The 288,358-nt window shown below is 38.9% G+C and overlaps 4 protein-coding genes across 4 annotated transcripts in view; 3 read left to right on the top strand and 1 right to left on the bottom strand.

Moving 5' to 3' along the window:
- The window catches only part of cd74a (CD74 molecule, major histocompatibility complex, class II invariant chain a), an 11,001-nt gene extending 10,470 nt beyond the window's left edge, over window positions 1-531 (bottom strand). The window contains exon 1 of the mRNA XM_077247345.1: window positions 209-531. The gene's annotated coding sequence lies outside the window, so the exon portion shown is untranslated. The remainder of the gene's footprint in view (window positions 1-208) is intronic.
- Window positions 532-9,503: 8,972 nt separating this feature from the next.
- ndst1a (N-deacetylase/N-sulfotransferase (heparan glucosaminyl) 1a) lies at window positions 9,504-37,072 on the top strand. The gene is made up of 16 exons (XM_077247344.1): window positions 9,504-9,949; window positions 23,099-23,925; window positions 26,139-26,267; window positions 27,745-28,089; window positions 28,457-28,544; window positions 28,821-28,975; window positions 29,074-29,259; window positions 30,335-30,463; window positions 31,373-31,555; window positions 31,942-32,038; window positions 33,783-33,906; window positions 33,989-34,163; window positions 34,524-34,694; window positions 34,779-34,888; window positions 35,042-35,144; window positions 35,846-37,072. Exons 2-16 carry the CDS (start codon window positions 23,407-23,409, stop codon window positions 35,963-35,965), a joined length of 2,634 nt encoding a protein of 877 aa, XP_077103459.1. The 5' UTR covers window positions 9,504-9,949; window positions 23,099-23,406; the 3' UTR covers window positions 35,966-37,072.
- Window positions 37,073-42,043: 4,971 nt separating this feature from the next.
- Window positions 42,044-59,899, top strand: bicc2 (bicaudal C homolog 2). Its single transcript, XM_077247342.1, has 19 exons — window positions 42,044-42,343; window positions 44,691-44,737; window positions 45,150-45,219; window positions 46,009-46,088; window positions 46,658-46,819; window positions 46,899-46,952; window positions 47,726-47,920; window positions 48,949-49,200; window positions 50,168-50,299; window positions 50,967-51,156; window positions 51,291-51,406; window positions 52,375-52,544; window positions 52,633-52,723; window positions 52,866-52,905; window positions 54,873-55,024; window positions 56,761-56,902; window positions 57,154-57,305; window positions 58,743-58,842; window positions 59,395-59,899. The coding sequence occupies exons 1-19, from the start codon at window positions 42,130-42,132 to the stop codon at window positions 59,520-59,522; spliced, it is 2,487 nt and encodes an 828-aa protein (XP_077103457.1). The 5' UTR covers window positions 42,044-42,129; the 3' UTR covers window positions 59,523-59,899.
- Window positions 59,900-63,147: 3,248 nt separating this feature from the next.
- On the top strand, window positions 63,148-278,005 carry spock1 (SPARC (osteonectin), cwcv and kazal like domains proteoglycan 1). The gene is made up of 11 exons (XM_077247341.1): window positions 63,148-63,333; window positions 63,722-63,871; window positions 194,839-194,884; window positions 224,386-224,500; window positions 232,693-232,825; window positions 238,440-238,554; window positions 268,862-268,978; window positions 269,875-270,096; window positions 270,226-270,288; window positions 270,400-270,537; window positions 272,324-278,005. Exons 2-11 carry the CDS (start codon window positions 63,722-63,724, stop codon window positions 272,506-272,508), a joined length of 1,284 nt encoding a protein of 427 aa, XP_077103456.1. The 5' UTR covers window positions 63,148-63,333; the 3' UTR covers window positions 272,509-278,005.
- Window positions 278,006-288,358: the final 10,353 nt, after the last annotated feature.

Below are 288,358 nucleotides of genomic sequence, written 5' to 3'. Positions count from 1 at the left end.
ACATGGAAAATACATTTACAAAATTAGTACATAATTTCAAATTCAGGTCCAAAATTTTTGTACGCGTTTGTCATAGACACACGAAATAGCATAACTAAGTGGCTACTAAAGCCAGCGCTGGCATTTGTTTACGTCCTTGATAAAAACTAAAGCATTATGTCTAAAATTATACATGCAAATACATTTTTAATTATTAAGTCTTACTTACAGGTTGTGGCCCAAGAACTGCTGCCTCTGGTTTTAAAGTTGGAACTGCTTCATGCTTTAGTAACAGTTTGTTGTTGAATCCGACATTGAATTGTGGAGATTCTGGAAGCTGTCTTCCGTAAAATGTGCAGCACAGAGAGCTAAATTACGATTGTAATTTTCTGGAACATAATCAAACATAAGTTGTAGCCATTGTTGAAGAACTACAGCGTCCGTAGGAAGCCGGAACAAGACCTGACAGCTGGGTGAAAATAACACACTTTCGACAGCATGGCTACAGCTCTCCACTATAACTCTTCCTCATAGACAAAGCAGCAGAAATATGGCCATGCCCACTTTTTTGCCTATTCCGGAGGGAGGGTTGATTATGGGTTAGTTACGTATAAAACCCGGGAGTATCTCGTTGTACTCCCATTCCAGTCGTTTTTGTAATATCAAACTTCCTGATTTTTAAAAGATGATATCTCTGATTACATTGAACTTTCAGCCCAGCAACTTTGCAGATACTGTTCTTGCACCAACAGCAACATTACTATTCAAAATGAAAAATGTGAAATCGCAATCAACCACCCCTTTAATTCGTTATGTCTATACATCTTAAAGATACAATATGTAAGATTTTTCGCCGCAAGGGGGCGCAGTTTACAAACAATAATAAAGGTGAATCTTGAGGGGGGGGAATCTTGTTCCATTATTCCAAATAAATAGATTATGATCCACAAATAAATGTAAAGAGATTCACAAAAATATATAAAATTCACAAATAAATAGATTAAGATCGACACTTAAGAGTTTCACATAAAAATATATAAAACTCACAAATAAATAAAATTAGCTTTGCGAATAAAAATCTATATTTACAAATGTGTTTTATGCCACAAACACAACTTGGCCTGGCATTTATTTGTGAACCATTTTTTGTCCATTTGTAAATCCCCTATGCATTTGTGGATTTTGAAACACTTCTAGCGTCGACGTGCAGAAAAATCCACAAATAAGTGGACTCCTCCCACCCTTTACCTAAGCCAATCAGATCACGGCCACATTGTGCTGACCAATCGTAGCACGTTCTCTCTACAACCAATCACGTTAGGCTTTACACTCGGGGCGAGAAATGGATCTGATTAATTTTGCAGATATTTGCACCCCTGAAAGAGCTGTAATGGGAGCTTCATTCAAATGAGCTGTTTGTGTGGTTTAAACACCCCGTTTCCAAAAGATTGTTGGAGCTTAAGGCTTCTTTATATTTATTATTCTTTATTATTAACTCAGGATTATACACAAATGATTATCACAGATCCCGAGCATCATAACCCCCTCTATACTGGAGTCAAAAGCAAAGCCGATTATCTTCCCTGCCGTAGAAGTTGCACTTCATGTAAAACTAACATGTTTACAATGTTAACACATTTTGCCCATGACGTCTGTTTTCTTACCTGAAGATATATGACGTATATTCTTCTTTATTGACTATGCTGGCTACATGAAAATTCATAATTCGAGATAGTGTCTACTGGACGCGGCGCAGGGCGATACGATGAATCACTGATAGTAAACGGATGCCCATTCTTATTCTGTAGCGGCTACTACACGCAACTACACGGAGGACACATCATTTGCACATTTGCTCCTTTGTTTGTCCAATGTAGAAAGCCTTGCACGGGGTAGACCATAGACATCATATAGATAGACGCCCTATCGACCGCTACTGCCTATTGGCGCGGACGAGCCGTGGGGCCGCCATCTTAAACCGGTCACCCGCTCCGCTCAGTGTAATCTGTTTGGCAGGTGCAATGAGCTGCCAGCGCATTTAATTAATCATATCTCACTGAATACCGAACAGATTTTCACGCGGGTTTTTTTGCTGCAAAGGTCATACACGTAGCTACGATACAGGACACATTGAATATTTTGTTCACAAAATTCAACTAATAGTACGGTAATGTTAAATGTTAAATCTTACTTGTGTAAAGTAATCCCCGAGTGATGGTCCGCCGATTTGAGCAGGAATATACTGCACAGTGCTCTGAAATCTACTGCTGCTATGCAACGCAAATAGGAGTATGACCTGCTTAATATGGCGGCCGCATTTCTTGCGCCACAGCGGCCAATAGGGCATCTAGTCTCTATATGATATCTATGGGGTAGACACGATGTAATACATTACAAAACGGACGATTTTGTCTTTTAAAGCACAGTCGTTGTGACAAATAGCTAGCTATAGGAAAAATATTATGTAGAATACAAAATAGCAGCCCAAATGACCATCATTGAAGATGTAACAGCGTTTTTGAGTGGATAATGCTGAAAAAAATACATATTTGCATTTATATTGGATGCTGTAAGTAACTTTTACAATACAATTATTAAGTCTGATTCATATGAAATACTATTTGTGTGATCAAGCGTTTTAACGTATAAATTCAAATCGCTTCTCTGCTGGGCATTTCATTTTTAAATGCATGTTATAGCCTATATTTAATCATTAGATCCACGGACCTGCTATTTAAAACTTGACTGAAGAAGTGGGGAAAGCTGTTGTGACAGTAATTTCCCCAATATTACACAAACTCGCCTATGTATCACGCGGTTGGATCCAGTTATTCATTAGTCAGCAACGTATTGATGCTTTTCTGTTTTATCATGAAAAACGTGATGCTTCCATAACGCATTGTTCCCATAAGGCCCTGTTTCTCTGGCATTTTCAAAGGCTCATAAAAATGTGTCTTGGCTTGATACACAGTCTCATGGTCTAACTCTAACGAAATCCAAATTTTAAACATTTTACTGAAGCAATACACCCCTTTCTACACTTCCTATTTGAGCCAATGCAGATGAACGAGCAAAGTTATTTCAGGGCAAGACCACCCCGAGTGTAAAGCCTACGTGATTGGTTGTAGAGAGAACGTGCTACGATTGGTCAGTTGAATGTGGCCGTTATCTGATTGGCTTGAGTAAACGGTGGGTGGAGTCTCTTATTTGTGGATTTATCTGCAAGTCGACGCTAGAAGTGTATGGGATCAAATTCCCGCCAAATGTATTGCGGCCACGGATCAAAATATAATAAGCGTGAATCAAAAAATAACAAGCATGAATAAAAAACTTTAAACACATTAAAAAATATTTTTCACAAAACTTTAACTTGTGTTCATGCTTTCTTTAAAATTGTTTTCCTTGGTTTTATTACTCTGTACTTTGCGCTCTCTTTCATTTTCTGCTCATAATTTATTTTTTTGTACGCTTGTGCTGTTTTTCTCTTCGCTCTTCTTTCCATGTTCTGCGCTTGCTCTTCCAAATGTTGCAGTTCGAGTTTCATGTAAATTAGGGCGGGCTTAAGCGTCACCATTGGTCCACTAGTTCTAGATTGACAGCTCCTCCTCTAGCCAATCAATCGAAGAGGGGAGTTGACGTCACTCCAATGCGACTCACGCTACTGATGCTCTCTCGTAAAGGGGAAGACAACAGTTTATTTTAAACTTTACAAGGACTTTTAAGCAGTAAAGCTATCTGAACTCTGGACATATACAAATAATTAAATTCCTCTTTTTTGAGGTAGCCTACATTTTAATGCGCACACTGGTAATTGGTGTTAAACAATACTTGGCTCATGATGTTAATATGCTAAGGCAGCTCTAAGACATCATGCAGTTTTGAAACACTACATTTCTTTGCAAAAATTAAGTCTGAAGAATTTAGGACTTTGACCTTTCAACGCTACACACAGCACCTATATATATAAATATATATATATTATTTAGTTCCATTACAGACAAGGCATACAGGTCAGAAAGTACAAGACAAATACAAAGGCATTTGTGGTACAGTTCAGAGTATGTAAAACAAAGAACAACAACAACTAAAATTTAAAATAAACCTGTAGCCTTTGTAAAAGGGAAAAAAACGCACAGCCTACCTGGTGATCCGTTACAGTTAAATACGCCATCCTGAAATATGTTCTTAATTGTTGTTGTTAAGCGATCATATAGCCTAGGTAGCCTGTTAAATTAATTCTAGACTAGATGTACCATTTGACAAAAGATTAATGAAAGTGATAGTGTACAGGAGATTACAGAAACCAGGTGGATTTGATATGAAGTGATTTATTATAGTTATTGTGTTCATTTACATAGCTACATAATTGCATATCACTTTAGGATTAATGTTTTAAATATAGCTTCAATTTTTAATACAGCAACATGACAATTATTGAAAAGATCAGGGATAGGTAACGTCGTTTCTGGATTGCCGCTGTCCTGCAGAGTTTAGCGTCAACTCCGATAAAAACCTAGCAGTGTTAATTATCCTAAAGATGATGATTAGCTGGTTCAGGTGTGTTTGATTAGGGTTGGAGGAGCTAAACTCTGCACCCAGGAGGACCAACATTGCCCTTCCATGTCATAGATTAAATATGAAAGTAAAACGGCCAGTAGGTGGTGGCAAGTTACTGTCTTTATGAGTGAGTGAGTGAGACATTCATTCAAACTTCTCGTTCAAATCAGGAATTCTTTAATGAAACACTGTTGTGTGGTTCGCAGGAGATCGACGCTCACAGTGCAAGGTTCGGCCAGGGCATTAAAGGTGAATATGATGGATCGTCAGACAGGCACAACTGTCAACTGACGACACAACAGATCGTCGTCGTTAGGGTGAAGAATTTAACGATAACGGATCGCCAGGTAGACGTAACAGGTCGAGTTGCAGGCACACATACAGTTTAACGGTGTCCTGCCACGGAAAGATTTTTGCCAGCTGAGCTGATGGCTATCTTCACCTGTAGCTACGAGAGAACATCAGTAGCGCGAGTCGCATTGGAGTGACGTCAACTCCCCTCTTCGTTTGATTGGCTAGAGGAGGAGCTGTCAATCTAGAACTAGTGGACCAATGGTGACGCTTAAGCCCGCCCTAATTTACATGAAACTCGAACTGCAACATTTGGAAGAGCAAGCGCAGAACATGGAAAGAAGAGCGAAGAGAAAAACAGCACAAGCGTACAAAAAAATAAATTATGAGCAGAAAATGAAAGAGAGCGCAAAGTACAGAGTAATAAAACCAAGAAAACATAATTTTAAAGAAAGCATGAACACAAGTTTAAGTTTTGTAAAAAATATTTTTTAATGTGTTTAAAGTTTTTTTTCATGCTTGTTATTTTTTGATTCACGCTTATTATATTTTGATCCGTGGCCGCAATACATTTGGCGGGAATTTGATCCCATAGAAGTGTTTCAAAATCCACAGATGCGTGAGGAGATTTACAAATGCACAGGAACCAATTCACAAATAAATGCCAGGCAGAGTTGTGTTTGTGGTATAAACAACATTTGTAAATAGGGATGCTCCGATTGATCGGACGCCGATCATGATCGGCCGATATTGGCTAAAATAAGATTGATCGGCGAACCCCAAAAGCGCCGATCAAAAAAGCCGATCACGTGACGTAAATTACTCGCGCGACTTTTTCCCACATGCATGCGTGGCGCACGGGCACACAACAGCAGAGTGGACCTTGGCAGTGGCAACATGAGTTCTCCTTCACCGGAACGAATAGGGAGTCTCCCAACGGATTGAAGCGCGCGTCCGAGTGAAGACCGTGCACCGCGCGAGCCAGAACAGAACGCGGTATCTGCGCCACAGATCGCTGCGGCAACGAGCACTTTGATCACTTGATAAAAAAAACAAACATTTCAGCGCTAGATCGCCTCTTATTTAACTAATGAACAAAATTAATGCTCTGAGTTAAAGCTCCAGTAGGTAGCTTTTGTAAACAAATATTTGTTAAAACTGTCATTATGTCCTGAAAGTAGAATATGAGACTGATAATCTGTGAAAAAAATCAAGCTCCTCTGGCTCCTCCCTGTGGTCCTACTGCCATTTGCAGAAATACACCGCTCCCGGTCAGAAACAACCAATCAGAGCCAGGAGGAATGTCTTAGCAGTGTCAATCACGCTCGTTCGTGACTTTCCTGTTCGAACTCGTTCATCCAAACGAAACAAATCTTTTTTCGAGTCATTTCGTTCGTTGAATGAAAAAAGATTTGTTCATTTGGATGAACGAGTTCGAACAGGATCACGAACGTGCATCACAGAACAGAGCAAGGCAAGCATTTGTGCTTATAAAACTTAAAGTTTTTTATTTATTTTTGAAATGACTCATCGTTTCGCTAGATAAGACCCTTATTCATCGTCTGGTATCCTTTAAAGCCCTTTGAAGCTGCGCTGAAACTGTCATTTGGTCCTTGAAACGTTTGTGTCCTATTGAAGTCCATTATATGGAGAAAAAGCCTGGAATGTTTTCATCAAAAACCTTCATTTCTTTTCGACTGAAGAAAGAAAGACATGGACATCTTGGATGACATGGGGGTGAGTAAATTATCAGCAAAAGTTTTTTTTTAAAGTGAACTAATCCTTTAACGTTATCTTAGTAGCTATTTATAACTTATAGAAAGAGTGCAACCTTATAAAGTTACATGTATTTCAAAATACATAATGATTTGAGGACCAAGTTTGTAGTCAAAGTATGGGCAGGCCATAGTCAATGTAAAGCATATTGTTGATGTTTATTAGTGAATGTTCCATAACTGTTTATAATCCGCCATCATCGGTGGTCCTGCTTACTAGCCTGCGCGTTCACGGCAGGCTCCGCTGTGGGGGAGGAGCTGTGGGTGAGGAGCTGTGGAGGAGGAGCTGTGGAGGGAGGAGCTGTGGGTGAGGAGCTGTGGGGGAGGAGCTGTGGGGGAGGAGCTGTGGAGGGAGGAGCTGTGGGGGAGGAGCTGTGGAGGGAGGAGCTGTGGGGGAGGAGCTGTGGGGGAGGAGCTGTGGAGGGAGGGCTGTAGCGCAGCAGAGAGCAAGGGGGTTGGACCTGTAGGTTGTGCTTCTTCAAATTTTCAGGCTAAGTCAACATTTTCTCAAAACTCCCTACTGCAGCTTTAACTGGAGATGTTTTTATTTATTTGTATTGGTACATTCGTGCCGCGAGATGTTTCAAAAGTGGTGGTGGTATTTAATTTTTTTTGATCTGACGTAGTTGGTTCCTCAACTACATCAGATTCAGATTATTTTATTTAATGCTATGTCAGCACTCAAAGCTATTTTCATGGCAAAAATTCAATTATAAAAATACAAATATCATATAAATACAATAAAACAAAACAAATATAAACAAGAAGTCATTTTATACAATATATATATATTTAAAAATCCAAAACCTTTTCAGGCATAATCTCATTAAATATGTCCTTTAATGAAGTAACTTCATAAAAGAGCATTCTGCTCAACTACATCAGACGTTCATATTAAAAACTGAAAAAATCTTGCCATAGTTTTGTCCTTTTATCAGTAGCCAGTTTTGGTGTAACAAGTTGTACACTTTGTTGCCAATTAGTAAATGTAGTGGGTGTATTAAGAGGCTACAATTTCCAAATATGCCTAAGTGTAACTTGATCCCCTCCCATTAGGCTGATCTGATGTGTGTTGGTCTGCCTGACCCCTCTTTGTTTGGAATAATTTAATGTTACTCTGCCTTGTTTGGGAAAGCTGGCCTACAGTAGTCTTAAGACATCACATTTTCTAAATACAATTAAAAAAACACATTTCTACAAATGGTGCAAACTCTGCTAGATTATAGATAAAAGATTCCCATTCCCCTGCCATTCTGTGATCGGCAGTGATCGGCAATCGGCAGATCATGATTTTGGTGATCGGTAATCGGTGATCGGCCCCAAAATGCTGATCGGAGCATCTCTATTTGTAAATATATTTTTTATTTGCAAATCTCATTCTATTTATTTGTGAGTTTTATAATTTTTTGTGAAAGTCTTAACATTTATTTATGGATCTTAATCTATTTATTTGTGAATTTGATATATTTTTGTGAATCTCTTTACATTTATTTGTGGAACATAATCTATTTATTTGGAATAATGGAACAATTCTGCCCCCATAGAGGAGGGGCCGCAAGTGAGTTTTTTTTACGACATTGTTGTAAAATATACGCCTCACAGCTGTAGGGGGAGCTCGCTGAGAAAACATGCGACAACAAAGGTGAAAATCAGCGAAGAAATAGCTAGAGTTGCAGAATGACCCTTTAACGAATCATGATTTTGTATTACCTGTACGTGGGATCACACTATTTTATGTCATTGTAATGAATTAAATGCAATGAATAGTAATGTAATGCTATATTATCCTCTTACAGCTATTTGTCAAATGATTTGGTCGGTTAATGCTGCGCAGTTTTACGTGTTTATGGTTACTGCCGTGTTGTTTTACGTGTTCAAAACAATCGTACTAAAAGTAAATTTGAACGAACCCACAGTATTGCAAGTAATGGCTAAATATTTTTTAACACACAACCTATTGTATTTAATTGCACTGCCATAATCTTGGTCACCACACGTGATAAAAAGCATTACCGAAGTACAAAGGAGCAATATAACTGTGAAATTTCATCAGCATAACGATCACTTGGCAGTCTTTGAGGTGAATCAACATATGCTTTATGATCTGTCATGTCATATATGTATCTCACATTGTTAATTATTATTGACACGTGTTACATGTAAAAAAAAAAATACATAGATTTGCTTACCTGTCTATTTATATACACGCGAGAGCAGAGTCTCTGTCAAGCCCAAGTTCGTTGTGAAGCTCTCTTCATCTCGAAAACGCCACGCCGATATTTATCCTTGTTTTATTTCTCTGGTTGTCATAAATTCTGTGTGTCGTCCCAAATCGACACTTACGTTTTTTTGGAGTGTCAATACTTGCCAAAGAGTAATCGTGATCCATGATGTACACAACAGCTATAACCACCACTTCCGCATTTGTCCACGGAAACGCAAATTGCGGAAACCGACGATAGCGCGGATATTGCGTCATTGACAGGCGACATTTTTTTCCGGGACGGGCAATTTAAAATTGGAATTTCTCTGAATCTTTGTGGACTTTTGGGATATTGTAAGTACACAACTGCAGGAAATATATCACACTGTGCAAGTGATTTTTGGACATTTTATTATTATTTATTTTACATATTGTAGCTTTAAGCTCTGGCAGACAGATTCAATTGGCTTTATGCACAGCTTCACTACTTCCTGAACTTCAGCCAGCCCTTTGTTTCCTGTCTGTCATTATTGGACAAACTGATTAATTCAGGTGTGCCTGGCCTCAGTAACAATAATCAGGCACACCTGGACTAATCAGTTTGTCCAATAATGACAGACAGGAAACAAAGGACTGGCTGAAGTTCAGGAAGTAGTGAAGCTGTGCATAAAGCCTATTGGGTAGTTTGGCACCAGATTGTATTATCGCTCTCTGGCCATTAGTCGTCGCTCTATAACCCATTAATACTGTGTGTGTGTGTGTGTGTGTGTGTGTGTGTGTGTGTGTGTGTGTGTGTGTGTGTGTGTGTGTGTGTGTGTGTGTGTGTGTGTGTGTGTGTGTGTTGTGTGTGTTGTGTGTGTTGTGTGTGTGTGTGTGTGTGTCGCCCTCTATTAGCGAATGCTTGTAAGGCGTCAGTTCAGCGCACATGTGTTTCACTCAGCTGGTTTCTCTCTGCGCTCGAGACGCGCTCCGGGCCGGAGGACAACCGGACTAACCGGAGTCACCGGACAGCCGCATTTACCGGAACACCTTGAGAACAGCGTCACAGAACGAGCGTTTCTCCGGGTGAGCGGCGAAGGAGTGACGCAGGACACGCGGTCGGACGCGTTCAGAAACGCTTCTTCTTCTGCTGTGTGTGAATCAGGTGAGAGAATATCTGCTGCATGTTCTGACACTAAACAACGGCCTTATATAACGACAATGTGTATTTGTCACTGTACTGTACCAGTGATGGGTTCACACCGCACCTGTTGTTAGTGCATCAATCAGTGTTCAGGATGTTTACAGTCATATTTAATATGTTGTTCTGTAGTTTGGTGATTTTTAGAGGATGTATGAAGTCAGTTCCCCTCAGATATTTGTGTAACCCAAACAATACTTTCTGCACCCTTTCTGTATGTGATGTATTTCAGCTGTGGTATGGTGTATGATGTTTTACTGTACCGTAGCTGTAGCCTACATCTTAAGCATGCATGTGTCTTCAAACAGTCCTGATTGAATAATTCATCACATGATGGGTACATTGCTTTATTGGGGTTAATTGAACTGTGTGTGAAATCTGATTTACAGTAGATTCATGGGACAATCGCATGACAGAAAAAATTAAATGGAAAAAACTGAAATTTGGGGAAATATAAAACTGATTTCATACACTTTATTATTCAAGATCTTGTATGGCTCATCAGTGTTATAAAGATCACTGATCGTACTGTGAAATCTCTTTAGTAATGCATGTTTTTTGATTTTTTTGTTTTTAATTATGAGTGTATCGAATCTACAGTCTGTAAACACTCAAAAATCAAACCCATGTGACACAGTTTCATGTAATCTGCAAGGCTTCTGGTAAAAAGTGCTTTGTCTACAGGTTTCTTTACACTTGCGAGGGCAGAGTCTTTGAAGAAAAGTAAAACATGGGAAAATGAATTTTGAGGATGTTTAGCTCCTCTCTGTTTGAAAGACTCTTGAATCATGTTCTTCATTTTAAAGGGTTAGTCCAACCAAAAATGAAAATTCTGTCATTATTTACTCACCCTCATGTCGTTCCAAACCCGTGAGACTTTTGTTCATCCTCGGAACACAAATGAAGATATTTTTGATGAAATCTGAGAGCTTTCAGTCCCTCCATTGACAGCAACGTCATTGAAACTTTCAAGGCCCAGAAAGGTAGTAAAAAAAAAAAACATAGTTAAAATAGTCCTTGTGACTACAGTAGTTCAAGTTAATGTTATGAAGCGATGAGAATACTTTTTCTGTGTGTGTGTGTGTGTGTGTGTGTGTGTGTGTGTGTGTTTGCATGTGACCCATGAACTCCATCCACTTCACAGCTGTTGTGTAGTGTAAAGTTTATTTTTAGCTGAACTGACGGCTGTTGTGTCTTTTCCTAATTTTTGGGGGGTCTTCAGAGCTGATGTTAGGGCTTATTGTGGATTTGTCTCTTTAGCGTAAGAAAGTCCTCATTGATTAGTTGATTGTGTTTCCAGTGGCATCAGAGTCAGAAAGATTCAGTCTGAATCAAATCAGATACTTTCCTAAAGGGCTGCATGATTAATTGAAATAAAACCGATATCGTGAAAATAAAATAAAAATAAGGATTTAATTTGACTATTATGATATTATTTTTCTTATATAAGCTATACATCTGACTGTCTGTACAAAGAGTCACATGATCAGTGACACAGAAATAGAGCACTGAAATTAATTTTTCACAACATTATTTTTATTTTAAATTATTCAAACACACGGTCTGTTTCCTTTTTATGATTTATGTATTTCACAATGAAATTTAATCATTTATTTGTTTAATAATTTATTCAATTCTTTTAGTAGTAATTTAGTATTTATCATAATTTATAATTTGTATTGCCATATTGAAAAAAAAAAGCACGGCAAACCTGGAATTTATTTTTAAATTCTATTTTAAATCACAATTTTTATCAGAAAAATTGCAATTAGATTTTTTCCCTAAATTGTGCAGCCTTAGTTTTTTGTATTAAAATGCACAAAACCCCATTTAAACTGACTGCAGTGTGCAAATTAGGCATCATTTTATATTTAATTACACAATTTTGGGGGGTTGGTAATTTAATGAATGACTTTGTGCATGTAATTCATCATTGTTTTGTCTCCTCTTTACGATAAAGTGGCCCATAAAACAACAATGTGTATGTTCAGAAAGTCATTCTGTAGGTCTGCTCTGTCGGGGATCTCATGTCTTTGAGATGGAGATTCAGTGAATCAGGATTATGATCGTCCTGCAGATCGTGAGCTTCTTTAACCCTTTAAATCACTGCTATAATGAGTTACCATCTGTGTTGAAACACAAACACTGGCATTTGTCAGGACACAACAAAGCGTTTATTTATTTTGTCCTGAGGAGAGGCAGGTTGGCAGCTGTCGTTTGGCAGAGAGTGATGGATTGTGAGTAATTTGACTCTGAAATCTTCATTGCTCAGTGGGGTCTCATTTTGGACGACGTCAACACCCAAACTGTTTGCCCTTAAGGTGAGCAGGAGGAACCCCTACACACACACACACACACACACACACATATATGTATATGCCTACACTGTTAAAAATTATTTGATCAATAAGTTATTACAACATATGTTTTTACATTGCTTTAACTCCTCAAAATAATTTAAGTAATGTTCAACTTTTTTTAAGTTATACAAGATTCAACTCATTTTTTTAATGTCGGTTTAATGTAATTTAAGTTTAAATGACTTAATCATTCAAGTTGATTGTACTTAAAAAATTTAAGGCAGGAACTTTTTTTTTAACAGTGTATTTACATAAAAGATGCCAGAAGCCTTCAAAAAGTCTGGTTGGCAATTAATTTAGCATCTTTCTGATTTAATAGAGTTATTTGTTCATGCAAATTGCATTATCAGCTAAACAATCTGAGTGTAAGGTTAATTTGAGCATTTTGAGCTCCGATGGAAGAACATCTGTACAGTCACATGATCAGTGACATACATTCACTTTAATTTGATTAGTCATATAGTAATATTGATAAATAAAACTAAGCTTATTTCCTGGTTTATACCAAAAAAAAATTAAATGTTCATTGATAAAATAATGTAAATATAATATATATTAGTGCATATATATATATATATATATATATATATATATATATATATATATATATTGTTTTACGGTTTGTGCTTTAACCTTACACCTTTAACCTTATTATTTATTATCCTCAGGTTAGGTAGAGCAAGTCAAATCTGACCTAATTCATAAGCGTTCAAATGGTACTTACAACTTATTCAGAAGACTTCTCTGTGGTTTAGTTCTTGCTTAAGGTTTATTAACAACAATACTGGTAGACAATTGCTTGCAATTAGTATAATAGTTATTTATTAATATTCCAAAAAATAAAAGTTAAACCAAAACTAATAGCAAAGTTACAATATAAAGCAAGGTATAAATCAAAGGTACAATCAGCTGGTTTTCTGGTGTCGGGAGATACCGCTAAATCAGTATCTGCTTGTTCAGTCTTCTCATCAGTCTTTTATACTCAAACAGTTCACTGCCGAAGTCAAACTCTCTTCTGTTGTCATCAACTGGAGAGCTGCCAAGTCTTCCATGACCCTTTTAAGGTGTTTCCGACGTAGACTGCCCTCTCTCTTCTTGGCTCTTTTTCTCTTGGTTCTCCGTTTCTTCGTCTGTAAAATATACCTTATCTACAGCATTACATTTTTCTTAAAAGCAATTCCTATCTAATACATACATGCTCTCTACTCTAAGTTACTTAATATAAACATCTACTACTTTTATAAGGTTAAGTATACATGCATAGTAATTGGTATTAGTTTTTGTATATAAGTTCCGATACATTTTCATGCAGCATCACTACTTGGGTTACATAAAAGTACTACTAAACAAAACAGACATTAATCAAGACAGAGTAATTGCAAATAATCATCTTCATTAACAATATATATATATATATTAGGCTGAAGGAGTGAGAAATGTGCATGTATGAATACTAAATATATATACAATAGATACACACAGTATGAGCTCATAGAGAGATTTCTTTCATTGTTTTGCGTCCTTTTAATTTAAATTTGAAGTTCTGTCTTCTGTGGATTTAGTTTTTAAATTGTAAAATGTCTTTGACATTTGATCATGTTTTTGCAGATTTTTGGCATGAAGTTAACACTTTACTATGTATGCAGTGTGTCATTCTGAACGTCTGCAGTGCAAAAAATTACGTTGTTCCTTAGTATTGTTGTCTTGTTTTCTCAGTTCAAATACCTAAACATTCTTAAATCAAGATGCATTTAATTTAGAAGCAAACTTGTTTTCTGAAAAATTAATCAAAATAAAGCAAGTATTTGCTTTAAGAAATATCTGCCAATGGGGTCAAAAAAATAAAGGGAAACTAGATTTTTTTTTTCTTACACCATTGACAGATATTTATTCTTGTTTCAGCATAACTCATTTCATTTTTATCAATTTTGAAGACTAAAAAACTGGTCGGTTGCGTGTAATGTGTCTGTGGAGCGGCACAGAACAGACATTAATCAATCTGTCGGGACTCGGGAGTGAAGGAGAGAATCATGGGAAATGTGTGTCTTCTGCAGAGCTCATTCATCATGCAGTGCCTTGTGGGATATGTGAGGTTATGTGTGTCGTACGTCTCACATCAGAGAGCAGGACGTTACACGCTCGCTTACACACGGATGGCTGATATCTCTCTTTCTCACTCCTTCTGCCTGACTGACACATTTGCCTCTGATATATTCCTGTCGGTGTCACTGTGAGTCTGTTTTGAGTCGATATTGATGTTGTTTTGAAAATGATTTTAAATAGCTTTGTTAAAGGCCTGTAAATACTGCACTAAATGGCTTGATAAGTCCAGTTCTCCTGTTCCTGTGTTGACATATTCCCTCTTTAGACATAAAGTTAGGAGAGGACATTTCAGAGACTTCCTTAAATGGACAATAGATTTTAGTTTGTCTTAAAAATAAGTTAAATTACAATATTAATATTTTTGGCTGTATTCATTTGTCCATTTTCAAATGTTAAACCATCAAGCCCCCAACAGTTCGTTTATAAGCACTTCTCATTACAAGTTTAGGAAGTTGCTCTTCCAAATGCTCATTAAAGCAGCCCAAACTTAGATGATTTCATATGCGGCTGCATATACTGTGATTCGATTAATAGTGCAGCCCTATCATTATTTTTGATCCATTTTTCTGGAAGATAAAGATTTGTATCCCTGTCATGAAGACCAACAGCAGTTGAAACAAACAACTTAAGTAAGAGACCCATTATTGACAATTTGTTGATAATACAGGGTTTCTTACCTAAAGGTTTTACTTGCCCCTTATGAATATTTACATATCATTACCGTCACTTAAAGTAATAATGGTACTGAAGTTGTGTTTAGTCAGCGACACTACAGCCTGGAGTAAGCAAAGAAATTTCAGACCCACAGGTCAGAGGTCACCACACTTGAACTTTAGTAGTCAGCAAAAGACAAAAATTGGTGTGAGGGCGGGGCAACCTGTCACTCACATGGGATTAACCAATAGCAAACCACAACCGAGCCCTGCATTACATTTTTTTTCTTGCCGTTTCACTCGGTTATACGTCACAATAGAGAAGAAAAGGCTACCGGCTTTAAATGTTTAAATGTTTCTGAAGGGAATATGAAGTGCACTTTTACTCAAGACTGTCTTGCTCTCAGAGGCGTCAGACGACACTGTAGTTTTCAGGATCATGTTACATCATCTGACCCGTTATGAGTTCTCGGCCAATCCAGATGCAGGCTTGGAATCATATTTAGGTGAGAGGTCACAGGGCACAAGAATCATCTACTGTCCGGCTCAAATCACCAGCCAGCGAGTGTGTGTCGATCTCATTACCCACGTGCCCTGTCATTTAAAGAGCAGTCAGGTCAGTCGTCTTGATGGACTCGTGTGTTCGACAGACCCCTGTTGACGTTCCTTAAATGTCAAAATGTAGTTCCTTTAGTTTTGAATTCGTTTTTATTGTAACATGTAGTTTTCATTTTAATAAATTAATAAATAAATTAATACAATTATTCAATCTGATTAAGAATTAGTAATTTTGTTGTTTTTGTCATCGTTATTAGTTTTTGTTTTTCAATGTGTCTATGTATTAACTATTTCAGTTTAGTTATTTTTTGGACATTAAATTAAACTATAAGATGAGAAAAGTTGTCTTGGCTGCCAGATGAAATAAAATGGGTTTATACTTTTTCACAATTTAATTTCAGTTAACGTTTCTTTAATTTCAAGTGACAAATGGATTTATGATTTAAGTTTTAGTTAACTATAATAACCCTGGTAATGAAGCTTTTATTTATACCATAGCTAACATCAGCGAGAATGAGAAATGAAAGATTTGCCTGAAAATGTATTTGCTCAGAAGTTTCTCTTTCATAACTCAGGAGGTGTTTCACTTATGTATTAAGTATCAACTTTGTCTCATATTCACTAAGACTAAAAGCTATAAATGGTTTGCTCTTGGATGCATTTAATGAGAAACGTTTAAGTTCATTGTGAGATCTCTTACTTTTGATTGCATAGAAACTCCTGAGAAGCAAGAGAAGTTTTCAATAATAACATATAAATATAAACATATAATATAAGTCTTACATGAAAAACTTGCATAAAAATGGGAAAAGTCCTTGGAAACTGAAATAAGTTTAAGTTGACATACTTAAATTATTAAAACAAACTGAAATAAAAAAAGAATGTAGAAATATATTTAAAAAAACATCCCAAACAAATAAAAATGAAAAAAAAAACAATAAAATTACAAAAACTTGCAATCAAATTAAAATGAAAACAAAAATATAAACAGAAGCTTAATTTAAAATTAATTCTATATATAAATACCAAAATAACACTTGCATTTAATATACATGAAAATAAATTGAGGTGTACATTATGTAAAAAAAAAATGTGTGTGTGTGTGTGTCTGTGTGTGTGAGCGAGCCGCGTTGCGTTTCTCTCGGCTTATAGAGCAAACACTCATTATCATGTAGTTGTTGCAAGCCTGAAACACATTGTTGTCGACTCAGCAGAGAAAAGCCTGATCTGACCGGTTGATCCTCTCTCTGGAATAATAGACTATATGTTTCACTATTTCTGATTGGCTTTATATCAAAATCAAGTGAGACATCATAGATGATCTTTGCTCCTTTTTGGTGAATTGCAAAGAAACCAATGGGGATTAATTTAACCCAACAACATTCAAGTTGTACCCAGTTTTTAACACAACAGGAGTTAAATAATGTATGATCAATACATTTCTTTCTCTTTCCAGCATGTTTATTTGACCAGCTTATATTTCCATTTGTTTTGTTGTGGTGCCACTTCTGTAAGTGTGTTTAGGAAAGATTTGCTCACATGGTTTGAAATTAAAGAGTCGTTCAGTTCTAGCTCATTTTCCATCTGAAGGATTTAGTTTTCAACTCTAAATTGTGCCAACAAAGCTGTTGTTCAGCACAAACGCAGAGCTCTTGGGCTCTTAATGACCTGGGCTAAAATCATGGGTGAACACGTGTAATAACGCGCAGCACTGGCGTCTGTCTCAGCGGGGCTCATTATCTCATATTAAGCTGAGGTCATTACTGCGCGTCTGTTTAATGGCTCTCATACAGCACTTCGTTAGGAGGTTTCACTTACTGAAAGTGTTTGACCACAGGCACAGACCTTTAAAAAGCGTTTGGCCGAGTTCTTCACTGGCTTTTTTATTGCATGCCGTTCAAAACTTTGGACTCTGTACATTTAAAAAGAAAAGTTTTTAAAAGAAGGCTCTTCTGCTCACCAGGTCTGCTTTTATTTGATTTTAAAAAATACAGTAATCTCTTGAAATATTAAAATTTAAAATGACTGATTTCTCTATATTTTAAAATGTTATTTATTCCTGTGATGCAAAGCTTCAGTCACATGATCCTTCAGAAATCATTCTAATATGCTGATTTGCAGCTCAAGAAACTTATTACTGTCTTTTTATTATCATCATTATTTAATTATATTTTGGGATTCTTTGATTTATAGAAATTTAAAAGAACAGCGTTAATTTAAAATCTTTACAGTCACTTTTGATCACTTAAATGCATCCTTGCTGAATAAAATTATTAATTCCTTTAAAAAATCGTACTCACTCCGAACATTTCAACGCCGGTATGTACTGTATGTAATATTTGCAAATATTATATGTAAATAATAATAGCTGAATTTAAGGAATTATCTAAAGGTAAATGCTCCATTAGCAGCATATGTGACATCGATTCCTACAGAAAATAATTCCCTACATTTATAAAAACTTACAAAAATTGCATTTATATGAGTGCGAGTGAAAGGTTTAAAATAATTTTTTTTGTTAAAAGACTCATATATAGATTCTAGTGATGCACTGAAATTAATTTAATCCCAAAAATCCTGAAGAAATTATTTCTGTTTAGATTACCTTTTCTTTCTCTTCTGAAAGCAAAACTAGCATTTTGAACTGAATATTTTGGTTGGCCTAAATTTACCTGCATCCCTAAGGAATTCTTTAGAGATGTTTGTTATTTGAGTTGTAAAGTTGTTCAATTAGTTCTTCTGAACTGGGTCGGCTGTTCTAGGTGGAAGAACTTGCTAGTGGATCTTTGCTCAATTAAAAAGAGTTTTGTGGATATTTATATTTTATTTTCCTCTGGTGTTCATTCGCATTTCAAATCAGTCAAGTCAAATTTAATTATAGCACTTTTTCAAAGCAGCTTAAAACTCATGGTGTTAATGTCTATTATATCTTTACTTCATGCCTTAAATAGTCACATTTTGCAGATTGATATGATAATAAGTTACATTTTGAGACGATACTAGCAATCAGCTAGATGAGATTTGCTGTATAGTAAATAGCAGTTTACATGAGCGTACTGTATGTATGTATATATGTGGATAAACTTATGTTGGGGGAGAGACTAATATACAGTTTGTGCATTAAAAAAAACATTGTGTCTATGGAAAGTCCTCTTAAAACATGGAAACCCACCGTGTCTGTGTGTTCATGTGTGTTTGTCACATGATTTATGGATTGATTTGTGCTTGATGTCCATCTGCTGTAGGATCAAACTCCATGTACAGACAGTTGTCTCGCCTCCTGGACTCATTCGTTTCCTTTCCTTATTCACTGAATAAAAACTGTTCAGGTCTCATATCATCGTCACTACAGTCAGTGGAAAATCTGACCAGCTGCGACCTCAAACACGACCACACTCACTCCTGAGATCCAGATCTCTATAGTATCTTTCATGAGAACTTACCTTTCTGCGCATGTTTGATGTTCTTCCAGTTTTTTGACGCTTTAACCGGGAAAAAACAGTCTTGCTGCTGATGAATGTATGGCATCAGTCATCTTGCAGATCGCTGAATCAAAACGGCTCAGATGCTTTACTGTACCGCTGTAAAACTCAAGTAGAGATAGATTTTAAAGATAAAATGTATCTATTCAAAATATACATTTGACCTTGGTTGGATTTAAAAGTGGCATTTTCTGAGGCACATGTGGTGTTTGCCAGCGCAGAACTAACTGGGATGTGGATCATTACCAGCAAGATGCTTCAAAGTGCTTGCTACATATGTTTATCATTTCACATGTCCCTAATTAGAAAAAAAATTGTCATAAACAACATAAAAGCACTCTTCAAGAACATATTTTATCTGTAAGAATCAAATTCTATCATCATGGCCAGCGCCGTCACACCTGCTCAGAGCAACTGAAGTGATTATTGACTGATCTCAGTAGTGATTGCGGCTGAAGTCTGGATTGCGATTGCTGCTAATGCAGGGCTGAACGAACCGGCTCGTCATTGTGTTCAGAGAAACCCACAAACCCCGGAGCTGCCAAACGTGATAAATGAGCAGGCGCTCTGCCCTTCAGGTCTCTCATTGGCTGTCTCCAGGGGAATCTGTGCTGTTTGTTCCTGTAGCATATCCAGTTAAAATAAACACGTGTGTGTTGGTGAAATATGGGTTTGTGTGTGTGTCGATGGGGTTGATTAAGCGTGTTGTTTGTGTGAGGTGTGTCGTACATGGCCTGAGGTGTTACTGTTAATTCTCTCATCATGGATGTGTCACTCATGATTGTGTTCCCGCTGATGATGTCTGATGACCTCGTCCTCTCGAGCCCGCTCTCTGGGGTTCGGCTTCATCATCAATCCCACTTCACACTTCATTATGGAAGTCTTTTATGTCAGGGATCCGTCGCAATCAAAAATGCTGTTTCCAGAATGAGGTCATGAGGTAGAATATGGGTTAGATAGTAATGTTCAGCAAAACAGGTTTATTAATTTCATATTTAATGGGAAGAGCGAGAAGAATTGAGATATTGCAGGGTAACAGGAATTGTTCAGGATCCAGTGTTGGAATCTGCTGAGGGAACTCTAGAACTAGAGTTCTGAAGAGATCTACAATTGCGAGTTTTTGAGTTCTCTTTTGCTGTTTTTTTTATTTTTTATCATGGCTGAAGTCATAGTTGACTTGGGCGCCCGAGGCTCGTCGACGCACGAGGGGAATGTAGGCTAGCCAACAGAAGGTCTACTGTGGCACACAATTTTAATGATGGTTATTGGAGGAATGTTTCACAAAAGTGCATCACACTGAAGCTAAATGATACTAAAATAATGGTAGGAGTCAAAGTTGACAACTTAAGCCACTTTGTGTCTCTAGAACTACTAAGTTCTGACTAATCTAAAACAGAGTTATGAACCAGCCCATGTAATTAAAGTAGAATTTTCATTCACAGTTCTAAAATTCTCATCATGAATTCTATAATTTATATTGTGAGTTCCAAAATTCTCGCCAGGAGTTCCAAATTAGATTTCTCATCTGCAGTTGTAGATTTCATCAGAATCCCGCAGTGAACTCTGGTTGAATCCAGGCCGATTGAGTCCGGCAAACCCAGCGAAGGTCTCCATTCTGTCACACCGTTTCCACAGCCTTCATGCAGCGTTTCCATGGAGACCTGGCGGTTGCTACGGAGCGTCGTTTGTTAGTGTCAGTGTGGGGCTGCGTGAGGATTCCTGGTGACCCAAGGGTTCGGCTGGCCCCTTCTCACAATGGGCTGACCCGTTCCAGAGTCCCAGCGCTGCTTTTGTTACCAGACTCGTATATCAAATGCATTCTCCTGCCAGCGGCTCCAACAATGCTTCTTAAACTCTCACACACTCACATCAAAGGCCCAGTGGGGCCGTTCTTTGAGTTTGACACATGCAAGTGCTGCAAAATGAGAACAAGCCCCACACAACTTCTGTGTTCTGTGTGTGTGTGCGCTTGTATCTTTCTTCTATCGGTCTGAATGAGAAAAATCATAATTTACATCAAAATATTTATTTTAAAATAAATGTCAGTGATTGGTTACGACGCTAAACCGAGATATTGAATTAATTGTAAAGTTCTAATGTGCATTTTATTATGCATGTTCACATGATTTATTTGGTAACACTTTACAATATGGTCCCATTAGTTAATGTTAGTGAATGCATTAGCTAATACTAATCATAAACAACTGTTCATGTCAGTTCAGGGCCATTAAATAATATTAACAGACACAACTTTTGATTTGAATAAAGACTGATTCAATTATGAAATTGCCATTAGTAAACATGAAAAATACTTCTAAAGCTTTTATTAATCTTTAGTAATGTAGTTAACTAATGTTAGCAAATGGAGCCTTATTGTAAATGTTAGTTTTTTGTTGGATTTTGCTGTTATTGTTTTGTTGATTACATTAAATTAAAAGCTTCAAACTCTGTAAGCACACTTACTTGTGTGCTAAATACACTGCAGTTTTTATCAAACAGAATTAATATAGACTTCTAGTCACATCAGACATGTGTGGCGAGTTGCAACACATCACAAATTAATTGCTCTTTTTATAGTCAACATAACTTGATGGGCTGGTACAGTTTATGTGATCCAATCTCCTCGGTTTAAGAAACACACCAATTTGTTTTATTCACCTAGACGTTCTTCAATCAAATGAATTTACTTAAATATCATATGAATTTATTACATTGGATATTTATTTGTTTTTACTATTAGAGCAGCTCACGTCCAGCTAATTCAAGCCATCTTCTGTTTCTGATCATAACACGTTCATCCATTGACATGCAGCTTTTGTACATCTTTATCATTTGTTTTCATCGACTGACTGCAGCTGAAACTTCTCTCTGAGTTTGTGGATGAATCTGATGGGTATTTTTAAACCCAGTGAGAATCAGGACACAATTTCACAGCCCCGTTGAAGCACGCCCTGTCAAAAGACAGTGTGAAATCTATGCAAATTCAGCCCAAATAGTTCCTGAAAGCGGGCGAGAACAAACCCATCAGTCCACAGCGACACACTGCCGTCCAGAACCGCTTCACTCCTGCTGTGTGTCTGAACTCACGGTCTCGAAATCTGACTGATATTCCTCCTCATGCCCTGAGCGGTGTCATCGCTACCAGAGGTGTGTATGTGTGTGTTTGAGTTACTGAGAGGAATACACACACACATATGATTTATCTTTCAATGAGGTAATCTTCCTCATCAAGTTGGACACACAAAAATCAGTTTTTCCCTTTTATTCAGGTATATAAATATACATATATGCGTGTGTGTGTCTGTATATATATATATATATATATACTAATTGTGTTTTGTCCCTGATACAATTATTATTAATTTAAAAAAAAGTTTAGTTATTATTATTTTAATGTTTTATTATTAATATTATTATTTAAATATTAATACAAATAAGACATTTAATTATTGTAATTATTTAGCTGTAAATTACAAAATTAGTATTTAAGAAAAATTAGAGTATTTTTATTTAATGGAATATTAAACAAAATAAGAAATAAATATAGTAATATTATTTTACTGTTAATATTATTTATTATTAATATAATATCATTATAATTAATGATATAAGTATTATTTAAAATTGAAACAAAAGTAATATTACTATTGTAATATTTCAGTGTAAAATAAAATGAGCATTCAATAATTAGATTTTACAGCACAGCTATGTGGAGCAGCGTTTACTGAGATAACACTGGATCATGAGCTGGTCACATGTACAATGAACTGCATGCATATAATATTTAAAGTGCATATAATAATTAAAATGCAGCCTTTGTGATCTGATAATCTCACTAAGTTGATTTCGGTTTTGTTTTAATTGTTTGGCCCTGAGTCTAGTTACATTTTACAAAATTAAGATTCTTTCTCTTATTTTTTTTTTTTCTTGACATTTTTGTTTCTTTTATGTGTGCAGGTGTCCATTGGGATACCATAGCAATGACTGTCGAGGAATCACAGCAGAGCCGGCCCCCGTCAGCTGTCCGTGACCAATCAAGAGTCTCAGAGTGAGCAAGAGGGCGGAGCCAGTCTGATGATGGACAGACAAAACATCCACTCAAGTTTAGAGCCCCGCCCCCTCTCTCCACCTCAGCAATGGTCACATAGAAGCACAGAGACATTGCTGTGTCATTTTCCTCTCGTTTTACGTCACCAAAAGAACGTAAACATGTAGATCGAACTTCATTTTTCCTCCTTTTAGCTGTTTGTTTGTTTATTTGTGTGATGCCCAGCGTGCTCCGCCTGCGCCGTCTCGTTCGCCAGGTGCCGCTACAGACCAGCTTCATCTTCCTCTTCTTCCTCTGCGTTCTCAGTGTGTTTCTCTCTTCCTACTTCCTGTACGCTGTCAAACGAGAGCTCGAACCGTCGGTCGGAGGAGGGCATGCAGCGGATGACCTCTACTTGACCTCTTCTCGACCACTCCCCTTTCTTGCTGGAGTGGGCGGGGAGTTGGCGTCTGATGGCTATCGGTCGGATCCGGTCGTGTTGGTGTTCGTGGAGAGTCCGTATTCGCAGCTCGGCCAGGAGATCGTGGCCATCTTGGAATCTGCGCGATTCCGGTACCGGACGGAAATTTCTCCTGGAAAAGGGGACATGCCCACGTTAACGGATGGACAGCGGGGCCACTTTGTGCTGATTGTGTATGAAAACATCCTGAAGTACGTGAACATGGACGCCTGGAATAGGGAATTACTGGACAGATACTGTATCGAGTTTGGAGTTGGAATTATCGGCTTCTTTAAGGTAAGCGACTCTATAGCAGTTTCACACACTCGCTCATCAGCGTTTCTATGGAATTCTAAAGCTGCCAAAATAATAAAATATGAATAAATGTAAAAAAAAGCAATAATAAGTATTTATACTTTTATTTACTTATTTATGTACAATAGTATTTTTTAACATTGATTTATTTTTTCATTTATATTTATGTATGTATTTATTATTTTGGCAGCTTTGGAATTCCATACATTTCAACCTCCTACTTGGAAAAGTGCATTGTTGTAAGCAGTGATTGAATTTAATGAATTTAACATGAATTTAAAATACATGGAGAAAGTGAATCAGTAGTTTTAAAGCTACAGGTGGCAGACAAGACAAATCTAAGTATATGATATAAGATGTAAGATACAGGCTATTGAAAATTTCAGTCGAAACAGCTATTTTTGGTTTCGGGCTGAAATATATATATATTTTTTAGGAGGGCTGAAACCAGTGACTAAAACAGATGTTCAATTAGCACTTCTCTAATGGCACGTTTTGACAGTGTTCAGAGTCTATTTCGAGCACACAACGTGGATAAACAGTTAAACATGTCAGCTGTGTGGACAGTAACTCTGGATTGACAATATTAATTTTTTGATTTGAATCGGTAATGATCTAAAATCTTATAGTCAGTTCTGTTTTCTGTTGATGCATGAACAAAACTTCACTAAACATCTGTAGCGTACCATCCAATAATTACAAAAAGCTTTGTGCTTTGTTACTTTTGATATAAAGCAAAGTCTCAACTTTAAAATCTGTGAAATTCAAACTATAAATGTCGTTTTGAGGCTCTTTAATACAGCGTGACAGATCACAGATCAAACACCCGTGAGCTGATCATCTCTTCTGGTTATAGCACCAAATAAACATGGGTGAACATCAGAGGAAATGTTGAAAGATACAACTCACTGAAATGAATCCTCTCTCATGTAATCAGTGTTTACACAGTGATCATACACTGTCACTTAATGTTACATTTACCTCAAGAAAGCTATTCAATTTTCATAAACTCATTAGTTAGCTCGATAAATAACTTTAGAGAAGAGCATTTGCTAAATATATTCACAGTATTACATATTCATTATATTTTTTGCTTAACCCTGTTAGTGATGTCATGATTATTTAATATATGTTTGAATCAAACTGTCATGAAAACAAGTTATTAGTTTATTGTCATTTTAAATGTTATGTGTATATATACACACATAAAAAGTGTTAAAGGGTTAGTTCACTCAAAAATGAAAATTATGTCATTAATGCCTCGCCCTCATGTCGTTCCAAGCCAGTATGACCTCCATTCATCTTCAGAACACAGTTTAAGATATTTTAGATTTAGTCCGAGAGTTTTCTGTCCCTCCATTGAAAATCTATGTACGGTATACTGTCCTCGTCCAGAAAGGAAATAAAGACATCATCAAAGTAGTCCATGTGACATCAGTGGGTTAGTTAGAATTTTTTGAAGCATCGAAAATACATTTTGTTCCAAAAATAACAAAAACTACGACTTTATTCAGCATTGTATTGTCTTCCGGTTCTGTTGGGGATCCGCGTTCACGAGTCCGCAGTGACGCTGCTGACGTAAGACGCTGCTGATGTGTATCTGGTATTCGGGTTCTAATAAATATGGCTGGGCAAAAAAATGCAAGTCTTCCCCTGTGTCGAAATCCTTAGACATGTTTGTGAAGATTGTTTTGTTTACAATGTGCGTCTCCCTCAGACTGTAAACGAAGCTCGGGCGCACCAAATAACACGTCAGCTCGTCTTACGTCAGCGGACTCATGAACACGGATTGACAACAGAACCGGAAGAGAATACAATGCTGAATAAAGTCGTCGTTTTTGTTATTTTTGGAACAAAATGTATTTTCGATGCTTCAAAAAATTCTAACTAACCCACTGATGTCACATGGACTACTTTGATGATGTCTTTATTGCCTTTCTGGACAAGGACAGTATACCGTACATAGATTTTCAATGGAGGGACAGAAAGCTCTCGGACTAAATCTAAAATATCTTAAACTGTGTTCTGAAGATGAACGGAGGTCTTACGGGCTTGGAACATCATGAGGGTGAGTCATTAATGACATAATTTTCATTTTTGGGTGAACTAACCCTTTAATGCTTGATTGTAATGTTCCAAAATCTGCTATCAGTAGCGTGAGATCATCTGATGTCACTTCCTGTCTGTCCCGTTAGGCCAATGAGAACAGTCTGTTGAGTGCGCAGCTGAAAGGATTTCCTCTGTTCCTGCACTCCAACCTGGGACTGAAGGACTGCACTGTGAACCCTAAATCACCTCTGCTTCATGTCACTCGAGCACAGCAGGTCAGAGAGGCTTCAGCTAGGGTTGTGCTGATAGACAATAGAATCGTGTATCGACGATAGTCAGAGATATCGCTGAGATGCCTTTGACTTTATCAATACGATAATTGACTCGTTTTACGATTGATGTATTCAATTATTATTATTATAAAGCTAGTATTGTTATTAAACCAACACTATGTCGTTTTTGCTCTCGGGGTCCCCCTACAGTTGGGAAACAGTATTGTCTTCTACTACGGTCGTAAAATCTGTCATGGTTACACCAGGGGATACACGTGCATTTGTTGACAAGCCGATACCGCCTTGAGTTCTCGCGAGTTCTCACGTCTTGGGCAGACTGACAGCGTTGCGTGTGAAATGTCTTCATTCCAGGTACATTGGCATATATTTCAGCATGTCATATGCTTGTCATTATTTTTTAACGCCAAAAGATCTCGTAGCTCACGTTTACAAGCTAGCGTCATTATAGTAGCCTATTGGCTACTGTTTTACATAATGGATATGCTAATTCAATTCAATCTTTGTGTGGTAGGTAATAGCCATATATCGTCAATATTATAATATCAAACTAACATAGATGAATCTGCAAATTTGAAACATCGATTTGCATTAAAGCCTGAGGCAAGACACTTTCACCAGGAAAATAAATAAACAATCTAAAACTATCAGCCTGCAGACATTAGGATAGTTATCCTGAAAGATTATTTTCTCCGTCTAATCATGTATTATTTACTTGCAAGAATGTAGCCCCTACCAAACTTGTACACGCCGTTTAGACATAGGCTTTCTTTTTATTTTTTTATTTTTTTTGTAATCGTAATACACTACTCAAACATTAGGCTGTACAAAGTATACATTTGTACCGTAACACCAGGCCAGCATCGGTCGGGCACCCCTCCTACTCCTCCTCCTCTAGCTCACGCCAGCGAGCGAACGCTGGACCAGTATTGATCCTCGTCCGGCCTTTTATTTTGTCACCCTCCCTTTTTTCTCTTTCTAGTCTCCTCCGACAAAACCTTTGCTGCCTTCTTTTTAGATGCTGCTTCGGCCATGACAACAACATACAGACGGCAAACAAACGCTAGTTGGGCTCTCATGTCAGAATTTGAGGAAGTGGGGGGTGGTGGGGGAAGTGAGGTATGCCGTAAATCAGTCGAATTTTGTAGTTCTTTTTGAGCTCGGGTTACTACCCGAACCCCGAAGTTACATAGTGCCAGTAAAAGCGATACATTGTCAGGCTATGGCAGACGTGCCATTCAACCTATTGTAAGTCGATGTACCATCTCAAGGGTCTTGGAAATATATTATGAAGGTTGAAAAGCTACATAGTGTTGCTTTAAATTAATATTAGGAACTACAATTAATTTGCCTTGCCTAAATTCATAACGACATACCACATACTGTAGCCTAACACTTGCGACAACACCGACACACGCTAATGAGGACTCCTCTTAGAAAATGTCTTCTCTGTGACTGTCAGGTGGTTCGCGGTCCTCTTCCCGGGGATGATTGGACCGTCTTCAAGTCCAATCACTCCACCTACGAGCCGGTTCTGCTGGCGAAAACCCGTTCTGCGGAGAGCGCTGGGCCCGGGGCTCTTCTGCACTCCTCTGTGGTGCAAGATCTCGGGCTTCACGACGGGATCCAGAGGGTTCTGTTCGGACACAACCTCTCCTTCTGGCTCCACAAGCTGGTGTTCGTGGACGCACTGTCCTTCCTCACTGCAAAGAGACTGTCCCTGTCCCTGGACCGCTTCATACTGGTGGACATCGATGATATATTTGTGGGCAAGGAAGGGACCAGGATGAAGGTGTCGGATGTGAAGGTGCGTTAAAGAGATTGACTCCAACATCTGCTATTGGTTAAGCTTTTAGCCACTATTATTAGAAGCAAGTGCGAAAAAAAGCATGGAAACTAAGGGAAGATTTGGGAAATCACAGGCCAAATTACAGCTGGAATCTAAAGCTAAACATTATACAGTGGCTTCTTTATTTAGATTTTTTTTCATGCAACACAAAAAAGATATCTTGAACAATCTTATGAAAATATGTCCGGATCATGTGTGTGTATGTGTGTGTGTTTACTCTGCTGGTGTTTAGGGACAAAATCATCTTCAGAAAAGGGATGTTAATGAATTATGTGTAGATTCATGAATATCATATATAGTGTGTGGTGTGTGTGTATCTTCTCAGGCGTTGGTTGAAACTCAGAATGAGCTGCGGAGGTCGATTCCAGACTTCACCTTTAACCTGGGCTTCTCAGGGAAGTTCTTCCATGCAGGTGTGTGAAAACTGCTCAAGATCAGCTTTGGAGAAGCATTAATGATATACATGATGCTGAAAGTTCAGCTCTGCATTACAGGGATAAATTACATTTTGCAATATATTACAATAGAATACAGTTGCATTTACTGTGTTATTACAAAATACTGTATTTTTGATCAAATAAATGCAGTCTTGGTGAGCGTAAGAGACTTCGTTTAAACGTTTTAAAAATCATAATTGCGTCTGTGTGTGTGCGTGCGTGCGTGCGTGCGTGTGTGTGTGTGTGTGTCAGGCACTGAAGAGGAGGATCTGGGTGATGATCTGCTGCTGTCATACGTTGATGAGTTCTGGTGGTTTCCTCACATGTGGAGTCACATACAGCCACACCGCTTCCATAACCAGAGTGTGTTAGCGGAGCAGATGATCCTGAACCGACGCTTCGCTGAGGTGACACACACACACACACACGGCAGTCTGGAGTGTTTTATTCCTCTGTCAGTTCTGACTGTCATTCTGTGTTTGTGGCGGTTGATTTTGTCCTGTAGAATCACTCTATCCCGACTCATCTGGGTTACGCAGTGGCTCCTCATCACTCCGGTGTGTATCCCGTCCACATCCAGCTGTACGAGGCCTGGAAGCGCGTATGGGACATCAGAGTGACTAGCACTGAGGAGTATCCACATCTCAAACCCGCTCGATTCAGACGCGGCTTCATTCACCGTGGCATCAGAGTAAGTGTGTGTGTTTGTGAGCTCTGCTCATTAATTTAAACCCTCATTATGTGTGTTCATATGTGTCAGCAAATTAACAGTTGAATTGATAAACTGACTCTGACAATTGCATACGACTGTCACATTTTTCCCTCAGTGACATTTAGATTTTCCCATTGTTAGAGTGTAAGAGTGACAGCTTTTACTCTACACTTACTCATCATGGCAGAATTAGCGAATAATGAATGATTTTATTCAACCACACAGAACAAATGACCAGAAAACATTAGGAGGAAAAAATATTATGGGTTTTCCAGTGCTTATCAACATAAATATTAATTTTGTAATTATAAAATAAACAAAATGTAATCAGTATTTTATCATTTTGAATAATTTATTAATTACAAAATAAATGAACGGAATATGTAACAATTATAAGCAATTTATAAAATATAACTTTTAAAATAAATATTTAATAATTTGAAACAATTATGAAATAATATTCAATTATTTGGAATTATTATAAAATGATTGGGTTTCCCAGTGCCGTTTTATAAAATCATGAAATCATTTTAATAGTTACTTCATATGTAATAATTATTTTATAATCATGAAATAATATAATATATAATACAATTATAAAATAACTGAATGCAATAATTATATAATAACTATAACATTTTAAAATAACATTTAAAATCATTATAAAATAAATCCTTACTGGTAAAAAAATATCTAAAAATATTTATAAAATAATGTTAAATAATGCAAAGACCAACTATTAACAATACGGCCCGTGAACCAAGCGTGAAAACAGTCGGACGATCCTCCGCTGACCACGTCTCAGTTGTGCTTCATCTCAGGAGCAGATTAATATTCTGCTCGCTCTCTTGCTTGGGTTCCATAATGAGTTTGAGCTCCTGAGATGTTATGAATATTACATTAGCTCAAGTCTATTTATTCCCTCAGTGAGACAGGCGCTGTACTGCAAAGAGCGTAAGAGTGTGTGAGCAAAATACACACACACACGCATAAAGTCAGGCAGTGTGTGAATCCAGAACTGATTGGGCGTCACATTTGTGTGTGTTTTCATCAGGTCCTGCCCAGGCAGACGTGTGGTCTGTTCACACACACCATCTTTCACAAGGATTATCCCGGCGGGCCACAGGAGCTGGAGCGACTCATTGACGGAGGAGAGCTGTTCCTCACCGTCCTGCTCAACCCCGTCAGTCTCTCTCCTTACACATCAACTCACTGTGTTCATGCGCTTATTGTCAGTAAGACTGGGATATATAGCCATAAAAATGTTAATCCTTTTCAGCATTTTGATGACACTCAGTAAACCTGTATTTGAAAAAGTATTTCACTTGAAAGGAATTAAAATGGTGTTTACACTTTTTGGTTCCCAATCACAAATGTTTAATACTCACCGTAAAATACACAACTAATGCTATGTCTTGCTCTTGCTTTGTCATATGCAAATGTATTTGCGCGTATGACGTCACAGATCCCGTGATGTCCAAGCGAGCTGTTTTTGGGGCTTGATTAAAGAAATGCTTTGTTTTAAATGTGGAGGATGTTTCAAGCTATTAAACTTATTGTACAAAGACCTCTTATATGTCAAAAGATTAAGGAAAATTTGATGTCATGGCTCCTTTAAAATCGAACATCTAGATTTTTTAATGTATGAAAATTAAAGGTGAAATTTATGTAAAATGAATGTATGAAAATTCACATTTATTTGAGTGACAAACAAATCGTTAAATCTGACTTTTGAATTGATTAATTGAAATGGGCAGTTTGAACAGATTCGGAGAAACAAATTCTTACACTGTTTTTATTACAGGAGTTTTATTGAGAGATGCTATTAAACCATCTCTGAGCACTTTCATAAGAGTCACGAGACAAGATCATGCAACTTATTTAACGTGGTACCAGTCAGCTAATTAAACATGCAATGTAATGAGGTCATGTGACCACAATGTAGCGCTCTACTGTTTGATCATCGCATGCTGTTTACATACTAATTTACAGTGATGCATGATGACAGACAGTATAGAATATATTTGGTGCAGAATATTCCAAGTGCAGCCTTAAAATAGGTTTGATTGGCTGAAGTGTCTTTCTTTCTCAGATTAGCATATTCATGACACACCTGTCAAACTACGGGAATGACCGTCTGGGCTTGTACACCTTCAAACGGCTGCTGAACTTCCTGCTCACATGGACTCATCTGAGACTACAGACGCTTCCTCCAACGCAGCTCGCAGAGAAATACTTCCACCTGTTCCCGTCTGACGCCGAGCCGCTCTGGCAGGTCTGTGTCAATGCAGATTAATCTATAAAGGAGCATTTCAGAGCTGAACAAAGCGCTGTAGGCTACGGGAACCAAATATAAATATATTCAATATTAAAGAAAAAAAATCTATGGTCAAATTAAAAGCTGATGCACAATGAAGTCATTGTATTTGCAGGATTACATCTGGAAAGTTGCAAACTGTATTTTTAAATGACCAGTGAAAATAGTCACAGTCTATCACGATGAAAGCATCCAAACTGCATTTGAAACATGTGATTCGAAACATGCTTCTCATTTGAATAAAGTCCCAACACTTTGCTCAGTTCTCCTGTCAGTCGATCAATCTAATCATAACTCTTTCTCTGTCTCATTGAAATCTCTCAGCTGTGTGATCTTGTGTTCAGGACCCCTGTGAGGATAAAAGACACAAGGACATTTGGTCAAAAGAGAAAACCTGTGACCGCTTCCCAAAGCTGCTGCTCATTGGCCCTCAGAAGACTGGTGAGGAGCAACAGCGCCGTCACATGGACACATTCAGACAGCAGGATCTTGATGATGAGAGAATGACCGCCAGATCCTTTGATACTTCAAAACTGTTTACACCAGGCTTGTGCACAATTCAGAATTGAATTGAGAATGACTCCTGAATTCCAATTCAATTCTTTAAATTTGAATTGAATTTGAATTGATGTCAAAAACAGGATCTACAATTACGATTCGAATTTGAATTAAAGGAAGCAGAATTGCAATTCAAAACAAATTCTAAGAAATTCATATAGATATTTTAAGTGAAGTGTTTAATAATGAAGCTTTACAGTATATGTCAGATATGATTGCATTACATATTCCATAAATAATATTAGTTTGAACTACTTGTACAGATTGCATTAAGAGGAAATATTTTCCCCCAGCAATGAATGTTAAAAGCTCTAGTCACAGAACAAATAATTAAGTTTGATCTATTGTAATTTTGTGGAACATGATAGAACATGACTCCATTTCCCAGAATTACTTTTGTAAATCTTTAGAAAAAAAAATTTGAGGTGGACATTTGTTTATATATATATATATATATATATATATATATATAGTGACGGGCGGAAGTACCACGCGACAAGGAAAGCTCAGATTAAGCACCCCGGAGGGTGTATTTATTAACCAGTGAAATAATGGCAGAGTGCAGGTTGAAGAGTGAAGAGCGGCTTTCTTGAGGTGAGGCGGTGTTCTCTATTAGAGGTTTCCTTGGAACGCTGATAACTGCACAGGACGCTCGTCACAATATATATATATATATATGTGTGTGTGTGTATATTTATATGTATATTAGAACAAAATGTATGCAGGGTTGAGGAGTGAGTTAACTGTAATGAAATATGTTATTGAATTACAAAATGAATGTAATTGTATTTAGTTGTATTACTGAGGTAAAATGTGTAATTTAATTAGTTACTAATTAAATTAAAAGGAATTTATTCATTGCCATGAATTTAATTCCACTCCCTGTCATTCCAATTCAAATTCAACTTCCTGTGGGGTGGAGTCATTTCAATTCAAATTCCAATTCATGAATTGAATGGAGGCCAATTCTGAAATTCAGAATTTTGCACAAGCCTGGTTAACACTACAGTGTAAATAAGGAATGAAATTTAAAATGGATATATATTGTTAGTGGTGGCTGGTGGGTTTTAAAAGAGAGGAGGCACATGAAATTGTATTGTTTTTTCTTAACTGCTTTAAAATGGCTTTATGGTCACTTTTAGACAGAGAATTTAAAGGAAATGACATGTACAGCAAGACAATATAAATATAATTTGACTCACCCTAGCTTATCACTTGAAGCAGAAATCCAATATTCTGTCTTTGTAAATGCCTGAATTAAGAGCATGTTCGGGCTTTAATGAAGCCGTTTGCTGTAGCCGACATCCAACTTCGGCTTGGGGTTTTACTTCACTTTTAATTTGGAGCTGCTGCTCGAACGGTACAGTAGCTTGGTAAATTTGTTGGCAAGCAAATATACAATATCTGTACTCTCCATAATTCAAGTGATAGTTCACCCAAAAATTAAAATGATGTCGTCATTCACTCATTTACCTGACCCCATTGACTTGCATAGAATGGGAAAAAAAATACTATGGAAGTCAATGGGGCTCATCAACTGTTTGGTTACAGACATTCTTCAAAATGTCTTCTTTAGTGTTCAACAAAAGAAAGAAATTCATGGTACATTTTCTCCTTTGCTTTTCAGGAGCAACAGCTCTCTATTTATTTCTGGGCATGCACCCTGATCTGACCAGTAATTACCCCAGTAAAGAGACGTTTGAGGAGATTCAGTTCTTCAGCGGACACAACTATCACAGAGGCATCGACTGGTGAGCGTCAGCAGAGCGACAAACGTCACACACGCTGTTCGAGTCTGTGTATTCATTCTGTTTTTCTCCATCTCTCCTGCAGGTATATGGAATATTTCCCCCTCCCGTCGAACAGCAGCTCTGATTATTATTTTGAAAAAGGTGCCAATTATTTTGATTCGGTTGTTGCCCCGTCCAGAGCCGCTGCGCTGCTGCCCAGAGCTAAAATCATCACGGTCCTCAGTGATCCTGCAGACCGAGCGTTCGCCTGGTACCAGGTACCTATACACCACTAATCTACTCATTTACCACACGTCTATTATGGGAACCAACCATTTAGCAGTGGTATTTGTAGTAAAATTCTACTAATCACAATTAAAATGGTACTTTATGAAAATTAAATGTTTTTTGCATGGTATCAGTATTTTTATATAACCACTTAAAATCATGATGCTATACTTATTGTACAGTGAAAATCATCGTATTTTATCAACATTTCTTTGACGAACGTGGTTTGTACTTTTGTTTATTTGTAGTATTTTGGCTATAAATTTTAAAATTACAATTTGAACATTCAGTGTAGACTAAATTCATTATTATTTAAAATGTAAAACAAAATATTTATTTTTTGTCTTCAGCATCAGAGAGCTCATGCTGACCCTGTGGCCCTGAAATACTCTTTCCATGATGTCATTACCGCATCCCACAATGCACCTGTGAAGCTGCAGATTCTGCAGAAGCGCTGCCTGGGTCCAGGGTGGTACGCCACACACCTCAAGCGCTGGCTCAAACACTACCAGCACAGCCAGGTCTGTGTGTGTATGAGGATACATGACTGTATCTTCTAATATAGTGCTTTTCTTTATCATATTTCATGCGTTACACCCTCACAGATCCTGGTTGTGGACGGCCAAGCGTTGAAGACAGATCCAGCATCAGTCATGGAGAAGATCCAGACGTTTCTGGGTTTGGAGAATCGAGTCGACTATCACAAAATACTGGCGTGAGTTTGAGCATGAACGTGACTGCCAAAATGTATATACATATATATATTTTAAAAAAAGCTACATAGTCATGATGGATGTTTTATAACCTTTCTACACTTCATATCTGTGTCCTGAGGATTTTCCCAGATTAACTAAATGATGTTTTTCAGGTTTGACCCAAAGAAAGGCTTCTGGTGCCAACTACTGGACGGAGGACAAACTAAGTGTTTAGGGAAGAGTAAAGGACAGAGATACATGGACATGGACACACAGGTACCACACACACACACACACACACACACACACACACACACACACCTGAACGCCAGCACAACATCTAGTCAAGTTAAGTCAAATTTAGTTGTTTAATGATTTTCACAATACACATAATTTCAAAGCAGCTTTACAGAAAGTCTATAAGGTCTTAGAGCTTTACCATAGAGCATGTTTTAGTGTTATGATGATATAAAACAATGATACGAGAGATCGTAGATCTAGCTATATTTTATTAATAGTGTTGTCTAACACATTTATCAGCGCCTCAGAAACTCAGGCTCATGTCTGGGTGTTCAAAGGTAATTGAGAGATTTTAATATTGGTCAGTATTGTTCTATTAAGAGATTTAAATGTTGGTCGGTTTTTTGTTTAAAGCAAGGTTAAGTGATTCTCAAAACGTATTAATGAAAATAAGATTGGATGTCACAGGTGAAAAGTCTGATGCTCAGGCACTAATTAATTATAATTTAATTAGAAGTCATTTAAGCAGAGATGTTGAGAAATATAGTGTATGGCTCTAATCATGGTAAAGATTTTGGTTGAAATTTACTTTTGTTGTGGAAAATCGTTTGGTCATATTGACTGCATCTACTGTCCAGCAAACTCGCTTATTAACTTTTTCCAGTCATTGTACTGAAATATTAAGTTTATTTTAAAAAGACGTGTAAATTCACATTGACTGCTTGTCTCTCTGTCAGTCTCAGCTGTTTCTGAGGAACTACTACAGAGACGATAATATCAAGCTCTCTAAACTGCTGTATAAAATGGGTCAGATTCTGCCCGGCTGGCTCCGAGAGGACCTTCTCAACATCAGGTAACAGTCTCTCGTGATGATGGAGATGCCGAATATCATCCGGACCGGACAACGTGTACAGGAGGAACAGTCCAGTTCTTACCCAGATGAGTTTCAGCCGTTTCATCATAGAAACGGTCACTGATTCTAGTATTTAAAGCCCAGTATTTATGAACTAACTCTGTTTTTGACACTGGATCAGACTGTACTGAACTAATATGAAGATCTGATTTCATGAAGATCGTCCCGCTGAGCAGAGACTGATGTTACAAACTTGTGAACATTTTCTACTCAACAAATTTGATACAGACTCAATACAGTTTTATAAAGAAATCAAAAATCATGACAATGAACTAATATAGACATATGCATTGTTTTTTACATTTGTATCTAGTTCTGTTTTTGAGGGTTTGTTTGGGATATTTTTGTTTTCTAACATGGACGTTAAAGGAATCTTTTCACTCCCCCTCATGTCTTTCCAACCAGAAGGACCTTCTTTCTTCTGTGATACTCTAAGAATGACAGAAAAGTACCTGACAGTAGTGTGTATGATTTGTGCACTGTATTCCAGGTCTTCAGAAGTCATGTGATGCTTTGAGTGACAAATAGACTGTTCATTCTATGAAATATCATCTTTTGTGAATGACTTTACTGTGAGTAAATCATTGTTTTTGGTGGACTATCCTTTTAAATTTGCAGCTCTCAAGCTAAATAGTACAGAACTCTTTAGTTTTTACATCAGCACGGACTGATTTCTAATGTAATACAGCTCTTATAGCATGAATTTACCATTTCTAGTGCCAGTTAAGTGTTTCTTGTATGAGAACAGCATGTTTTCATAATGTTATCTCCTTATTATGGTTGAAACAGAAATCTGGTGATTTTATTTGGGGGAATGTGTTATTAAAGCCATAGTTCATCCAAAAATTAAAATGAGTTATTGCATTATGATGAAATTAAAATGAATTGATTATTGTGAAGATGATGGAAAAAAAATCACAGAGCTGTCCTTTATTGGAAATCTGTTGTGATAGCATGGTAAAAATACAGGTGTGTTATCGGTTTCCAAAACATGATATTACCACAGTTTCTATGGATTATTGATCTGGAAATACAAATATATGTAAGTAGATTGAAGCGTCTTTCACTACATGATTCACAAATTCATTCTTTGTTTGTTGTCTGACTTGGTCAAACAGATGCAAATTACAATTGAGGAACATAAACTACACACTGCGTGTGTGTGTGTGTGTGTGTGTGTGTATGAGAGAGAGAGAGTGTGATTGTGTGTGAGAGAGAGATTGTGTGTGTGTGATCTTCAGATGGCATTGTTGCTATGGTTACACATTTCCTCATCTCCTAAATGTGTTTTAGTTTAATTACATTCAGATTGTGTTTTGGTTTAAAAAGCTCCACAGAGAGTTTTAGATTATTAATGTAAGTTTCTCTTATAAGTGTCATTTCCAATGAGCTGGGTTTCTTGAAACCTTCAGTTATGGCCAAGGACTTTATTTGTTGCTTTTTAAAACTAGAAAGCTTATTTATATTTCATGACACATTAGTAATAATGTATAACAATGCCGTAGTACATGTGATAAACCACATGGTGGCAGCAGAAGCTTTAGCTATCGTAAGTGTTTGAGGTTTGTGACCATCTGAAGAACTTGTAATGTGAAACTTTCTCATGTCTCAACATGATTCCCTGCTGGAAAACCCCGTTTGCAGCCATCTTAAATCCCGTTTACAAGTACAATAACTATAAAGTTTTGATAGTCATTCTAATTCTGAGAATAATAAGTCCATACCACAAGTATAATGATAGGAGGACCGATATCATTGGAACCACATTCAGAGCATTTTTTTTATTTTCATCTAATGATGATAAAAACATTGACAGCCAATCAGAATCCACCCAACACACAGAAGTGTCCCTGAAACGCGTGATTTTTTTTCCCAAACCACTTCAGCGGAAATCCCGCCCTGCAGCCGATTTCATTGGTTTAGGTTACAGTGACGGGTAGGTTTAGGGATCAGTGTTTGGTGTAGGCAATCAGTACAGTGATTGACATGACCAATGAAAACTTTAGAATCGGCTGCAGGGCGGGATTTCCGCTGAAGTGGTTTGGGAAAAAAAATCACGCCCCTGAAACGTGTAGCGTTATTCATTGTGGTGATGTAATTTCCTCTGAAACAGGAAGACAGGGCGGGACATATCGAACAGCTCCTCCCCTTTTAATAGATAGCCAATAACGTTTTGTTTATATCACAGCTCCACTTGAGCCTTTGAGCTCAGTAAAGCTGCATTTGACAGATAATGACAGTCATGAATGTGCCATTCATGTGACGGCTCAATGAGTAGTTGTGTGTTTGTCCCCGAGTTACAGGTGATTGCTGGAGGGCCTGGCTTTACACCTGAATGAAATCATGACACTTTGATGTTTCTTACTTTAGTTAAAGCTCCAGTAGGTAGCTTTTGTAAACAAATATTTGTTAAAACTGTCATTATGTCCTGAAAGTAGAATATGAGACAGATAATCTGTGAAAAAAATCAATCTCCTCTGGCTCCTCCCTGTGGTCCTATAGCCATTTGCATAAATACACCGCTCCCGGTCAGAAACAACCAATCAGAGCCAGGAGGAATGTCTTAGCAGTGTCAATCACGCTCGTGTACGCGCTGATCACCCCACTCTTGCACAGCGCGAGCGCGTACCGTCGTTCGTGACTCTCCTGTTCGAACTCGTTCATCCAAATGAACGAATCTTTTTTCGAGTCATTTCGTTCGTTGAATGAACGAAATGACTCGAAAAAAGATTCGTTCATTTGGATGAATGAGTTCGAACAGGATCACGAACGTGCATCACAGAACAGAGCAAGGCGAGCAATTGTGCTTATAAAACTTAAAGTTTTTTATTCATTTTTGAAATGACCGATCGTTTCGCTAAGACCCTTATTCATTGTCTGGTATCGTTTAAACTTAAAGCCCTTTGAAGCTGCGCTGAAACGGTCATTTGGTCCTTGTGTCCTATTGAAGTCCATGATATGGAGAAAAAGCCTGGAATGTTTTCATCAAAAACCTTAATTTCTTTTTCGACTGAAGAAAGAAAGACATGGACATCTTGGATGACATGGGGGTGAGTAAATTATCAGCAAAAGTTTTTTTTAAAAGTGAACTAATCCTTTAACGTTATCTTAGTATCTATTTATAACTTATAGAAAGAGTGCGACCTTATAAAGTTACATGTATTGCAAAATACATAATGATTTGAGGACCAAGCTTGTAGTCAAAGTATGGGCAGGCCATAGTCAATGTAAAGCATAGATGTTTCCTCCCTATTAGTGAATGTTCCATAACTGTTTATAATCCGCTGTCATCGGTGATCCTGCTTTTTAGCCTGCGCGTTCACGGCAGGCTCCGCTGTGGGGGAGGAGCTGTGGAGGGAGGGCTGTAGCGCAGCAGAGAGCAAGGGGGTTGGACCTGTAAGTTGTGCTTCTTCAAATTTTCAGGCTAAGTCAACATTTTCTCCCTTACTTTGTTGCGATCTAAGAATAGAATCGTAACACACCATATAAAAAATAGTAAATGTGTGAACAAGTTACCCATTTTAGGCCCAGCTTCAGTGTTCATTTATAATGTAGGGGGCGGAGCTTTAGATTCTAGAGGGCATTTGATTGGACAGAAAATCGGATGAGAAGCTGAAGTGCAGAGTGATGTCATCAAAATCATTGATCAATATTGGCAGAAGTGAGAGACTGTACGTTTTGAACGCCTATATCTTCTAAATACGAATTTATGCCAGCAAGGCTAATATATTCATACTAAAAGCCAAAAAACTTCCATTTTGATTTCATTGGGACTTTAAAGCACTCGAGTATTTAAAGTGGCAGATGACAAAACTCCAGTATTCACTTATAACACAACGTTATCATCAGTTGGTGTGGACGCTAATATAGTTAAAGTTATAGTTATCCTTCTTGGTGTTAATGGCCTTGTAGGGTCCATTTTCTTTTTGATTCTATTTACTTTATTATTAAGTCATCTTCCTGGTCTTATTGTGAATGATTCGGTCCATATATTTTAAAGTAAACGGTTGTAAACTTATAGATAATGTCCTGGCAGAAAATTACCAGAATTTTCCTGATTCCTCCTCTTACAGAGTAAATATTCACTGTTACCGTTTGTAGCCTCCTGAAAGTGTTTTTATTGAAGCTTTGTGTTAAATGCAAATCATTATTGTTCCATCATCCAGACTGAAATTCGACTAAATGTGTCAAAACGTGCATTACATTGCACACGAACATTAATCTAAAACTGGACAAGATTTGTCAAGACAAATATTGAATTTTGGCTTGACAGCCAACTGAAGTTTTTAAAAAGTTAAAGTTTGAAGGATATGTAGCAATGTGTGGTTTGAATTCTTGAGCAGAAGAGAGATTGAGTGGAACTGAGCAGAATATTGAAGGACAGACAGGAAAATAGATGTCAAGCAACTTTAGATGTTTTATTAGAAGTTTGTTGGACCGCAGGGGAATGCTTTTCTTCCTGGTCTCTCGTGGTCACTGTAAAAATTTCCACAAGTCAACTTAAAAACTTAACCCTGTAATGCGTACTGTCATATTTGATTCCTAATTTCTAATTTCTAGCCAGTCTCACCTGGTAAACCCCGAATCAAAACTGATCAATTTTGCACCCATGCAGTCGACTACTACCTGCCATGGTAGATTGTGTGCCTGATAGTTTTTACTAGTTTATAATATCAAGCACATAATTACACGCCAACTTATTTGGCAAGTAAAAGCGCTTTTAGCTTAATAGTGAAAATGTTCTCCTTTAGGTCGTGTTTCACGTCTCTTTTTGCTTTGAAATCTTTACTGATTTTTATAATAGAACAGATTTTATATTGTTAGTAATATTTCTAGATGAAAACTTACTGAAGCAACTTAGGTTTGCTTGATAATCCTAACATTATATTTTAGAAAATCATGTTAAAATGTGAGTATCAAATATTATCATCAGGTTTTTGAGGAAAGTCAATCATCATTGTATTGCATTGCATTATGTTTTAAAACTACAGAGCTTTGATCACAAAACTAACCATTTAAATATCTTAGGACATATTATTGGTAGATATAGAGTGATGACTGCATTTTATGTAAGTATTCAGTTATACTATTTTAAAGATCTTATTGAACAAAAGTTTTTTAAAAACAGAAAGTTTTTTCTGAGTATTATTTCATGTCTTTACAGGGTTAAGTTGCTCAGTTCGATTTCGTTTAACTTGTATAGTTTGAAATTAATCAAATTATTTCTAGATGAGATGAAGTGAAAAACACAGGTTGCCCTGATTCAGTGTTTTTTAGATCATGACTTTCATATTTTTTCTTCCTGCTTGTCTGTAAACAAATGTGTTGCCAGGTAACGGTGTTGTTAACGGAGGGTCGTGTCCGGTATTGTTCCCGAAACGCTTCCCCTCCCCCTGAAGCCGGAGTCTGAAACACTCTTCTCCAGCGGCTTTATAAAGGCCTCCGCTTACGGGAACCAATAAACACATTCCCACAGACCATCCTGAAGGAATGTGTACAGGATTCCTATCGGAATTTAGAAACAATCCAAGAAAGAAATTATGTAAGAATCAGAAAATATCCTGATGAAATGCTGATTGTATTTGACAGTAATCCTCAAAGTTGTATAAATCCTAAAAACATTGATCGGGTCTCAAATACTGATAAAGTGTGACTCTTCAGCTCAATCCAGTTCAGGGTTGGTAATGATGGCGATGGCTTTAATAATAGTGACTCATTTGAGTCTGTTTTTGTTTTACACTCTTAAAGCGATGCAATAGAAGAAGCACTTCTGGTTCCCCAAAGAACCTTTCAGTGAACAGTTCTGAAAATAATCATTTTTTCTTAATGTGAGGAACATTTTAATGATCCAAAGAACTATAAAAGTTCTTTTTTGGAACTATCAATAAACTTTTTATACTTTAAAGCGTATAGGAGGAACAGGAATGATACTTAAAAAGACTTCTGAGCAGTGAGATTGACTCATGTGCTTTGTTAGAGAGGTGTGATGTAGTATTGCTCTGTTCTGAGGTGTGTGTGTGTGTGTGTGTGTGTGTGGTGGGGGTTTCTCTGGGCCCCTCTTTTTCTTGTTTCCTTGGTCACCCTGATGGACACACACACACTTTTGCTATGGCGGGCTCAGAGAAGTGCAGCTCCGTGCTGGAGTCTCCTGAACCAGAGCCCTGCAACCGACCACAACTGGACCAGGACCAGAAGAAGGAGGAGGAGGATGAGGACGAGGAAGATGAAGGATCTGAACTTCAGAACCAGGAACCTTCGGATCCGGACTGTGTGGAGGAGAGATTCCGGATCGACCGGAAGAAGCTGGAGCTCATGCTGTACGGTGTGTGTTTGATCGATGACTCTATAATCTGTCATAGTTTTCTTTCCAGACGCTTCATTAATCCGTTCGATTTTTCTATGCAAACCCGTTTAGAAACCAGCCTGTTGTGATTTCCAGCTAAATGTGCTTGTGTGTGAGAGATGTGATTGTCAGAGGGCTTCAGATGGATGTGGTGTGTGTGTGTGTGTGTGCTGGCTCTGCTGTGATGAACAGGTTTAATGGTCTGTTATCATGAGCTGTCCAGGAGGATTCTGGAGTTGAGTCGAGTTAACAGCCTGCGATTCATCAACATGAATCCAGTCAACATTCAAACTCCTCAGAGAGCGAGAGCGAGTGACAGATCCAGCTTGTCAGAGGAGAAAGCAGGAATCTGGTGCCGATGCTCCTCCTAAAATCAGGGCTATTCCTCAGAGTTTCTCTTTTAGAGATAGTTCATTTTAAAATCACCTTAAGATATCAAATTCCTTATCAATTTTAAAATTATTAATACAAATGTTCTGGAGAGGCTTTGTAAAACTCACTGCTATGATACTAGGGTTTTGTAGGTGGTTGCCAGGGTGTTGCCAGGGTGTATTTGGCTGGCTAGCATTATATTTAACTAAAACCATATAAACACATTAAAACCATATAACTAAAACCATATAAACACATTCGCTATACTTGAAATAAAATAAATGTGAACTAAAATAAAATATTTAAAATCAAAATTTATTTCATTTCAGCTAGTTCCCAAGGCAGCATTTATTTTCGTTTAGTTTATTTAGTTTAACTTCATGTACTAAAAATAACTAAAACTGAAACCAAAAAGTTATAAAAACTGTACAGATATATTTAAAACAAACAAAACAACAACAAAATTACAAAAACTTTTAACTAAAATGAAAATGGAAAATTTTAAAATACAAAATGTTTATAAAAACCAGTATGTAAAATTATAATAAAATAATGCTGTGTTAACGCCATGTCACAATGACCATAATTACGAGATGACAACCTGTGATGTTCTATGTTTGTATGGTGTTTTATTTCAACAAGTTTTTTTTACAAGTCGGAATCTCGTGATTACGAGATTCCGTTGTGTTTTCTGGTCCAGCAGGTATAAATGGTGCATCTGATCACTTGCTTTAATCTCTTTTCTCTTTCCTCTGTGTGTGTGTGTGGTGTACAGCTGCTGAGTGTGTTTTCAGTTGTGTGTATTTGCTCCTTTCACAGGGAGGGGAATTACTTTTGCGTCAGCATCGCTTGCTCTTACATTACTTTGCTGTTTGACGCCGTTTCTCAGAAGCGACTTTGTGGTCTTTTTCTTTTTTTGTGTAAACACACACACACACACACACACACACACACACACACACACACACACACACACACACACACACACACACACACACACACACACACACACACACACACACACACACACACACACACACACACACACACTGGTTGTTCATTCATTCTTGGTTGCAGAGCTGTGTAACCCGTGGTGATGAGGAGCGGCAAATGAAAGGAGGGATGTTCTGCCTAACCCTGTAAATGTCACTCTGGGGCAAATGTGTTTAACTTTAGCACCCCTGCACACACACACACACACACACACACACACACACACACACACACACACACACACCACACACACACACACACACACAACACACACACACACACACACACACACACACACACACACACACACACACACACACACACACACACACACACACACACACACACACACACACACACACACACACACACACACACACACACACACACACACACACACACAGAGAGAGAGAGAGAGACTGTCTTTAGTCTTTTTAAATCTTAAGATGTTGTTTGAGTTGTGTAGTTTCTTTAGAGAACTCACCCAGACAATTTTAGCAATCCAAAAACACACACAGTATTTATTTATTTTTTATGTATTTATATATGATTTATTATGTATTTATTTATTATGTATTATTATTATGTATTATTGTTTTATGATGCATTTTTAATTTAATATTATTTAATATACTATTATTTATGAATTATTCATGATTTTAGTATTCATTATTTATTGGTAAACCATAAAGTGTAAAAATTGTAACTATCCAAAAACACACACAGTAACATTTATTTATGTATTTGTTTGTTTGTTTCACTAATATTTACATTATTGGTAAAGCATATAAAGTATTATATAGTCTACATATATCTAGAAATAGCCAATAAAGAAAATGTGTGAGCAGAGCATGCAAAATATGCAATATAAATGTAATATTTAAATTGTTCATTATTAAAATTTTTATGGTATATAATTTAAATATCTTTAATAAAATATGATATGTCACCTTGTCTTTAGCTCCTGCAGAATGTTCTGGATTGTCAGGCGAGGAGTTCTTCGAGAAGGTAAGAGTTCAGATAATACATCTAATATTAACTTTAATCAGCCTTTAATAAGTGCCTGATATGGATCTCATTTTCATATTTAAGCGTTTATGTGAAGAACCTCACTATAAATAAGGCTCTTTGGTGTGACTGTGAAGTACATCTAGAAATCCTGTCAAACCAGCTGTAAATGTGTTCAGATCCGCTGCTGTTTTGGTATGAAGATCACATGCTGGTGCAGTTTCCTGAGAGTACAAATCACTCAAGTGATTTAGTTCCAAACACACTGAACAGATTAAGTTGTTATGAAGGCAAAACGAGGAGCTTTGAGATGCTAATGAGCCATTGTCTCTGATGAATAGAGGATCTGAAGATGCAAATTGAATGTCTCTTGTACGCTGAGTTTCTCTTCCTTACACACTCATTGTTTCAGGTGATGAGAGAAACACACACACAGGTGAAATGGCCGTCCAAGCTGAAGATCGGTGCGAAATCAAAGAAAGGTGCGTGATGTCACACTTCTGTCATCCGTTACTGACCCTCATGTTAGTTCAAACCCGAAAAAGAGGCTTTTAGCTTAATGTCTGAGCTGCTCTTAAGACCAAAAAGTTCAAATGCACCATAAAAGTATAATAAAAGTGCACTCAAAGTTGTAAATGGAACAATGATTATTGTTTTACAAGAAAATACTTTTCAATTTCAGTTTTTCCACTTCAAAATGTCATGTTTAATTCAATGTGTGTCTTACCGTTTCTTGAATTATTTGTGAAATCGACTAGTTTCTGAGTGAAAGTTTCAATCCTCATTTTTGTATGTCTAGTATGTCATAAAACTAGTCAGTATGACTCATGCATTAAATGCCATTGTCAAGTGTTTGGTTACATGCAATTGCATTTGCCATCACTGACATCTGTCCTGCTGCAATGCATCTTCTTTATGTTTGATGTGAGATAGAGACATACGAGATTAGAAAGACATGAGGAGTGTTTCCATCCACATATTTTTATGCGCATTTTCAGATATTTTATAAAAACGCTGGCTGGAAACGCCAATTCGTGCAAAAATTCTAAAAATGCACATAAAAAACGCATGCGCTCAAATAAGGCTGATCATTTTTTTATAGTCTAATGATTTTTCTTTACTGCTGACAGAAATCAAAGACACTTTTTATGATCTAATCAAAACCCAATGCAACTCCATCCACATTTCCCCGACCGAATAGTTTAGCGCAGAAGCATGAAGAAGCATTGTTCTTGAAAATGCATTGTGATGATTTGTGTGTTTGTCTCCAGATCCTCATGTTAAAGTGGAGGGGAAAAGAGCAAACGTTCTGGAGGCCAAACGGATGATTCTGGAGCTTCTTGAGACTAAGGTGAGATTTGACCTTTCATTTCTCTTATAGAGATAGTTCACCCAAAAATGGAAATTACCCCATGATTTACTCACTCTCAAGCCATCCTAGGTGTATATGACATTCTTCCTTCAGACGAATACAATCAGAGTTGTATTAAAAAAGGTCCTGGCTCGTACAAGCTTTATAATGGCAGTGAATGGGCACTATTTTTTGAAGTCCATACAAGTGCATCATATCCATCATAAAAGTGTCCCAAACGGCTCCGATGGGTTAATAAAGGCCTTCTGAAGCGAAGCGTTAATGTAAAAATTATCCATATTTAAACTTTATTGAATAAAATATTTAGCTTCTGACAGAGCCTTTTGGGACACAGAGCCTACTCAATCCTATTATTTAGCTTGTACGAGCCAGGACATTTTTTAATATAACTCAGATTGTATTCGTCTGAAGGAAGAATGTCATATACACCTAGGATGGCTTGAGAGTGAGTAAATCATGGGCTGATTTTAATTTTTGGGTGAACTCTCCCTTTAAGGAGTGTGTTTATCTGTCCTGTGGAGATCTCACACCAACACACCTGTGCACAGGTGAATAAAGTCACGCTGAAGATGGACGTCACACACACGGAGCACTCTCATGTGATCGGGAAAGGGGGCGGAAACATTAAAAAGGTCATGGAGGACACTTCCTGTCACATTCACTTCCCCGATTCCAACCGGAACAACGGCACAGGAGAAAAGAGCAACCAGGTGCTCAGATATGAACCCACAGCATTTCTTCTCATCATTTTAGTGGCGTACTGTTTGAAACATACTTCCTTTTTCTCAGGTGTCCATCGCCGGGCCGGTTCAGGGGGTGGAGTCTGCTCGGAGACGGATCCGGGTCAGTGAGGCCTCATAAACATTCATTATATGTGACTTTATATTCAGGGTTCATATATTTATATTCAAATATGTGTTTTTATGTCTCATATTTCAGCCCATAATTTAAAAAAATTGCTTAAAGAAAAGTTACTTGCTTTTTAACACTTTTTTTATGATAATATAACCCATTTTTATATTTAATTAATATAATAATTACAATATAAACCATATAATGTAAATTAAAATATATTAAATTATAATCATTATATTGTTTAAAATGTTTAAAATTTTTGTTGGTTTTTATATACTTTTTTGTATTTTGTTTTCATTTAATTTTAGTAAAAGTTTACAAACTGTATTTGTTTTGTCATTTTTATTAGTTAAAAAAATGTAAAAATGTGTTAATTTTAATAATTTTCTAATTTTCATTTATTTATTTTAGTATTTAAACTTAAATTAACCGAAAATGAGACTAGCCGATTTTTATTTTATTTCAATTCATTATTTTATTTCAAGTAATTTTTAGTTAACAATAATAACCCTGATTATAATATTAATATATTAGTATAATTTATATATTACAAAATATAAACTAATTCAAATAAAATGTATCATTGTAGTTTTTGTTATTCTCCCTTTCAATTTTACACTGATTTAAAAATATTGTACTACAGCGGTGAAAATCTAGTGAGAATCACCATGAAGAATAATGGGAATTAATGAGGCTGTCATTCGTGATAAATGTGTGTGCATGTGAATCTGGTGTGATTTGCGTAAGTTTGTGACCTGCAGGATCTGCAGCCCCTGGTGCTGACCTTTGACCTCCCCGTGACCCTTGTGGGGGGTGTTGTGGCAGATACAGGGTCTCCGGTGATCCAGCACGTGGCTCAGGCGTTTGGAGTGAGCGTGAGCTTCAGGACGCAGCCCAAGCTTTACTGCAGCACCTGCAGCGTGAGAGGAGTGCAGGGAAACACGGCTGCCCTGAAGGTGATCGGATATCACATCAATAACACTACCCTGCATCCTCAAATATTCTGCTGATTCGCAAAAAGGCTTGATATTATTATATCAAAAATATAATATATTTTATATTATATAATAAAAATATAAAAGGTATTAGTTAAAAAAATACCAGTAAAAACTATCACTTTTTTTTTCAAATTATATATGTATACAGGTGAAACTCGAAAAATTAGAATATCGTGCAACAGTTCATGTATTTCAGTAATTCAAATTAAAAGGTGAAATTAATTAATTTAGTATATTTAACTATAAACATATGCATGATTATACTTTTCAGAGGGTCGACATTTCTGTATATAAAATCCTTTTTTTTATTGATTTCATGCAATATTCTAATTTTCTGAGATTTTGAATTTGGGGTTTTCATAAGCTGTAAGCCATAATCATCAAAATTATAACTTTTGCACGATATTCACATTTTTTCGAGTTTCACCTGTATGTATGGAGGCCCTAGAGGGACATGGTGAAAGAAAAAAATACAAAATGGGAGGAAAAATGATATGTCAACGTTCCTTCGCAAAACTTTTGGGTTCAACTGAGAAATTTTGTGTTTGTTCGTAAAGAACACAATATTAACTGTCCAACACCCACAGATGTAGCAGAAAACATCTGGTCGTGTTTGCATTTTCTTCCGTTTTTGGCCATACTAATTCTAAACTTAGGCATAAAATAATGTCATATATGTGGAAATCGGCTGAGAATTGAAATGATAGTAATAACCCGGCTCAGAGGAAGATAGGAATCATGTCTCTGTGGCAGTTTTACTGGTAATTAAAAGATAATGCATGAGTTCTTCACCTTACAAATGGATGCCGAAAACATAAATGCTACAAAATACACATCATATTTTGTGAGAAAGTGATGTTTTATAGATAAACAGGCACTATTTTTGTAACCAGCTCCCCGAAATTAGTAAGGAACAAGTATTTGATTTCATTCAGCAAATATGTTTCAGGGAAGTGTGATTTTTCCTTGACCTTTGACCTCTGCAGAAGGCGACCTGTGTCCTCATGGAGCTTCTGCTGGGCTCGGGTTTGACAGGAGTGATGGTGAGCACACAGCTGGACGTCACCTCACAGCAACACTTGTTCCTGTTGGGTCAAAACGGAGTGAACTTCCTCGCGGTGATGCATCAGACACACACACAGATCATCCTGCCCGACCTCAGCGCTCCGCAACACACACCCTCGCTCCTCATCCAGGGCACGGCTGACGGAGTGTGTCTCGCTCGACAGCAGCTGATGGTACAAACCTGTGTGTGTGCCCTTACAAAGAACTTACAAATAACTGCTTTATTAGTATACAGTGTACATAGATATCTACTTCAAGGACAGTTAAAGTTATTTTAAGTAGGCTATGAAAATGAATACCTAAATAGGGAATATAGTAGTATGCTTAAAGTGCAAAAATAATATAAATAGTAAACCATAGGTATGATGTGTGTGAGATGCAGTGTTACTTGTATTATTGTTTTATTCATATTTTAAAATAGTTTTTATTCGAGTACTTTCCAGTTTCATTTTTATTTTAATTAAAGGTCTAGGTTTTTTTTGTGCAGTTTTTGTCATTTGAATTAGTTTTTTAAAAATGTCTATATAGTTTACATTATTTCTTTATTTAAGTTTTAGTCAGTTTTAGTCATTTTAATGCTTAAATTTAAACTAAACAACCATTCGAAATGTTGCCTTCACTGAAATAAAATAAGTTTTGTATGTTTTACTTTATTTCAGTTAGTGTTGTTTTTGTTATTGATAAAAAAATCATGTTCATGTTTTTTTAAATTCATGTTTTTCATTTATTTAATTTTATTTAGGTAACTATAACTATATTTATTTAATTAACTATAATAACCCTGGAGAGATAAATATGACCAAAAAAACAAAAAAACAACAACCTTTGAAGGCGTTTTCATTTAGAAAAATGACAAATTATTTAGTCTTTTTTTTTTTTAATTCGATAAATGCATAATGTTCTCTTTCAGGGTTTGGGTCAGTCCAGTGTAGTTAACTAAACTTATAACTTTTAAAGTTGTTGTTCTAATGTCTAATGTGAAAATAGATGCGATTCTGACAGGATTAGCAGCATAATGGATTGTCAGCAAACACGGCATGCATGATATAATAAACAATAACATATTTATAAGCTTTCTAAGATGTGTTTGTCTCGTCTGGGCCGTCCTGCTGTTGTCTGACGGTGTCTGTTCTCACGCAGGACTGTCTGCCTGTCTGTCTGATGTTTGATTTGAAGGACGAGGGAGATTCTGACCCTCGGAAACTCGCTCAGATGATGCAGAACCTGGGAGTTTTTATCAGTGTCAAACCGAAGGTCAAGCAGACAGCCAAGGTTTTACAGCACCCACAACGCACCTGTCAAAAAAAGCTATGCATTCAAATATGAAATTCATATACTCATACTACAGACTAAAATTACAAGTACATACTTCAAGGTCTTGATACAGAAGGCATTTTTACGGGCTAAATTCATTATCTTAAATGTATCATAATTTTACTTTTAGGTTCAAAGAGGTCAAGGGTCAAGGAATAGTTCACCCCATAATCAAAAAAAAAAAATATATATATATATATATATATATATATATATAAAAACATGTTTTGCTCATAGGAAATTAAACTTATTTTAGGGCAGTTAGAGTTTTTGCAGTGTGACATTTATATAATAAAAATTATAATTTAATCATATAAAAATATCTAAAACTATATACAAATAATATAGCATTTTATTAATATTATATAATATTATTAAAAAACTAATATTAGACTTTATAAAAATATTAAGATGTTTTTTTTTTACAGATTTTGTTAAAATGTCAATACTGATTTATAAGTATTATGTTAACCTTTTGTTAACAACTAGCATTAAAAATTATTATAAAAAAATTCTCAGTGTTGAAACAACAGCTGACATTGTTTCAACCATATTTCGGCTGGTTTTCTTTCTTGTTTTTTTGCTCATTCATGCACGTATAACTGTTTGAAGTGTCTGTGTCCAGTCAGTGGTTGTGAAAGGTTTGGAGAGGAACATCATGAACCTCTATGAGGCCAGACGTCTGCTGCTCGGGCTGGACTCCAGTGAGGTCTCTGTAATGACCAAGACCCCTGCGGACCCTCTGGTGGCCAATGACGGAATCACATGCTACTGGCTCAAGATGTTAATGCAACAACTGTGCCTCACTGAGACAGGTGTGTGTGTGTGTGTGTGTATGTCAGTGGTTCATGAGTGCTTTCATCCTCTTTAATTTCACTGATGCTTGTTAGTTGTGCTGAATAAACTGTTTCTGTACCTGTCATTCTTCATGCGCTTGTGCTCTCTCCAGATGCTGTGATTGGCTCTCCCACTGGGAAGCCCCGCCCCACACCACCACCCGGATTGGCTGTTACCTCAGAGGATGGACGGATAGGACTCAAAGGAGTGGAGTCTAAATTAGAGAAGGTTTCAACGATCAGGATCCTGATTATGTTTAGAATGGACTTACTAGTGTACTACATGTACACATACTGCATATATATATATATATATATAATCACACCATCTATCTAAAACGTGTTAGTCATATTTCACCCCAAAATAAATATAAAAATGTATCTAATATATAAAATATAATATATTTTGCACATAGAAAATTAAGCCTATTTTAAGATATTGTTTTCATTATTAAACATTTATATATACATAAATATATAATATTTAATTTATTTTAAATATTTATTGTTAAAAAATAACATATAACATTTAAAAAATATCATTTGTGTATTTATACATCATGGATGTATTTGTTATGCTGCTTTTAATTTTTATGCTGATTTATATAAAATATATTGTACTACATTAATGAAAATCTAATGGGAATTCCTATTATGAATAACTATTACTACTATGAATAATTACAAAGAAAAAAATAAAACTCTAATTTCCAGGTGAATTATTATGATCATGAGAATTGAGGGGGGAAATGGGCTTAACAACTATAAAAAATAATGTCACAATACAAAAAAATTGGTCCCAAAATAGGTGTCATGATGAAGGTTATTTTCCATTTTTAACGCAGTTTTGTGTAAAAATGTCTTGACTTTTGGCAGGACGATCAAATAACAAGTTCATAATGTTACAAAAGATGGGTGTTATAAATCATGGATAATAACATTTCAAGTTCATTCGTCACTTTGGAAATGGACAGCTACGTTGAAAGCATTGCATTGTGGGATACATTATCCAGGTGTTATATGCATTGTAACGAATCATATTGATTGATCAACTGACTGCATGATTCACGCTACTTATACTTCTTCAATTCAAATGTGTGTTTATTAACATAATGTTAAAGTACATCAGATTTAATGACAGTAAACGTGTTTATGAGTAAACAAAACCAAAAGCTTGTATTAATGTCATTGTATCAGATTCCAGAGAATGACGATCCGCAGACACAAGCAGAGACGGAGACCTGCATCACGCCACATGCGGAGGTGACAGAGGTTAGAGAGGTCGTTGCCAAGACAACGGTCTCATCAAGGAGAGGCAGCCAATCAGAGGCCTCCAGGGAGCCAAACCAGCCGCTCACGTCTGAGAGGTAAAACCCCCCGTCCAGACTGGCAGAACATGTCCTGGATTACGGTCTGGAATATATCACTGAATAAAACTGTGTGTGTGTGTTTCAGGTCAGTGAGAGTGGAGGTGGATGGTGTTTATCTGAACAGAGACAGACGCTGTAGTCTGAGAATATTCCCCTCCGTCGACCCTCATAATAAGGTACATCACTTTCACATTTTTAAAACTGTACCTGTTAATCAAAAAGGAAGGTTTTGTCAGATTTAGCAATTATAGTTCACAACTAAAATCATTTTTCTTACCGGTTTATTAAAACAATCTTTGTTTACTGTTTGTTTAACAGGACCATGAATATGAGAGAAAAAAGCTTCTGGCAACTCAAGGTTTGTTTGTTTTTATTCAGGACTTGATGTTATATTATATTATATTATATTATATTATATTATATTATTAAAATTATTAGCTAGAGCCTTTCAGCAAGTCATAATAGAAAAAAAATTCTAATAGAAAATCAAGCCTATTTTAGGAATGTTAAATTATCATAACATAATGTTACAATACAAAAAAACTCTGCCTTGCCTTGCCTATATATTATAATTTAGTGCCAATAAGTTATTTCAAACGAATGTTGCTGATGAACATGATGCAAATGACTGTTGTTTCTGAGGTTTTTGTGATGAATATTTATGTTTTAATCAAGGATTTCAGATTCATGCACTCTCATATTTTTTTCTTACAGACAAAGTTTAGATCAACGTGTTCATTTTCTGTATCATTTACACGGTATCTCACATCAAAGTATAATCTTTGTGTGATCAAATGTGACGATTAAAAGCCAAATGATTTAAGTTGTGCCCAATTCGGATTGTTATTCTGGGCCGTGACCGGGTGGACTTGTGTCTGTGTGCGACGGGCCGCCGCAGGCTCCATCTATTTGGCATTCATCATGCTGTATAAACCTCAAAATGGATTAAAGAGCTTGAGTTTGCCAGAGAGGTGATATAGGGGAGCCATTTAAGCGTTACGCAGTGCCAGAGAGGGTGATAGAGGGGACCCATTTCAGAGTAACACGCTGCCAGATTTATAATGGACTGCAGCCACTCCACCCACAGAATATGCAGACAGATGAACACACACACACACACACACACACACACACACACACACACACACACACACACACACACACACACACACACACACACACACACAAGCTGACTTAAAATCATTCTGGCTGACTTGACATGAGGTGTGACGTGTTTGACTAAATTCATTAGTTCTGCACCTCTTTCATGAGCAATGTTAATTGACAGATGAGGAATATCTGTACTTCAATTCTCGTACAATTTACAAAATGAACAACTTTGAAGCAATTTCACTCCGAAATTGCTAGTGAATTTATGAACAATTGCATAGAAATGGCAAATAATGCATTGAAGTCACATACTCCAATAATCCTCGTTTTATTTACAACTTAGAAAAAACATTTTTTACAGTCTTGTAGTATTGGCAAAAATGTGATTTGCATTCATAAACATTTTATAGAAACATTTTATCCTAAAATCTTAAATTTTATGTATTTGGCAGATGATTTTATCCAAAGAAACTTACATTGCATTCAAGTTATATACTTTAAAGTTTAAAACGTTAATTTGATTTAGTGATTAAAAATTAAAATCCATGAACATTTTCTACCCACAGGAACATAAAACACACTAAAAAAAATAAACAAGTATTTATCCGTATTTCTGTCAGAAGTGAGTGGGTTTGATGTATAAAGTAAATTATGTAAAAAAAAGAAAACACATCTAAATTAAATGATTTGAGAAGCAAAGTCAGACAGAGACTATAAATGCTTGGTTAGTTACCTGATCTTAAATTAGAATATGGCACTCTTGCTTCAGGAAACGCCACACAAAACGTCAAAAGATTATCCTATTAATTTCAAGAGTGTGCATATGTTTTTTTAATCTTTAATCTCACACCCGGTGCATCTCAGAAACAGATACTGTTACCTTTTAAATAAGCTCCTGTTTAAACTATTTCATTCACAGAGAGAAAGAGAGAGAGAGAGATGTAGAAAGGTATAGCAGCACATTCTTCCGCATGACTGATTTTGATTAAGTTGTTTAATTAGGTGGCAGGTGTTTAATAATTCAGGGGGACTTACACACACAATGCAGTTAAAAGCGACACTGCACACACACTCACACACTTTAATTAGAGCTGCTGCTGTATGCCAGTGTAAATCTGGACCCGGTTCTGAGCGTATAATGTTTCCAGGCGTTCAGGCAGTTTGTGTGTGTGTCTAATAAGGCCTGTGATTTAATCTGTGAAGTGTGTGTTACAGCCATGCAGCAGACACCGGTGGTCACTGAGGTTCGGACCCCCACAGACACCTGGGCTGGCTTGGGCTTCTCTAAATCGATGCCCACCGACGCTGTGCGCGAGCTGAGAGCCGTGAGCCGACGCTGCTACAGACCCTACAACAACCAGCAGCAGGTGCACACACACATCTAGCTTTCTAAATGAGGACGCACAGTAGACTTTTCTTTTATATGAAGCTATTTGGCTTTTCAAACCCTTTAACACTGAGTATCAGAGTTGATCATGTGTGCCGAATAGTGAGTTTTGCACTAGCAAACACAAGTTATTTTGACAAAGATTATACCATGTACACCAATTTGTGGTTTATTTTTTTGATTTATTTTTTTAAAGAAATTAATAGTTTTATTCCGAATAAATGGTGTTGATTTGAACTTTATTCACTAAAGAATCCTGAAAAATTGAATTATCATTTTCATTTTGCACCAAAGTTACACAAATGTAATGGAAAATGGAAATCTAAATACAGAAATGCATTACCATTATACATATTGCATTGTCATTTTACATATTGCATTATCATTTTGCATATTACATTTCCATATTAGTCATATTAGACTTCTTTTAAAAAAAGCTTACCAAGCCCAAACTTTTGAACAGGAATCTTAAGAGTACATTTACACGATTGAAAACACAAACGTTTTTCCTTTGTGTTTTTCATGACAGCGTTGTCAAACTGATCCCCTTTCACGAAATGATTAAACCACTGTAGTATTCATGTCAGGCCAGTAGTTGGTGATGTCACTTTGTAAAGAAACACACACTCCTATAGATTGAACATCCACATTTTCATAAATTCATGTTTTTGTTGTTTACATAGAGACGATCACTGTATAATTTTCAAAAACTTGCACTTTGATGCAAATACAGCTCGGTATAAAAACCATAACGCCTATGGAATGTCGTCATAATGAAAGGGTGTAACAACATGGAGTGTGTGTGTGTGTGTGTCTATGTGAGAGTGTGTGTGTGTGTGTCTGTCTGTGTGTGTGTGTGTGTGTGTGTGTGTGTGTGTGTGTGTGTGTGTGTGTGTGTGTGTGTGTGTGTTCTGAACAAAAGACCACAAAATTACCCACCTGTGTGAGGAAACTTATGAGTGAGTTTATAAAAAGATTACTTTGAGTACAGTGGTACTGTACACACACACACACACACACACACACACACACATACGTGGCTGTCATTCAGAACAGTGTAATCATGGAGAAAAGACTCTAAACTGTGAGCAGCACATCACTGTTCCCTTCACTTCCACCCTCATTTCCTCTGTGCTGAGATAATGAGACGCTCTCAATTAAAGATCTCAGTGGAAGAGGTTTAGCTCTGCACTGATTGAATCTGTTTTTGATTGTTACTGCTGTTTGAATCACATTATTTTTGAGAATAAGTGAAACCCCTTGAAGGATTCAAATTGAAAAGTTATTGAAATCTGTTTGTCTATTTTGCGCTTCGCACTTTTTTAAAGGGTAGTTCAATCAAAAACGAAACTTGCCATGAACTGCTCATATAATTTAAAACCTGTCAAAAAATGATTTCCTGTAATAGCATTATTTTGTCTGTAGAATACAAAAGACTATGTTTTGCATAATGTTCACGCCGCTCTTTTTTATATAATGAAAGCAGCTTTCGAACTCCAAAAAGAAAAAAAATATCAGATTTTTTAATGTTTTGACAGAAGTCTTTCATGCTCACGAGGCTGCATTCATTTAATAAAATATACAGCAAAAACTTTTTACAATTTAAAATAACTATTTTCTATGTGAATGTATTGTAAAATGTAATTTATTCCTGTGTTCAAAGATGAATTTTCAGCGCCATTACTTCAGTATCATAGTTTGTCTGTGTGGTTGTAGGTGTGGAGTTCACAGAGTGGAAAGGAACGCTGTTGGAACGGCAGCGACTCGGGGAACTGGAGAGAAAGACGTGGATCTGCATCTTCATCACCACCTTCATCCTCATCCTTTCTTGCCTATAGTTTGTCCCCAGCCCGAACATGTATGTGTACTGCTAAACTCATCGTTCTGCTCCCTAATTACAGAGGGTGTGACATACAGTATCATGTTTAATTAACAGTAACTATTAAATTAGTTTAGCTGCTCATTACAGAATTAAATTCTGCCATCAACTTTATGTCAAGGTGAACAATCATTTACGCTTGAAGAGGTGATCGAGATCCAGGACCAACTGGGAAATTTAAATATCACACCAGCTTTATGAGCTTTTCATTTCTGACCTTTGACCTGCAGCGGAGGGCTACCTGACCACCTCTGAGGGCGGGGCTACAGTGTCCAGACATTTGATTGGCAGTTCTCCCAGTCCCGCCCACGCAGATGATCTTATAGAGTTACTGGCACAGCTGGGTCTGGAGAAATACATTGATATTTTCCAACAACAGGAGGTAAATACACAACCCACACACACACGTCCCAGACGGCACACCCACAGACCGCCCACACGCCGCTATTGTCTGATGCATATTGCACACAAACTTGGCAAGATCTGACTGGATCTAACCTTGAAGAATGAGGGTGCACAGGATTATTTTAGTCTACCTGGAAACAAAGCCATGTCTAAAAGTTTGAGGTGAATCTAGTGACTGGATTTGCTAAAGTTGGCAGGGCTATTTGCATCAGATCTTTAAAAAAGATTTCCATGAGCAGAACTGTACAGTATATTCTGCTTTGTTTTTGGTTTGTCAAACAAACAATCAGTATTTGCACTGAAAAAAAAAGATTTTCCTACACAGTATCTTTGTCTTGGATTTCAATAAAATAACATTCTTAAACCAACATACATTGACTTCAGATGCAAAGTCTCGTTTTCTGATAAATGTATGAAAACAAGAATATTATCTGCTGATGCAAAATGTTCAATAACAAATCAAAGACCAGCCAGTGGAGTTAGAAAACTGGATGATATTTGCAAGTATGTATGGAATAATTACATTTTTGTTTTCTTATGCTCACCAACACTGCATTTATTTGCTCAAAAATACAGTAAAAACAATAATATTGTGAAATATTAAAGTTAAAAATAATATAAAAAATAATAAAATAAAGTATAAATATAATAATAAAATAAAATAATAATATTTAATAATAATACGTTTTTTTTATTTGAATATATTCTGTAATGTAATGTATTCCTGTAATAAAACCTGAATTTTCAGCATCATTACTCCAGTCTTCAGTGTCACATGATCCTTCAGAAATCATTCTAATATGATGATTTGCTGCTCAAGAAACATTTCTTATTTTTATAAATGTTGAAAACAGTTGTGCTGCTTCATATGTACTATATTTTCGATCAAATAAAAGCATCCTTTGTGAGCATAAGAAACTCCTTTCAAAAACATAAAATGTTTTAATTACCGGTAGTATAAACTCACTCAAGTCTTAATGCCTTAAATAGTTTTGCTTCTCAAGTAAATGTATCTTGATTTAAGAATGTTTAGATATTTATATTGTAAAACAAGTGAAAAATACTGAGTATGAAAATCATTTTTGGAGTGTGTTACTTTTAGTAAATTCAGATATGTGCAGAAATGTAGTTTTTGGAATGATTTAATATTTTTTACACCAGTTTGTTTGTGTGGTATCATCTGTTTTCAAGTCAAACGTCTAACTACATGAGACAACACACAATTATACCTAAAGAGACGTGTGTGTGCAAACACACACACACACACACACACACACACACACACACACACACACACACACACACACACACACACACACACACACACACACACACACACACACACACACACACACACACACACACCCCACACACACAGAAATAAATAAATAAATGTTGTTCTCTCATCTGTTAGATCGATTACCAGACGTTCCTGACCCTCTCAGATGAGGATTTGAAGGAAGTGGGCGTGAACACATTTGGAGCGCGGCGGAAGATGATTCTCGCCATCACGGGTCACTTTAATTTACCAATCTAATGTAGAACTCGTTAAAGGTTGTATCAGTGATTTCTGGCCCAAAACTAAATGTCTAATCTTTCCTAACGATCCACTAGCTGCCCGCCCCATAAGCATGCCGTCCAAAAACCGCGTCTTTGTAGGCAGCCTAGGCTCTCATTTGTCCCATTTGTTGCTCCGATTTCGTGTCCAGCCGTGCACGAGCGCAAAACCTCACAACGCCCGCCCCTGTCAGTGATTGGTTGGAACACTGTTTATTTTGGTTTTGAGTGGTGGTTGTCCCATTTGTTTTTGTGTGCAGATCTCAGAGCCTACGCTGCCTACAGAGACGAGGTTTTTTGACGGCATGCTTATGGGGCGGGCAGCTAGCGGATCGTTAGGAAAGATTAGACATTTATTTTTGGGCCTGAAATCACTGATACAACCTTTAAGGGAAACATTCTGTTGGCTGATTTGACTAAGAAATCATCATGTCGACATAAGGTGGATAAATCTAAACATTCGAAGCATTTTCATGTGAAACTTCTGTTCTGCATTTTTCCTTCATCAGATTTGAGTAAAAAGAGGACATTTCCAGAAGCGCCCACAGTGAAGTCTGGATACCTGGAAGGCGGAGCAAGCGGACGTCTTCCACGAATCATGGACGAGGACTTGGCTGCCAAGAGTAATCGCTGGTGACTGGATCATGTGAACGCAAAAGACTATAGCATTACCTATAATGCACCTGGGGCCAGTTTGTGCTTCTTGTCATGTGGCCCCTCAGGGACCAATCAAAGTATGACATGACAGATTATTTCCATATAAGACAGAGAGGACAGATGTGCTGTGACTCTCAGAGGAAACATGCGGAGAAGTGTGACCTTCAGCATGAACCCACTGCCTGTCCAACACCAATACTTAGTATGCAAGTCTGTCTCTGACTCTCTCTACCTCCATTTCTCTTTCTACTGCTGTTCTATGCAAAACTTTATTTCTTTATGTATTGTTCAAATATAAGAATGCTTTTAGACAATGTTTAAATTTGGATCTTTCATTAAATGAGACACAAAAACACATAATTTTCCTTTATTCATTTCAGAGCTATGGTGCATTGCTCACGACATACACTGAAAACGATTCGGAAAGTAGAAACCGTTTTCACTCGGAAATTGCAAGTAAATTTCACAAACGATCACAATGAAACGGCAAGTACCACATTTAATTAAATGGGAAATTTTGACAGTGTTTTCTTGTACAACGTACTCCAATAATCTTGGTTTTATTTTACAGTGCATGGTTTAAGTCCACTGTCTTATCTATTAAAGACAAAGATCAATCAGTGACAAAAAAGAAAAGTAATATTGAATTGCTGTAAGTATGCATTGATCAAAGGATGTATATTTAATTTGATCTTAAAAAATAAGTAATAAAATTGTTATCGTTATTCAATTTAAATCATTGGAGGCACAAAACCTTTAGCCAATAGAGGGCGTCCTGTCACTGTCTTTTCCTCTATAAGAGCTTTAATTTTTGTGCATTAAAATGCATAGTTTTTCCTTGGAAATGAACAAATTAGCCTATGTAATTTCATAACCTCAACAATTATCAGCTTGCGCTCTTCTCTGTTAAATATAGTGTATGCTAGAAGAATAATTAGCTGGTTTTGTTCAGCAGAGAAAAATGTGAAACCGCTCTCAATATTCTGGCGTTGCACCTCAGTGCACAAGTGAAAGTTTTCAATTAAAATTATCTATTCTGCGTGTGCTCTGCGTTTCTCTCATTTACAATTTAATGCATCTCTCATACGCATGTCAGTCAGCTGGATTTCAGAAATACATCATGCGGATTTAGCTGTGTCAATATCTTGGCTGTGGCTCAGGGAATTTACACACTCTAACATTTTCAAAGTGTAAAATATTAACGGCACATAATCAGAAACCACACTGACCTACATTACCCACTTTAAAATATTGCCACTTAACATTAACAGCATTAAGCCAATGGAGTGGAACAGAATAAATTAAACACACAATGTCACACACACACACACACTCACGTATACAGGTCTACTTGACAGAGAGAAACTGTTGCTGCACACAGAGCATTATAGATGTCATTGGCGGTTGCTTTATGTCTCGTGTCCATGAGTGTCTCGTCGCAGGAGGTTCAGTGTTTTAAAGATGACAATTCATAAATCAGCCATTACAGGGTTAGAACCATCAACCTTTTATTTACCATCTGCGCAAATATTTAACCACTGAGTCAAACCAGCCAATATGACTCTTCATAAGTCATTTTCAGTATCTGTGACTTCTGAACTGTAGTACTCATGCACTAATAATGCTGTGACTCAACACAATGACCAACGCCAAGGTCATCATTAGTTCATTTACGATGGATTTAGTGATAAATTGTTTTGTCATATTAAAACATCCATAATGCATTAATGTGTATACCTTTCTAAAGGCGTCTTTACACAATTGAATTAAGGCTGCGTTAATAAATGCCGAAATGCCAGATTATTGTGCGGCTCTGACCCATCTCAGTTTCTAGAGGCTCTAATGTGGTTTTGCTTCAGCAATAATTATATTTTTGTTATAATTTCACATTTTCATTCATGTTTCTATAGAAATAATGGACCAATTCTCGATTGACTGACTTTTGCCACGATAAACTCCTACTGCTTATTATTAGTTAGTTAGTAAGGTAGTTGTTAAGTTTAGGTATTGGCTGGATTAAGGGATGCAGAATATGGTAATGCAGAACAAGGCATTAATATTTGCTTTATAAGTACTAATAAACACCCAATATCAAGTAATATGCATGCTAATCAGCAATTAGTGAGAACTGGACACTAAAATAAAATGTTACTGAAATCATTTTATATTATGTTGTTGGATCAATTTCATGAGTCATTCCACACATTAGATGCCTTTTGTGTCACTTATGCACATTATGTCACTTATGCACACAAAAAAGTCAATAATTCAGTAACGTTATATACATTTTCTGCCTTTTTGGCCTATCCCCTGTCATGCTTCCAACTTCTCGTTGCTGTATTTGTACATTTATATACATTTAGATTGAAAAATAAAATAAAAGCAAGTATTTTGCTTTTTATTTATATATCTTTAGATTTTAGTGCGCATAAAATGCTGTGCTTTTGTTACCAGGTTATATGTCAATCCCATTACCATCATATAATAAATAAATAAATAAATAAATAAATAAATAAATAAATATAAAACTGTTGTAATAGCATCATACTTGCAGGCAACGAACTCTTCAAGGACAACTCTTCAAGTGTCCCATCTTTATATCACTTTGGTATATTATGTTGGGTTTGTTAGAATGGAATGATTAAAACACTTTTTTTATTGTTTCTGGAATGAGCCTTGTAACATTATTTCAGGAATAGTAATTTCTGTAACTATAAATGTGTATGCCGCCTCTGTGCAGCATTAAACATTCTGTGGACGCTCCGTGGCGGGGTTTATACACATTAAAAGCGTCTACTGGGCCTTATTTGCAGAGTAAAGGTGTGTGTGTGTGTGTGTGTGGTGCTGAATGGACAGCTCCCCCACACACTCACTGTATCAGCGGTTCAAACCCTGATAGAGAGCAGAACTGAACCACTGCACTATACGGAGAACACCTACAAATATCAATCTCAATACTTTCCCCGCGTTGTGTTTACTAACGAGGTTAATCCATTGACTTGTTTATTCTATTCAATTAAACATGAGCCAATATTCCCATCCGTCTCCCTGCAGCTGAAATCACTGCAGTGGACAGCAGCAGTTAGAGCCATTACAGCCTGATTTCAAATGAAAACGGAGGCTGGTTTTAATTTGTTAGGAGTGATCAGGGAATGAGCGCATGTCAGTGTATTGATTCCCACTGCACAGCACAGGATGTTTTACAGCTTAAAGTCAACACCTGCGTATTACCTCCTCCAGAACACCTCAACGTCAACGAGCGCGTTTGTTCCCGACTGAATGCACCACTCCCTTTGTTCTACATCCATCTCTGAGAGAAAAACTGAAAACTGTGTGTTTGTGTCTGAGAGAGAGAGAGAGAGAGAGAGAGAGAGAGAGAGAGAGAGAGAGAGAGAGAGAGAGTGTGTGTACACTACAAAACTACAACCTTTCCGTTATAATATACAAAGTTCAGCGAAGAAAGCTTTCAGAATCATAACAGCAGCGTTTCGGTTTAGTTATTAGAGTTTGCGTCACGCGTTATCACATAACGTCGCGCCCCTCCGTGAGAGAGAGAGAGATATCGAAGAAAAGTGGGCGGAGTCACGGTAGAGGGGGCGGAGACGCTCACCGTTCCATTACACGGGTCCGTTTCTCCCGGTCGTGTTCAGTGCAGCAGCTACAAGATCTGAGGAAACTCACCCACTCTCCCGTGTCTCGGATACTTTACGGTCCCACGGACGCGCCGCCCGCCCGGTCTCCAATCACCCGTTCAGTTTGGCCCCGGGAATCGAGAACAGTCCCGTCTTGAGGTGAGTGAAACGAATAATGTCGTTATAATACTATGAAGGCAATTAAACCAGATGGCAGTGAAGCTCGCACTCAAGGAGTCGAACGCGGGAAGCGCGAGCCGTTTTACTCGCCCGTTAAAGTCCGTTATTTTTGTTTGTCAGTCACCTCAGGATTTTCTCTTCCTCAGGGATGATTAATCAGATCAAATGGACATATTCAGCGGATTTATAATCCAGAAATAAGCCGCGCCCTGCATGTGAGGCTCTGGAGTTGTTTATTGGATACGTATTAGTGAGCTTTTTGATGTTTTATTGTTTGGGCTTGTTTAAATGAAAGTCCTCTCAAACTCAAAAAGGAAGTGTCCCGTGCCTAATTTTTTCACCTGCTCTCTCTTTCTTTCTCTCTCAGATGATGTTGAGTCTCGGTCTGTTCGTGTCCCTGGTGTTTTTGACGGTGTCGGTTACCGGCAACAGTGACGGAAACCCGCTGGACAATGATAAGTGGATGAGCACCGTGTCCCAGTACGACAAAAGCAAATACTGGAACAAATTCCGCGACGTGAGTTTAACCACTATATTTCCTTATGCTACTGGGTGTGTGTGCGTTTTGCACTAAACTTCTATGGACCAAATGTCCCCGCAGAGGTCTGTAGACATTTTACTTAGCTTAATTCAGAACAAAAGTCAAAGGATGGTCTCTGTGTTTTCCCTGCTTGGGAATTCTCTAAAAATTCCCTGAAAAATAGCAAAAGCTGATTGACCCTTCTTTTGTTGTCTTTCCCAGTAGGTAAAAGCTTCATAAATTGGCAAAATAATGTATTAATTAAAATCTAAAACGCCTAACGTTAAAGGTATATTTTACGGTTAGGAGTTGTCTAGTGTTTATAATATAACGTTACCTCATATAACGTTATTCAAAATAATGGATATGTGTGAGCTTGTGTGAATGTGGCTGTATTCATAGTGTTTGTATACTATCCCTACTAAATTTAGTATGCAAGATTAGGATTAGTACAGTACATTCAGAATTAGATGACATTGAAAACAGTATGCCAAAGTGATTAGGTAGATAACATGTTTGTGGTTTTTGGGCCGAATATTACGTAAAATTACTTTTATAGAAGCTCAATATGCACACTTAATATCCACTAGCCTATATAATATGCAAACAGCAGTAGGGCAAATTATGTCTGAATACATAAAAGCACAGGAACTGTCAGATTCAAAAAGTTGAAAAACATTAGAACTGTTAGGGCTTTTTAAGTGTACGGTAAATGTTATTGGTAAGAAAGTTGTTAGTTGTGGGTACACTGTACTTGTTTTATGATTTTGTATCAGGCCCATAATCACCTTGAACAGAGGGGAATTAGATCAGATTTCCGGTATCAGATATCAGTGGTTGGTTCTTCAGTTAGAACATTTTGGCCCTTAAATCCTTAGATATGTGGTTACTGTCTTGTTTACTGCCGTTCTTGGATACTGGTGTGTGCATAGTTTTAGTATGCAGTCAAAGTATGCCAATTGGGATGCAGCCTGTGTGTTGCGTGCATGTGTTGTGTAATCCACACTGGAGAGATTGAGATCTCAAAATGAAGCACCTGTCCATAAGTGTGTTCAGGGGTTCGCAACTGTGGGATCTATATGAGAGTGAGATCAGTGGGGTTCGGAGGCTCTTTATATGGATGAAGTGATTGCAGGAGGTGAAATGAAGAGTCTCTTCATGCCTCTGTCTTTTACTATGGATCTCTCTCTCTCTCTCTCTCTCTCTCTCTCTCTCTCTCTCTCTCTCTTTCTCTCTCTCTTTCTCTCTCTCTCTCTCTCTCTCTCTCTTTCTCTCTCTCTCTCTCTCTCTCTCTCTCTCTCTCTCTCTCTCTCTCTCCACACATTCTTTATCTCTGCCTCTCTCTTTCTCTGTGTTAGTAATTTTTCTGTGTTAATGAGAGGTGATATTATGAATGCTGATGCAGTCAGATAATCTTTGAAAGGGAAGGTGACAAGGACATTAACACACACACACACACACACACACACACACACACACACACACACACACACACACACACACACACACGAGATGGGTAGGATGACCAACAACTTACATCTCGATATGAGAATGTGTAGATAACAATGTAGTAATTTTTCTGATAATGTGCAAATGGTTTATAAATTATATAACTATCTGCTAATGATATTTTTAGATAAGCCAGTAAATGAAATGGTACACAAATGAAAGGCTCTTCATCTATTTTTTATTCTTTTTCTTTGAAGGACACACAGCGGAAAAGATCAGACTATTCATAAGAAATAAACTCTGGCATCAATGCAAAACCAGTTTCACAGTATATTAAGAGATGCACCGATTGATCGGCTGGTGACCGGAATCGGCCGATTTTCACGTGATCGGCCGTGACCGGTGACCGGCCGTTCAGTCTGACATATTCCGATTTTTTTGCCGGTCAAATGTACTCGGGCGCCGCATGATTAACATCACGCAACATCAGCATTACACGTGCACACGGAATGCACATGTAAGAAACCGCGTGAATTACGGCCGTTTCACACCGCAAGCATGAGCAACGCGGGTTTTTTTTTTCCCCGCCGTGCATGTTAATCAATGAGTGCATTCACACCGAGAGCAGGAGCAGCGCGTGAGCGTTGAGCAGGAGTGTCACGTGAACAGCAGTGAAGTGGGGTTTCGGCGCAGAGTCTATTTTTGTTTGCGCTGCTCGCGCTCAATTAAAGGGTTAGTTCGCCCATTTAAGACATGAAGGTGTATGAGATACTTACCAGCACTATAGTGCATACACACTGACCCACTCTGTAGTCACCTCCCTGGTCAGAGTTTTGGCCGCTGGAAGTTTTTCAAGAAAGTACTCCCGGTTTGTTTCCGGAGCCTCAAAACTGTGCGTTTTTATGTGAAAAAATTATTTACGTTTCAAAGCCTGATTAATTTAACACACAAAAAAAAACACGCCGGTCAAAATTCATACCTCAGTTTTAATCGGCACTATTTTCTTTCCATTTCTATCAATCCGCGCTGCTGTCAACGTCAACAGAACTCTGACCAGGGAGGTGACTACATAAAGGGTCAGTGTGTATGCACTATAGTGCTGGTAAGGATTCCATACAACTACATGTCTTTTATGGGCGAACTAACCCTTTAAAGTGATTGTTTAGCCTGGCTGGACATGTGGCAGACGAGAGAACAACTGTTTGCGAAATAAAACTTGCCATTGATGTACAAGTGATTGCAATAGGCCTGTGTGTGTGTGTGTGTGTGTGTGTGTGTGTGTGTGTGTGTGTTTTGAGAAACATCTTTATACTGCAAGGCTATATTTATTTTATTTTTATTTGCTATTTATATAATATTTTATTGCCATTAACTGTTTTCATGCAGAAGTTTAGTTTCCTAAATAAGTAAATATACCTTTTATTTTTTTTAGTTGAATATATGGAAAAGAAAATGGTTCTTCCATACCATAACTCTGCACTCAGATATGTGTGGATTTCCCACACCAGGAGTAATAATTTATATAGTTCTATTTTATTTAAAATGTTCTATTAAAGAAAAGATAGAAAATAAATATTTATGTTTGCTGTAAAGTGGTTAGAAAAAATGAAATCGGAATCGGCTAAAATCGGTATCGGCAGGCCAAACTCATGGAAAATCGGAAATCGGAATCGGCCAAGAAAATTGTAATCGGTGCATCTCTACAATATATAAGTGCAAAACTAGTATAAACAGATTCAATTCTCATTAGATGAAACAATCAGAATTCCAATTTTAAAGAAATGCAACAGGTAATGGTATTCTGGGAAACAAAGCGTTCTTCCACCTTGATCCATAAAATCAAAGTTAATTGATTAAATATGATGATGCATATGTAGCTAGGCTAAATAAAGTACAAAAACTTCTGACTTTTTTAAAACTTTGTATTAAAATTTTCAGACAAGGCTTTGTCAAGCCATCGTTTAAAGTTTGTTTTGACGAGCTTTCTTTATCTAATTCAAAATCACAGTAATTGCAGCAGGGACGAGCAGAGAGTTCCCCAGGGGCAAATGTAAAAAAGGGGCATATATATATATATATATATATATATATATATATATATATATATATATATATATATATATATTATAGTATATAAGTAGCCTACCAGCCAAAAGTCTGGACACTTCTATTTTTAATGTTTTTTTAAAGAAGCATTTTATGCTCATCAAGGCTGTATTTAGTTGATCTAAAATACAGTAAACAACAGTAATATTGTGAAATATTACTAAAATTTTAAATAATTGTTTTCTATTAAAATTATACTTTATACTATTCTGCCCTACAAAGGCTAAGTACAGTAACTACGTAAACAAAGAAACAGAGAAAAAGGCCTTTAAAGTTTTTATACCAGCCAGTCAAACATATATAACAGGATTCATAGTTAAAAAAATAACAGCATATTAAAATAGTAATATTTTGTACCAATATACACTACCGTTCAAAAGTTTGGGGTTAGTCATTTTCTTTCTTTTAAAAATAAATAAATAAATTAATACTTTTATTCAGCAAGGATGTGCTAAATTGATATAAAAAAGTGACAGTTAAGACTTAGAACAACATTCAATTAAAATAGAAACTATTTTACATTTAACTTTTTATTCGTCAATGAATCCTGATAAAAGTATCGCAGGTTCAATTAAAAAACTGTTTCCAACATTGATAATAAATCAGCATATTAGAATGATTTCTGAAGAATCATGTATATATTTTTTAAAGTATATTAAAATAGAAACTATTATTTTAAATTGTAATAATTTTTTAAATTGTAATAATTTTTACTACTTACCATTAATGCTACTTTTGGTGCTGGTTGTGTGCAGTGCTTTGTAGTCAATTAGCATCCACTGTTTCAACGACGCAGATTCAGATCACTTCATAAATGTAATTTTCAAACTATTTATGAATGACCGGAAAATTACCTCTCCATTTCACATTTTCCAGTGAAATTTGAACTTGTTGTGCCAGATGACGATTGGCCGGTGTATTATACATGACAAACAGGCTTCAATTAATTATTTTGATATTTTATTATATGTAATATAATATAATATGTAATATTTTCAAATATGTGATTTTGATTTTTAATTGAATTGACACACTACCTTTTATTATTGAAAAAAAAGTGAAAAAATTGCAGTCAAGCCATATAGGCCTACTCACTGAAAGAACCATATTTCGCTCGAGAGCATCATTTTCCGATGTGGAACATGTTTTACACCAGTGCATTTTCATTTTAAAACGCATAACACTACGGTTGCGCTTGCCGTCCACACACACGACTCCGGAGTTTTCGACCCTCGAAGGGAGACTGACCTCTTCAGTGAAGTCCGAAGCAAGACAGTCACACGCAAGTGACGCAACCCATAGCAACGCGTTATGGCAACGACACTTCAGACTGACAGAAACGTAAAAATAAAGGACAATGTGTACAAAACTAAAGTAGCCTAAGCTCACGTTAATTATAATCAAATGCATTTTCTTTATTGACCACAATATTATCATTGATATTTGTTTGAGAAGGGCACTTTGGTTTAATTTTGAAAAAGGGCAGGGGCTCGAGCACCCAAACCCCCCCCCCGCACGTGCCTTGCAGTATGATTTTCTTTGCATTTCAGTTTATTTTAAATTTCAATTTCAATTTCAATTCTCCATTCTGTTTTGCTACCTCAACTAAAAATGAATTCAAATTCAGGAATCCAATTGGAATTTAAAAAACACTGTCTATTCAATTCTGAGCGCACAACCCTGCTGTTATTTAGCTGATGTATGCACACCTGCGACATATGTTGAAATCTGTTTTTCTCTCATGTATATATATATATATCGTAAAACAGTTCTGCTCTAATATGTTTACAGTTTAAATGGTATAGCAAAATCTCTGACACACATTTTACCGCTGTGCGTTAGATACGTCATAGCTCTAAGTCCTATTTTGCTATATGTTGGTGTATGTGAGTGTGTGCTGTTTGAATTTGAGTAATAACTCCAGAAGCTCCATCAGTCTGTCAGGGTGAGAGATGACAGGTAGTGTTGAGCCGATGGTTTAAAAGCTTTAAACTAAGGGTTTTCTGAAGATCTAGCATAGACAGACATTTTTAAACAAACACACACACACACACACACACACACACACACACACACACACACACACACACACACACACACACACACACACACACACACACACACACACACACACACACACACACACACACACACACACACACACACATATTGAAAGGCTTTCTTTTTCTGTAACGGTCTGAAGCCTGAAATTAGTGGTCGTTTTAAAGGTCGTTGTGAAATCTGTGTGGGCCTGTCTAATGCAATGCTCTGGCTGCAGCAGGTTTTATTCTGCATTGTTTTTCCATCCACTTGGCAGGTTTAAAAGCGAAAAACCCTATACTTATAAAGAACCAATTTTGGCTGAATTGGGTTCTTAAGTTTGTATATCTTAGGTTCTAATGGGATGCAGAGAAATTGTTTTTTTGTTGGCCAAAACTCAAAAACGAGGTAGCATTTTAAGTCTGATCATCTTTATTTTAATAGCGCTTTGTACATTAGAAATTGTTTTAAAGCGGCTTCAAAGTAGGCTTGCTGAGGTAGTCGGTGTTATCGATGTTACAGGGTATTCAGCCGTACACCGATTACATTACTTGCCCACCGCGGTACCGCCCCCACTGTCGTTTTGCTTTTTTATAGAAATAAAAACAATTTAGTTCGATTAGACAATGGACGCTACATTTATAAACTGAAAGCGTCTGCTCTGCTCCATACAGCATGAGCTGCAGAGTCGCAGCAGGAGTCTTATCGCTTCCAATACACTGAGTATGCGTGATTGCGAATTCGAAAGCGAAAGTGAAATGCATTCAAAAACGATTTAATAACCCTTTAATAGTATTATTATTTAGCTTTAGCACTTCCGGTTCCATCCTCCTGAAGTCAGTGGGTTTTTTCCCCCCAATGTTTTTAACACAAGCTCAAGACATTTTCACATTTTATTCTACAACATAACATACATAAGTAATATCTCAATTTGAGCATTTACTTTAACAAGTAGGTGTGGTGTTGTTCGCTTATAGCCTGAATGTAGGTTTTCACTTCTGGCAATTTAATTTAGGCTTCAATATTCGTAAAAGTTTTGTTCATTTGTGAAGATTATCTTGATGAAAAAATTTGTATTAATCATAAACTTTTGTTGGTCATAGAGCTCATTTTCTGCAATAATCCAAAAACCAATTGAAAAATCCTATTGGCAACCAGTGTTGAAGGAAACAGAGGAAACCAGTGTTGCTAACTTATAAATTATTTAAAATACGTCATCACTGCAGATCTCATTTGGTTAAGTGATCTTTTTGGTTCTAATCAAAATCTTTACTTTTTGTAGAGACCACATTAAATCAGAGTTGTTTAGTTTTTAGTCCGTGTCTGTATCTTTTAGTTCATTTGTATGCTCATAAGTCATAAGTTGACAAGATTACACTTGCAGCAGATTTAAATATTAAAAATGCTCCTTTAGAAAAACTACACAAAATGTTTTGATGATTCATCTTGCATATTATGTTCTGCTGCAACTTCCTCTTTCATCAGGAAACACATCAACACAGAAAAGAAAAATGACCTTGTCAAATCGTTTCTTTAAATGTGAAGGACTGACTATCCTTCCTAAGGGCTGATGGGAATGAATTGGATGCAGTTGGACAGTAGAGGTGAGGTTACAGCTGTCAGAAGATGTGGAAATACTGGATGTGAACATGAGGTCTTATTTTTTTTATTTTAAATCTTATTAATGAAATGCTGCAGGTCTTGTTTTGGGTTTGTCCTATGCAGTTTTGTGATGTTTAAAATATGGAAGCATTATTTTACCATAAATTTTGAAGGTGGGGTAGGCAATTTTTAGAATGAATGTGACGACATCCTTCAAAACACATGAACGCACACAGCAGAGTTTGCAAAGCATCACGAGACGACGTTAAACTACCTCATGTCTCAAAGCACATACTATTACAATAATAATGAACAGAAACAACTTAAAGAGCACTGACCTGTACCACCTGTCTGCTGCAGATTCATTTCGCCATTGATAGTTTTGCCACTGAAACGCATACATTCGAGTCACAAACTGCTCAGAGTATAACGTCACGGGTTTTCCATCTCTTCCAAATTACAGTTATGGTGTGAACGCAGCATAAGCTGGTTGTTTTGGTTCAGTCGTAAATGTAAAAGGTGGCTGTTGTTACTAAGCAGTGACTGGCGTCTGTTTAACTCTCTGTCGTAGCATGAAACACGCTGATGACGTGTGATCTCTGCGCGAGCAGGTGCGCGGAGGTTGGGAAATGCATACGTTGACAGGCAGGTAGGACATTATATCTTTGCATACGGACTGAATTCAATGATTGGACGAACATTTTATGGTCCTACGCCTTCCACAGACAATACAAATATATTTAGGCCACTTAACTTAATGATTGCCATCAGGATGTGAAGAGGCTTTCAACCAGCATAACAAAAAGTGTTTCTGGAACAAATCACCCATCCCGCCTTTAATGTATGTCTGGGATATAATGTCATCATTAAATTGAGTTTGAATACTGAAATCAATCGTTTGTCAGAGCTAAATCAAGCAGCATTTAAACAGCAGAGATCTGACCATCATTTGATCATTGGAAAAGTGCAAATTCAGGAGGTGTTCTTCTGACTGTACAGTTCAATTTGATTCGATTCTGTGTCCTTTTAAGTCACTTATGAGAGAACTCAAAGGGCACAATCATAAGAGAGACCTTGTGTGTGTGTGGTATGGATCCACTGGGACCGCTGTGACTGCCATGTTAATGAGCCTCATTACTGAGAAACTGCTCACCGTCTAAAGAGAGGAGCGCTGAGGACAGCAGAGGAGAGTCTGGAAATTTTGGTTTTATCTAGGTATGCATCAGAAAAAAATTCTGGGCCGAAACCAAAAATTCAGGATGTGCTTGGCCAAAAGCCGAAACAAAAAAAAATAATAAAGTAATTATAAACTTACTAATTAATCAGTCAGACTTATTTAATAATTAACACATAAGTAGCTAAAATGGAGTTGTGCAAACTAGGGATGCTCCTATCAGGATTTTTGCAGTCGATACAAACTACCGGTTTCTTGTCATCATGATCGACCGATACCGATACCGATACCGATTATTCAAGCTTTATATTTATGTGATATTTAAGCTCTCTGTTGACACTCACTGTTAACCCTTTACATCCTGATTTCAAGTGGCATACTTATAAGTAATGGGTTTGTAAATCTACAAAAAAACAAGATATCATAAGTACATGGTCTAATTTGATAGAAAACGTTTTTTAGGAAAATTGATATTGATCATGTTTGGAGGTTCTTATGTTACAAGACTGCAGAGAAAAAGAGTGATGCAATTTATTGTTTTATTTTGTTGTTATTCATGCTTGACATGAGGACTATTAAAGTATATATGACAGGTCATAAAATCGTTTGGCTTTGTTCACAATCATATCAACTGCACCTGGGCCAAAATTTGTGCTGCTAATAGGTGTGTGTGAACCTTTATCAGAACTGCATTTCCAGTGACTTGAGAGATGAATAATAGCTTAACTCACTGTCTGTCGTTCTATTGATTGTTTCCATCAGTGTATCGTATCATTCCATTTATTACAGTTTTTGTTTAGTACAATAATTTCTTGGAATGTCATTTTTTTATAATTTTGCTTACTTATGGGACAGAAGACAAAATGACCATTGACAAACCGATCCAGTTTAATCTAGTTTGGGAAACCACCAGTGGGTTATTATAAAGCAGCAGACTGGATAGTTTGTGAGGAAATGCATAATTTTTTAACTGTCAGTGAAACTTAAACCAGCAGTGGGTTACACAAAACTGTCCAACACTGTGACAATTTTACACAAGAAACAGGCAGAATCTAGCAGTTTGGGTAAAAAGAGAATCCAGCAAATTTTAGGCTCAATCCCAATTCGCTCATTGTCAATCGTTGTCATGGAGAAATCCTGTAAAAACTCGTTGCTTCTGTAACGTCAGAGCCATCATCGACAACTGATGACGTATCGGGTTCATGAAGGGTTGTTCCATTTCGTAGGGAAATATATTTCAACCCCTTAGCCCTTGTAACTCTGTTTTAAGGGCCAAGGGGTACACTCGAAAACAAGGGGTAGGGGCAAGGGGTGAATTGGGATTGAGTGTACATTCAAATTCAAACTGCATTCTGTATTCTGTTTGCTGCCCCAATTCAAATTCAGCAATTGAATGCACTTTAAAAGGCATTCTCAGCTCAATCCAAGTAAGTAGTAATCAATTCACCTGCATAAAATTTGTATAATATTTGTATTTGTATAAAATAAATTCAGATAAAAGGACAAAACAGAGTGGCTGGAGTGGAGTAGATTTGCTGTGTGATGAAAATAAGAACTGAATGCCTGTCCACTGAATGTGAATCACGCTGCACCTCAGAGCAATGCGTCAGGCACTTTAAATGTATTCAGATTCATTGTTTATTATGAAGGGTTTGAGTTTATTTGGGGTTTTAAGTTATACTGCACTTGCCGATGACATTATCCTGCTCTCTGCCTTCTGATTAGAACTATTCCAGCTGCTGGTTGAAGACCAGCATGTTTAAGGGGACCGATGTAGAGCCCGTTTCTAAAATCATTTCCTTTGTCCTACGTCTGACTTTCCCTTCCCCCCTCTCTCTCTCCTTCTCTCATTCACTCTCTTTGACACATTCTGACCCTGTGCTCCATCAGCCGTGAAATCAGCCCTGCAACACACACACACCTGCCTAAATCAGCTGCAATATCGCTGACTGTTTTCTACCATCATTAGAAGGGTCATGCACCCGGATCCAGATTATATTTTTCACAGGTTTGTTTTTTGCATCTAGCTGTGCTATCTTAAACTTGGTTCCTTCTACTTTTTGTGAGCATGTGTGTTGCGACGGTTTCTATTGATTTGTTAATTCATTAGACTGGGCAGAAAAGCCAAACAGAATTGCTGAGGGAACATGACTGTAAGAGAGGCTGGTGTGTAAACCCACGGGATTGAACAGTGTGTGTGTGAGTGTGTGTGCGCGTGTGCTGACAGACTGTATTACACTGAGTGCTCACAGCTGGGACTGTGATGACTGTGCTGAGCAAGTTCTGTGAACGTGTCCATGATGAGAATAGAGGGATGAAGTGAAGGACTAGGAGAGCTGCAAGGACAGATTTCAATTCTGAAGTGTCTTAGAAAGACAGATAATTTGGAACTACCGGTGTAGACATTTTTATCTCTATCGGAGGCTGTGTCTCAAAACTAGGGGTGGGAATCTCCAGGCACCTCACGATTCGATTCGATTACGATTCAGAGGGCTGCGATTCGATGCTAAAGCGATTATCGATTATCTGAATCTTTTTTTTGTGTGTGTGTGTGTGAGTGAATATAAATACTTTGCTTTAAAAGTACAAAGTAATGACCCATAAAGAATTAACGTACAATATATTTTATTAACATTGCAAAGAACCAACAGGAAAATAAATGTGTGCCTGAACTAGCAGCATACTTGTAGTAAATTAATAATAACAACAGGTGTTCTGACGATTCATTCTACCCATCGAGATGTGCTACTTACTGGTTATGCGCATGTGCAGACTAATTTTCTTCTGCTTACCACGCACATAAATCTATGCATCCTTGCTGTGGAGACTTGTAGGAAACTTTGACAGGTCAAAGATGAATATTTGATGATAATTTTTACTTTTCACACCGTTTTAAAAATAAAAACAGTACATTATACTGTACTCTTAACTTCGAATTTTATTATAATTTTATTTCATATAATAATGTCATTTTTACTTGTTACATCAAATGTGATAATTGCTGGTTCATTTAAAATATCAAAATATGCTCCCCATACACTTACCTGATTAAAATGAAATAACGATGTCATAATATTGTGAGATTTACACCATTATGGAAACAATTGAGAATGAATCAACATTATCTATGATCGATTCGCGCTTGGGTAGCATTTTTCGACAAGGCAGCAGAAATCGTCTGAACACCGGTACGGCCCAGAGCCATAGAGAGAAACGGCTCTGGTACAGCCGAGTGTTTTTCCTCCTCTGGGTGGAAACGTGTCATATGGCTTCTCATATTTGTCGTGTTGCCGAAATATTTTAGTTTTATTCTACAAAGCTTACAACTAGTGTGGCTCTTGTCCAGCTCCTTTCAACCTTCAACTTCATAGAAGCCAAAATATTTCCACACGTCAGCTTTTAACGAGGAGGGTGTCTGGATTTCGCGCTCAGCCATCGCGTCTCTGTTATGTGCACACGCCACAGACAGACGGTCCGGGCACTGCACTTCCGCGCTTCAGAATTCCGTCTTTTGCGTTCCGTCAATATTACGTCATTATAAATAGGCTATATATCCCAAAAAAAAAAAAAGTTTTTTTTTTTTGAAAATCGTTTTTTGACATTTGTGAATCGATTCAGAATCGTCCACGTCCGCATCGCGATGCATCTAAGAATCGATTTTTTCCCCCAACCCTACTCAAAACCTAGTGAGCTGCAACTTTAAACATCACTTTTGGACATCATTGATGTGTTCAGATTTGCCTAAGATGCACAAAACATTACGTAGTAGAAAAGTAGGTTTTGAGACCGAATGCCGATCTGTCTGACTATGACAATCAGATTCAGTAATTTTACATATGGTAAAAATCACTACAGCATTAGTCACATACACTGTTTATACACATAATATTTTCAGCATCATTACTCCAGTCTTCAGTGTCACATGATATTTCAGAAATCATTCTAATATGCTGATTTGCTGCTCAAGAAACATTTCTTATTGTCATGTTGATAACAGTTGTGCTGCTACATGTTTTTATGGATTCTTTAATGAATAGAAAGTTCAAAAGAACAGCATTTATTTTGTAACCTTACAAATGTCTTACTGTCTCATTTGATCAATTTAATGCATCCTTGCTGAATAAAAGTATTCAACCCTAAGCTTTTGAATGGTAGTAAATATACAATTATAAATATAAAATCCTTTTGTCTTTCTCTCTGTGGTCCATCATGGCAGACCGTGATCTGTGTTAATGTGTGAGGGAATGTTTGACCTATTGACAGGGCTGCAGACACACCACCAATCAATCGATCAATCAGGCGCTTGAAAGTGAGCAAAGTCCTACTAAGAGACCTGTATCGCATGATGTGGGAGTTTGGAGGTTAGTCTCTTCCCAGGATGCAATGCACTTTAATAGCACGTTAACTGTGAGTTCAGGGTTTGAGGCATTTAAACACCAGAGGTAAAGCAGTGGATGAAAAATGAAAGCTGTGTGTGTTTGTGTGTTGCCTCTCTTACCTCTCCTCTGTGCGCAGCCATTGCTTCAAAAACAACTTCAGAAATGAACCCATAGTCCAAATGTCAGCTAATTTTGTTTGAAAAAAGATATTTCAGCAGAAAGCAGGACCTGCCTTCATGTGTGTGTTTGAACCTTTGGCTTTCACCCCGTCAGTGGCTTTAGCAAGTGAAATATAGTGTTTTCTTCCATCTCAGACAGATAGACAGGCACAGTGAGGCAGATTCATGTGTATGTTTAACAGGCTGTTTACATATTGAAGTAAAACAAATTTTCCCATCCGTATCATTAAAGGAGGCGTGTGTTTTACTGGATGGTGAAGCTCTTTCTCAAGGTTTTTCCAGCTCACTGAATGGAGGATTTCTCTCTCTCTCTCTCTGTCTATGTGGGTGACAGTCTTGTCAGCGTCTCTTTGATGGGAGAGAGAAGCAGAAGTTGTTTTCCGTCCGTCTGGTTTATTGTTGGTTTGTTTTCATGATACGGGTGTTTTTCTGTCTCTTTTTTATCCTCCACCCCTGTCTTCTCTCTCTGTATTCATCTTTCTCTTATTTCTCATATTCCTTGAAGCAAAACATGTTGCTGTGTGTGTGTGTGTGTGTGTGTGTGTGTGTGTGTGTGTGTGTGTAAATATAGCTGCAGTTTGGGTCAATTATAACATGCATTTGGAAACAGAACATGCTCCAACCATCTCCTATGGATGGGGGTATTATTATAGTTTGCGATATACCAGTAAAAAATCTCCTCACAATAAGGATTATCAATCTTCCCTCGATAATAATGTCAACCTAGTTGATGACGTATTTCTGTTTGGGACCCATTCGCAGCTCATGTGCAGAGCGAAAACAACTATGGCGGAAGGTGAACGTGAAGCTGAGGTGGAGTTTATTATATATTTTTACTCACCAAACACTGACTGAGCGCTTGAGAGTTTTGCTCTCTGTCAAGTGGTCCGTAAAGCGCACTATTTCAGTTCATCCCAATGAATGCACTGTGCATTTGATTGACACACAGTAAACACTAGTGTGAGGTGCCCGACTTGCCATCGCTTTGCTGAGAGCGCTCAGTGTTTCTCACACACTCAAAGAGAGATTGAGAGAGTCTTATACCACACAGAATTGACGTGCTACATGGAAACGATATTACTGGTATTTGTTGTATGTTCCTGTAAAAAGTTCTTTTGGAAATATTCAGCCTTTATGAGCAATCAGAAACTAATACGCAAACGGCAATCTCATTGGCTGCCGCTCACCTATTACTGTCCCTGTTTGGATTTCAATAAATCAGTTTGAGCGAACCGACAACGTGATTAATATTCATGAACCCAGCAGCTCATCAATCCTTAGTGTGGTTTATATTGTTAATAGTAGTAGTTTATTATCTTAGTATTATTGTTCTTTTTTTTTAATACAAAAAACACTGAATGACCAACAATGTCTTGAGCACCACCAGTCCAAAGTTCAGTTAAAATGACAAATGTGTATTCTATGGAGCGAATTATGTGCCATAATTAGACAAACAAATACAGCATTTTGCAAACAAACTCGATCTGTTTCTCAAAGGAAAACTCGACTCGCAAACAAACTCGATCTGCTTTGCAAAGGAAAAATCAACTCACAAACAAACAGAAAGCAATGTTCAAGTACAAAGTTCAATTTGTGCGAAAATGCAGTGGAGTAAAAAATGTATTGTGTTTTGCAAATATAAATAAATGAGCCTAGACAATATTTCACAAATAAATACAAACCATCCTACAAATTGCATGTAACCTTTGAACAAATACCAAATCTAATGCATACAAATGAATATCTGTCTGTTTTGATTGTGAGCAGGGGTGTGAAGTAACGAATTACAAATACTCACGTAAGTAGTTTTTTTCAGAAATTGTACTTTTTTGAGTAGTTTAAAAATTGTGTAATTTTACTTTTACTTGAGTACATTTTAAGTGATGTATCTGTACTTTTTCTCCGCTATTTTCCTTCTGTTTGTGGTCGTTACTCGTTACATATGCTTGTTTTAGCCTAATTTCATTTTATTTTTATCCATCAACGTGATTGGATTGAGTAATCGTCTCGTGACTGTCATCAAATCAAATTAAGCATAGAACAACTTTAACCGCCTATTCCTGCTGTTACTCGTGACTGCTGTGGAAGTGCATTCTTCACGCATCAATTCAATCCAGATATCAGCGTCTTCCTCTAATATGCTAAGGTACATTTCACATTTCTGCTTAATATGATATTTATATAGGCTGGCCTGTCTAAATGGCCTAACATTTGGTCTGAGGTTGGGGGTATTGCGTGACGAGTTCATAATGCGGTGAATTCCCGCTCCCATTTACTTCACAATCACATTATAGAGAGACGCGCGTCACGATCTGTGCACTGCCGCGTCTCGCGCTCGCCATGCCGCCAGATTCAGAATCAGTGCACTCTATGAACCATCGCGTTAACTTGAACTGCATTTATTATGTCAGTCTGTGACTAACGTTACAGCTCGTTAATAAACAACGTTTTTTGATTGATCCATTATACAATCCGTCTTCATTTGGCAAGTGCACTTGCGCAAAAACATTTTTCATGTTGAACTTTTGTTTTTTTGTGTGTGGATGCTGCTGATAAAACAGCTTTGCCGAGACTACAAAGAGACATGCGTGTGTGTGTGTGTGTGTGTGTTTGTTTGTTTCTTTTGTAAAAGTTTCCTGGATATAACTTCCCTATTAAATGCACAATTTTCCTTACAAATTATATTATCAGCAGCATTACAATGTGAGTAAATGTAGCCGTGTTAAATGTAAGGGATGATGCCACCCTTCTAGAACAATGTGCATTTACGTTTAAATTCTAACATATTTAATAGCATGGAATTAAAGTGTGTAATTAGTGTTAGCTCACTATCTTAGCCTTTTTCAGTGCATTAGGTGAGGTAATCTGATAATATTAGTGATTCTCATTTAACAAAACACTAACATTGATACCGTTTTGGAGAGAAATTGGGTATTTTTTAATCGCTCTATTTAACCCATCTCATGGTGTGTGATGCTGAACTATCATATGAGTTTCTAAAGGTTTTTGAATTCTTTGCACAGTTATGAATATTGATATTTTATGTGCAACAATAGCATGCTCAGGCCCAGTTTTTTTCGCCTAATTTTAAATGCTTTCCCCCCCCAAATAATATGATTTAAATGGTGATGAGTGTACTGATTTGATGCATTTTAAAAAGATGGATGATATATATTCTTCAATCCTTCTGACAAAGAAGAAAATATAATGTTAATTACAGTATGTGCAATTTTTTTAAATGTATAAATTGTAGTGTTTATTAGAAGGGGTAGAATCTGCAGCTCAGTACTCACTACTCACTACTCATGAGTACTTTTAAATAAGCTACTTTTTTACTCTTACTCAAGTAGTTTTTTGGACAAGTACTTTTTACTCTACTCACACTACATTTTTTGGAATGTAATGGTACTTTTACTTGAGTATGTTTTTTCAGTACTCTTTCCACCACTGATTGTGAGACACTTGGCTTTTTATGAGATCTCTCGGCTCGATTTTCTCACAAATGAGTTCTCCATTTGTATGCAATTTGTAGGATGGTTTGTATTTATTTGTGAAATATTATCTAGGCTTAGGGATGCACCGATCCGCATTTTTTCACTTCCGATCCGATCCCGATACCTGAATTTGGATATCGGCCGATACCGATACTATTCCGATACCAGAGCTGTGTTTGCTTTAATATTATTATTATTATTATAATTGTTGATTTTATATGATGTTGCAATAAACTCCTCTCAACAGGCAAGTATGATATGTACGCATGTATGCATATGTCCCAAAAGGCAACTTGAGGTAAGTATAAGGTTAGAAAAGGAAGTCAGAAAAACAGGATTAACAGGAAAAATCCCATTCTGAAAATAAATATGCAACTGTAAGTGTTTCAAATTGATTGTCATGTCAATATTTATTACATTTAGGGATGCAACGATACCATATTTCTGAACCGATCCAATCCCATACCAAATATTCTGAGTATCGACTAATACGGATCCGATACCAGCGCAGTTTTTTTTTAAATCAAGTAGAATTTCTAGAACTCTGTGTTGAACTGGTAAACACTGTTAAACACAATCTACTTAATACAGACAACTTCATTATAAAGAAAAACAACAAATAAAAAAAAAATTATAACCTATGACAAAAATTATATTATACACTAAATTAGAAATTTAGTCTAGAAAAATCACGAGTGCACAATAATTGTATCAAATCTGAACATAGTGAAAAAAACATTATTTAGCGGGGAACAAATAAGAGACAATAAGTGTAGGCACCAGCACTAAATCTGGTAAAACGTTACACATTGCTGTTTGTATTGTTGTAAAATACATTCATGAAAAACAAGATATCAAAAATCAAAAAGATCAATTATTGTATATACATAGTCTAGCTACTATAAAATTAAGACATTTTTTATATGTATAGCACAGCTGTTTATTGAGGCAGCAACATATGATAGATGCGACATTTAATAATCTTTCATTGCGCAAAAGTATTATGATATGATTATGAAAGACTCCAATACAGTGCGGCACAAAGTGCTTATGCCCATCCCAAGCGCAGAATGATGCGCTTGAAGCAACACAGACTCACAGCGCACACCGCTTCGAGTCCGCATTGAAAAGTTCCAAGCACAAAGGAAAGACATATTGATGCGTAGTGTATTATACAGTATCTATCTACGCAATAGTTTATTCAGCCTTTTCTTTTAACAGTTTTAAATTTCAGTTACTGTGAAGAACAATTATAGTGCTCTCCAGTGTTGTGATCTAACAGACACACGGTAAAAAGTAACATGATTAAGGTACAGCAAGTCCAGCAAGATAGTCATTTTATACGAAACCATAGAGCTTTATCTACAGATCAAGTATAATAATATTAACATTGAAACATCTTGGAGAGTTTCATCGAGTTGACCGTCATAACCGAACGCGCCGCGCTGTTGAATGCTGAATGAAGAATGATTGACAGCCGCAGCGGAGGGAACAGTTTACGTGATCTTGAATTTAATTACTTAAATATTCATTTCTATCTCACATTGTACTATAGAATGGCTTCAGAACACTTATAATATAGTGCACGAACACTTAATGGTGCTTTATAATGCTTTTGTGGGGCTTAACATTAACACAATAGTAAACACACAATATCGGATTTAGATCGGCCTCGTCTGACCGATACCCGATCCGGCAAAAATGGCAGTATCGGAGCCGATACCGATACTGGATCGGATCGGCCCCATCCCTATCTAGGCTCATTTATTTATATTTGCAAAACACAATACATATTTGTTACTCCACTGCATTTTTGCACAAATTGACCTTTGTACTTGAACATTGCTTTATGTTTGTTTGCGAGTCGAGTTTTCCTTTGCAAAGCAGATCGAGTTTGTTTGCAAAATGCTGTATTTGTTTGTTTAATATGGCACACGATTCGCTCCATAGTATTCATACTTTTTCATTCATACATGGTTACCAAGTTTTAGTTCTAATTACTTAAAGGAGCCGTATGTAAGATTGTGGCCACAACTGGTACTCCAATCACTTTCAAATTACTGTAGAGCGGCGTATCCCCTCCCCCTCCTCCCTGACTTGAGGTTGCCAGATAGGCTGCAGGATCCAGCAGGAACGTAGGCTGCTACAAGAAGCTTCCAATGGCAAGTGACGATTCCTACACAGTAAGTTTTTTTTTCTGTTAATTATGTTTATGCTTCAAATGAGAGATGTTTTGCAAAGTAATTATAAATCGCAAAAATGTACTAATGGCGATTAGCCAAATATAATCGTAAAGATGTACGCTCGTATGTGACAGTACTTTGTTAGAACAGTAGCTGTTAGTCTAACTTGTAATGGTAGGTATCTGTCATTAATGTAAGTACAAGCACAAGCCTCTGTCACTGTGTGTAACCGATATCAAAGATACAGCTATTCATTTAACTGACGCTATAAGTGAAAGCGACCAGCTGTATTTTTTAACTTACCCTGCAGTACACGTCCATAACGCTAAAATATGTGATGTGAAAGATTACATGTCATTCTATTATTTTTGGCTGTAGAACTTGCATGATAAACAAGTAGGCTACAAAACGTTCCAAGTGGGACAAATTATTCACATCATAGGCTATAATGTGCTTTTCATTGGTGTTATTGGTGTTAGAAAAAGTTATTTTACCGTGGAATTGCGCCTAGTGCTTCCAAAACCAACACTAACTTAGTGCATAGCCCAAAAGGTAGAGAATGTTTATTTTGAGCTAGCACTTGTACTGGTCTCAGCATAATGACAGAGAAACAGGCTGTGATAATGCATTGCTAATGTTAGCAATGACGACTCGCCGTTTTTATTACCCAAACAATTCCTTACCTTTTCAATTCGATGACCCACCTCCTCCATATGAGCTAACGTAACGTTAATTTGCACAGACATGCATAACTTTGTTCGACTGTCATGAATATTTGAAATGTCCATTTACATCAAGTACAAGTTAGACAAACATAGATGAATCTTAGTTACCTGTCCAGAAATTCTTCTCCGTTTTCAGCCGTCTCCATCTTTCAAAGGCATCTCCTATACAGATCCTTGTTTTATTTCAGACTTTGTCACGAAGTATTTCGGATTCATAACAAGGTTTTTTTGGTTTCGCAAAGTTAGAATTTTTTTTATCCGATTCCGACACGTTTGTAGCTGCAGCTGTGGTAACTAGAGCAGAGCTGGCAACCCGGATGCCGCAACACTACTGGCTTCGTGATTGGTAGATAGGTGGAGGGTGGCGCATCAGACCAAAACACAACATGACAACATCAACATCAGTTGAGGGCTGCAACTTCAGTTTTTAAATGACAATATCCTGGCCGGACTACTGTTGTCAGTGATATAGGTATTTGAAATGAACATGATTTCTTAATGTCTAGTGACATATCAGGGCCATTTTATGATTAATTGAAATAAATTTCTTACATACTTACTTTAAGTTCTATCATTAAATAATGCTTGATTATTTGCACTCTCTTGTGAGTGCAAATCCTAGTTATTATCATTAGCTAAAACTAAATCTAAAGCCAAAAAATCATTATTTCTTAAAATAAAATAACTAAAACTATGTATATATATATATATATATATATATATATATATATATATATATATATATAACAATTTTTTTAAACACAACAAAATTACCAAAAGTTTAACTAAAATTAAAAAGAAAAAAGAAAATATAAAGTTAAACCTAATTCAAAGTATTAACAAAGTGTTAACAAAAACTTAAGTAAAATGTCAATCATGCTAAAATAACACTGGATCTTGGTTTTAACACTACATGCTAGCAGTGTTATCTAAGACGCCTAAATTCAGTTGGTATAGACTCAGGAAGGACTACATGTTAATAAATCTCCAGTTGTTGGCAACATCAAAATCTCCAATTGTTGGTGTGTCGCTTGGCCAGGTCTCCCTCAAAAAAGGGACTTCCTGGTTAAATAAAGGAAAAAACAAAAAAAAAAACATCTTCATTAGAAAGCCAACCTGTGACGTTCATCTGGTCGAACAGAGACTTTCCCAGAGTTTAATGTTCTGGTCGTGGAGATCTCAGTTTCAGGCTCAGTAGGAGATGAATTAATGATGAGGAGCGTTTAATAAGGAGGTGAGACAGCGAAGTCCAGCGTTCAGCTCTCCTCCACGGAGACGGAACAGATTTCTCGCCTGTCTGCTGTTGAGCTATCACACCTCTGTCTTTCTCTTCAGCACTGGAAACTGCTGATTCTGGTCTCTGACTCAGACGCTTTTCATACTGTATGGTCGGACTGCATGCCATCAGTAATTAGTGATGCGTGAAACGAGTTGTCAGCCAGGCACCATCAAACGATCCCGAGAAAAAGAGGACGAGAAAGAGGGAATTAAAGTAGTAAGATGGAGAGAAATGGAGGATGAAGGTGCAGAAAAATAAGAAGTAGTGATAGATGATCAGTCAAGCACCTCATCCAGTGGGGAGTTTATTATGCTGCTTTAGTACTTCTTTGCACGCGTGTGTGCTACTTTGAATATGTGCTCAAGAGACAATTTATCTCCCGCTGCGTAGAAATATGGCAGCGCTTTTTCATTAAGGAAATAACGGATGCAAAGATGGCAGAAATCCACTTAGCTGAGATAATGCACTTTCACATGCGCAAGCGTTGACCAGAATGATGGTAGCCTATATAGTGTAACAGTCTCTATTGGTTGACACATTTCTACAGTCTTTGTCATAAAAATGTATAGCACAATAGATTTATTAAATGGTTAGGCCTAGTTCACCCAAAAATGAAAATGATGACATCATTTACTCACCCTCAAGTTGTTCCAAACCTATATGAGTTTCTTTCTTCTGTTGAAGACAAAGAATATATTTTTAAGAATGTTGGTAACCAGACAGTTGATGGCAATTGACTTCCATAGTAGGAAAATATCATTTTTGGGTAAACTATCTGAGTTTTGGGTTAACTCAGCTATCAGTGGGCAGGACTTATTTACATATGAAAGCGATGAGGAAACATTGTAATGTAAATACAGTGTGAGACGAGAAATAATTTGCTTCAGTTAAAGGGTAACTCAACCCCTGGTCAGAGCCTGACTCCACCCAGTACCATAACATCCAATAGGAAAATTCAACATGTCGGCCATCGTTCAACCTGAAGAGGGCAGCACTCAGACATTTTTACACCATATATTGTAGAATTAAAACACTTTATACTCAAATGTCAAAACATTTACTCGAATCAATGAACAGCATTAATAAAGCCCCTGTCTTACAGATCATTTACTAAAAAAAGTTGTTTCAGGGTTTAGTTACCCTCTAAACCGAAACTTGCCTTTCAAGTATTTAATTCACTGGATTATCCAATAAAGCTATTGATCCATGTTTATGTAATATATAAAGCAAACATTTATGGAGAGTGATGTCTGATTTATAAATGAATGACTGTGCTTTTAAATGAGTTTTTTAAGATTCACAAATCAGACTTGAGTTTTTAATTGTTTGAATTAGTGTTACAGATCCAGATAAACATTCACATTTAATTATATTTTAATTTAAATGTATTTTTAAATTAATATAATATATTATAATTTTATAACAATTTTAATACATGTCATTTTAGTTTTTGCTTATTCAAAAAATATGTATGTCCATGCTGAAATGCTTTGTGGTCGTATGTCTGAAATCTGCATTATTTTCTGCAGCAGAGGCGGAAAACGCCAGAGATCTCTGGAAACGGTTGGAGCGCCTTTTGCTTCTGGAAACAGATTTCCAGCTCATTTGTTAATATCATGTATAATACAGAACAGATGTCAGGATTATGATAACCAATAGAGATGCACACACACAAATATATTCACTGGTGAGTTTATGGATGTGCATGCATGGGGTTTATGTGTGTGTGTGTGTCATTCATTTGTCATAATTTGTGTGCACTCATAAATATAGATTGCAATTCAATGAAGGTCCATCATATCTCTCTCTCTTTATGTGGAATCTTTCAGATGCTTCAGACGAGTGAGACTGAAGCGTCTATTTTCAAAGTATTTCTGACACTTTCTTTATCTGTCTCATCTTATCCGTCTACTTTTTCCTTTGTCCATTTCTCTTGTTCTTTTAAAGGAACTATTGTAAAGCTGAAAACATGGCACAAGGTTGTTTTGAATATCACAGGCTGAATCTCAATTCAGATCTTAAACAAGATTTTTATATTTTCTGAAGAACACGCGAGTGGTGCTGTGGTGCCTGTGCACAACTGCCATGAGTTCAGGAGTCCTGCACTTTTATGTCTGTGTGATCTTGATCTGTATGACTCGGTCCCTCCTTTAAAGGATTAGTTCACTTCAAGTGAAAATTCTTTCATCATTTACTCAACCTCAAGTTGTGTCTAACCTGTATGAATTTCTTTGTTCTGCTGAACTCAAAGGAAGATATTTTGAAGAATGTCGGTAACCAAACAGTTGATGGGCCCCATTGACTTCCATGGTAGGAAAAAAATATTATGGATGTCAATGGGGCCCATCAACTGTTTGGTTACCGACATTCTTCAAAATATCTTCTTTTGTGTTCAGCAGAAGAAATTCATACAGGTTTGAAACAACCTGAGGGTGAGTAAATGATGACAGAATTTTTATTTTGAAGTGAACTAATCCTTTAATTTAAGTCTACGGAATTTTTTTCATCCAGCAGTGAAAATTGTAAGTCTGATCACTTAGTAAAGTTACAGCGTGCACTTTGTTTTGTGTAGTAAAGTATGTGCATTGGCATTCAGGTGCAGGCATCTTTTGTGGTGTTCTGTATGAGGCCTCTGCTTTCTGATTGAATAATAGTGAGTCACAGTTACTCCCAGACAGATCATTCTTTGACCTTCACTGTCAGACTGTTATCTCACATTCACACACAGACACGAAAATGATCATACATTCTGATTGCAGTGTTGATTCTCAGTGGGAGGGGTTTCATGCTGAATGACTGACAGCTCCTCTGGTGAGATTTATTATAGGATGCGAGTACCGGCATTGCCAGACTCCACATTAACAGAATTTAGGGGAATAATAATTAGGTTTTTTACCACCAAAAGAAAATGAGTACAAATGCACCCTCAGGGGAAAAAAAAAAATACAGAAGCTGTCACTGGGGCAGTACCCTTTGAAAAGGTCATGAACTAATGCAGTAGGATGCACCAACCTTTTAGCCACTGAAAATGATTGTCCGAAAGTGGCATTTTCATTTTTTGTCTGAAAGAGAAAAATGGCCAAAATGCATGTGCGGCGCTCAATTGCTCACGGCCGATGCTAACGCTCAACTCATGAACCACTCATGCTAATCTGAAAAACAAAGTCCGCTTAAATATATCACGATAGAAGATGCGGAAGCAGAATGCAAGTAAAACTCATTTAATGGTGTAACACACACACAGTCAGAGCACACACAACAAGCTGGCGATGCAGGAACAAGATGGTCAGTAATCCAGAGAGAAGTGCCGTGGTGATGAGGTGATGAGATAATCCAGAAGTGTGACGAATCGAGGAACAAGACTGGAACAGGACAAGACGTTGACGGGAACTGGATCACACACGGTGACGGGGTACATCAAACAACGATCTGACAAAGGAAGGAAAGTTCAGTGAGTTTTTAAAGGTGAGATGATAGGCAACAGCTGGGGAGGTGATTATGATCAGCTGGATCGCTAATCAACCTGATCAGAGTGGAGCCGCCCACTCACGCACACCCACACATCTAACAACAGAAACACGAGACTAGGAGACAATGAATTCATAAACCGTGACAAAATAATGCACCGCCATGAAATTTCAAAGTAGTAGTGCACTTGCAATATCCCTACTGTTGTGTAACATGGTGTGGCGTGCTGGTCAATGCTGGTAAAATTACGTTATCCTCTCATTCACTGATCCACTCCCTGCTACGTTCTACTCGCATGCACTGATAGTAGCTTTGTAGACTAGGGCTATACTGTTAAATCTGATTCTGTAGCATAGAACTGAATAAAGAATAATATATTCATATTTAATAGTCAATAAAAGTGTGGTTACTTTTATTGGCTTGAATTTTTTTTTTAAATCATTAAAAAAAAGTCTAATAGTAATACAATTATAAAAAAACAAATTAATTTAAAATAATAAATAAATATTTTTTAAAAAGCATTTTTGGCCAATTGCATCCAGAATTTTCGGTTTTGGCCTAGAATTTTCTTTTTAGCGCATCCCTAATATGCAGCTTTAAGATATGCACCTTTATTGGGTAAATAATGTACCAATGTACCTTTTGAAAGGGCACCCGCCCCAGTGATAGATTTTGTAATTTTCTTTTTTGAGAGTGTGCGCATGTTTCAGTGCATTTGTTTTTTAGCACTTTCAAATGTGAACTCATAAACATTCGTTATAGATGTCAATCATGCAACTTCTCCCTGTCTGAGTGGGCGATCCTTTTGGAAATATTTTGGCCCGATTTGCAGTCTGGTGGAGGAGTCAATGCTTTTAGGCCAGTTAGAGTTGACAGGTTTCACAGAAAATCGCTTAGTGTATTATTGGCACAGACTAAGATTTTTTTAGCTTTAGACTTTGATTCCATCCTGTCAGTTGATGTCAAACATGAATGATATTTTTAACCTTTTTTAGAACACATTGATTTCATTTATCATATGTCTCCTAGCAACATCGATCTTGCATATCTGGCATGTTTGGAGTTTTTTTAACACTTTTTTTCTTTTTTGTAGTTCTGAATCGAATCCTCTTACAAGCACAATGGGTTGTGGGCAGTATTAACAATTAGAGTGTGCACAGATCTGCACTTCTAATTTCGGAATTTCAAATGCTATTTAGGATGGAAAGTATGCGTATTGGAAGGCATCATAAGTTCTTCAGGATTCTAGAAGCTGCAGTGAGAGCATCAGGTCTGATCACACAAGAGCCCATCGTCTGATATAAGCAGGACATCAGTGAGGCTTAACCGCCTGGCAGGGACTGCCAGAGATCAGACGCTCTGCAGACTCTCTGTGTTCAGGGTCTGTCTGTACTGGGGAATTCGACAAGATTTCTGCTCGCTCGTAAATCCCTGTGATTTCTGGATGGGATGTGCAGACTGGTGTGGTTCTGGGGTGACACAGAGGAATATTGGGTCAGCTGGATATAGACTGATTACAGACTGACATTTCAGAGTTCATTTGCAGCGTCTGCTGAGTTTATGGAAATGAGTCTTTCTGTGCCGAAAGCTTGCCCGGATAACACTTGTGGGACGTCCACATTACAACAGGGAGACAGAAGCGTTTGTGATCCTAATAAGACTCTTTGTGGTTTAGGCAGTGTTAAAAATGGGACGTTGTTGTTGTTGTTTTTTACCACTTGGGATCATACAACATAAAAAAGAAAGAAAGAGGGCAGAACTTACATAACATAAGCTAGAGCTTTTTACAACATATAGTCATACTTTTCTTTTAAGTATTGCATCAATTTTGTGGGTTTATTTATTTATTCGTTCATTCATGTAGTCTCCTATATAGGGATGCACCAATACCACTTTTTCAAAACCGATCCGACCCCAAAAATTCTGAGTATCGACCGATACCAATCCGATACCAGCGCAATTTTTTTTAAATCAAGTAGAATTTCTATAACTCTGTGTGTTGAACTGATAATCACTCTTTTGTGTGTTAAACACAATCTACTTAATACAGACAACTTCATTATAAAGAAAAACAACAAATCAAAAAAAATATATGATAATAATCTATGACAAAAATGCTATTATAAACTAGATTAGCGTATGATGTTCCTCATATGCATAATAAAAGGCAGCCCTTGTCAGTTGGGCAACCTGGTGGTCACACCAGCGCGACCTCTAACAAAATTTAATTGCACTGGCAGAAAACAAGGTTGCAAAATGCAACCATTTGGTTGCAGTCTGGAGCTCTGATATATTTAACCATTTATACAAAACACAATTCACTATAGGCTAATTCCTCTGTAAAAAGAGGGATGGTGCCCTATCATAGTGATCTAGGATTATAATGAAATAGAAAAGCAGATTTATCAGCCCATTTTGTGTTAGTTTGTCTTTCCATGCCTTTGAAGTTTGCTGTTATCTTATCGCCGCAATCACTGTTTGCTCTCTGCATCAATCAGTGAGTATTTGCATATTCCTGATGTTTTGCTGCAGGATTATTAGAAAAGAAATATGACTTAATGGATTGTGAAACCTTTTGTGAGTTAATCTGATTATTATACCAATTAATGTAATTTAAATGTGTTTTACACCCTGCACCCTGCCCAGCGAGCAAATGACGCACCGCAGCACATCATACACTCCCATTATTATCAACGAAACTGTCCACGCTTCACACTGAATTATAATCAACGTGTTCACATCCTCTTTTCATCGTCCCGTTCCTGCACGCTTTTTCACTTTTGCTGCTTGTATGACACGTTTCAAACACTTTTTAAGAACGCCTTTGGAGTTTTTACTGCTGATAAAATTTTCTTTTCATTCTGCTTTTATGGCCTCTCTCTCTCTTTCTATAGTGTCTATAACCCTGTACGGCTGAATTGGTCATTATCTCTGCTGCTCCTTCAGGCCATAGTCGCAGACCTGTATGTGTGCTCGCTGTTTTGCAGAATCTTTAATAATTCACAAAGTGGGCACTCCTGCTCTCCTACACCACTCTCTTGAGAAAATTACAAAGGGGCAGTGATTAATTTCAAACGTTTTGGTAATTAATATAGCTTGTCATTGGTTGGGTGAATATATTGAATATTTTCAATGTATTCACAATGAATTTGCTGATGATTTAGCATTAATAAACAGTGTGAATCACAATAACTTGAATGCGGTTTTAATTGTTTGTGTGGTTTCCCAAGAGCAGATTAGTAAGGCAACGTTGGTGCATCACAAATTTAAATTAAGTTTACTACATTTATTAATTTCTGTAACTTTTTCTTTTAATGGTTTTATTTAAAACTCTTGGCAAGTCTTGGCAGAAATGTTCACTGAGCTGTGGCATTTTACATGCTTTAAAATCTTTTATGTATTAAGGTAAATATAGCACTTTATTGTATTGTTCTGTTAGTGCATGTTCGTGAAAATTTTACTGTAAAATCTTACTGTTCATTTAGTTGATCAATGTTGGAAAATATTCTGTGGTTCATTTTGGCTAGAATTTTACTGTATTCTTAACGAGTTGAATCTATTTGGCATTAATGGCTGTTTGGTCAAACTTATGGATACTCTGATTATGAATAATCAGCAATACCTCGCTTTTAAGCCATTTCAGTATACAGAAATAAATATTGTCAGAAGGATGAAAATATCAAGATAATTTGTTTTTAGGTACATATCACCCAGTCTTAGTTAATGTGTTTTATGTGTGTAAAATGCGTGTATGTAGTTTTGCTTGTGGCAGGTGAACGGCCTCATGGGAGCGGTCGCTGTTTATGGAAACAGCGCCTCTGGGAGCAGTAAGGCCTGTTTTGGATATCTAATCCTTGAGGAATATCCTAAACATGTTTGGTGTAGTTGCTCTTGGATTTCATGTTGTCAAAGTGCAGCTTCTGAACCCTAGGATGCTCTCGGTGGATCTGAACGAACAAGAACTACAAGAGCATCACTCTTAAGTCCCTGTGTGCGATTAAAGGCCTGACATTTCCCCTGTTGTTCACGCAGGCCGTGTGAAAACTGCCCAGTGCCGAGGATATCCACGAGTTTCCGTTATAGGATGATAGGATGTTTTCTTCTGGGTGTTTGTACACTAGAGCTGTTGTTCTTTTTGAGTTCAGGTTGTTTTGTGTGAAGGCTGTTTTCTGAACACAGATAAACTGAACTTGTGCTAAAGAAGGTTTGGGATTTTCGGTTACTGTGTGTGTTGATCAGTTTACAGTTTGTATGCATTGCTTCCATCTTTGCAGACTTAGCTCAGGGGAGCCATTTAAGGTTTGGTAGTAAAACCAAAAGGGACAAAAACATGAGTAAAAAAAAGTGAATATGATGTGAAAGGAGACCCTGCGGTATTAATAATAATAATATTAATAATAATAATAATTATTATTATATAATGACTATTAATATATTATAACTTATTATTAACGGCATTAATATTATTATGACTATTATTATTGTTTTATAGCCATATTGAAATATAATCACAACATTTTGGCCAAGTTGCACAAGCCATACAAACAAGCACAGTTTTCCCCCCCAAATCATGTTTTAACAGGCATGTATACAGCTAAATTATAACTGTGCTAAATTATTCAAATGTACAGGGTTTCAAATAATTGTATGTGAAAGGAGACTTGCGGGGGACCCATCAATCAAATCGATATGAAAGGTTTTTAGAGGATAGGTAGACTGGAGCCGTCCTCTATCAGTTGAAAGCAGAGCGTCCGTCTCCACTGATAGACCTTTATTGTCACGCGCAGCAGGTGTCATAATGCTGGGTTGAATCCGCTGGTCTAATGACAGCATTCAATGGCGCCTGAGAGACACTGTTATTGATTACTAGGCCTGATCCAGCGCAGATGATGAGCAGGTGGGATGAAAAGAATCTCACTGATTGGAGTGTCCAGTGTGTAACACTCTGACTTGTACATTTACATTGAACCTTATTTGCTGCCCAATGAAATCAGTTTTATTTTTTCCTACATTCCGTTTTTCAATTTTTTCTGGATTCTGTGTTAATGGTTTAATCTCAATTTTAGTTATCAAAAAGCATGTCTAATTAATTGAAATCATGAATTTATTTAACAATTTATTTAATAAAATCACATATTCAGTTTTAATTTTCCTCAAATTATGTGTATTTCACTTTATTTTTAAATAGGCCACTATGAAAAGTTTTTTTTTTTTTAGAAATTCTAAAAATATACAGAAAATTCCATTGTGACTGGATACTGTGATTCTGTCTGTGTTTAAAGCATCACAGAAATCATAGGGCCCTACTTGTAGTATAAATTAAGGCATGAGTTGGAGCTCATGTAAGCCGAATACTGGGATTATATTTATGGATTATGTCTCATAATTAGCGTAACCATAACCACAGCAAAATAAATGGAGGACTGCGGTTTAAACAGGCACGTATTCAGCTCAGGAAATGTTGAAAGTTTTTGTTTGCAGCTTTGCATGACATTAATGAATTTTATTGATGGAATAAGGGGATTGTTTGTTGTGTTTAACCATGCTTTACCTTTCTTTGAGCTGGCAAACATTTTGCATTTGCAGGCTGATAGTACCAGCTGCAACAAACAAGTCTATTGCATTGATCGTATTGTGCTGTGGGTTGTTGTGTAGCAACAAAATAGCAGTTAAAGTACCACATGCGAATAATTGATATAATATGGCAAGTGACTTTTAAACAGGATTGAAGATGTCTGACTGGCAATTATGAGACTATTGGTGTGCTTGTAAACCAGGGTTATTATAGTTAACCAAAACAAAAACCATTAAAAATAATTAGCCTACCTTAAATTTCAGCTATTTGCCAAGGAAACATTCAGTGCTTTTACTTTAACTTGATGTACAAAAATAACTTAAACTAAAACAGAGATAAAAATGAATAAAAACTATAGAATATAGTTCTATATAGGGGGGGGGTAACATTCTCATTTTCCAATAGATATTTTCCTCTATATCTCATCAGCAATTTCGATTTCGGCAAAATCTGCAGCAGCTGACCACTAAGGAGCTCTGGTTGTGCAGCTCATTTTGTAAGTGCTTTAGAAAAAGCGTTTTTCTCAAACGTCACCAGATTTGGTTGAATGGGTCATTTCACACTCTGTGGTTTTGTGGTTCTGAATGTGTTGGATCATGGTTGTAAAATCACCTGCCATTCATAATCAAACAAGACTTCAACACACACATAGTCAGTGAGAGGCTAACACGACATCTCATGTATTCATAGTTTTCAGTCACTGGCGCAGAGACCTGGCAGGCAAAACATCCGTAGAACTGCAGAGCAGGCCAGTCAGTTTGCCATCTCAAAAGAAGAAAAACTAAAAATGTGTTTTCAAAATGCAAGTTTTGGGCACTTGTGATCTATATAAAAGACTTTAGATATACCAATAAAAATAAAACGTTAAGGTTATTTATTGGCATTGGTGGTTCCATGAATAACCTTTAACATAAACATTTCCATTGCACAGAAGGTCCTTTAAAATATACCCTCAACTGTTGTCAAGGCAACACTCCACGTGCGTTGTGTCAAAACGCCCCAAAGAACAGAGGGGCGGAGTGAGGAAAGCTCATTATCGTTAAAAGGCATATGCACTGAAACTACGTGCTGAAAACAGAGCTGTTTTTGACCAGGTAAAATTTGTGTTTTCTTACAATACTAATGAGAATTTTAATAAAAGTATATTGCAAAGTTTTAATTTAGACCCTAAATATTAATATTAACTTTGTAAATTTTTTTTTTTTTTACAAAAATGGCATTATATGACCCCTTTAAAGACCTTAAAATAAATATGGTGGGTAACTAGATTAATTTGGAAGCGAGGGCTTACAGATCTCAATGCGAGCCTCATGTTACGGTCGTCACGATCGCAGGTGACAACATCCAGGATCAACACTGTTCATGTACGGCATTTTAAGATTAAATTAAATTACATTTGTCCAGTTTAATATGGAAAGACCTTCGTTTATGTGTATTTGACCTACACTCAAGGTTTCCGCGGGGCATTAAAAAGCATTAAAAGTCATTAAAAGGATTTTGCAAAAATTAAGGCCTTAAATGGCATTAAAAAGCATTCAATTTTAATCCTACTGGAGGGAAAGGAAAGCCTTTCAGTCCAGTTGGTCGTTTCTATAAGGGTGTGACTTCACGTAAAAACTATGAATAGTCTGTTGATTTAGTTAAAGACACACCAAATAAAGGAATTTAATATAATCACTTAAAAATATTATAGCATTAATTAAATTCATAGTTAATAATTTTAAAATGAGCAGTTTAATTTTTTGGCACAATGGATTTTGGTTTTGGAAGGGAGCCAATTTGTGTGTTGTAGTTGCGTGGGTGATTTATGTGAAGAAATTTAATTGCAATCCTGCTTTTTGTTTCCTCTCTGTGCTTTCAACCCAAGATATGTGTGTGTGTTCAGTCCGTTTACCTGTGAATATGCAAAGGTGCGTTGGTGAACCGCATACCCCCACGCACACATGGTCAAACTCATATAGAGTTAATTTATTTAAGACTACTTAGATCTTACATAATGAAAGTCTCTCACACTTGCTTGTGTGGGAGTATTTCTGCAATTTGGACTGTGTAAACTGCATTAAACAAAGAAGATATGCATTTTCTCTTTATTTCTCTCTCACACCCCACATATTGTGCACTTTGTATTTTGGAGGAGTGGTGTGAAAATGCACGGAGAGGCACATATATTATAGACATGCCTGTGTGTGTGTGTGTGTGTCTGTGATGGGACAAAACCCCATTGGCCTCCTTGTGTTTTCAGCGTTCTCAGTTGAGATTAAATATTTAAAGGGCCAATAGTGCTTTTCTGTCCTCAATAACAAGCACACACACTCTATGGTTTCAGTGACCCATTGGTTGGACTACAGTTCATTATTTCTGTATGTGTAAGTTCTGCTCTTTGTTATTCCATTCGGGTTTGTTTATACAGGGAAAGAAAAGCAGGAGGTTTAAAAGGGCATGTTGGGGAATACAATTCTGTCCATGGACCAAAAATGGTTAATGCTTTTTAAAGTGGCAAACTCCAATCTGATTGGCTTTTTACCCATTTTCCAGGAGTCAGGGTTAACACGTTTTTATCGTTCCACTGGAAAAAATTTTTTCTAAGAACTAACCACTGGATTTGTTTGTTTGTTTGAAGCTTGTTTAGTTTGACATCTCAGTCCATAAGGTCTCAAGTCTTTAAAGGTCTACAGTAAGTCAAGTGTTCTGTGCAACTTCTCTTTTCGTAATGATTTATATATAATGCAGTGCAGTTTAAGTCAGTCTTTTTATTTTAAAATTTTCTCCAGTCATATGATCTTCTGTGTCATATGATCCTTCAGAAATCCTTCTGATTTGCTGATTTGCCGCTCATGAAACATTACTTATTATTATCAATGTTTTGCGAAAACGGTGATAGTTTATGGCGTATTTTTTAGTCAAAAGTTATGAGCGTGTAAGACATGCTCACGAGCACATTATGTTATTTCACACGCGCAAAAATGAACCTTCAGCTGGCATGATAAAAGTACTCGCGCACAAATTCAACAACCGAGAGGTGTACAGGTAGCTGCGAGCGAGCGCCTGGCATACTCTCATAGGTTAACTCTGCTTGTACAGTGGAATCCTGCTCGCGCGCAGCGGGCTTCTGCTCGCGGAGTGCTGTTTTGCTCGCGCAGTGGATTTCTGCTCGCTCAGCTGATTTCTGCTCCCTCGAGTCTACATGACTTTTGACAATTTGGGGGCGGAACCAAGGAGGGCACTGACCCTCTTATGATTGGTCACTTTAATCGTAATCACAACCTCAGGGACATCTTTGTACTTTGATTGACAGCTCTCATTACAGGAAGCACGGAGTCAAAGTATCTGACGGAGTTTTTTTATTTTTATTGAAATATCAAGATTTACAGACAAACATGGCTGCATAACTTCCTTTTCTTTAGAATAGGATACAAGGACAATATAGTCAGAGGGAGCAGCTCTTAATACAACAAGAATATAAATGTAGTCTTAGTACAAAAATAAGGATATTTGTAAGCAAAATAAACATTTTAATAAATAAACGGTAAGGAATTATAATATAACATGACATAAGGGTAGAATTCAGTCTTTGTTCATCCATTTATCTTAGTTGGGAAGTGTTTTAGGGTATCATATATTTTTTGTGCTTTAGGACCTTTCAAAGTTTTTAAGGATTTTATATACAGTTTAAATTCATTTTAAAAAAAAACTAAAAAAAAAAAAAACTCTGTCAGATCCTTTGACTCTGACTTCCTGTAATGAGAGCTGTCCATCAAAGTACAAAGATGTCCCTGTGGTGGCGATTACGATGAAAGTGACCAATCATAAGAGGGTCAGTGCCCTCCTTGGTTTCCGCCCCCAAATTGTCAAAAGTCATGTAGACTCGAGGGAGCAGAAATCAGCTGAGCGAGCAGAAATCCACTGCGCGAGCAAAACAGCACTCCGCGAGCAGAAGCCCGCTGCGCGTGAGCAGGATTCCACTGTACAAGCAGAGTTAACCTATGAGAGTATGCCAGGCGCTCGTTCGCAGCTACCTGTACACCTCTCGGTTGTTGAATTTGTGCGCGAGTACCTTTATCATGCCAGCTGAAGGTTCATTTTTGCGCGTGTGAAATAACATAATGTGCTCGTGAGCATGTCTTACACGCTCATAACTTTTGACTAAAAAATAACGCCATAATAGTTTCCCTACGCCATCTCACTATGATGTGATTCTGACGAATCGGGATTGCTTGCGAGAGCCTATCTACTTCGAGTGTAACTAAACGAGCCAATGCACATTGGCATGCAATAACTTTCATTCGGAGCCAGATGGTGAATGCTGTTCCTGCTCTGCAATTTTATCTGAGAGTGTTTTAACTTCAAAAGACGAGTCTGCTTCTTCAGGAGAATGCCTCTTCAAGCTGGTGTTGGTGTTACAGCGCAGACAGCGCTGGCCGCGATCTCTCAAAGAGCAAAACAGCTGTTTTCACAGCTCAGAATGTTGTGTTGCGACTTCAATGAGAATGTGAGTGCTCACAGCGGACTTGCACTTTCATCCAGTTTGTGTAGCCGCGGTCATCCCTGGGTGCCTCAGCACCGGAGAGAGCAGTTTCCTGAAAGAGCATACGCGGTTTGACAGTGCGTCTTTTTCAAGATGTCATTCAAACCGTGTGTTTCTGGATGCGGCCGTTTACTGTCCTCATTTGACGGCCACGATCACTGTTTCACATGCCTGGGCTTAAGCATGTTGAGACTGTGTTCGTAGGTGATTCATGTTCTCTCATGAGAGCATGACCACGTCGGCATGTTGTTCGTCTCGGCTTCTCGTAAAAGCTTGAGCCGCTCAGCGTGCCGTTGAGCTGCCAGTTGACAGCGCGTGTTGTCACAGCAACCCAGCGCGCGTCGTTCGGTGCTCTAGATGCATGGTCAAAACTCAAGTGCCTCAAACGAGGTGGAGTCCCTTTGCCTATTCCCCGATCTAGTTCCTCTTCTGGTGACCACCAGTAAAGGGCTACTTTTGCTAATAGCACTGGTTTAAAGTGAGCGTTCCCCAACGAGACCACCTACTCGGGCCCCTCACTCCTCTAGCACATCGCAAACATTTTGAGATTGTGTTTGTGGGTGGTTTACGCACTCTTATGAGAGCATGACCACGTCGGCACATTGTTCATCTTGCCTTTCTCACGAGGGCTTGAGCGTTCTACGTGTTGTGTCCCATCGAGGTTGATGTTCACTGTTCACTGTCTCGCATGCCTGGCAGCTTTCGGATGGGATTACTTGTCCTTCTCATGAGGGACCAAGGATTTCATTCGGGGCTCCAGAGGAGGATCAGATGTCGATCACTGCATCGGATAGAGAGCTGTTACACTCTGGAAATGAAGATGATGCTGAGTTCCCAGTGTAATAGTGTGTGTGCTCATGCTGAATCAGCCACACTTTCCCGGGCTACTCTGGGGGCGCAGTGCGATGCATAATCGCCTTGCCCCACCCCTGTGCCTGCCCGGATATGTGTGAAAAACTTTGGTAGTATGGAAACATGTTGGCGCCAATATGGCAAGCCAAACATGCCAAAATCTGCAGAAAAAGTTTTTCCTTTCTCACTACCCTAGGTAGTAGGGTGGCTTTGCTAATGGCAGACTGCCTCTTCCCTGCATGTGATGGCCACCCTGCAAGTCTGTGGAAGGCCAAAACACGCAATGCACGAGGGTAGTTCTGAGCCGGGGTTGAGCTGTGCATAGTGACGGACCGTGGTTTGTCTCAGCGCCGGCTCTCGGTCAGACGATGTCCACGCTGGTGGTCCAGAAGCGCCCCAGGGCTAAACCTTGCAGAGGTGCGAGGCATTGCCAAAGCTTACTTTCTCGATTCTCCCATCTCACAAGATGGCCTTTTTCGGCGACACTATTGGAGACTGTGCCCAGCGGTTTTCCGCAGTTAAGAAGCAGGCTGAGGTAACCAAGAGCTTGTCCCTATGTGCTACCAGAGTCACTAGTGAGCTACCCCTCAGTCTGATTGTAGCCCAGGGTGTCAGTCCCCTGCGAAAAAAAAAATCTGTCACAGCCAGCTCTACTGTGACGTCAAGCTTTCGCAGGACGACTGCGCCACCTGTCTCAGCAGCCCTGAGAAGGGCGACCCAGAGTCAGCTGCTCTTCCCTGGTGGAGGGCCAGACGGAGAATCTTTTGTTTATTCAAATTCTGTTCCGGTACCCAAATTCTCAGTAAGAACCACTTCTCTATCTTTGGTTCTCAAGAGGGCGTGGATGGCAGTGAGCGACGCTTCCATGCCTTGCCACTCCCGTCCACCTCTATCGCCAGCAGGCAGCAGTGTGCGGTTCGGGGACGCTACCAGGCCTTCACACGCACCCTCTGCCCCACCCTGGAACCAGGTAGTGTTGCACAGCACACTCAGACCCCGCTTCAGGCCGCCAAAGTGCCTCCCGAGTCGAGTCCCTGTGTTCCACCTCGCTGCTCCACCCCGGGTACGTCTGTGGTCACGTTGGTCCAGCTTGGGGGAACTTTTTAATGACTTTGTTGACTTGCATTTCATTTATGAAATTATATCTTGGTTAGATTAAAACCTTTAACTACATCAATCGAATTAATATTTATTTCCCTTCTTGAAACATTTTCCCCTAATTCTTTGACTGAGTTAATAAAAAAACTATTAAAAGTAGTAGCAATTGGACAATCATCTTCAATTTGCTTTCCCTGAACTTTAAGCTTAACATCTCCTATAAAATTTGGTTCCTTCCGTAAAAGAGTATTTATGTTTTTTCCAAATTAGCAATTAACTTTTCTCAAATTGCAGCACTGTTGCTGTGATGAAGGATGCTTTGTAAATTCCCATTATGTACCCAACACACACACACACAAACCAGCTATGTGGAGCAGGACTCAGGTGACCGTGTGTATGTGTGTGTGAATTCTCTCTGATGCTTTTCCTGGTTGTAAAAAGCTTGTAGAACAAAATAAGCGTTAACTTCATTAGAGACCATAATCACCCAAACTCATAAATATTCACATCATCCTCATCCACAACCCATAAATATTCATATTATTACCTTACCACACTTATGATGTATTGCACCATTACAGAAAGTCTTCACTCCATCCATATTTCCATCCATCACCTTTATTCAGCTCTCAGAGTATCGTCATCATCATTTTTGAGACTTTTATACAGCATTTTAGTGCTGTAATATATCACACTTACTCATCAGGGTACACACACACACACACACACACACACACACACACACACACACACACACACACACACACACACACACACACACACACACACACACACACACACACAAGCCTTTTTTAATCTTCAGATCAAAGTAAATTCCCATCTCACCAAGCGTTCCGTTGCCAAGGAAAATGAGACTGATTGCCGTAGTTATGTGGATGCCTGTTTGCATCAGCAGCGGATAACCTCTCTCTCTCTCAATTAAGTATTAAATTAAATTAAATTAAATTAAATTCAGTTCAATTCAATTCAAATAGCTTTATTGGCGTGACAGAAGTATATTTTGTCTTTCAAAAGCTGTAAAACAACATAGAAAGCAGTTTAGAACAACTGAACAATTGAAATAGGATTTATATTATATTATATTATATTATATTATATTATATTATATTACAATTAAAATAACATCAAATTATTTATTTTAACAACTAAGTACTATGAATAGTACTTAGTTGTTAAAATAAATAATTTGATGTTATTTCCCAATTTATATGAAGTTGAGAAATAACATCAGGGCCTGAATTTAGGTTTAGAATTTAGGTTTTGCGCATGATTTTACACATTCCTGCAGGTTTCGCGATTTTTAAGCGGGATGCTCGCGCAAACATTTATGCACTACTATAGCATGTAGGTTGAATGAGTAAATTAATCCACACAGATTATCAGAGCAAAACACTCATTTGAAAACTTTTCATGAGGTGTGTGAGTGATTCAGCGGCACCACGCATTCTCTCTCACTCTCAAAACACACAAATGGCTTCACATCAGCACATCACGTCTACACTACAAGAGAGCTGCACGCTGCCCTCAGCCAAAGCTTGCACAGCACACATAATAAAGCCTCTCAAACAGCCCGCAGATGTCAAATAGAATCATTTGTTCGCTGCTTATTGCACTTAAGCGGTCAAATTCACACACAATTATGTCAAAATGTCCGTCTTGGTAACTATTCACGTAAACAGTTGGTTATGTCTTGGATCCAGGCATTTGGTTTTAAAGTGAAGGCAACCTAATATCCCAAAACAAAACAGAAAGAGAAAATCACTGCTCTTCACTGATCTACTCTTGACTGAATAACTTTTGTAGCTTTAATAAGGATTAATCTATATTTAATTGATACAGTTAAGACTATGTAGTGTAGGGCTGCAACTAACGATTATTTTGATAATCGATTAATCGGACGATTATTTTTTCGATTAATCGATTAATCGGATAGAAATTAAATTTGATTTTTTTTTTTATAACTAAATAAAACCGTGAATCAGGGTATTTATGTGTAAAAGTGTACTTTAAAAAGTGCAAAAGCCACACATTGAGTTTTACTAATATCAATATTTGCATTGTTTTTAATGATAATTGCTGATGGCAAGTTGACAAACATGATTATTGTTAAAAAAATGATATCCAACATATTATGTTTTAACACAATTTTTGTTAAAACAAATTTACACAGACATGTTGTTCAGATGTGAATATCTGAACTAAAAACAAACTAAAAACATCTAAAATATATAATTCATTTAATTTTTATTTAAAATTAATTATATATAAGGAATATAAGGATAAAGAATATAATATATATTATATATAATATATAAAAGAATAATATAAGGATAAATTGATTAAATAAATATAGAAAGACTGAAAACAATTGTGTGAATGTAGAGCCGCAGTAGATCGCGTTTGAAAAACAATTAAAACTTAGTAGACAAATGCTATAAAAAGAGAACGGAATGGAGGTAACGTTACCCAGCAAGCTAACAGGCTTGAGTAAAGGACAGGAGAAATTATGCATTAGTGCACAAGCATTCGCTGAAAACCACTGAGTACAGTGACTAAAAAACAATATTTTACTGCTGCTGTTATTAACTGCCTTTATATTTAGTGCTTCGCTTTGTAAAGACCGTTTTAATTTAACCTATTTCTGCGGTAGCGCTATTTTAATCCATCACTTACGTTGCGAGCGAACTGATTGCGCAACCTGATGCTCGAGACAAAATACAGACATCCCAAGATCCCGGAAGTCCCGGGAGTCTCCCGCATATTGATTGCGGCTCCTTGATGCCCGCGAATAAATTCAAACTCCCGAAATGAAATCTAGAGCGCGCAAGCAAGAGCGCGCATGCGAGACAGAAGAGACTGCTCCAAACCGTGTAGCGCGCGCGCTCGGCAGAGCGCCTGAGGGAGAGAGACCTTGCGTGTGTGTGCGTACCAGTAAACGCTCCCCGTGACGTAAGCAGACCAACTAATCGATAATGACATTCGTTGACAACGATTTTCATAATCGATTATAATCGATTTTATCGATTAGTTGTTGCAGCCCTAATGTAGTGTTAATTTATATTAGATTATTTAATTTATGTGTTTTTTCTTGCTTTTTTGTAAATTCAATTTAAAGTTTGAAATCAAGCTTGTGCTTTCTGTAAGCTACTGCAACAAAATTCCCGCATTGTAAAATACATCGAGTGAGCATGAGATACTAATATTTAGTAATTTATATGAACAAACATGTTTAAAAACGGCCAATTCCCCCCTCAAATTAATAAAATCCTCCTATAAGAGTCACATTAGGGAATTCCCACATTCATATTATACCATTCATATTCCCACAAATTCCAGCCCTCAACATGGATGTGATTGTGAACATTAAGATTTTAGGTTAAAATGTTTGTTTATTAGAACGTTTTAATTTATGTCCTGTAATTTGTCACTGTTTTTTTTTTCCTTCAGTTTTTCATATTTTTTAATTGTTTAAACTACTTAGCAGTTTTCTTCAAGACATTGCATGGTTTATTTTCCCGTCATGTCAAAATACACTCATACCTATATTGTTTAACTGCTGCTAGCTAGAAGTGTTTAGTTTGTATGCGTTTTCTTAGTTCATTGAGAGCTGTAGCAGAGTTTCAGTTTCTTTTGTGATTTTTCTTTTTAGTTCTCATGGATCAAACTGTGCTGGTAATTCAGAGTGCAGCAGCGAATCACAGCGTCTCCTTTATTGAAATATTCTCACACTGGACTCCTTTTGATTTTTCTCTTCTCTTTGATGAAGTTTGCTTCACAATCACTATATAAAGTGCTCCGCTGCTGCGTTTGTGGCACACACGTGTTGATCTGACAGAATAAAACATCCTTCAACAGCACCTCCCTTCCAATCATGCTGAATTTTGTGCATGTAATATGACATTTACTGTAACTGATCAGACTTTTCAGAGTAATTCAGTGACAGTCTTATTTCAGTTCAGCATGTGTAGCAGAAATGATGGCATTCAGTTTTTTCAGGTCCGCTTGTCCTATAATTGGTTAGCGAGTGTTTTATGCAGTGGTTGAAATTGCATGCCTAAATCTCCTTTAATTATTTAATAAATCTTAGATGATAAAATCTAATTGACAGCTGTGGATGAGATTACAGTAGTCAAACTGATTTTATTAAAGTAACTGCATCAGCTTAATTATCATGGGCTCTTGCGGTTGAATGATTTTAGCAAAGCCCTGAATGTGGTTTTTCAACTTGACTGTTTCATGCATCCTAGTAATCTTTGTCATAACTAAAAACATTCGGTCTCACAAAGATATGATTTTAACTATTTTGCATATTTGTTAAGCCGGCCACATATTATTTCTGACACAAAGTGAAAGCTAATTTAAAAAAATATGGAAAAATTATGGAATCTTATGAATATGATGTGTTATTGACACTAAATAAAAAAACAAAAAACATACTAGGAATAATTTATTAGAAATTTTATTTATAAACCGTTTATATTATATGGCAAGATCTGCCAAATTCAAATTTATGTAACGCAATGCAATTATATATAACATTTTGTTTGGTAATTTAATTTGTTTTATTTTATTCAATTCAATGAATGTTGCAAGTAAACTAAATAATTTAGTATATAATTGGTCTGATGTGTATTGTAAATGTATTTTTCTTTAAATACATCCTGAGATTAGTATTAGCCTATTTAAAAATACCTTTAGGGATAGTGCACCGGAATAGTAAAAATGGCCCTGGTTTCAGTTTCTAATGTTTGGTTCAGTCTGATTCTGCTGAATCTGAAGAGCTTCAAGTGCTTTAAACTGCTCAGTCACATCAGAGTTCTCAAGTTTTATCAAAAGCTTGGAGTGAGATCACATGTGGTTAGGGGAGGAGCCCTAATGGAGCCCCACCCACGCCCCCCAATTTTACCCATTGTTCATAATAAACCAGCACAAATTGACAAGCTTTCTTCCAACTTACCTTCTCCATCACGACGTGTGTTCACGCAATGTTTTTGGTTACCTAGTAACGAACGTACGGTGGCCGAAAATGTTCCGTCAACTTCCGTGTGTTCGCGCATCTATGTTGCCTAGTAACGAACGCAATCTAGCCAAGATACGTGCTGGCGGCAAAAATACAGAAATACGTACCCACGCCTCGTAAACAACATTATATATAATGCTTGCAGGACAACTTGGTTGGCATTGCCTTTTCAGTGTGGGAAATACACGGTGTGGCGTGTGAGCGTGTGAACTGGTTGAATTGCGTGTTTCTCACGGCCAATGCGTGAGACTTGAGAACCCTGGTCACATAAAGGCTGTCTGACATTTTTTTTTGTTGTCTTTTATTTCCCACTTTTGGCTTGATTTTACTTAAACTACTTCAAAGGAATGTTCTGGATTTAGTACAAGTTGTACAACACATGCCTTTGTGGCATGATGTCCATTATCATTTAAACTATTTTCAGACCTTTTTATAAGCACATTACTGTTCAAAATTTGGGGGTTGGTAAGACGTTTTTTTTTTTTTAAAGGAAAAACGGAATTTGGGAAAAAATAAAACGGATTTTATAGGGCCCTAATATTGTAAGTGACTAAGTAATATTGTGCTATGGTAGAGTAAAATGTTTTTTGGCTTTTCTTCCCACTTGCCTTGGTAAGTTATATTGGTTACAAGTTATAACATTTGTTTGACACTATAGGACACCAGTAAAAGGGTGCAGAGTTGGGTAATGACATGAACATCCGTTGGATGCAGGAAAGATTGACTTGGACATGAACAGAAAAGCTCAGATTTATGATTTGCATTGTCATTGAAGTTTAAGCATTAGAGAGCTATGTGTGTTTTGTGGGTTCAAGTAAATGAAAACAAGTGTGTGGACAGAGGGAAGCTGTTTGGATGTGAAGTGCAGGATTCAGTGAGTATGTTGCTTCAGAGGACAATCAATGAGGTGAAGGATCTCAGTTCTGCTGAGCCTGTGTGTGTGTGTGTGTGTGTGTGTGTGTGTGTGTGTGTGTGTGTGTGTGTGTGTGTGTGTGTGTGTGTGTGTGTGTGTGTGTGTGTGTGTGTGTGTGTGTGTCTCTAATAAGGTACATTGCACAGAGACCTGCACCGATGTAGATTGTCTGCTGTGTGTATGCTCGTATGTGTCATTTTGAATGACAGGGAACAAATTACAAAAGCAGCAGGAAATAGCAGGACTGATTCGAGGACTTCAGGCTGGTAAAGGTTACTGCAGTAACTCATATTTCCTCAGAGCAGCATATCAGTTCACTGAAACATCACAACTATTACAATTCTGTTGCATAGGATATCTCTTAATTTAAGGGGTAACACTTTACAATAAGGTCCCATTACTTCATGTTAGTTAACTACATTAGTCAACAAACTTTATTTTGAAAAATACTTCTAAAGCATTTATTATTTGTAGTTTGTGTTAATTTCAACATTTACCTATACATCATTAAAATCTGTTGATATTTTTAATGGGCCTGAACTAACATGAACTAACAATGAACAGTTGTATTTTTATTAACATTAACAAACATTACTAAATATTGTCCCAAATATTATGTTCATTGTTAGTTGATGTTAGTTAACCATATCATTTTGGAATGACATGAGGGTGAGCGCACTGTAAAAAAAACATTTTTCGGAGTTGTAAATAAAACTTAATTTTAAGATTATTGGAATATGTTTTACCAGAAAATACTATTTCAATTTTTCTACTTCAAAATCCAATGTTTAATTCAGTGTTACATGCCATTTCTTTGTAATTGTTTGTGAAATTTACTAGATGTTTTGAGTGAAACCGATTTTTTTCTACACCTATTTTTTTCCATTGTAGATGATGACGATGACACAATCTTTATTTATGTTTAAACTATCCCTTCAAGTTTTTGAGCAATAAAATTGTTCTCTGTTAGGAAGAGATGGGTGTTTAGTTGTGAAATGGTCACAGTGATGTTGACGGCGTTCTCTTTCATAGGTTCACTCAACGCTGTGGAAAGCGCAGTGGGATATCCTCTGGATGTGCCGATTGCCTGAAGCCCTATAGAATCACGCCAATTCATTGGCTGATGGCGCTCGCGCAAGCTGGCTCCGCCCCGACGCTCTTACGTCGTAGCATGACGAACGCGCGCGCGCCATCCTCTCCTCAGATTTCTCTGCCTTCACGAAGCGGTCACATCTTTCCCTTCGTTCGGTTTTTCTGAGCCCGAATTTTTCTAATTCAACTACAGCTTTCGTCTCAACACTTCAGTGACTGGCATAAGTGGAACTCTGTTCTCCTTACAGTGAAGTGTCATGGATTATCGACGCTGTTCTCCGCCATGCGTTCGTTTCATTTCGAACGACGACCCTCACAGTAAGTGTGTTAAATGTATGGGTTTTTCGCATGCGCGTGAGGCTGTATTAGGATTGTCAAAATGTAATATTTGTGACAATCTCCTTCTCAAAACCCTCCGCTCTAGACTCGCGGTTTTTGAGAAGGAGTCATTCGTTTCCCCCCGTCGCGCTCCCGAGACCGCTGAGGCCTCTCGTGGATCCGCGGCCTGGGGCTCGGATGTTGAGCTCGAGGATATTGAGTACGAGCAGACGGGCCTCGCCCTTTCTCTCCCTCCCTCCCCCGAGCACGCACGTGGCGCGGTTGAATTTGCGCATGATTATTTATGCCCCAGCCCGGGAGCCCGCGAATCGGTTTCTTTCGGTCTGGATGACGTGATTTACACTGCAGCTTCCGACTCCGAGGATTTCGGGCCTGCTTTGACTGATGACGTTATCCCGCCTAGCGGCCAGGACGCGCGGCCTTCTCCGGCCTACACTGAGCTTATTGACGTGCTTTCGCGCGCTACAGAGAAGCTCTCTATAGACTGGCCTGTTGAGCCCCGCGAGTCTCAATCGTCCAAACTCGACGAGAGATTCCTTAGTGGCCCTAATTCTAGGCCAGAGCGAAGAAAGCTGCCCTTTTTCAGCGATCTGCATCACGAGATCTCCAGATCCTGGAAGCAGCCTTTCTCCGCACGCCTAACTAATGCGGCAGCCGCTGACTTCACCAACCTTGTGGGTTTTGTGGAGCAGGGTTATTCCGTTATTCCAGCGGTCGAGGACACGCTGGCTAACCACCTCGCCCCGTCGTCTGCACCGTCCTGGAAGTCGCGTCCCCTCCTTCCTTCCAAGGCTTGTAGGACTACTTCCTCCCCTATTGGGAAGTCTTACATGGCGGCTGGTCAAGCAGGCATGGCCCTGCATACCATGGCCATCCTTCAAGCCTACCAAGCGGACGTCCTTAAGGACATGGACGAAGCAGAGGGACTGACGCCCGAAACTGTCAAAGAGCTTCGTAAGCCACAGATCTGGCCCTAAGAGCCACCAAACACACTGCTCGGGCTGTAGGTCGCTCTATGGCGGGCTCGGTTGCCGCAGAGCGCCACCTCTGGTTGAATCTCACGGAGATCCGAGAAAATGATAAGAGTTTTCTTCTGGACGCCCCTATCTCCCACTCAGGTCTTTTTGGGGAAGCGGTCAACACGGTGGTTGAGAAGTTCCGTGCCGCTAAGTCTCAGTTGGCCGCGCTCAGGCAGTTTATGCCCAGGAGATCTAGAGAGCCAAGAGACTCCAACCCTCCCCCTTCTCAGACCCGAGAACGCTCTGCTCATAGGGTTGAATTCCCTACTAGAAGGAATGACCGGGCTCATCCCCCACCAACTACGGTCTGGGGAGCCCGAGGTCGTCCGTTTCCCCGCCAGCGCCCTCACAAGCGCCTTCAGCTGAAGCGGTCCAACAAATCGGCCGCTCCAGCCTCCTCGAGCCGTTCCTGACCCGCAGGTCAGAAGGAGGAGAGCCGCACCAGATCTACGAGGTTGGGATAGACCGCGCAAGCGTTTCTGCCCTCCTCCAACCGGCTCTCCTCCTCCAACCCTGTCACCTTCGCCACCCAGTGTGTTTCGTAGTGCAGGTCCTGTTTCACTCTCTTCACCCAGTCCGGAGCAGGAGGAAGGAGACGCGTCTTGCTTTCTCCCCTCGCTCCCGGCGCACGTTATACCCGCCAATCGCTTCCTCGGAGGCACAGTTCGTTTTCCTCTGAAGCAGGCGGACCCAGTTACTTCTATCCAGGTGGTGGTACCCCCCAGTACTTGTCAGGACGCCAAGCGCTCTCCTCCACGGTCAACCACGCCTCCCCATGGGCAGGGTGACACCCTATCTCAGGTATGTCCCCTGCACTGCAACACTCCTCTCCCTCTATCACATTTCGTTCAAGAATGGGAGCGTTTACCAGGGGTATCGCCTTGGATCCTTCGCACAGTTCGGCTCGGCTACACGCTTCAGTTTTGTCGCAACCCCCCCTGCTTCAACGGGGTCTTTCCTACTGTAGTCGACAGCGCCGCTCAGGCTTCTGTACTACAGCAGGAGATTTCATCCCTTCTGCTGAAGGGGGCGATAGAAGAGATCCCTTCGGGGGAAGTCGAACAGGGCTTCTACAGCCGTTACTTCCTGGTCCCGAAGGAGGGAGGCGGCCTGCGGCCGATACTAGATCTTCGCCGGTTGAACTTCTCTCTTTACAAAGGGAAATTCAAAATGTTGACGCTGAAGGCCATCATATCTCATATCCGGCTGGGGCACTGGTTTGTGACAGTAGACCTCAAGGATGCTTATTTCCACATCCAGGTCGTACGGCGACACAGGATGTTTCTCAGGTTCGCCTTTGGAGAGAAAGCGTACCAGTACAGGGTCCTCCCCTTTGGCCTCGCTCTAGCGCCAAGGACGTTCACAAAGTGTATGGATGCTGCTCTGGCCCCGTTGCGGCTCCAGGGCATCCATATACTCAACTACCTGGACGATTGGCTCCGTTTAGCCCACTCCAGAGAGTTGGTGACTCACCACAGGGACATTGTCCTCCGTCATATTCAGTCTCTCGGTGTGAGGTTGAATACGGAGAAGAGCGTTCTTACTCCAGCTCAGAGCACGGTTTTCTTGGGGGTACACATGGACTCCGTTCTTATGCAGGCCCGTTTGGCTCCTGCACGGATTTTCAGTCTGGAGACATGTCTGTCCCGCTTTGCGCTAGGCCAGCATGTTTCCGTGAGCACCTGCCGCAGACTTCTGGGCCTTATGGCCGCGGCCTCCCCTGTGCTACCTCTAGGGCTACTCCACATGAGACCTTTTCTGTGGTGGATGAAGCTCTCAGGGGCTCGGCCCACGGGGCCAGCCCTTCGCCTATTGAAGGTGTCGCGCAGTTGCTTTCGCGCCCTGTCAATCTGGCGGGACCCCCTCTTCCTTCAGAAAGGAGTCGGTATGGGTGCGGTATTCCGTCGTCAAATGGTTACGACGGATGCCTCTCTGACCGGCTAGGGAGCGGTTTTCGAGGGCAGGCCAGCGTGTGGGGTTTGGACTGGCGAGACCCTCTCGTGGCACATAAACGGACAATATGGCAGTAGTGTCCCATGTAAACAGACAGGGGGGTTCACGTTCGCGCACCCTAGACAGGCATGCGCGTCACCTTCTTCTGTGGTCCCAGGACAAGTTCCTCTCTCTGAGAGCAGTTCATGTCCCAGGGATTCTGAACCTCACAGCAGATTTCCTGTCGAGGCAGAAGCTCAGGTCTGGGGAATGGATGTTGAACCGCCAGACGGTGGCGCTGATCTGGGAGAGGTTCGGAAAAGCGGAAGTGGACCTCTTTGCATCTCAGGAGTCGTCCCAATGCCCGCTTTGGTTCTCCCTGAGCCCTCCAGCTCCGTTGGGGATAGATGCATTCGCCCACCCTTGGCCGATGCAGAAACTCTATGCCTTCCCGCCCATCAAGCTGATCCAGGTGGTTCTGTCCAGAGAGAGAGAGAGCGGAGTCTGCCTCCTTCTGGTAGCCCCATTCTGGCCGTCCCAGCCATGGTTTTCGGAGCTGATCCCTCTGTTGGTATCCTCCCCCTGGGAGATCCCGGTCAGGGAGGACCTGCTTTCCCAGCTTCAGGGCAGGATATGGCATCCTCGCCCCGACATTTGGAAGCTGTACGTTTGGCCTATCAGAGGCCGTTAACTTTAAGCTTTGATCTCCCAACCGACGTTCAGGAGACCATTGCGAGTGCTAGAGCCCCTTCTACGAGGAGGCAGTATTCCTCCAAGTGGAGGGTATTCGAAGCATGGTGCTTAGCACATGATAGGGACCCAGTTGGCTGCCCAGTAGGCTCAGTGCTGGAATTCCTGCAGGAAAAGTTTGCTTCCGGAGCGGCTGCTACCACTCTCAGAGTATATGTCGCAGCTATTGCCGCTCATAGAGAATCAGATGAGATTCCCTTGGGGAAACTGAGGTTAGTTTCGGCCTTCATGCGTGGGGTTAGGCGCCTGAAACCGGCTCGCCCCCCTGGTGTTCCCTGTCAGTCGTCCTGGAGGATTTGATAGAGGCTCCCTTCGAGCCCCTGGGTGTCAGCCCCTGAGCGGATTCTGACTCTTAAGGTTGCTCTTTTGTTGGCTTTATCTTCACTAAAGGCGGATGGGGGATTTGCAGGCTCTCTCTATTAGTGAGTCATGTTTGGACTTCGCTCCTGGCCTGGTTAGGGTTACCTTGAGGCCAAGGTCGGGGTATGTACCCAAGGTTCTTTCCACGGCGTTCCGCTCTCAGGTTGTTAACCTTAACGCTTTCCACCCTCCTCCTTTTGCCTCTGAGGAAGAAAGGAAACTTAACCTGCTCTGCCCGGTCCGTTCTTTGAAGTTGTATGTAGATCGCTCAGGCGGTTGGAGGAAATCTAACCAGCTCTTGGTGTGTTTTGGTGCTGGCCGCCGCGGGCTTGCGGCATCAAAGCAGAGGATTTCCCACTGGGTAACGGATGCTATTTCGCTGGCTTACGAGGTGCGTGGTTTGCCTTCACCTCTTAGCATCAGAGCACATTCCACCAGAAGTGTGGCTTCCTCTCAAGCACTTTTTAGAGGGGCCCTCTTGGAAGACATTTGTGTGGCGGCAGGTTGGTCCTCTCCGCACACCTTTGTGAGGTTCTATAATTTAGATCTTGACATGACTCCAGGTTTCCAGGTTCTATCTGCTTGAACCGGTCATGGTTATTATTATTTTGTCTGTTACCAGTTATGGCAGCGCTTAAGCTTGGCGAGTTTGGTATTTCGTTCCCACTGCGCTTTCCGCAGCGTTGAGTGAACCTATGAAAGAGAACGTCTCTGGTTACTTGCGTAACCTATGTTCTCTGAATAGGGAACAAGACGCTGCGTTCGCTGCCAAGCTCCTCGCGCTGCCGACAGTTCTTCTTTTCGGCAGAGAAATTTGAGGAGAGGATGGCGCGCGCGCGTTCGTCGTGCTACGCCGTAAGAGCGTCGGGGCGGAGCCAGCTTGCGCGAGCGCCATCAGCCAATGAATTGGCGTGATTCTATAGGGCTTCAGGCAATCGGCACATCCAGAGGATATCCCACTGCGCTTTCCGCAGCGTCTCGTTCCCTATTCAGAGAACATAGGTTACGCAAGTAACCAGAGATGTTTTCAAGTGTCGCAGTGTATTGCCTTTCTGTGAGCCTCGCTCTGTTACTGGGTAAAACACACACACACACACACACACACACACACACACACACACACCTATTAACATTTGCACAGCTTTGCTCCCGTTATATAAAAGAAACCATTTCAGCTGAAAGTGCCTGACATTTAAATGGAGCTAGAGGCCAATAACACAGAGACACAGATAGAGCTGTGTGTGTGTGTGTGTGTGTGTGTGTTTTCCCCTTCGGTGATCCTGGTTAAAAAGGCCAATCTGTATGTGTGATTCAGAACAAGTTTTGTTTCGTATGTGTGAGTGGCGTTGATATGTGGCATTTATCAGTACCCTTAATCCTCCGCTGCTTCACGGGTGGCCTTGTGGACTCTGAGGCCATCCATCAACCTGTCTGTCAACCTTGGGTCACTATGACAACGAGCAGGGCGGGGTGGCCTGCCTTCACAAACAACACCTGTCACCTGAGTGATTGATGGATGGCAGTAGCCAATCAGAAATCAGGATCAATGTGATGGATGTTTAATGTGCACATGATTCATGATTCAGTGAGAGTGTGTGTGCAGTCTGTTTCATGGATGACTTGAGACGCTTCTCAAATAGGTGATAATCACAGAGCTATTTGTTATTAGAAGCTGAAAATGTGTTATTTTAGCCACAGTCATCTGTGTGTTTGTCAGGTGACAAGTGTTAATTAAATATGAGGTGAGACTATATTTAGTGCAAATGTGTGTGTTTATATTCTTCAATTTATAATCTTGAAAAAAGTTTAGTTTTTTAACACTTTAGTTAGCAGATCAGTTATTTCAGATTAAGTAAAATGCATAAAAACAAATAAAAATTCTCAATTACTAATTGATTTGGTACGCTACTCTTTAAGTTTTAACTTGTGTCCAAATAGAAACTTTAAACTTTTGATGGAACTGGGAAAAACAAGGATAAACATTTTATAAAATGCTTGGTATGATGATAATGACAGTGGTAATGGGGCAGCAATTATTTGTTATAAAAAATATAAATTGGGCCCATAAATGCCAAATCAATTGTAAATATGTTCTTTGGAAAAAGTGAAAAGGTTGAATTATTCAGATTTTAGTGGTACCACTTTACAATAAATTCGTAAATTGTAACTAACATTATAATAAAATGTATTATCTAACATTAACTAACAATGAGCAATACATTTGTTACTGTTCTTATTAATCTTTGTTAACATTAGTTAATAAAAATACAATTGTTCATGTTAGTTCACAGTGCATTAACTAATGTAACAAATACAACTTTTGATTTTAATAATGTATTAGCAAATGTTGAAATTAACATTAACTAAGATTAATAAACGCTGTCGAAGTATTGTTCATTCTTAGTACGTTAACTAATGTCTTTAAACCTTATTGTAAAGTAGGGCTGGTATTGACACACATTTCACAATTCAACTCAATCTTGATTCACAAGCTTGCGATTCGATTTAAATTTTTTAATAAACCTGCACTTGGGTTCTTACTAAAACTCACCTCAATGGCAATTCGTTACAATTCCAGGTGAGGCGTGCTACAATGTTCCCTTCATTCATCAACTGAAAACAGGATAGACTAATCGATTCTTGGGATTTAAGAATCGATATTGGTTCGTAAAAACGAGAATCAATTAAAATCGAATAATTTAAAAATTTTTATCCATCCCTATTGTAAAGTGTTACCAATTCTTTAAATCTAGAATGCTTATTTGGTAAGTCTGTGTGGATGGGACATATATTTTCTCAAATAAAGACAGTAAAGACAATTAAAGATAATTACAAAAAATTTACAGACACAGTTATGAATTTGACAACGGCAAACTGGATAGTGCAGCATAATTTAGAATCAAGGATTTAAAGTTAGTCCCTTGTGATATATCTGTCAATATATACAGTACAATACAGTACACACACACACACTAGTAGTGTGTAGACAGTATTGAGACACACTACCACATCATATTATGACTAGGGCTGGGAATCTCTAGTTACCTCACGATTCGATTACGATTCAGAGGGCTGCGATGCGATGCTAAAGCGATTATCGATGTATCTTTTTCGTGTGTGACTACTTGGTACTTTTAAAGCAAAGTATTTATAATGACCCATAAAGAATTTACTTCCAATATATTTTATTAATAAAACAAATGGAAGTGATTTGGCAAGTCAACTGTAAAGATACATTTGCCAGCATATGTCCCAACATTGCAAAGAACCAATGTAGTCAATGAATACAAACTTCACCATATTCTGAATCTCTAACATAAAATAATAGAGTTGTCATGATACAACCAGACACAGGTAGATCCAAACGCACCGTGAGTTTATTACAGGGTAGTCAGACAGGCAAGGGTCACAGACAGCAAACACAGCATAGGAGACAAGGCAATACTCAGGATCAGAAACCAGGCGAGAAGACCGGGGAAGGTGGCAGACGAGACGGAATCCGTTAAACAGGCAATTGGTCCAAAGGCAGGCAGCAAACAATCGAGGAACAGGTTCAGCAAGGGTCGAATACACAGACAAGAACAGACTAGACTAGGATAACAGGACAAGATAATACTAGGAAACGCTCGGAGATGTACACAACAGTGAAACACGACTTCGCAATGGGTAATAGTGTGAGTGGGGTTTTAATGTGTGTGGAGCTGCGTGTGGAACTCGATGCAGGTGTGAGAGTGATCAATGGAGTAATCAGTCCAGGGTGTGTGCAAGAACAGTTCAGGGTGTGTGCGTGAACAGTCCAGGGAAAGGCAGAGCAGAAGTGGAGCGCTCTCTCGTGGAACTCGAGGGCAATCCAGACGATAATCATCACATAACCCCCCCTATAAGGAGCGGCTTCCAGACGCTCCAAAGACGATCCAGGCGGGGGTAGAGTGAAGGCGATCCTGGGGGAGGGACGGAGGGCCAGGCCCGTGCAGGGTAACGGGACCGGGACATAGCCACGGCGGGCCTGGGCCGCAGAGCGTGCGCGGACCCGACTGGGCCGGTGGCCAGGGCGGAGCAGGATGAGGCGGAGGCCAGGGCGGAGTAGGATGGACCGAAGACCACGGAGGAGCAGGAAGAGTCGGTGGCCAGGTTGGAGCAGGATGTGATGGCGGCCAGGGCGGAGCAGGACGTGATGGCGGCCCTGGTGGTGAAGCCTCCTCGGGTGGCCATGGTGGAGCGCCCTTTCAGGCGGCCACGGTGAAGAAGCCCTTTCAGGAGACCATGGTGGCATGACCTCCATGGTCCTCTCATGGAGCCTACTGCCCCCCCCCCCCCCCCCTCCCAAAAAAAATACTTGGGAGAACCTACGGGGACATAGGGAAGAACAGGAACCGGTTCAGGAACTAACATGGGCTCAAGAACTGACAATGGCTCTGGACGTGACAATGGTTCAGGAAGTGCATGTTCGGTGGACGAGCGACGAATAGTCTCTTGTGCAGCGGGCAGGACCAGAACTGCTGGCTCGACAGGACTGGCGTGAGGAGTAGGCTCGTCAGAACTGGCCCGAGGTGCTGGTTCGTCAAGGCTCAAGTGGAGCGCAGGCTCGGCAGGGCTGAAGTGAAGCACAGGCTCGGCTGGGCAGACGTGAAACTCGAGTTCGTCGTGACTGACGTGAAGCTCTGGCTCGTCGGGGCTGACGTGAAGCTCTGGCTCGTCTAGGCTGACGTGAAGCTCAGATTCGTCTAGGCTGACGTGAAGCTCAGGTTCGTCGAGGCTGACGTAAGGATTCTCCAGCTCGTCAAGCGTGACATGACTAGACCCTGGTTTGGTGAATGCTGCGGCGTCGTGGAGCTCCTTCTCCATCTTACCCACAGCGAGAGCAGAACCACTCAGTAGAAAGGCCATGTCAATATACTGCATTCAACAATGCCAGTTCAACAAACTCTTTGACATACCACTCAATCGATCGATCCTCTTGACGAAGTCGCATAATCTCAGCTCCCGTATCAGTGTTCGGTATCGCTGCGAAAGCTCGACGTGGAACCTTGCTGTCGAATTTTACTGGGAGAGCTTGGCGTGGAACTGGGATTGGCTCAGGGCTGACAACTGTGGAGACAGGTTGAGACTGCGATGGTCCCGGTGTGGAAACCTGAAGACCGCTGTGACGGCCTGCATACTTGTTTGTGTTATGTCTGTGTTTCAGTGGGGCGGGGCTTCAACCCTGAGCGCGGATGGAGGACACCTGCGGTGGGAGTTTCTCTTCCTGATAAAAGCTTCCGGCTCCCTGCCTTCAGGAGGAACGAGCGAGGGGTTCTCCCTCCTGCGTGGTTTTCCCTTTACATGTTTTGTGTTGTTGCCGGCATTTTGTGTTTATTGTGCTTTTTGTTTGGTAAATAAATTGGTCATCTCTTGATTGAGGTTTTGGCGTCCCGCTTCTTTGTCACAACCTCTGAGCCGGGCTGTGACAAATGGGGCTCGTCCGTTTGTTTATTTTCGCTACGTATTAAATCGTGCAGTGGCGGGACGGTAGGCCTATTTGTGAATGAAGTGTCGCTGGTGTGATGTCATGATTTTGACCGGTGTGCGGGAAATCGAGGTAAGTAGGTTATTTTAAATTGTCATTGTTATCAAAGGGGTGTGTCTCTGGGAGGCTTAGTGGCGTTACCCTTTTGGGTTTCGTCTGGTTGGGTTGTGTAGTGTTGCGGTGAAAGTGGACAGAGCAGTTGTCTCGGGGGTACTACCGTGGATTTAGGAGAGTCGCCAGTTTCTGGTTGCTTTTCCTTGCCATCGGGCTCTGTGCATAATGGAACCACCATAAGTAGCCGCATGAAGACTAGGGTTGAGTGTATGTAGTAAGTTTGGGGTTGAGTTAGTTAGAGGGACACACCTTTTTTTTATGTTGGTAGCCTAGTAATGTGGTCATTTGATTTCCATTAGGCTTACGGAGATTTCACGCACGCGGTTAAAATGTCGGCTGTAGAGGAATTTATTGCATCTCCGTCGGAAGAATTATTAGATCTTTGCACAAAAGAGCAGCTGCTTGGAATAGCTGAACATTATGAGATTGATATCAGTAATAATATGCTTAAAGAGCGGCAGAAAGCTATTGTAAGAAGTAGCTTAATAGAAAAGAGAATTCCATCTTGGCCAACCTCTCCAATGACAGGGTGAGTTGATCCAGCTGATCCCGGTGTACAGCGATCAGATCCGCATTGGCTGACTGGGAGGCATACAAGGCTGACATGCTGCTGGATCTGGTTATGGCGAAGTCTTCTGTCATGATACAACCAGACACAGGTAGATCCAAACGGAGCATTAGTTTATTAGAGGGTAGTCAGACAGGCAAGGGTCACAGACAGCAAACACAGCATAGGAGACAAGGAAACCAGGCGAGAAGACAGAGGAAGGCGGCAGACGAGACGGAATCCGTTAAACAGGCAATTGGTCCAAAGGCAGACAGCAAACAATCGAGGAACAGGTTCAGCAAGGGTCGAATACACAGACACGAAAAGACTAGACTAGGATAACAGGACAAGATAATACTAGGAAGCGCTCGGAGATGTACACAACAGTGAAACAAGACTTCGCAATGGGTAATAGTGTGAGTGGGGTTTTAATGTGTGTGGAGCTGCGTGTGGAACTCGATGCAGGTGTGAGAGTGATCAATGGAGACAGGTGTGTGAGTAATCAGTCCAGGGTGTGTGCAAGAACAGTTCAGGGTGTGTGCGTGAACAGTCCAGGGAAAGGCAGAGCAGAAGTGGAGCGCTCTCTCGTGGAACTCGAGGGCAATCCAGACGATAATCATCACAAGAGTTCTAACCAACATCCTCCTGTTATGTGCAATGAGCAATATAATCCTTCAGACAAAAAATAAATAAACATTTTGCTGTAGCGAAATCACAAACAGCTTTCATACAAAAAAATATAGAATTATGTACCAGCAGCTCTCATACAAAAATAATGCTTGTGGACTTACGCATATTCTGAATAATTAGTAACATACAAAGCTGCTCTTATACACAAATAAATAATAAAGAGTCTAAGACGTATGACTTGAAATCTTTGCTGTATACCACAATCAAAAACAGCTTATATATAAAAAAGTAAATTAACATCGCAGAGAGCACAGTCAAAATGTAACTTTTTGTGACTAGCATTGCCCTGATACACACTGTGTGACTGTGGAGGGCAGTACAGTAAACCTATGTATAACGTACATATAACAGATCTGTTTACAGCATATTGATGTGAAAACAAAATAATACACAAAGTAGCTCTCATACAAAAATAGAAAAAAGGCCACAATGAAATTATGCCAATTTTCCATACGTTAGCTTTTAACGATTTCGCGCTTAGCCATCGTGCGTTTGTGTTATGCGCACGCCACAGACTGTCTAGGAGCTGCACTTCTGCGCGTCAGCGTTGTGCCTTTTGCGTTCTGTCAATATTACGTTATTAGAATTATTTATTTATTTATTGTTTTTAGAAAATCGATTTGACATTTGTGAATCGATTCAGAATCATCCACGTCCGCATTGCAATGCATCTAAGAATCGAATTTTTTCCCCGACCCTAATTATGACTTGATTCTACAAACATGTTATGTTTACATCTAGCAACATTATTCACTTTTAGGTTAATACATTGCATCTTTAGCCTCACAATTCACTTCTTTTTCTACTATTTAAAAGAGAACCATCATCTTCTGTAGCGCTAGGTGTTGTGGGTACAGATAACATGCTAATCCTAGTGGCGTCTCATTAGAATGGCTTAGCTGTTATTATTATTGCTGTGTGTCTGCGTTATTCCCCAGTTAGCCTGTTAGCTACTTGACTTGCTTGTTTTCAGTGATGCTCCCCTTGGCCCTTTGACCCGGTTCCCATGGCGACTGTCATCCTGCGCCTAACACCAACACAACACGACTCAAACTATTGATCTCTGTGCTTTTCATTCATGCTTCTTAAAGAGAGAGAAACCTGTTAGAGTGTTGCGCTTTAGAGGAAAACACTAATGTCCTAATGTCATCATTGTATTAAACACACATGCTCAGCATTAGAGGCTAAAACTTGACTGTCCTTTCAACAGGCTGTTCTTCTCTCAGAATTACTGACCTGTTCGTCAGCCGCTGTTTACTGTGATCTTCTGTTCATGGCAGTTGTTTGCTGACATGCTTACATGCTGTTGTTTGAGCAGGGTTATTATAACTAAAACTATAAAAAAGTTACTTTAAATAAAATGAACAATGACTAAAATCAAATAAAGTAATATAACTTATTTTATTTCATATAGTTGCCGAAGCAACATTTATCATTTTGGTTTAGTTTAATCTGATATATAATAATAACTAAAGCTGTAACAAAAAATAATGTTGACTTATTAAAAAAAACAATGACTAAAATAAATGACAAAAAATACTAAGAATTTAAGTAAAATTAAATCGAAAATGGAAAACTAATTCAAAGTAGCTAGTTGCCAAAGCAACATTTCTCTTTTTAATTTAGTTTGATTTGATGTACTAAAATAACTTAAACTAAAACTGAAATAAATATAATAAAAAATTATATAGACTTATTAAAAAAATAAAATTACAAACATTTTTTACTGAAATTAACTAGACTAGTATCCATTTATAGTATTATATAGAAAACAAAAATAAGTGTTTGGATGTTACAAAACGTTTAATGTGTGGAATCAAGTAATTCATTGCAGTTCTTAACAAAAACCTTGGAACCATGACGATTTTTAAAGGAAGTCTCAGTAAAAACAGATATATTGTGAAATATAGGTTAAAATAGGTATTTCTATGTGAATATATTGTAAAAGATCATTTATTCATGTTATCAAAGCTGGATTTTCAGCATCATTACTCCAGTGTTCAGTGTCACATGATCCTTCAGAAATCATTCTTATATGCTGATTTGCTGCTCAAGAAACATGTCTGATTATTAAAACACTGACTTCAAAATATTGTTCTGACATGTGAACTGGCTTAACCAATGGCACATGTTTTGGGTAGAAGTACCTCTTAAAAAGTGTTTGGGGGAAAACAATTACTAGTGAAATTGTCTTTGGTACGTCTTATGGGGCAGAAATTACATTTTGCAGCTTTAAATGTGTATGTAGAATGAAATGTTGTTTGCTTCATGTTATGTGTGATTTTCACTCTGATAGTTCTTTTCTTTCATTCTCTCTGGGGTTTTGAAGCGTGTAACAGATTTCTAGTCAGGCTGCTCACATTCTGCTTCTTGCACAAATACAACAAACTCTTTTGGACAAAAAGAAACATTTTAAATGAAAGTGGACTCCAATTTGACCTAGATCTCAATGTATGTCTCTCTCTTAATCTCTTTGAACTGTGAGTTCATTGTTACTTTTCTGCACATGAAATCAAACCATGGCATATTCTTTTCAGAAATATCTACTATGTAAATCACATTTTCATTGAAATCATCATGCAAATGTAAAAATATCTTAGACATGGCAATAACCTAACCACAAAACTTACATTGAACTGTTTCTGTTTCTCTTTTTCTCTCATTCATGCTTTAATGGCTTCACTCTGTCCTCATCATCAGGTAAGTGTTTTTACTCTTTAAAGCAATCTGTGTGTGTGTGTGTGTGTGTGTGTGTGTGTGTGTGTGTTTGTGTGTGTGTGTGTGTGTGTGTGTGTGTGTGTGTGTGTGTGTGTGTGTGTGTGTGTGTGTGTGTGTGTGTGTGCGCGCGCGTGTGTGTGTGTGTGTGTGTGAGAGTGAGAGAGAGAGATGCAGTAATGCAGTAATGCAGCATTTGTGTATTTGTAGATTGTGCAGCTTTGTTGTTTCAGATGTTCTTTCACTGTCTCTGATGATTATGATGTGCTTTTAGACACTCCAGCAAGCAAAGCCTAAATTTATTTTACCTTTAAAGAGTCTAATCAACAGACTACTCATCAGTCCATCCAGTCCATAAATATAAATCAGTCCATTCAACTAATGAGTCCAACCCGTTTGCTCATTGTGTTTGCCAAGCTTTCAAAGTAGAGGTCTGCATTACTGTGGTAATGGCTGAACATTTCTATTTTCTGGTTTTCAGAGAATACACAGAGAATCATTTAAAAAAAAAAATTTAAATTAAGAATTCATATGAAACCGTACTCACTTCCTTGGAAGTTTGCTGAGGCCTCCTATGCTTCCTGGTCAAGAGTTTTTGTTCTATCATGTATAAAATTACATAATATTGGAGACAGACATTTAAAATTTCATATTATACTATTACCGCACATTTCATCATGATTTGTGCTCCGCGAAACTCTGTGTCTGCTTTTACTGGTTTGCAGGTTTTGTGGCCTGAAATGTTTCTTTAGGTATGACCAAAGAAGAAAGCATTATGTACTGTATTAGGGCTGTCTCGATTTAAAAAAAATCTTTGATTGCAATTTAACCGTGTCAGGTAATCGGCAAAATACCGCAAGTGGTGCATTCCACGGACAAGAATCCATGAACGGCATCATTACACCGTTTTCTAAGGCTGCACAATTTTGCAAAACCATTTTAAAACCATACTATAGCATAGAGTGGTGGGACAGGAAAGTTTGAGATTAGAATCAGAATTAAGTGAGAATTATTTTGGTAGCACTTTATTTTACAATCCTGTTCCCCATATACATACTATGTACTTATTATAGTAATTGCAATAACTTGGTAATAACTAGGTACTAACCCTGAACCTTCATCTTAACCTTTCCTTAGCCCATGTAGTTACCTTATATTACCCAGTACTTTCTTAGGTAAGTACACTGTAAGTACACATACTGTCAAATAAAGTGCAACCATTATTTTATATTATAATAATAGAGTGGCTGTTCTGTGTTTGTGCTGTAAGACATGTTTTAGAAGTTTAAAGCCGTGCGAGAAGGTTGTTATTTATTGTGTGAAAAACAGGTTTATTTTAAGTTGGATGATGTAATGCGTGTTCTCTGATCGCAGCGAGTTCTTCCCGGCTGAAGTTCAACTTTAACAAACATCAAATACAGAAACCAGAGAATGCAAGAACAGCGTGTAGTTTAAAATTTGTGTTTGAACACATTGAGATTGTGGGCGAGAATTCAAATGAGATGAGAGGAGCTGAACGAGTGTGTTTGAAAGAGAATGGCCATTCAAATGCCGCCAAATTCAAGATCTTTCACAGTCTTTTTCATTAAAATTATAATATTTTTTACTCTAGCCTATTTGGTTTAATTTAATTTTATTCAACCATAGTTTTGTCAAAATACTATATATTAAATACTACATATAAGTATTTACCTCAAGCTGAGAAGGTGTGCTGTTTCATCTGAGAACATTGAATGTCTCAAGACTAATCCAGAGTTTTGGCATGAATTGTTTCTCCATCTGCCCTTGAGCTGTGTGTGTATATGTGTGTGTGTGTGTGTGTGTGTGTGTGTGTGTGTGTGTGTGTGTGTGTGTGTGTGTGTGTGTGTGTGTGTGTGTGTGTGTGTGTGTGTGTAATCCCTCTTGATTGTATTAACATGCGGAAAGCCCTTCATTATCAGATGACTGCTCCTGTCCCATTGAACACAAGATCTAAACAGCTTAAACACACACAAGATCTAAACAGCTTAAACACACACAAGATCTACACACACACACACACACACACACACACACACACACACACACACACACACACACACACACACACACACACACACACACACACACACACACACACACACACACACACACACACACACAATCGGCAGCACCATATTTAAACTGTGTTTGTTTGTGTGTGCATTTTCCTATGATATTTTGCTCCATATGCTTGATCATTGTAAGGTTGTTTTGTGTCTGATGTTCTGTGGGAGGAGAGGCAGGTGTGGGTGTTTACACGTTTACATTAGCTGCTTTAATGCAGATGCAGAAGGAAACTGTATTGCTTCAGGTTGGTCTTTTATAACTCAGAAGACTTAATGGAGTTAATGGCATTTCAATTATGCTTCATTTTGAAGTGCTGATATCATGAGGAATTCAATTTTCTTGATCTTTTGAGATAAAAGAGCTCGTTTTCATGTCAGCGTATTTTAACTCTCAGAACTTGCTCCGCAGGCCAGAAAGAGCAGTTATTGTAACTGGATCAGTCCATATCAAGTTGTCCAAAAATTTTAAAGTTGGGTGCTGTACCATTTTTAAGTTTCCTAATTTATTTTTTGCTGATTACCTCAGTGTATTGGTACACTGTAAAAAAGACGACAGCTGTGTTTGCTAGAATTTTCATAAAAATAGGAAATTAGGAAAATTAAAATTGTGGACTGACCCAAATAATCTGCAAAATGACTCCTTCAGAAACCCCACGATGTGTGTTTATGAAATCTTTTATATTTTGCTACCGAATATGATTGTATTACTTGAATGTACATTTTTCCGGAAGAATTCATCAATTTCTTTCCAAAATGGGCACAAAAATTTCAGAATGAGTTTTCAGATTCTGTCTAGGCCTGCTCATGTGTGAATATCAGTGTGTGTATGCAGAATTGGAAGCCCTTAGGCTGTGTGTGTAGATTTCAGTGGTGTTTCTCTGTCGTTTTTCAGGGTTTGTCACTGATTGATCTTTGCTTTCGTCTCAGGTTTCGTTCTCTGCTCTCTTCTGTTCACACTTAGACAGGCGAGCACAAACTACTGCTTTTCCCTTTCCACTTTTTATTTGCTTTTTCAGGCACCTCCATCACTTGCCTTTCTCATCTTATAAAAAACATTCCAGTAACCGCACAAACACAAAGTGATTCATCCAGAATTCGATCTTCTTGCAGACAGGAAAATAAGGTTCTAATTCTCCTTAACAATTATAACGTTCATCATTTTTCTATCTGAAATCATTTGCACTCAGTAATTAATGCAGCCAAATGAGTACAGAATCACATTAGCTGCAATGCATAATAGGCATTTTGATGGTGTTTGCCTAATTGAGTGATTAGCGGAAATAAAAACTGAGTTAAACCTGTTCTGAGTTCGGAGACATTTTTTGCCAAATTAAACCTGAAAAGACTTATTCTGAATGCTGAAGCAAAGGCTCTGAATATTTAAAGATGTGACTGAAATACACCTGTTAGTTTGCCGTGAATTTTTTTTTTTAAGGTTTAGACTTGTTTTGGAGAGAGTAGTGTGATACAAACACACACAATGATTTGAACAGCTTATTACACACTGTAACGTTTTCCAAAACGTTATATGCTGGGGTGCCAGACAGGTTCTCTTACGAGAGGTTCTCTCGTATTGCGTAAGTTTAGCTTACGCTACGGGAAAGATTAATCTTCTCGAGATATTGAAGCCAGAAAAAAAAAAGATCCTTAATTTTGTATTCATTGTCAACGCAGTGGAGCAGCTAGCAGACCTAGAGCAGGCCATCTCGCGTGCTCATTGGCTGCCCTGCGGGCAACTGCTGCAGCCTACCAGTGAGCCCGGCGTGACGTCACGCCCAATGAAGGGTGCCCACGCCTTCATAGCGTCATAGCCCGCCGGAATGGGCGTGGCTTAGCGTATAAAAGTAGGGGCTGTAGGCTGACTTCTCAGATTTTTCGTCTCTTCAGCGAGCTCTTCGCATCGCTGGATCTGAGAGAAACCACCGCCGCCGTCGATCAGCGAACAGCCAGCTTAGGACAGCGCTGAGGAAGCCGGCCGTCTTCGCCACCTTCAGCCATCCGTGCGAGCTACGCTTTCCGGCGACGTGTCCTTTACCTTGGTATATTCTAAAAGAGCAGCGAGTGTCTTTTTAAAGATGCCTCGCGCTTCCTGCGGCTCGTGTAGAGCCCCGCTCAGCGCCGGAGACCGCCACTTGATCTGCGCTCTCTGCCTGGGACTGGAACATGCAGAGTTCGCCCTCGCGTCCGGGGGCTGCGAGCCCTGTGAAGCACTTCCGCTGTCCACCCTGCGGGCTCGACTCGAAGCCTTCAACACCGCAGCTGTAACTCCGCCCTCTGTGGGACCGCGCAGGAAGAAGCGCCGTTCCCTGAGACAGCCGGAACCTGTGGCCACAGCGACGCGCTCGCCGAAACCTCCCTCGAGCCTCGCTTTCGCCTTCCCCGCCCCCCCCCCCCCCCTCACCGACGTGCAGCTGCTGCTCACGAGCCTCACTGCCGTCGCATCTGAGGATGAGGCCGAGGGACACGCCACGAGAGACTGCTGCTCCATCCTGGCATCAGACAGCGAGGAATGGTCGCTTCACTCTGCCTCCTCGTCGATCCATGAATCCACCCGTACCCGCGCTGGAGCTGATGCGGAACTGATGCGCCTGCTGACGCAAGCTGTTGACCGTCTCGGGCTCGAGTGGTCGCTGCCGAAGGAACCCGCGCCGAACAGGCTCGACGGCTGTTTCCTTCAAAGTCGACGCCGTGCAGCTTCAGCAAGCAGGCCCACTCCATTCCTGCCGGAACTTCACTTGGAGCTGACGAAGTCATGGAACGCACCATTCTGCTCGAGACTTCAGTCCCAGGCCTCCGCGTCGCTCTCCCAAGTGTACGGCGCCGCCGAAAAAGGGTACACGGCTATTCCCCCTGTGGAAGAGGCGGTCGCAGCGCACCTTTGCCCGCCCTCCGCGAGATAGCGGTCACGGTCAGCCCTCCCGTCAAAAGCCTGCAGAGCCACTTCCGCCTTGGTCGGCCGCGCATATGCCGCCTCCGGCCAGGCCGCGTCTGCTCTCCCCTCCATGGCTGTGCTACAGATCCTGCAAGCCGACTTCCTCCGTGAATGGGATGAGAAGGGCCGGGATCCAGCTCAAGCCATTGGATGAGCCATGGCCGCATTGACTGTAACAGAAAGGCACCTCTGGTTGACGGTCGCGGATATGAGGGAAACTGAGCGAGCCACCTTCCTGAAAGCGTCGCTCTCCCCCACTGGTCACTTCGGCCCAGCGGTGAACGGGATCGTTTACCGTTTTTCTGAGGTACAGAAGACCACGGAGGCCATGAACCTCTTCCTGCCGCGACGCTCGAGCTCCGCTACAGGCCGCTCTCGCGAGAGACAAAGACAAGAACAGCCTCCTGTGCGAGCCAACGCCCAGCGTCCAGCACAGCCTCAGCCTTTGCAGCGGCGTCAGGGCGGCCGCCCTAGGTCGCGCTCAGACAGCCATCACAGACCGCCACCCCCCAGAGGGCCTCAGCAGAAGATCACGCTGAAGTCTGAGCACGCGAAGCCCTCCTAACAAAGAGAGAGAAAAGACGCGCGTGTCCCGCTGCGGCCGGACCGCCGTCAAAGGTTATTTCCCTGTCAGTCCCCTTCAAACAGGCTACTGCAGTGGTTCATTTAGCAGCCAACGAGCCGGTTTGTTCACCCTCTCGCTTGCACACAAATGCCGTTTTCACGGCGACCCAGAGAAATCTCAAAAAGAGAATAATGTCTGGTCCGGCTCACGCCGTCGGTGTTTTAAGTGTAGTGAAGTGCCCACGCCCCAGTGTTCAGCCCTACACACAAGCATTTCGAATCTCGTGTCACTCACAGAGCACACTCTCATAAAGCGCAGAAAAGCCGCTCGAGTGTTGAATGTAAGAAATGTGTCCACAGGTCTGTGCCCACTATCTGCCCGCTCTGTTACACGATCAAAAAAGCAGGTTATGAATCTAAGTCTCATGACCGCCAGAGAGCGTTCATGCTTGCTAACACAAACCTCCCCCCCGGGCTCCGCCCGCGAGTTTAAGTGTTATCACAAAACGCAGGGCATTAATAAGACGCTCCCCATCCATTATGATCGGGCGTCAAATACACTTGTAAGTCTCGTGCCCGCGCTCACGCTTACAGGATGCTTTTCAGCCCGGAGCGCTGCTCGCGTGTCAAAAAGTGAAAAAAGAATGTTCCCCATCCCTTATGATTGGGACATCTCACATTAATCACCCAGTTTCGGTTTTCAGCGAGCAGCCATTGCCCAGAACCGAGAGCGCGCGCGCCGCGCTTGCGGCTCCAGTTCAGTTTCACAAGCCCGCAAATGGCAGCGATCTGAACCCGGAGGCCATTCGCCCCCTAGCGGCTCACATAGCTGCGTGGGAAACTATCCCAGGGATTTCAGAATGGGTGCTGAGCACAATAAAGCAGGGCTATACACTTCAATTCATTCGCCGTCCCCCGCACTTTCAAGCCCGGACCGCGACGATAGTGCATGCGGAAGTAGCACACCTACTTCACGCAGAAATAGCAAAGCTGCTGTGCAAAGGGGCTATAGAAAATGTACCGCCTTCTCTGAGCGAGTCAGGTTTTTACAGCCGATATTTTCTCGTACCCAAGAAGGACGGAGCCTTCAGACCTATCCTAGATCTGAGACATTTGAACAAAGTGCTTGCGAAAAGACCGTTCAAAACTCTTACCACCAGGAAAATCCTCGCGCACGTTCGCCCGAGGGACTGGTTTATTTCTCTAGATTTGAAGGATGCCTATTTCAGATTCAGATAGTAGCCCGTCACAGGCAATTTTTGAGATTTGCCTTCAACGGTCAGGTATATCAATACACCGTCCTGCTGTTCGACCTGTCCCTAGCACCCCGTACATTTACGAAGTGCATGGACGCGGCGCACGCCCCCCTGCCCCCTCTCAGTCACCTGGAAAGTTTGGGCCTCACGGTCAACTGGACCAAGGGCTCATTACTGCCCAGCCAGTCAATTTCCTTTTTAGGAATATAACTGTACTCGGTGGCCATGACGGCTCGTTTATCGTGTGCCGTGTTCGCCACCTAGCCGCATCTTTCCAGAAGGGCAGATTTCTCCCTTTTGAAAACATTTCAAAGGATTTTAGGCTGTATGGCATCAGCTGCAGCGGTGCTTCAGCTGGGCCTACTGCGCATGCGCCCGCTCCAACGCTGGTTGAATGCTCGTGCGTCCCGCCGAGCCTGGGTTTCTGGCGGCCAGAAAATCAGAGTGACTCAGACCTGCATAGCGGCTCTGCAGCCCTGGTTAGTAGCCGACTGGTACCAGCAGGGAGTGATGATGGGAACCATCTCTTATCGGAAAGTCATTTCGACAGACGCGTCCAACTCGGGTTGGAGCGCTGTTCGAGGGCAGACCGGTCTTCGGCCAGTGGTCAGACCAAGAGAAGTGTTTTCACATAAACTGTCTGGAAATGATAGCGGTCGAGAACGCGCTGAAGCGCTTCCTCCCGTTCATGCAGGACCAACTTGTTCTTGTCCGCTCGGACAACATGTCTGTGGTATCCTATGGAAACCGTCAGGGCGGTGTCAGATCCAGAAATCTCTCTGGATAAACACTCGTGACACTCGCGGATAAAACAATAAATCGCCGTGGGAGTTAGTAGAGGAGCTCCTTGAGGTACACTCAATGCCACCCGACAGCCGCCATCTTTCTGTGAGCAACGCTCGTCATCCAGATAAAGACGTCGCCATCTTGATTGCAATTTATTTATTTAATTCATGATGACATCATCACAACACACACACACACACACACACACACACACACACACACACACACACACACACACACACACACACACACACACACACACACACACACACACACACACACACACACACAGTGACAGGTTCATTCATCATCACGCTGATGTGTGGCATTACACCTGCTGAAAGGAACTGACTCAGAAAATTAATGATCCACATTCACAGATACTAGCAGGGTGTATACACATGTAATCAGATAAATCAACCAAATACCTTTTAAAAAATTTGTCACATACTGCAGACTAGTAATATTTTGGTGAAATTCACCTTTTTGAATTAAAATATTTCATTTATATGAGTCGTGTAGATCTGAAGAGGGCAGACACAATAAACCTCAAAAGATTTGAAAGTGGGCTACTTTCTCATAGACTGGAGTGAGACCACGTGGCGTGACAGATCGCTGTAGCACATCAGTTCAAGCGGAGCGCAAGTGAACCCATCATCTCTTACGCTTAAATACTTGCAATACGAAAAAATCTGTATCATGACACATGTTATCGCTCAATCAGTGTTTTATTCTTGGAAAGGCGTAAATAGTAATTGTGACATTGTTTACAAGGAATTATTTCACATTTACCTCAGAAAAGCCATTCAAAGTCCAAAAATTTTTTTGCTAAATTTACAGCATTTTTGTCTTTGAAGGAATTTGCCATGTACTGAAGGTTGTATTGAGGATGTACTACGATTAGTCAGCTCAATCTGGCCGTTATCTGATTGGCTTGAGTAGACGGTGGATGGGGTCCACCTATTTGTGGATTTGTCTGCACGTCTTGATGCTAGAAATGTTTCTAAAATCCACAAATGCATGCGGTGATCCACAAATGCAGAGAAAGTCATCTACAAATATACAGGAAGCAATTCACAAATGAATGCAAGGCAGAGTTGTGTTTGTGACATTCAAAACATATTTGTGAACATGTTTTTTTTTATTAGCAAATCTTATTTTATTTTTTTGCAAAACTCCTAACATATATTTGTGGATCTCATTCAATTTATTTGTGAATATGTTTCTTTTTTTGTGAATCTCTTTACATTAATTTGTGGATAATAATCTATTTATTTGAAATAAAGGACCAATACTAACCCCAATTATTTTAAGGGTAGTAGATGCTTATTGGCCCAAGTAAAAAAAGCCGATTCTCATGTGTCAGACCGGTGTCTTGTATTGCTTTGAATTGTGATTCTAGTCTTTTAGTCTTTAGTCTTTTTAAGCCAAAATGCCATTTTGGTCTCTTTTTTTTTTTACATAATTATATACATATTTATGTATTTATCCATTCTTATGGTATGGACTTGTTTTTTAGGTATCCCCTTGTAGTAGATTATAAGTATTATGTAATCAGTGCACATAGAGTTATTTATTTAATGTATGATGTTTTTATGTATATAGTTTACGTGACTCTAAGTTGCCTCGTAAATTGCCCCTTGGGGACAAATAAAGTGTTTTGAAATTGAAATTAATTTTGCATTTTTAATTTTGCATTTTCAAAAGACCCTGCATTCAGCTGCATTATGTATGCAAACTGCTGACCAAACGTTACAGCTGAAAACTAAAACATAATCGAGTGTGTACATGTAGTTTTCATCTGCATATGTTGCCATATTTGGATCCTTGTTGTTGAAATTTGATCAGTGTTTAAAAAAAAATAAAAATTATTCCCCCATCCCTTAGTCCCCAGGGCAGGATATTCATAGGTGGTTGCTATGGTGTTACTCGGGGATTTTGCTATTTTGAATAGTAATTGTTTACCAACTTAAGTAAAAACTCTGTGTAGTCGCTTATAAGAGAAAAAAAAACTCTATGGCTGATGGAGTGTGTGGTCTAAATGAGTTTGTAAGATTAACATTCAAAGCATGGCATCTTCACACTTAAGAATTCACTTGAGCACTTTAATTCCATATGCTGAATAATTGCAGCCAGAGAGAGATGATGGGATAGAAAGCAGGAAGACAGGTAAAGGTGGATATTTGTGTAAATAGATGAATTCTCTCCTGTAGTCCTGCCAACCAAAACTGTTTTCATTTTATTAGTATCATGTTATAATATCTGCTCCACCTCAACAACATGAACAGCATTTGACATTTGCCTCGCAATTGCAACACATTTAATGAGCTTTGTTTACAAGTGCTTGACAACATGACAGAACTGTGTAAATGCCAAATGTCCAAGCTGAATCCAATTGTGTTTTTATAAAAGGTAATACAAATTGAAATCTAGCTAATCAAAGTCTTAAAAAAAGGTGCTTTACATAATAATAAATAGGTAGCTGTGGTTGCCAGATCTTTACCATGAAAAATACAAGATAGCAAGATTTTAAGTTCTACAGGTTGAACTAAAAAGACGATTCCGGGAATAGTTTTTCACTGTAAATTATAAGAAGACGTGTTATTTTTCACTTCCAAAAAATATTTAACCGTTTTTACATTACATTAACAGCACATTTAACAATATTTTACTGCAAAATTATTTGAAATGTCCCTGTAGATTTATTACAGTTTTTCATCATATATATTAGGTGAACTTACTGCTTACCTTAACCAATTTAACCAATTTATTTTATTTTTTATTTTTTTACCATAGCATTTGTAGTCTTTTAGCATAAATATTACGTTAATTTTTACAGTGTAGGGGAAAATTAACATTGATAGTGATTAAATCACTGCAGGTCACTGTGATTTTGATTGCTTTGACAATCCTACTGACAAGTATCTTATATAAGTAAGTATATATTTAAGTATCTTCTGTTATTAATTTTTATTGCAATTATTTTCTGTAGGACTGACGACCATCTCTGAAAGATTTTGAACTTTCATATGCACATGGATTTTAGTCGAGATCATGTAAATTTTGTTTCTCATGAAGGACAGTTTCAATTAGTCTCCCGTGGCGCTTCCATTGTTGCCAGCCACCTCATTGTTAGAGGTTTTTTGTTGTAGATGCATTTGCGTGGATGTGGCAGCTGTCACAACAACGCCGGCAGGAGAAATTCCTCTGATCTGAGTCTTTCCCAGATTAAAGGATGCATTTCTCTTGCTCACAGTCCCTGGGATCATCTGTGCATGTAAGGTTTTTAAGGTTTACATGAGGATGTCAGCGTTTTTGATGGCCCTGTGAACCTCTGGGATATTTCTAGTGTGTGGCCGTCATTGTGTTATGAAGGATTAAAGAACGAAGACGTGAAGGTGTTTATTATTAATTAGACACTATGAGCCATGTGTTTTCCAAAGATACAGTCGCTCACACACTTCGGGTTTTCCAATTACACCTCAGTGATTGGTGGCTCTCATGTTGATTAAGAGGGTTTGGTTCATTTAGGGTAATTATGTCCAACGCTCTCTAAAGTCACACAACCTCTCATAGCCAATCAAAACCTGAGAGCCGTCTGAGAGCCCAGATCTAGACACTACGCTTTTCCAGGTGCTCCAGCAAAACTGATCACTTATTTGTCTGAAGTCATACATCTGAAGTGTGTGTGTGTGTGTGTGTGTGTGTGTGTGTGTGTGTGTGTGTGTGTGTGTGTGTGTGTGCGTGCATTTTTAGGCCTTTTATGTCATTTGTATAGCGCTTTTCAAAATATACATTATTTCACAGTAGCTTTATAGAAATTTCGTTCAAGTTAATGTTTATAATATCTTAATAGCGTATTGTGTACATTTTTTGCGATTTATATAAAAAGACTTAAAGACGAAATTCAGTATACGCCTTATAGATTATGCATACTATATACAGGTGGACAAATGCGCCCAGAATATGAGCGCAACATTCTTAATGGTTCGTTAAGCGGTATCCCATAAATAACTAAAATTCTTAATGTGACGTAATGCATGTAGATAGTCATATTGGAGGACCAAATTCACTGTATTAATAAAACATATTATGACCAGGCAAGTAGATGAATCCAGAATATGTTATATGTTAATTGTTTTCACATAGAAAACCATTATAAATAAAATGCTTTATGTGAAAATTCAAATTCTAGGTTTGTGTAGTTTCAATTTACATATGTTGCCATATGTGCATATATTTGGGGGTGAAATTCAATTGTGTGTTTTCAAAATGTATCGTTGTCATCACTTTTGGGTACTTGTGTGCTTCCATGTCTAGTTGCTTGGACGTGTTGCTTTTTTGAATTGTAGTAGTTGTTTAAAGGCATAGTTCACCCAAAAATGAAAATTCTGTCATCATTTACATTTAACACATTCATCTTCAAAACACAAAGATATTTTTAATGAAATTGAGAGATTTCTGTACCTCCATTGAAAGTCAATTTACTTCAAAACTCAGATGCTTCACAACGTTCATATAGAGATTGTAAAATAAATCCAACTGAAGAGCTGTTTAATTATAAATCTTCTGAAGAGATCTTCTTGATCACTTTATATGATGAACAGATTTAATTTAGGCTTTTATTCACATATAAACAATGATCAGCAGCGAACATAATCAAAAGCTCAACCGTACTTGCTTGTCGCATGAGAACAGACCTAATTGGTTTAGACATGCTGGTGTGACACACAAGATTGAACCTCATACTGGAAATAGTATTTTCCTGTAAAACATATTCCAATAATCTCTTTTTATTTACAACTTCAAATTGTAAATTTACAAAAAATCCTTTTCTACAGTGCATTAACTAAAAGTCCTTTCAGTGCACTTTGTACAGTCATAGAAACTTTATGATGCTGGAAACTTGACTTAAAAATGTCAAATGCATTAACTGGAGTGCTGAAGTTGTGTGTTTCAGAATGATACAGACAACTAGTTTGTTTTTTAGTGTCCAAGCTTCAAAGTTAAGAGTCCTGCTGCGCGCGCGCGCGGACATACACACACACACACACACACACACACACACACACAGGACATACACACACACACACGGACACACACGCGGACACACACACACACACACACACACACACACACACACACACACACACACACACACACACACACACACACACACACACACACACACACACACACACACACACACACACACACACACACGCACATGCACGGGCTGTGGGTCTCAGCTGTGTCTGAACTTGTGAGTTTGTATTGAAGTGGAAGGCATAGACAGGTCATCACTCTCAGTTTATAGTGGACGAGAAAGAGCTCATCTCTGCGTCTGTAGCTCTCCGGCACTCCGAATTACTTCCATCTCTCAAGTGGCTCAGAGTGAGTGTGAAGAGTGTGTGTCTGTGTGGTAATAAAGTTCTCACTCTCATGCACAACAAATCCTTGTCAGACTTTAACAACAACAGCTGATAGAGTGACACACATTTGACCAGTAGTGTACTCATATGTCTTAATGTAAAAATCAAACTGTGAAGGCTGCAATTTAATTAAGTAAATGCACTTTCTGTTTTTTATTTATCCAGCAAGCTGCCAAAATAAAAGCTTGATGGTTTAACATTGTTACAAACTGCTCTGAGATGCGAAGGTAAAGGATCCAAATGCAGTTTATTAAACAGAGTAATCCAAAGTCGTGATCCAAATCCAGGCAAGGGTCATACACAGGTACGCAGTCCATACAAACAAATCCAGGGAGTGAGGAACGGAAAACTAGGAACAAGGGAAAACAATGGAAAACGCTCAGAATTGCAGATGAAACAACTAACAAGACTTTGCATATAATGAATGAGTGAACATGGTTTAAATAGGTTGAGACTAACAAGGTAATGAGACACAGGTGGATGCAGCCAGGGATGATGAGTCCGAGCAGTGAGTTATTGGAAATGTAGTGTTTGGGAATCACGATAGTCGGATGTGGAGTGGCTCTCAAGGGCACTCCAGCTGATGACCGTTACAAACATTTGAAAACAAAGAATTTAAGAATTAATTTGTAGTACTGTAATTTTACAGTGTACTATAAAATAAAATAATTTTTATGTTTTTTTTCATTGAATTTTCAGTTCCCTTTCGTTGTCACTCCGAGTTACGTCGGATGACGACGAATGGGGTTTCGCTTAGAAAGCCTATCAACTTCGAGTATTACAAAACGAGCCAATGGCAAAGAAATGCCATGGGTCTGCGGAATTTGCATGGCGTAACTCCGCCCCACCTCATGGGTATAAAAGGAGGAAGCCGGCAACATGCAGATATGTTTTCGCTTCGGAGCCAAGTGTATTCTTCTCTCCACAAGCCATCTCTGAATTGTCAGCTTCACAAACGAGTACCTCGAGTGTTGGTGTGACGGCGATCTACGGCGAGAGTGTGCTTCCTGCTGATCTGTTGCAGTGGTCTGCCAGTCGGTGCGTTTCTCCCCGGGTGCTTTAACACTTGAGTTTTCTCTCACTAAAAGAGCTTACACGTGGCACGTCTTTTTAAAGATGTCTCGCCCATGTACTTCTGGTTGCGGCAGATTGGTATAGGACTCTGATGGGCACGACCGTTGCATAGTATGTTTGGGCTTGATCATGCTAGAGCAGCGCTCGTGGATGACTCATGTTCTCTCTGTGGGAACATGACCATCGCGTCATTACGGTCGAGACTCCGTGAACTTGCAAGAGTGAGAGTCCCCTCATCCACCCCCCGTCCTGCGGCTGGTGGCCAGGGTGACCTGAGCGTTACGGTCTGGAACAAGGCGCCGACTATGTGTCCGCGACCCCAGCCCCCCTCTTCAATGACGGTGCCCGCTAGTGAACTGCTGATTCCCGCGGGTCTACCCTCTGGTGGCCCGCGTGTTTCAGTTGAAGCTACAGAGGAAGATGCGAAGTCTGTTGCAGCATCACTAGGTGGGTTTGAGTCTTCTGGAAGTGAGGGCTCGTCACAGCTGCCAGCTGCATACGGCTGTGCTCGAGTCTGATCTGGAGATGACGGCCATGCTTTCCCGGGCAGCCGCGAGTTCGGACTTGAGTGGAGGCCTCCACCCTGTCCCGAGCGCTCGCGGCTGGACGATTGGTTTTTGGGTAAGGCCGCCGACCCTCGTCCTCGGCAAACCCCAATACCTTTCTTCCCGGATGTGCATGATGAGATCTCGAAGTCCTGGAAGACCCCCCTGTCTTCTCGGGACCGCTCACTGGTCTCATCCGCCTTTCCTCCCCTCGATGAGGCAGCTGCCCGTGGGTACACTGGGCTTCCCCCGGTTGAACGTTCTGTTGCCATGCAACTATGTCCTTAGAGTGCTTCTTCTCGGAGCGAGCCTAAGCACCCATCCAAAGCCTGTAGATTTTCCCTGGTGGCGAAGTCTTACAGAGCGGCGGAACAGGCAGCTGCTTCACTGCATGCTATGGCCACTCTGCAGGTCTACCAGGCCCGGATGCTCAGAGACATGCACGAGGGTAGGACAAACCCAGGGCTCTTTGATGAGCTGCGCGCTGCGACCGACCTTGCTCTCCGGGCGACGAAGGTTACCGCGCGCTCCCTGGGATTGGTGATGTCCACAGCTGTGGTCCAGAAGAGACATCTGTGGCTGAACCTGGCTGACATGCGGGACGCCGAGTAGACCCGTCTGCTTAACGCCCCCTTGTCCCAGGCCGGCCTCTTCGGCGGTGCAGTTGAAGACTTTGCCCAACAGTTTTCAACTGCCCAGAAACAGACCGAGGCCATCAGACTCATTCTGCCCCGCCGGCCCGCTGCTGCCTCCACCCAGCCGGCCGGGCAGACACCTCGACCTGTTTCCCGCGGAGGGCGCCCTCCTGCGGCTCCCGCCCCTCCCCCCCGGACCACGCAGCAGCCTCCACCCAGGGCCGGTCGCGGAGGAAGCCGTAAGAAGGCGCCACAGCCCTCTTCTGCCCCGTCCCCTGCTAAACGCCGAGCCAAGAGAGACGGGCTGCTCAGGGATGATGGTTGTTTCTCAGGAGGTGGTAGCAGGACCACTCCTTCCCCCGGTGGAGGGCCGGGGGAGAATCTTTTGTTCTCCACTCCGCGCTGCTCACCCACGGGTGGGCAGCACCCTAATGTGGTTAAAAACAGAAACAATCCCCTCTTCCCTGAGCTCACAGAGTTCTCGGGCGACACAGAGCGCCGCCCACAAGCCGTGCTCTCCTCGCCCCCCTCTGTCCCAGAGGCGGTTGACACGGCATGCCGTCCACTGACCGCTTCGCCCCTTTCCCCCTCTGTCGCCAAACCCCTGGCAGAGCAGGCCCCCGTGGGACGACCAGCCTGGTCCTCCCCTGGCCCCCTCTGCCAGGGCGCGGTTGCTAACTGTGCCCCCACACCGGGCCGCTATGCCATCCACGTCTGGGCCAGTTACTCCGCTTCGCTGCCCCTCCGGGGGACGCCTGTGGTTCGCATGATCCCGCTGGTTCAGTTCCTGGGAGCCTGGCTAGAGCTTCCCCGTCTGTCCCGCTGGATCGCGCGGACCGCTCTGCTATGCGATTGGGTTCGCACGGTCTCCTCCCCGCTTCAGGGGAGTCCGCTCCACTTTGGTCGGTGGCAATGCCCCTATTATGAGAGCAGAGATTGCCACCCTGCTGGCGAAGGGTGCAATCGAGACTGTCCGTCCGGCTTCTACAGCCCCTACTTCATTGTCCCCAAGAAAACCGGTGGGTTACGGCCAATCCTGGACTTGTGCGTGCTGAACCGCTCCCTTCACAGGATGCCGCTCAAGATGCTCACCGTCAAACGCGTTTTTGAATGCATACAGCCCCAGGATTGGTTTGCAGCGATCGACCTGAAGGACGCCTACTTTCATGTCTCCATTCTTCCTCGACATCGACTCAGTCGCCATGTCCCGCGCAGCTTACGATCGAGCACGCGCAGTCACTGCTGACTTTCCTGAGACAATTCGAGGGCAGGAGTGCGGTTCCACTGAAACTCTTTCAGAGGCTCCTGGGGCATATGGCATCTGCAGCCGCGGTTACGCCACTCGGATTGCTTCATATGAGACCGCTTTAGCTTTGGCTTCGCGACCGAGTCCCGAGGTGGGCATGGCAACACGGCATGCTCCGAGTACCAGTTACTCCGACCTGCCGTCAGTTCTTCAACCCGTGGTCGAACCTCAGTTTTCTCAGGGCAGGTGTCTCCCTGGAACGAGCTTCCCTGCATGTTGTTGTCTCAACAGATGCCTCCACCACAGGCTGGGGCGCCATGTGCAATGGACATGCTGCTGCAGGCTCCTGGACAGGACCCCAGCGGCTATGGCATGTCAATTACCTCGAGTTGTTGGCAGTACGCCTTGCCCTGCACCGCTTCCTGCGTTGCTCAGGGGTCAACACGTACTAGTCCGTTCAGACAATACCGCCACTGTAGCGTACATCAACCGTCAAGGTGGTCTACGCTCCCACCGTATGTCACAACTCGCTCGCCACATCCTCCTATGGAGTCAGAAGCATCTAAGGTTGCTTCGGGCCATCTTCATTCCCGGAGCGCTGAACTGTGCAGCCGACGAGCTCTCACAGCTTCAGCCACTCCCTGGAGAATGGCGACTCCATCCCCAGTCGGTTCAGCTGATTTGGGACCAGTTCGGGGACGCACAGATAGATCTGTTTGCCTCTCACGACTCGACCCATTGCGCCCAGTTTTATTCCCTGATCGAGGGCACGCTCGGCATGGATGCTCTGGCGCACAGCTGGCCGCAGGGCCGCAAGTATGCGTTTCCCCCAGTGAGACTTCTTGCGCAGACCTTGCGCAAGGTCAGGGAGGACGAGTAGCAGGTCATTCTGGTTGCCCCTTACTGGCCCAACCGGACCTGGTTCCCCGAACTAGTACTCCTCGCGACAGCACCTCCCTGGCCGATCCCTCTGAGGAAGAACCTTCTTTCTCAGGGACGGGGCACCCTATGGCACCCTCGTCCTGATCTCTGGAACTCCACGTGTGGCTCCTGGGTGGGACGAGGCAGGTTTGAGTACCCTACCACCAGCGGTGGTGGCTACCATCACTTCCGCTAGGGCGTCGTCCACGAGACACGTTTATGCGTTGAAGTGGAACCTCTTCGTCAGCTGGTGCTCTTCTCACCGAGAAGACCCCCGGAGATGCTCGATCAGAGTTGTGCTTTCCTTCCTTCAACAGGGGTTGGAGCGAAGGCTGTCTCCCTCCACCCTGAAGGTCTATGTTGCCGCCATTGCCGCACACCATGACCTCATCGAAGGTAAGTCGGTGGGGAAGCACGTCCTGGTCATCAGGTTCCTGAAAGGAGCGAGGAGACTAAATCCGCCACACCCTGCTCTCGTTCCCTCTTGGGACCTCTCAGTGGTTCTAACTGCCCTGAAGAGTGCTCCATTTGAGCCCCTGCAATCAGTCGAGCTTAAATTCTGTCTATAAAGACAGCGCTGCTGGTTGCACTGGCTTCCATCAAGAGGGTAGGGGACCTGCACGTATTCTCCGTTGACGAAGCGTGCCTGGAATTCGGGCCGGCTTACTCTCACGTGATCCTGAGACCCCGGCCTGGATATGTGCCCAAGGTTCCTACCACTCCCTTCCGGGACCAGGTGGTGAACCTGCAAGAGCTGCCCCTGGAGGAGGCAGACCCAGCCTTTGCACTGCTCTGTCCAGTACGTGCTCTCCGCGCCTATGTAGACAGAACGCAGTGTTTCAGGACCTAAGACCAGCTCTTTGGCAGCAGCAAGCAGCAACGTCGACCGTGCCCCCTTGGTGTGACTGCCCACTCCACCCGGAGTGTGGCGTCCTCTTGGGCTCTAGCGCATGGCACCTCGCTAACAGACATCTGCAGAGCTGCAGGCTGGGCGACACCTAACACATTCGCCAGATTCTATAATCTCCGAGTGGAGCCTGTGTCCTCTCATGTACTCGCCTCAACCAGCTAGTACCAGACCCGCTCAGCTGTCTTCGTTTGCTCGCCATTCCACTACACGGAATGGATACGTGCGATATTCTCCTCAGGTGAACTTTCCCGACAGCCCTTAGCTCCTCCAGCACTCCTGACGTCGGCACCAGTGTCTATTGCCTGCGCGTCGGCTAGGTGCCTCCCGTGTGCATTGTCCCTCCTCTGAGCGACCCCCACATGTGTATTTCCACTGTAAGCCTCTCTGAGCATGTGTCTTTCCCTCGGCAAGCCATATTCCACCTGCGGCTGGACACCCCAGTGTCTTCCATATGCTTCCTTCGGGTCATATATGTATTCTCTAAGTCCCCCCCCCCCCCCCCCCGGGTTGGCATTAATTGCATACTTCCCCTAAGCCTGGGATATGCTTCCCAGTGTACCTTGGTATTCCTGTGATAAATGGAGTCCTTCGTCCAGTCTTGACAGGGATCTCGATTTACGCAGGGCACTAGAAGCCAGCTGAGAAGGTGGCGTGATTAGACTGGTAACCCCATTCGTCGTCATCCGACGTAACTCGGAGTGACAACGAAAGGGAACGTCTATGGTTACGTATGTAACCCTCGTTCCCTCGTTCACGGAGACGTTACGTCTGCCTGCCACTTTCCGCTGTACCGCGGGGATCGCCTGAGCTCAGTCTTGGCTCCTCAGCGAAGAAACATATCTGCATGTTGCCGGCTTCCTCCTTTTATACCCACGAGGTGGGGCGGAGTTACGCCATGCAAATTCCGCAGACCCATGGCATTTCTTTGCCAATGGCTCATTTTGTAATACTCGAAGTTGATAGGCTTTCTAAGCGAAACCCCATTCGTCGTCATCCGACGTTTTTTACTCTCCAGTACAACCATATTATTGCAATATGTCTTATTTTGTTTAATGTTTTTTATTTAATAATAATCACAATATATTATTTTATTATTAATTATAGTCATATTGAATGGGTCAAAAGCAGTGGGAATGTGACATATGAAAAAGTGGAAAGAGATTATTAGTATTGTTTTTTAATCTGTTCACTTTATGGTTAATAAATGAGGTTTGAGTTTTGATTAAATCCAAGTATGAAAACTCAGTTTTCCCCAAATCGTTTTATCCTAAATGAATGTTTTGCATTCTATCAATTTTTCAGAGTAAAGTGTGTGTATATATTAGAGGTGGGCGATATATCGTTTAGACGATAATATCCAAATTGTTGTCTGGACGATATGCAAAATTGGGATATCGAATATTTCATAATTTGTACAATCCGACCCCCCAAACATGAAAAGAGCTGAAGGAAGTTAAAGAGAAAACAAATAACGCACACTATAACCTTCTAAACAATTATATGTAGCGATTTTAATACTGAAGGGGTTAGTTTGACTGTATTTTATTTTATTTTTGGTACAAAATCACGATCGTTCCTCAATTGCACGTAGGGCTGAGCGATTTTATCGATTCTGCGATATAAATCAATATTTTTTCCCAAGAAAGTATCGATTTTTAGGCCGCGAGTATCGATACATAAGTCCCATTCAAATCTCCCGTGTTAAACCCGTTCGCGTTGCATGAAGAGTGATTTGGTCAGCCAGCCGCTAGTGGCCAGCTGCTAGTGGCCAGCTGCGCGCGTGCATGGATATTGACGAAAATCCAGCTGTATTCAAACAACAACTTAGCTCTCCTTGTTGGCTAGGCTCCTTGCATGCTGGCTAGTAGCTTTTTTAAAAGCTGGGTCTCCGAAATTGACAGCGCTGTGTTGGACAGATTTGTGCAGCGGTGTTCCGTGAGTGAGAAATTGTGCGAGGTAAGGAGTAGTGTGTGTGAGAGAGAGGGAGAGAGAGAGCGAGGTAGTGCTGCGCGAATGCGCTACGGCGCTCTGCAATCAAATACGATTTTAAATAGGCTTAGTAAAAAAAACAAAATTAAAAAAAAATTCGTGTTCGGTATTCGTAATCGTAAAATGCCGGCTTTGGGCACATGGTGAACGTGATGGAGCCCCCCTATCCTATTCCAACCTGCGAACACCTCATCAAGATTTGCATTCCCAGGCTGTACACAGAAAAGAGCACACGTGAAAGCCTCCCTGGCCAGCGCGGAGAGAGTTTCCCTGACGTGCGACGGCTGGACCTCGCACACAACTGAAGCACATGTCACATGTTCAGTGTCAAGCTAAAAAAGCTGTCAAAGAAAATGCAGTGCAAAGAAACTGTTCAGAACAGGCCACTTTCTGCACTTTTTAACTCTCCATTGTTAATTGCAATACTACACTTTATTTACTTTTCAAAGGCTTGTAAGCTACAGTTTGCACTGTTGTGTTTCAATAAATAGAACTAATTTTCTCAACACATATTTGATTCATTTTGTCCAGCATTTGCAAGCTGTACTCTCTGACCAGTCAGAGACATATATTGTGTAATTGATGTTTTCAGTTTTCAGTTTAATTAATTCAATCCAAGTAAATGGAAGACTCACAAGAAGTCACCAAAATCACTCTGTCTCCTTTAAATCTTTCAGAAAATGATGTAAGTGTATCGAATTATATCGAATCGTATCGAATCGTATCGTTGGCTGAATATCGTGATATATTGTATCGTCAGCCGAATATCGGGTATCGTATCGTATTGTGAGATTAGTGTATCGCTACAGCCCTAATTGCACGAGAGTAAGCTGCTACTAATTTGTAATATATAACTACGAAGTTCTTACCCGTGACGAAGTTCTTACCCGTGTGTTATGACGTTTCTTAGGTTGAAGCAACAATCCAAAGAGTAAAGCCGATGTACGATTAATAAAATACCTGCTAGAAAAGGCAAAATATGCGTTGTTTGCGGAAAAATTAAGTCTGAAGTTAAAAAGTTTTTCTTAAATGTCTGTGGCGTCCTCAAGTGGCGAGCTTCATGATTGCATCATTAGAAAATTACTACATAAGAGATCCAGTAAACAAAGCACTTGAATTCGCCAATTAAGTAATAACATCGCTGCGAGATCTAGTGAGAAGCGTTACAATTTCTCCGTTATTTAGTGATCAAACAGCATTTATGTGGAAACCAGGAGAAACATCGTTCCATGAATGAACTAGTTAGGTTTTAAGCCCACAGATCATCACCATGGATTTAATGTAGTAACACTAACTTGTAACCATGGAAGTTTGGCAGAAATATTAAAACGCTTGCAACGTTACAAATCTTTTTCCAGCACTTCAAAACTGAAATGTTACATGTTGTTTAAATGTTATTTTTAATGTGATGACCAAAAATAATTTGTTCATCCTTCAAAGATTATCCCTATTTATGAAACTAAAAGTTTCAAGATGTAGGAAAACTCACACTTATTTAAAAAGATTTTTTCTTTTAATAAATAGGAAATTTCTATGGCATTTCTTTTTGCTGTATCGAAAACGTACCGAACCGTGTCACCACTGCATCGTATCAAACCGAACTGGGAATTTTGTGAACCGTTACACCCCTATTAAAATATAAAAGAACAATAAAGACTTTATTGAATAATATTTTATTATTTTAAAAAGTTTAGGAGTCTGTAAATCAATAATGTCTCATATCTTTATGTACTAGTAATTCTATACAATAATAGGTCAAATGCAGCAAGTCAAAAGACCAACTGGACCTTCTTTGCCAGTTTGCACACATTTCTTTGAAGGATTGCAAACATATCGTCTGAATATCGATATCGAGATAGTGAAAAAAAAATATCGAGATATTCATTTTTGTCAATATTTCCCACCCCTAGTATATATTGTATATATGACATTGTGATTCTTTCTTTTTCTGCGATATGAGAAGGGATTGTCTGTAACTCTTAAATCTCATTCACACTTTTTTATACATGCATATTCATATTCATGCAAATATGCAGGCAAATGTTTATTTAAACATGACGAGAGACACAAACCGATGCCATTTGGCATCATTTAGAGTCAACCTAGTGTGCTGCATCTCCATGTGGCGTATGTAAAATGTATGTGATGTAAGAATTCATGAGAGATTTGAAAGCTTTGGTGGTTATCTCTGCCTCATGTCATGACTAATAACATCTCTTAAAGGTATAGTTACCGGAAAATAGTCTGCTTTACGAGAGTATACTCTTGTACGGAGGTAAAGTAGGTAGTATTATATATAAACATGTAATATATCACTGGGTGATAATATAATTTACATTTTTCAATCATATAATGCAGGTACTAATACCATAGTATTTTTATTTAAAGTTTAAATAAACATTGAGAATCATTCAAACATCATTGACACGACTTTATTTCTTTAGCAGAACCCAAAAGACATAATTCTCTTTTATTGCATCTATTCCATTAAATTAATTTGAATCAAGAGTAGATGATGAAAGACTTTTCATTTTCAGTTAAGTATTGCTTTGACTTTGTTTTAAACTCTGTAACGCATGGTCCAGAGTGGCTTATTGCTGTATTTAACACAGATAAAACATCTTCACTAGAGCTCTATCATCAAGATAACAACTGCATCTCATTACCACAGCGGAGGGGCAAAGGTCACACATTTACACACACACACACACACACACACACACACACACACACACACACACACACACACACACACACACACACACACACACACACACACACACACACACACTCCAGCACAACTCCTGACCTGACTCATTAAAAATGTCCAGTCAAACTGCGTCTCTGCTGCACAGCCTCCTCACAAATCCTAGATTTAATAAAGCAGCTCAGTCCTCTCGCATCAAACACACACCTGCCCAATTACAACCTTAGATGACCGGACGCCAATAGGCTGTGAAACTTGTTAATTAAACACTAACAGGGATGACATCACTCAGGACGGCACTGGACCCAATTAAAACTAAAACGTGTTCTAACACCACGCAATTGATAAAAGAAATGAGACAAGCCTGCAGTTCAGGTTTAATTGTGTATATATATGTATATACAGGTCCTTCTAAAAAAATTAGCATATTGTGATAAAGTTAATTATTTTCCATAATGTAATGATAACAATTAAACTTTCATATATTTTAGATTCATTGCACACCAACTGAAATATTTAAGGTCTTTTATTGTTTTAATACTCATGATTTTGGCATACAGCTCATGAAAACCCAAAATTCCTATCTCAAACAATTAGCATATCATGAAAAGGGTCTCTAAACGAGCTATTAACCTAATCATCTGAATCAACTAATTAACTCTAAACACCTGCAAAAGATTCCTGAGGCTTTTAAAAACTCCCAGCCTGTTTCATTACTCAAAACCGCAATCATGGCTAAGACTGCCGACCTGACTGCTGTCCAGAAGGCCATCATTGACACCCTCAAGCAAGAGGGTAAGACACAGAAAGAAATTTCTTAACAAATAGGCTGTTCCCAGAGTGCTGTATCAAGGCACCTCAGTGGGAAGTCTGTGGGAAGGAAAAAGTGTGGCAAAAAAACGCTGCACAACGAGAAGAGGTGACCGGACCCTGAGGGAGATTGTGGAGAAGGACCGATTCCAGACCTTGGGGGACCTGCGGAAGCAGTGGACTGAGTCTGGAGTAGAAACATCCAGAGCCACCGTGCACAGGCGTCTGCAGGAAATGGGCTACAGGTGCAGCATTCCCCAGGTCAAGCCACTTTTGAACCAGAAATAGCGGCAGAAGCGCCTGACCTGGGCTACAGAGAAGCAGCACTAGACTTTTGCTCAGTGGTCCAAAGTACTTTTTTCGGATGAAAGCAAATTTTGCATGTCATTCGGAAATCAAGGTGCCAGAGTCTGGAGGAAGACTGGGGAGAAGGAAATATCTGAAGTCCAGTGTCAAGTACCCACAGTCAGTGATGGTCTGGGGTGCCATGTCAGCTGCTGGTGTTAGTCCACTGTGTTTTATCTAGGTCAGGGTCAATGCAGCTAGCTATCAGGAGATTTTGGAGCACTTCATGCTTCCATCTCCTGAAAAGCTTTATGGAGGTGAAGATTTCATTTTCCAGCACGACCTGGCACCTGCTCACAGTGCCAAAACCACTGGTAAATGGTTTACTGACCATGGTATTACTGTGCTCAATTGGCCTGCCAACTCTCCTGACCTGAACCCCATAGAGAATCTGTGGGATATTGTGAAGAGAAAGTTGAGAGACGCAAGACCCAACACTCTGGATGAGCTTAAGGCCGCTATCGAAGCATCCTGGGCCTCCATAACACCTCAGCAGTGCCACAGGCTGATTGCCTCCACGCCACGCCGCATTGAAGCAGTCATTTCTGCAAAAGGATTCCCGACCAAGTATTGAGTGCATAACTGAACATAATTATTTGAAGGTTGACTTTTTTTGTATTAAAAACACTTCTTTTATTGGTCGGATGAAATATGCTAATTTTTTGAGATAGGAATTTTGGGTTTTCATGAGCTGTATGCCAAAATCATCAGTATTAAAAAAAAGACCTGAAATATTTCAGTTGGTGTGCAATGAATCTAAAATATATGAAAGTTTAATTTTTACCATTACATTATGGAAAATAATGAACTTTATCACAATATGTATATATATATATGTGTGTGTGTGTGTGTGTGTGTGTGTGTGTGTGTGTGTGTGTGTGTGTGTGTGTGTGTGTGTGTATATATATACAGTAGGGCTGCACGATTTGTGGAAAATGTCATATTGCGATTATTAAGGTCAATATTGCGATTGCGATGTAATAAACAAATGGTTTCATGAGTCAACTTGCTTGGTTCTCAAGGAAAATGTACACACAGATTAGTGATAATGCTGAAATAATATTAAAATAATATTTTTTACAAAATGAAATAATGACATCTTTGCATTACTGCAAACTTGTTATTGTCTCAATAGTACAATATTATAAAATAAATACAACAATAAATAAGAAAAAATATGCTCATGAAAATAAGATCTTTTGAACATTCTGTCCAGACAAGCAGGGACATTTAAACAGGATGTGTGTTGTGATTGTCAAAACATTTGGTAACTATAATGTAAGTCACTTAATATTAACTTCTGGTTTATTAAAGTTGTTTAAAATCAACATCACATTTGTTATCATGCTGATAATTGGAATATTTGGATATTTGATATATTTTTTTAAAACTGCACTCTTGAGCTTTGTATTACTAAATGATATAAATAAAAACTAAATCACGCAGTGAAAGTGTGCACTCTAAATGCGCACCCGCACTAGTCTAATTCACAAGACTATATCACCTAGAGTATGCATGCACTCTCTGGGTGTGTGTGAGAGATAGGCTATACTCGATAATGTCAAATTGCACATCGTTAAAACAACAATTACGATATTAACGCAGACGATATATATTGCACACCCCTAATGAAAACCCAGTTTCTGCTGGAAGAGGTGTTAGTGAGGCCAGTAGGGGGCGCTCACCCTGTGGTCTGAGTGGGTCCTAATGCCCCAGTATAGTGATGATGACACTATACTGTAACAAGCACTGTCCTTCGGGTGAGACGTTAAACCGAGGTCCTGACTGTCTGTGGTCATTAAAAATCCCTCAATGTCCTTCCAAAAAGAGTAGCGGTTTAACCCCGGCATCCTGGGCTAATTTGCCCATTGGCTTTTATCCATCAAAATGGCCTACTAATCATCCCCCTATATACTGATTAACTTCATTACTCTTTCCACCAGTAAGCTGGTGTGTGGTGGGCGTTCTGGCGCACTATGGCTGCCGTCGCATCATCATCCAGGTGGTGCTGCACATCGGTGGTGGTTGAGGAGATTCCCAACTTCCATGTAATGCGATTTGAGTGCCGAGAAAAGCTCCATATAAATGATGCAAATTATTATTAATGAAAACCTAGTCCAGATCATTCAGAACCTCGGCCAGGGCAGAAGGTTCACCTTTCAATAGGACAATGACCCTAAGCACACAGACCCTAAGACACTCTAAGAAAAGGTCCTTGAGTGACCCAGCCAGAGCCTGGGCTTGAACCCAATCGAACATCTCTGGAGAAACTGGAAAGTGTCTGTGTGAAAGTGTGCAAAGTTTATCACATCATACCAAAAAAGCACTGAGGCTGGAAAGGTGCTTTAGCTAAGTACTGTTGTAAACCTTGTTCTTCTTAAGTGTAGAAAAACTCAGAAGCGAAGACCAGGAGACTTGGCTTATCTTTTAAGCAGGATTATATATTTGCTGTAGTCTGCTTCGTCCAAAATCTTACCCAAGTCTAAGTCAATAGCTAAAAACACAGTGTTTATATCTTTAAAGGGGGAGGAGTAACATAGAGGTGAACATAGAATGTAAATGTAGTACAGAAGTCAGCCCGTTACCGGTCCTAATCCACTCAGCATAACAGTGTCATGTATAAATGGTAATCCAATCAGCCTGATTGTATCACCCATACCTTCACATTATCTTAATGGCCAAGCAGTGCATAAAGACAGAAGGTGATAGTCTCAATGCTCTGATCAATTTAACTTACAATAGAGAGAGCAGGACAGACAGGAACAGGCAGGTTTGTGACATCAGATGAGAAGTAACAAAAAGGTTAATGTCTTATGCCTCAAAATGGTAAACACTTGTGTGAACTTTCTCAGTTAAAATACTGTTGAACCTAAATTAAAACATTTTAATAAATTTGTAACACTACAGTACCAAATTAATAAATGTGCAAAGTTGTCACAAATCAGTTTTTGTGCTATGTCATTATGGCGTATTTATTTTACGTGAAAAAAAGTTATTTAAAGTAGTCTCACATAAGGCATGCAGCATAATAAAATGTGAAAATTGTGAAAAAATTAAGGGGTTTGAATGCTTTCGCAAGGCACTGTATTACACTAGATTAGAATAATGGAATATACACTATAATGCAATGTAAATATTTTTAATCTGATTGAATATTGTTTAATGTCTAGAGGAGATTATGGTTAAAAATACTATATTTTTGCAGCTCATATTCTTCACTTATTACTTTGTAGGACTGCCAGTAGTTAAAACATTTACATAAAATAATCACATTCTATTGATAGTGGGCAGTAGGCAGTAAACAGTGTTGTGTGAATTACATGAGTTGTTGTCATGGTACACAAATGCACAAGTTCTATTAGTGTTGCTTCTATTTCCAGTATCCTCTTCATATTAGCCTATAATAGTTCTAAAGGAAACCATGTGAAGTGCTCAGTCTTTGTTTGGGTACAGATGCATGTTAGTCTGCGGAAAGATTATCAGGCTTAGAAGTGGGTAAGAAAGTTAATAATGCAGAAAAAAAAAGAAACTCTCTCTGCCTCAACAACAAACAGCAGCAGTATTGTATATAATGAATGCTCTGGGGAAAGCCCCGCCCAGTTTCAGTTTCTGTGCACTGATTGGTTGACACGTGGTGCAGTCACTTAATGGAGGTCATGTTGACAGGGCAATGTCAGTACTTTAGTATGAAATATAGGAGTAGCATAGCGCAAATATATACTTTAATGATGAGTGACCCATCACTACTTTGTTCCCTGAACTCAGTTAGGTTTCCCCTGGCCTGATCTGAGAAAAAATAAACTGAATGATCCTGACACACACTGTATAGGGAGATGCTCACAACTATTTAGCTTACTATTTGTGTGTAACATGTGTGAACTTTTGGCTGTCCTAAAAAAATAAGTCAAGACAGGGTTATCATTATTTAAAATAAAACCATAAAAAAAACATTACTTGAAATAAAATAAACATTTAGTGAAATAAATTATGTATAAAAAAACATTTCTCATTTTCATTTAATAAAGCAGCTCAGTTTATTCCTTTGATGCAAAGCTGAATTTTCAGCATTATTACTCCACTCTTCAGTGTCACATGATCCTTCAGAAATCATTCTAATATGATGTTTTGCTGCTATGCTGATTATTATCAATGTTGAAAACATTTGTGCTTATAATTATTTTGGAAGAAATTGTGATATACTAACATTCAAAAGTTTTGGTTCAGCAGTGATGCATTAAATGAATCAAAGTGACATTAAATAAATGTATTATACTACAGAATATGTCTATGTCAGATAAATGCTGTTCTTTTGAGCTTTCTTTTCTTCAAAGAATCCTGAAAAATATGTATCAATGGTTCTCAACTTTTTTTAACTGAAGCTGTTTTCAACCTTGATAATAATAAAACATGTTTCTTGAGCAGCGAATCAAGGCAAATTTTGAATCAATTTTAAATTGCACATTTTTTTCCTAAGTTGTGCAGCCCTAACACACACACACACACACACACACACACACACACACACACACACACACACACACACACACACACACACACACACACACACACACACACACACACACACACACACACACACACACACACACACACGGAGAGAGAGAGAGAGTCTCGTATATAGGACAGTAAATTAATGAGATTCTGCCAGGGCTTCAATAGGAACTTCTTCCACACCTCATTCTCTCCAGCACACACAAAAACGTATTGATAGAGTCAGATCGACAAAAATCTTTCTTGTGTGTGTGTGTGTGTGTGATGTGAAATTGAAGTGTGTGCTCACTGGAGGAGCTGATAAGAGTTCTTCTGTCTGATTAGCTCAGTGCAGATATGGAGACCAAAGACTTCAGCCTGAGACGTCCAGCTCTGATCCAGATTCACCAGCTTTGTTCTGTAAAAGTGTTAGTTCATCAAAAAATGAATGTTCTGTCATCATTTTCTCACCCTCATGTCGTTCCAAACCTGTACGACTTTCTTTCTTCTGGGGAACAAAAGCAGATCTGAGGCAGTATGTCCAGAAGTGCTCTACTGTATAAAAGCATATGGAGACTGTCGAGCTCCAACAAGGACAAAAAACGCACCCTTAATGCAACTTAAGAGCAGTCTGTATGACAGCAGTCCAAGTCTTCTGAAGTCATACAATAGCTTTGTAGTCATGAGAACTACTTTTATGATTTGTATGGTGTTTTTTTTTTTTGTCATTTCTGGAGTTTGACAGCATCCGTCCCAGGGAAAAAAAACAATGTGCATATGCAGCTAAACAACTTATTTTGTGTTTCACTGAAGAATGAAACCTCTTTTGGAGCAACTTGAAGGTGAGTAAATAATGACAGGACTAACATGTTAACTCTAGCACTGAAGTCAAACTCTCACCGGGAGTTAGTTGCACAGCCTTTTAAACAGCTAAATCAGTTCAATCATCAGGTCAGGAGTCTGGAGGACACATGCTCTAGCACTGATGAATTTGGGTAATTTCTGTATCATCTGGTCATTAAAGAGCTCTAATGAATAGAAAGTGGAGCATATTACAGGTCACACTGCCCGCTCATCTGGACAGATCAAGACTGGAGCAGCTGAATTAGCAATCGCACAGTGGCAGATGTGAGTAAGTGTGACTCTGGCTACTACTGGCCAAGAAGTGCAAAAACCAGTTTAACATTCCTATCCTTTATTCACTGAAGCTAAAATATGTGTAACAAAATCACAACCGGTTTGTGTAAGAGTGCGTGTCACAAAAAGACTGACTTATCAGACCCAGATGAATTTTTTTTCTTTCTGAATTTAAAAAAAAAAATTCACTGATTTGAATTCTATCCAGTGTTGAGTACGGCACTCTTATTGGTAGCTTAAACCCCAAAATATGTAATGCACGAACACACGTAGATCTGTGTGAGTACTTTCTGCAGGCGCAGAATCCCTGTGTAAATGATGCTGCGTGTGACACAGACGCTTACTGCAAATACGCTCCAACATAAGTTATTTCACTGCAAGATACAGCAAAATGGGTATTTAAATGAACTATTGAGAAATATGTTACACTGCCAGTAAAAAAAAAAACCTTTTTGCAATTCACCCACACTTGACAGGTGAGGGAGAATTGTAATTTTGCACCCAGCACTTACACACACATCTCTTCTCTGGAGGATTTGAGCTAAACGCTGCCCATCAGACACCAGAAGAATTCTGAGTGCCGAACTCTCTGCATGGTGTCCATGGCAACGTCAGAATTTGTCCCATCTCAGCAAAGACCTGCGGGAAAATGACAGATTCTGGTCAGAATGAGAAAAAGAATCACAGAGAGACAAAGCTGATGAATCAGTGTCAGATATCCATCATTGATTGTTCACAATGACTCAGAGCAGAATAAACGAATAAATTGCTCAGGTGTGTAAACATTTCACATTCACCTGTACAGTAGTTTGAATTTTTCTTTGCCCTAAAGTTGTACATTTCATTCAAAAAGTTTTTTTCATATTTATTTCAAATACCTGATTAAAATGTTGAATGCATTTTTACACGTCTATAAGATTTAAGTTTAATACATCATGTAATGTGAATAGGTAATGTAGTGCATCCACGCTGATGAAGTTTGTTGTCAAGTGCTCACCACAAATATATTCCCGTGCAAAAAAAGAGACGGAACGGCAAAAAATGATTCTGTTTGCCCTTCATGTCAGTGAAGTTGATCTCCTGCAGGCGAACTTAAAGAGACGTTTGTTTTTGGCTCAGAAACATTGATTCAGTGCTTAGTTTTGAGCGTCATATCGATAATGAAAGTAGACAAGAGCAGTTCAAACGCACCAAATCAGATATGAGTAGTTTAAAGTTTTAGTACAGACTAAACTGAAATGGAAAATATTCATTTACTCATTAAAATCCCCTTGTAGTCAATAATTTTGATCACCAAAATGACATATTGAATTGTTTTTTCCTCGGAAAAAAAATTCTTCATGCCTTAAAATAGCTTGAATGTAACTCTACACCCTTGCCTCATTTAGTATATGCGGTTCTAAGAATATGCAAATTACCCCTGCTTCCACTCACTCACAGCAGCTCAGAGATCCACTCGTTGACGATCACACTTTAACTTGATTGGTTACAAGGTAGTTTGTGACGTCAGAAACACCAGCGATTTCAAACCGCGTTTTTGAGACTCTGGTTCACTGCAGTTTTAAGGAGAAAATACTCAGCAATGCTGTTGACTTATGAAATTGCACATGGTTTGTCTTAAAGCATGTTAAAAACAACACATAGATATATAAACAACATTAAAAGCTTGATATTTACCACATGGGGACTTTAAATATGTAATATGCAAATGTTTTTTGGATTACTATTGTGTGTCGGGGGCTCATAGCAGCATGATTTGTCTAAACTACTGGAGATTATCATATTAATTAAAATGTGTATTTTGTGTATGTTGTGTTGGTGTATGTCATTAAGTTTGAGTTTAAAGAGACTTGGTGATTAGGTGTTCAGATTTGATCAAAGGTGTTTCTTCACCTGAGAATCACTGCGATAATGAATTCTCTTCATTTGAGGGCTTTTCTTAGCTGATATTGATACTCCCGTTCAAAAGTTTGAAGTCAGTAATTTTATAAATAAATTAATATGTCTAGTTCATTAAGGCTGTTTTCTATTCACAACAGAATCCTGAAGGAAAAGTTGCATGGTTTCCACAAAAATGTGAAGCAGTATTATAATCATACATGTTTCTTAAACAGTAAATCAGCATATTAGAATGATTTCTGAAAGATCATGTGACACTGAAGACTGGAGTAACGATGCTGAAAATTCAGCTTTGATCACAGGAATAAATTACATTTTAAAATATATTCACAGAAAAGAGATATTTAAAATTTTAATAATATATATACACTCACCTAAAGGATTATTAGGAACACCTGTTCAATTTCTCATTAATGCAATTATCTAATCAACCAATCACATGGCAGTTGCTTCAATGCATTTAGGGGTGTGGTCCTGGTCAAGACAATCTCCTGAACTCCAAACTGAATGTCAGAATGGGAAAGAAAGGTGATTTAAGCAATTTTGAGCGTGGCATGGTTTTTGGTGCCAGACGAGCCGGTCTCAGTATTTCACAATCTGCTCAGTTACTGGGATTTTCATGCACAACCATTTCTAGGGTTTACAAAGAATGGTGTGAAAAAGGAAAAACATCCAGTATGCGGCAGTCCTGTGCGCGAAAATGCCTTGTTGATGCTAGAGGTCAGAGGAGAATTGGCTGACTGATTCAAGCTAATAGAAGAGCAACTTTGACTGAAATAACCACTCGTTACAACCGAGGTATGCAGCAAAGCATTTGTGAAGCCACAACACGCACAACCTTGAGGCGGATGGGCTACAACAGCAGAAGACCCCACCGGGTAGCTACCACTCATCTCCACTACAAATAGGAAAAAGAGGCTACAATTTGCAAGAGCTCACCAAAATTGGACAGTTGAAGACTGGAAAAATGTTGCCTGGTCTGATGAGTCTCGATTTCTGTTGAGACATTCAGAAGGTAGAGTCAGAATTTGGCGTAAACAGAATGAGAACATGGATCCATCATGCCTTGTTACCACTGTGCAGGCTGGAGGTGGTGTGATGTAATGGTGTGGGGGATGTTTTCTTGGCACATTTTAGGCCCCTTAGTGCCAATTGGGCATCGTTTAAATGCCATGGCCTACCTGAGCATTGTTTCTGACCATGTCCATCCATTTATGGCCACCATGTACCCATTCTCTGATGGCTACTTCCAGCAGGATAATGCACCATGTCACAAAGCTCTAATCATTTCAAATTGGTTTCTTGAACATGACAATGAGTTCACTGTACTAAAATGGCCCCCACAGTCACCAGATCTCAACCCAATAGAGCATCTTTGGGATGTGGTCGAACGGGAGCTTCGTTTCCTGGATGTGCATCCCACAAATCTCCATCAACTGCAAGATGCTATCCTATCAATATGGGCCCACATTTCTAAAGAATGCTTTCAGCACCTTGTTGAATCAATGCCACGTAGAATTAAGGCAGTTCTGAAGGCGAAAGGGGGTCAAACACAGTATTAGTATGGTGTTCCTAATAATCCTTTAGGTGAGTGTAAATATATATATTTTTTAAAAATCAGTATTTTTGATCAAATAAATGCAGCCTTGGTGAGGCTTCTTTCAAAAGCATGAAACAATCCTGCTGACCCTAAACTTTTGAACAGTAGTTAATATGCAATTATTTGTGATTAGTTTAATGAATCAGTAATTATGTAATTATGCAAACACTGAAAAAGTGACTTGCTTCCCCCCTCTCTCTCTCTCTCTCTCTCTCTCTCTCTCTCTCTCTCTCTCTCGCTCGCTCTCTCTCTCTTTGTAATAGCAAAAATGCAATGCTCCTTGCCTCTCGTCAGTGTTAATGTACCGACTCCATTAGTGTGTTATCGGACGTCTCTCTTTGTCCCAATGTCCCGACTCACCAGCTGATTAGACGCTCTCAGAGCAGCCAATAAAAACATCCCTGGAGATAACACACAGCCATTATTCCAGCTTTCATTTTTACCTGTATTTATGCCCGGGCTCATCTCCAAGAGAGCAGAGATGAGAACGCTATTATGAGCCTCTGCTTATCACTCTCTCCGTCCCAGAGAAAGGGAGCAAGAATTACCTAGTATCATCACAAGACGGAGTTTAACGCTTCAGTCCTCAGCTGTGAGAATGAGTGACACATCAACTGCAATGTGAAGTCAGTTGATTAAAGCGAGATCGTCGCATCGTTCGGTCTCTGCTTCAGTGTTTAACGGGACTGTTCTAGTTGTGTTGCATTGTTTATGAAGTGAGTGTACTAATTCTGTCATGTCAGCTGTGGTTTTCTCTCTTTAATAGGGATTTTAGAGTCGTTGTTGAGTAGATGCAGTAGATATTGTGTGCCGGTTAGTGCTGAGATGGCACCAGCTACAGGTGCTAACTTTTAACAAAAATGTTTCTGGGCAGGCCCACATAGTGTGTGAATGTCCCCAGTGTCCCGTGAGAACCGGTACTGCAGAAAGAGCTGATTGTAAAGGTAGCGTTCCAGTTTTTGGCATTGTGTTGCTCACTCTCACCTTCAGTGATGATAACGTGAGCGCTCTAGTTTAGTCGCGTTGCGTCACCGGCTCTCAACACCTGTGATTTATAATGGAAGTGCTCTAGTTTTGTTGAGTCATATCTTGGGCCCTATGAAAGCAGTTTTATCTTTTTCCAAATTCCATTTTATTTCTTCCCAAATAGCATGTTTTGTATTTAGATTTTTCTGGATTTGGTTTTATTATAAACTGTAATAATCGAAATGCATGTCTAATCAATTGAATTCCAAAAACTTTTATGATATAATTTAAATCAATAATAATGTCTTACATTTTTAACATTAATAGTGCACATAAAACTTTAACAAATTTGATTAATCTATTAACATGCAATTCAATGAAAATAGAACAATTCTTTTCATTTTTTGGCAAAAAAAACAACAAAACAACCATGTACAATAATAATTTTTCAAGTTAATCCGAACTATTATTTTGGTTGATTGTAGTAAAGACCTTTGAGTTTCTCCGTGTATTTGACAACAGTTTTATCAAACGAAACGGTAAAATGTTTTGAAGTGAACTCATGAAAGTTGCATGAAAACACCACGTTCAAACTGTTCACACAGAATGTAGACTTCAATCAGTATTTCAATAACAGTCTTTTTGAGCTATAATATTCACGGACACCATTCCATATCACCATTTGATTCAGTGTACAGTGATATTTTTGTTTTATTTATTTATCCACATTTTTTCACATTTGGTGACATTCCACGCAGTAAATTAAATTTTTATGACTGATTTGATGATTCTGTCTGCGTTTTCCTGCCCTACACATTATGCCACTCGTTTGTGTGCGAGCGAGTGTGAAAACAGAAAAACACTTAAGAGCTGTATAGCAGATCTTTGACACTTCTGAGAAACACACACGCGCAGGCAGGCAGACAGACAGACAGGTGCGTTCAGGAGTGCTGGAGTCGAGCATTATGAATAATAGATGGCTGTGTATCAAACTCCATTAGCTTCAGTGAGCTAGATGAGCCACACACGCGCGTGCGTCTCTGATGGTTTGAATGGTAACAGAGCTGCCTGCTTCTCACGTGACTTTGCTACTTATCCTTTTATCTCTTTATCCGTCTCTCTCTCCATGCTGTCTGTCTGTCTGAGTGTTTGTTAAAGTCACACATATGGGTCTCTAACCGACTGTGTAATATTATGAGGCATTATGGGACTGAAATGTCTTCGACTGTCTCCTTCATTTCTCTCTCTGCTACGTTTCATTTTCTTTCTGTCGTTTTCAATCACACTTTCCTTCTTTCTCTCTGTGTTGGAGCTTTACAATGATTCAGAGTGTGTCGATGACTTCACATTCACTCCTTTTCCGTCCAGTCTTTTTTTCAGCAGACGTTGTTTTCATTTGCATCATTGCTCTCTTTCTCTTTCACTCTCTCTCAGAATAACACCTCTATGTGCATGAGATTATGAACTGATAATTAGCCATCTGGATTCCATGCTGCGTGCAGTGTGTGTGTGTGTGTGTGTTTGCAGGATGTGATGCTCTGAATAATTCCATATTTAGATGAAATCACTGGCATTCAGCGATATGACATTAATAAAGGCAGCCAAACACTCAGACACCGATACCAGAGACGATTCACAACACATCTAGTGATATATGTGGACTATTTACTATATACATGAATATCAGTCACATGACCTTTTACGTCATCCGCTCTTTTTCCAGTTGACTTCCGCGATCTTGAGTACCTGCCGAGTACTGTCTACAATACTGACGGCATTAGCTAGGAAGCAGATTTTCTCTGTTTGTTTCACTTTATACATAACCAACTTTGTTTATGTAAACCCTGTGTGTATTTGACAGTATTCGCGCAATAAGACTAGAAAGATAACTTCGTTCAGTAACCTGTCGCTGTTGTTAGACAGGCTTAGTGCGCGTGAGCTTCGGGTGTACGCGCTCAGAAAAGCGCTCGTTAGAACTGTGCATCAACACGTGAATGACTTGTTAGCACATGCAAATAATGAACTTATGTGAACTGCATTGTCCCGTTCCTTTGCGTTAAAATTTGATGTGAATATACGTCGCGTTGTAGCCTATACTGAGACGGAGGCGCCAGAACTGCAACTGATAGAATGCACGATACTACTACATTTCTTTAAAAGCAGATGGTGGATATATTTTAATCCACGATCATAAATCGTGATATCGCACACCCCTAAGCTAGCGTAAGCTCATTATCATTTACATCCACTCACCACAGACAACATGAACACTGCACAGAGAGTTTGCACACACAAACCACTGTTATAACATAAAAGCAAGCAGCTGCGTGCATGGTTGGGCATGATATGATTGAAGGATTTTGACTGAATGCGAGCAAAGTGCGCTCCTTTAATAATTCCTAAAAAGCTGACATCAGTTAATCACGATCTCACATCTCTGTTAATATCAATTAAGCTGACTGCACAATGAATCTTTCATAATATATACACTTTGTTTGTTACAATTTGAGGATTTGTCAGCATAAAGAGCTCTGAACAAAAAGTCAGTTTTGAGCATAGAGGTTTTGAGCGGTGAGGGGAGTCTATCTTAAATGCTTCTGATTGGCCTTTGTGTTGAAGAAATCAACACGTATGTCTGTGATTGGCTACATCGCTCAACGCTGCAAACGTGTTTTAAAAGGAAACTCTGGCCTGTAAATCGTTTCTATTTTGTTTTAGTTCTTGTTGCTTTTCTGCAAAAATGTATTAGTTTTTATATGTTTTATTCATAGATATTTCTAGTTTGCGGGAGTCCCGCGAATCGTTTTATTCTCCCTGCAACGCGCACACACACTGAGCATTGTCGCTCGCACTCGGCCATCAAATCTAGTCCCGCGCCGCACTCTTTTGCATTGGGAGTGCACATCTCTAGATCAAGGGCCCGGCCCGAGGATATTGACGGGAAATATCGGCCCGCAAGTTCGGGCTCGGCCAGAGAATAAGCTTTAGTTCCTTTGCGACTTACGTATCGATCTTGCCGAATCAGGTACTCAAGATGGCGGAAGACAAGTTTTAGAATTGAGAGACGTCAGTGAGGAGACGTTGGTGACATCATCTGATATTCATGTATAGGCCTAGTCAGTATTATTTTATTGGGAATATAAAATTCAAACAACAAAGAAACTATCATAATGGTTTTAATGTGCTTTTTATTTGGCCATCAAGATTCTCGAGACCACGCTGCGAGTATGAAATCATTAACACTGACATTTTAATGACAGCTCTGATTAAAAATTTTAATTGCAATATACTTGGGATGTTCTGTATGTGATTTTGGATGCAGCCCTTTTCTTTTAATGAATAATTGGTTTTGAAATTGGTTATTTTAATGTGCTTACCTAAAAATGTGCACACAAATCTCCATTGGCCTTTACATGCTGTTGTGGACCTGTATTTGTGTATATAAATTAACATAATGAATAATTGTTCTTCCTTGTGTTTTATAATATCGTGGAAAACGAATCTATTTAGTGTGTAAATGCCTGATTTTCTAGATTTTGGCATAGAGGTAAAAGGCCTTTTCAGAGCTAACACAAATTTTGAGATATGTATTGAACTTTGTTAAAAAGCTGCAGAATATTGTAATATTATTAAGCTATAACACACACATGCATGTGTATTTTTCTGTAAACTGTATTTGTCCATCATCTCACTCATGGGTCATTTTTTGTATCTCTCTTTATCTCTCTCTCCCTCTGTCTGTCTGTCTGTCTGTCTGTCTCTCTATGTCTGTCTCTCTTTTTCCTTTTCTTGAATAATTTACAGATTGCTGCTGCATTTCCATTTCAGTCAGACTTTGGCAGCTGCATGTCACCGAGAGAGAGAGAGAGAGAGAGAGAGAGAGAGAGAGAGAGAGAGAGAGAGAGAGAGAGAGAGAGAGAGAGAGAGAGAGATTATAATGTCTTGTTTTTAGAGCCCGATCACCGATGGTCAGAGGACCCTCTTGGAATTGCTCTGTTTATTATTTATTGTTATTTTTTTAATATTTGCTCATTGCTAATTAGTAGCAATCACATTAAAGGAGCCGTAAAATATTAAAGTTTAGAAATCATAGAAACCACCTGGCAAAATATATTTTTATTTTATAATTTAATTAATTTTGTATTTATTTTATTTTATACTTTAATTGTTTTGCATTATTGATTTTGTCATGTCAGTAGAGAAACTAAATTGAACTGAATTGCAGAGAGCTAGAGGAGAACTGGAATAATTAAAGAGAACAGTGAAACAGAAAGTGCAAGTTAGTGAAAGGTATTGTTTTTTTGTTGGAAGAGTTCATAAAAACAAAAGAAAAAAGTGAAAGAAAAGAGGAAATCATCCCATTATTTCTCCACAAAACTCATCTGAAGTTTTTAGGAGTCCCACAGGTCTTTATTATATCCATGTTAGAGCAGATTTTATCAGAGATACAGTAGATCAAACCTGTGTGTGTGTGTGTGTGTGTGTGTGTGTGTGTGTGTGTGTGTGTGTGTGTGTGTGTGTGTGTGTGTGTGTGTGTGTGTGTGTGTGTGTGTGTGTGTGTTGGTGTGTGTGTGTGTGTGTCGGTGTGTGGGTGGGTTAATAGATGCCGGATGATTATTTCGAGCAGGTTTTTAGTATTCTGATGGAATTGAGCTCTGCACTAAGGTGTGTGTGTGTGTGTGTGTGTGTGTGTGTGTGTGTGTGTGTGTGTGTGTGTGTGTGTGTGTGTGTGTGTGTGTGTGTATGACGTTACCATCTCGAGAGAAGATGCACTTCTTGTTGGGTTTGTGTCTTTAATTTATAGAGAAATGAAGGTCTTTGCTGTTATGCTCAACATATTCACTGTTATTGAAGCCAATTTCAAAGTCTAGTTTAAGTTACAAGCTATTCATAGTATACTCAGGTATAGTTAAATTGCAGTCTTTAGTTTGACAATCAGATTAGGATCTCACTGAGAGTGACAGCATCAAGGAAAGTAATAACACTAAAATCCCTCTAATTTGTAATGGACATATCAGCAAAAAAAAAATATATATATTTTAAGGAATCATTGCTTGTGAATTGGTAATCACTTCTTTTAAAGAATCCTTTCTTTAAGAATTTATCAGAGAATTTATCAAATTTTATAAGAGATACAGCAGAACAGTAATATGTACATACTAGTGTACTTATGGTGAATTAATTGATAAAATGTAATGCAATTCAATACAATTATGTAGTTTTATAATATTAATATAATATTGTATATAATTTTTTGATTAAACCCACAAATCTTCATGAAGGAAGACCTTTGCCTGTCTTTCTATTCTTATCACGGTTATCTCAAATACTTTTGATTAGATCAAATAATCACAATCAAATAATTTGCAACAGAGCTAATTGTCAAAACCCACAACGCTTTTGTAACATTCCTTTGTTAATTACTCCCCAAGACTGTATACATTCATGATGTACCCATTCAGACTGCAGCTCTATCTTTTATATTTATTTAAAACAAGTGCTGCAGACTTAGAGAGAGAAGAAAGAGCAAAATGTGCTGAGACAGACTTCTCTTATCAAACTCCCCAGAGATAGATGAATGTGTGTGTGTGTGTGTGTGTGTGTGTGTGTGTGTGTGTGTGTGTGTGTGTGTGTGTGTGTGTGTGTGTGTGTGTGTGTGTGTGTGTGTGTGTGTGTGTGTGTTTGAGTTTGTTGCGCGTCTTTGTAATTGCTTGCTGTGCTGTTTTCCTGTGTCCTTTTGTAGTGGGTTTGTATAGAGGGGCTATTTCTGTCCTGCCAATTTATGGCTCTGACACACATTTACTCACACGCACACAGTTATCTGTGTGGATGCCCTGTCCTCAGAGCTGCGGGGACAAATGATTTAGCTCACTCGTCGATCAAAGCATGAGAAAAGAGCTTGGACGCTGCAGCGTTGCTCTTCGGACAGACATTTATCACTATAAATTATGCGCACGGCCTTGAAACGCCCAGGTGACTAACTTTGCTCCCGTGCACAGGTGAAACCATTCGATAAAGAGTGCAGGGACCAGAGGATATCTGTTGCTTCGTATGAATATTAAATACGTCAGAGAGAAAGTAGACGGGGAGAGATGGATATTGGAGAAAGAGTGATAGTTTTAAAGGTTCACCAGTGTGGAATTTATAGTGGATTATGCCAAAATGTGTTGCTATATTGCAAGATATATAAATGCAGTTTTATAATGACAAATAAAATGTACACACATTTGCATAAATTAACTAACAGGGTTAGTTCACCTAAAATTATTATTCTGTCAATATTTACTCTCTTACCTTCACTTGTCACTGTTTGCTTGCATTTGTATCTTGAATACAGTACGATTTGGCACGGTAAACCCTGATCCGGCTTGCATATCAAACGCCAACAGCACCCTTACTTGATTGGCATGGTATATGCATAGAAGCAATCTGTGTCATTTTCACGCGAAAAAGAAAGTGAAGCAGTAAACAACAATGGAGGACATACAGCAGAACTTGTTCTTGCTTCTCGGCATGTGGCTGTTTGTTACAAGAAGAAACGGTATTGTGTTTCAACTGTATTAAAAATTGGCGCCTCTTCTGTTGTCATTCCCCTTGTAGCACGCGCAAGTGACGATTCTCTGTCAACCAATCAACGTTCTGCGGCGAGTCTAGCTCCACCCTTTAGTACCAGAGATGTCCCAAAAAGTGGTGCAGTGCGCAATTAGGGTAGCATTCAAAACTTCTGGCAATGGAAATGTCAAAAATTGCGTTCCGTACCGAACTGTACTGTACCATATCGCTCAGTGGAAACAAGCCATAATTATCCTGATTTGCTGCTCAAGAAACATATCTGATTATTATGTTGAAAATAGTTGGGCTACTTCATATTTTTTAGAAATTGTGATAAATTTTTTCAGAATTTTTTTATGAATAGAAAGTTCAAAAGGATAGAAATCTTTACTTTTACTTTGAACAATTTAATGCATCTTTACTGAATAAAAATAATAAATAAATACAATTTTAAATATATTAAAATAGAAAACAGTTATTTTAAATTGTAATAATATTTTACAATATCACTGTTTTACTGTATTTTTGATTCAATAAATGTAGCCTTGTTGATCATAAGAGATCTTTTGAACTTTTTGAACTGCCACAAATGAAAATGAAAGTTTGGCGTCGCATTCTAAAGCTCAACACACAATCATCTTCATGAAATTAATGAGAGTAAATGATCTTAACATTGCTGTTGCTGCTCTCTGTTCTATTGCAGTCTTTGATCTTGGAATTAGCTGATAATAAATAAAATGCAGTTTGTGGACTATATTTGCATACAGTCCAGGAAGTGAAGATCGGTGAAGACACATTTATGTGGCCAAGTGTAAATGGTACAGTTTTAACAAATTGGACAGCTATCTGCTCAGTAAAAACGCATGTGTAAAAAAAACCTGAGAGATGAGTGTGGTCGGCTCTGGTTTCTGATCTCACTTTAATCTCACAGTAAATAAGTCATTATTTAACAAGATCAATCCCAAAAAGCAAATATAAATATAGATTAATATACCCTTCGCACAGTCTGAGTTTAACCTTGAGTTCACAGAGGAAGATTTACACTCGTTTGACATGTTCACTCGTTTGAAGAAACGTCTCGGTTACGCATGCATACGGAGACGTTACGTTGTGACGACGAATGGGGTTTCGCTTAGAAAGCCTATCCACTTCGAGAATATAAAACGAGCCAATGGCAAGAAAATCCCATTGGTCTGCAGAATTTGCATAGCGTAACTCTGCCCCACCTCGTGGGTATATAACGAAGGATGCTGCCAACATGCAGTTATTTTTTGACGCTGGGGAGCCGAGAATGAACTTAGACGTTCCCGCAGTACACCGGAAGTGGCAGGGAGACGTAACGTCTCCATTCCCTACTCAGGGAACAAGAGGGTTACATACATAACCGAGACGTTCCCTTTCACTACGAGTTACGTCGTGACGACGAATCCCAGTCTAATTATGCCACCTTTTCGGCTGTCTTCCAGTGCCCTGCGTAAGTCTGAGCTTCCTGTCGTGAGACCAGCATGGACGAAGGACTCCTATTTAACACAGGAATACCAGTGGTGCACTGGGAAGCATATCTCTGAGGAGATATGCAACACAATGCCTGCCCGAAGGGAGGACTTAAAAAATACACATATGACCCAAGAGGGGGTAACATATGGAGAAACACTGGAGTATCCAGCCCGTAGGGTGTAATCTTTCTACTCCAGGGGTGGCAGGCTGGCTTGCGAAGGGAAAGACACATGCTCAGAGAGGCTTACAGTGGAAATACACACGTGGGGGTCGCCCAAGGGGGGAATCATGCATATGGAGGCACCTAGCCAACGCGAAAGCTGCCGCAGGCATAGACTCTGGCGTTGATGTCAACAGTGCTGGAGAAACTCCGGGCTTCTCGGGGAAACTCACCTGAGGAGAATATCGCACGTATTCAGTCCGAGGAGTGGAATGGCGAGCAAGCGATGACACCGAGCAGGTCCTAATACCGGCCACTAGGGGCGAGTACATGAGAGGACACAGGCTCCACTCGGAGGTTGTAGAATCTCGTGAATCTGTTGGGTGTTGCCCAGCCTGCAACTCTGCAGATGTCTGTCAGCGAGGCGCCATGTGCTAGAGCCCAAGATGAAGTCACAGGATCACGTGAGAATAGGCCGGCCCGAATTCCAGGTGTGCTCCGTCAACCGAAAATGCCTGCAGGTCCCCTAGCCTCTTGATGGAGGGCAATGCAACCAGGAGTGCTGTCTTCATAGACAGGATCTTAAGCTCGGAGGATTGATAAAACCTAAATGATTTATAAAACATAACTGCATGTTGGCAGCATCCTTCCTTATATACCCACGAGGTGGGGCAGAGTTACGCTATGCAAATTACGCAGACCCATGGCATTTTCTTGTCATTGGCTCGTTTTATATTCTCAAAGTGGATAGGCTTTCTAAGCGAAACCCCATTCGTCATCACAACGTAACTCGTAGTGACTACGAAAGGGAACTGCAGGTTTATCTCTGAATGTCAGATGATGTAATGAGTTCGTCATGACACTTCATTTAATCCACACTGTTTTACTTTCTTTTTATTCTCTGCTTCCTTTCATGTTGTCAATTACCACAGACAATATTTGAGCTCATCTCTCTTGTGATGGAGAACGAGAAACATGTTTGCGGTAAATACTTTTGTAATGGACGAGAGGGCTGGAGGCCTTAAGAGCTGAAATGTGATGTGTATTTTTGTTAAAGCATGAAATCTTCAGGACGGATGTGTTATTTGATTTTGAGTGTTTATATTGTCTTTGTGAAGCTGGACTGTTTTGTTTTCTTGGAGGAAGAGTTTGTAGTTATGCATTACTGATGTAATTCTCACGGTTGTAGTTTGATCCACATAAACAGTGCTTTACTGATAGACATTAAATTGGCTGAAATTTTAGGCTTCTTGTCTTGTTTTCCTGTTTCATGTCCATGGTCATTTCTTTTGAAATATTAGTTTGTCTTTTATTTTGATCTGTTCTCATGTTCTTGTCTGTGTTCATTGATTGTCTCCGGTTGTTTCTTGTTGAACTCATTAGTTTTGAGTATAAATATCCCTTGTGTTTCTCTTGATTATTATTGATGTGTCCTGCAGGTTTAGTACGACATTCATGCTTGTGTTCTTGTCAGGCTTTATGTTTGTTGTTAATGTAGTTTTCATTTGTTAGTTTTTCCATTTCAAGTTTCACATGAAATGAGCCCTATGACACAGCAGTGAGCAAGTGACTGCACATTGTTCAGTGTTCGCTGGTTTACATCAGGTGAATGTGAAACAAAGTTTCAGACGGCTTCAATGACATTTCTGAGAGTTGGATTTGACAAAGTTTGTGAACAACTTGCAATTCTTTGACACATTGACATGTTCAATCGAGATAGTACTATGCAAATGGGATATTACTAAGCACAATTGTAACTGTCACATTGTTGCATTAAATGTCAGGTTAAGCAAAGTCTGAAAAAAGGCAACAAAATTATCTAAACCTTTTTTGTACAGTAGTTTGTCAATAATCTGTATTGTCCAACAGTTTACAGTAAGGTTCCATTTGTAAACATTAGTTAACTAAATTAGTTAACATGAATTAACAATAAAAAAAAACTATAAAGCATTTATTATTCATAGTTAATTATAATTTCAACATTTATTTATACACTGATAAGCCAAAACATTATGAGTAGTCATGGGTGAAGTGAATATCGTCTTTGATCATCTCATAACAAGGCCACGTATTAAGGTCTGGACGTATTAGATGTTAAGCAAACAATCAGTTCTCGTGTTGGATGCAGGAGAAATGGGCAGGAATAAATATCTGAGACAGGGGTCAAATTGTTATGGGAAGGTGACTGGGTCAGAGTATCTCTGAAACGGCAAGGCTTGTGTGTTGCTTCCAATCAGCAGTGGTGAGAATTTACCAACAGTGGTCTGAGTAGAGACAAACCGGCGACAGGGTGTTGGCCCCCAAAAGCTCATCAAGGCACGAGAGCGACAAAGGCTGTCCCATAGCCACAGTCCAATCAGAGTGGCTGATGACCACGTGAGCATCGAAACTGGACCTTGGAGCAGAGGAAGGTCACCTGGTCTTATGAATCCCATTTTCGTTTGAACATCACATGGATGGCCGTGTACGTGTGCGCTATTTACCTTGGGAAGTGATGGCAACAGGATATTTTGTCTCATCGGTTTAGTTGTATATATACATTAACATTTTAGTTAATGTGTTAGCTAACAGGGAGCTTATTGTAAAGTTATACTGTATTCTAAAAAAATGTGTATAAACAATTTTTACTTAGAAATTGCTAGATCATTTTTACAAATAATTACAAAGAAATGGCAATTAACTAGTTGAATTAACTCTTTCCCCGCCATTGACGAACATTTCTGTCATTTATGAGACAACGCTTCCCCGCCATTGATGGAATTTTCTGGCCAACCATGTTTTCACTGTTAAACAGTAGGAGGCGCTATTACACATCTTCTGAAAGAGTACTGAATCTCCTGATCAAAAAACACGTGAAGAAGATTCAAAAACAAGCGATAGCATGTAAGCAGATGCATGTGTAAAATAAACAGCAATCCCAATAGAGTCCTCACACCATCGGTGCTCGGGCCCTAATAACATGATCATCAACATTAAACAGCATATAAATCAAAACTGCCTAATGTTACTGAATGAAATGTCGACAGGACGAGCTACAGGACTGCGAAGCTTTGGGGGTGTTGATGGACTCGATCTACTCCATCTGTGTTTTGATCATCTTTCTGAATCCCATCTGGATGTATTCTTCGACAAAAAAAACTTTTTTTCTTCAAAATATTGATTTTTTATGAAGCGTACCCCCATTCAAGGTTTGATAAAAAATGATGAAGATGCAATGAAGCTTGAAGTTTTTTTTATATATATATATCTTTATAAAGCAGAGGGTCTGTTCTTTCTTTTGATATATATTGCATGAACAAAATATTCTGGTGGGCTATGTAACTTTTGTGAAAATGCTAAGTGAAATTTTGAAGTAGAAAGACTGAAATATTATTTTCTTGTAAAACACACCCCAATGACTTTTACAGTGTAATGTAATGAACAAAATCTTTTATATTTCTTTAACACCAATCAGAAAAACCTTCTTCTCACAAACAGGAACTCATCAGATACTTTCCATTGTTTATGTGGTTTCAGAGGACGTCTCAGAGCGAGTATGAATGTGTCTTTTACTGATGGAGGGATGATACACAATCCTGCGAGTCCTCAGACGTGAGGAAACACTGCACACGTTTCTCTCTTCCGGAGTGCGTCAGGGATAAACCCTCTCCGGCTTCTCCAATCCCACCGGAGTCTGAGGGAAATAGTCGGCCCGTGTTAAAACTAAACGAACACATTGATTTATTTCCACTCTGAAGTGGGACTGGGGCTCATGGGAATGACATGTGTCAGATAACACACACACACACACACACACTCGTTCAGACTGTGGAGGAGCTGGAAACACGTCTCGTGTTGTTGAGGACAGGCTCTGTATCTGTGATAGGATCAGGTAGTCGTCTGTACAGAAGGTGAACTCACCTCGTGTTATCGGCACACACCCCATCAAGCTGTGTTTGGATATGAGAAATCGAGTGTGCAGCAGGTGCGGTGTGTGGCGTCAGCTGCGTGTTGCTGTGTTTGTTTGGTTGCAAACTTCTGCTCTCTCTGTTTCAGTCTCATGTGCTTTTTTTGAGCTGAAGAGTTGGGATCTTAAGCCGTATTCGGACTGGATTCGTTTTTTTCAGGGTGATGGTTTCATGTCAGTCATTTTTTATGGACTTTTTACACTCTTGCAAATAATGATTCCAAAAGGGAACCACTGATGCCATTAAAGAACCTTTATTTTTAAGATAGTAAAAACTGAGATCATGTGCTGGTAAACAGTTTTTTTTTTTACATAAAATGTCCTGCTAAAAGCAAAAAGGTGAAAAGATGTAGGTGTTATGACCCTCAGGTATTGAACTAGATAAATATTTCAAATATATATTGTTTTTATTACTCCTGATGTATGTTCAGCTAAATACATTTTGTGAGTTACATGAGATGCAGTATTGTTGTTTACTAAAACTATAAAAATATAGTTCCATTAAGTTACATAAAGCTGAAATAAACATTAGATGAAACCCTTGCATTTGAAAAAAACTTTTTGAAAATAAGAAATGTTGCCTTGGCAACTAAATGAAATAAATATGTTTTAAGTTGAAGAAGTAAAATACCAAAATGGAAATAAAAAGTAAATTAAAGCCAAATAGAATGAATACAAATTAATAAAATTACCAAATCACGTAACAAATTTACTAAAACAAATGGAAATTAAAATTAAAACTGAAAATACAAAAATAAATCTAATAAAAAAAAATTACAATAATTGTAATAACAATAATACTAAAATAACACTGGACAGGAATATGATAAACATTACAGATGTACTCTAGAAAAATCTACATTTGATGAGCTGATCGTTGTAATTAGGGAGGATAATTGATTGTTTGTTTTGTGTATTAATCAACAGATTAAGCGAGTATGTTGTTTTACAGTATGTTGATGATGTTTGTAGACATGGATGATTTCCTCTGCTTAATGAACCTCTTGAGTTTTTAGATGTGCATCTACCATATCCGGTTACTGTAGAAACCATACACATCCATCTCACCCTCTCATGTGTGTTTGTTTTAAAAGTTATTTTGGTTTAGTGATATTTAGTGGTTTATTGATTGAATTAAGTTGCTGGTCACAGTGCTTTCATTTGTTGCAATTGCACACAGAAGCCAGTTTCAGTTTTCATAGTTTGAGCTTTTCCATATCATTTGTCGTGAACACAAAGCAGCAAATCGTTTAATCACACTGTCTTTGGCTGTATTGAATAATTTTTCTGAAGTTTCATTTTTACTAGAAGAAAGCGCATTGGCCAGACAAATAAAGAAACAAGCTTGATGCACAAACAAACACTTCGATTCTTTCTCAGTAAGCACGTCTTTCTTTGAAACGCACACAAACAAACACACAGCATGATTGATCATGAAAACAGAAAAATCGCATGACTTGATTGTGTTCAAATTTAACACACAGATGCACTAAAGTTAGACCTCACTTTTAATAATGTGATTTATTACAGTTGTATTATGGATACTTTGCAGTCTAACATTAGTGTGATTAGACGTGTTTTTGCAATAACTCTATGAAGCCTACTGTATCATATTTGATAAGCAACTTTCTAAGACGTCTAAATGATCGGTCTAAACTTTGGTGAAAAGCCATAAAAGCATGATGTCTCAAATACGATCTTTAACAAAAAACACAAAGACTTTTAATGTAAAAAAAAAAAAGACTTTTTTTATTTATCTCTTTGTCTAAAGGTTCAATAAACTGTTCCATACAATTTTTTTATTATTTTTTTTATTAATTTTTATTATTTTTATTTTATTGTTAAATTCAGTGCAGCGCAGCATCTTGAGGCATGTTTTAAACTATTTTTAACTAGACATGCAACACTTGCTCTACGAAGTGCTAAAAACCAGAGAGACGTCCTGCTAGAGCCAAAAGATGTCTGTTTGATTTGTGTCTGCATAGACCAACGATTTAAAAAACGCACAGATGGATCTCGCTCCGTCCCCCCAAAACCCCTGAGTACTCGCTTTATTTATCTGTCATGTACTTGAGTAGTCAAAATGACAAAACTGCACATCTCTTATAAACACAGGCCCCATTGGTGGCATTAAGCACGTTTCATCACTCTCTCCTCCTGGTTTTTGTGCTCCGGTGGGACTTGTAAACTTTACACAGGCCTTTATGTTCTCTCTGATGATGCTGTAAAGTTTACGCATCAGATGGTGCCGCTGGCAGCTGCTTGTACGGTTTGAACCTCTCTTTCTGTTTTTTGATATGCTTCAGCAGGAGAGAGCCTTGGGCTTTGTTCTGAGACAACACCAGAAGAAAAACAGAGAGAGAGACTGTGTACGCTTTTAGAAAATCTCATGTGTCTGAGTTGTTAACCTCTAGGCCCCTCATTACTGCATTTCCCACAATCCTTTGGCTTTCACTCCTGCCAGTAAGAGTGTTGAGGGGTTTCACCTTGAGTAATGTAATACCTGGAGAAAGCAATCCGTTAGCATTCCCGTACATCTCATGCTGTCAGCTTTGCTCTCAGGCTTTCAGTTACGGATGTTCAGCTATTCAGGCATTACCGCACAGTAAAACTTATTGTAATTTTAATGGTAAAAGAAAAAAAAAATGTTTTTGTTTAAAACATTTTTTTTTTTATATCTACATAGTTTTTATTCATTTTTATGTCAGCTTTAGTTTGTTTTTTTAGTGCATCAAATTAAATTGTCAGTTCATTTTAAGTATTACTGTGCGTTCACACCGGACGCCATTAGCGCGTCAAATTCGCGTCTACCGCGTCTAGTTTGACGCTTGACCACTTTGTGTTAATTCGCGTGTCAAGAATGAAACTGACGCGCGTAAAAACAAAAGTTTGAAGCGTCAGAATCAAAACCCGTTGGCGGCCATCTTTTTTCTGTTGATCGAGCATTCATCGGAGAGTCACCCCTCTGTATTTGCTCTGGAGAGCAGAACGGCGGCGTAGGGGTAATCGTCGCCGTATTTGTGTCCATCAGACCCTTCGAAGGCGAACCCAGTGTGGCGAGTTTCACCATTGGCTCGCTCCAGGAGCTGCGCCTGGATGACGGTGGCTTTCAGCGGTACTTCCGCCTGTCCCGCGCCCAGCTTGATGACCTGTTGTCCCGCATCGGAGCGAGGAGCACCCTCGCCCCGCTCCACCTAATCTGTAATTTATTTTTGTTTTGATGATAAATGGAGCCAGCCTCCAAAAGTGATTAATCTGTCCTGTCATTTTTCTCTCTCTCTCGAACAACACTGTCCAGACACAAACTTATGCAGTATGTTGGTTGTGTTTACATTAATAATATTTCATATATCTAGATATGGAATAAATAGCAATCAATACAAAATGAATAGGTCTCATATATTGAAATCAAGTTTTATGTGATAAAATATTTGCTTTGTTGTGCATTAGAACCAGTCATATTACAAAATAATTTATTGAAGCCTCCAGATACTTCACCACGTGACAGCAGCATGCAGCTAGGCTCCGGATTGGTTAACGCGGCGTGAATTGACGCAGAAGTTCAGTTCCCCTTCAGGGACTACCGCTGCGTGAAATCGCAGTGGGAACGCCCTCAGCGTGACGCGTCTGAAGCATGAATGAAATCAGTCAATGGAGAGAATGAGCGTACGGCGAGTGACGTCATCGACCAGGAAGCTATAAATATCCCCTGAGTACACAACAAGCCAGCTTTTAGTTACTTCAGCAGCTCTGTGTGTGTCTGAATCTGTCGATTGTGTTTGTCTGTTTTGTCAGGAGTTTTCACTATATATATTTTATATAAAAAAAAACCAATATGAGCGAGCAGTATAAGAAGTGTGTTCCCCCCTGTACTCGGCACATCACGGGTGGGGATTCACACGAGCTAAGTGTGGCTTGTTTGGGAGTGCAGCAATGCCCAGTCGGCTCTCGAGGGAGTCGATTGTCAGCATTGCGAGCGTTTTCCCTTGAGAACTCTGCGCTCGCGGCGATCGCTCTTCGAGGAGAGTGATTTGCTGCGAGCTCCCCGAGGCTCGGGTCCCGCTTTTGTTGAGGCAGAGCGGCGGCGCTTGTCTTGGGGCTCGCAGATGGATCTCGCTGGCGACGTTGAGACGGGCTCCGCCCTATCTCAGCTATCTCCGACGAGATCTAGTGCCTCTCACCCGGCTCTGGAAGCACGCGCTGCGGCGGTTACTTCTGCCCGGGTGGAGGCACATGATGATGTTGAATTGAGATTTTCCAGTTCTGAGGAGCTGGATGTCGAAAGTTTATTATCAGAGAAAACTAGTTTATCTCATTATACTGCAAATGAAGAAGGTTTGATGGATGTATTATCTCGGGCTGTTGAAAAGCTAAAAAAAATAAAAAAAATAACAGTATCGAGTGGCCAGCTGATAGACAGGTTTCTAGAATTAAAAGCAATCTAGATGATAGATTTCTGTCTGCACGACCTCAACCTTCTAGCCGGTGCTTACCGTTCTTCCTAGATCTTCATGCTGAGGTTTCAAAGACCTGGGTTAGACCGGTTTCAAGCAGAATTTACACAAATCAGTCCAATGCTTATGGTAACATTGTTGGTGCTAAATCTGCTGGTTATGTGACGATACTGTAGGCGGAGGAGACGCTTGCGAGCTATCTCTCTCCTGCTTCATCGTCTTCAAAGCACCGGCTCTTCCACCAAAAAATAAATAAATAAATAAATAAATATATATACCTCTGTGCTGGTGGGGAAGGCTTACTCGGTGGCTCGGCAGGCGGCAGCATGGTTGCATACGATGACTTTTATGCAGGCTTTTCAGGCCGACCTGCTCAAAGGAAATCTGAGGGGGGTCCCCGCCGAGAGAGACTTGCGTTCACCTCCCTTAAGGGTGCCCTGTCTCTCCCGGCGCCCTCAGGGGCCCGTCCTACTAACCCTGCCGAAACAGGGCGTAGAAGGGTCTGGCGAGTGCTTTCCCGAGGGACGCTCGCCGCCTCTAAGGAGGGTTCTAGTGTGTTCAGACCAGTCGTTCCCTGCCGGTGCGCCGTTACAGGGCACTGTGTCTGTCACGCAGAATGTTCAACCAGAGCAAAGTCTTTCGTCGAGTTCGTCTTCAAAAAGAGCACAGCAGAAGAGGAGTGTCACGTCTCGTGCCCCCCCTGCAGAGAAACTGGAGGGACGAGGCGGGGTGCTCTCCGGCGCGGCCTTCTCGGGGCAGGACTGATCTGAGGACAGTCATTGTCGCCAGAAAGGCCGCGTCGAAAAAGTCCTGACGGGCTGAACGTCAGGACTCTGAGGGTGGTCCCCATCGGGAAAAACTTGAGCTCACCGCACAAAAACACGGTGCCCTGTCTTTCTCGATGCCCTCAGGGGTCTGTTCTACTAACCCTGCCTATACAGGGCGTAGAGAGACTCGGTGAGCGATTTCCCGAGGGACGCTCGCCCCCTCCAAGGAGGGTTGTGGAGTGCTCAGACCAGCTGTTTCCTGCCAGTATGTTACAGGGCGCTGTGTCTGTCACTCGGGATGTTCATCCGGAGGCCAGCCTCGAGAGGCTGGTTCCCTTAGTAGAGTTCCTGGCGGAATGGGTCCCCCACCCAGCAGGGAGTTAGGATACTACTTCATCGAGAAAAAAATAAAATCCTGACGTGCTGAACGTCAGGGTTCTGAGGGTGGTCCCTATCGTGAAAGACCTGAGTTCACTGCACAAGAACACGGTGCCCTGTCTTTTCCGATGCCCTCAGTGGTCTGCTCTACTAACCCTGCCTTCACAGGGCGTAGAGAGACTCGGCGAGCGATTTCCCGAGGGACGCTCGCCCCCTCCGAGGAGGGTTGTGGAGTGCCCAGACCAGCTGTTCCCTGCCAGTACGTTACAGGGCGCTGTGTCTGTCACTGGGGATGTTCAAATCAGATCCGAGGACTGGTTTGTCATGATAGATCTAAAGGACGTTTACTTCCATGTATCTATCCTCCCTCAACACAGGAAGTTCCTGAGGTTCGCTTTCGGGGGCGAAGCGTACCAATATCGGGTTCTTCCGTTCGGCCTAGCACTGTCACCCCGAACATTCACGAAGTGTACGGATGCTGCTATAGCCCCGCTGAGGTTACAGGGCATCCGCTTTCTGTACTATATAGACGATTGCTTGATTCTAGCTCAATCAGAACAACAGGCGGTTCGGCACCGAGATGTCGTTCTTGCTCATATCAAGTGACTGGGGCTGAGGCTCAATGCCAAAAAGAGTGTTCTTTCTCCATTACAGAGAACCACTTTTCTAGGTGTAGTGTGGGATTCAACGACGATGCAGGCACGATTGTCACCTGCTCGTATTGCTTTGATTCTCGCTGCAGTAGATCAGGTCAAGCTAGGCCAGTCATCCACTGTAAAACAGTTCCAGAGACTGCTAGGTCTCATGGCAGCTGCGTCCAACGTGATACCTCTTGGCCTCTTGCACATGAGACTGTTACAGTGGTGGCTCAGGACCAAGGGATTCTCCCCGAGGGGAAATCCGCTTCGCATGATCGTGAGTTTGCGACGGTGTCATCACGCCCTGATCATGTGGAAAGATCCTTGGTTTCTGTCCCAAGGCCCTGTGTTAGGAGCTCCTTGTCGTCGCGTTATGCTAATGACAGATGCCTCTCTCACGGGTGGGCTCAGGGTCTGTGGGAGGACCATCATCGTCTGTGGCACTTAAACTGCCTAGAGATGTTGGCGGTGTTTCAGGCTCTGAAACACTTCCTCCCAGACCTAAGGGGCCACCATGTTCTTGTCCAGACAGACAACACATCGGTGGTTTCTTATATCAACCATCAGGGGGGTTTGCGTTCTCGCCCGCTTTACAAACTGGCACGTCAGATCCTTCTATGGTCCCAGGGGAAAATTCTTTCTCTGAGAGCTTTTATCTCCCGGGGTATTTAAATCAGGGGGCAGACATCCTGTTAAGACAGGGGCCGAGGCCCGGGGAATGGAGTCTTTACCCCGAGGTGGTGGAACTCCTATGGAAACATTTCGGTCTTGCCGAGGTAGACCTATTTGCTTCTCGAGAAACATCACACTGCCCGCTGTGGTTCTCTCTCAGCCATCCAGCCCCGCTGGGGTTGGATGCGATGGTACATCCGTGGCCGAGGTCACGCTTGTACGCTTTTCCCCCGATCGCTCTGCTCCCAGGAGTTCTGGAGAGGGTTCGCCGGGACGGGCTGAGTCTCCTGCTAATAGCCCCGTTCTGGTCGGCCCGGGTATGGTTTGCGGACCTAGTGTCTCTCCTCAACGGCTCTCCCCTAGAGATACCGATCAGGAGAGATCTGCTCTCTCAGGCGAGTGGGTCGATCCTTCACCCCCGTCTAGAGCTATGGAGGCTGTGGGCTTGGCCTCTGAGGGGGCCCAGCTCATAGATTCTGGTCTCTCGGCTGAGGTCGTTGAGACCATCCTCCGATCCAGAGCTCCCTCCACGAGGAAGTTATATGCCGCGAGGTGGAAACTTTTCACCTCTTGGTGTGGAGAGCGCCAGCAGGACCCAGTTAACTGCCCGGTTGGTACAGTCCTGGATTTCCTGCAGGACCGTCTCTCCACAGGGTTATCCCACTCCACACTGAAGGTGTATGTGGCGGCCTTAGCTGCTTACCACACCCCTTCAAGTGGAGGTTCCCTCGGGAAACACCCGCTTATGTCTCGCTTCCTTCGTGTCACCTTGAGGCTGAGGCCTGCAGTTCGCACAAGGGTACCAGCTTGGGATCTGGCCGTCATCTTAGAAGGTCTCTCCCTTGCTCCTTTCGAGCCCATCGAGGAAGTTTCGGAAAAGTTTCTTACTCTAAAGACTATCCTTCTTCTCGCTATCTCATCTCTAAAAAGAATTGGAGATATTCAAGCACTTTCGGTGGCTCCCTCGTGCCTGGAATTTGCTCCTGGTTGGTTAAGGCCTTTCTCTTTCCGAGACCAGGTTATGTTCCTAAGGTTACAACTGTTTCAGTTAGACCTATAGTTCTGCAGGTTTTATGTCCTCCGCCTTTTCTGAAGTCAGACCAGGAGAAAATTAATTTGCTGTGCCCAGTTTGGGTTTTGATGCTTACGTCCACAGAGCTGCCCTGTGGAGGAGATCGGAACAAATGTTCGTCTGTTTGGGTCACCTCAGAAAGGGTGTCCTGCATCTAGAAAAAGGATGAGCAAGTGGGTGGTCGAGGCCATCCCACTTGCTTATGGTTCGGCCCATCAGCCTTCACTTTGGCTGTAAGGGCTCATTCCACCCGGAGTATGGCTGCTTCTACAGCTCTTCTTTCAGGAGCTTCTCTTCAGGACGTTTGTGATGCGGCAGGCTGGTCCTCACCGCACACTTTCGTTAGATTTTATTCCCTCGATCTTAGCTCCACTCCCGGGGCTCAGGTTCTCTCGTCGGTTTGTGTCTCCTAATGACACACGACGGAGATTTGGTCGTATGGGGATGTGGGTATTGCGTTCCCACTGCGATTTCACGCAGCGGTAGTCCCTGAAGGGGAACGTCCCGGGTTACATATGTAACCCTAGTTCCCCGAAGGGACGGACGCTGCGTGTCCTGCCATACTCTCGGCATCCCCTTGGGTCGCTGCTTCAGTAACTTTTAAGCTGGCGTGTTGTGTACTCAGGGGATATTTATAGCTTCCTGGTCGATGACGTCACTCGCCGTACGCTCATTCTCTCCATTGACTGATTTCATTCATGCTTCAGACGCGTCACGCTGAGGGCGTTCCCACTGCGATTTCACGCAGCGTCCGTCCCTTCGGGGAACTAGGGTTACATATGTAACCCGGGACGATTTTTCAACTCGGGCGGCAGATGCGAATTCGCGTCAAACGCGTGAATGCACAAATAGTACTAACTAAATCATTCGCGCGTAACGCGCTTAACGCGCTTAACGCGCCAGACGCTTAATTCGCGCCATTCGCTTGAACTTGACGCGCGAATGAGACGAATTCGCGTCTACCGCGCCGCGGGAATTTTTTACGCGCATAACGCGTCTTTGCATTGACTTAACATTGAAATCACTCGCGCCTGACGCGCTATTCACGTCCGGTGTGAACGCACCATTAAAATGTTTTTTTTATGATTTCATTTAATTTTTAGGTAACTATTAATGGTAAGTTCACTTATGCTAGGAGTGTAATGGTTCTCGGTAAAAATCGAACCGTACCGTCCTCCACCCACAGTTTGGCACACACTTGCACCGCAGTTCATCTCAAATCTGATGATGCATACAATATGCATGATGCATGATATGATTTATTAAAAAATAAATAAAACACATAGTTAGGCTAATGTATGTTTCTGTCAATGGATACGCATTCTGGCTTGCCCTAAACTCTGTTCAATAGGAGTGCTTGTATGCTCTATATGACCCAGGTGTTCAGAGCGTGCAAGCGCAGGGGAGACCTGAACACTACATGTTGCTATATGTGTTTAAATTAAACTCATGTAAGCCTTGCCCGTTTAAACATTCAAGCGCAAGATGAGAAAGAGAACTTGCGTGTGCTGTGAGAAGATTTGTGCACTCATCTGAAGCACAGACACATGGAAAGCGTGTGTACAGCACGCAAATATTGATTTCTCTTTCAAGTCTTGTGCTTGAACGGACAAATTCACACAAAATTATGTCAACATGCCCGTCTTGGCGAGTATCCTAGCATATATAGTAGCTTATGTGTTAAGTGAATGCAAACAGTTGTGTACAGTGTACTGGATCCAGCCATTATGCCTTAAATATTATAGTTTTAATATTCCTGCTAACTGTATGTTTTTTTTTTAATGTTAATCAAACAACAGAAGGCAAGGAAAATCACTCTCTGCTCTTGACTGAATAGATTTTGTAACTTTAATAATGATTCATCTTTATTTAATTTATACAGTGAAGATTATATGCAGTGTTGTTTTACATTTGATTACTTTATTAAATTTCTGTTCCTGAAAACTACTGTTAGATACCTAAATAGCCTAAAAAGCACTGTTTATTTTATTTGTATGTTTGCTCTATTGTATTTATTTGTAATGTTGCTTATAGTTTGATTATTTGTTCTTATCTTCTGTATATTTATTTGACAGTAGTCAAAGTAGTTCTGAAACCGTGACCCTAAAACTGTGACCTTGAAACCGTGATTAAAAACCGAACCGGGAGTAATTTTTACCCCCCTACTATATACGGTGAAAACTGTAATAGATCTACTGGGACATTTCATGTAACTTAAAATTCTAGGAAATGAAAAATAGCAAATCATCTTCTAATTTATAGTATATTATAAAAGAAAAAAACTCAATTTGGTAATTTGGTGAATTAAAATTATTTAATTCAATTTTTTATTTCAGTTCAATCTGTAAAACTTTAGTTTTACCATAACTTTCACTGATTTAATGAGGTGCTAACCAGCCAATCCTCGAGCCCTTTGGGATGGAGAAGTGAGAAGAAACAATGAGAAAAGAAAGGAAAAAGCAGAGCACACGAGGGGAGCTGGGCTGATGGGTTGTGATGTTTGTGATAGATTAGCATATCAAACTCAGTCAAGTGTGACTGAGTTTGACAGTATTTAGATGGATTTTCAAAGAAATAATAGAGTTAGTTAAACCACAGCAATTAACATTCAAATGACCAAAACAGTGTTGATACAGAGAAATTAAGAATTAATCGGATTGAAAAATTGCCTCTTCAAATCGATATGGATGGTTTGAATGCAAATGCAATTCGTTTTAATTTCTTTAATTGTGTTTTTTTCTCCCTCTTCTTTATTAAGTATGCGCTCACACTCCAAAATGTGTGAACAAGTGCTTTAGTGTAATTAGGGCAGGATTTGAGAAACTGAGTGATTTTCTCAAATGAACAATGTTGGGTTTGGTTTAAAGATGCGAATGCTGTCTGAATAAAGGACAGGTTTTAATTTTTTATAATGAAGTCATTTGGTAACCATGCTCAGATCCGTAAAATAACATGTTGATGCATATTAATAAACCATTGATAACATTAAACGCCAACGTGATCTCATTAGTATTCATTTGTATGGTAAAGTGTAAAACTAATGTCAAGTAAATGTTGTGAAATCAAACAACTGTCACGGTGTAGTGCAGGTTGAAGAAGGACTCCAAGTCAAAAGGCTCCTATACAAACAATTTAATCACAGGCAGGCAGATAACGCACACTAAACACGACTATACAAGACTAACAACCGACGAAGACTGACTGAACAGAACAAACTAAATACAGACACTGATGAACATAACCAGGTGATACAGATGAAGGTGATTAACAGGACACAGGTGATGAGGATGAGCTAATGACGGTAGGCATGGAAACCAATGAGTGGCGGGAAAACAAAAGACATGTGACTAAGAATGAAAACAGAAGATCGAAACAGACATAAACGTGACAACAACACACTTATGACTATATTGCAAGTAGCAAATAATAGTTCAATGCTATGACGTAAACTAAAGGCTATTCAGGGTTCCCGCGGATCCTTAAAAAGTCTTAAATTAGATTTTTTAAATATAAGGCCATAGATGACACTTCGACTTAGACATATCTAAATGTTTTCTAAATTTAAACTATCTAATTAGCGTACCTATTCTTTTTTATCATTCTATCTTTGTGGATTTGCTTGTTCACGTGACAATTCGCATCGCATTCGCGGCAGAATAACGTCTGTCTCCTGCATGCGAGAGAGGAGAGAAGAAGAAAGTTGGCAATTGTCAGTTCAGTCGTAAGTTCATTCTTTATGTGCGTAGGGGTGTGCGATGTGTATTGTCTATTATGATATTGTAATCATTGTTTTAACGATGTACGAGGCACTGTGAGCTGGCATCACATTTGTCTCTCGTGCTTTCACTGCGTGATGTTTGCAGTTATAGGTAGGCCTATGTCCCCAAATTAGTTTTTCGTCTTATATTTATATAATATTATGTTCTTATATTAGAATATCACATCAGTAAGAGTGCCATTTTCCCGTGCACAAGTGTGATATTTATGTTATACAATAGTTAAATTAAAAATAAATTAACATTGTGAGTTACTTTTTAGACACCATATTGTCAATATTGTTTGTTTTCCCTTTATTTCGCCTACTAGAATTTCAAAATGAAACCGTAGCAGAGTCTCAATGCAACAGAGAGCGATGATTTCTTGACTGAAATCCACATTTTGAACGAGTCATTTTAACGATTCAATGAACAATCACTTGCTTCTTTCCCGATTGAATCAGCCGTTTGAACAAATCGTTTGAACGAATCCCTCAACTCGATTATTAAGACAGTGACTTACTATACTTATCATTTCTGTCACTGCTGTGAACTGACCACTGCATAGAATATGAAAAATATGAATATCTTCGTGAGTCTGCTGTCAACAACAGGCCTATACCAGCCATTGCACCAGCACAAAAACACAATCAGTAAAATATCATCTAATTATTATCAACAAAACGTTGAAAATATCGAGATATATTTTTGTCAATATTGCGCACCCTTAATGTACGGTATTAATTTTTATTTCTTCAGGTCTTAAAAAGGTCTTAAAAAGCCTTAAATTTGACTTTAAAAAGTGTGCAGGAACCCTGCTATTGGCTAAAGAGCTAAACAATTCGATATAACCCATCTCAACTTCGTGTTTGAACAGGAAATTCAACAATAGGCTATAAATTATACAACAAAGATACAACAAACACATACATTGCACATGCAGATAAACTCAATAATGCTGTTGTTGTGTGCGTTTGCCATTGCAAGCTCCTCCTCTATGTTTAAGATCCTAATAATGATTTAATGCATTTATTCCAAACATTTTATCAGCTGCTAGAACAAAAGCTTTTTGGTGAAAGACCTCAGAGATAGAGTATTTATTAATCATGCTCATATCTTTATCTCTGAGATGTGTCTGTGTCGCTGTTATTGTTTTCTTCCTTCGTTGCGTGCTGCGGGTCTAATGCCTTCAGAATTACACATCTTCTCTCATAATTTCCTGTATCGCTTCACACATGAAGTAACCAACAGGGTGTGTGTTTTTGTGTGGACGAATGTTTGTGTTTGTGTGTGTTGTTGTTCCAGCTGGATCCAGCATTGCAATCTCAGTAAATATGTGTTTCTCTTCAATTGATGTTTCATTAGCTTGAATTAATCAAGTTTGATTGAGTTGAAAACCAGCTGATTAATTATGCGTGTGTGTTCAGTTCATGCTTAATATTTCGATTTATTTATTATGGTGTACAATATTTTATTGTAATACACATTTAAAACACTTCAACATAATCCCAAACACTTCAACTCAAATTAAACATATACAATACCGTAGCCTAGTTTGAACCAGTGTAAGATTCCTTAACTTTTCAAATTAATTTTACACTCCTATGGCCAACTTTCTTAATTAAAAAATGGTAACACTTTATAATAAGGTTTCATTTTGTTGGTATTAGTTAGCATGAATCAACCATTAATGAACAATACTTCTAAAGCATTTATTAATCTTAGTTAATGTTAAGCTCAACATTTTATAAGAAATTTTTAAGATTCGATGTTATATTTGTTAACCTTAGTTAATGCACTGAACTAACATGAACACAAATATTTTACTAACTAACATTAACAAAGTCTATTGTTAATAACATTGGGCTGCATATAAAGAAACAAAATGCATGTGCCATAGATAAATAAAATGGAATCGCCTCCACACGGACAATAAGGAAATTATTTTAATCAAACATGAGTTATAATAACACATCAATGTTTTTGATTTTTTTTTGGACATTTTTCATTTTACAGTAACAGTAAACATCTTTAATATTAGGCTTACTGTTTCAAATTACATCATTGCTGTTTAAGCTGCGTACACTGAAGCTGAAGTTTTTACATTTACATTAATTCATTAATCTGACGCTTTTATCCAAAGCGACTTACAATTGCTATATATGTCAGAGGTCGCACGCCTCTGGAGCAACTAGGGGTTAAGTGTCTTGCTCAGGAACACATTGGTGTCTCACAGTGGATTCGAACCCGGGTCTCTCACACCAAAGGCATGTATCTTATCCACTGCGCCATCACCACCCCAAGTTTTTGCTAGAAGGTTAATCAACTCAACGGTTGCTGAAGAACCCAAAGAATTTGCAGCTTTTTATTACAATAGTGTGTACAATTATAATGATATGACAGTCCCAATCATAGCTTTTAATATTTAGCATTGCTGTTTGATCGCGCTGAAGCTGAAGAGAACGAGCACTGGGAAACTGAAGAACTTTTCTAGCAGGTTGTTTAAATCAACTAAAAGCATCCTATGTGAGATTAAGCAGATATTTATATTACATAGACTTAATATTACGACTTATCACGTATCTGCACAAAATGACATAAATGCACAAGTGAACTTGACTGTGCTGGTCAGAACGTGTTACCCAGCTGTTCTGGACGCGCTATTCCCACAACAGCGCGCTGAAACACGGCAACTAAACCCAGAAAAATCTCATTATAATGGCATGTATATGACAGTCCTAATCATAGTTATTAATGTGCTCTGCTGTTTGAGCTAGGCACGCTAAAGATAAAGATGATCACCGGTACAATTAAGCACTTTACTGCATCGTTCATTAACTCAACCAAACGCATCCTATATGAGATGAATTATATATATATATATATATATATATATATATATATATATATATATATACACAAAATAAACATATTACAACTTACAATGGCACAAAATGCTGCGAATGCTCAAGAGAACTTGTCTCTGGTCTGCTTGTCATGAAGGCTTAACTCCATAGACACACACTTTCCGCCACAACACGCTCGACGCGCTGAAACACTGGCGAACACAAATTCACAACATGCTTTTACAGGCGTGCTCTTATTATAATGTTATGAAGCCTATGTGACAGATTTGTGCTGCACTGAACTATCTTCCTTTTCAAAGTTATTCCAATCATTCAAATCCATCATGGCGAACAGCACGCATCTCTCAACTGAAGTAAATAATTACTTATTTGTAATTATTATTAGGCTTTGATGTATCAGCCTTATTTTCTTATCGGATCGATAATGATAACATCAAAAAGGACCATTTATCGGCAGATATCGATATGTGGTCGATATATCATGCATCCCTATTATTTAGTGTGGGATGGAGTGAAGTCTATGATTGAAACTAAACAGAAGACTATCCCCTGGATTCACAGACGAGACATAAGCCAGTCCTAGACTAAAATGCATATTTGAGCTGTTTTAACCGAAAGCAACTTGCACTGACCAATCTTAAAATATCAGTGCCATTGTTTTGTCTCAAGATACACCTCAGTAATGTTTTTTCTATGGCACGTTTATAAAAGCTACTTGAATCCCCTAATTAAATAATGTCTAATCTGTCTGCCTAAATCGGTTTAATCAGTTATGATTTAGTGGATGATTTTAATTCATTTTATACACGATTTAATAATCATGATTTTGCATCAGAATGGTCTGATATTGGTGGTAGACTGCTGAGAAAGTGTGCAGAGCAGCTTTCAGGGATTTATTCATTCATTTTTTAATAAATTATTGCAGCTTTCTAAAGTCCCTGGTCTTTGGAAAGACTCCATAGTAGTGCCTTTTGCGAAAAAAAGAAATCCCTTTTCCACTTACTTAGTTTACATTCCTTACTTTCTTAGTTATGAAGTCTTTTGAAAGCATAGTTGGGAAGGAGATTTCAGCCTTGACACAATCAGCACTTGATTCTCTGAAAACTGCATCTAGATCAGCAGGTGTAGAAGACTCTTCTTGGAAAGTACAAAAAAAATCATGTACATTTGCTTTTCATTGATTTTCCTTCTGCGTTTAACTGTGTTTAGCCCCACATTTTGGTAAGAAAACTTATCAACAATTTTCATTTGAACATTGTTATGTTGGTTGGTGAATTTTTTAACTAATAGCACACTTTAAGCGCTTTGAGTGCCGAGAAATAAATATAAATATAATATAAATGTAATGAATTATTATTATTATTAATAGATCTCCAAGAGTATGTGTTAATGGTGTGTTGTCTAATGCACGTTATAAATATTTAGGGACAGTATATGATGATAGATTAAATTTTGAGGCAATTATTGAGGCAATTATGACATTATTAGAGGAAAAGCTCTTCAGTGCATACATTTTCTGAGGAAACTTCTCACTTTTGATATGGATGTCTCTTTTATGAAAATGTGTTATACTTGTTTTATTGAATCTGTCTGAACTGACTTAACGAGTATTATACAAATTTATTTATTATGATCAAAGAGTGACAAGGAAGGGCCAGTTAGTACTTTCTGATGTCAGCCACCCATTGTGTATTGATTTCCAACTGCTTCCCTCAGGCCGGAGATTTAAACTTCCTTTGTGTAAATCAAACAGACGGAAGAATTCCTTTTATACTTGCTGCAATCACATTTTTAAATGAATTATTGTAAAACGTGTGTGTGTGTGTGTGTGTGTGTGTGTGTATGTGTGTTGTGTGCCTGTATATGTATGTATACTGTGCTGTCTACATAACAAATTGCCTTTCGAGGACAATAAAGTAAAGTAAAAGGTAAAGGTTTATACTGTTGTGTTAAATGTCGTCACATCTGTGATTCTGCTGTAAACATGAGACCAACAACACGACAACAAACAAGACTAATTAATATTGAGTATCTTGTATATGGTTCTTGAAAATTTGGTCACTGGTAACCTGATCATCTTTTTTTCTCTCCCTCTTTCTGCTGTCTTGTTCAGGAGGTTGAGGTAAGTTAAACAGTTTAGCAAATTTCTCGTTTAGTTACATGCACAGTCCTCCTCTCTTCTTCTTCTTCTTCTTCTTTTTCTTCCTAACTCTCTCTCTCTCTCTCTCTCTCTCTCTCTCTCTCTATATATATATATATATATATATATATATATCAGGGGCGTTTCCTCCAAGGCGACAAGGGAGGCAGTGTCTCATCCTAAAAAAAATGAATGAGAAAATAATCAATATTACAAGAATAAAACAATGTAAATATTACAAAATGTGACATTAAAAAGTGTATAAATCACTTGTTTTTTTAAAGAAACACTGTCCAACAGTGATACCCGCAGGTAAAGTTACAGCGGGACGCCGCGTCTCTCGTGCCTCCCCTGAGCCCATTGAGTTTGAACAGAACCCCTAAAGCGTGCGCTGGGTTTGATTTAATTGAGAATGAATGGGGGAAAGTCACATAAGAGGAGGCAATGCCTGCATCATGCTGTGATTGGATATGATCGGTTATGATTGTTTTTTGTGAAAAATCTTTCCTCTTGTTTTCATGCGCGTTCTTGAATCGGTCTTAATGAAGAAAGTGATGGGGTTAATGGGAAGACTAATTAGATAGTTAGTAAACAACTCATCCACTCGGATATCACCGCTTTATGTGCGTCACTCTTTTAAGTCTGGTTTCAACAACTACCAGTGGTCAATATATAAAAGAACATCCTTAACATCCTTAACTAAAAATATACAGAAATTATTCTGATAAAAGTGTTTTCCAACATTATGTTGGAAATATAAAAAAAAATTGCCAGCCAATAATTTGGAGACTGTCACGCAGTAGCAGGGTCCACTTTTCTTAATTTTTGTGTGAACTAACCCTTTAAGATATTTGCTGGAAAAAAAGCTAATCTCTCTCTCTTTATATGCTAATTAAGGCTATTATCTGCTCAGTGGCTGTGAGGAAATCCTGCATTCAAAGCATGTGATGTGTGTGTGTGTGTTTGTGTGATTGGGAGTTTATCTGTCAGCTTTACTGTGTTTGTCTGCTCTGTCCTGCTGATGTCCTCACTTGACATGACACACACACATGAGTGTATGGCTGACCTGTCATGCCCGCGGGCTCTAAACTGTCACCACAGGATAACATCAGAGCGAGAGCGCGAGCAAGGGAGTGAAGGGACGAGTGAGCAAACAGGAAGTGAAAGGAAAGTAGAGGAACAAACACGCAGCCAGAGTCAGTTAGTCTACCGTGAACTGTGAGACAGTTTCTGACTTTCTCAAACACACTCCAGCCGTGCTGTCTATCCGCGGGGCAAACATGAGAAGGATAATCTGAGAGCAGATAACCACCAGCCTGCCCACATCACTCATTTACCTAAACCACAGAGACAGACAGTGAGATGAAATGAATGTGTGGACTGAATTCCTGTCTGTGATAGTTATTTGTGCAGCAGGTGGTGTTGAGATGTGCATGTGTTTGATAAACATTCTCTTGCTCATCTATGAACCACAAGCTGTTTTTTCCCCCCTGTAAAGCCACAATAAAAAAATATATGAATGCCAGAAAAAAAAAACACCAAAGTGTCTGTATCTGCAGGATCTTTTCTTTTCACTAATGTTCACTTTTCTTCATGTTTGAAGAGTCAGTTGGTGCGTTTATATTCGCATTTGTTTCCACCGTTTTGTAGTATAAATAGTGGGAGTAGTGTGTTAAATTCCAAATAGAAAAAGTACACTTTAAATACCTGGATGATGCACTTGGTGTAATGCCCTTTTCACAAGATGTTAAATAAGTTGTTGATGTCCCCATAGTGTGTATGTGAAGTTTTAGCTCAAAATACCCCACAGATATTTTTATATAGCATGTTAAAATTGTCACTTTTTGAGAGTTAGCAAAAACCGTCACAGAGGGAGGAGCTTCAACAGCTTTTGTCCTTTTACCTCACACAGACATGCACTGGAAATTTGCACTTAATTTTTTTTTAGCCTTTTATGTTCAAACAAGCTATCAAACTATGTCCAGACAAAGAAGGAGAGACTCAAGAAAAGGTCACAACTGGACATTTCTGAATGGTTAGTTGAAGAAGTTATGCAGCTGATGTGGAGTTAACTATCTTCAAGTCATTGATTAGCATATTCTGTCATGATAATCTATAAATCACGTTCGCGAGGGCGGGGTTTATGTAAATGTTAGGGTTGGTGATGTCACTCACCCGGGAGGAATGTCATGTAGTCCCTACCAGCCGTTTGTTGTAGTCCTTAAAAAACGATCTCCATTTGTTTTGAACTTTGAGCTTTGTAACTTTGCAGATGTTGTTTATGCTCAAAAAGCAACCTGACACACTAACTAAAGTTAAAAGAGTGAAATCATAATCAACCACCCCTTTAAAATAAATGACACCTGCTTTGAGATTTTGTTATATAATGCAATGACATTCAAGCATTAAGTGTTCAAATACTTTTTAGTTCTGTATATCCAGACATTATCTTGTGTTTGAAGGACACCAAATATTAAAGTAGCTGGAACATTAACATAGTCAGAATATAAATGACAGTACAGCATGAACTGCATTAGTGTTTTGATACTCAGCACACTTAAATCTACTTCAGATGCAATGCTTATATTAAACGGCATGTTTTTCTCATTTTAAAAATAATGAGAAAAGCACAGCTGGGGGGGATTGTCTTAGTATGTTTGTTTTGTAGCTATACTTTCAAAAAGGTCTGTAATTTAACATGTAGGCTATTCCTGGTAGGGGTGCGCGCTATTGACAAAAAAAATGATATTGATATTTTCTGGGATTTGTCAATAATGTTGATTATATTTTGCTGAGTGTGTTTTTGTGCTGGTACCTTGACTGGTTTAGGCCTGACATTGACAAGCTTTTCATATTCTTATTTTGTGCAGTGGTCAGTTCCCAGCAGTGACAGAAATGAACTTTTTCATTAAGGGTTGATATTTGCCACCTGTCACACGCTGGCTTGACTTGATAATCCATAACAATAAGGCTTTTAACAGATGAATGATGGAACAACATTTAATAAACTAGTAACCAAACAGATACATATTAGTGATGCACCGATCATGATGCCGATTCTGATACCGATAACGATTTCTGTGTTCTTGTTTTTTTTTTTCTTTAAGCAACAAACAAGAAAGAATATAAGTATATATAAACAAAAACAAATGCTGAATGCTGATTAAATAGCCAAACATCTTTGACTACATCTGAAATTAACGGGAACAACTGCACATTTCACTACACAATCAACACACATTCAACAATCCAAACAAAGATGTTTGGCTATTTATTCAGCATTTGTTTTTGTTTTAAAATTCGGCGTAAAGAAAAAAGATATTTACCAGTGAAACTAAACAATTAGTTATTCCCTAGAGATGTTCCCTACTCCGCTCAATCCAGAGGGTTGTTATGGGGGGACCGCACTGTGGTTGCAGCCGTTGTGTGTGCTGACGCGCAATACACTGCAGCTATTAACACCAGACAGATGGAGATTCACGTCACCAGATGGAAAGAAGCGTAAATGGATGGAGAAGCATAGGTTACTGTAAAGCTACGTCTTAGTTGGTGATTATCTTGGCGAAAGCCGAGTACAAATCAGCATGAAGTTTTAACATCTACTTTCGTGTAATGGAAATCATTTTCTAAAATGTTAAATCAAATCATGTTTAGTGCAACGAGTAAAACAAAGATGCTACAGCAGGTGCTTTTTAAAATCAAATTAACTCAATGTAATTTTAAGGTAACATGAAAATGATCATCCTATACATGTCACGATACCACACACAGGAAACAGGGGTAGATCCAATAGCAGTTTATTCGGGTAATCCAAAATCATAAAACCAGTCCAGGCAGGGGTCAAAACCAAAAGGCAATCCATAAACAAGAATCAAAACAATAAAAGGCAAGAACACAGACCTCCAAAGTGGTGTGACGAATAACAACGACTCCGTGACAAACACTAAAACAGACAGGGTATATATACACTCAAACTAACAAGGTGATGGGAAACAGCTGAGTGCAATGAACTGATGAGTGACAGACAGAATGCTGGGAAATGAAGTCAAACGTGAAAGACACCGTGAGAACGAGGACCTCTAGTGGCAACCCAGGGAACACAAACCAGACACTGTGACATAACCCCCCCTCTACGGAGCGGCTACCAGACGCTCCAAGACCCACAAAAAACAAACAAAACAAGAGACCAGGAGGGAGGTGGAACGGTGGAGGATCAGGGGGAGGGATGGGGGGCCAGGTCCATGGAAGGGAACAGAAACAGGGGGTGATGGTTTAGCCGGCGGCCAGGGCGAAGCAGACGGTCCATCGGGCGGCCAGGGCGAAGCAGACAGTCCATCGGGCGGCCAGGTCGAAGCAGACAGTCCATCGGGCGGCCAGGTCGAAGCAGACAGTCCATCGGGTGGCCAGGGCGAAGCAGACAGTCCATCGGGCGGCCAGGGCGAAGCAGACAGTTCATCGGGCGGCCAGGGCGAAGCTGACAGTCCATCGGGCGGCCAGGGCGAAGCTGACAGTCCATCGGGCGGCCAGGGCGAAGCTGACAGTCCATCGGGCGGCCAGGGCGAAGCTGACAGTCCATCGGGCGGCCAGGGCGAAGCTGACAGTCCATCGGGCGGCCAGGGCGAAGCTGACAGTCCATCGGGCGGCCAGGGCGAAGCTGACAGTCCATCGGGCGGCCAGGGCGAAGCTGACAGTCCATCGGGCGGCCAGGGCGAAGCAGACGACCCCTCGGGCGACCAGGGCGGTGAAGACCCCTCGGGCGACCAGGGCGGTGAAGACCCCTCGGGCGGCCAGGGCGGTGAAGACCCCTCGGGCGGCCAGGGCAGTGAAGACCCCTCGGGCGGCCAGGGCGGTGAAGACCCCTCGGGCGGCCAGGGCGGTGAAGACCCCTCGGGCGGCCAGGGCGGTGAAGACCCCTCGGGCGGCCAGGGCGGTGAAGACCCCTCGGGCGGCCAGGGCGGTGAAGACCCCTCGGGCGGCCAGGGCGGTGAAGACCCCTCGGGCGGCCAGGGCGGTGAAGACCCCTCGGGCGGCCAGGGCGGTGAAGACCCCTCGGGCGGCCAGGGCGGTGAAGACCCCTCGGGCGGCCAGGGCGGTGAAGACCCCTCGGGCGGCTCCGGCTCAGGAGCAGACACTGGCTCCGGCTCAGGAACAGACACTGGCTCCGGCTCAGGAACAGACACTGGCTCCGGCTCAGGAGCAGACACTGGCTCCGGCTCAGGAGCAGACACTGGCTCCGGCTCAGGAGCAGACACTGGCTCCGGCTCAGGAGCAGACACTGGCTCCGGCTCAGGAACAGACACTGGCTCCGGCTCAGGAACAGACACTGGCTCCGGCTCAGGAACAGACACTGGCTCCGGCTCAGGAACAGACACTGGCTCCGGCTCAGGAACAGACACTGGCTCCGGCTCAGGAACAGACACTGGCTCCGGCTCAGGAACAGACACTGGCTCCGGCTCAGGAACAGACACTGGCTCCGGCTCAGGAACAGACACTGGCTCCGGCTCAGGAACAGACACTGGCTCCGGCTCAGGAACACACACTGGCTCCGGCTCAGGAACACACACTGGCTCCGGCTCAGGAACAGACACCAAAACTGTAACAGCCACAAGAACAGACACAAACACAGAAACAAACACTGGTTCAGGAACAGGCGCTGGCTCTGGCTCAGGTACAGCAGACACAGGCTCCGGCTCTGGAACAGGCATTGGCTCTGGCTCCGGCTCAGGTACAGCAGACACAGGCTCCGGCTCTGGAACAGGCACTGGCTCTGGCTCTGGAACAGCAGACACTGGCTCCGGCTCTGGAACAGCAGACACTGGCTCAGGCTCAGGAACAGCAGACACTTGACTCGGGACCACTGGACTCGGGACCACCGGCACTGGGACCACCGGAACTGAGACCACCGGACTCGGGACCACCGGGTTGTTGGGGAGATACGAGGCCCTTCTCCTCCTCCTCCGTCCTTGATGGCGAGCTGCAGCCTCAGTACTAGACGGGACCAGGGGCGAGGACTTTGGACTGGACAGGACCAGTGGTGAGGAGGACCTTGGGCTGGACGAAACCAGTGGCGAGGGCTTTAAGATGGACGGGACCAGCGGCGAAGATCTTGTGCTGGGCGGAACCAGCGGCGAGGATCTTGAGTTGGACGGGACCAGTGGTGAGGACCTTGTGGTAGATGAGCCCCACGATGATGACTTTGTGCGGGGTGGAACCAGCGGTGAGAATCTTGTACTGGACCAGTCCGGCGGCTCCGGATCAGAAGAATGGAAAGGCGGAGGATGGTGTCGTGGAATTTGTCGACCACCTCCTCCCCTGCAACCTCCCCGAGTTCCGGAGAACTTTGCCAGACGAGTCCCCAGAAACGACTCACCATCTCTGATGGACGAGTTCGCTGAAGCCTTAGCCGCCGCTGCTTCCTCAGTCTGCTGGGCCCATAAGCCAAAACATTGAAAAATGTTTAGTCGAGGCGCTTCCTCCCCGACCTGCGAACCTCCTCTCTGTGGTCCCCTTCCTTCCCCATACACAGGAGAAGGGTTATGGAATCCCGAACTGCTGGATCTATTCATCGTGACGGAGTCGTTCTGTCACGATACCACACACAGGAAACAGGGGTAGATCCAATAGCAGTTTATTCGGGTAATCCAAAATCATAAAACCAGTCCAGGCAGGGGTCAAAACCAAAAGGCAATCCATAAACAAGAATCAAAACAATAAAAGGCAAGAACACAGACCTCCAAAGTGGTGTGACGAATAACAACGACTCCGTGACAAACACTAAAACAGACAGGGTATATATACACTCAAACTAACAAGGTGATGGGAAACAGCTGAGTGCAATGAACTGATGAGTGACAGACAGAATGCTGGGAAATGAAGTCAAACGTGAAAGACACCGTGAGAACGAGGACCTCTAGTGGCAACCCAGGGAACACAAACCAGACACTGTGACAATACAGAACTGACGTTTACTTCTAGCTTTTCAAAAGTGCATGCAAGTTATTCTTTAAAAGAAAAAAGCATTTCAGCTTTGTCACATGTTAGTCTGTTTCGTTTCTTATCAACACGTGAGACCTGAGCTGAACATACAAACGTTCACTGTCTACGCTAGTGCAGGGCGCGGACAGGTACTCTCGCGCAACTTCAGCGAGCGCAGCAAAGCGGCCACTGCACTAACGGCTGCTCGCTTATCTGTGCCTCAGACGGGTAACTGTTACCTCTGCATTTCCAGTACAGTGCTTCCAAACAAATGATATTTTCGCAAGTGATTCCAAAGTAGTCTGTGCAAGACTACGTCAAGACAAAAGAACATCAAAATAAAAGACATTGAACACCGATACCCCTTTTCCACTGGCACGGTTCCGGTGCGTTCCCGGCCTGTGTCCGTTCTCTACACGTTCTGTGCATTTCCTGGCAATGTTTTGCCTCAAGAATTACATTGTAAGTTAATCACACATTTTTGTTCACTTTTACAAACTGTTTTGATCTTAACCTGTATTAAACCCGAAGCATACATTCAAAAACAAACTTGCAAAGGTCATAATTTTCACGGAGAGAAGTTTTACTGCTGTGTGCATAAAGGTTACTACAGTGACATTTCATTGTGAGAGTTTTCAGGTTAGAGAAGGTCTGCTAGCTTCTGCTTCATCACAGATTTGCAGAGGGTGAATTTCTGAGGGTAAAATGAGTTTCACTTTTCACACAATTCCCCTTTGATTTGGAGCTATGAGCCCACAGACACATTTAGCCTAGTTTTGCTGAGACCACCGTAAACTTTGAGCAAAATGATAGTCTTGCTTTAGCTCATGGCCTGAGAGCTGTAGCTTATAAATGTTTACACCGGAATGATAACTGTCTTCAGAAGCTCATCGTACCAACAGATGTAACTTATTCTAGCATAAATTATTGTTTTTAATTACATTCTTGATTATAATTAAGCACATATTTTACATTAAAACATCGATCGACACTAAGCTAAAGAGCCCCAATGAGAGTTTGAGTTTGTTTATCTGGCCTGTAGCAGCTCCACTTTGGGACAGGACTGAGTTTACAATCGGATTTTGAAAAGCCCTTAAAATGCAGCAGCCGTCGCTAATGTTGTGTGTTATAGGAGACCTCCAGAACAAAATTAGGAACCTTTAAAATAGCATAATACAAACAAGCTATGCCGTTTATTCTGTAGTATTTGTATTAAAACTTTTTTTGTGTACACTGTAATACAAAAACAAAATAAATATTGCAGCAGCCGTCGCTAATGTTGTGTGAGATTCCCCTGCAGTCTGTCGGAGAGATGAAAATTTCTTGCAGTCAGTGTTTAGCAAATGCATGTACTTTTCTATGTGTGGAACCGATAACATTTTGTTTGACTTTATGAAATGATGTTTGCTGATGTATGTCTTAGATGTGTCATATTCCCAAATGTTTAAGAGAAGACTAGCAGAAAAATGCTTCTAGTCACCTTTTTTCTATAGCTCTTTATACAATACAGATCGTTTCAAAGCAGCTTTACAGGAAAATAAGGATTCAATGATGCAAACAGAGTTCAATTCTATTCTAAAACAGCTCTAAATATAAAACAGTGCAATTGATTAGCTGAGGTCAGTTCAGTGTTCATTCAATTCAGTTCAATAACTATAAAGCTTGTCAAATATGAAATTAGTTCAATTCAGCTATAAAGCAACTGAAAACAGTGATGTCAGCGTCCAGCTCATTTCAGTTTTCATCCAATAGTGTCAGTACAGTTAAATCAATAATATTGCAGATTATTAAACAAGACTGGACTGAGTTTAAAAAGTGGCCCTGGACTTTCTGGCACAGAGCCCCGCGGTACCCAGTCCGCAACACACCAAACATCACACAGCGACTCATTTTGTGCAGAATAATTTTTAACGCCACTTACCAATTAAAAAATATAACAATAAAGAAACATAAATTATATTTAAATTTTTTGATTGAAATAAATTATTTTATGACTACTAAAATAAATAAATGAATAAAATATTATAGGCTGTTACCAATCAAATTAAATCAGACAAAATCCGTCTTTGCACTGCAGAAGTGGCACAGATGCTGCACCTTAAGTGGCATTTGTTTTACGTTATAAATATAGGCTATTGAATATAGAAATATGACATTTTAGAAAAGAAATTAAATGATACTTTAAATATTAAACTAAAACTGCAACAAGTCACTATCTTAATAAGTGAGTCATTGATTAATTCATTAATAATTCAACCGATTTGTTCAAAATGGCTGATTCATTCAGAAACAAAGCAAGTTACTATCTTTATGAATGGGTCATTAAATCATTGACTCAGAGACGCACACATTCTGCTGAGACTCTGTCTGGAGCAAAACACTCAATATTGACAATATTGTGTCTAAATTGTACGTCATGGAGGACAAATGAAGATCCAGCTCAAGGCTGTGCCGGGTGACGGACATGGTATTTTAAAATCGGACTGTCTGACCTGAAACCGGACAGATGGCCACCTTATTTACCATTTTTATTTTGAAAATATTGCTGTATATAGTCTTATCATGTTCAGCTCCTTGCATCCTACCTCGCATTCGCGTTAAAAAGGGCCGTGCTAAATCTCTGCTTGGACTCGGCTTCTGTGAACAGTAAACCCATCTTTCTTTAATTTGGCTATCTCAAACATTTTGACATTGACAAGCACTGTTAGACTGCTGCAGTGAGCCAGAGCAACCTAAATAGATTACTCATTTAAAGTCATGTTGGCCGCGCGAGCATTCACCTTGGCCGATGGAATACTATTATTCATTCTTTATATTTTTATGTAGCATCGGGACAGCCTACATTGTCCAGCGGCCCACCGCTAAAACTCCCAGTGCTACAGATGGCCAGTCCGCCCATATTGTCCCCAACTAAGCAAGCCAGATGCGACATTGGTGGCAGAAATGGAGAAAAAAACCTTGGGAGAAAAATGCTTAGTTTAACTTTATTATCAGCATAGGGATATCAATGCGGCACATGAATGTATAAAGAGTCTGGGCATGTACAACATGCTCAAGATACAGATAAAGGCATTTAGTTTAGCATTCTTTTATCTTGTAATTTTGCAGCTTTGTATCTATTGTAAAACTGTAGTTCCTGGTAAAGTTATTTCAGTGTTTAGTGGTTGTTTGAGAAGCTTTTGGAAGCAACATTGCAAACACCAAAATAATCAAATAGATCTGGGTGTTCATTTAACCATTGATAAATTGAATCTGTGCTTCCCAGCTCCTGAAAAGAACCAGCCACCACTGACTTAAAAAAATAGCATATGAAAAGAGACTTGCAGAGCAGGAGAATCAAACCTGGGTTTGGCCCAAGCAGTTGAACTGAAGGCCTCCACAGACAGTCCATTTACTTTACAGCTTTTCATTAAAAACATCGAAAAAAAAATCTGTCTGGACACTTATCTGAGTTTCAGACCAGTCGTGTTTTGTGAAAGTCAACATCGCTCTTATTTCACACTGTCCTTTAAATCATAAAGCTATCTTCTTCTTTCTGAAGGTCATGAGGGTAGTATTAAAGCTTGACTTTTTTCTGTCTGAGGATTTTAAATGCTTTCATTGTGTGTTTCTGTAGGACGATTACTTCAGAACCTGGAACCCCAACAAAGCACAAGACCAAGGTAAGAACATTCAGCAGACACTGTTTGTGTTTCTTCTTCATAACCATTTTCTCTGTTGCTTTTATCCATTTATACAACTGACCCGGGAGTCTCGCTTCTCTCTCTCTCTCTCCTAACTCTACTTTCTAATGCTTTTTTTTTCTCTCTCTCTCTTTTTTTTTTTTTTTTTTTACCTGTGGTATCTCTACACCCAGATTAATCATAAAAAAAAAACTCCAATCCAGTGCTGGAATCTCCATTTCACTGTATCGATCCTCATCTTTGCTCCAGACATTAATCAATACGGAGAGCCAGAAACACACACACATAGCTAAATGAAGACGTATCATAGACTTGTTCTTATATAAAGCTAATTACAATTAATAAAACTTGTTGCATTTTTTTAATTATAAAAATATATATAATTTATTTAATTTTAAGTTTTTGCAATTGAGGGTGTCCCACAAGAAGGTTTTATCAGATTTAGCTCTTTTTCTGGAGGCTAGAGACAAATTTTCCCTCAAATGATAGCAAAGTAAGCACATACAGCAATTATGCAAATCTAACACATGTTTTAGAAAGATTTTCATGAATCATCAGGGAAATCAAAGAGCTGAAATGAGCTGAAGAATTCGGGTTTTTTTTTATTATTAGTCATTTTAGTGGTCAGATTCTGAATATATTGAATGTTGGTGCACTCTCACAAAGGAAATGTTTTTTTCTACATCTAGCGATAATTGACATTGTTTTCACCTCATTTTAAAGTATTGTGTCAAGTGTTAGTAGGTGCAATCATGAGTTTGAATGACGCAGAACACTAGTAGCTGCAACCACAATATCCAAATTAATTTTTAGTTTGTTCACTTAGTATTTCTTGTACAAAAAGGTGTATAACAGGATATCTTCATGTTTGAAGTAATGAAATGTAAGACATTTCTAGACTTTTTAATGCATGTTTAAAAAGAGTTTAGCCTTAAATTTTGAGAAGTGAATTTAAAACATTTTGCAACTTAGTAAAGGGTTTTTGGATTCCTTTAATCAAGGCGTCTTTAGGATTCACAGATGAACATTTGTGTTCTCTCTGCCGTTTCTCTCTGAGACTGTGCTGGTGATGCCGTCACGAACACACACAATGTTTGTGCTCTGCAGGAAATCATTTCTCTGATGAGTCACATATTTACTATATCTGTTTCACTAGAATGACTGTACAGTACTAATATCATTTAAACAACCTGTCTCAATACACCAATACAGTCTCTTTTGCTCACCAAGGCTGCATTTATTTGATCAAAAATACAGTAAATATGTTAATTACAATTTTAAAATAAAAAGTTTTACATTTGAATATTTTGTAAAATGTAATTTATTTCAGTGATCAAAGCAAAATTTCCAGCATCATTACTCCATGAAAAAAAACAAAAAAAACGTGAAACTGAAAACCATGATAATTTTTTTGATGCATAGAAAGTTCAAAAGGACTCCCTTAATATGAAATAGAAATCTTTTGCAACATTATAAATGTCTTTATTGTCACTATTGATCAATTTAATGTGTCCTTGCTGAATACATATTCCAGTGAAAATTCCAGTGTGCGATATTTAAGCATTTTTGGAATGGCACTTTTCCGGTGAAAAAATGTCTTCAGAACTAATTGTCCAGTACAGCACATTTTTGTTGGTGTAGTAAATTATTTAGGTATTTCAGGCATGTAGATGATTTGCATATGTCAAGGTCGTGGGTTAGACACATACTGATTAAAATGTAAACCCTTAATACTCTGCAAGTCGCTTTGAATAAGAGAATCTGCCAAGTTAATAAATGTATGTATATATATATATATATATATATATATATATATATATATATATATATATATTTCTGAAGAAAAAAAACCCAGAAAGGACCCCTTGATGTGAAGAAATCCTTCATGGATTCAGATGCTTGTGTTAAACCGTAATAAAGGGTCACTTTCTTAAACGGGGTGTTAGATATTAATTTAGCATCCGCACTGCTGAGCACTCCTGTTAACGATTATGACGAACCGCCATGAATAACCAATCAAGATCAATTGTTTTTGCAGAAACACCAATAGAGACCAGCAGACAGATGCATGCATGACCACACCATATGGAGAGTGAGAGAATAAGTGCGTGTGTGTGTGCGTTTACCATCTGCACAATTTGTATCCTGTGTGAATGACTCCTTCAAGAACTGCTACAAACCGTCAATTCTGTAACTAATCCTGCACCTCTCACTAGCAAACCTCTTCTGAGCTGCTCACCTCACTAAGCTCGGTAAATAGCTCCGCTCCAAAACCTAGTAGCTGTCTCGCTGTCTACTGACTATATAAGTTACCTTCTTACGCATCCTTATAAATGACTGACAGCCACATGTGCAGTGAGACGTACCGCTCGTAGAACCATGCAAGGGAAAAAACACAAGGCGGCAATAGAAATTCAGCTAAAAGAGCTGATTGCATTTTTGACAGAGCCACTATCATTTTTTGATAATTTCAGTTGTCAATGCTAATCATTACATCAACTTAATATTATGTTTAATTTAAAAAATAAGTTCCCAGAATGCTTTGCACAGGACTGTTAACAGGAGGGTAAATGTTGAAATGAAGGGAAAGACCTGCTCCTGTTTAATTCAGTTATGTTTGACATTTAAAAGAGTGTTTGATATGTTTAAGTTTTTGTGGTTACCATTTGCTCCTGGTTAGGATGCGTCTGGCTACATGAAGATATACACTACATTGAGTTTATGATCAGTGATATCTTGTTCATTAAGTTTACATGCTAAAAGTCACATTTAACATGTGCTAAGTTAGCTGTTGATTGTAACTGAAATAGATTATATGAATTGGCCACAACTCAATTAATTGGAACAACTTAATTGTAACGCAGTTCAGATGTTACGGGAAGGAGGCGGGAACCGGCGAACATCAAAACAATTTTAATAATAAGTAATTAAAGAAATACAAAAACTAAAGTAAAGACGGCAGTCCCTCAAGGTCGACTTCCGCCACACACAATAACACATAAAATCCAGGCCTGGCCTCTCTCGATCTCCACTGTCGTCGCTCCTCCTTTTATGCTTCCGCTCCTCCGTGAGAGATACGAAACCGGTGCATCGCGCAGGTGGTGCTCATTAGTAATCACGCCATTCTCCCACGGCCCTCGGCCTCGTCCTGCTCACCACATTAATATTTCCGTGTGGTCAACTTAGAAATTATAATTTATTAAGTTCTTCTAACTCAGTGTAGTTTATTGGTCGAATTTCATTAGAAGTGGTCATAACTCAAAAAGACTGCAAACTGTTGTATTATTTTTTGTTGAGCCAAACTTCATTTATTTATTTATTTATTTAGTTGTAGCATGTATGGTCAGATATTATTGGTGGTTTGTTATATGTCGTTTGTTATGTAATCTTGACAGTTTTTTTTTTTTGAGATTTCGTTCTCTCCTCTTTCACGCCATAATTTCCAAATGAGTTTGAAGTTAACATAAACAGCGTAAAAACACACAACGCATGCAAATACTGTGTAAAATAGTACATTTTTAATTAAATTAAGGCAAGACACTACAGGTACAAGTTAAAAGTTTGAATTAATAGATGTCACCGTAGTTTGATTAATCACAGTACATTCAGTTAATTGTTTTGAATTACAAGTTTTGTGAAATGCTATGTTTAAATATGCAAATTAGGAATTTCCAATAAAATTCAAAAGATCTGGAAAAAAGAAAAGTTTCAAAACTTTCTGTTGTCATCTTCATGTTGGGCCTAAAACGCTACCTTTGTAGACAGATCACTAGGTTTTGGACCACAGCTGAATTGTGGTTAATGGCTGATGTGTGTTATTTTACAGCTGTGTGTGTTACCGTACCCGGCTGCGATTTGAGAATGGTATTGTTTCCACATTAATCTCCTAAATCACAGTTTATTGATCCACTTCTGCTGAATTTTCATTAGACAAGAGAGACAAACAATTTAGAGCTCCATCTCTCTCTCTCTTCCTTTGCACTTCTTATAAACACCACTCATGCAAACACACTCGTAAGGCAACACACACAACGTTAAACTCTCTCTTGACCGTGTAAGCAGTGTGGCTGAGCCTGACTCATTTAATTAGCCTCAGTCTGTAATTATTCACTTTAAAGAGAAATGAGGGTTATGATCTTGTCCATTACAGACATGACAAGAGATTTAAGGAGCTCAGAGAATATTGTGTGTGTGCAACATTGTCTTTGCCGTAATCTGTTATTGTGGCACTGCATGCGCTCTCAGTGAATTTAATTGCGTGTGCAGGCCTCATTACAGCCTCGTTATGGGGAAATTCTCTTTGAATGCTTCATTTGCATTTGTATGGTTTTGGTGTTGAGTCAGCGTTTCAGCGCCAAACTGCAGTGGCAGCAAACGCGGCCGCACAGGGACGGCAACACAACAATCTGCCCTTTAAACTGCCTGCAATTTATGCACAGGGACAATACGGCTTTATCTGGAGCTGGAGACCGGATCCATTTAACTGGCAAAAAAAACACTCTCCTTTAGGTTTAAAGAGAGGGAAAGGGAAAAGGAAAAGAAAGAGAGGAAGAGGAACTATATTTCTGGCCACCTCAAATATGAAACAGCCACTGAAAGATGTGGATGGAATATTTTAATTTTGAATGCAGTAAGGGTGTGTGTATGGATGATTTGAGCACATACGTTCAAATCTTCAAGCCTCAAATATTGTCATGATTGTCCACATGATTTAGGGTTGCGCAAAACATTTAAACGACAAGATTAATTGACACTGTTTTCTTAAACTTTCTTTTTTATACTTTCTTTTTATTTATGTTTTTTCAAGAAAATGTATTGTACAGCATTATGGAAATCAGAAAAAAGAGGAAAGAAAAAAATCAACAGAACAGGGGGTATACATTCTGTTTTGGGGCAAGTATAGATTCACATATACAGTCATTGCTTGTTTACATTACAGTACTCAATCAGTTTCTCCCAGTATTTTAGAAATGGGTCCTTTTTAAGTCTCAAAATAAAAGTAAATTCTTCCATAATGTATATTTCTTACAAGTCCCCCTTGTAGTCAATAATTTTATCCCTTAACACTGAACAAAATTACATATTTAAAAGTTTTTTCCTCGAAAACAAAAGTGTCTTCGTGCTTTAAAACAGCTTGATTTTAACTCTACACCCTTGCCTGATTTATATGTGGTTCCATGAATATGCAAATGAGCCCCGCCTCCACTCACTCACAGCAGCTCAGAGATCCACTCATTGACCTGATTGATAACTAGTAGTTTGTGACATCAGAAACACCAGTGATTTCAAACTGCGTTTTTAAGTTTTGTCTTTGGTTCACTGCAGTTTTAAGAAGAAAATGCGCAGCAAAGGTGTTGACTTGTAAATTTGTACATGGGTTGTCTTAAAGTACATTAAAAACACCACATAGACATATAAGCAGCATCAAAAAACTTGATTTTCACCATAGGGTAACTATTTCCATCCATTCACTAAGTAAGGGGATGTCCTGCTTATACCATTGCCTACTAATACTCTTCAGACCTGCTACACTTAAAGCTGCAGTCGGCAAGTCTGGCAGATTGAGTGGACTTTGAGTGGATTGAGTGAAAATTTTGAATGTTTACAACTCTCATGCCCCTCCCCCACTATCAACGAATACCCTCCCACCGAATTCGTGCTCGTCAGTGCCTGTGCACCAGATTTTCTGTGAACACGCCCGTCTCATCAACATCCATCAACACCATGGAGTATTTGGAGCTAGTCAGATAGCACATACCATAACAGTAGCTTTACTACTGTTCTTACTCTCGTAAGAAAGATAGAGTAGCATTGATTCTTCCAAAAAGCCGAACTTTATCGCTTCATCTGGACATCTTTAGCCACCTAACGTTACGTTCACACGGATTTCAGTGCAAACAAAGCTAAAGAACCTGCCCAAAAAGTGCTAATGTTAGCTATCCATACCAACACATTTGGGCAAACATACTTAGATTACTTACATAACACTAAGAAATAAAGTAACTGGTTGATAAAGCACAATTACCTGTCGAGTAGAAATGTTGAAAGCTCTGCATCCAGCTTGAACCCAATTAAATCACGTAACGTTAAATCTCTCCACCTTTAAAATGCCGATCCGATGTTGATCCTGGTTTATTTACGGGCACGGTTGCTTTCTTTCTTTACTTCTTTCTTTTCAGCAGGTGTTCTCTTTTCCTGTGTTGTTTTTGACCTCCTAGTTCTTGAAGTTAACCGAGGAATCGGAATCTTTTCCGCCATCACGAACTTCAGGCGTGTGCATGTGATTGTAACGTGCGCGAGGGGTGGCGTGTGCACGAACGGTGATTGACAGTCAGATCTCACACCCCCCTGCACTGATTGGACCCGATGATCCGAGAGCGGTGGATTTTTGCAAAACAAATAACACGCTCCAGGTGGAGTTAGAAGCTCGGTTTTTTTTCTAAAACCACTTTATTTATGCTGTTCTGTCGGATAATAGTGTCGATTTCACTGAATATGATCAAAAAAAATTTGCCGACGGCAGCTTTAATATATTAACAAGATATACATCTCTTCTCAACACTAAAAACTTTTTGATCTCCATCAAAACCCAGAAATCTAATATTTTTGGGCAACTCCAGAATACATAACAAGATGGTCAACATCGACATGCCCACATATCCTCCAGCATTATTTGTGTGGATGTTTGTTTACTATTAATTTTTGGGTTAATGAAGAAAGAAGAAGTAGTTTTATTATAGCGCCTTTCCGTAGCTCAAGGTCGCTTTACATTGTACATTACAATACATTTACACACCTTTACACACATTACAAACACATAGGACACATATAATCAGATTATCCAAAATACATGTTAGATATGTTTTTAGCTGAGTCTTGAATGTAGCCACAGATGAGATATTATGAAGTGTAAGGGGTAGTGAATTCCATAATTTAGTATGGGTACCTTCACGTGTAGCCAGTGAAGGTCATAAAGCAGAGGAGTAATGTGAGAGAACTCCTGGTGGAGGTGAGAACTCTGGCTGCTGAGTTTTGAAGGAATTTCTTCCCCTAAATCACTTTACCATTTTTGTGGGATTTTCCCATCTAGATGTGTTTTTTCCCCATTTCCATCATGGAAAATAAGAGGTTATTCTGGTAATATACCTTGTATAGGAGTCAATTATCAACTCTACCAGTGTATTCAGTTCATGACTATCCATTTTTTAAACCCTTTCAAAATAGTAATGTAACCTGTAACACTTAAAATCTATTTAGAATTGGAAATGAAGTGAATCTGACATGCTTTCCATTCACATTTCCACTAATAATTGAACTACACTGTGTTCTCAAACCAACTCTTTAGATGTAAAGGGATTCAGATTGCCTTGAAGCTTAAAGCCAAACACTTGCTATAACACGCCTGAAATGAACCAATTGTGAAAACAGTGTGCAAATCAGGAGAAAGAGAGAGAAAATAGGTAATGAGCCAGAAGGAGTATGACATTATGATTATGCTATTAAAAATGTATTTGGGATGTTTATTTCTTCATCATAAGCAGATAGATTGAGACCGAGATGAGACGGCAGAAGCGTCAGCCAGCAGTGATCCACTTCTCTCATCATTAGCACTGTGCCGTCTGGTCTGGTACAGGCCATGTCTTGGCCTAGATTCACTATGCAGAGAAAATCCCACGTGGGACTGTCACACGAGCACAAAGATGTTATCTACATCAGACATGGCAGGAAAATTATGAACTGCAGAAAATCTACGTAAGGTTCATTGCGTTTGCTTCAAACGTCAATGTAAATGAAAGTTCTGTCGTGACAATTCAACACAGGATTACTGTATTTTCAATATAAAACTGATTTATCTCAGCATTCAGATCTGACCCTGTCTGAGGACTCCTCTTATCAAAGCAAACTGCTGTAGAGTCCAGCGGAAAATGCAAGATAAAGCATTTTTATGGTCTGTTTATGGTCAGTATATGTTCTCAATTCACAGAAAGTTAAGTTTAAAACTGACTGTGCATCAGAGAGAGAGGAAAAAGATCCGATTGGTCATTGGGTCTTTAACCTCTTGACCAGTTGGCTGGCACTAATTAGCCCTGCTGCATTCGTCCCCTCTAAATTTCTTGATTTCTTCGTTATGGTAAATAGAAAGTAAAGCAATTGGCCAAACATGTGCTTCGGGGTTGTTGCTGGCTGATCAATAACAGAGAAATTCTGATTGGCCTTTCTTTCAATCTTACCGTCCCGATTGGTCTCCCAGGGCCAATCATTGATTCTGATGCTCGAAACATTGGCATGTGGTGTTGAAAGCAGAAATATTCTTGAATGAATGGATTTTTTTTCAACTTTATTCCACTTGCTGTAATTAATTGGGTAGCGATAATTAACTGCTTTGTGAGATAGTGCTTAAGCTTTCTTTTGAGGTCAGATTTTGAAGAAGAAATACTGCCTTGTTTTTTCCCAAAGAGGCCGCCACATCTATCTATAAATTACAGGAACGTCTGTCTGTCTGTGTGTGTGTGTGTCTGTTATTCACATATCTCTCGAACCGTTAGTCCAATGGATTTCAAACGTGACAGGTGTCTTGCTACGGGCACAAGAAAGTGCAGTGCCAAGTTTGACGTTGTTAGTGTTAGTAGCCTATTCACAAAAAGTTTGCTCAAGTGTATTCACAGAGTTCACTGTGTAGCTGCTCCCTGAATCGTGTAGTTCAATTTTCCATATTTATTGTATGTCATTATGTCAGTATCAGTATTTTCTTTCTACCATGCACAAATAAAAATGTCACTGGACTTTTTCTGTGTAATTGTAACAATGAGCACTCAATGAGACACACAAAACCAACAATTACTAAAAACACACACAAAAACTGATTTTGCACGGTCACTTTGCGCTTCATAGAAAGAGAGAAACAGGTGCTATGATGTGAAGAGGTGCTAGAAGAGATTGCATTCACATATGGGTTCGTACCATAGACTGTAAAAAAAGAAGGACGACGCCCCTTCACTCTCTTCTATTGGTGAGAAGTGAAGCCGCCAGTGTCCTGATATGGCGCTGACATCTTGGGACTTGAGTCTGCGCAGTTGCGATCTCGGGACCAGACCTGTGCAGTAGTGAGCAGGAAGTAAAGCCGCGAAATCAACGCCCCGCCCTCACTCTCGCTGAATGCACTCTCCCAGTCACTGCACTTTTTTTAAGTGGCCTATGCCTGCTCCGTTCTGCTCCAATTTTGATGTCTGTTGATTGCAGTACGCAAAGACAATAGCATCCACTATCCAGTAGTGGGCTAACCTCTGCTTGGAGACAGCCTTTCCCTTATGCTGGCCTCCGTAACTGACGAAGAGGTGCAGGATGCAGATGCAGGACTTCGGATGGCAAATGGCGATGTAAAGCAGATGTCCTTCAAGCGGGTGTCGGGGGAAAAAGTGCTTTACAAATCACGTTAAAAGTGCTGGCATATACTCGACTGAAAATTATTTTGGATGCTCGAAAATTTTAAATTAACCTAACTGACAAAACAGACCAGACTTGTAATCTCACATCAACGGCAAATAAAAAAATACTGCATTGTACTGTAATTTAACACAGCCCATAATGCATTGTAAACATAAAAAAAAACATACATTAAATACAGTAGAGTACTGTTAAAAATGGCTGTAAATTAACAGCAATTTCTTAATTAGCAAAATAATGTCCAGAATGCAATATTTTCTACAGTACATTACTGTTTTGATGGAAAACAGTATTTTACTGGCCATCACATGTTGCCAGTACTCTGACCACCTACACAGAAACACAGAATCAGGCTATTCATTAATTGTATTTAATTGTGAGCTTTTATAAGCTGATCTGCGCAATATGACTGAAGCCCAATTGTTACATTTTGCATGAATGGCATGCAAATCACCAAAGGCGGGTTAACCTGCACGCTCCAAAAGTGTGATAAGATTTGCTCGAGCTGTTCCTATCGCGTCGCTGATGATAAAATGTGCAGTGCAACATTTGAACTCTATGTTCCCCATTCTCAATTTGAATTATTTTCAGAATGTAGTAAAACGCTATGGAGAAAGTCAAACATAATATAAAACAGCCACATAAAATATAATTACTGATGAAAAGAGGAAAAAACATCATGATGGACCAACATAAATTAGAAAGCTTGGCAACTCATGACAACGTTTACTAGAATTTATTATGTTCTATTGTATTTATTGTGGTCAATTTTGATTAACTTGTTTTAAAATTTAAAATACAAATGCTATAGTTGAACAATTACAAGAACTATGTTAATTTAATATAAAGAACTATGTTAAAATAATAAGGCCAAGTACAAGTTAGAATCAAAGTTGAATCAAAGAATCATTAGAATCAAAGAATCTTCTTGAATTATTGACTAAACAATTGGTTTTCCCCATCTGTAAAATGTGTTCTGCTAATAATGACAGTTACAGATATTAGGAGAAACCTGGCTTTCAGGTATTCTAAGAGATGACAGGAAATTAACATTTTAAGATTTAAAAAAAAATAAGTAAAGATAGTTTAACTTCCCAACATGACACTTTTTAGACAAGGGATTGTTAACAAGGCTATCACTTTATTGCAATTATGTTATCAACCTTATATTAAAGGGAGCTGATGTGTGGCTAGTGAGCGCTAATGTGGCTGTAATATTGTTGTTTTTCTCAGGTCAGACTGCAGATGTTGTTTGGATGGTGAATTTGATAAAAGCTCTGTGGTTTGATTGAATAGATGATTTCAGTGGGTCACAGCAGCAGTCCTGAACGTCTGCATTAATTTTTTGTATGTGTCTGTCTGTCTGTCTGAAATTGAGAGCATGCGTCCTGACAGGTTTTCATGAAAGCATCCATCATATCTGTTGATGTGACGTTTAGCTTTTGCATTAGTGATTGCTGTAATGAGGACTTCATATTCAAACTCTGTCTGCGTTGTTTTTGTTATTCTACCTGCACTGTTTTTTGCTTGACATAAACACTCTAGTGAACATATTTTGTGTTTAAATCATGTTGAAAAGATTGTATTTATAAGTTGAACTCACATGGAAACTCATTTTTCAAAAACCCTCCACCTTCCCCAGCTCCACCTGTATATATCTGCTACAGGGGTTATTTCATTTATGTTATATGTGCAGCAGCAGCAGCATGTCTTCTCTGAGAGCTGTCATGACAGAAATACTTTGTTTCTAATTGATCAAATTATGAAAAATGATGATGAAGATTCAATTACAGATGAGTTCAGTGATGCAGTGTGTGTGTGTTTGAGCTGGTTGGTCAGTATGCGGTGGAATTGATTTTCTTGGTTCAGTGTATCAATTTGCAAGAGAGACACTTGAAAACAAGCAGCGTGCAAAGCAAACACTGAAAACAAACCACAAAATCAATCAGGACAGCGAATCTGAGAGAGATGGACAGAATGAAATGAAGAAAAGCAGAAGTGTGTGTGTCCAATGCTCAGATAAAAGCGGGTTGTTTAGATTCACTGTCTTAACTCGAGGAACCGTGACACAACGCTCATACTTGTCCAGAGAAACAATTCATTTCTCAGACGTTGCTCTTTCATAGCTCACAAATCTTAATGGAGTTCTCTGTTATGCTTTGTTTACAGATCAACCTTGTCTCAGATGCTTCTCATAGGCATAAGTCAGTCGGATTAGAAAGTTAGATAAAGGTTCTTCCCAACGCCTCAAAATGTGTCTTTTTTAATTGATTCCCAGTCATACAGATCATTTGGTTGAAATATCTGACTCATCATTGCTGACTTTGGTTATATTTATTTAATCGAAACGAAGTTTGAGATGATGTGATCTGCTCTGAACATCTGTAGGAGACATATGTGAGATTATTGAGGTCTGGAGAAGCTTTTGAGACAGAGGAGACTTGTAAAACTTTCTGTTTAACCTTCACACTCTCTAGTAGAGACGTTTGAGATTTTAAACAGATGAGATTTCATTTGTTTTTTTTTCTTTCCTCAGGGTGTACACAAACAGTTTATGATTTTAGCTGTCTCACTGTTTAAAAGACACACACACACACACTCACACTCCCTCAGGGGAAGATCAGAGAGCAAACATGCAGGAAATTGGTTTGAGGTTTTATTTTGTTGGTGTTTCTGATAGTGGTCAGTTATTTGTTCTCTGTTTTACCTTCTTTTCACAAAGATGGACAGAAGGAATGGAGGGAAAGGATAAAAATGAAAGAAATGTACAATGGACTCTATTCCCACAATGGATGGAAACACACACACACACACACACACACACTGGGCTGTGAATTGATTTGGCGTTTTATTCCCCTGTGACACAGACAGAGAGAGAGAGAGAGAGTCAGACATCCACAAAATCTTTCTGTGTCATAAATAGAAAGAGATTCAGGCTGAATTCACTAAGCAGTTGCACCATTTTTGCACAAAGTATTTCAAGAATGTGTGTCTTTTTCACTAACCACCCACAATCCTGTAGTATAGTAATCCTGTAGTAATGCGGCATGAGTATTTCAATTTATTCATTGTCATTCCGTTCAGCACAAGCACAAAATGGTTTATTTTATAAAATAAGATGTTTCTTTACATTTTCTAATGACCACGACATCTATCTATCTATCTATCTATCTATCTATCTATCTATCTATCTATCTATCTATCTATCTATCTATCTGTCTGTCTGTCTGTCTGTCTGTCTGTCTGTCTGTCTGTCTGTCTGTCTGTCTGTCTGTCTGTCTGTCTGTCTGTCTGTCTGTCTGTCTGTCTGTCTGTCTGTCTATCTATCTATCTATCTATCTATCTATCTATCTATCTATCTATCTATCTATCTATCTATCTATCTATCTATCTATCTATCTATCTATCTATCTATCTATCTATCTATCTATCCGTCTATCCGTCCGTCCGTCCGTCCGCCCGCCCCCCCCCCGAAAGCCCGCCCGCCCATCTATCTGTCTGTCCAAACATGATAGCTGTGACCTTTGACCCTGTGCGACCCATGTCTCTCTCTTGTGTTTCATGCTGCTGCATAATTCTGGTTTCTCTCCTGGTTGCTACAGCAACAGTGAGTCTGACAGTAATTGGGCCACTATGCTGGAGGGGTGAGGGAGGTGAACTTTAACCCCTGGGGGTCAGAGGCCACAGTCCCACCTGAAGTGGCTCTGCATCGCTGTGATTAGACACTTGACCCGCATTCCTCTGAGAGAGAATAAGTGGGATCTGAATAAAAACGAGTCGTCTGACCCCCCTCGTGTCCAGCGGGCAGCCGTGGCGTCTGACAGCCTGTGCATGTCGTGGCGTTTGAGTTTCAATGGCTGAATCTACAGTGAGGAGGTGAAGTGGCTTCTGGCTCCTCGCTGGGGCTTCATCTAATTAAACCACCGGGAGGCAAACAACTGGAGTCAGTGAGCGGATGGACCTTGAGTTTTTCTGCCCATCCTGATGCTTCTAACAAGCATCTCATTCATTTCTGAAGAAGCTCACAGAGTTTGTGTGTGTGTATGTGTGACTGAATGAATTATGGCTTTTTAACCCTGTAAAGGCTGACATTTGAGGTAATAGTCAGACAAATGCATATCAATATCAGTAGTTGCTCTATATCTTGCAATAATATTTTCCAATTATCTTTGTAAGTTTCTCAAAAGCCTGAAGGATCATATGTGATAGTCACATTTTAGCATTGTATGATTTTTCAAAAAAATAATATGTATGAATAATCAAGTAAACCAGTTTGGTAAGTGTCCATCTTGAAATATTACTAACAATATTAAAAGTTATTCTTATGTTCACTTCATAAAATTGCCGCAAAAAGACACCATAACCTGAGGGGTGACGTTTTTGCAATTATATTAAAAGGCCTTTTACCTGCTAAAAAAAGTACAGTTTTGATCATGTTGATCATTTAGAGGCCTACATTTCGATTCCATTTCTGTTATCAAGTGTCGGCTGTAGCTAAGACTCCTATCTAGAAGAAACCAACATCAGAATGCTGTTCACTTCACTTTTTATGGTTTTGGCAGATTTTGTCATTTTTTGTTTTTACCACCAAAAACAAACAGACTTAACTGCCAAGAGAAAGCAATCAGAAATGCATTCTGTCACAGACGATTTCACAACAAATCAAGTCACCATTATTTCTATAGTATAGACTATAGTATATAATATAGTATTCTATAGTATACAGTACAGATTGTTTCAAAGCAGCTTCACAGTAATAACAGGACAGTAACGGAATTGATGCAAACATAAGACAGATTCAAATTCTGCTGTAAGGTATCCAAAAAGACAATAGTGTCCTTATTAGGGCTGGGTACCGAGTTCGATACTTTTTAGGTACCGACCGAATTGCCTCGATACCATAGAGTATCGAAAAATGACATGTTGTTCGGTTCCAGATTTCGATACCTAAAGAGTTAACTCGTCAACGTCAGTGCTCAAACAAATACATATGAAATGCACATACTGTACACGCAAACTCTACACACACAAGACGTGCGGAACTCTCTGCTCACACATTCATATGAGACGCAAGCACACACACATAATACCTTAAAGATGTGGAAAAGTCGATCAAACGTGTGGGTACATTTCTCCAGGCTCGATGCCAACAGCGCGCGATGCAGTATTTGCGGTAAAATAATTACTGCAAAGACCGGCATACCACGACAAATATGATGAAGACCTTGAAAGTGCACGGAGTAAACATGAAAGTTGCTCCGTCTTCGACTGGTAAATAGAGAGATACCTTGTTGATTACTTGTTGATAAATAATAACCTACTGAATGTACACTGCCGTTCAAAAATGGGTTGGTTAGTCAGAATTTTTTTTCAGTAAGGAATAGGATGCATTAAAGCTATCAAAGGTGACATTAAAACATGTGTAATGTTACAAAATATTTCATTTTTAAATAAATGCTGTTCTTTTTGAATTTTTTATTCATCAAAGAATCATGAAAAAATTTATCATAGTTTCCAAAATATTTATCAGCAAACTGTTTTAATATTTCTGAAGGGTCGTGTGACACTAAAGTAATGATTTTGAAAATTCAGCTTTGAATTCAATTCATTTCAATAAATTACATTTTGAAATATATTCAAATAAGATTTTAAATTGTAATACTATTTTACAATATTACAAGTTTTACTGTATTTTTTATTTTAAAAAATTCAGCTTTGGTGAGCATGAGCTCTTTATAAAACATTTTTTGTTCCTTTGTGCTTTTTTTGTTCCTTTTTGCACTGGCTGGGAGCATGAGTCAAACTGAAAAAATAAAACCAACGTTTTTCTGGGGTAATGTGTTATGTAATCTTGTTCAAATGGATTTCATCAAATTGGTATCGAAAAAAGTATCGTTAGGAACCGGTATCGAAACTGAGGTATCAAAATTGGCACCGGATCGAAAGATTTTGAACAATACCCAGCCCTAGTCCTTATGCAGCTCGAGTCAGTTGATGGTGATGATTCAGCAATGTTGAAAAATTCATCAATTATGAAAAAAAATCGATTCAGCTATAAAGCAGCTCTACAGAAGACAATAGTGTCGTTATTGAGCTCAATTCAGTTCAAGTGTTGTACTCATACTACAAAACTGTATAGTGTCAGTGATAGTGCCATAGATAGTGTCAGTGTAATCAAATCAATAATATCACTAAAACCAAACCAAACAGACTCAGGTCTAGTGTGAAGGAGCAGACCTGAGTAAGTGGAAGCTCAGTGAGTGATTCTTTGTTTAGAGAAGAAATGAGACAAATTGTAATGCCACAGGCCAACACAGTTTCATCTGCGCTCCTCTGCAAATGAACAGCACCAGCTGAGCCAACATGAGCGCCAGGCTGTGTTTCCAGCATTTTAGGAAGCACTTCGTCATATCTGAGCCAAAATGGCCGCCAGGCGGCGGTGAAAGCCAGCTGAGATGTACAGCTGTGATTGGGCCAATATGGCTGCAGGACAGGTATCAAAGTCTTCGGGGACAGACGTGCATTTTCAGCCAGGATGGCTTGTGGCTGCAGATATGTCCTTTGTCAATGAAATGCTGGAAAGAAAACTGGGCTGTGGACGGCAGCTCGCCTCCGTCACCGCCCCAATTAGAGCTGACGTGCTGAGAGGAGAGAACAACGGATGAAAGAGACGAGTGTTTTTACCGCAGTAATTCCCACTGCAATTCATCACAAAGACAAGATCCCCTTTCCTCCTCTTGTGAACAACGAGAAAGTGAAAACAGACGCTCTGAGCGGAGCTGCAGTGGCCCTAATATGTCGTTTTAGCTGAGACCGTCGCTGTGTGAAACTGCCCTCTGACAGCCAAGAGACTCGCCCTCACAGCCACAACAACAAAAGAGCAGTAATGACACACCAAACAAAACCAAACATCTTCCATTTATCTGCCACATTAAGCAATAATGTTACATAATTGGTTGCTTTTTTTATTAAGAGCAACACAATTATGTAACATGCTACTTTTAATAATGTAAAAACTTCGGTAAATGTCACACCACACAATTAATATTAATCAAAATCTCACAATTAATATTGAGGCAAGCAAATTGTATTTATTATTAGTTATATCCCCTTATTTTTCAAATTGTTCCTATGCTTTATATGTTTGATTCTACATGTGTATAGATATAAATATATATGTATTATTATTTAATAATACATATGTCTATTATTAATTATCTCATGAATTTACCATAAAATTATATAGAAAATGAATGCACTCCCATTGTGGTTATGCATAATGCACCCATATACATGTACTCATATACATGTAAATAACTGAATAAATAAATGATCTGTATTTGTTTACACATTCCTGTCAATCTGCACATTAGTTGCACAGTGACTCTTTCTGTGATTTACATAGTTAAAATAGTAGATGACAACAAGTGACGATATTGGTGATTCATTCAAAAACACTAATGCATTCATGAACGAAACAAGTGAGTGGGTCACTGAATCATTCATTCAACTGATTTGTTCAAAAACACCCATTCATATAGGAATCAAAACAAGTGAGCGAGTCACTGAATCATTCAATTAACCGATTTGTTTGAGAACAGATTTTTTCAGGAACAAAACAAGCGAGTGGGCCACTGAAACGATTTGTTAAAAAACAGTGATTCATTCAGAAAGCCACTGCTGTGTTGCTTTGACACACATCACACTTGGAGACTCACACATCGGTTGTGGTAAACGGAAGCATGTTCGCCTTAACATGCGAGAACCAATCAGGTTCATTCTCATGTTACGCAGTACGTTTGAGCTTCAGCAAGAACAAATGAGGTTTGTTGCGTCACACAAGTACCATTGAGCTTCTTTTTAAGTTCGATGATCAATGTTTATATGTGACCCTGGATGACAAAACCAGTCATATAGGTCATTTTTTTGAAATTGAGATTTATACATCACATGAAAGCTGAATAAATAAGCTTTCCATTGTTGTATGGTTTGTTAGGATAGGACAATATTTGGCCGAGATACAACTATTTGAAAATCTGGAATCTGAGGGTGCAGAAAAATCGAAACATTGAGAAAATCGCTTTTAAAGTTGTCCATTTATGTTCGCGATTGTGCTGCATTCACTCACAAAAATAAATGTTTCATACATTTACGGTAGGAATTTTACAAAATATCTTCATGGAACATGATCTTTACTTAATATCCTAATGATTTTTGGCAAAAAAGAAAAATTGATAATTTTGACCAATACAATGTATTGTTGGCTATTCCCACAAATATACCCGTGCTACTTAAGACTGGTTTTGTGATCCAGGGTCACATATGTAAATAAAATGCTAAATTAAGTCTGTTCATATTATAAAGCGATCGTGTCTCTTCAGAAAATCTTGACTAAACCGCTCAATTCATATGGAATAGTTTTACGATCCCTTTATGAACTTTTTGAAGTGTCAAACATTCAGTTGTGCAGCTGTCAATGGAGGGACAGAAAATATCTGATAAAAGATAAAAATATCTTCATTTGTGTTCTGAAGATGAACGAAAAGTCTTACGGGTTTGAAACGACATGAGGGTGAGTAAATGATGACAGAATTTTCATTTTTGGGTGGACTATCCCTTTTTTGCTTTTGTGGATTTGTATTTGGGACTATTATCAACTGGCAAGATTGTGTCTAAAACAGAAGATACTCAGTTAACCATTTTTACCAAACTGTTCAACAATATCCCCCACAATCGAGTTATCCATCTGAGATGTCAAATTTCTCTCTCTTGTTTTCTTGTTTGTAGTTAAAATGACCAGCCTGTTGTGTTTGCGTTTCTCTTTGAGAGTGAGAGATGACAGGAGTGTGACAGGGCAGATAATCAGGAATAGTTAATCCGCGGCTCTTGGGCAGTTGAGGGCGTTCCGGATTCTTCTGTAGTGTTTAGAGTCTCTTTGAGCTCTGTCAGGAACACACACACACACACACACACACACACACACACACACACACACACACACACACACACACACACACACACACACACACACACACACACACACACACACACACAGTCCTCCACTAACCTCTCCTCTCTGCCTCTTTTCTCCTCTGTATCTCTCTCTTATTCGCGTCATTTTTAGCACGGCATTAAAAGTTAAACTAAAAAAAAAACACCTTGAGACCTTGCACTTTTACACTGCCCTGCGTCTCATGTTTCAAGTCCAAACAAACCCCCAAACTTTAAATCGCATAATGTGGCTTAATCCATTAGGACATTGATGCAACTTAGTACACAACTAATTGATGATGCATAGGCTACTACATACCGACAAGTAGATGAGCCCAGAATATGAATGCAATGCACAAATGCCAATTGGGGAAACACATAATGAATTCAACTTTACTCGTTATGTTCATATTCTGGTCTCATCTACTTGTCTGTATATGGTATGCATCATGGGACATGTAAAATGTGCCAATTTTATAAACATGCATTATTATTAACGTTGTATATGAATCATGTTTCCAGTTGAGAATGTCTCGAATTGAGAACCCAACACAACACCAAAGTTGTTTATCATAAAGTAAACAAAAATGTCTTTAACATGGTGCATACAAATTGTTTAGGTCTCAGGCCAGTTTATGGTAATATTATGTGATGTATTAATGTTACCATGAAATGCGGACAAAAAAAATGAATATCACAAAAAGCATAGCAAAACTGGCAATTTACTAAATACATAAACAGCAGTAGTGAGATTTACCAGCCAAGCACTGGGACAAATATTGTATTAGGCTGCTGAATATGATAAATAATCAGTCACTTGACTGCATAAACATATAAATGGGATTCAGTGCAATCAACAGCAGAGCCTATTATCCACAGCGCAAACAAATAATCCATGTTAATCCTCATTGTGAACCTGTTTTAATGTCAACTGGGTCATGCTTTCTTTTTTCTATTTTTTGACTTTGTTTGACTTTGGCCTAGAGACAGATTAATATTTTTCATTGAGCTTTCCACAATTCATTCTGTTATTTTATAGTGTGGACACATGATAAATCTTTATATCATTCTCTCACTTCTATGAGCTCATGTCAGGTGTAAATGTGTTCCTGTCTCTTTAAGACTGTGGGAGCTGCTCAAATACACTGGCAGCTCATTTCAGTAACACATCTGAGCATTAATTAATCAAACATCTGCCCACGATTTTAATCTTTTAGTCTTTTTCTCGCCATTAATTGTGACCCTTGGGGAGTGTAGGGTGTGATACGTGTGACTCGTGACCCATCTAATTGAATGTTTCTTTCATCATTGGGCGGAAGAACATTTTAATTAAGTGTTACATTCTTTCCTTTGGTCTTTTTTTCATTTTGCTTGTGTGTTTAGCTGTCTGTTTGAACATGATTGGATGTTTCCAGTATAATTCTGATCGATCACTATGGTAACCTTTTTCCCGCTCACTCAGACATTGCTGTATGAAGTTGCATCTGTAACAGAACTCACAGCAAGGGTTTACTAAAGGCGCGCTTGATTTCTACCTCATTTCATTCTTTTCTCAAATTTTAGAGAATCAGTAAACTGAAGCAAGATGATAAAGACGTTTAGCTTCAAATGCATGTGTGAGAAAGAGGAACAAACTCACACAGACTTTCAAACTTTGTGAGACTGTGACCAAGGCCTGTTTTTCAGGGTAAAATTGTGGTAAAATCATTTTTACAGACCAAACATTATTTTTATTTTTTTAACTTGATAGTCGAAATAAAAATGTTATATAAATATTAACTGGAATAAAATAAAATATATATATTCAGCTTTTGCACCGATTTTAAATGTGCCTCATCCAAATTTTAAAAATATTTTTAAACTTTAATTACAGTACCTCAACCTCTTGGCCTTTAACTTTAGTCTGTTTTGCGTTGTTTGTGTACTTTTATGTGTATGCATTTCTCAGCCTTTAGGAAATGTAAATTGCCTGTTTCGTTCTCTTTGAAGCTCTTTCCTTGGGCCATTTTAAATCTCGTCTGCTTCTCCAAACATTATTTTAAAGCAGAAGAAACTCTTTAGTAGAGCAAACCCTTTAAATACTTCTATTCAGAAGCTGGCCAATAATCATACTGCAGCTGATGAATATTCAATAGTGTTGGGAGAAGGCGCAGTCCCATGGGGCACTCGAGCGAGAGGCGCACACTTTCCACCCGTCGCTCGTGTCCTGAAGGCATGTTCGTTAAAATCCCATCCCGCCAAACCCCTCTGCTGCCTGAACTTCCCCAGCGTTTATCAATTTAATACTTTAATTAAACGTGGAATTATACATATGTTCCTTGCACAAGGTTTCCACAGCTGTTAGCGCTGAATAATCTTTCGTTGTCGAGCGCTTTCTTCTGGGCTTTTCTCACTAGTGACGGATAAACAGACTCTCGTTGTCTCGCAGTAAGATCCGTATGAATTAAAGAGCTGTAGGTGTGTTCTTACCTGTTTAACATGCATTAGTTTTGCTCTGCAGGTGAACTTCAGCTTTATACTTTTACATGAATTAAAGCGTCACATTCAAGCTAATTATTTCCACAGAGAGAGATAGGGGGTTATGCTTGTTAAAGAAGTACTGTGTTACTTTGAGGACCGAATTGTCTTGAGAAGTGTGCTAAATTTGAGGGCATCCTCAAACGTATGAATGATTCATAAAGTATAATTTGTTTTTAAGTTTTCGTTTAGGGTTTGAGCAGTTAGTCAGTGCTTAGATGGTTCTTCCTACATATAACCTCATTAAACACAAAGAATCCCTGATCTACTCTCTCTCTCTCTCTCTCTCTCTCTCTCTCTCTCTCTCTTCATATCATCCAATCACAACCCACTATGCTTTATAATTGCACATTTAGCTCAGCTGATTGGTGATTATCCCTTTTTTCTCTTGTCTTGAATCTGTTCTAGAAGATCATTGTGTGTGATAAGGTTGTAGTGAACACACACACACACACACACTGAGACACGTCTGTCATCTCCATATGGAAACGTCTGAACTCAGCGTCACACATGGCTGACTGCAGTATGACCCTTTACTGAAGGAGACGCTTCTGCTCAACTCTTGACTGTTCAGTCTTGACTGTGTTAGGCGATGTGGGAGGGGCTTGATATTGTGAGGGAGTGGTCTGAGGTGGGAGGGAGTGGCTTTAGATCATTTGACAGACAGACGTCTATAGATAGGCTGTGAGAGCAGTGGTATTTGAAGTGTGTGCAGATATTTTAGAATTTATTTTATTTTATTTTAGTGTGCAAGGTGAGTTTAGGCAACATTACTTAATTTATTATATGCCATTCTTTTACACTTTATGCCATTTTTTTCTTTGTTATTTAAGTATTATTTTATACTGTACTATAATTTAGTAATTTAGAACTTTTTTATATTTTCAGGCTATTTAGATTTTTTTTTTTTTTTCATTTTCAGGTTTAATTTCCAAATTTCATCGAATGCCTGGTCTGAACACGAGTTCGTTTGCTCTTAATCCCTCCTATTACATTATTTGGGTCAGAACCTCAGTGCGTTTGCATTATCAAATCACCAGCTGTTTACTCTTGTTGCTTGGTAACGACGATGCAGGAGAAGGCAGAAAAATACGCAGCGTTGTTCACCTCACTTTTATATTTAGTTTTTTTAACCTATTGTTTTGATTTCAAAGTGTCAGCACATAACACCACTTGTGTCTGTCTGCCGCAATTATACTGCAAATGTTCAAACGAACGCTAGAGTCCGTTTCTGCTGAAGGCAAGCAGATGAGATATACATTCTCTCTGCTTGCAGTGTGTCTTTCACTCTTGTCAGGAAAGTGAGTGAGAACACACAAACACACAGTGTTATTGAATCATACGTCATCAATAGCGGTTCACTTCTATTTATACTTCTATTTCACTTCTATTTATACGATTGCATTCATATCAGGAGCGAACCGTACTGGACTTCACATGAACCGTACCCCAGACCACCCTTTTTATGTGGACTTGGGTACATAAAGGTGTGCACCTGGGTTTGGAAAACAGCTGACGTCAATTCTGCCCGGGATGCTCATCAAAAGTGCTAGTGTGAAACCACCCTGAAATTCTTCAGAATAGCACATGCTTGAACTGACGAAATAAGACTTGTCACCTTTCAAATGAGGTCTTAAAATGACTGAATTCTATTTCTGATAAAGTAATAGTAAAGTAAGCCAGTAAAACACACACACACACACACACACACACACACACACACACACACACACACACACACACACACACACACACACACACACACACACACACACACACACACACACACACACACAATAGTCTTTTAGTTTCTGTTGAGCCTGTGTTGTATTTCTGAAGCCAGTAACACACACACACACACACACACACACACACACACACACACACAGACACACACACACAATAGTGTTTTAGTTTCTGTTGACTCTGTGTTGTATTTCTGAAGCCAGTAACACACACACACACACACACACACACACACACACACACACACACACACACACACACACACACACACACACAATAGTGTTTTAGTTTCTGTTGACTCTGTGTTGTGTAATTCACTGTCTCTAGGTGCCTGTTGCTCCAGTAGGGTCGTACATTATTAACACTCAGTGTTTGAGTTGACCTCACATTTTAAACTTTAGCAATGTGTTTATTCCCTCGTAACAGAAGCTCAAACATGCTCATATCTTCAAACTCTCCTCCTGTATTACAGTCTATGTGTATTTACAGTCTTTGCTAATTTTTTTCTTTAGATAAACATGCACTGATGAATCATTCATAATAAAGCCAGTAACATGCATCAAGAAAGACTATAGAGTTCATTTTGATTTCATGGTGCCTGAAACCACTGCCCTCTCTCTCCCTAGTGTGCCTTTGAATGAGTTGATTGACACTTGATGCCAAAGTGTGCAGATGGCGCAGATGGTATTTGGTAGGCAGGTGCCCTAATGTAGAGGGCATTGACGGGACATGTGTGTGTTTTAGGCTCTGTCAAGGTTAGATATTTACATTCTCTCAATGGAAACAGGATCACAGCGTGTGTGTGTGTGTGTGTGTGTGTGTGTGTGTGTGTGTGTGTGTGTGTGTGTGTGTGTGTGTGTGTGTGTGTGTGTGTGTGTGTGTGTGTGTGTGTGTGTGTGTGTGTGTGTGTGTGTGTGTCTAAATGTTTTTAGTTTATCTGGTGACATTCAGAATTCAGCTGTGAGCTGATTGGGCATTAGGCTGCACAGACTCGTCCTGATTGGATAATCACAGGTGTGAATGCTGAATCCAGATCGTCTAATTTAGCCTTATTCAACCTTCAGCACTAATTCCAGTATTTAAAATAGAGGCACAAAGAGGAAGTGTTTATTTTAAGATTATTTCGGTGATGTGAATATGGAAGTGACATTTATCATTCAAACTAAAAATTACAAAAACACAACAAAATTACTCAAATGAACTCAAATAAAATGAAAACAGCAAATAAAAATAAAAACTAATTCAAACTAGAATTGCTGAACTGAGCCATAAGTGCCATGTGTCTAATGACTCTGGAGCCAGAGGAAAATGATGATTGTTGAATTTGAAATGGCATACTTTTCATTTCTTCCATAAAAAAAGATATTAGGATAATGCATAAGTAGTAAGAGTCGTATGATATATTTCCATTTCAAATTCAGCTGATGCGCATGCACAAAATTAGATTGAAAATACAAAATGTCCTTAGTTATTTCTAAGGTGATGCAACATGCAATGTGATTGAAACATTAATTGTGAAAAAATACTTAATATTAGTAGGCAGTATGCAGTGTAAGTAGGCAGAATTTGCAGTCAGATAATATTTCATTCTGAACAAAGCCCTTGTGTTGTACAGTTATTGATCGACGCAGCAGATGAGACACCCACATACACAGGGATCTGTGGCACACAAAGGGTTAAAGGTCGATTTGTGAGGTGTATGAAAGCGTTTGAGGTCACATCTGGATAGATGAGGTCTACTGTTGCTGTGATACTAAAGTTCGAAGGTCAAACTTGATAAAGAGCAAATGCAACTGCAGTTTACACACAGAGAATCAATGCAGGCTGAGTTTAAATGACTTTAAACGCCTGCATTCGGGTTAAAGCAATAGTTCAGCCAAACAAGAAAATCTGTTAGCATTTTTCCACCCTGTATGAGTTTGTTTCTCGCATGGAACAGAAGAGGAAGGTCTTTTTGATTACGCTGTTTTTACTCATGCAGTGTTAGTAGATAGTCATAAATACATTATGAAGGAAAGAACTATAGTGTTAAAGTATAATAAATAAATACTACAGGAAAAGTTTTTAAGCACACACACACACACACACACACACACACACACACACACACACACACACACACACACACACACACACACACACACACACACACACACACACACACACACACACACACACACACACACACACACACACACACACACACAGGCAGCTGTAAGACGATATATATGGAGCCAATGTTGCACATTTATAAGATTAATTTACTGGCTATCAAATCATGGCTGTTTATGAGCATATTTCTCTCTCTCTCTCTCTCTCTCTCTCTCTCTTTTAATTCAGCCTATAAAAATGATAAAACTTGTGGCCCTGAGGGGAGGCGGGTTTCCATAGCGATGTCACAAGAGACATATGATAGAGGAGGAATCACCCATCGAATAAACCAGCGCGGACGGCTTTTATTTTTCAGCTAAATGAATTCTTCATCACTCACTCCTGTAGTAAAGCACACCAGACGGAGATAAATTTGATCAGTCGGTCTTACACAAGAAAAGAGGAATGGAATTGCATGCTATTTGTGCTATATACTGTTACATATTGATTGCATTTGACAAAATGTGCAGTATGCAACATGGTGCACATCCTGTTGAGATACTTTATCCCACAATGCAACATCAGGTCACCTTTAATTCTACAGTGCTTTGTACAATACAGAATGTTTCAAAGCAGCTTCACATAATAGATAGATAGGATAATAATAAAATTAGTATGCAAACTTCATCAAATATGAGACAAATAGAAATCCTGCTGTAGCTCCATTCAGTTCAGTTTTGATTCAGTTCAGCTCAATAACTGTGTAAAGTTCATCAATTATGTTCAAGTCGAGCAATTAAATATTAATAATACCAATCACAAATTTGTAAATATGTCATTTTTATGTCACTCATTTGATGTGCATGCCAAGAGTTTGATTATTTTTACACACATTTGTTTTTAAATGCAGAATAATGGTATTTGAGGATGATTAATTGCCACCTACTGAATTAAACATGCAGTGTATGAACTGCTATTTGAAACGGATATCATTATTGCAATGCATAGTTGCACATGTTATTTTTAATAAACATTGCTCAGTGTACAGTATATATTGTGCTGTATTTCATTTTAAACATGGCCGAAGTGTGTACATCGTGCGCTGTTTGTCGATTAGGATTGACTGCTTGGTTAAACAGGAACTGAATTTGTTCATTCAGGCCTGGTATTGAAAAGTGTGAAGAGGTAAATATCCCCCTTCCTCCCTCTCTCTCGATCTCATCTCACATTTATCAGTCGGGATCTATCACACTTTCTTATTTTCATTCCCTCTTCGACACACGCGTTCGTACCCTGCAGTGAGGGTGTTTGGGAGTTCGTCTCTGAATATGAATGGCCTGTTTTCCGTTGTAATAGAAAAGCGAATGAACAAAATGAAAGAATACACTGTAGTAACAAGAGAAATGCATCACTATGTTGTACATACGACCTGTACATTTACTCACCTTACGTGTGTGTGTGTGTGTGTGTGTGTGTCATGCGTTGGCTTGATTTGATAATCCAGACAAAGATGCTTGACGCAGATGAACGATGAAATAACATTTAATAAACACCAGGAACTAAAGACACGGGAACTAAACACAGGCAATAGAAAACAAAAGGATATCAAAACAAAAGTCATTTCACACACAGACATAGAGGAATCGTGACGGATTGAAATTGTATTTATTTTTAGGAAATTATATCGTTTTATTCAATTTTATACTTTTTGTATGAAGGAAATTTATATTTGTATAACATAAAATGAAGATATAAATAAATATAAATCCCAAAAAATGGTCCCTTCGTTTTCTTTATGCGAATTTATTTTATTATTTATTTTATTTTGAACGAGGTCAAATTCGATAAGTATGTGTTTCTGTGAGATTCACCTCATTAAACCTCCTGCTAACTTCACACACACACACACACACACACACACACACACACACACACACACACACACACACACACACACACACACACACACACACACACACACACACACATACTCAGTTATGCAAAAACTAAAACACGAAAGCAAAATGTCCTTCAGGCAGAAAGCAATCACTGTATCCTGTGAAAGACATCACGCAATCTATGTGTGTGTGTGTGTGTCCGCTGCTATAGCGTGTCCTCACTTCCCCTCCACGCTCCCAGCGCTTCATCTCTTGTTTCCTTCCATCTCTCATCGCCCTCACCGGCTGAATCCCATATGCAGGAAATTATCAAATCATTCCTGAGCTCCATCAATAAGGCATGTTCATCTCTAAACACACAAACACATACCCTTACTAAACACTGAGAGTGGAAGACAGTGAGGAAGATGGAGGTATTAGGTATCACAGATCAAACTGATGTTAAGCGTGTGAATCTGTACAGCAGCAGAATGTCGGGATTGTTCTTTTCCATGCAGAGAAAGTGACTCCAAGAAGCATCATGAAAGTAGTTTATATGACTTACAGTGTGCACTATATTCCAGTCTTCTGGAGTCATGCTTTCTGTGAGGAACAGACTGAACTTTAAATCATTAATCACTGTAAATCTTTCCCTTTTCTCATTTGCATATTCAAATATGGCACTGGAACGAGGCTGGATGTAATTTATGTCAAACATTGTTGGTTCTAACAGGCCTTTTGACTTAATGACCCCATTTTCAGCAAATAATATGTTAAATATTGGTCTGTTACTCACACAAAACTATCATATGACTTCAGAAGACCTGGAATAAAGAGCATGGGTCATAAAGCTGGATGTTATGATGCTTTTTGTAATCTTGACTGCAGCCCCTGGTCACTGTCTGCTTTCATTGTATCACTGTATTATTGTGTTTTATTATTGTTTTGTATTATTGTTTAATTGTTTCGTTGTGACAATGTTCCATTGTTTCATTGTATTGTTGGATTTACCCATTAACTACATTTGCATGGACACCTTTTGTTTTTTGAATGTCATTCCAATTGATAAATCTGAACATAGTGTTTACATGAACGTTAAATAAAGTGATCGGGTTGATGCACATGTTTATATGCCACAAGCTTCAAATTGTAACTGATCTTTTGAATATACAGAGTGTCCTGCTGTTGGCACACCATCCGGATCATTGTTTCATTGTGTCATCATATAGTGGTTTTGTCGATACATCATTGTTTTGTTATATCAATGTTTTGCTGTATCACTGTAACATCTTTTGTGAATGTGACCAGAGTGATACTTTTTGTATGGTTAGATACAGACGACAATGACCCTGGGATTTGCACCCAAGGAAATACAAGGAACACAGGTTCAGTGGTACAATGAAAAGACAGAGACGTGTTGTCCAATTAAAAATAATAATAATAATATTCAAAAGGAAAAAAAAAATCAAGCCAGAATCATCATAATCATCAAATACCCACCCATGTTCCCATAAAAGGATAGCCAAATGAAGGGGAGATCCCACACTACTACATGAAAGTCACACAGGTTTAACACAACATAAGGGAGAACTAGCCTTTTAATAATGAGGTATTTATTCCGTTAGCAGGAGTGATAAGAGCTGTAATCGACTGTGTGTGTGTGTGTGTGTGTGTGTGTGTGTGTGTGTGTGTGTGTGTGTGTGTGTGTGTGTGTGTGTGTGTGTGTGTGTGTGTGTGTGTGTGTGTGTGTGTGTGCTGTGCTGTGCTGTGCTGTGCTGAGCTGTGCTGTGCTGTGCTGTGCTGTATTGAAGGCCAGTTGGCATGGCTGCGCTCCAGACGAACAGCAGGTTGGCATCAAACTTCCCCGATGAACACACTCATAGAAATAGACAAGGTCAGAGGGAGTGATGGAGTGTTTGACCTCTGTTAAACCCACCTGTGTGATTCAGTGTCACACACACACACACACACACACGCACACACACACGCACACACACACGCACACACACAAGCAGCAGCAGCGCTATACTGTATGTTTATAATAGTTGTGTATGTCTCATAAAATTAAATTGAATTTGCTCTGTAATAGATGGCTGAGAAACTTGTGTATTTAATGTTTCCTGACAGAGATGAATGTCTCATGAGTTCTCGTAATGATCTCCACACACGCGCTATTCCTCCTCATCCTCCTACTTCCTGCTGGAGGAACTACATTACCTGTGTGGAAGAGAAAAAGATGGCAGAGCGTGAGACAGTGGTTCGCCTCGTCCTCCATTTGTCAGGAAGTGAGCTATTGCTCAAAGTCAGTACAGTGAGAGAGAGAGAGAGAGAGAGAGAGTGTGTGTGTGTGTTTGTGTGTGTGTGTGTGTGTGTGTGTGTGTGTGTGTGTGTGTGTGTGTGTGTGTGTGTGTGTGTGTGTGTGTGTGTGTGTGTGTGTGTGTGTGTGTGTGTGTGTGTGTGTGTGTGTGTGTGTGTGTGTGTGTGTGTGTGTGTGTGTGAGATGATAAAACATTTGCCAGAAGGCTGCTGCATTGTTTCTCCTGTGTGTTTGCCAGAGTAAAGCTCTCCTCTCTTCCATCAGATTCTCTCGCTTCCTTTCATGCCATCTGACTGAATCTACTCTGTTTTTCTTTCCTGGAGAGGAAAAACCGAAAAACAAAAGAACATGAATATAAAAGATGAGAGAGTATGTGCGTGTGTGTGTGTTTGAGAGAGACAAACACAGATCAGAAATCAGATGAGATAAAGGCTGGATTTAGGCCCAGAAAGATTTAATTTTATCATATTAAATGAAGTCTTTTCTCTGTCTTTCAGGGCTTGACAGCACTAAAGACCCCTGTCTGAAGGTTCACTGCCCTCCTCACAAAGTGTGTGTGAGCCACGACTTCCAGACGGCCATCTGCACCAATCACAAACCAGCACAGCACAGGTAAAACAGCTGTGGGTGCTGAGATGGAGGAAGGTAGAATGGTACAGATTGTTTAATCAACTAGAGAATAAACATTTGTCAAGACAAATTTTGACTAGTTTAAAGGTTATTCAGTTTGGCAACAGTTATATATGCCTTACGGAGTGGTTGCTAGGTAGTTGCTGAGGTATTTTGGCTGGTTGATAGGGCAAGGCTTTTAAATCTTTTAATCTTTTTAAACCCTAAATATGATCACCCTGTTGTGAGGGACCTCATCCTAATATTAGGAAATATAAGGCAGCCACATATTTTCATGTATAAAGACCTAATTTATACAGTGAAAAACTAAAATTATACAAAAAATTAAAAAGAAAATATTATATAGAAAATATTTTGTTTTGTATATATGTATTGTTTTCCTACTCACTATAATACTTTACTGTTAGATGCATTATTTTTTTATTTAAATGTATTTATTTCTTTTAATCATTTTTTGCTAACACTTTACAACAAGGTCCCGATACTTACCATTAGTTAATGCACTGACTAACATTAACTAACATTGAGCAATACATTTGTTACAATATTTATAATACAAGATACAACTTTTGAATTTTATAATGTATTAGAAAATTAACTAAGACTAATAAATACTTTAGAATTGTTATTTCATGGTAACTAATGTATTTAACTAATATTATCAAATGGAACCTTAATGTAAACTGTTACCATTTTTTTTTATTATTTATTTTAATCAATTATTTATTTATTTAGTTACAGTAAATCTTTTGGATTTTATATATATTTATATTTATATATATATATATATATATATATATATATATATATATATATATATATAAATGAGTTTATTCAAAACGCGCTATATCTTTTTATTGGCATGAGCGATGCTCAGTTTACAAATGAATCACTCTTTTGGGTCGATTCTGTTCAAAGACTTCATCAAACAAGTTGGCAGATCTGTCTAAATCGGTTCGCGAATCAGTCTGAATGATCCGTTCAGTTCCTCACGCACTGAATCGTCTGAAGCGCGTTCAATCACACTCGACTCGGATTCGTAACAGGATGATTTAAGAACATCAAGAGCGTTGGATGAAGTGGCCGTGGATTTACAGTTTAGTGAAAGCAAATCTGCAAATGCATAATATTTTTGCCAGCGATGAAGATCTTTATTAGTTGAACATCTTCGTATGCTGTCTGTGAATGAATGATTCCACAGGACGATACATTCGATTTCATTTCATTCCGATACATTTTACAACCAAACAGATTATTACGCCACGATAGCACTACTAAAAAGTATGACATTATCCGTTTTTTGGACATATACATTAATTTATAGGCTACAAAAAAACGCTTCAGAGCGTCGGCGCACTGGCAAAGGTTAACAGGTTAAATAAGCTACCATTGTGTAGTGTACAGTTTATGAAATGAACACCCGCCATCCCGCGGTAATGTGTGTGTATTGCGCAGGGGCATAGTCACACGAATAGTTTACATTGATTGAAAACTAGTTTGTTTAAAAAGTAGGAGGCTATTGCCGGTAAAGGCAGGTTCACATAAAATCATTATTTGATTTTATTTTTTATTTTAACGAGCATCTGGTTTGGCGATGCAAAAATGGACTGAAGCTACGTCGTGCATATTGTTTTTTCTTCTTCCAATTAGCATACTATGTTAAAAAAAAGACAAAAACATGTTACTTGTTCAATTAATAAACCGTTTGTTGTTTGATGACAAATCGCTAAAGATGAAATTGGCCTCCCTTTCTGTCATTGTGAGTGTGCGTTTTTTTTTTTTTCGAACGATATTCAACTTTTGGTCCTCAATTGTTGAATGGCATTTTTGGCAGAAATTCACATCCCTACGTGAGGCGAACTATTCTCAAAGACTTACTTTTAGTCATTATTTGGGTAGCACACATATTCTGAATGCCTTCGGCAGAATTCAAATGAGCCATTTTAATCTAGATTAATTCCAAGATTACAGTGAGATTAATCTAGATTAAAAAAATTAATCTATGCCCACCTCTAATATATATATATATACACACACACAATTTTTAGACTAATTTCCCCCTGGACCCTAGCTTGAAAACCCCTGCTGAACAGCTGTTCGGTGCAGTTGATGCATCTTTTACCAGAACAAACTAAATAGTCAAACCCTGAACCCCTGGAAGCTCAAAGTGTTTCTCACTAGTAGCCTAATTCTTGACCAATTATTCCATAACCATGATTCCAAATGAGTACTAAGCACTAGATAAATGAGCATGTGTCCTTGTGTTTAATCGGCCTCTGAGGTATTTACACTCGGGAAGCTGCTCCGCTTCTCCAGGGTCACATTAACATTCTATTGGTGTCTGTTGTGAGTCGTTGTCATAGTGACAGCGGAACATTGAGGAAATGTCATTACAGCCTCTAGACTCCGCCCTCTTTATGTTTGGTCAAGCAAATATTAATTGTGTAATGGCCATAAGAGCTGGTCCAATAGTTGACGAAGCTAAATTACTAACGCCCTCTTACATATGCAAACACAAAGAGCATGCTGGCAAGGCAAATATCACATCTCCCTGAGAAATAACAACATGCTGATCTGATTAGAAAGCCAAGCGCACTGCGAGCGGGTGATAATGCTTTCCTTTGGAATTATCGCTGCATTGGTCAATCTATCATTAATGACTGGCAGATGAGGTGTAGCTGCCGCTTCTGATCATTAATTTACACCTTAAAACACTGCGGTACATAATGTATGAAGAGCATTGCTAGATTATGCACAACAAAATAACACGTTAATAAATCATAAGTAGACTCACATGTAATCTGCACACTTTTTTTCACTGTTTCTACACTAATTGTTAAGGAAAATCTGTTAAATGGATCTGGTACAAAGTGTTAAAATGAGCTGATATTGGTAGTGTTAAAGAGACGAGGAGAGCTGAGTCTACTTCAACATGTTCTGCTAACGTTATAACTGTCTTAACTTATTTTCTTAATATTTCTCTTGTGGCCCATATGTGGTGAAAAAAATAAGAAGAGAAGTATTTCTCTTATTTTTGAGTAAGCTTTAAGGAGTAAGCTAGTCTAACATATTTTATTATCATCGCAGCGCCACGGTTATGCGGTGATGCGATTAATAATAAAAGTAGCCTAATAATAATAATAATTATTGAGCCTCCCCCCTCCCCAAGCCCCCCATCGATGCTTAGCCTGACATGTGGCATTATGCGTAACACGAGTTTTAACCATTAGTGATGAGGTTTTAATTGAAGTGTAATTATGAAGAAGAGACTCACGCTGGTTCTATGAATAGACTGTATTTCTGCAGTAAGACTGATTTGAGAACAGATCCAACACAGCAGTGTAATTTCCACTTGCTAATATACTTTAATATAATGCAATGAAGTGTAAATTACAGATAATGTAATGCACAATAATGTGCTGTAATATACTCCATTATACTGTATCTCACTCCATTATCCAGCAGTTCAGTACATAGACTTTAGAAGGGTCGGCTGAAGATGAGCACTTCATAGTGACCAGAGACAAATTCTCCTCATGATCAGTCAATAATGTTCGTGAATTTGGCTGACGGGTTCAGAAGGACTGGGAGCTAGTTCAGCTTATTACACAGCTCTCTGGAGGACACGACTGTGATTGGTCACCCGCAGCATTCGGCCAATATTTTTGTATAATGATGCTAAACTGTAGCCGCTACATTGGCCATTGTCCCCTTTAAATGGTTTCCTAAATAGCTGTGCTAGTTTAAAATCGTATCAATCCATACCCTCTTTCTCATCACGTAATAAAATAATTTAAACTCAAATCAATATTTCATGTCTGCTTATTTAGTTTGTAGTTGTGTAATAAGTGAGAAAATGTACAGTCAGCTGGTTATTAGCAGAACATAAACCCCTTCAAGGTGACATGGAACAACTCTGGTTATCCTTTATATATAATATAGAATATCCTTGTATTATAATATAAAATAGAAAAAAAGAAAAGAAAGATTTTTAAAGAAATGTAATATTTTTATTAATGCAAGGATGCATTCAATTGATCAAAAGTGGCAGTAGACATGTACAGTATGTTACAAAAGATTTCTATTTCAAATAAATGCTGTTCTTTTGAACTTTCTATTCATCAAAGTATCCTAAAAAATATATCACCATTTCCACAAAAATATGAAGCACCACAACTGTTTTCAAAACTATTATTTTAAATAAAATTATATAAAATTTAAATAAAATTATATAAAATTTAAATAAAATGTATCAGCCAATACAAGGTTGAAAGACGGTTTGACTGTAAGAATACACGAGCATGTGGCAGGGGTTCAACAACATCATTTTAAAGGGAATAAAAACTCTGGTGTGAAGACGGACGAGCTGAATAATTTCTACAGTCGGTTCGAAGGACATAACACCACCGTCACGAGAAGTTCTCCCGGTTTGTTCTTTCAGTCTCTTTAGCGGATGTAACCGGATCCTTCCATCAGCTGAATATCCACAGAGGCCAGACAGCGCTCCAAGTCGCATACTCACAGCATTCGAGCACCAGTTAGTGGACGATTTTACAGACATTTTCCATCTCTTCCTCTTCTTATCTGTGGTGCCCACATGCTTCAAAACGTCCTTCATCGTGGCTGTACCCAAACAAACTAAAATCACACGCTTAAATGACTGGCGCCCCATTGCTCTAACCCCTATTATTAGTAAATGCTTCAAAAAGCTGATCAGAAACTACATCTGTTCTGTGCTGCCTGCCAAATTGGACACACTGCAGTTTGCATACCGTGGCAATCGGTATGCAAACTGATAATGTCATACATTACACACTGCTCTCTCTCACCTAGAAAAACGGAGCACATATGTGAGAATGCTTTTGTAGACTACAGTTCAGCATTCAAAACCATAGTTCCCTCCAAACTTGACAGCAAACTCTAGGCTCTGGGCCTGAACAGTTCTCTGTGCAGCTGGATACTGAATTTCCTGTCAGGCTGATGCCAAGTAGTCAGAATTGGTAACAAGACCTCCTCCCCAATGACCCTCAACACTGGGGCTCCTCAGGGACTGCATGGACACACACAGCTCTAATACTATCTTCAAATTCGCTGACTATACGATTATAGTAGGACTGATCACCGGCGACAATAAGACGGCCTACAAGGAGGAGGTGAACGCCCCGACTGGTGTCAGGAGAACAACCTCTCCCTCAATGTTAAAAGGACCAAAGTGTTAGTAGTGGATTCCAGGATACAGGACACACCCCCATCACCATCAGCAGCAACACCAGTGAAGAGGTTCAGCCACTTAAATGCCCTTGGCATACTCAACACCAAGGACCTCACATGGTTGATGCACACAGAGGCAGTGGTGAAGAAGAATAGGAAAGCTAGAAGAATAGAAGATAGAAGATGGTTGATAGAAGATATAAGAAGATAGAAGGCTAAGGAAGTTTGGAATGAGCCCCCGCATCCTCAGCTCAAGTCAAGTCACCTTTATTTATATAGCGCTTTTTACAATACAGATTGTTTCAAAGCAGCTTTACAGAGATAACAGGAAAATAATGTTGTAATACTATTGTTAAATATACAATAAAATGTCCCCAATTAAGCAAGCCAAAAGCCAATGGCGACAAAGGCAAAAAAGGCTACAGTGGCAAGGAACCAAAACTCCATCAGGTGACAGAATGGAGAAAAAAAACTTTTCCAAGAAACCAGGCTCAGTCGGGGGGCCAGTTCTCCTCTGGCCAACGAGCGAACAGTGTATGATTATGATTCAGGCTGCATTACAGGTCAGAAGTCAGGGATCAGAACTTTCATAATGGTCTTTCATCAGATCTAGATATGGCCTGGATCCGGCGGTTTGCTGGAAACCTCGGGATAAACAGAGAGACTAATATTAGCGTAGACGCCATCCTTCTTATGATGTACCAAGTACATCAGGATTTATGGGAAGTGTTCCCGGTTCCGGCTGATCTAAACTATTCAGCCTAATATTGAATTATAGAAGTCTATGTTATGTGTATGCTAGGTCAAAGAGATGTGTTTTTAGCCTAGATTTGAAATGACAGACTATGTCTGCTTCCCAGACAATGTTAGGAAGATTGTTCCAAAGTTTTGGTGCTAAATAGGAAAAGGATCTACCGCCAGCAATTGATTTTGATATTCTAGGTATTATCAACTGGGCAGAATTTTAAGATCGTTATAGACGTGAAGGACTATAATGCATTAAGAGCTCGTTCAAGATGCCGTGGATGCCCGTTAAATTGTTGGAGGCGAGCTTCCCTCCCTCCAGAACATCTACACCAGGCTGTGTATGAGGAAAGTGTGGAAGATCATCAGCGACTCCAGCCGCCCCAGCCTTGGACAGGCAGACGGTCCCGCACCAGCCGGCTAAGAGACCGTTTCTTCCCACAGGCCATTAGACTTCTGAACACTTCTGAACTAATGGCCCCTCAATACCAAAAGCCCCATAGCCACCAACACAGCACTCACTTCAGCACATCATACACTTCTAACACCGCTACACATTTTTACTGTAAAAAACAAAACAACATATGCTATTATGTGTATACTTTACTTCGTACTGTATTATGTATATTTGTATAATGTGTATTCTGTGTATATATTGTATTGTATAAATCCTGTATTGTGTGTATTATGGTTATAATTTGTATTTTGTACAGTGTATATTTATTGTATTTTGTATATTTTATGTACATGTCATGCCTTGTAAGAGTTTGGAGTATGTACTAAAGACTTCGTCCCACCACTACACTTCTGTGTTATGGTGGTTTGACAATATAAGGTGATTTGATTTGATTTGAAATGTTTCTTGATCAACAAGTCAGCATATTAGAATGATTTCTGAAGGATCATGTGACACTGTGGTAGTGGAAATGATGCTGAAAGCTCAGCTTTGCAGCACAGAATTAAATTACATTTTAAAATATATTATAACAGAAAACAGTTATTTTAAATTGTAATACTATTTCCACAATATTACTTTTTTACTGTATTTTTTTATCAAATAAATGAGGCTTTGGTGAGCATAAGAGGCTTCTTTTAAAATCAAAACGGTAGTGTAAAAGCTATCCACAAACAAACATACCCTTTATCAAATCTCTGATATTGTCACTCATCTGTTAAAGTGATTCTGTCACCTGTGAGATACAGACAGTGATCATGTTTGTTTATCTCCTTCAGATGATCAGACTTCATGCTTTATATGAGATATTGACATTTTGACTGTGAACAGGAGTGACATTTTAGACGTCTTTTGTCGTGTTGTGATATGTGTGTGATATCTGATCAGCCAGTGCTGTGTAAGATTTGATCTCTTCATAAAATCCGATTACCCTCGGATTCGACCGCTAGCTGTTTGTAATGTCTGTCAAATCTCGATTGGGCTGTTGGCACAAGACTGCAGATAATCAGAGCTAACTTAGCATACTAGTCAGGGCTCGACACTTACTTTTTTCTCAAGGAGCACATGTGCACCTAGTTTAAAATATTTAGTAGCACAATACAAAATCTAAAGGGATACAAGGACACATTTAATAGAGGGATAAATTAAACATTTAAAAAAGGATTTACAATTATTATTAAATTTAAAAAAGGATTTTACCTTTATATTTCTATTTTAAATGTTTTAAAATATTCATTTTCAAACTGTATTTAATTATGTGATTATTTATAGGCCCACGTACTGTATGACCTGTGTGTGTGTGTGTGTGTGTGTGTGTGTGTGTGTGTGTGTGTGTGTGTGTGTGTGTGTGTGTGTGTGTGTGTGTGTGTGTGTGTGTGTGTGTGTGTGTGTGTGTGTGTGTGTGTGTGTGTGTGTGTGTGTGTGTGTGTGTGTGTGTGTGTTTGTGTGTACACACACACACGCACGTATAATAGATTGTGTAAATATAATCGGTTATATTAAATATATTACAGTTATAAACTGTAGATAAATGTTTAATTTGACCGTGTATTAAATCATTAAATGTGTCGTACTGTATAGAATTACAAAAAAAATTTTTATTGATTAATTTTCATGGCAAACATTACATAAATTATATAAAAATCCAAATCAGTTACTATATAACACATTCTAAGGATTGAATCTGTGTTCTGATATCAAAGTAAACAAATATATGCTTTCATTTGTGACACTTCCCACTCATTCTCTCTCTTCCTTTCTTTAGTGTTAAACCCAGGAACGGAAATCTTCCCCGTAAGCGTTGGATTGGAGCTATGAATCATGGAAAATGTAGGCCATGTCCTGTAGTTCACTCCAACTCAGTGTGTGGCTCGGATGGACACACATACTCCTCAAAGGTGAGATTTTCATAGACGTTGTTCTCAGATATGTTTATAGTTATGTATATGTTAAGAATATCCGTTTTATAACGACTTTAAGAAAAAAAATTTGGAATACAAAATATTCCTAAATATATTTAAAGTTGGCTTGAAATGGTAGTTGTGATAGTCTTTTCTTCCCTACCGTGACGTGTATTTGAGTGACTTCTACAACAAGGAAAAATTTCCATTTTGATTTCATAATGTCTTTAAGTTAGAAAATAAGAAGAAATCATTAATTTAAAATTGTATTCTTAAGAATGTTTTATGAATCCAGCCCCAAGTGAGGTACGAGTTCAATCTGTTCACAGGAATTTAACCTGAACACCGTCAGACGCAGGATCATTGTGTCCCAATGATGAAAGAGTCACCTTTAAATTCCAATATCAGCGCGCAGCTCTCTCTATCTCTCTCTCTCTCCTGGTGTAAATGAGTCAGTGTTTGCTGATGGATGGTTAGGTGGATGAACTGTGTCCGCTGTTGATATTGGATTCTTAAGTCCTGCGCAATCTCCTCTCAAGAACAGAGAGAAAAACCTGAACCTCCAGCCCAACCTGTGCCTCCCATCAATGACCTCACTGCTTTAACCCCACCCACTCCATTTCCTTCCCTTCAGCCAGAATGAAATCAGATGTGAGAGATGAGAGAGAGAGAGACTCAGTTTGAACAGATAGAGGAGAGGGTTTGGACAGATTGAGAAATTAACAGCACATGGACACGGCAAATATTTGGACTGCTCTTATTGGGCGGCTTCTGATATTTTCAGCTGGAGAATCAGAAACGCTATATACAAAAACAAAAAACTGTAATTCGTATAAGTGTAACAACAAACAAAATAATAATATTAAAAAATCTGAAATTAAACTGAAATAAAACCAGCATACAAAATAAAATTAAATACCAAAATGAAATATTTATGAACCATTAAAACAAACTGAAACTAGAATTAAATAGAAAACCAGCATACAAATTAAAATAAACATTTTCAAGCTATGCTGTAATTACCCTGATGCATTGCAGACTTGTTTGTTTTTTTGTTACTGTATTTAACTACATCTAGACGGATGAATAGATAGCAAGGTTTTGAATATATTATATAGAAAGATTATAATAAACAAAAACATCCATGAACAGTAATTTTCATAAGAAAAAACTAAATTAAAACTTTATACATCATTGAAACAAACTGAAAGTAGACAAAGAGAGAACTAGCATATGAAATTAAATTAAATTAAAATGATAAAATGAAAAAAATCAAGCTATATACCCTGCAGACTTTTTTGTAGTGTATTTATTTAACTACATCTAGATGAATGGACGAACGGATGGGCGGATATATAGTGTGTTGGTGGTCTTTCAGGAAGAGTAGATTCACACAATCCACTGAAAACTCACATGTAGTCAAAAAAATCATTTGTAAATATTCTTTCATTTTGTTTGCATGTATTATAATAAGCTGAGTATGCCAAAAATAGACGTTAAGATTTTTGGCTGACAGATGTGATTCATTTATTCTCTGAATGCATTTGTGTTCATCTGAAGCACAGAATAGCTTCTTTACTGAACAAAAAACCTTTTCAATGTTAAAATTAGATACAGGTCTTAAAGGAGTCATGAACTGAGAAATCAAATTGTCCTTGAGAGGTCAATATACTATAAGAGGTCATTGTACTATAAAAATATCCTGTGAGTTTCAGAACTCAAAACTTCCTTGTTTGTCCAAAAACAACTTTTATTGAAACCAAGCTCAGAAAACGTCTTGTTTCGGATTTTGTCACATTATTACGTATTATTATAGTGCGAGGAAAGACCGCCTCTGCAGAAGAAGATCAACACCTACTTCTACATCATTGCCTCTTTAGCCCCGCCTACCGATTTGCCGAACAACAAAACCACAGAGAGGAATGCAAGATGTTTTGAAGTACCAAGTTGTACTTCATACAACACAGTCTTTCCATCCGTGTGATCCAAAAAGTGTATCGGAGAAAGAATGGAGGAACTTTATTTTTAACGAAGTTCCAATCAGTTCAGATCAGTAAGAGACTGTTCATTTGTTCGCTTCATTTTACTGTGGATTATTTTCTAAACAAGAATCTGACCATTCAGCGCTGGCTTTTCAGAGAGACTTAAAATAGAAGTTGTTGCAGCGACGACTATTTTGGATCCAACAGTAATGTCTCAACACACAAGTGTGAGTGAAAGGGTTTTTACCTTGTGTCACTACTGCTTTGTCTGTTACAGATCGTTTGTTATGTACTGAGTATACTGTAGTGCAGCAGTCAAACTGTATAGCTGTGATGGCTTTGCTTCAAGTGTTGTATTATTGGATACGTAAGAAAGCACGTTGAGAACGCTGCATTTTTTAATGTTTTGATCTAAGCCATTCGCTGTAATCCTAAATAAAAGCTTCAGTGAGTGACATCTGTTTTGTCATCAGTAAGACATTACAACACGTTTTATTAAATTTAAAACACGACACTGCAAAGGACAATGCATACGTTTTTCACTTTATCGAAAAGGATGAACTGTGAATAGCCTATGAGAACGATAGTGTGACGACACAATGGTATTTTCATTCATTATTCCATTTACATGAAACACCGTTTGTCATCCTTTGTAAATTATAACTGTGGTAACTCAAAGTACTTAAACTTTATTTGCCACAACCAAGAATTATAAAGCATATGTAATATACATTGCTGGCAAATGTTTCAGCTATGTAACAAGATATTTAAACATTAGAAGGTTTCAAAACAATTCCACACGTGTAATGGTGGGGATATGCAAAACTGTAACCCAATCATATCAGTAGGTGTTTTACGTCCAAGTCTTGAATGCGGCTCGCCTATCAAAACAGAGTGTCTGAAAGAGTGGTTCAAATACAGGATAGAAAAATAGTTTTTTACTTAAATATTCATAAAATTATAAGTGGACCGCAGAGAACATTATAAAATGTAAAATTAAAATAAAAAAATGAAGTTCATGACCGTCACATTTAGTTAGTATTAGTTTCATTTTAGTTTCCCGCCACTAATCAGTTGTCATTGACATTCATTTAGCGACACCTGTCTGTATTTAGTTCATTATCACTGTGTATTTAAGTTCCTCCTTGTATTCAGCTCTTGGTCTGATATATCGTTCATGTGTAGCACACTGTTTCATATCTTTGTGTGGAGTTGGGGTACTCGAACTCAGACTCGGATTTGAGTTCAATTTTGAATGAACTCAGACTTGACACTGAATTTTTAGACTCAGAATATTTGCAGAGTACAGTCGAGTCTGGGCACTGGAGGACACAGTATTTTATTATTCAAAAAACGAAACGAAACTTCTTCCATTGTGTTGTTTCAGCGTTGAGCATTGTAGCCAATCACAGACATGTATTTAAGCGCATGAACACAGTGGCCAATCAGAGGCGTTTTAGAGTCATCATGCGGAGAATTCGCTCAAAATGTATGTTCAGAATCAGCACAAGCTTTATACTTTTGCAAATCCCCTCATAAACAACAAAGTCTAGACACGATGTAAAAAAGATATTCACTGTGCAGTGCGGACAACTTCAGTTTATGACGAGAGTTTTAGTGAGAGTGCAGAACGTGGTATGTAAGTAATGGCTTAAAGGGAGCCCTATTGACAATCTAAACAATATGCAAAATGCTTCTAAAGGACCAGTGGTTACATTCACACTGTAAAGTGTAAGGAGTGATAACTGCTTTTAAATGTGGGAGTGAATCCGCTAAATTATAGTCCTGTGAGTTATCGAATTGCTATGATTTGACACAGTTACCATAGCAACATTTTGGCGTCTAATAATTTTATGATTTTTGTTACATTTACACTTTAGTCATAAGTTTACATACACTTTGCAGAACCACCAAAATGTTATTTTTATAAATGTTTCAATAAGAAGGATTTTTAATATCGTGTGTCATTACCTGAATGATCCAGAACTGTTTTCTTTTGTTTTGTTTTTTTGAAAATGGTTGTTCATGAGTCCCTTGTTTGTCCCGAACAGTTAAACTGCCCAATGGTCTTTAGAAAAATCCTCCAGCTCCTGCACATTCTTTGCTTTTCCAACATCTTCTGCATATTTGACTCCATACTAGCAGTGGTTGTATGATTTTGAGATCCATATTTTCACACATGGTGACAACTGAGGGACTCATACACAACTATTAAAAACGCTGCAAACATTCAGTGATGCTCAAGAAGGAAACATCCATTAAGAGCCAGGGTGTGTAAATTGGTGTGAATTGTTCTTATTTTGTTTTAAAATAGTTAATTAATTTAGTACTGCTCTTCAAAGTCTAAATAAGATATTAACATGTATAAGAAAATTTTACACACCACCATCATCTTGCTCAAAAGTTTACCCCTGGCTCTTAATGCATCGTGTTGCATTCTTGAGCATTACCTCGCTGATTCTGAAAGATGTGACCAATCATAATGCAGATATCCACCATGTTTGTCTGACAAACAAACCAAACCAGTCAGTGGATTTGAACTTGAAAAATCGTGTGTATTTCTTTTTGCAGTTCTAATGTTCATTCATGTTTAATTTGTGCTATAACTGAAATAGATGATCAGTTCACCCCCTGCTTGAACTGAGGCGCTACACATTAAAGCACCACAAAATGGTATTTATTGTTTGAATTTCACAAAAATTACAACATTTTAAAGCTAAGACTTTATTTTATACCAAAAGGAACCTGCTCTGTCTCGTCTGTTGTCGCACTGTCAGTGTCCTCTTTGATCCACTATATATTTTTCACTATGTGAGATCATAATTTGTGGAGTGAGAGCGGAATGGCTTGTCGGACGTAGCAACGGTAACTAAGAGGGGCGGGTCTTTGTGAAAGGTCAATTTCAAATCATTGAAATCTTTGTGGACTCGGCCGGACTCGACTTGGACTCAGATGTTAAGGACTCGGTCTCAAGTCCGACTCGGCCCTCGACAAAGGTGGACTCGGACCCAACACTATCTTTGTATATTGCCTGAGTTTACTTTGTTTTAATAAACACGCTTCAGTTTTAATTGAAAACGTGACAGGCCCATTTTAAACTGTCAGAAAAATTCTCTCTTTATTCTCTGTCATTATGGAATTATGAATATCAGCACAGCAGCAAATATCCTTAACACACAGATTGAGCTTAAATATGGACGCAGATGCTGACATAAGATTTAACAGAAGAAATAATGTCAAGAATTTTCTTCTCTATTCTATTCCAAAAGCTTAAACTTTCAGCATTTCATAAGGGGTCGCATGTCTCGATATGAATCAGCAGGACTGTTTGCTGTTTGTTTAATTGAGTCTTGCTTTAAAAAATAATTAAGTATTACACTTAATAAACCGTTTTGGTCTTTTAGTCTAATCTTGACATCGTCTTTAATTAAATCCCAAAGAACACTGCAGATTTTACACAGCCTCTGTGTTATTAGATCTGATGAATGCAATCATCTCACTTCAAAGGAACTAAAATCATGTCATTTATTTTCTGGAAACAGACTCATGAGCGATAAAGCTCAACGGTCGGGTTAAATGTGATAATGTCTCTAACTTCACTACTCAGAATCCTCTCTGTTCTTCCACAGTGTAAACTTGAATTCCAGGCCTGCAGCTCTAGTAAGAGCATCGCTATGAAGTGTGAGGGTCCGTGTCCCTGCCTGCCAGGACCGGAAGTCATCAAATCACACAAAGAGAAGAATGGTGAGTCATTTCCTGTTTGTTAGGATCCTGAAGGACCCGTGAACTGTCTGATCAGAGATTAAATCTGAAGAAATGAAGACAAGAGCTTGTTACACACTGCACACAGATCCAGTTTGTGTTTTAAATCCATTTACTAGAAATTACCGCACTGTAATTTTACAGGTAATCTGATCCATTTGTCCTGACTGATGTCAATATATTCTGCATTTCTGCCTGGTTTCTGAGATTCCCAAACCTTTTTGTCAGCCGAACCTCTTTGACTCATCAGACCAGGCAATGTTTCTCCAATCTTCTATTGTCTAATGTTGGTGAGCGAGTGTGAATCGCAGCCTCAGTTTGCTGTTGGTCTTCTGCTGCTGTAGCTCGTCTGCTTCAAGCTTCATCATGTTGTGTGTTCAGAGATGCTCTTCTGCAGACTTCGGTTGTAGCGAGTGTTTTTTTTTTAAGTCACTGTTGTCTTTCTATCAGCTGAACTAGTCAGGTCATTCTCCTCTGGCATCAACGAGTCATTTTCACATACAGAACTGACGCTCACTGGATATTTTCTCTTTTTCGGACCATTCTCTGTAAACCCTAGAGATGATTGTGTGTAAAAATCCCAGTAGATCAGCAGTTTCTGAAATACTCAGACCAGCCCGTCTGGCACCAACAACCATGTCATGTTCAAAATCACTTAAATCACATTTCTTCCCCATTCTGATGCAGATCATCTTGTCCATGTCAACATGCCTAAATGCATTGAGTTGCTGCAATGTTATTGGCTGATATGCATTAACAAGCAGTTGAAGAGGTGTACCTAATAAAGTGGCCGGCGAGTTTATATATATATATATATATATATATATATATATATATATATATATATATATATATATACTTTTACTTTGAAAACTTTTAAGTGCAAAAGCATTTTAGGACTGAATGATTTGGGTGTTCATACTTGGGTTAACTCTTTAAAAGAACCAACTCAAGCCATAAAGTTTTAAAATCAGTTTTCATATGCCATATCCACACTGTTTTACAAAATCTGATTTTAATTTAATTTGAAATGAGCTGTGCATGTGGTTTGGATTGGGTTTGTGAAAGTGGCATTTGGTGTGCTTTTGCTGTGTAGATTACAGAAAAATAAACTGATTTGCGCTGGACACGGCAAAAAAATGTTGCTGCCTGTCTGAACAAACCGTAAGAGACACATTAAAAAGCCTAGAGAAAGAAAACATTCAAGACACGTGTGTGTGTGTGTGTGTGTGTGTGTGTGTGTGTGTGTGTGTGTGTGTGTGTGTGTGTGTGTGTGTGTGTGTGTGTGTGTGTGTGTGTGTGTGTGTGTAGTGAGCGTGTGTGTGTGTGTGTGAGTGAGCGTGTGTGTGTGAGTGAGCGTGTGTGTGTGTGTGTGTGTGTGTGTGAGTGAGTGAGTGTGTGTGTGTGTGTGTGTGTGTGTGTGAGTGAGTGAGTGAGCGTGCGTGTGTGTGTGTGTGTGTGTGTGTGTGTGTGTGTGTGTGTGTGTGTGTGTGTGTGTGTGTGTGTGTGTGTGTGTGTGTGTCCTGAGGGAATAGTGAATTTAGTGTTTTGGGAACAACCCTGGACATCACAGGAACAAGGTTTCAGGAGGAATTGAAACACAAAGAGAGAGAGCGATTCAGGCATGATGGATGAGTTAATGTGATGTTCAGAAGTATTATTACCCACAGGAAAGAAACATGTCAAATTAAATATTTTTAACATCTATGCTTTTTCACATTAAATGAAGAAAACATTTGGATTTTTTTCTTTCCTCACCAAGATGTTTCTCCTAAAAGAGACTAAATAAGTCACTAGTTGTCAGAAGTCTGAATCTCAATATGAATTCATTTCTCATCAAATGATCTGAGCTGCTCCTCATTCATTTTATCATTCTATACTCATAACGATGACTCATTTGATTATCTTTTAAGAGAAACATTTTAGATTCATCGATCATCATTTTAATGATCGCGATATTGATTCTTAAATCCCAAGATCAATCTTTTAGTTTAAGCACGAGAACTGATTATCTCTTCCACTTTATCTCTTCCCACTCTTCCATAACCTTGCTTAATCAATTACTGGCAAGTTTTATCGATTAAATTATTAATGATTAATTGATCGATCGTTGATTAATCGATAGCATCCCTAATTTGGTGCTCAACTTTCAAGGTGTTGGAAATCAAACATACCATTGAACAAATACCGCTATGAACATTTTGCATAGCCCTGGATGGCAATTGTTTCCCATGTGGACGTCTGTAAAAAATTAATTTGGAAAACTCATGCATTCGGGTGGCGATTTTTTTCACGGTGAAGGAGCCAGTTTTGTGGGATAAAATAGAATAAAAAAAGGACAAAAAAAAGGATAAAAAAATAGCGCGTTTTGTGTAAATAAAATTTCATATGCTTAGAATAATGAGAATAATATATGTAGTGTAATAATATCCTATTTATTATTTGATTAAATATCGTGCTTAAAAAATAACAAGATATATGCAGTTAAAATGGTTTTCATTGCATTTTATCTCAAAATCATGCATCACTGTAAAAATCACAGACTAGCCCCTGTAAATGTTGAAAATACTTCACATCCCCATGAGAAACAGTTTCTGTCGAATAGGGCTTATGCCAGTTCTCTCTTATCTGACACGCTCAGCTGACTTCATGAAGCTCTCTCCTAATGAGCTGATGATCTGAATCCGGCGTGTTAAATAAGGAAGACGTGCAAAAATGTGCAGAGCAGGGGGTTCCCAGGAACAGGAATAAAAAACCACTGCATATATAGGGTTCGATGTATTCCAGACACTTACCTGGTAATGCCTGATGAGATTATCAGAGAGGTACACCATTAAACTTTGAATCAACTTCTCTGTGTATTTCCACAGCATTGGTCTGAAAAGTACATGAAACAAAAAATTAGATTTTCATGGTGGACAGACACAAGCTTTTAAACTGACTGAGAAAAATATGATGCCTTTAAAGCAGAAAAATCACCCAAAATGCAGAAAATATGCCAGGTTCACCTTTTTTTGGCAAAATTTGTCAAAAACAATAGTCAAGTGTGAAATTAACAAAAATGTTACCACCAAAAAATGTATCTAACAGGATGCACCCTATCCTGCTATTGTTGCAGCACAACTGTTCGCACTGGAAAATAGATGGAGAAAAAAAAAACAACAGTAATAAGCAACATAAAAAAAGGATTAGGCTAGCTTCTTCAATTGTTTTTACATATTTTTTTTGGAGCATAGTGTAAACTAAATGCATGTACTTAATGCAGGGCTCAAGACTAACCTTTTTCACTGGGAGCACAGTGGCCCCCAACTGAACATTTTAGGGGCACAACCAGAAAATTTAGGGGCACACACTGTAAATCAACATGCTGACCAAGGCCCTGTCCCATTTCTCCCCCCTTAAAACTTCCACTTGGTTTTGAGTGCCCTCGAAATTAAAGTCCCCTCAACAAGGGAAGTGGAGTTGAAGATCTTTCCCTATGAAATGGGACAGCACTATATGCAAATTAGCGCGGTAAACCTCACTACGCGCAGCAAACCTCACTACGTCACGCGCAGCGTCAACGTGTCTAATACTATTTTCATTCGGAAAATGCCGGTTCCAGCTGTTGTGTGGCCTGTGTTCGTTTATCTACGTCTGATGAATCAACAGAGACATGTGGAACATAGAAGACGCATTCGCCATATTTTTGTCTGTATTTAATCGTTTAGACCCGCACATGAAACCCAAAATATAGTTCGCTTGTCTAGTTGCAGTCCGTTTCCGAGCGCTCGCCGCCATGGGAACAGGGTCAACGTTCGCAGATCATTGTGCTTATAATAGCACTTTTTACAGTCAAACACCTCCCGCAATTTAGAATTAGCAATTTTACAACAATCACTGATTGTGCTCAGTGCAGTTTGGGTTTAACGTTAGGGAGAGCTTCATCTTTTTTCTTCACAGCGCGCTGTCATTTCTCAGCGTGCTGTGAAGAAAAAGATGAAGCACTAACGTAGACGAACGCGGCTAGTTTTTAATAGTTTTACCTCACATCTTCTTTTTATAATCCTTGGAATCCAAAATCGAAAATAAAATTAGATGAACCAGATCAGATGTATATTTGATGGGCAGACTCTCTCGAAGCACTCGGCAGATATCATGAACATCGTCGGATAGATAGCTTTGTGAAATATTTTCTAACATTAGTGTTCAAAACTTAACAGTTCACTGGATGTGCATCAAACTAACATATTCCAACATATTTAGAAATTTTAACATGCTTATTTTTGAAAATATACTTCAATTCTTCCTTTCCAGCGGTGTCCGCCATCTTGTTTAAAAACATTTAGCTTGCTGAGTCCGCAAGGTATCCTGGGTAATTTCATCTTCCACATCGTTTTAAGCCTGCATCGGACCGCACTATGGTTTGAGGGTTGATTTTAAGGGGAGAATAGCACTCCCCCTTGCTCTTTAGAGTATTGGGACACCCTACCCCTACACGAGAACGCGCAAAAACAAGGGTTAGGGCAGAAATCTAGGGTAAGGGGAGGTATTGGGACAGGCCCCAAATATTCACATTTCTACTAATTTCCACTGTATTACTAATACAAATCTTTGATAATAGATGCAGAAATTGATGTGCTGTTTCAAATTCAGTGTCACATTTTATTCCGCACTTTTGATGCAACAACAAGTTAAACCGACAGCACCATCGCTGTCATGTCAGTACAAATAGGAAAAAAATAGACCATACATTCAGAATAAAATGTAAAAAAGTAACAAAGCGCTTAGTAACCTTGCGGTAATTTCATAGTTACAAACAATACTGCCTTCACTGTCGGCAAACTTCGTGTTGCCCGCAGTTTTGGGTTAGCGACTGCAACATTCGCAGTTCATGGAGTTTGTCTCCTTACAGTAACGTTACCTCAACAAGCTGCATTCTCACAGCCAGTCTTCCCTAAAATGGTGAGTTCGTACCTAAAATGGCTCATTGATCAGACGCACATAGATGGTTGTGATATTTTTCTCCGTCTCCTTCCCACAGACATTTAACGTTACGCGCGCTCCATTATATCTAGGACCCTCCCCCTCCACACATTAGCCACTTACAATGGCCTTTCCCTATTCTTCTCACACTCATTGGCCTGTCACACATTCCGGATTCATTGACGCGCCCCTTCCGAGTTTAACGGAAAAAAAATTTACTGGTCGAACTTGTGCAACTGGATGTAAAATTCAGTCGCACGCTCTAAAATTTTGGTGGCAAAATGCGACCATTTGGTGGCAGTCTGGAGCCCTGTTAATACATTTGCATTAGTGCAAACTAGATACTTTTAATGCAGTTTTCATGAACACGTGCAAACTATGCATTTAAGCACTCAACAATACATTCGATGGAAGCACACACATTTATAATATATATTTGCGTGCAAACCGGTTTCTTGATTCATGTGCAATAAACTTAAAACGTACTCAATGTACCTAAAGAACTAGTTGCAAAGTATTGATAAGTAAAACGTTTCTGATTGTTGAAGAATTCGTAGCAATTCAAAATAAGTTTAACACATCCCCAGTGACTACAAATGCAAAAAACACTTAAACACTTAGCCAATATTTTATTTTGTTAATATAAAGCTAAGCTTTAGCTTATCTACTTTCACCATCTTCCCCACACTGCGCTTCATGTGCTTCCAGTTTACAAAAACACCCCACTAACACAATAAATTAATATTGTTGATGAATATTTAAAAAAGTCCAAATCTAATGTTTTATTTCAGGTTTTTTTTCACATCGTGTCTTCACATCGAACTTCAGAAAACGTTGTGTTGTGCTTCCGGTTTAGGAATACACCCCACTAACACAATAAACGAGTGTTTATGAATTTTTAAAAAAGTCAAACAATAATATTTTATTTCTGTTTTTTTTTTAAACAGCTTACCTGACAGTTCTCGCTGTCTTCATCACATCCCGATTCGAAATGGCTCCATCTTCGCTTATTGGCTTGATAGAATATTTGCATATCACGCATGAGTTTAATCTATTGAGTCATGAGTCATATCATGAGTTTATTCTATTTATCTTTATAAGTAATGGATGTTGAGCCAACGAATCACTTTTTTCAGTGTAGGAATCAAAGTGATGTAAGAGCTTGTGAATCGGAATTAGATTGAATCTGTCAATAGTTGATACTTGCATGATATGATGAGTTCACTTATGTATCTTGAGCACTGACTGAGCAACCTCTGAGCTATAAAGATTTTTTCTTGATGTGTTTTGATACATCAGGCGGTTATTTTAAGGCTTTGTTGTGTCTGTGTGTTGTGTGTAATTTAGATTCATGACCTCTAGCTTGTTGTACTTATTTCCCGAAGGCTTCCCCAACAGAACAGTCCATCTGTCAGTTATGCTGCGATATCTGAGCAGAGATGAAGGTTCGTTCTGATAGGAACGTTATGATGTCTGTATTTTTATGACTTCAGATCACTGACATGATCTTTAATTGGAAAAGTGCTGCATACATCAGGAAGCAATTACCACAGAAAGAGAGAGACTGATAAAAAAAATTGTCATTTTAAAGTCCATTTTTTCTCTCATTTCCTCCCGTTTTTATCGTCTCACGGCCTCTTCTCTTTCTATTTATTTGACCTGTTCATCTTGTTTTGTCATTTTATCTCTGACTTTCATCTTGCTCTCTTTCATGTGTCTCTGTTATGTATTCAAATGTAGCAATTATTCCACGGCATCAGTGCTCAGTGTTTGCATTGAGGAAATCTCTTTCTTCTCAGCGTCTGTCCATTATCTGTTCTTCTGTTTTCGGCCGTGTGATTCTCGGCAGAGCTACAGTGAGGTGAGTGACACAGGGCAGGACTAGGGGCCTGTTTATTATACAGTTTATAATAAATGGAATTTACTGTAGGCTATAGCGCAGAATGGTTTAAAAAAATTAATTAATCAAAAGTAGGACGGTACATTTAATCAAATTGTGATATGGACTAGTCTGTGAATTTTAAACCATAAAAAGACTGTTATATAAAATAAAATAATTAATTTAAAGAAATGATGACAACAATACATTAGGCCAGTAGTTCCCAAAGTGTGTGCTGCAGGAACTGGCTAGGGGTGCCGCAGAATCTCAGCTTTTTTCCGGTTTAAACAAATAACTATTGTACCATATAATAACTTTTAACAGCATATATTTAAAAATATATATCAAAACACCAACATATGAGCATTTCCAAATGAAAATGAATAAGTGAAAAAAACCTTTGTACTGGTGCACGCTCAAATTTATATTTCACGTAGAGATTGACAGGATAGGGCAAAGATGGAGCTAGCGTTCTCATCCTGGCATATACGTGAAAATCAAAAACTGTCAGTGGAGATCGATCTATGAGTTGCACTATCCTCAATCTATCCCCGGCCCGTATCAAGAGGCTGTGCTGGCACATGTATCCCATTAAAATGCCCGCGACACAGTTCCATGCACAGATATTTTAGTTTAATTTAAGTTATAAGGTCAGGTTTGAACAAAGCAAATGAGAAACTAAAGAAAAAATTGAATTGGAGTTATTATTTAAAGAGTTAAGTATCAATCTTTAAATGTGTTTTGTTCCAATTATTCCCACATAAAGTAATTTTTAAATTTTACTTACTGAAACAATCGTTGTCATAGAATTCACTTGTCTGTTAACAATGAGTTAACAGTTTGAACGTTCTAGTTCACTTTTATTTATTTTGAAGATCCGAGGTGAATTGTTGCTTTCAGTAGGCTACAGGTATAAAAAACAAACACAAAATGATATTCAAACTCACACAGATGCTTTTAACATTAAATAAAGCACATAAACAGTACCTGAGATTGTCATACTTTCTGTTGTTGTTCCAGTCGGGACGTTGCAGAAATAGAAATCGTTTCTAAAACAGAATCATTGTGTGTCACCATCACGGCTGGTTAGGACAAAAACTTTGATTAACATGGAAAATATACATTTTATCGCGTGCCGCGGTGTCGCGTTGCATAGTGTCTGGTTAGGACACGGTGTTAGGCCTATGTGTGTTGCGATGCATTCATAATAAATTCAGGCTGCTGTTTATGCTTCATCATTTGTTGTTTGCTCATCTAGATTTAATTTTATATAGGCTATGTATTTACATGTAACGGTCACCAGCTGGAGTGCCCTTGAGAGCCACCAGAGGGCACTCCACATGAGACTATTGTCATGCCCTCACAAACTACATCTCCCATTACTCTTTATCTGTGTTCCTTGACTTTTGTGTTTGTTATTGTTTGGACTGATTACCCGGTGTTTATGACCTTTGCCTGTTTTCCACTATGATTGTGGATTACCCTTTCAAATAAACTGCATTTGAATCCTCAGCCTTTGTGTCTTAGAGCCGTTTGGTGACAGTACACATGTACGTTTAGTTTAATTGGGTTTGGGTGCCGTGGGAAAAAGAATACTGCAAAGGGGTGCCATGCTTTCAAAAATCTTGGGAACCACTGTTCCCAAACCAGTGGTTCCCAACCCTGTCCTGGAGTAATCACTCCTGGTTTGAGTGATTAATTATCAGTATCTAACCTGACGAAAATGTATTTATTCAATGTTGTCTACATTATATTGCATCTGCAGCAGCATTGTGAACTTTTGTAAAGATATGTTTAGCCATTACCTTTTAAATGCATAATTATATTCAAATTGCAAACACATGAGGAGAGTCTCCGCATGAAAGACCCACGACTGGCAGATGAACGTGCTCTCCGAAACGGTAGGAAATCAAATTCGATTGAATGGAGGATTTGACAGGATGATTGACAGGGCAGTTTACGGTGACAGGATGCACGCGACAGATCTGTCCGTTAAAGATGACGTGATAGTATGTCCCGAGGCTTGCCTACTCTTTTGCTAAACACTCAAAAGTATGTACTTTTTATTCACAAAAAGAGTACATACTTTTAGGTCGTAGTATAAGTAGGCGAATTGGGATGCAGCATTTGTCTCCCCCATCAAACAGACCTGATTCTACTCATTAGCTCATAATCACATAGGTTAATGATCTGATGAGTTGAATCAGGTGTGTTTGATTGAGTAGACAAAGAAAACGCGCAGTGTTGGGGGGGCGCCAGGACAGGGTTGGGAACCACGGCATTAGGCTATAGAATGGACTATTCAAAGTAATATTAATACAATTAATAAAATTAATTTTTTAAGGATTATCACATAAATGACAAAAAATGCTTTATGTCTTCATATTATTACAACTATTTTTGACAATATATTTGTATTAAATCATAAATCCAGAAAAAAAACTCTATGTAATAAAGTATTAAATGGTTATCGTTTCATTGATTCAATTGTCACGTGTAGATGAACATGCACGAATCAAAGATAAATAAAGAGTCATTGTGGGATTGACAGTAGAACCAGAGAAAGTGCTGAGAGCAGCCGAGAGCATCAAAAGACTTTATGCAAATATCAGGCGAAAAACGCAGTGAGGTTCAGGTAGTGACGTCTGTCTTGAGCCTTTAAAAAAGGAGTTTGTGCTGGAGTTAATGCTGGATTTAGTGCACAAATTTGATGCTTTGCAGTTGTTATATATATGTTATATATTGCAGTTTGGATGCTTTCATTTTTTTGAATACATTGCAGTTTGGATGCTTTCAGTTTTACTAACTGGATTTACAAAAGTTTATAAAATTGACAGGATATCTCTACTTGGGGCATTTGGAAACAAAGCTTGCCTATTTCCAAATGTAATCGCGTGCATATCTGATGATTATATTTCCTTGTGTTGAAAAAAAAAAAAAAACATATATTAAACACACTCACTACAAACACACCCAAAAGCAGAAGCGTGTTAGTGTCGTCAGCGGCACTGAGCGGAAGGAAACGGGAACAGAGCAAACAGAATGAAAACTAAACTAAAACAGGACATAACAGAGCATAAACGTTACATCAATTGATTAGATATGCTTTTTAAACACTTAAATGTAATTAATCCAAATGGAACCCAGAAAAACGGAAAACACTGAATTTGGGTAAAAAATACAATGGATTTCATAGGGCCCTAAAAATTTATTTTTCTTAAACGTTATTGTTAAACTGTAATTAACTAGACTTGCTAATGCATAAGATTTTGTTTAACTATTAAAAGAGAATCCAGAAAAATTTAAACTTAAAAGAAAAATTGCAATGGAAAAAATCTAACAGAAAGAAATTGAACCCATGATCTCGACCGGCTGAACCACAGAAATTCCTGGAGAGACTGGAAAAGAGTAACAAAGAGGTGGAGATGATTACAGATGGAGCCCGAGGTGGTGGAGATGGGCGATGGGTTTGTTAGGATAAAAGGAGGGATGGAGACGGAGAGAGAAATGACCTGGAGAGAAACACAAGAGATTTTTCATCCCAGCAGGAGAGAAAAGTGAAAAATAGAGGGATCACCTGAGAGAAAATACTGTGAGGTGTGTGTGTGTGTGTGTGTGTGTGTGTGTGTGTGTGTGTGTGTGTGTGTGTGTGTGTGTGTGTGTGTGTGTGTGTGTGTGTGTGTGTGTGTGTGTGTGTGTGTGTGTGTGTGTGTGTGTGTGTGTGTGTGTGTACAACACACAAACAACACTCGCTCATTATGTTTTGAAGAATCGTTTTTCACGCTTTAATCTGCAATATAATACAACACACACACACACACTCATCTTTCTTCATTGGGCCTTAGAGGAAAAACAGCAATATGAGCCTTTCAGTGGAAAATTACATCCACTGAAATCTTTGTGTCAGTGATCCTTGTGTTTCTAGGTCATTCTGTTTCGCAGAATATCTTTATATTCACATCATATGTCTTCTTATGTTGGATTAAATAGATGTAAATTACATGTGTTATTTGCTTTTATCATAAAATACGATTAACTAAACACAAGGTATAATGTCCAAAGGTGAAGCACTTTTGAAATTTATTCAGAAATATTATTAATCTAATTGAATTTTTTTCAACAAAATGTGTTTTCTTAAGAATATTGTTTTAATTGCTAATTGTTTTTTCATAGCCTTGCTAAATCCCTAACCAATGTCAGTTGTTTAATGACATCATCCTACAGGAAGTACAGACTTTAGTTTTCCTACTATTGTTTGAATGATCAAGTTATATTTAATGTAACTGCGCTTATTTCTGAAGGTCTGTTATACAGCATGCATGTGGATGTTTATTCTATATAGGTAATAGATATAAACAATGTACATACATTGCACTATATAGCTATATTGGATATTATAGGATCTTGGACTTTCAGACTTATATACACTTCCATTCAGAAGAGAGGGAGTCAGTATGATGTTTGAATGGTGATAGATTTTTTTCAGGATTGTTTGATGAATTGAAAGCTCAAATAAACAGTATTTGTTTGAAATAGAAAACTTTTGTGACATTCTAAATGTCTTTACTGTCAATTTGGATCAATTTAATCCATCCTTGCTGAACCAAAGTATTAATTTAAAACAAAATGTTGCAGTGACCCCAAACTGAGAATGAATATTTATATTTTCCCCCTTTTTTAGTGTGGAGATTCCATTTATTATCAAATGTATTCCTTTGTATGTATAATAAACAATTATTTATGAACTTAAACTTGAAAATGAATGCTTCAGAAGCTCATCAAACACAGATGTGACCCTGCTCTTCACAACCCGGCAGAACATTCAGAAAATCCTCTAATTCCTCCTGAATCTCAGGTGCACCTGTCGAGCATTAATGTGATGGTTTTAATACATCAGAATAAATGTCACTGGAGTGTTTGACTCTCTCACACTCGTAAACACTTCATTTTAAAGGTCAGACATATCAATAGCTCTCTCTTGCAGGCTTACGTGATCAAAACATTAGGAGATGATAAATACGTTATTCAGTGCTGTTTGTTGTTTTCATTCAACTGTGTCTGCATTCGTTTAGTTCTGACAGCTTGTGTGCTTCTAATGTTTGTCAGGGGTTTTTTGTTGTCGTTGCACCAAATCAGTTGTAATTTTGGCCATTTTCCATCCTCTATCTGACTCATGCTACTGTACCTTTAAGACTTCTTTGTTGCGAAATGAGCAACGGTAATTAATGAGCTCATTATTGTGATGTCATCGTGATATGAAGGGTAGCGTGAAGGCTAACTTTTCTTAAACTGGTGTTGACATTTTAAAATAATAAAGATAACTGTTCCAAGGTACCCGACAGAGTGTTATGTACTTGTGAGAGATGTGCATAATCATTCTACAAGAAGAAGTACTGATATATGTCCTTTAATGGGTAAGAATTATTTTTTTGTATACTAGTTCTATAGTCTGGAATGATTTAACTTGTTGTATAAAGCAGATAAAAGTTAAAAGTGTTTTTTAGAGAGGAAGTTAAAGAATGGCTAAAGAATGAGATGCTGAACTTGACGGTGATTTCTCTTCATAAATTATATGTTCTTCTACTTTGGAAACAAGGACCATAATGGAAATAAGCCTTTGGCTTTATTGTGTATATTATCTTCAAACGTTTTTAAAATGTATGAACTATCAGTTTTTTTATATATATTGTCTAATAAAGCAAACAATCAAATATCTGATTTCAGTTCATCACAATAAGATCTCATTTGTTAACATTAGTTAATGCATTAGCAAAATCTTAGTAATTTAGTTTCAATATATGTTCTAGGTGGACTGAAGAGGACGCATACTACAGCAAAATGCTATTTCAGAATAACCCCTTTAAGAGTAACTTGTGTTTCATTTCAGTGGATTTCCTTATTATTCTGTGTTCTAGCAAAAATAACTACGCTACAGCGATCTGTCAGGACCCACACAACAGTTTTTATTATCTTTGGGTATTTTATGTATATATGCGAAGGGTCAGTTGGGGAGCTTGTGCAAACATACTGAATGCACATTAGAGTGCGGATCGGGCCGAATTTTTTTGTCCGAGCCCGGCCCGCGTCCGATAGAGCAGTAACCGAACCCGACCCGAGCCCGACAGGCATAAAGATATTTATGTCCGAGCCCGACCCGAGACCGACAGTTAAAATCCCATTTTTTTTCTCATACTAATGACACATGTGCGTTTGTTTGTGTTGAAAGCCTGCTTTTATTAAGCAACTGTAGGAAGACATTCGGAAATGTCAGCAGGATGAGTGCATCAGCGCGCACGGAGCGCACTTAACTGATATTCATCCTCTAATGCACATCACTATGATCAGATGCTTTCTTAACTGCTGTTTTCTTACTGTCATTTTCATTTTTGTTGTGTTTATTGTTTTATTGAGAGGAAAGCATGCAGCTTTACATATTTATCTAAATGCCGCCCTCAGCAGTGTAGATGGCGTCAGGATGTTCACTAACAGTGTATTGTGGCAAAGGTATTTCAAACTTCTTTTTACCTTCTTTGTAGTTTCTACAGTAAATATTTACAATAGACACAATCATTTACAGTATTACTGTATTTTGCCATGTAGACGCATGCATAATTGCTGTGAATTTTAGAGGTCCAATAAGATACTGTTTTTTTTTTAAGGTAGATCACTGTTATTGCATGTTCATATGATTTCTGGAAACATGATTATGCCGTAAATGCTACTGGATATCATGCATACCACTGTAATTTTTTTATTTTATTTTTTTTAAGAAGAGTGGAAAAAGTCCTTCGAATAAAGTATTTTTAGTTTTTTTTTTGTTTGGGGCCTGGATCCAGAAGATGAAAATGTTCTGTTAAAGTAACGGCGCAATGATCTCCTCAACAGGAGTCATTCAAGTCTGGAGCATAAATGCAAAGTTTAATGCTAGTACTAATAGAAGATGTGAAATCACGTTTGTTTCACAGACCTCAGTAGTTTACTTTTAGTGGAGCAGCCCACCTGAGATCCTTCACTTTTGCATTGATAGTTTGCATTAATGTATGTATGTGTGTTGAAGGTGACTCTTCAGTGCCTAACAGAAGTGTTGTGCCTTCGGACGTCCTACTTTATACTCTGATTACCCATAATTCAATGGGACCAACACACACACTATACACAGCTTGCACAATTCCTTGTGGGAGAGAGAGAGAGTGTGTGTGTGTGTGTGTGTGTGTGTGTGTGTGTGTGTGTGTGTGTGTGTGTGTGTGTGTGTGTGTGTGTGTGTGTGTGTGTGTGTGTGTGTGTGTGTGTGTGTGTGTGTGTGTGTGTGTGTGTGTGTGTGTGTGTGTGTGTGTGTGTGTGTGTGAAAACCTAAATTTGCATTGTTGCCAGACTTTATGAATCATCAGAAAAGCCACGGTGCTCTTCTGTTCTTCGTGAAATCTCACACACGTTGTTAGCGGGCGGCCCTGAGGAATACTGTGTACTTTGATTAAAAGAAGTAAAAGAGACTCAAAGTTCAACAGAGAAACTGAATAGAGACAAAAGGAAAGCACAGCTAATTAATTAATGATCTTCGTTATCAGCGTGTCTCTCTGTTAGTCCAGCTCGTAGCGATAGTGGAAGGACGATAAGAAAAGTAAGAGCTGCTTTATTCGCTCGCACACTCTCTCTTTTTCTGTCTTTGAATGCAAACCAATTCATCAGACTTTCTTAGATTAAATGCTTTTCACGATGCACATTGTTTAAAAGCAGCTTTACAGAAAATCGTGATGTTAAAGTATAAGTTCGCAGATTTTCAACCCGCTCTGTATGGTTACAATGTAAATTAATGATTTACTCTTTCTCTGTATTACGTGGGCCAGCAAAAGTCCACTGGATGACGCAAAATGCTTTTGACGGCTCCAGGGCTTTTGTGAAAAATACAGATCATACTCTGGTTATTAACAGAACAGTTATTGTAAGAGTATGTTCCTGAAATGTGTATCATATTTTGTCTACTCTTTAAAAAGCTTAATGGTGAAAAAGGAAACCATGGCAATAGCTTTCATACCAGTATGTGATGGCGTTTTGCTTCGGGGGGTTGGGTGAAACTGACCGCTTGGCATAAAACACTGTGTTGATGGTCATCCAGTTTAAAATGTTGACTATAAACACAAAGGTTTTTCAGATTGTCCATCGCGGTTTTCTCTTCATATGTGGAAAAAGTTAGATGTAATATATATCCAACTTTATATATATAATGAGGTTCAGATGTTATGGGAAGGAGGAGGTGGGAACCGGTGAACATTCAACACTTTTAATAAAATAAATAAACAAATACAAAAACAAAAGTATAAGCCAGCAGCCCCTCATGGACGACTGCTGGCCACACAAAGCAGAAACAAAACACAGGTCCAGGCCTGTTCCTCTCTCCATCTTCACAGTCCTCACTCCTCCGTGAGAGATACGAGACCGGTGCGTCTCACAGGTGTCGTTCATCAGTAATCCGTTCTCTCACGTCCCTCCACCTCGTCCTGCTCGACACAATATATAAGTCTGGTGACAATAAAGTTACAATTTTTGTGATGATATAAATGAACACGCAGCTTAGATTAGCTATATAGTACTATTGCTTTATGTGAGTATACTGTGGTATACAGGTAAATTGTGGTGTACTTTGTATCCAATATGTGTGCGTGCGTGCGTGCGTGTGTGTGTGTGCGCGTGCGTGTGTGCGTGCGTGCGTGCGTGCGTGTGTGTGTGTGTGTGTGTGTGTGTCAGAGAGAGAGAGAGAGAGAGAGAGAGTGTTATAGTGCTGTAAGATTGCATATAGACCAAAAACAAGACTTTGAAACAAAAACTAAATCGCTTGCATTGCAATAGAGCTGTCGCTTCAGCTTAAGATGTGTTTGTAATATTGTGGGCTGCGTTATTTTTATTCTGTTCAGATCATCAGCCCCTGAAATTCAAACGCACTGAAGACACTTTCAAAATTAATAAATTGCAGCCACTTTCTTCATATTTCCAATTGGGAATTGAATAAATCATGAGTTGTTCTTCTACATATCTTAATGTCAATCGTTCAGCTAATGAAATATTAAGAATATATCTTTCTATAGAGTGTGCGGTTGTGTGTGTGTGGGTTTGTTTGGTAGTAAAGCTATACAGGAACAAGAAATAATTGTCTTCCAAACATCATAATATTATATTAATTGCACATAATAAATTGAAATTTATTTAACTTATAGAAAGGAAAGCTTGGTAATGAATGCACTGGGGCTTTTTGGAGACTACATGGATTTCTTGGCTCATGAAAATCGATTCGTTTTCTGAAATGCAGAAATCACATTCTGAGTTTAAAGACGTTTTAGCTCAGGAATAGTTTAAGTTTAAAAGAGTTTGAGTTTGTTGGATGTTTGTAGTCCTGTGTTGGTGCTTGTTTGCGGTTGAGCTTCTCTGTTTGATCCACTTGTCTTTTCCAACCTGCTGATCTGTATTCCATCCCGAAACACCCATAATCCTTCACTCTGGCAGGAGATGAATCACTAAAGATCTCAGTTTTACTCGAGTTCATCTCTCTCTGAACCATTCCTGTTTCTCCACTGGCCACCCACCAGCTGCGAGCAGCACGAGCACACAGTCCTCTACACGTTCACACACTCCTCCTGCTCCTGTTTCAGAGTCTGGATGAGTTCCTGAGCCTCGAGAAAGAGAAAGAGCTTTTTTGAATCATTGACAACACCCACTCAACATATGCTTCTACCCAGGATGCACACGCACATACTCGCGCTCTTGATTTGCATTTACAGAAACTGCTCGGTTAAAGAGATTAATTCTTTTAACCAGATTCCCAGTTTCATTTTAATTAAGCAGAGCTCCAGGCACAGAAACGCAAACATGCCAGAATGACGGACCTCCATCAGGAATGAAATCTCTGCAGCGGTATGTCAAAGCCCCTCCGATAAGAGCCATCTGTCTGCAGGAGAACCTTGCACAAAGTTTGCGGAACTGGAGACCGTATCTGCTGGAGGACTTTCAAAATATAGTATGAAAATCAGTATAGTAATTCATATTAAAATAATGTTATATGATTACCAGAATACACACAACAGAAAAGTGAGGATGTCAGCAAAACAGTGTCACCAGAAAAACAATACTGTAACTCAGGGAAAATAATCCATGCAGTATTTTGTTTTTTTGAATATTTTACATTATACCATAACAAAAATTACTGTTTCTGTTTACAATTTCTGTGGATATTTGTTTTGTTTTGTTTTTTAAATCAAAAAGAAATGTATACTTTAATCAGCAAGGATGCATTAAAGGTGCAGTGTGTGATTTTTAGCAGCATCTAGTGGTGAGGTTGCGAATTGCAACCAACAGGAAAAGTTGGTACTTCCACCTGCGTCTCATTACCCCTGTTAACTTGGTCTATTTAAGCCCTGTTTATTGAGTCATTCTCTGCAAAGTTGTGTATGTGTCACACTGCATTTCTTAGCACTCTCTCTTGTCGCCTGTGATTTGACCTTGACCTTGACTTTGACCTTCTGCCTGATTTTCTGGATTCCCCTGTTTCCCTGTGCTTACCCTGAGGCTTGTTTTGGATTGTCTTCCCTGTGGTTTTGACCCTTGCCTGTCATATGGATTATGATTGTGGATAACCCCTAATAAAAGCTGTTTGGATCCTCAACCTTTGTGTCTCAGAGCGGTACGTGACAGTTATACTGTAACTGTTATAAAAAAAATCAATATCACATATACAATTATGTGGATATTTTGAAAAAAATGCATTCTTGCTCATGTTATCAACATTAAAAACAAGAACTCACACAGGGTATATTTTAGTATCGAAGAGAGTTTGAGTCTCAAAATCGATCTCTATGCACAGTCTGTGTGCTAAATCCCCACTTTTACAAAGGTGCATTGCTGAGAACGACAGTAATGTAGCTCGATTTGCTAATAATAATTCATTACATTAATTTAGCACTTTTCTCTGCACTCAAAGCACTTTACATAGATAGACAGGTACAGGTACTTGACTGCAAAAGATGATGTAATTTGATTAGATGTCATGTATTTGACCTTTTATGGCATTTTGCCTGTTAGAAATACATGCTCTGTTTTAGTGTCATTTCAAGGTAGACTAGAATTAAATGGATGGCAAAACTCAGTATTTTGTTCGCACACCCACTTCTGTCACCTCACGTAGTCCTAGGGGAACACGTACCCCAGTTTGGGAACCACTGACCTAGATGATTGTTATCTGGCCAATTATCAAATGTGATTGTAGTGATGACACATTTCACTCACTGTTACAGGCTCTATCTCACTCTGTGTGTGTGTGTGTGTGTGTGTGTGTGTGTGTGTGTGTGTGTGTGTGTGTGTGTGTGTGTGTGTGTGTGTGTGTGTGTGTGTGTGTGTGTGTGTGTGTGTGTGTGTGTGTGTTTGTTTGTGTGTGTTTGTTTGTTTGTGTGTGTGTGCGCTTATTACGCCATATGGGGACATGATTGAATTCAAATGAGTATCAGCAGGAATTTAACCCTGGATGCCCTTTGACCTTTAAGATCATCTACCTGTGTTCCACACCTGTGTGTTGCACCTGTTACCTTAACAACAGTACAGTGACAAAAAGATGCAGCCATGGAAACCGTAGGCTCTGCCGTCTGTCAAATTATTTTCAGCAGTACAAGCTTTTGTTCGAGTCGTCTCGAGTTTAACCATCAGCTGAACATTAGTACAGAGAATGTGGAAGTAAACAGTGACCAGAGACTTTAAAAAAGGACAAAAACACACCATAATGTAATTTAAACTTGAAAAAAATTACTACAAAATAAAAAAATTATCAAAACTTTATCTAAAATTAGAATGAAAACAGAAAATTATGAAATAAAGCAAATTTATTATAACAAAAACTATAGTACATCAATGATAGTAAAGTAGCATAATTTTTCTCTCAAATATCAGTTTTGTTCAGTTCAAAACATACAAACTTGGTCTCTTGAGATGTAACAACTTATGACGTCAACTACTGACGTCAAACCTGTCTGTATGTATCAACTGAATATGCACATATACAAAGGAGATTTTGAGAGAATTTCAGTCTGTTCTAGGGTGACCAGATGAGATTGGCTGAAATTCGGGATGGGGTGGGGGGCGGGGTGTAGGATGTAGTCTAAAATGTAGTCATTGTTCATTGCCGAAGTATTTTTTGGCACACAGTGCCGCAACAAATCAATCACTCCTTTAGACTGGCAGCCTGCACATTCATTCACTGAGCTCGCGGCTGCTGCAACTCTCGCTCTCTTCACGACTCAACCTCCACGGACAGTTTTTAATGTTTTAGCAGACAATAACTAAATCTTACTAAAGCAAGATTTTGCTTTAGTATAATTTTCGGGACAATCATGGTCGGATTCGGGATTCGGGACAACAGCTTAGATTTCGGGACTGTCCTGAATTTTTCGGGACTTCTGGGCACCCTAGTCTGTTCTTCACACAAAAGGGGCACCTCAGTTAAATTGCACGGCTGTTATTATACGTTGCTTTTTTTTATCATGCCTGGTCACCATATGTTTTCATTGCATGGTACAGATCAGTGTGTTGCATAAAGAAAGTCGAGTACATTTCTTTTTAGTTTTGGATGGACTATTCATCTAATGCAATCTAGTTTTAAGGTTGCTTTCTCTCCATTTTGTATTGATTTTTTGAGAGCATGAAGGATAGAAATGATGTTGAATAAAGGCACAGAACATGTGAACTCTTCAGGTCGTCGAGATCTCTAATTATAAGTTTTAAAGCATCTCATCCTCTCTCTCTCTCTGGGTTTATGCAAATGTTTAGTCTGTGATCTATTGGCCTGTTTTTCCTAATTAAACAAGACTAAATCATGTTCATTTAGCCTCTTTAGAGAGCTGAAGTCTCAGTATGCTTTTAAAACTTTTTTAATTTTTGGGGATTTTTGCATTAAAATATACAAAAACCACTAGCACAGTGTTATATTTTGTTCTCTTGTGTACTTACATTATCCCAAATGTTTAAATCCAGAGACATTTTCAATTTTAACCAGTGTAACGTCCCTCTTCCTTGTGTCACCTGTCAATGGCATCATGTCCGTGTTATCCTCGGTTTCTGCTTTTTCTGTTGTAGAAATCATGGCTACACAGTAGGTCTCATAAAGAAATGCGGAAGTAGTAGTTGTAGTGTCTTGCACAGTCACACAGTCTTCATGGACCACAATTATTCGTGAGTCCCTTCGGATTGATTTCCATCGGCAGTGGAGGCGACAGCTCCCATCATTACCCGCTCCTTCACAGCATCAAGCTACACCTTTCTTATTGTTTTGAATATACGATCTCTTGCGGCAAAAAATACAATTGTTTACTTTAACAGTGTTACAGTGTGTGTGGATTAAAATAAATATATAAAAAAAAACACTTAAGTGCAAGATCAGAGACAGACTAACATCTCGTTCCAAACCTGCAATGACTCATTTCTTGCTTGAAAAACAAATGGAGATGTATGCTGTTGAGCTCTAAAACAACAAAAAGCTCCATAAAAGTATCATACGACTGTCATAAAAGTGTGTGTTATACTCCAAGAGACTATTGTGGGAGGAACAAATAGAAAATTTAAGTCATTATTAGTGAAAATCACATAACCAAACTAAGATTTCCAGCAAACACACTAAACAAATGATTTTTCGATTTGCAAATAAAACAGATTATTGGAGTGCATTTCACAAGTTGCTGTTTCTTTTTATTTTTGTGAAATTTATAAGCAATTACTGAGTGAAAATTGTTTCTTAGCTTTTTAAAGTAAATCCTACTCCAGTATTTTTCAGTTTAATGCTTGTTCATCACAAAGTCATATGAACTATCGTTGTGACACTTTTATAATCATTTTTTATGGGGTTCCTCAACAGCTTCGGTCACCATGCACTTTCATTGTATGGATACATACGGGTGTGTGAACAGTGACATTTTTTCATTAATGTGTGATCTATTCCTTTAATTAAATGTGATAATCTATCTCGCGCGCTCTATATGTGGCATCCGTAGATCTGATGTCATCGCTGCTGAGACAGCGGCAGAAGTGTGTAATCTTGTCCCCCTGCTGTTAATCAATCTGAGAGACGATTTTCTGTAGGGAATTACTAATATCTACGTCTGTCTGAATTTAATGCGTTCATCATCTCGTCCGGAGCGGAGTGTGTGTGAATGACGACTGCTGCTGTTAGCGTTTATCTTTAAAGGCGAGCGCTGGAGACGGAGGAACGGCTGTCCCGCATGAGAGTCAGCAGTTATCCTCCACACCGTACGTACAGATGTCTGCGGGAACAATCAGAGCCTGACGACTGCGTCCTTTAATTACTGAGACAGCGACGGAAACCCACCTGTCAATCAAACAGAGGACTAGAAACATCTCCAGGTTTCTCTTTAACACCCTGGGAAGACTGACATATGAAATAATAATCGGAAAAATCTAATTTTTCAAAAATGGAAGAGTTATTAAACTCTTAAACACATTTTTATTTTATTTTTAAAAATTTGCATTTGGTTTTGTTGAGATCATACATCAGGCTTTCATGGCTCATATGGTCTGATGAAGTGAGAATGTGATGGAATTTTTTTTTATTTATATTTAGGCCAAAACAGCAAAAATATGCAATTTGTTGCAGCTGTTGATATTTATATGAGCAAAATATGATGAAATTCTGATAGCTTGTAATGTAAATCAATGAGATCTTTATCACAGACTACTTCGTCTAGGGCTGAACGATTATGGAAAATAATCTAATTGCCATTTTTTTAACCAATGTTGCGATTGCGATTTAATATGCGATTACTTTAAGTTCTTTACCTTCTGTATTAGTCGACAAAGACAAGCAATAAATCATTGTACAGTAGGGATGGGAATCTTTAGGCAGCCCATTATCCGATCTAATTTTTTTCTCATTAACTAATCTTAAGTCATGGCCATGGCAGTCATGGCCTAATGGTAACAGAGTTGGACTGCTGACCCAAAGGTTGCTGGTTCGATTCCAGTACCGGCAGGAATATGACTGAGGTGTCCTTGAGCAAGGCACCTAACCCCCAATCGCTCCCCGGGCGCCACTCAAGGCTGCCCGCTGCTCCGTGTGTGTATCCACGTTTGCAGTGTGTGTGTGTTCACTACTCACTACTCTGCTCCTAATGTGTGTGCACTTACTTGGATGGGTTAAATGCAGAGGTCAAATCACGTGTCACTTTCACTTCACTTTCACTTTCACTTAAAATATGTATTTAATTACATGTGTAAATATACATACTTTAAAAAAAAAATATATATATATATATATAAACACATTTAATTAAACCAATTACATGTTAAGAATTTTAAATGGGCTATAAACTAATATAGCTTCAAAATATAAAAGCTAGTAAATAAAGAGGAACAAAAAAAACACTACAAGCAATAAACAAAGAGTGCTTTCAGTATTTAAAAGTAGGCTGTCTGAACGTTTTCCATTCAAGAGCTGGAGTGATTTTCCCCCTATACGATAAGCTGCATTCACTCTAATGCACATATCTCTTTTGAAATTATAAATGTGGTTTGTCCTGTGGGTTTAAGATATAACTGACCGTGTTAACATTAATTTCGCGTCAAAAGCATTTTGAGATGCAAACATTTAACCAATGAGTCGCTCACAGCCGCATGCACGAGCACTCTTTACAAAGCGCGTAAGTATTTTAAAATGAAAGCAGCTTTCTCAGTGATTTTCATATTTTTAATATATAAGCCAACTGCATTCCAAAATACATAAATAATGCCTTTGTGGAGCATTTGTAAGGAAAATTCCGGCGGCCAAGACCGCGCACTGCAAGAGTAACATCAAAGCGGCAAAACCTGTGCAATGAAGCCCGCGACTGTCCTTGTAATTCGCTTAAATTCCGAACTTTATGAAAGATAATTTTTCGAAAGGTTCGAGCGGTGTCGTGTGTGTGTGTGTGTGTGTGTGTGTGTGTGTGTGTGTGTGTTCGTGTGTGTGTTTGTGTGTGTGTGTGTGTGTGTGTGTGTGTGTGTGTGTTCGTGTGTGTGTGTGTGTGTGTGTGTGTGTGTGTGTGTGTGTGTGTGTGTGTGTGTGTGTGTGTGTGTGTGTGTGTGTGTGTGAGAGAGAGAAATTAGAAGCAAGCAGAATACGGTTGTTTCTAAAGCACGCGCAGCGTCATCACGCATCTGTGTTTAAAAACTAAGCTCAGACTCGATTCTGAAATTCTCTGAATCGATCCAGAATTGTTAGAGAGAGAATAAATAACACAATATCAGATACATAAAAAAGAAACTTTTCTTTCCTGTATGCCAGACCTATGCGTAGCGTGCCAAGTTGATGTTTGATCTGCAGACTGCTTTTCTCTCGCGTGTCACGTGACCAATGTAATCGCAGATTTTGCGGTTACAAAATCGCATTTCATCATATCGCGATATTATCGCAAATGCAATTAATCGTTCAGCCCTAGCTTCGTCACGACGTACAGTCATCACTCTATATCTGCCAATATCTTGTTAAGGTGATATTTAAATGCTTAGTTTTATGATTAAAGCTCTGTAGGTTTAAAACGTATAACGCAATGCAATATAATTATGATTGAGTGATGAACAAATAAACATTCCTTAAAAAAACCTGATGATCATATTTAATATTCACATTTTAGCAAATACACTGAATGCATAAAATGTTACACCAAACATAAAAATGATGTATGGATAATCAAGTAAACCAAAGTTGCTTCAGTCCAGTAAGTGTTCATCTTGAAATATTACTAACAATATAAGTTATATTAACTTTAAGTAAAGATCTCACAGCAAAAAGACACGTGAACCAAGATCTGAAGCGGGACATTTTTACAATTATACCAAAAGGCTTTTTACTTCCTAAAGGTATAAACTATCAATCAGACGACATGAGATTGTGTACAACAGGATTTTCAGCAAAGTTTTGATCATGTTGATCATTTAGACGCTTTAGAAATGTAGGCTTCATTGTTAAGCTGCTTGATTAACTGAGTTTTTACATTGTGCTATAGATCATTGGAAATCAGTGTAAAACATGGTCTGATTTCTCCTTCATTAGTCTCTAGTAAATATTCTGCAGTGACGTGTCATGAACTGAACTGAACTGAGTTAATGCAGTGATTTAGTCTTCACTGTAGTTTCTCTCACCCGTCCAGTGATCTTGAGCGGTTACCCGACATTACAGTCGAGAGAACATGTTTAACCGCAGCTTCACGAGCTAAGCCTTGACTATTTAACATAACCTCAACCAGTACATGTGCGAATCAAAGAGATGCTCCTGGTTAAATGGCTGACACGTTTTTTGTTTTATTTAGACTCTAGTATAGACTCTCTCTCTCTCTCTATATATATATATTTATATATATATATATACAGTGGTTAAATTGGGCCGGGGCTCTCCGGGGCTCAGCCCCGGCACATAAGCCTGCTTGTTTGCAGTCAATTGCCTACTGGAAATTATGTCACATAAAATTTGATGAAAGTAATGCTTTTGAAAACATATTTATGACAATAAATTAAAGATTTTTGAAATGGCATGTCTATTTTGTCTCGGCGGAGCTGAGAACAATCGGAACACGGCCGTGTTCTTGTTCAGCTGCTTAATCTCGTTGTCAGTCGACCATGATCGCGCACCGCTCGCGCACGCGCATCTAGGTGACACGGATAAATGTACGCAGCAATATATAATGAATATTCCTGGGAGATTCGTAGTTGCGCGGGAAGTTGAAGCACGGAAAAGTTCCAGAAATGTACAAAAAGTGCTCTGGCCTTGAATGACAAGGTAATTAAATAACCAAGACTAGGTTGACCATGTGATTTTTCTCAGGAGATGTTTTGAGCATTTTACTGAACGCACCTGATTATCAGCAAACTGCCGAGAGAACTGCTAGCAGGCTACTCAAAATAAACTAGCAATATATTCAGTCGGCATATTTGTATTTGATCTGTGTGAATTACAGAAATATAAGACTTGCTAGACCTACATTTAGCTACCAAGAAACCTTTCCACAAGGATAGATTGATTTTATTTTTGTGTCTTGATCTTGATGAGAAATTATGCAGAGTAGGATGAGTGTGTGTGTTTTGTTATAGTAGTAAAGAGAGAGAATGGGAGAAGGAAGTGTGTGTGAGGTGGACCTGGTCACCACAGACCCAAATCTTCTCAGCTGTTGCTACTGTCATATGCTGCACTGTCTCTTCATGTGGCACATTATGTTTGGCACATTGTATGGGTCACTATATATCATAACAAGGTAATACAATATGTAATCAAGTGATGACTGATTAACAGTAATGTAAATGCTAAATGTCCTAATACCTGTTGATACTACAACAATGCAAAGTATATGCTCTTAACCTTGCAGTTTTTCACATATCATGTAATACTCAATTTCTCCATTTCTTTGCACAAAACTCTCCAGAAAGTGCTATTTAATGGTTTTTTTTTTTTTTTAATTCACGAGGGGGTATACCCCCAGAGCCCCCTAGGGAGAGCACCCCCACATGATAAATCCCAATTTAACCCCTGTATATATATATATATATATATATATATATATTTATACTACAGGGCTGTTGAATGCTTGATTCTGATTGGTTGAGAACGTTCTAAGGTGTGCAATTATTTTCAGGGAAACGCACGGCTAACGTAGTTCCAGGCAGGTCTTGACCGCATTACAGTTCCATATCACTTCGCGTAGTTAACTGTAATAACGGAAAATAGGATACAATTCATAACAAGAAAAAACATGCAGCCCATGCGCTTGATCTGCAATTTTTCGATGTCTAACTTCACAATCAATGGAAACATGCAGTTTTATTTTAATAAACAAAGTATATAGCCCTATATAGTCAATAGAAAATTAAACTGAATAGGCCTATATAAATAAATTGATAGTCCTTCTGCACGGGTTTTCGTAATTATTGCAGATAATAGGCTATAACAAATAAATAATTATTGATAGGCCTATAGCCTACTTGTTAATAGGACTTTGTGTTTCATTTACTACTTTCAATATTAGGAAAAAAACATGAACGAACTAATTAAAATGAATTGAATTAATTAATAAATAATAACATTGAAGCACATGCCTCTCTCTCTCTCTCTCTCTCTCTCTCTCTCTCTCTCTCTCTCTCTCTAATAACTGCATTAATAACTGCATAAAGCCGGGGACACACTTATTGTAAGGCCGGTTATGAATGTAATTTGATACTTTGTTATGATTGATGATGCCCAAACGCGTGTTCAGCGCGTTCAGTCTGTGTTTAAAATCTGCTGCAGTCGATGGAAACAGAATGTTTCAGCCAGTCGTTAAGTATGTCCAGCATTAGTCTGCTATCAGTGGCTCAAACCTCCGTTACTAACTCTAAAATGACGTTTTGGACTTAGCAACGGAGGCGTGGGACTAGATGCGCAATAAATTAGTCCTACATACAAGAGCGTTTTAATGACAAAAACTTTACAAACGTCTTGAAATACATCATTTGAACAATGTTTCGATGTGTGGTAACTGTAGTATAAGCGGAATAATAGACTTCAGGCCGTTGAATTATTAGAAAAATAATGCACCCCAAGGTGTAATGGCCACTCCGCTTCGCGTCGTGACCGCATTACCACCTCGGATGTACATTATTTTTCTAATAATTCAACGGGCTGTCGTCAATTATTCCTTACATATATATCCCCTATGGGCGTCACAAACATACATTTTAAACATGCATTGAGTTACTGTATTGAGTTACTGTTTCTTGCTCACACACACACACACACACACACACACATACAAACATTTAAATTTCTAAATAAAAATCTGCTCTCAGATCTGTGTATTTATCTGAGGAACAAGGACAGCCAGTAAGTGTATGTGTGTGTGTGTGTGTGTGTGTGTGTTATCAGTCAGGCGGCTTATTCTGAAAAGCCATTTCCCTCCTGACACTCCCCAATTTTGAGTTTGCAGGTTTGCGCTGATGTTAGTGGAAATAGAAGTGACATGTTCCTGTCACAAAACTATAACAATACAATTCAGCTGAATTATTGCACTTCAACACACACACTTCAGTTTTACTCCTGCAGACTTCCACTTTTATACTGAAGTTGAACATGCACTTGTTCTGTGTAAGTAGCCGATATGGTAATATTTCAAGAAAATGGGATTGCAAATTTATATCGTGTGTGTGTGTGTGTGTGTGTGTGTGTGTGTGTGTGTGTGTGTGTGTGTGTGTGTGTGTGTGTGTGTGTGTGTGTGTGTGTGTGTGTGTGTGTGTGTGTGTGTGTGTGTCTGTGTGTGTGTGTGTCTGTGTGTCTGTGTGTCTGTGTGTGTGTGTGTGTTACTGGCTTCAGAAGTGTGTGTGTGTGTGTTTATGATGCTTTACTGTGCCATCAAACCCTTTACTGCACTTACCCTCTCCTTCATTTCTATACTGCTTGTTCTACATAGGGTCATGGGAAATTTACTTTTTTTATTTTATTTTAAAACACTTGTAGGGTCGTGGTGATTTTATTATGTATTTATTATTTATTTATTTATTTTTTACAAACTGCTTTTCCCATGTAGGGTCATGGGAATGCTGGATATATTATATTATATTATATTATATTATATTATATTATATTATATTATATTATATTATATTATATTATATTATATTATATTATATTATATTATATTATTCATTCCTTCATTTCTATACTGCTTGTTCTACATAGGATCATGGGAATTTTATTTTATTTTATTTTAAACCACTTGTAGGGTCCTGGTGATTTTATTATTTATTTATTATTTTATTTTATTTTACAAACTGCTTGTCCTATATAGGGTCGTGGAGATGCTGGAGCATTTATTATTTTATTATTTTATTTATATTGTGGAGTCGTGTGGTTGCTGGAGCCTTTATTTTTATTTTATTTCATTTTATTCACTTTATATTTAGACTTTTATATTTTAAACATATAAAACTTTGCAAACACATTATATACTTCAGTTTGCACATTGTTTGAAGATCTTTGGAAAACTGGTGAAATATACTACAGCAAATTATTCAGAGAACAAATCTACATATTTAATGATTATCGAAATAGCTGTTAGTTGCGGCCTACATTTATGCAACACTTTTTGATTTTCTTCTCAGAGGTTTCTTAGATTTACTGCAGCGGCTGTTTCACCAGTTTCAAAGAGTCTGTCAACTGGTTAATCTTAAGTCATTTCTTATTAAAAATACACTTTGTTAATGTTTTTCCCAGTCCACCGTATTTACTGGACACATACAGAGAGACACATGCTGAAGGTAATCTCCCATAATCCTCCCTACTGGCAGTGTGTGTTTCTGCTGCTTAATGAATAGTGTAAACCAGAGTTATGATTGCAATACAGAATACACACACACACAAACACAGATGTGATGTATCATAGCACAGACATATCTGCCTTCCTCCAGTAGAATAGAGGAATTACAGTGCTGTGATATCTGCTAGAGAAGTGTGATTCACACAACTACCAAAATAATCCAACACTTTCAGATAGAGACACATGCAGGATTATATAGGGGAGAGTGTGTGTGTGTGTGTGTGTGTGTGTGTGTGTGTGTGTGTGTGTGTGTGTGTGTGTGTGTGTGTGTGTGTGTGTGTGTGTGTGTGTGTGTGTGTGTGTGTGTGTGTGTGTGTGTGTGTGTGTGTGTGTGTGTGTGTGTGTGTGTGTGTGTGTGTGTGTGTGTGTCAGAGAGAGAGAGAGAGAGAGAGTGTGTGTTATAGTGCTGTAAGATTGCATATAGACCAAAAACAAGACTTTGAAACAAAAACTAAATCGCTTGCATTGCAATAGAGCTGTCGCTTCAGCTTAAGATGAAAGATGCCCTGTTAAATAAATGCATTTACATGGATTTATTTTTGTGCATTTTTATATATTTAAAAAGAAAACCTCCTTGCATCTTGTGATGTTTCTGGCTTACTAACCACCTTTTATTTCTAACCATATGTGTGTATATATATATATATATATATATATATATATATATATATATATATATATATATATATATATATATATATATATATATAAGGGGTTTGCAGTTCTGAAATATCTCAAACAAAGTAATATTTTGTACCAATGCAGTTGAAAATAAAAGTCAGAAGTCTAGCCTGGTGCTTGCTGCTGATTGGTCTGTGAGGTAGGGCCTACTTCCTTTAAAAAATTAAAATGTTTTCCAATACAAATATCTAAACATTCTTAAATAAAGATAGATTTACTTGAGAGGCAAAATAACTTAAGATATTAGGTCTTGTTTACTGAAAAAAAAACTGACCCCACTGCTATTTTTTTTTTGTCTTAAGCATAAACTTACAACATTTTTGTATATTTTTCAGAATGCAAGACTTAATATCTTAAGTCATTTTGCTTCTCAAGTAAATGTCTCTTGATTTGAGAATGTTTTGATATTTTTAATGGAAAAAAAGGCTAAACAAGAAACATTTTTTTTGCAGTGTAGTTCTACCATGATAAACCGTTTAAATGGCAATTATTTCACAGGTATACGAGGGAGTCACATGACCATTATTACAATGTGGCAAATAATACTGAGGAAGCGACATCATTTTATTCATGTCGTTCCTTTAGAGCGGTTCTCTGAAACAAGCCTCCATCATGGCAAAAACTCACATTCTCATCACGGTAAAAGTGTAAAATTACAGCCCTACGGCAATGTTCAATTCCTCCTTGTAAGTTCAGAAATGTCGATTCAGATGAGAATTAATTTAACATGCAACCCCGATGTTTGTCGAAATCACTAGATTGTACAGCCTGGAAGTTTCTCCTGCAGTCTTTGGAGAAAATCACTGACATTTCTGTTTTCAGACGGCAATAAAATCACATTCTAGCGGATGTAATTGCTGAAATTACCTTAAACCCTCACACACAAAAAAACGACCATTTGAATAAAACTCTTGATTTTATTCTGGCGAGGTTTCTCTTCTTTTTTATCACACATATACTTCTTAAAAAAGAACAATCATAAATGAGATCTCTTTTATATCTCAACTATTTCTCCTAGATAGTGATTAGATTTCAATATGAACTCAAACATTTCTCCTCGACAGATCTGAGCTGTTCCATTTTACGTACGTCACAACTAGCGAGTCTATCATTTTAGGAGAAACATCTTGATGCTAAAATGAAACAGACCAGTGAACCCCATTAAGTCTCCTGAGTCATAAAAGAGAAGCATCTGAGCAATAAAAAAAGTTCTCTCTCTGTTTAGTCACTCTGTACAGGGACTATAAATGTTCCTTTGTAAATACGTTTATAAATAAAGCGAAAGGAAATGAATATTGTTTAAAGAGCTGAATGCAATCAGCGTTCCTCAGTTCAGTGTCAGACAGATTAATATATCATCAGAACACAAACGTGCTCCTTTAACCCGTGTGCTTGTGTGTTTGTTTAGGCTGCAGCGATGCTGATTTGAGAAGTTTAGCATCCAGACTCAAAGACTGGTTCGGGGTTTTGCACACGGACGCCAACAGAGACCTGAAGACCACCACGAGTGACACTGCACAAGGACGTAAGTGAGCCTCTGTGTGTTCGAATACGGTAAATCATTATTCAATTGAAGCTCAGTCACAACTGGAGCTTTAACCGATTATTTGCATGTTTATGTACCCGATATCCGATATGCAGAAGTTATTGTGATAGTTGTTGTTTTACTTCTGTTTTGATACAATGATAACAACAGCACTGAACTGAACAAACTGTTTTACTCTTCAGACTCTTTTGTCCTCCTTGAATACAAAGCAAAACAACATCAATAAATAGAGTCTGACAGAGTGCAGAAAAAATAAAGTGTCTTTTTTTAATGACAGCTTTGATCAGGTAAGTAAACAGGTAAAAAATAAAGCACGAGAAAATAATTCTAACAAATTTAAAAAAAAATTTAAAAAGCATTGGTACTTTAGTGTAGCTTAGTACTCCTTCATCTTTGGATATTTTTAACAACAGCAGCGACACTCATATTAATAATAGACTAAATAAATTCACAAAGTCTAATGTTTTCAAATGGAGAACAATAATAAATGACAGGGGAGTATATCACCCTTTCATAAATGTAATCAGTTTTAAAAGGTTTATATGTTGTTATAGGGTACAGAGTGAAAACATCTACTTCGCTGGAATAAACACACAATCTCAGGAAAATAACAAACAAAACATACATATCAAATACATCATTGCAATTACCGAATCCATCTCAACTGGCTTGTTATCAGAATTATTAATAATATCTCAGTCTAGTAGATTATAAAATACCTGCTGACAAAGCACTGTTTTATCTATGCATTTACTATGCATTTACTGAATTAAAAGGATTATTTATTATAATTATGATTTATTTTAATTGTTTATTGGATTTAACTAATATGTCCGTCCATCACCAGTATAAACCTGACCGTCTCTCTCCTGTAGGTTTCGACACAAGCATTTTACCCATCTGTAAAGATTCTCTCGGGTGGATGTTCAACAAGCTGGACATGAACTACGACCTCCTACTCGACCAATCAGAGCTCAGCGCCATTTACCTCGACAAATACGAGCTGTGCATGCGGCCGCTGTTCAACTCCTGCGACTCCTTTAAAGATGGAAAGCTGTCCAACAACGAGTGGTGTTACTGTTTCCAGAAACCCGACGGTGAGTCTGCAAAAAAAAAAATGATATGAGCCTATTGGGGTTAGTTAGTAGATGATCCTCAGATATACTGAACCCAGAATATTTCATAATTTCAGTCACAGAAACTCTTTTAAATGTTTGTTTCTTCAGGCATGCCATGTCAGAATGAGATGAACAGAATTCGTTCTCAAAGCCGAAGGAAGACACTGATAGGTGGGTGGATTTGATCAACTGGTGTTAGCTCCTGCTGTCTGACCAATCAGGCATTGATTGTGTTTATCGTTGCTGTATTCATCTGGTTTGTGTGATTCTCTCTATCTGTAGGGACGTATGTACCGCGCTGTACTGAAGACGGTTATTTTAAGGCCACTCAGTGTCATGGCAGCACCGGTCAGTGCTGGTGTGTCGACAAATACGGCAACGAGATTGCAGGATCCCGCAGACAGGGCAACCCTACCTGTGGTACACACATACACGCACACACAAAAACACACACAGCATACACCTGTGTCATTTTAGTATCATCTACTGTATATATTTATATACTATTATTTAATATAATATTTTAAATGAGCTTTTATTTTTATATTTTCAGTTTTCATTTTAATTTGAGTAATTGTTATGTGCTTTCGCCATTTTTTTAATGTCCATATATACTTCAACTTAAATCTATTTCACTTAGTTGCTAAAGCAAGTTGACATTTTTTATGAAGTTCTTTAAATTGATTTTTCATCTAATATTTATATTTTATTTTAGCTTTATTTCTGTTACCAAAAACTAATTTTAAAAGTTTGTTTTGTGTTATATGCTTTTGTTATATATAGTTATTCGTTTTTTTATATAAACTGTATAATATATAAGTTTAAAGCTGAAGCCCGTAGTTTTTCCTCTTTGTCACCATCTCTGTTTGAAATCTGCAATTGCAGTTATTCGCGTAATTATCAACTTCACGTGGGTTGTGCCTCGGCACGGCACAGCACGGATGAATCCAGTGTTTTGAGGAGAATGTGCGGCTGTCAGTCGCCGCCGGTGTGGATACTGACATTCAGAATCACAGATTATACTGTTTGGAAGTATGACCAACATAAGAATTTTCACCAGAAAATATCATCTAAACAACCAAGTAACATCCACTTTTGTTCTGACCAACTAAGGGGAAAAAAGCATTGCAGTAAATCACACTGATTAAATCTAACGATCGCTTATCATATCACGTCAAACCGTGCAAATTATTCTTTGTTCTCAAATTGTTAATGTTAACAACATCAGCATTGCGTGAATACATTTAATGCGCTTCCGATATTATCCTTGTTTTCGCATGGGCCGGTTGCAGTCTCTTTTTTTCTGTAGACACTCTGAAGTCCGACCGAAGTCTTCTGCACTTTACAGCGGGTGAGTCTCCAGCTGTCACTGGTGATTGTCGTTTGTACCTTTCTGGATCCGCCATCAAATTGATAAGTTTAATAATATCAAGTGCTGTGAGAAAATAAAGGCTATAAATCTCCACCTCCAACATCCTCACACGCAATATATCCACTAGCCGAGACTCTTCTTTATGTGTACAGATGTGACGTAATGACACAAAGACATGCTCAAATTTCCCACTGAAATCCACCAGTACCACTGGAATTTAAAAAAAAACATTATTACAATCTTACCATTTTGAATCGAGCTACGGCAAGCAGATTTTGAACACTGGCTGGTTATGTACTTGCTCAAAATTTTATTTTGGATCATTTTTAACCCAAAAAAGTTACGGACTGCAGCTTTAAGATGACGTTTTTTCATCTAATATTTAAAAAAAAAATTGGGGGGGGGGGGGTTCAGCTTTATTTCCATTACAGAAAGCAATTTAAGTTTAACTTGTAGTAATTTTGTTATGTGCTTTTGTCATTTTTTTGTTTGTTTTTGTTTTATAAAACATTTCTGTTTAGCTTTCATTTAATTTGTATTTAATAATTTTAGTACTTAAACTTAGTCAAATGATTTTTAATTGTCTTAGTTTTAGTTAACAGTAACAGCACTGATATATACTGTACACACACTTTGATTCCTAATGGGTGTGTGTGTGGTTTTGACATCTAAAGCTCCATTATTCAACAGTGTTTCCTGAGTTGTCTTTCAAAATGTATAAAACATTATATTTTATATATAATGAATGATCTTCCTCAGAACACACACACACTATCTATCCACCTGACACCTTCCCTTTCATCTGCTTGTGTGTGTGTGTGTGTGTGTGTGTAGAGGAGGATCAGGAGACATCTGGAGATTTCGGCAGTGGTGGTGCCGTGATTCTACTGGACGATCAGGAGGAGTCTCCGCAGCGTGGGCGGGGTCGACAGAAAGAGAGGCGGGGTCGACTCCACCCCCGCGGGGCGATCGAGGATGACGAAGACGGAGAGGATGACGAAATTGGCTACGTCTGGTAGCTCCGCCCACCCATCTTCTGTTAATTAACCAGGGACCCATGTTAAAATGCACAGTTCTGAAGCCATTCCAGCTCCGCCCCTCGGACACGCCCCCTTCTTCCTGCCCAGCTCTCATTCTGGATCTGAACTTGTCCTCCTCATTCTCTCTTTCTTTAGCCGCCTCTTCATGTTCTGTCCTCTGTTTTCCCTCGTTCAAACACTCCTCTAGTATTCTAGATGCCTCTTTGCGGCTCTAGGCGGTAGACGCGCATGACGAGATTGTTAAGCATTTCGGGGCTTCTTACCAGTTCTAAGTAAGATCTTTTAAAAGGTTCGTTCTCAGTGGTGGTATGCATGAATGCCACTGTAGAATGCATGAAACTGAGACCTTTGAGGGTGAGGATCAGTTGGGCTTAAGCCAAACGTGCACTACAAGACTGAAGCTCATCATGCTTTCATGTTCTAAATCTGCCACAAGAGGCTGCAGATCGTAACGCACAGATCGTAACGCATGCTCGTCAATAATGGCCTCTTTATGCGAGACACGTTGCATCTAGTCAGAGATGCTATGATAAATTTAAAACTAGTTAAAATCTGAGCAAAGAGCAACAGCAATGAGCTAATGAGATTGCGAGAGAGTGTAAAAGTAGGGTGAGACTTTTGTTGAAAATTATGAAACTTTTGGCTCATGCATATTTCTGGTTTCTTTTTCTTCTTTTTTTCTGTTAAAATGTGCAAATCTGTGTTACAAAATGACCCGATCCCTTCCTCTATGTGGTTTGTGTGAATCACCTTCCTCTTGTGTGAATTACTTTGTGTGAGAATGAAAGAGTTTGACTGGTGATTGGCGGGTTTAGTGTCACAAAAACCACACAAGAAACTGTGAGTGTAAATGTGCGCAGGATGGTGAGCTTCAGTCATGTTGTGTGTATTTGACCTTATGCTGCTTTCACGTCATTTCACAGTTACTGTAATTAGAAGTAGAATTTTTTTTATCTAATATTTATATTTCAGCTTATTCTGATAATTTCCATTTACTCGAGATGCAGAAAGACATAAGATATTAGGTCTTGTTTTCTGAGAATTTGATCAAAATTAAGTGAGATCGTTCTTAAACAATAACAAATATCTGCCCTTAGTGGCCTTAATACCCTATTGACAGATATACCTTTTTTATTGTTTTGAGCTTAAACTTCTTGAACTTTCCAAAATCAGGCATACATTTTTCAGAAAACAAGACTTTAATATAGTATGTCATGTTGTATTTGAAGTTAATGTATCTTGATTTAAGATGTTTAGATATTTGTACTGGAAAACAAGACAAAAATACTGAGGAAGAACAGCACTTTTTTGTGTGTTGACCATTGTGGCGTCCTGTAAACACAACCATAACAGCAGCAGCTTCAATGCTTCAATGATTAACTAGTTATTTGACTGCCTGTTTGATATGATTTCATTTGATTACAAACATTGTTGTCTGGAGTGTTTTCTTTGTTCTTCAATATTTAGCAAAAGAATATTAACATGAATTAGTAGTAAATAACATGCGTCCAAGGATGTGAACATAATCGGGTAATTGCAGTCATTCTGACACGATGTGAATGCAGCAGTGAGCACGTCGGCCGTGAGCCTGATATCATCATTTGCTAGTTGTTTTCAGCTGATGATTTAGATTCAAAGTCCTTTATTCTGTTTTTTAAGGACCTTTAAAAGTGGATCGTGACCTTTGCGTCGACTCTCTTTGCGATACGTTCACTGAAGCTTGAGAGTTTTGGCTTGACAGAATTCAGAAGCGATCAAACGGCTCGTCAGCCTGACCTTTTTAAAACCATTACTGAACGCTTCCTCTCGCCGAAAAACAGAAGGCGAATGAAAAAGCTCTCTGCGTGACGGCTGCTGCGAGATGGATTTGGTGTCGTTAGCACATCCGTGATTTTTGAAAGAGTTCTGGGCCCTGGAGTCACATCCGCCTCCAATCATTCATCTCGTTCTGCATTCGTCATCTGATCAAATCGGAAATAGTTTGATCCGACCCAATATGTCAAGCTTAAACAGTTTTATAAGCACATGTGAGGTTCATACGGCTGGTGGAAACTGAATCATGGTTAGTTTTCCGCTTCTGATTTGCATATGAAATTTGAAACCGAATTTCCCAGTTTTTTTGGCAATCTCACCACTCGCACAGCACTGATTTCAATCCCACAATGCCCTGCTCGGCTCCTATAGAGAATGAACTGGAGATGGCCGCTCTTATCGGATGATCCACGAGGCTCAAACACAAACACTGCAGAAGAGTTTAGTGCTGATATCAGATCACAGCAGCTTAGTTCTGTTCCTCTGACTCTACACACACTCGTTTCTCATCTCTCCGGCACGTCTTTTCTCACTCGTGTCAGCGGCGTTTTGGAGCGCGAGTTCTGGAGGTTCTCCGCAGAAGGGAATGTCTCGCTCGGTGATCATAGATGGCGCTCCAGATGGATTATATGAAGCGTTTTTGCGCCCAGAGGGGACGTTTCTGGGTGCCCCTGAGGGATTATGGGTAACAGAGGAACGAACTGATGGGCTTTTGGCTTCCTGACACCTTTTTTTTCCTTATTCTTTATTTCCTGTTTTCCTTTTTCATTCCCTACAGAAATGATTATTTATCTCAGAGTAAAAGACACATTTACTAGATACACATGATTTCAGAGGAATGTATAATTAGGCAAAAATCATTTACTCACCCTTATGTTGTTCCAAACCTGTATGATATGTGTTTTGCCTTCTGTAAATGCAAAAGGAGGTTATCAAAGATTGTTTTTTTTTTCATTACAGTTAAAACTAAACAAAAATCGCATAAAAGCATCTTAAAAATAAAGGCTCTTTATCGGCATCGAGGGAAACTTCCCGTTACACAAAAGGCTTTCTAGTGGGAAAAGGTTCTAGAGAATGTTCTTTACACTAAAACAGTGTCTATATCAGACACAAGCGGTCGTGTCTATATCAGACACGACAAGAACAAACAGAACCCATTATGATGAGTGATGCTGTCTACACTGGATGCGGCGCGAAGCGACACGACAGATTCCTGAAAGTTAACTGATTCCCTTTTCTCTATATGTCATACTTCAAGCACTCGTACTACTTGTGACACGGAGAACAAATGGATTTGCAACGGTCGCTTTGTCGCATCCTGTGAGTAGAGAACCTCAAGCTGTCCGGTATAGACACAGTGCAAGAAAAAAATGGTTCTTTTAAGAACTGAACGTTTTTTTGCCATTGCAATTCAATGGTGTTGCTGTGAAAACCCTCTTTTGGAACCTTTATTTTGAAGTAACAGCAGTCCATGTGACTCATGCACTAGATTTCATGTCCTCATAAGACGCTTTATGAGGAACAGACCCACATTTAAGAAATGCATCTTATTGCACTTTATTAAATATATGAAAAAATTAAATATGACACCAAGCACCATAGGTTTTCTTGTGATTGGAGAGATTTGAGAGCTGTGAGAAGACAGAAAGTCATACACGTGTGGAACAACATGACGGTTTTTCCTTTGAATCACCTGAAATGGGGCTCCATGATTTGGGGGGGAAATCGAATTGTTATATAAAAACTGTGATTTAAAAAAAGCTCCAGGTTTGCTGTGCTTGTTTGTAGGGCTGCACAATTTGGCCAAAATTTTGTCATTTTATATCGATGTCTATAAAAGAATATTAATAATAAAACATATTTTGGTTTTTATTAAAAGTTTAGAGCCCTTAAAAGCCCGGTTTATAACCCCTTCTCATTACAATTTTGGGAAGATGCTTAGCATGTTTTCTAATAAATGCATGTTAAAAGTGACCCAAAGTCATATATGTATTTAATTAAATCACAGCCTTTGTGATTTAATACTTGTACTAAGCCATATCGCGATTTCGGTTTTATTTCAATCAATCGTGCAGCCCTATCCTGCAATATTAGTATCAGGCTACAGGAAACCTATCTTTCATCCTTTCTAAATCTCTCTCTTTCTCTCTCTCTCTCTCTGTCTCTCTCTCTCTCTGTCTATCAATCACATTCTCATGATGAGCTGAGAGCATCTCACACACACACACACACACACACACCGTATCTGATCTCTGCAGAACTGCATCATGGACTTCTGATGATAACGATGACCTTTGACCTTTGAAGTGACCTCTCCCCTCCTCTAGTGCTGCTGTGTGTCTGATGCCTGGCCTGCAACTGTAAACTTCCCCAATCCTGTCCCGTCCTGCCTCTGCCTGCTTCGCTCCTGTACAAAGGTGCAATAAAAGCTTCGTTACAATGTTTTCACTTATTTTACCGCACACACGCACGCACACATACACACACACACACACATAGGTGACCCGAGCACTCACACCTGCAGCTACAAATGAAACAGTCGATGGCCATATTTGCAAGAGTTTCCTTTGTTAATTCTCTATATTTTTTACTCTGTAAAGACAATAATTAATGTGTAAAAAAAGAAGAAAAACGCTGAATGTTCAACTGGAGATGTAATTAATGACGTCATGTGGCTTCGTCCATTTGCCTTGCCTGAGTCTGGATGTGTAAAAACCCTCCTGTGGTCCTGAGTTCAGTGTACAGACCTCTTCTCGCTATTTGTCTGTCTCTCTATCCGTCTGTCTCTCTTTCCACCCAAACAGTGCTGGTGTTCGCACCAAACTCGCTGTTCAATCTGGCCCAATATGGGTATTTCAACAGTTAAAATCGATCAAATTTAATGATAGTTACCTAAAAGTACTGAAATGAAATTAATACATACACTATTAAAAATAAATGTTCTTTTTTGGAATTGATGGTTCCATAAAAACCTTTAAGATCCATCCCAGACAGCAATCTGATACCGGATCTGGGCCGACACTATATTCCTGTCTGGGATGAAATCTTTCCATTCCACTAAAGGTTCTTTATAGTGGAAAAAGGTTCTTTAGATTTTTAAAATGGTTTAAGAACTGTTCACTGAAAGGTTCTTTGAGGAACCACATTTTTTTCTTTTATTGCATTGCTTTCGGGAACTTTATTTTTAAGAGAATATTTTGCAAAAATACTCAAAATATTTCTTAAAATTCATTGAACCCACTTTAGAGTTCAAGAATTTACTGCCCGATTGGACATTGTTACTGGTCTGTGATCTCAAACGCCCAAATATCAGCTGATTACTCATTAGTTAATCACTAGTTCTGGATCAGAAATAAAAAGTGTCCCCTACTGGTTTTGATTCAGTAACATCAGATGTTTAGCAGAGTCTCCAGCTGAACACTGGCACCGTTTCAGTGATTTCTCTCTGTTTTCGTGTTTTCCCGTGATTTTCCCCTCCTGATCGAGAGTCCCAATTGGAATGTTCTTTTTCTGGGCTGATTTGTTTGCTCTGTTTGGTTTGGTTTGTTTGACTTTTTCTTTTCTTTTCTCTCTCTCTCTCTCTCTCTCTCTTTTTATTTTTAACTGTAAAATGGTTCCTTGAGAAAATGTTTGTCTGAATAAAACTGGAGTTTGTCCTCGTCCAGTTCTTCTCCAAATGTGAGAGTCTTTTCTTGTGACTTGTGTTGGAAACTGGTGGCTGTGAATCAACTTAAGGTTTGAGAACTGGTTCTTATTTAAAAATTATAGAATTGAACAGTTTTATGGCATTGAGTTCCATTAACTGTTCTTGAACATCTGAAACGGTATCATTTAAATCCATAATGAGCGTTTTACTTTGATATGTTTATTTAAAATCAAACGGAAAGTGTTACAGAAGCTCTTTTCTACCATATTGTGACACATCGAAATGTAATGGATTATCGATAAAAATGTGGGGCGGGACTTGGTTCTGTGCATTGGTTGTTGATTGGATGTTGAGATGTGGGCGTGGATCTCAAAAATGGAGGTGGATCTAAATGTGAACTTACAGTAGATTGTAATAAAGGGTTGGTTTATGCAAACTAAATGATTATTTTTCAGCAGAAGATCAAGTTAAGACATTTTGTTCAAATATCACGAGGGGATTTTTTTAAAAACGCATATACAGATGAATTGCTCATTATAAAATCTTTAACATGCATTTAGAAAATGGACAGGGTGAATTTTCATTTTATGCCGAATTCTTCCTCCGATGTGGATACATTTGGACGTTTTCTTGCAGAACAGATTGAAATATGACTCTCATCTAGAAAAATGTAATCCCTCCACTGCAACCTTAATAACATCAATGATCTCCATGTAGTGATGTATTGATTGTTGTCTGAGACACTATTTCCCATTGATACGCCCTCAGAACGGCTCGCTCACGAGCCACACGCATCCGTCAAAGCTAATGATCTCCAGCCGACACGGCCCACTTTCTTCCTTTGTCTTCATTTGATAAGCTTTATTCAACCATTGATTTCATAAGACCCGATTTATATGCTTTAATTCATTAGGCCGGCAGGAAAATCCATTATTTTGTCAGTCACTCTTCCTTAGCGTCTCTGTGTCGCCCACTCGTTCTCTCTCTCTCTCTCTCTCTCTCTCTCTCTCTCTCTCTCTCTCTCTCTCTCTCTCCCTCTTGTCTCACTCCATTTAGGACGTGCTAACCGATATGGTTTCTGTGGGATTCTAGAACATTCCTCTTCTTCCAGAAATCTTTATTGAAGTGGGATCTCCTCTCTCTCGGCTCCACACCTCTGATAAAAGCAATTTCAAGCTGACAGCGGCCGTGGAGTTTATTTAAAGACGTTAACGTGGGAATTTGCACCATCTGGACTCCTCAACGTACCTGTATTCAACATGTCAATTTGTCCTCTTTCAGACTTCGTCCGAAAACAAGAGAGCTGTTTCAGAGGTCTCCAGAGGGATTGTGGGTAGTCGCCGCATATGCCAGAACGTGTGTTCCCTCCACGAGTGAGACAGCGATCAGCATTATTTCCCTTTATTATGGGTCAGTATGACAGGGATTCAGATTTGCTGAATTGAATTAAAAAGTGAAATTAGGTTTTTAAAAGTTTCTTCCCGTCTCGTGTATGGAAGCCCATTTCTGCCACATAAAAAAGGACGGTTAGGTAAATCCTAATTTTGACATAAAAAGTAGTCTATGATAAATATATATATATATATTATGACTTTTTATCTCATAATTCCAAATTAGTGTTTCATAATTTTCAACGTTTTGATGTCATAATTGACTTTTTCTCATAATTAAAATTTTTGTAATCTAAAATTTTACTTCAAACTTATAATTTAAAGTTTTGTCATACTGACTTTTTATTAGTCATACTCGTAATTATGACTTTTATATCAGTTTTCCCTTGGTATTTCATAATTTCAACTTTTTATCTCATTTTGATTTAGTATTTCAGAATTTCAAGTTATCTCATAATTGTAACTTTCCATTATAATTGACTTCTTATATCATCATTTTGACTGTTTCATAACTTCAACATTCAATGTCATAATTTTTTATCTTGTAATTTTATCTCATAATTTTTGTCATTGTGACTTCTCATAATTGTCTCATAACTTTTTATCTAAATATTCATATAGTACTCCATATTTTCAACTTTTTTATTACGACTTTTTATATATAATTATGATATTGTATGTCATAGATATGATTTTTAGACTTCCCTGCATATGAGAAGAGCCCTGAACTCAAGTCTCCATGATAATTTTAATACTCAGTGTTTAATACTCAGTTTCTAAAAATCCCTAGTCATAACCATGTTCTCATGTTTGCCTTGGTGTATATCACTAACTAGCACAAGCTCATTCATATTGAAAGGTGGATTGTGAGGAGATAAATCCAGAGGTGATGAAGTCGGCAGGTCTTTCGAGTTCACTGGCCACTAGAGGACGTGCTGCTCTTCCTGTTCTGCCATATTAAAGTAGGATAACAGCCTCATTCAGCCTGTCAGTCAAGCCAAAAAGGCACTGAACTCCTGCTTTCCCTCTTGTTTGACCTTCGCTGCTTGAATCGCACACACACACACACACACACACACACACACGCCTGGATTAGCGCTGCGCCTGCAGTAGTGTCAGGGAAAATCCAGCCTACATACTGGCCTGGATCTCGACTCTCTGTAAAACTCCTATTTATATTTATGACATTGACGCTCTTAAATTCTTCATTAATCCACTTAATATTTTAGAGCTGAAGCATAAGGCAGCTCTCGTCAGATGTGACAGGAATGATCTCATGGAGATTATAACATGCACACACATGTAGAACAAATGACAAATAAGGATGTCTGAGATGATCAACTTTAAAAATGCACATCCATTCCTTTTTTCATGTTGGTTTCATTCGGTTTTGAAATGGTTTTATTTCAAAATACAGAATTTCATTTAATGACTCTTAAAATAGGCTACTGTATGTAAAAATCTACACCTTTTCCAGTATTAGTTAACTAAAATACTTCTAAAGCATTTAATAATGTAATATTCTTTGTTAGTTAAAGTTAGCTAGTATGCTATTCAAAATTCAGATTTTGATACCTGACAAACTTTTTTTATTTATATTATTAGGCCTATAATAGCCTAAATGATTTTTAACAACTGCAACATTGCTTGTTTTTTTATCATTTTATAAATTATAATAATAAAATCTTTATGATCTCAGGATGTTTACACAACCTAGACATTTTTTCCCTTAAAGCCTCTCAAAAGTATTACAATTGAGAATTCTTTAATTAAAAATATCTTCAAAGTAAGGATTTATTCATAGTATTATCTGCTTGAACAACATTTTTAATGTGAAATAAAAGAAATCCAAGGCACTCGTGTTCTAAAATGTAAAACGCTTTTAATAAATTGGAATCATTGACTAACTGAAACTAACATTAGTTTTAAAGGTGCAGTAAGCGATCTTTGTTGATATTTGAATTCAGCCCAAACAAACACGCCCCTCTCTTCATTGCTCCGCCCCCAAAGTACATGAACATGCAACGCAAGAGTGGATGTCTCTTTATCATAGCTGAAGCAAAGCAAAATACTGCTTCAGTGACACTCAAAACTGTCCTGTATTTCTAATATTAACTAATAAAGCCCTTGCCTGATCATAACCCTTCTTTTTCAGTGATATTCCTCTGACCTTTTCTCTTTTGTAATGTCTCTCAGCCATCTCTCTTTCTACAGTCGTCAAATCTCCCTATTCATAGAGGCCACCTACATCACTAGAAATAGAACACCGCCATATTGACGACCGATCTCGCCCGGCGCCGCCCAAACTGCCCATTTGAATGAGAGAGAAAGACAGAGATAGATAGATGCAATTTTATTTTAGGCTCCGATCCTTATTTGTTACCCCCAGTTTTCTTTTGGCTGGATGGGTTACAAACGTAAAAGTACGGCACCTGGCCACCAAGGATTTATATTTAATCATGGGAAATGTTGGTATTATATAAAAAATTATATAAAATGGTATTATATATTTTGGTGGTAGTTTGCTCTGACTAGGTAGCGAGTTGTTAGATAGCTAAGTGGCTCAGCTGGTAGCTTGCCAGCTGTTAGCCACGGCTCACGGCTAGCTGTCATTAATCTGGATTAGGCCTGTCGTGATAGTCAATAAATCAATTAATCGCACAATAAAAAAATGAGCTCGATAATTCTTCCAGCCGCGATAATTTCTATTTGCATGCTTTGTTTTCCTCCTCTCTCTCTCTCTCTCTCTCTCTCTCTCTCTCTCTCTCTCTCTCTCTCTCTCTCTCTCTCTCTCTCTCTCTCTCTCTCTCTCTACCAACCAAAGAGACTGGATGACAACTCTATTTAAGACATAACAGACATATTTTACTCTCCAAAACGGACATTTAAACATAATGTTGTGTGTATTTGTCCATTCAGACACGAAACAGACCTCAATTCACTACTCGCGCGCTGTATAGGGCGCTATGGCTGCACGTTTCGGCTCGGGTGTGTGCGCACAGAAAGATGAGACATGATACAATATTAGACATTTATACAATATGAGACATTTCTATCCTTTTCTTTTGATATAGAATAAAATACCAGTTCGGGGTTTCTCTTTCAGCTGTTGTTGCAGCCAACTGCACAACATATTGCAGGCATTACTGAGACCGCCGGTCGTCAAGATGGCGGCGCAAAGCTACAGTGACGTCATGTGAACCGAACGGATTGCTAACTCACTCTCTCTCCTCCCCCATCATAAGTGGACACGCCCCCTACTGCCTATTGGCTCACTCTTTCCAAACCCCCCACCCCCCTTTTTGAGTGGACACGCCTCCTACTGCTGATTGGATCACTCTTTCTCCTCCCCCATCATGAGTGACACGCCTCCTACTGCGGATTGGATCACTCTTTCTCCTCCCCCATCATGAGTGACACGCCCCCTACTGCTGATTGGATCACTCTTTCTCCTCCCCCATCATGAGTGACACGCCCCCTACTGCTGATTGGCTACAAGTATGTTGTGCTGCTCGGTCCGATACACTTCCAATCTCACAAATCACTTACTGCACCTTTAATGACCCAAGCCCAATTTACTAAAGTGTTTTTACATTTCGCAACATGATTGCCTTTGAGTTTTTTTATTTTTAGCTCAAAAGTTACTTCTTATATTCCCAATGAGCAATATATTTGATAAGGCTGCTGGTTGTGCTTCTGATTCCAGGTCTGATTGTATACACACTTCAGTCCAGACCGAATCCTCTCTGCAGTTAATGCACCGCAAACACGTGTTACATGATAGACATATTCGGCAGCTGATCCTTTGTAAGTCTAACATTTCATGCTGGTCTGTCACAGAACTGGAAGCTGATGTCTTTGAGGTGAAGTGAGTTTTCATCAAGTTTCCTCAAAGACGTGATGCACTGAGTGTAAGAAACGTGTTTGAGTTCCCGAAGGGATTATATCAGTCTGGAGGCATCGTGAACTCAAGCCTGAAAGCCGAGCGGATGTCGTCTCTCACCCCTGAAATAACCCCGACACACATCCACCTGAACGACAGATAACATCCTCTGAGAGCAAATCAACTGGTGTGTGTGGAGCGAAACGCTCTACCTTACCCTGTCACTCACAATTAATGATGCTTCTTATCTATAAAGAAAAGGAAAAGAATTGAACATGAAACCTAATGAAGAAATGCAGCATAGGCTACTACTGCTAGAAATTTAAATACTATTTATGAAACCACTATGCAGTATAAAATATTTAGGCCTGAATGTAGCATGCACTGTACATATACTTAAGTCATAATTATGACATAAAAAGTTGAAATCATGACATACCAAGAACCATCTTGTCTTTTTGTCATAAATATGGTATAAAAAGGTGAAATTATAACAAAAAAGTCATAAGTCTAATATTCTTAATGTGATAAAAGATTTCTGTAATATTAACTGAATGTGTTACACAATAACCAGCGTTATATTGCATTAATTTTGAAAATAGGATTATTTATATAAAATCAAATAGATGCTAATAGTTATAAATAAACTATACAATGATTTTTTTTCTGGTTCAGAAAGTTTTTTAAATGTCAAAACTGTGTAATCCAAATGGATGAAATTTTAAATGCAATTCAAATACATAAATCTTAAATTTAGACCAAAATATTTTTAGTGTAGGCTACTATCTATGAGAGCAGATGGCTGCGGATGGAGACTAGAGCGGACTGGACCAGTGACAGGTGGGTGTGTGTGTGTGTGTGTGTGTGTGTGTGTGTGTGTGTGTGTGTGTGTGTGTGTGTGTGTGTGTGTGTGTGTGTGTGTGTGTGTGTGTGTGTGTGTGTGTGTGTGTGTGTGTGTGTGTGTGTGTGGAAAAACCCTACATTTGTTGGTGCCCATGAGGAAAACAGCTTTTAAATCATATTAAGTGTTTTTTGCTTTTTTAATATAAAAATGCAGAAAGTTTTCTGTGATGGGTAAGTTTAGTGTTAGTGTTAGGGTTAGTGTAATATATACCGTTTTTACTGCATAAATGTTAGCCCTCAAAACATGAAAACTCAACAAATATTATACTGCTAATATCTGTCAGTTCTTGTCACACACTCATATGCAACTACAACTAATGTTAAGCTTGAATCATAACACTCAGTCTAACCTTTAAACCTGACCTTTGACATCTGACCTTAAGGTCAACAAGAAATCAAAAATGTATTCTGTTTACATCCTTACTTCATGTTCCTCGTCTTATTGTAAATTATCCATCAATGCATGTTATTATGAAGATATTGGAGTATTAAACAAATAATTAAGTTGAATAATCACGCTATTGTCTTCAGTGGAGCTGCTTTACAGCAGAACATTAACACATATTGTCCTGTTTATTAATATTAAGCTGCTTAGAAACGAGCTGCATTGCATAAAGCGCTACAGAAATAAAGGTGATTCGACTTGACCTTCGACCTTAACCCTGAACAGTAACCATGAAAGCGCTGAGTATGCGTGTGTGTTTCCCTGCATGAATGATGGGAAATCACGTGTGATGAATTCGTCTGAGGAGAGGCGCGCCTCTCTTGAAACACATAATGGCATCAGTTCCTCTGCAGACAGCAGATATTAGTCTTCATTTGAAGAACTGAAGCAGCATCTGCAACAGAGGCCAGATGTCTATCAAAGAAGGACATGACTCACATTCCCCCCCCATTATTTACATACTGACATGAGTTTAGGATGTCATGTGTGTTTAGGACACATTTGCATCCTTGAATCCTGCCCATTACCCAGCGTCCTCTCTGCCAGTAGATCCTGGCAGGGCCTGAAAGCATCGTCATCTCCCCCGCACCAATCTATCATTCCTCTCCGAGTCATCTGTTACCAAGCTTTTCCATTTGGAACAAATCTGTTGGCCGGAGTTTCTACCTTGGCTGTATTGCGACCCAAAAGGCCTCTAAAAGCACCCCATGACATCTAATGAAATGATGGAGGAAGAGCAAACCGGATTAATCCGGCTCCTGCTTGAATCATCAGAGAGATTGATTGTGCTGGTCTCACTTCTTGGACCGGGCGCATCAAGTTTTTTTCTATAAGACTGTTCATAACTTCTTTAAGTCAGTTACATAAAAACATAAATTGGTCTACTTTGATACAGAAAAGTAAGACTGATTACCCATAACTAACTGCTAATTGGTGATACTAATTCTAAAGACACAGTCTTAACATAATGGCTATGTTTATGCAGCTGGCAGTGAGTTTATCCAGCAAACAGGCATCTTAATTCGGCTGTTTAGATTGGGATTCGGTCCATGAAAGCTGCATGTGTCGATTCAAAAGTGCTGAAAATGATGCAATAGAGAAACAGCAGGTTGAAATTTGACTAAAGTCAAGCATCAGTTATGAATATTGCTCATATATATCAGTGGCGTGCAGTGGTGTTCTACAAAGTCCTCACATTTTTTGAAATGTAAATGAATGTCCCTGTTACACTAAATGTTGTCACATATTCCTGATTAAATAAACATTAGGCCTACCTAAAAAAAGAGACCAAATATAATTATATTTTGTATATTTATTTTACACTATGTAATTAATGTTCTATTTATCAATATAAAGTATAAACCTAATGAAGTTAGTGTTTTGCGCATTTTAACATTTATTCCAAAATAATGACTAAAGGCAGTAACAATTTGAATGATATGTTTTATATATTTTTTTGGTCATCAGTCATCCAGCTTGGTAAACGCTAATTGTTCACTAAAACACACACAGTCATCATGTGTTCAGGCCATTTCAAGCTTGAATTTGACGTGATACAAAGGTGAGTTACTTTTTAATTAGTCTTCCCATTAACACCATCACTTTCTTTATTCAGACCAGTTCGTGAACGCGCATGAAGGCGGGACTTATTGCACAAACCAATCATATCCAATCATAACCGGTCATATCCAATCATATCCAATCATAACCGATCATATCCAATCATAACCAATCATGTCCAATCATAACCGATCATAACCAATCATAACCAATCATATCCAATCATAATCGATCATATCCAATTATAACAGATCATAACTGATAATATCCAATCATAACCGATCATATCCAATCATAACCAATCATAACCAATCATATCCAATCATAACCGATCATATCCAATCATAACCGATCATATCCAATCATAACCAATCATAACCGATCATATACAATCATAACAGATCATAACTGATAATATACAATCATAACCGATCATATCCAATCATAACCGATCATAACCGATCATAACTGATCATATCCAATCATAACCAATCATATCCAATCATAACCGATCATATCCAATTATAACAGATCATAACTGATAATATCCAATCATAACCGATCATATCCAATCATATCCAATCATATCCAATCATAACCAATCATAACCGATCATATCCAATCATAACCAATCATATCCAATCATAACCAATCATAACGATCATATCCAATCATAACCGATCATATCCAATCATATCCAATCATAACCAATCATATCCAATCATAACCAATCATAACGATCATATCCAATCATAACCGATCATATCCAATCATAACCAATCATATCCAATCATAACCGATCATATCCAATCATAACTAATCATATCCAATCATAACAGATCATAACCGATAATATCCAATCATAACCGATCATATCCAATCATAACCGATCATATCCAATCATAACCAATTATATCCAATCATAACCAATCATATCCAATCATAACCGATCATATCCAATCATAACAGATCATAACCGATAATATCCAATCATAACCGATCATATCCAATCATAACCAATCATATCCAATCATAACCGATCATATCCAATCATAACAGATCATATCCAATCATAACCAATCATGTCCAATCATATCCAATCATAACCGATCATATCCAATCATAACCGATCATATCCAATCATAACCGATCATATCCAATCATAACCGAACCAGGGAGGCACGAGAGACGCGGCGTCCTGCTGTAACTTTACCTGCGGGTATCGCTGTAGGATAGTGTTTCTTTACAAAAGCAAGTGATTAAAACACGTTTTAATGTCACATTTCATTGTTGTATTTCTGTAATATCGATTGTTTCTCGTCCATTTTTTTAGGAGACACTGCCTCCCGTCCCTTGCCTCCTTGGAGGAAACGCCAAGTAAATCTAATCTCTTGCTGTAATCTCTTAGAATAGTGAAGTTCGCAGCACAAGTTAACCACACATGAGAACGATATCGTTGGAAATACTTTCAGAGCTGATGAATGACACTGACAGCAAATCAAAATCCACTTTAACTTAACGCACTCGAGCATTGAAAGTGCTCCTATAATAAACAGAACATTATCGTCCATTGGTGTGAACGCTAATATAGTTTGTTCTTCGTATGAATGGGCCTTTACTGTAGGCTATACGTCAAAAAATAAGATGGATACTTTAATTAATAGATATAAATGCAAATGCACAATCAGCAAAACACAGCCCCCCTGTGACCCTGTGTCCTTCTATTTGCTAAATCAGTTTCAGTCTATTTCCAGAATAAAAGCATTGGCATTTATTTCGACACGACGTTAAAACGTGATTCCGGTTTTTATAGTGTAGTAATTCCTGTGCTGATGTGCCAGTGTGAGCTCGTGCTGCAGTGAGTGTAATGAGCATCTGCCTCCTCTGATAACTGCAGTAAACGCTGACCTGACTCCAGCAAACGTCCTCATACAACCATCCCAAAATAACCCGAGCACCAGCGGGTGTGATGAGCAGCGCTGAGATTATTCAGCTGGGATTTTCTTGGCCTGCAAGAGTGTGTGTAAACCTAAACCAGCAAAAACAAAAAATTTAGGATGGGAGAATTTTTTTTTAAATCTTTTGCGTTCCCTTGCAAAACTTTTGCGTTCCCCCGAGAAACTTTGCGTTCCCTCGCAAAACTTTTGCGTTCCCTTTCCCTCGCAAAGATATTTGCGTCCCCACGCAAA

The sequence above is a fragment of the Siphateles boraxobius genome, unplaced genomic scaffold (genome assembly GCF_051911475.1).
Source record: "Siphateles boraxobius isolate OS27281-9 unplaced genomic scaffold, OSU_SipBor_1 3, whole genome shotgun sequence".
NCBI lineage: Eukaryota > Metazoa > Chordata > Actinopteri > Cypriniformes > Leuciscidae > Siphateles > Siphateles boraxobius.
The sequence above is the reverse complement of the archived record's forward strand: the minus strand, read 5'-3'. Positions and strand labels throughout refer to the sequence as shown.

Coding starts and splice junctions, on each gene's coding strand:
- spock1 (XM_077247341.1), top strand. CDS start 63,722: ATGATGTTGAGTCTCGGTCTGTTCGTGTCCCTGGTGTTTTTGACGGTG. Junction 224,501..232,692: donor CACAAACCAGCACAGCACAG/GTAAAACAGCTG, acceptor TCCTTTCTTTAG/TGTTAAACCCAGGAACGGAA. Junction 270,097..270,225: donor CTGTTTCCAGAAACCCGACG/GTGAGTCTGCAA, acceptor TTGTTTCTTCAG/GCATGCCATGTCAGAATGAG.
- bicc2 (XM_077247342.1), top strand. CDS start 42,130: ATGGCGGGCTCAGAGAAGTGCAGCTCCGTGCTGGAGTCTCCTGAACCA. Junction 49,201..50,167: donor TCGCTCGACAGCAGCTGATG/GTACAAACCTGT, acceptor GTTCTCACGCAG/GACTGTCTGCCTGTCTGTCT. Junction 57,306..58,742: donor ATATTTTCCAACAACAGGAG/GTAAATACACAA, acceptor CTCATCTGTTAG/ATCGATTACCAGACGTTCCT.
- ndst1a (XM_077247344.1), top strand. CDS start 23,407: ATGCCCAGCGTGCTCCGCCTGCGCCGTCTCGTTCGCCAGGTGCCGCTA. Junction 26,268..27,744: donor ATGTCACTCGAGCACAGCAG/GTCAGAGAGGCT, acceptor TGTGACTGTCAG/GTGGTTCGCGGTCCTCTTCC. Junction 34,889..35,041: donor GACTATCACAAAATACTGGC/GTGAGTTTGAGC, acceptor GATGTTTTTCAG/GTTTGACCCAAAGAAAGGCT.